At 51.3% G+C, this 248,927-nt stretch overlaps 8 protein-coding genes and 1 long non-coding RNA gene across 31 annotated transcripts; 5 read left to right on the top strand and 4 right to left on the bottom strand.

Moving 5' to 3' along the window:
• The first annotated feature begins 19,204 nt into the window (after positions 1–19,204).
• Positions 19,205–29,908, top strand: Asphd2 (aspartate beta-hydroxylase domain containing 2). 4 transcript variants are annotated; one of them, XM_029477022.1, is made up of 7 exons: positions 19,205–19,293; positions 20,029–20,241; positions 20,443–20,566; positions 20,844–20,947; positions 21,775–22,872; positions 27,206–27,319; positions 28,359–29,908. In XM_029477022.1, exons 5-7 carry the CDS (start codon positions 22,065–22,067, stop codon positions 28,466–28,468), a joined length of 1,032 nt encoding a protein of 343 aa, XP_029332882.1. In that variant the 5' UTR covers positions 19,205–19,293; positions 20,029–20,241; positions 20,443–20,566; positions 20,844–20,947; positions 21,775–22,064; the 3' UTR covers positions 28,469–29,908. The 4 variants fall into 4 exon arrangements, with proteins under 4 accessions (XP_029332882.1, XP_029332881.1, XP_029332883.1 ...); XM_029477021.1 differs by lacking the exon at positions 20,844–20,947; XM_029477023.1 differs by lacking the exons at positions 20,443–20,566; positions 20,844–20,947.
• A 5,871-nt stretch (positions 29,909–35,779) lies between these two features.
• Hps4 (HPS4 biogenesis of lysosomal organelles complex 3 subunit 2) lies at positions 35,780–72,686 on the bottom strand. Of its 8 annotated transcripts, XM_085837028.1 has the most exons (16): positions 72,551–72,686; positions 71,813–71,980; positions 71,543–71,677; positions 70,636–71,138; positions 68,978–69,068; positions 65,895–66,038; positions 51,332–51,439; positions 50,886–51,002; positions 49,918–50,012; positions 47,523–47,595; positions 45,539–45,575; positions 44,960–45,056; positions 43,771–44,560; positions 39,206–39,338; positions 38,758–38,866; positions 35,780–36,257 (listed from the first exon to the last, which is right to left on the bottom strand). In XM_085837028.1, exons 4-16 carry the CDS (start codon positions 70,674–70,676, stop codon positions 36,086–36,088), a joined length of 2,007 nt encoding a protein of 668 aa, XP_085693154.1. In that variant the 5' UTR covers positions 70,677–71,138; positions 71,543–71,677; positions 71,813–71,980; positions 72,551–72,686; the 3' UTR covers positions 35,780–36,085. The 8 variants fall into 8 exon arrangements, with proteins under 8 accessions (XP_085693154.1, XP_085693155.1, XP_029333068.1 ...); XM_085837029.1 differs by having other exon boundaries at positions 70,636–70,874; positions 71,543–71,980; XM_029477208.2 differs by lacking the exon at positions 71,813–71,980.
• LOC110294521 (coiled-coil domain-containing protein 121-like) lies at positions 59,355–60,764 on the top strand. The gene has a single exon (XM_021162816.2). It carries the CDS (start codon positions 59,355–59,357, stop codon positions 60,762–60,764), a length of 1,410 nt encoding a protein of 469 aa, XP_021018475.1.
• Positions 72,675–78,179, top strand: Srrd (SRR1 domain containing). Its single transcript, XM_021162817.3, has 7 exons — positions 72,675–72,846; positions 74,464–74,504; positions 75,473–75,699; positions 75,779–75,877; positions 77,083–77,237; positions 77,525–77,570; positions 77,829–78,179. The coding sequence occupies exons 1-7, from the start codon at positions 72,692–72,694 to the stop codon at positions 78,162–78,164; spliced, it is 1,059 nt and encodes a 352-aa protein (XP_021018476.1). The 5' UTR covers positions 72,675–72,691; the 3' UTR covers positions 78,165–78,179.
• Tfip11 (tuftelin interacting protein 11) lies at positions 77,488–89,487 on the bottom strand. Its single transcript, XM_021162813.2, has 14 exons — positions 89,385–89,487; positions 88,195–88,380; positions 87,683–87,903; positions 86,365–86,518; positions 85,978–86,134; positions 84,586–84,713; positions 83,783–83,935; positions 82,229–82,756; positions 82,039–82,145; positions 81,176–81,344; positions 80,445–80,688; positions 79,825–79,967; positions 79,386–79,551; positions 77,488–78,584 (listed from the first exon to the last, which is right to left on the bottom strand). The coding sequence occupies exons 3-14, from the start codon at positions 87,892–87,894 to the stop codon at positions 78,229–78,231; spliced, it is 2,517 nt and encodes an 838-aa protein (XP_021018472.1). The 5' UTR covers positions 87,895–87,903; positions 88,195–88,380; positions 89,385–89,487; the 3' UTR covers positions 77,488–78,228.
• An 11,302-nt stretch (positions 89,488–100,789) lies between these two features.
• Positions 100,790–139,127, bottom strand: Tpst2 (tyrosylprotein sulfotransferase 2). Of its 2 annotated transcripts, none has more exons than XM_021162365.2 (7): positions 139,074–139,127; positions 111,995–112,066; positions 107,605–108,516; positions 106,145–106,343; positions 104,293–104,343; positions 102,703–102,751; positions 100,790–101,240 (listed from the first exon to the last, which is right to left on the bottom strand). In XM_021162365.2, exons 3-6 carry the CDS (start codon positions 108,483–108,485, stop codon positions 102,710–102,712), a joined length of 1,173 nt encoding a protein of 390 aa, XP_021018024.1. In that variant the 5' UTR covers positions 108,486–108,516; positions 111,995–112,066; positions 139,074–139,127; the 3' UTR covers positions 100,790–101,240; positions 102,703–102,709. The 2 variants fall into 2 exon arrangements, with proteins under 2 accessions (XP_021018024.1, XP_021018025.1); XM_021162366.3 differs by lacking the exon at positions 139,074–139,127 and adding an exon at positions 127,265–127,336.
• A 7,307-nt stretch (positions 139,128–146,434) lies between these two features.
• Positions 146,435–160,463, bottom strand: Crybb1 (crystallin beta B1). Its single transcript, XM_021162786.3, has 6 exons — positions 160,341–160,463; positions 158,654–158,838; positions 156,668–156,786; positions 152,346–152,478; positions 148,513–148,655; positions 146,435–146,666 (listed from the first exon to the last, which is right to left on the bottom strand). The coding sequence occupies exons 2-6, from the start codon at positions 158,825–158,827 to the stop codon at positions 146,483–146,485; spliced, it is 753 nt and encodes a 250-aa protein (XP_021018445.1). The 5' UTR covers positions 158,828–158,838; positions 160,341–160,463; the 3' UTR covers positions 146,435–146,482.
• Positions 159,831–169,886, top strand: Cryba4 (crystallin beta A4). Its single transcript, XM_085836319.1, has 5 exons — positions 159,831–159,921; positions 165,204–165,322; positions 167,034–167,175; positions 168,182–168,324; positions 169,653–169,886. The coding sequence occupies exons 2-5, from the start codon at positions 165,204–165,206 to the stop codon at positions 169,798–169,800; spliced, it is 552 nt and encodes a 183-aa protein (XP_085692445.1). The 5' UTR covers positions 159,831–159,921; the 3' UTR covers positions 169,801–169,886.
• Positions 169,887–188,691: 18,805 nt separating this feature from the next.
• Positions 188,692–204,502, top strand: LOC110295346 (uncharacterized). Of its 12 annotated transcripts, none has more exons than XR_003836728.2 (7): positions 188,692–189,199; positions 189,452–189,499; positions 189,630–189,753; positions 193,433–193,581; positions 195,868–196,818; positions 197,057–197,154; positions 197,482–198,143. It is a non-coding gene; the product is annotated as an uncharacterized LOC110295346 (long non-coding RNA). The 12 variants fall into 12 exon arrangements; XR_003836727.2 differs by having other exon boundaries at positions 189,452–189,507; XR_015046975.1 differs by lacking the exon at positions 189,630–189,753 and adding an exon at positions 200,306–204,502 and having other exon boundaries at positions 188,699–189,199; positions 189,452–189,507; positions 197,482–197,808.
• The last annotated feature ends 44,425 nt before the right edge of the window (positions 204,503–248,927 follow it).

Below are 248,927 nucleotides of genomic sequence, written 5' to 3'. Positions count from 1 at the left end.
CACATGATAGCAGAAAGAGATAAACCACTGTTCCCTCTCACCTGTGGAATCTAGACAATAAAATATGTATCTATGCAAACAAATGCACACATAGGTACAGTATACCACAAAGACAAAAGAACAAGAAAGACTGAATTCAGCTGGACAGTGGTGGTGGCACACACCTGGGACCCCAGCACCTGGGAGGCAGAGGCAGGCAGATCTCTCAGTTTGAGGCCAGCCTGCTCAATAAGTAGGGTAGAGTGAGTTCCAGGCCAGCCAGGGCTACATGGAGAAACACTGTCTTGAAAACCCCCTCCCCCAAAAGAAAGAAAGGCTGAATATTTGGGAAGGGAGAAGGGGAGAACAGACTGAACACAGGCAATGAACAAGACTCATGAGAGGAGATGCGGAGATAATTGTTTTTCTAGTTTTATATGCATTGTGGGTTTTTCATTTTTGTGGTGACTTTTTCTATAGTTGCTCTATATTCTCATTCTATAGTGAGAGCTTAAAATCCCCAGTGTCTGCCCCAAATGCCAATTCTAACAGAATAGGGCTTTATGGAATTGCATGGTTTTTACATCTAGTTAATATCAGTGTGTGGTTGCTTTTATTTGCAACTTTTTTCCATTAATTAATTTATTTGTTCGCCTTACATTCTGGTCACTGCCTTCCCGTCCTCCTGTATTTACAACTTTTTAATAACAAAGTTTAATATGAACTTCAACTTTAACTGGCTGTGACGTTAGGGGTGGGTTTGTAATTATAGTTAAGCATTTATTTAGTCAGTGTGTGTGTGTGTGTTCATGTATGTCAAGGTGTGTGTCTGTGTGTGTGTCAGTGTGTCTATCTGTGTGTATGTCTCTGTGTGTCTGTATCTGTATGTGTGTGTCTGTAGCTGTCTGTATGTGTGTCTATGTCTGTTTGTCTGTGTGTATCTGTGTGTGTCTGTGTCTATGTGTGTGTGTCTGTGTATGTATCCATGTCTGTGTCTCTTTGTGTCTCTGTGTGTATCTATATATGTTTCTGTGTGTGTCTCTATGTGTGTGTATCTGTGTGTGTGTGTGTGTATGAGAGAGAGAGAGAGAGAGAGAGAGAGAGAGAAGGTCATAGGACAATGCAACAGTTTGTTCTTGCCTCACACTTGACAAGTTCCAGAACTGAACTCCAGTCCTAAGGCTTGGCAGCAGGCATCTTTGCTCACTGAGCCATCTGTCTCACTAGTCCTGTGCAGCAGGCCCTGTGGCCTTCTTGAGATCCACTCACTGCTCTGCAGCCTATGTACACCTGTCTGGTGCATATGAACACCTCTTAAGAGGATCAAGCCTATTGTCTCAGTTAGGGTTTTACTGCTGTGAACAGATACCATGACCAAGGCAATTCTTATAAGGATGACATTTAATTGGGGCTGGCTTACAGGTTCAGAAGTTCAGTCCATTATCATCAAGGCAGGAACATGACAGCATCCAGGCAGGCACTGTGCAGGAGGAGCTGAGAGTTCTACATCTTCATCTGAAGACTGCTAGAAGAAGACTGATTTCCAGGCAGCTAGGATGAAAGTCTTAAAGCCCACACCCACAGTGACACACCTACTCCAACAAGGCCACACCTATTCCAACAAGGCCATGCCTACTCCAAGGCCACACCTACCCCAACAAGGCCACACCTACCCCAAAAGGGCCACAACCACCCCAACAGGGTCACACCTACTTCAACAGGGCCACACATCCTCCAACAAGGCCACACCTACTCCAACAAGACCACACCTCCTAACAGTGCCACTCCCCGGGCTGGGTGTACACAAACTAGCACACCCATGCTCTTGCCACAATGAAGGTTTTTGTTTGTTTGTTTGTTTGTTTTTTTGTTTTTTCGAGACAGGGTTTCTCTGTGTAGCCCTGGCTGTCCTGGAACTCACTTTGTAGACCAGGCTGGCCTCGAACTCAGAAATCCGCCTGCCTCTGCCTCCCGAGTGCTGGGATTAAAGGCGTGCGCCACCACGCCCGGCCACAATGAAGGTTTTAATCACAAAGAAAAATAAAATTGCCGTCTGTCCTTTAGCTGAGCACAGCCCTGTGTGTGAGTCCAGGTGGTTTTTTTTTTTTTTTTTCCCTATGCTTTATTATGTGTGAAATAGATAGGCATTCTAAATGTCACATTCTGGCCAAGTTGGGTGGTACAAGCCTGCAATACCAGCTCCTGAGAAGCTGAGGCTGGGGGATCGCAAGTCTGGGCCAACCTGAACTGTGTAGTAAGTATGAAAAAAAAAAAAAAAAAAAAAAAAAAGCTGTGTGGTGACTGCAATGAGTTGTCAATGCAGGACCAGTCCGGAAGGCAGGAAGTACCCTTTCTTAGTGCCCAGATCCGACATCTTTTTCCTGCCACATCTGTGAAACACTGCCGCGTGCCCTTTGATGTCTGCCCTTCCCCCACCGTGCCTTTTGCTCACTCCCATGTAACTAGAAAGAAGTAGGAAGCGCCATGCCCTGTCTCTGTAGCTGATGTGGGTTCTTTGAGGATGATGGAGTCTTAGCTCTCTCAGTAGGTTTACCTTGGGGTCATCAACAGCCCCCAGAAACACCTCAAGCCAATGACTTAGCCTGCCCTTGTCTCTCACCCAAGAAGAATCAGGGCAAGAAGAGCAAATGTAGCTTTACTAAGGGAGGAATGCTGTGATGTGGTCTTCCCAATGGCCTCTGGGAATTAGATAGAGGCAGAGATCGGCCTGTGCGGCTGCAGCAGTATCCAGTCATGGCCCCCACATTCTTGGACATTTATAGGGAGATCACATGGCTATGGACTGACCAGGAAGTTCCCCGCAGAATTCCAGAGCTGAGAAAAGACAGACATTGTCCTCCCCCACACATGCAAATATGCGAAGCCCACAAACTCCTAGAGCAATCAGTCCTGCCTGAAATTTGCTGAGAACCAATACCTGGGGCTGCTAAGAATATGTCCCACCAGAAATAAATCTTCGGAGCCAGGAAATGCCAGCCAGTTATGAAGTCGCCCCATCTAGCCAGCTCAACAATCACGGGAACAACACAGGTGTCAGTCACCACACCTGCTTCACTGGTGGCTTCAAAGGCAAAGACATTTGCAACAGTGACTTAATGACCGGTGACGGCTCCCAGGCCCCAGAGGCTGGAGTGGGGGTGGGGCTCATCCCACTCCGCTTCTCTTCCTCGAGAAGGTCAAGCTGACAGGGTCAGAGGAAACCCCAAAGCACAGTTCTCTCACCGTCCACTTTAACCAACAGACTGACAGGCATTCCCGGGTGGCAATCCCTATGCAGCGAACCTGCCACCGCCTCTTCAAAACACTGCTGGTTTCCATGGAAACCAAAAAAAGCACTCGGGCTGGGAGAGCTACTGGGAATTGCAAATTGAGATGCCCCAAACTACCCCTGCAGCACATTTCTAAGCCCTCATTTGGAAAAAGAAACAGTAGCTCAGGTTTGCACTGGGGACAGGGGCTGAAGGGTAGGGGGGTGGGGGTAAGGGCACATTGGGAAGCCCTTAAAAAAACTGGAGAGCATTTCCAGCGCCCAACATCCTGGAAGTGTGACCCCGGCACACTTTCTAGATTCCAAAATCCTAACTGTATTGCTTCCTTTTCAAAAGAAGCTCCCTCCCGGAAGATGCAGAGAGGGTGTATCTGGGATGCACTTTTTTCTGGAGTTAGGGTCCTGTCTGCTGTTTATAAGGCTCATGTTGTGACAAAGCAGCACAGGTCACAATGTGCCTGCAGGCAGGACGCCAACACAGTCCTCTGCTGCTGATCTCCCTCCTCCCCAGGCTGAGAGAGGGCTGTCCGCACAGAGATGATTATATTTCTGTTCTCAAAATCCGCTATCTGAGACAGGAATGCAAAATGAAAGGCAAGGGTTTCTACAAACAGCTGCCAGGCTGGCGCAGCACAAGAAGGGATTTTAAAAAGACAGCTAAAGACAAGTCATCTTTAAAAAGTACTTAGAGCAAAGATACAGACCAAAGCTAGGCACAGCAGCACAGACTGTAAGGCCTTGGTTGCAGGGCAGAGGTAGGTGGATCAGGACATGAGGTTAGCTCAGACTACGTGAGACCCTGACTCAAAACAAAGTAGCTAGACAAAGTGAGTTTTTTTCATCTTTTCTTTTTCCTTTTATGAAGTCCAAGCTTGGCAGCTGGTTGCTTTTCTTGGGCTTAGATACCTTTATGGGCCACGCATGTGTACCGTGCGCATGGATGTTATGGACCGATGCATGAGGACCTGACTTCAGTCCCCAGCAAAAAGGCAGGCTTGGTGGCATCCATTTGAAATCCTAGCACTGGGGTGGAAGATAGGAGGATGGCTGAAGATCTCCACCAGTCTGCCCATAGGATACACTGTTTCGACGCCTTTTATCCCAGCGCTCAGGAGGCAGAAGTAGGTTCTGAGTTCAAGGCCAGCCTGGTCTACAAAGTGAGTTCCAGGACAGCCAGAGCTATACAGAGAAACCCTGTCTCGAGAAAAAGAAAAGAAAAGAAAGAGAGAGAGAGAGGGAAGGAGGGAGGGAGGGAGGGAGGGAGGGAGGGAGGGAGGGAGGGAGGGAGGGAGGGAGTCCGCAAGTCTGGTGCATCTGGGCCATCTGTCCTGTCAGCATGCAGAGGCAAACGTGTCACCCTCCCTGCCAAGCCCACTCCTCTGAGCCCATGGAAACACTGATTGTGAGCACACACTTCCAGACACCAGCTAAACAAGTGCCTGTAGAGACAGCTGATGTTCGTGGGGGAGAAAAAGAAAGCAAGAGACTCTAAGGAGACGATTACGAAATAATAGGAAAATTCCTCCTTCCTACACTGAGTCTTCTGGGAAGTGGAGAATGGGAGCCATGCTTCTGACCATGCTTCTCCAAGCCATTTGCTTAGGGCCCAGCTATGGCTGCTGACTGGTCACTGAGTTAAATGTGTTAATAGCGGCACAGCCAGCACGGCTGAGCAGATCCACGCATAGACACATTAGCTAATAAACGCTGGTGAGCTAAAGATGGCAGTATCTTAGCACATGAGCAAGTTGGGCATTGTGTCATGTTTTGGGAGACCTGGGCCTAGTGACAAGGGACAGCCATGGTGCAGGTAAGTCTTCTGCTCATACTTCACCCTGAGCAGCTTTGAGAAGGCTCCTCGTGTGACTATTTTGACCTCAGTGCTTCCGAGAGATTCAGAGGTGAGCTGGGAGAAGTCTACACCACAGGGAGGCACCGGAAAAACCACTATTTATGTGCAATAATCCAGGGAGTCCCCAGTGTGACCCCCAAGACCTTTGCGCTGGCCATATGAGCCACAGCTTAGGGGTCCCAGCTTTGCCTTGGAGGTTCTAGGTGCACCTATGCTGGTTGGTTTTGGTCAACTTGACACAAGCAAGAGTTGTCTGGCATGAACTTCAGTTGAGAAAATGTCTCCAGCAGACCGACCCGTGGGCAAGTTTGTGGGAAGTTTCTTGATTACTAACCCAGCCCATTGTGAGTGGGTCACCCCTGGGCGTTTAAGAAGCCAGGCTAAGCAAGCCAGTAAGCACTGTTCCTCCATGGTCTCTGCTTCCAGATTCCTGCTGGGGTTCATTTGTTGTAGACAGGGTCTCACTATGTAGCCCTGGGTGACCTCTCTGTGTAGACCAGGCTGCCCTCCAGCTCACAGAGATCTGTCTGACTCTGCCCCCCCCTCCCAAGTACAGGGATTAAAGTCAAGCCCACACCACCAACACTCTCATCCCCCCAGCCTCCTCATTGAATTCTTTCCTCTGGGAATGACAATGACCAGAGATGATGTAGAAGCCGAATCAACCCTTTCCTCTCCAAGCTGCTTTTTATCAGAGAGTTCTTCATCTCAGCCACAGAATGTAACTAGATCACGGGCAGCAAGCTTGTAGGATCAGCATGCAAGTCTGCTGATGGGCAGTGTGGGGAGCCAGGGCTCGGATGCCAAGTGTCCCTTCAAAGGCTCATGTGCTTGACCTTAGTAGGTGGATCCTGTCACTGAGACGTGATTGGATCCTGAAGACTCTGTCCTCCTCCTCCTCCTCTTCCTCCTCTTCCTCAGTAATTTGATAGCATTATTGGAAGTGATAGAAATCAGGAGGACTTTGGTGGCTGGGGATATGTGTGTCCTAGAAGGGTAACTCTTGCCCCAGTCCTTCTGCCTCTCCTCTTTCCTCCCCTTCCCCCTGTTGCTCTTCCTCATCTTGAGGTGAGCATCAGAGCCTCCCTTTGCCCTTCAGACACACTGCTCTGCTTCACTCATGGTAGAGCCAAAAACTGTGAGCCAAGCTAAGCCCCTCCTCCTTTAAGCCGGCTGCTTTGGATACCGTTGTCATGGTGACACAGGGCACAGAAGGATCCCAGAGCATCACTGGTGTGTATATCCAAGGTTGAGAAGTTCCCCTCTAACAAGTCCTCTGAGGCCACCACTCATCTGTCCATTGACTCACTCCTCCCCCAACTTTCTGAATTCACTTGCCCACTGATCCTGCCAGAGGCTGGCTCCCGTACTCCCTGTCCAGGTCCGATTGGGATGCTTGGTTTGCATTCTCAGGGCTTCTCGGTAGTTCCATGGTTTCTCACAGTCCCTTCCTGATCCCATGAGTTCTTTCTATGTGCCCCATTCCATTATCACCCTCTTCCCTTCTCAGCCCATCTCTATAACTGTATAACTGTCCAAACCAACATGTCACTCAAATGTGCAGTTGGTGTGTTTGTGTGTGTCTGTGTGTGTGTGTGTGTGTGTGTGTGTGTGTGTGCAGTATGTGTGATGTGTGTATGTATGTGCTGTGTATGTGTGTGGTATGTGTTTGTATTCATGTGTGGTGCATGTATGTATGTATGGTCTATGTGTGTATGTGCATGTGTGTGATATATGTTATGTGTGTACATGTGTATGCTGTGTGCATGTATGTATGTGTATTCATGTGTGGTGTATGCATATATGTATGTGTGGTATATGTATGTATGTGCACGTATGTGGTATGTGTGATGTGTGTATACATGTGTATGCTGTGTGTATGTATGAGTGGTATGTGTGTTTATATATGTATGCTGAGTGTATGTATATGCATGTGTGTGGCATGTGTGATGTGTATGTGCATCTGTGTGCTCTTGCATGCATGTGTGATATGTATGTATGTGTGGTATATGTGTGTATGTGCATGTGTGTGGTATGTGTGATGTATGTATACATATGTGTGCTGTGTGTGCATGTATGTGTGTTATGTGTGTTTATCCATGTGTATGTATCCTGAGTGTGTGTATATGTGGTGTGTGTATATGTGCATGTGTGTAGTATGTGTGATATGCATATGCATGTATGTGAATGTGCATTTGTGTGGTGTCTGTGCATAGCTGTGTACTATGTATGTGTATGTATGTATAGTATGTGTGTGTGTGCTGAGTGTGTGTGATGTGTAGGTTAGATCTCTTCCTCAATCACTTATCCACTGTTTTTTTACACCTTGTGTTATGTTATTATTTATACATCATATATTGTATTGCTATTGTTATAGCTGTAATTGAATGTGTGCATTAGCTTTGGCGTGTATGTGTGTGAGTGTGAACATGCTACATCCATGTAGATGTCCGAGACTTGCTCTCAAGAGTCTGTTCTCTCCTTCCACTGTGAGAACTAGGATTGAACTTAGTCATCAGGCTGGTACAGCAATCCCCTTTATCCACTGAGCCATCTTGCCAGCCCCTCCTTTTCTGACACAAGGTCTGGAGCTCAGCATTCAGCTAGACTGGCCGGCTAATGAGGAATGTGGCACTCTCTACAATGTCTGGCAGACAGCCTGGCCAGGGCTTGGTGATGACTGAACCAAGAGAGATAAGGGCAGACTGAGAGGTCTGTGAGCAACGGTGAAGTTCTTCCTGTCGTGAAGCAAGATCCTGACTGGAGGAGAATGGCTTCGGGGACATGCTAATATAAGAGTGCCCTGTGGCTAAGGAGCTGAGGCTGCAAGAACTGAATGCCTGCCCATCCTAAGTCAGAACATGTGTTAGAGATCTGCGTAGGTCATCTGATTTAAACAGGACAATGCTCTAAATGGTAATGGGCCAATTACTACAAATGGAACACTGAGGCCCATTGAGCCGTGTCTAAGGCCACATAGGCAGTGATGGGTGGACATGGGATTCCTTCACACTCAAACCTAAACAACACAGCAGCTCACGGTGACCGGAAGCATGGTCCCTTCACCCACTGCTCACTTGGTGGACAAAATCTGGACTCAACAGCCTTTCAAATTCATCAGTTAGTGAGTCTAGAACAGCCACATCCTAACTCCACCACCAAATCAGTGAGGTAGAACCTAGCAGAGATGATAAATTAATTCCCCAGGGATGCAAAAATGAAGACCAGGAGGCTGTACAAAAAGACAAGAGAGATGGCCCTAAGCCATCCAACCATCCATCCAACCATCCATCCAACCATCCATCCATCCATCCATCAATCCATCCATCCATCAATCCATCCATCCACTCTAGGCCTCTACAAACTCCCAGGTGTAGAAATCACACATACCACACATACATGCAGAGCACACACACACATGCATTTACACATCACACATACCACACACATGCACATCCATACACTCAGCATACATACACATACATAAACACACATACATACACACAGCATACAAACACATCACACATACCATATACATGCACATACACATATAATACATACATATATATATATATATATATATCACATGAATAAACACACATACCATGAATACACACATATACCACACACATACACAGCACATACATATACACACGTGCATACACACATCACACATACTATACATACACACACCAACTGCACATTAAAATGACATGTTGGTTTGGGCAGCTGTACATGTACAGCGATGTGCTGAGAAGGGAAGGGGGTGATTATGGAATGGGGCATTTGTTTACTTGTTTGTTTGTTTGTTTGTTTGTTTGTATTCATTTATTTCCAAGGTCTCAGATTAGAACATTGACCTAGGTGAGTCCTTGCTCACCTCTCTAGGAATGCAGCCGCGATCAGGGCATTTGCTATCTCTTTCCTTGGACTTCATTGTTTCCTCTCTTTGTTTCCTACTCTCTGGATCCCAGGAAACTTTGCCTGCCTGCAGTGTGCCAAGCCAGCTGGCCAGGCAAGGTATCTGTGACACCCAGGCTGCTCCCTCAGGGTAACACACACCTCTTGAACTTCAGTTCAGGAGAGAGGTGCTGCAGGCCTGGCCCTGTACTGCAGACTCCTTGGTCCGGATGTGCACTGGGGTGAGCCATGCCCGAGGCAACCTTTCACAGGAGTTGCAGGCTCCAGTAACAGCAGATCGAGGACACGTCTCCAGGGACGGCCATCCAATGGAAGATGCCTCATGTTCCATCCAGGCTGTGCTAAGTCAGCACCTGGAAAGCTTACGGTCTGAAGTAATGCTGAAGTTTGCCCCTGCTCTGGGCCCCAGGGTTCCTGAAACCTGGACATCTTGCTAGCCAGAAGTTAAAAGGGTTGAACAGTAGTTGAGTAGACCCACAAGGTGGCCTCTGGTGCTCAAAGCAGGGATCCTACATTCTTGATGTGTCCCAGATGGTGAGCTGGTACCTTCCTCTTGTGTCTCCAAAGGATGACTCTTGGTCCTCCTCACCGTCCTGATGTTCCAACAGGCTCACTGTGAGAACACACCAGTGGGTGTTCTCCTCTTCAGCATCCAGGTAGAGATGCTGGCACGCTGGAAGGATGCCACCCCTGGGCAGTTTCCTCTATGAAAGAAAACTGAGCAAGCACAGAGCAAGCACTGAGTAAGCACTGAGTAAGACAGTAAGCAGCACTCCCCCTCCCTTTCTGCTCCATGCTCTGCCCTGGAGTCCCTGCTCTGACCTCCCTGGAGGACTGACAGAACACCTGTAAACTAAAGTAAAACCTTTCTTCTTCAAGTTGTTTCTGTTTGTGATGTGTATCACAGAAACAGAAACCAAACTAGATTACATTGTAACTATTTACGTCTACAGCTCTGACCCGGGCTACGCTCATGACACAGCCACTGCGTTCAAAGCAGCTAAGGACACCTGCAAGATCAAGTTAGCCGATGTGCCAGTGTGATGTGGCTGGTGACCTCCAGGCCCCAGCCCTTCCTGAGGTATTTGGCAGTGACAGGAGGGAAGACCATTCTTTTTTGAAGCCATGGCCAGGAATGGGTTTCCCACACCCCAGTGGATGCCCTACACCCATGGGCAGCACTAACTGGACTTACTGGATTATTTTAAAATAATAATAATAATAAATAAAATAATATTAAAATTATTTTATTTAAAATGTATTATTATTTAATTTTTAAAATAAAAATTAATTATTTAATTAATTATCAAGGAAAAAAATAAAATCACCTTAGTATTATTATAAAAAAGAAAGAGAAAGGGAATTGGAAGAAGGATGTGTTGGGGGAGCTGGAAGGGGAACTGGAGGAAAAGATGGGATTAGATATCAAGTTTCATTGAGTACATGTATGAAAGTCTCAAAATTAAGGGAAATTAAAGTAGATAGAGTAGTAGAGAAAGATACCCAAAGTCAGCCTCTAGCCCCTGCCCCCAAACATACACATACACACATACACACACACACACACTGAGAGAGACTCATACACACAGACACACACACACAGACTTATATACACAGACACACAGACTCAACACACAGACACGCAAAGAGACACACACAGAGAGAGACATACAAACATATACACAGAGACTTACACAGAGATTTACACACAAACTTACACACAGATTCAAAACTCAGACACACACTGAGATACACACTCACCCAACACACACAGACTCAACACAAAGACTAAAACACCCACAGAGACAGACACGCAGACTCAACACACAGACAGACACACAGACTCAACACACAAACACATACACAGAGACACACAGATGCACACACACAGACACACACTCAGAGTAACAGACATACAGACTCAGACTCACACACAGACACACACACAAACATATGTACACACATAGACACAGGCACACACACAGATACAGACACACACACCCTTTTCCTCTCTAACTTTTTTTTTTGCCATATGGCTTTGGGAGCTTCAAATCCAAGGGTCTGTGGGACACAGACTGTGACACAACAACCTACCAACTCACCAGCCTTCTGACTTGATCTGGCTTTTGTTTCTTCACTTCCAGTGGAGACGAGGAGTCAGGGGAACAGCACCTCTGTCCCAGCACTCGCAAACATTCACAATGTAAAGACAGTGACAGCTGACAACCATCACTAGGGTCATGGCCATGGCCCAAACGTAATTCCATAAACATGTCTCACCTACAGTGGCAGAGCATTGTCTCTTTTCAAAAGAGCCTGGAAAGTGTTCTTCTTAAAAGACTTTAAAAATGTTTACTACTATTGTGGGGGTGACACATTGTGAGAGGGGTCAAAGGGCAATTTTATGGAGTCATTTCTCTCCTTCATCACGTGGGTTCAAGATATTAGACTGTCCAGATGTGTGCAGCAAGCCCCTTTTCCTCCTGAGCCATTTTGCCTGCCCTGAGTTTTGTTTTGTTTTTGGTTTTTTTGTTTGGCTTGATTTGGTTTGGTTTTGATTTTGTTGTTGTTGTTGTTGTTTTGGACTTCTTTTTAAGTTTTTTTAATGTATCTCTTTTTTTTAAAGATTCATTTATTTATTATATGTAAGTACGCTGTAGCTGTCTTCAGACACTCCAGAAGAAGGCGTCAGATCTCGTTACATGTGGTTGTGAGCCACCATGTGGTTGCTGGGATTTGAACTCAGGACCTTCGGAAGAGCAGTCAGTGCTCTTACCTGCTGAGCCATCTCACCAGCCCCCGAGGGTTTTTGGTTTTGTTTTTTTTTTTTTTAATTGATATGATTGCTAAGCTCAATTGTCAACTCAATAGGTCTATGGACCTCTGGGAAAGTCCATGGAAGATTACCCTTATTAGGCTCAGATGGGAAGACCTACCCACTGTGGGAACCACCATTCCCCCGTCTGGAAGACCCACCCACTGTGGGAACCACCATTCCTCCGTCTGGAAGACCTACCCACTATGGGAACCACCATTCCCCGTCTGGAAGACCCACCCACTGTGGGAACCACCATTCCCCCGTCTGGGACACTGGACAGAATATAAAGGAGAAAATGCACTGAGCACAGTCTTCCTTGCTCGTTTTGGGGGGGTTGGTTTGGTTTTGTTTTTGTTTTTTTGTTTTTTGGTTTTTGTTTATTTTTCTAGACAGGGTTTCTCCATGTAGCCCTGGAACTTGCTTTGTAGACCAGGCTAGTCTTGAACTCACAGAGATCTTCCTGCCACTGCCTTCCAAGTACGGGAATTAAAGGTGTGTGCCATGCTCTCTTGTTCCTTGCTTTTCCTTGTAGATGTGATCTGAGTGTCTGCTTCACAATCCTGTCATCTCGGCCCCTCCCATGATGGACTGTAGCCCGGACCTGTGAGCCAAAATAAATCATTTCTCCAGAAAATTGCTTCTGTTAGCTGTTTGATCCCAGCAATAGAAATGGAGCTAAGACAAGAGGTGTTTTTCTAAACACTGATTTCTTTGAAAATCTCTCTGAAGACTACATTACAGGCCCCCTGGTGCTGGGTTCCACGGTGCTGGCCTACATTCCATTGATGCTGTGTGTCTGGTGTGCTTAGTGAGTAGTGGAGCCCTAGAGGCTACCCCAGGGAGCTTTCCAGAGTTTAGAAGTAGAATCCTCTTCTGCAGGGGTAGGGGAAGGTGGGCTGAGGACCAGAGCGAGCCTGTCCCCTTTGGAAAGCCTGTGAGTGTGCCTGGTATGGAGCACACCTTCAATCTAAGCCCCGAGGCTGCCAAGTGAAATTCTGTAAGTTCAAAGCCATCCTGATCTATACAGCGAGCTCCAAGCCAGTCACGGTTACATAGAGAGACCCTGTCTCAAAACAATGAATAAATTAAAAAACCAGGTTCCTCTATTACTTCTTGTTACTCCGGCTGGAGCCAAATACTGGTCAGCCTATAGACATAGCTGTTCTTCATTTGTACAGCCAACATCCAGTTTGGTGCCTGGTACATCTAGTCACTGGCTATCAATAATTTACCTATGTTTGGTGCATGTTTGTATATGGGGCGGGGCATGGGATGCATGTGTATATGGAAGCCATGGGCAACCTAGGCTGCCTTTCTTCAGGAGCTGTCTGCCTTTTTTTTTTTTTTTTTTTTTTGAGAGTGTCTGGAGCTTGCTGGTTAGGCTAGACTGGCTGTCCAGGGTGTCTGTCTTCATTTCCCCACGTGATCATAGTCACATGCCTCTACCCTTGGATCTGCTTGTTTCTTTTTTAAGGGAGGTTCTGGGGTCAAACTTGGGTCTTCACACTAGCACTTCGACAACTGAGGGAAACTCCCCAGTCCAACTCCAATAATGTCAATATCATCCTAGCTGGGTGTACAAACAGAAGCCTGTATTCGGCTCCAGTCTGCTCCCATAAGACGTTCTCGTGGGGACAAAGTGTGTCATCAAGACAAGAGTGAATCCTACATCGGGTTCAGCTCCAGGCTGATTCTCATTGTTTTAGACTTGAACCCATCTTTGTTTCCCTCACGTAGGAGACGTTAGGATCGTGCACTTGTATCCTTCGTGCCTAACCTGCTAATCAATTTGACGTTGTTATAACAAAATGCCTGAAGTTGAATACTGTATAAAGAAGAAAGGATGTGGGTCTCTGTTTTGAAAGCTGAGAGTGCCTGATTGAGCAGCCCCCTTTGTGTCTGACTTCTGACAGACCCTGGACTTTCATCAAAGTGTGTGCCGTTGTGGGAATGTGAACAAGAAGGAGGTACTACATTACAGGGCAACGTAGAAAGTCAGAAAGATTTAGGGGCCAGGCTTGTTCTTTTTATAACACTCTGCTCTCACGGAAACTAACATGATTTACCCAGAGACCTACATTAATCCCTTTTGAGGCCATCAACCAACCACAGGGACCTGGTCATGTTCTGTTTCTCCCAGCAAAGCCCCACCCCCTTTTAACTCCACCACCTCAAGAACCCATACATCACCACACGCCACTTGCCCAAAGCTGGTCCAAGGCACCTTAGGGACACAGAAGGACCAGATCACACTGTTTAATTTTGTTATCAGTGTGGCAGAATGCAGACGTGGCTCATCAGGGAAGGTGTGGTGACAAACAGCTCAGGCGCCAGGGGTATGTGACTGGGGCTCCTCACCTCCTTATAACTCAGGGAGATAGAAAACAGCAGATGGGGTGGCGGGGCGGCGGGAGGGTCTGCACTGCAAACCTCAAGGCTGACTCCAACAAGGACATCCTCCTAAAGATTTCACTATCCTCTAAGCAGCTCTATCAGCTTGGAACCAAGTCTGGGCTCTCCACATTCAGACGGTAACACAGTGACCCAGTAAGAGTAACGAGGTAGCGAGGCGGGCTGGCCCAGTGACAGGCAGTGGCCAAAACAAACAGGATTTGCAGAGAGGTTCTGGATAACTCAGTTATCCCAGCATCTGGAAGCAGGTCCTGGCTGCAGCGTGTCTGGCCCCACCATTTAAGCCATAAGCAGGAAGTTCAAATGCTAAATGGATGTCAGCAGCATGTGATTGGATTAATGTGGGGTGATTTTGACAGTTCTTGGAACGTGTTCATTTTGGAACACCTGCTTGAGGCTCTGTTTTCTGGACGGAATGCCCTGGGTGTCCATGCCAACCAGATGAACGCCACCATCCAGTGCAAGACCTATTTGGAGAGTTGCAAACTCATCTCCTAGAATGCTGGGCTCTGTGGTTCCCAGCGTGGAGGTTCCCATTCATCTGGGGCAGTCTCGTGACCAGATATCTATCTCAGGGACTGCAATCTGCCATGGTGCCCCAGAACTCTTCCTTCCTCGGTTAAATATATCTGAAAACCCTCTCGGACTTGCTTGAGTATGTCTCCCAGAAGACTCCAAATCCTGTCAAGTGGATGGTAACATTAACCGTCACATAGACACACACACACACACACACACACATAAATATGCACACAAACACACAATGGAAAATAAAGCCAACTGAAAGCAGCTCCTCAGAGGAAATCCATAGAACCCCCCAAAGTCGAACCTATGACCCCAAGTTGAACTATACTAAAATGACTACTCCTGTGCTTCAGATCACTCACATCACATTAGAAAACCACAACCCAAAGTTTCAGACACTCACTCTCCCTAGTCAGGTTTAATGTTCTTCATTAATGGTGATATTTCAACCATTCAGAGAGAAAAATCAAAGAAACCACATCACGGCTCAACTTTATCAAATCTTAACATTTTGCTTCATGAATTTGGTATTTTTAAAAACTTTTAAAAGTTGTAGCTATTTATGTGTACGGATGTTTACCTCCATGTATGTATGTGCACCACATGCATGCTTGGTACCCGTGGAGGCCAAAAGAGGGTGTCAGATCCCCTGGAACTGAAGTTACAAGTGAGCTGCCATGTGGGTGTTGGGAATTGGATCCAGGTCCTCTGCAGGTACAGCCAGTACTTTTAACCATTGAGCCATTTCTCCTGCCTTGGCTTTGATACTTTTTAAGAGTGCATGTGTGAATGTGTGTGTGTGCGCGCATGTGTATATGTATCTGTACATATGTGCATATGTGAGCATGTGTACACATGCATATATGTGTGCCTGTATGTACATATGTACATGCATGTATGTGTACATGTGGGTGTGTGGGTGTGCACATATGTGAATACATGTGTGTGCACTATCATGAAGGGCAGAGGAGTCTCTCTACCTTGAGGCAGGGTCTCCCTCTGAAGCTGCATTTAGGCTGATTGCCAGAGAGCCCCAGTGATACTCTTGTCTCTGTCCCTGCAACACTGAGTTCACAGGCTCACACACAGCCATGCCTAGGCTCCCATGTGACCTCTGGGGATCTGAACTCAGATCATGCTTGTATAGTAGGCAGACATTTGGTGAGCTGCCTCCTCAGCCCTTGCACCCCAAATATGCTACCTCTGCCTCTCTTATTGCTTAGCAATAACTAACAGTCTGAATTTGTATTGATCAGTCTCACACAATATTCTTGTTATTAATATTACTACATATTTTATTCTTTACACTGCAGTACACACCAATACAAAATTTGTTCTAACTCAGCTATATATTATAGGCTAACCTTAAACCTGTGGCAATCCTCCTGTCTCAGTCTCATGCAATTACAGACATGACACTTTGAAGATCTTTCTAGACTGATGCATTTTGTCTCTGACTTGTGCTGCCATTTTTTCTCTTGGTGAATTTTGTTTTTCTCTCTTTGAAAGCTCACTGCCTTGATTTTTTTTTCTATGTAAAAAATGCAAGAAAAGTTCATGAACATATACCCTACTTTGAAAAGGCATCCAGATCAAGGGATGTTAAACTTTCCTAACTTCCAGCCACTATCAGAAAAATACGTTATGCTGGGACCCGGGTCTCTCTCTTCACGCACGCAGGCACACACACATGCATGCACACATGCACACACACACACATGCACTCATGTACTCTCAGGCATGCACTCACACACATACATGCACACTCAGGCATGCACTTACCCACACACATGTGCACACATGAACACACATGCACACATGCATGCTCAGGCATGCACACACACACATGCTCACCGTCATTTTTTTTCACTTCTACTTTGCTCTGAGGTTTTAGGTGTTGAATTTTGCCAAAATTGTTTTCTGTCTATGTATGGCCACATTTTAAACCGTCAGTAGGACAGGTGAGATGGCTTAGGGCATAAGAGCTTGTGCCACCATCCATGCCTGACAGCCTGAGCTGTAGCCTGGGCTACAGAGCAAAACTCTATCTAAAAGCAAGTTTACTTAGACACTGTGGGAAATGCAGTGCTCTCCATTCCAAGTCCTTTACACACACATGCACATGCACACCCCATACACATACATACTACACACACATTTAAACACACCACACATACATACACTACACACATACATGCACACATATTCATATACACATCACACATACACACACCACACATACACACATACATGTACGCATATACACATACATGCACACATATATACACATACACACATACATGCACACATATACACATACACACATACATGCACACAGATACAATACACAAATGCATATACACATACATACACACACATACATAAACACATATACAATACACAAATGCACACACGCACACACATACACACCACACACACAGCATCTGAAGAAAGAAGAAGTTGGGTGGCCTGCAAGCTCATACGGTGGTGTAATGATGGGGTGTGCAGCCTGCAGTGGGCTGCAATGGCCGCCCTCAACAAGACAAGAGGGAGGAGAGTACCATGGCAGCTGGGCTAAAGGCAGGCAATTTAGACTCACCGAGTCCTAGTCTCTGCCCTTCTGGTAGCATAGTGGCAGTGTGTGCTCTCACCCAGAGTCCCCTCTGCAAGTCCTGGACACTCTTTTCTGGCAGAACTCACCTACTAAGGCCGACAGAGATTGGAGTGATTATCATCTTCTGAGACTCTCAGCAATTTAAAAAAACTGAAATGGCCAGAGAGGTTAGCAGAGCCGTGTCTGTAATCTGGCCACCGAACAAATAAACACGCTTAACAAACACTGAACCCTGTAATCACAGTGGTCACAGATAATTACAAGGCTCGTCGACAGGATTAATTCATAATGCACTGCAGATGGTGTAGTCCGGGAATGGAACGCATACGGAAGACCGTGTGAAAGACGGTGTTCTTTATGCATAAGGGCCGTGGATGAGGCTAAATTTGGGCAACTTGCTAAATGTGAAGCAGGACACGAGCTCCATGCTTTCTCTAGCCACTCAGAGCAGTTACTCAGAAGGAGCAGGGGTGCCTTCAGCCCTCCGTCGTCAGCCCGGGATCGGCACCCGTCCTTAGTGCATTTTACAGGCTTTCAATCTATGTAAGACATACTCATGGTCTGATCATTTGTTCTCGGCCTATGGCACCGATTGTGGAGGCCCTGGAGTTTACAACGGGAGGTGGGTCTGGTTGCAGGAAGTAGGCGGGAGAGGTGGGTTTTGAAGGACAGACTGACCCTGGTTTTGCCCCAATTTCTCGAGCCTAGATCACACACTTACAAGTGTAGCATCCCTCCATGCGTTTTCTGCCATAACGGACTGAAAACTTTTGACCTGTGAGCCCAGATGAGCTTTTCCACCTCCATTGGTTTCTGTCAGGTGTCTTGGTGGCGTCCCCGCAAAAGAACCTGTTGAACCAATGACGCGTTTTGAGTCACTGTATTAAAATAAAAAGTGTGGGGGGGGGGGAGGATGCTATTCTACTCCTGGAATTGTAACAAGATGGGGACTCCAGGGCATGGAGTGGGTTCTGAGTCAGGAAACAGGGGTCCTGGGTGAGGCAGGTGGGTTCTCTATCACCAACTGTAGAAGTGCGAGCTTGGGTGAAGGGCAGGGGGCTTCTGGGATAGACCCGAGGTGAATCCTGGACAAAAATGAGGATTCTAGGCCAGGACAGAGATGCATGCTGGGATTGGAAGCAGTAGGTTCGAGGACAGACACAGATGGGCTGTGGGCTGGCATCCCACCCCACGCTCCCAGAACGCCCATGCACTGTTCCAAGGAGCCCACGCTTCCCTGGGCGCTCGCAGCGCGGTGTCCCTAGGCCAGGCTGAACAGCCCCTTTCCCTCCAGTGAACTAGGCAGAACTGGCCGTGGCTAGCTAGACTGGGCCTCCCTGTGGGCAGGCGCCAGGTCTGCAACAGCTCCAGTCAGCAGCGCCCAGGCGGGGCCCGGAGCCGCGGATCTTCCAGGCTGTTCCATTTGCAATTTCATCCCACGTGTCCGCGGGGCCTCAGAAGTGTGTGTGGGATTCATCACAGGCAAGAGGGGCGAGGGGAAGGACACCAAGGGGAGGAGATGCCGGAGGGAGGACCGAGCGCAGGGGATGCAGGAGGGAGGGAGGAACAAAGGCGACTGATAGGCGAAGCCCCCGGACCTGATGCGCGCACCCGATGCGCGGTGGGGCGGGACGCGCGGAGCCCCCCGCGGGTACGCGCGGCAGATGCACGCGCCGGGGGTCCCGCCCCGCCGCCCCCTCCCCGCCGCCAGGCGCGCGCGGCATTGTGGGAGTTGTGGTCCTCGGGGTGGCGGAGCGCAGCGCGGGCGGCACCGGCTCGGCGGGGCTCGCGGCTCCGGCCGGGCGGCGGCTGCGGGCGCGGCAGGGGGCGGCCGCGTCCCTGGGGCAGTGGCGTCGCCCGGTTCCCCGCAGCCGCCCGCGCAGGTAAGCGGGGTCTCCAGGGCTGCGGGGCAGAGGAGGACGATGCTAAGGGCGCCCGCGCCTGCATCCCGGGCCGGCCCAGGGCCCGCGGTCGCCTAGCACCGGCTGCGTGCTGAGTGCCTCTCGGGCTGGACCGCGCAGCGCAGCATCACCCCCACCTTTTCTCCTCCCCCTCTTTCTCTCTTTCCAGCTTTCTCCTTTGCCTTTTCCCCTGATCCCCCATCCTCCTCAGCATCACCCACTTTGACCCACCTCCCTGTCCCGAGAATTGTCACGCGCCCTAAACCTCCTTCCCACTTTTCCAGATAACCCTCACCTCACCATCTCTTCCCCTGACTACCTGCGTTAACGCATCTTTCTGACCTCTCTCCTGTCGTACTCTCTTCGGGGCCTGTGACACTGGCGGGAGACCGTGAGGAGGAAGGTCCCTAGAGGGGAGGGCTTGTCTCCGGACAGTTCTCTGCGCCCCCTGGTAGAGAGGATAGCAAGCAACACAGCCACCCCCTATCCTCTCCTGTGGTGTGCTGCACCTTGCGCGCCCGGTGTGTGTGTGTGGGGGGGGGGGTTCGGGGTCGCCTGGCTTCACCTCAGGGTGACCCGGTCTCTTTGTCATCAGAAAGCCTCCTGAGCTGGTCATCTGATCCGGGTTAACTGGGTCAAGTGGAGACTGTCTCCCCAGGCATTCCTCACATCAGAAGTTATCTTTGATCGGACTTGAATTTGTCCTTTATTCCCCAGAGCCAGCTGATCTTTGAGATCTGAGGTGCGGGGCTGCATGATGCCCGTTCCTGGTGGGAACCGATCTGTGAAGAGAGCCAGAAGTGTGTGTGTCTACCTATTGTCCTGATGCCATACACTACCAAAACCAGAGTTTGTTCTCTTGTCACAAATCAGCTCTGGACTTGTGTGTCCCTCCCTGGGCGAAGGGGCCGCCAGCCTCCTGGAACTCAAGTGAGTGGCAGGTCCCAGCTCCTTCTCTTAGGTCTGGATTTGGTCATGTGGAGAGGTTAGATTCTCTCCTTGCTGAATGTTTACTGCTCTGTCTAAGGGAGGGCTCTTGTTTGCTTTGTCCTGAGCAAGCAAGGCTGTTCTGAGGAGGGGAAGGGCTGGCATTGGAAAGGTCTCCTATCCATCTGCTTTTGACATGAGCAGGTTGGTGAGAACTCGGTTTCTTGAGTCAGTTATTACCACCGACTGGGGCTCAGGACATCCGAGGAAACCTGGCTGATGAAAGCAGTTTTGGAGTTACAGTTTCCTCAGAGTCTATGACCACCAGGTGAGAGTCTCACATAGAATCTTGGGAACCCTGGGCTTTCTCAAAGAGCAGGTGCCAAAAAAGGCACCTTTCTGGGGCTTTTCCCCTTTTTCCTAAAGAGGAAACAGTCTGGGCTGATGGTATCACCCATGGAGGAGGGTGGGTGTTAAGCTTAACACCGGCTCAGCATCTCGAGAAGAAGCTGACTTCTCCTCTCCCTGTTCCTGTACTTTTCCTAGAAGCCTAAGAGTTCCATGAATATTCAGTGTGTGTGTTTTTGACTTCCTAAACATTATAGTCAAGTGATGCTTTATTCAGCCGACACCGGGATGGTGCCAGTAGGTGAGGCGTGAGCACCAGCAGTTTTCCTTGACTCCAGGAGTGGACATCATTCTGAGTCAGGTTGTTTCAGTTTTGCCTTCTGCTTGGGGTGGGAGCCTTGGGACGCCCTCCACCTTTGATTTGCCTGTTGATCACACATTGTGGATTTATTGTGACATTATCCCCAGCCAGCTGATAGATGAAAACACTGGACCTTTGAGAGTGGAAGTGCCCTGCAGAGGCAGGTGTGCACATCTATCTGGTCTAGCCTGTGTCTAGTTAGGGTGTGTAACTTCTCTGCTATGCTGCTGACTTCCAAGACCTGGCTGGTCCAGGCGATGGGGGACATGTCTTGTTCTTGTCTCCTTTCTCTCCAAGGAGAGGAGGGAGGAGCACTGAAGTGCTCCCAGTGGTGCTCCCCCAGGTGATGGAGTACTTTCAGGAGAACATAGACCTGACTGTTTGCACCACTTTGGGAAATGGAGCATTGTAGAGAAACTGGGGGACGCTCTTAGAGGGCACAATCAGGCTTGCATCGTGTTTACAGTAATTTGGGATCCACGTCCCAAAGCAGGATGGCTGGCAAAGCAACGCCAACTGCTCTCAGAGGTGAGAAACTGAATCAGGGGCTTGGAAGGCTTTCCCTTCCATAACCCTGTGGGCCAAGGCCACTAGGTCACCTCGCAGCTGAGTGGCAGAAAGAGCCCTGCCCCTGCCACAGAGGTCACTTCAGGGCACTCGCTTGCTTTTCTGACAATGATATTAGCCCAACTTACAGATTGCTTGGGAAGAGGAGGGGGAATGTGATAGCCCTCTGCTGTTTGAGGCTGGATCTCCATCTTCCTGGAACTCTTAGGCCTTTTCTAGTCCATAACATTCACGTTGCTGCTCTCTGGTCTCCATCCCAGGTTTGGACGTCATGAAAACCCTTTCACGGTGACTGATTGCATTTGCTAATGGGACATAAGGCAGCGCCCTCCACCCCACTGCGGTGACTTTTCCTAGTGGGCCCAGTTGGCAGGCCTCACTGTTCATCAATGGAGCCCTTGGCAGGAACCGAGGGACAGTGGCAGCCATGCCTCCCCCTGCTGCCGCCGCTCCTTCTGCCTCCTGCTAACCTGCATGCCGTGGGTGCCCTGGAGATGCCCAGAGGACTGACCATCTGAGCCAGCTTGCCTCAAGCACTAAGTCCCTCAAAATGTGGCTGGAGTGGTTGGTGGCCTGGAGCTGGTCTCTGGATGGCCTGAGGGACTGCATTGCCACCGGTATCCAGTCCGTGCGGGACTGCGACGGCACAGCCGTCATCACCGTGGCCTGCCTGCTCGTCCTGTTTGTGTGGTACTGTTACCACGTGGGCCGCGAGCAGCCCCGCCCCCACGTGTCCGTCAACTCCCTCCTGCAGGGCGTGGATGCCAACGGGCTGCAGAATGGGTCCATGTACTGCCAGTCACCGGAGTGTGCGCGCTGCACACACCACGAAGGCCTCAACCAGAAGCTCTACCACAACCTGCAGGAATACGCCAAGCGGTACTCGTGGTCCGGCATGGGCCGCATCCACAAGGGCATCCGGGAGCAGGGCCGCTACCTCAGCAGCCAGCCCTCCATCCAGAAGCCCGAGGTCTTCTTCCTGCCTGACCTCCCCACGACGCCCTACTTCTCCCGGGACGCCCAGAAGCACGACGTGGAGCTATTGGAGCGGAACTTCCAGGCCATCCTCTGCGAGTTCGAGACTCTCTACAAAGCCTTCTCTAACTGCAGCCTCCCTCAAGGGTGGAAAGTGAACAGCACCCCCAGTGGGGAATGGTTCACCTTTGACTTTGTCAGCCAGGGCGTTTGTGTCCCCAGGAACTGCAGGAAGTGCCCGCGGACTTACCGCTTGCTCGGCAGCCTCCGGACCTGTATTGGGAACAATGTTTTCGGGAACGCCTGCATCTCAGTGCTGAGTCCTGGGACTGTGATCACGGAGCACTATGGACCCACAAACATCCGCATCCGATGCCACCTAGGTATGTGGAGGGGCGGAGTCCCAGCATGCACAGTCACAGAAGCCTTGAGTTAAAAGGTGTCTTTGCCTCTTGGGTGCTTTGATCAAATACCGAAGGCATTCAGCTGGGTGCGGTGGCTGCTCACGCCTGCAGTCCAGACACTTAAGAGGCTGAGGCAGAAGGGTCAAGGCTTGAAGGGCTAGCCTGCACTATTTGTGTGTACTTGTGTGCATGCATGTGCTGAGGCCAGAGGTCAGCCTTGAGTACTGTTCCTCGGGAGCTGGCTACTGTGTTTTGATAGACTTTCAGTGGGACCTGGCGCTCACTGGTTAGGTTTAACTAGCTGATCTCAAGCCCAGTGGGCCTCTATCTCTCTGTCACTGACTCCCTAGCCCTGTGACCACAGTGTGTGCTGCAGTGGCTAGCCGGTTCACATGCCAGATCTTCAAGTCAGGTTCTCGTGGTTGTATGAAAAGCACTTTACAACACTGAGCCATATCCCCAACCCTAGGAAATTTTTTTTTTTTTTTTGGCCAGGCAGTGGTGGCCCACGCCGTTAATCCCAGCACTTGGGAGGCAGAGGCAGGCGGATTTCTGAGTTTGAGGCCAGCCTGGTCTACAGAGTGAGTTCCAGGACAGTCAGGGCTACACAGAGAAACCCTGTCTCGAAAAAAACAAAAAAAACAAAAAACAAAAGAACGTTTTCTTGGGGGTGGTCTGTAAGTAAGGGTTAGAGCAGAATGTGAACCTTGTTTTTCTTTGTATCCTCTCAAACTTTGGTTCATTCTCCTATGGTTTTGGAGATGGAGCCTGGACATCATGCATACTCTCTGCCATAGGACCTCACACCAACCTAACCCTAGCCTCTGGCAGGAGGAGGGGGAAGTGATAACAGTGTTCTTAGTCTTTCCTGTCCATTAACACGAGCTGCTGGCCATGTGTGGCTGCCTAGGGCTTGAGCTGTGGTCAGTACAACAGCTGACCTAAAGCACTTGACTTAAGTTTGTATATCCAGGTATGTCTGGTGGTTGCTGTACTCTGTGGTGGCTGACACAGACCCCACGGGGCTTCTGGTAATGACCGAGGTCCCTGATGCTAACCAGGAAGCTGAGAGATATTTAAACTTTCTGAGTCACATGGATAAATGGTGCCCAGGATTCTGGTCCCTCTATTCAAACCTCAGGAGTCTTGCGCACTGTGTGCGTGGTATGGAGATTGAGTCTCAAGTTGAGCTGCCTCGATACCTAGCCTAGCTGTGAGCCAGCTGTGCTACACTGAGCAGGCTGCCCCCTGACCACCTCCTACCGCCTGGCCCCTCTCTGAGCTTCCATTTCCCCAATAGAAAGTGAGGCCAGAGATCCGGTGGCAGAAGCTCTCCCTTGGGTGTGTCTCAGAGTGGTCACCAGAGCTATGAGCAAGGAAGCAGACTTTCACAAGTGCATGGCACCTTCTTCCTGGTGAAGAAAGCTAGCGACAGGGGCCATGCACGGCCTCACTGGAGAATGCGCCGGAGCACAGCATGCTGAGCTAGGCGGCAGCTGTAAGAGGCGGCGCTGGATGGCTTCAGAAGGTGGGGGAAGCAGAGGATGAGTGTCCTGTGCAGGCTGTGGTGGGGTTCCCTAGTGTGTTTTGCAGGGAGCCTGTGCCAGTTGCTAAGCCCCCCACCCCCTCTCTGCCCAGCAGTTCTGCTCCCTCTGCTTTCTGGGTGAGGAGACGTGGGTGCTGAGAAGCAACCATGTCAGAGGGTGGTGGCTGCTGCAGAGGGGTTATGACAGGCAGGCAGGACAGGGTGGAAGCTCAGAGCTGGAGTCTATATCCGTGGGTAGCTGGGGGCCCTGGGCAGGGTCTGAGTTTCCATTGCCTCTCTGCAAAATGGACTCCCAGCACCGGTGCTGTGGAGAAGTTTGGGGACATGACTCACTAAGTGGACATCTGGCATAGTGCCTGACAGTCTCGCCCTGAGTGTGTCAGTGACTCTCACGACTACACGATGCTGTGTAAGGCACAAGCTCTGCCCCAGGAAACAGTGGAACCGAGGATCTAGAGGCTAGCAGGTCTGGAATCAGTCCCTCACCCATCCTCCAGGGTCAGGCCTTGGAGCCTAAGTAAGTGTGCATGCGGAGTTCTTGGCAGGTGGAGGCCATCACTACTACCAGGGAGACTCTGATCCACATGATGGCTTTGGTTAATAAAACTCTGGTTGTAAACAGAGCTGGAGGGATCAGGTAGGACAGACCAGGCGGGAGCCAACGCCGACTCAGGCCAGGCTGCAGCTCTGGGGCTGGCTGTTGGCAATGGGAGTAAAGATGTTCTTTTGAAAGGTGTTGCTTTGTGGGAGCTTTTGATTTACACGGCACTGGGATGAACCCGAGTCTCCCGCATGCTGGGCGAGCACCGAAGCACTGAACTGCAGCCTCAGCTACCGTGCTGTTCAAAGGCTTTGGGATGCGGAGGAGGGGAAGGCCTTGGAGTTGATGTGGTAGTGATCCAGGTTGTTGAGTAGGCAGGCTCTGGGAGCAGGACGTCTGGGCTTGGACTACAGTGTTCATATTGGATGTGCACATGCCATATATGACGCCTGTTCGTGCTTGTACACACCCTGTACACACCCTGTAGTCTTGATCATGCCCTCAGGCCATCTAGTAACTTGAAGGAACCAGCCACCTCTAGAAGGTAATTTGATGATGCCATTCCACAATGGAGGGGAAGGAAAACACCCAGAACATTTCTCTGCTCAGAGTTGGGGAGGGAAGCATCAGGCTTTGGAGCCTTTGCACTTGGGGTCTCAGCAGAGCCCTTCAATGGGTCTCTGATGCCCCTTGGATGCAGCAGAAAATTGTCCTTTAAAAAACAAACAAACAAACAAACAAACAAAAGCCGGGCGTGGTAGACCATGCCTTTAATCCCAGCACTTGGGAGGCAGAGGCAGGCAGATTTCTGAGTTCGAGGCCAGCCTGGTCTACAGAGTGAGTTCCAGGACAGTCAGGGCTACACAGAGAAACCCTGTCTCAAAAAACAAACACAAACAAACAAACAAACAAAACCCTGCAAAAACCTTTCCATGGATGAAGCCGGTTTTGAACTCAGCATCCCTGGATTTCCATGGGTCCCAGGTATCAAGAGTTTTTGACATCATGAGAACCTCCAGCTATTAACGTAAGCAAATGGGTCTAGGACACAAACCAGATGGAACCAGCAAAGGAATTTTGTTAAGGACCTTGGTGGCAGCCAACCCAGCCTTACCAGTCCCCTGTCCCTAAAAAGACTGACCTGTCTGTTGGGCTGTGGGGACAGTCCCATGTGGTGGTGGCTCTCGTTGAACAGAAAGGGGCTGGGGAGATGGCTCAGTGGGTGAGGTACTTGCCCTACAAGCCCTGGAGCCCACAGAGGAAGGACAGAATCACCTCGTGTTAAGTAGTCCTTAAGTGCTTGCTCACATGTGGCATCTGCACACCCCACACACTACTGACACAGAGTTTTAAGTTCAGAAAGAACAGAAACAGCTGCGTGGTGGTGCCTGTACTCAGGACACTCAGTTAGGAGAATTTGAGAGTTCAAGGCTAGCCTGGGCAACACAGTGAGACTCCCCCCACCCCACCCCATCCAGCCCCGCTGCACAAACAAAATAACGCCCAGAGATGTACTTCTCATGGCTCTGAGGCTGGAGATCCAAGGTGGAGAGCCCTGTGAGGCTGAGGCTGTGGCGGTTGCTAGGTGGGTGTCTTAGTCAGGGTTACTATTCCTGTGATGAGCAAAAAAGCAACTCTGGGAGGAAAGGGTTTATTTGGCTTACACTTCTACATTGCTATTCATCACTGAAAGAAGTCAGGACAGGAACTCAAGCAGGGCAGGAACCTGGAGGCAGGAGCTGATGCAGAGGCCATGGAGGTGTGCTGCTTACAGGCTTGCTCCTCATGGCTTGCTCAGCCTGCTTTCTTATAGAACCCAGGACCATCTGCCCAGGGATGGCCCCACCCTCAGTGTGCTGGCCCCATCCACAATGGTGCTACCACGTCAAGCCTTAATTAAGGGAATGTTCTACGCATGGATCTTAAGGAGGCATTTTCTCAAATGAGGCTCCCTCCCTTCAGATGACTCTAGCTAGTGTGTCAGGTTGACAGAAGTTGCCCAGCACAGTGGGAGTGGCACCCTCTATTTCCCAAGGATCCCTAGCACCATCACCTCAGGCTAATCTTAGTCTCAGGGTGGTCCCAGATGATGCACAGTGTGGACTCCAGGGGAGTGTGTGGAAGACTGAAGCTTGTGTGTGCTCCCCAGAGCAGCCCAGCTCCATCGTCTAGCAACCTTGAAACCTGGCCATCTTCACCCTCAATCTTGTGGTTTTTTTCCCAAGGTTTGAAGACTCCCAATGGCTGCGAGCTGGTGGTGGGGGGCGAGCCCCAGTGCTGGGCAGAAGGCCGATGCTTACTCTTTGATGACTCGTTCCTGCACACTGCGTTCCATGAAGGTAGGCGTGGCCTCCCCCGGAGCTTGCTCACCTGCTTGCCTTGTAGTTATTAGACATTTTAAAAAGAAAGTTTAGAGTACCAGACAAAATTTACCAGGAAGTCCCAAGGCTCCCGTGTCACCTTCCCATGTACAGTAGTGTCTCCACGTGGGTATTAAGGTGACAGTCAACGTCAGCCATCATGACCTAACGGCCATCATCACCAGGCTCACTCTCAGTGTCAGATGCTCTGTGGATTGGGAGAACAGCATCCAGATTGTGTCTACTCTGACAGTCTCACTAGCCTTCGTCCAGGTGGGCATGGTACAGGAGGAGCTGAGAGTTCTACATCTTCACCTGAATGACACTAGAAGAAGACTGGCTTCCAGGCAGCTAGGAGTAGGGTCTTAGAGCCCACTCTCACAGTGACACACCTACTCCAACAAGGCCACACCCACTCCCACAAGGCCACACCCACTCCAACAGGGCCACAGCTACTCCAACAAGGCCACACCTACTCCAATAAGGCCACATCTACTTCAACAAGGCCACACCTACTCCAACAGGGCCACATCTACTCCAACAAAGCCACACCTACTCCAACAGGGCCACACCTACTCCAACAGGGTCATATCTCCTCCAACAAGGCCACACCTACTCCAACAGGGCCACGCCTCCCCTAACAGCCACTCCCACTCCAACAAGGCCACACCCACTCCAGAAGGGCCACACCCACTCCAACAAGGCCACACCTACTCCAACAGGGCCACGCCTCCCCTAACAGCCACTCCCACTCCAACAAGGCCACACCCACTCCAGAAGGGCCACACCCACTCCAACAAGGCCACACCTTTAAATAGTGCCACTCCCTGGGCCAAGCATTTTCAAACCACCACAGTTTCCTTCACTTACCTTGCTCCAAGGCATGGGAGGCCTCATGAACATATGAACATTCACCCTATGGGAAGGGGTGGTCTTCCCATGCTCGCTGGCCCTACAGCTTAGGCCACATTGAGTTGTGCCAGGGTTAACCTGACCCCCTGACGCTCCTCCTCCCCAGGTTCCGCTGAGGATGGCCCACGGGTGGTCTTCATGGTAGACCTCTGGCACCCCAACGTGGCAGCTGCTGAACGTCAGGCCCTGGATTTCATCTTTGCTCCGGGACGATGAGGACATTGCCTAGGCTGGAGCCAGGCTGAGTGGATGGGTGGACTGTGGGATTGCCCACCCTGACTGTGCCCTGATCCATGCTGGAGGCATGAATGGCTTCCTGCCACTGTGGGGCGTCTTTCCTTTGGTGACTGGGAACTTCCTAGGTTTCTTTCCCCTTCCAGCTAATTGCTGGGACTTCTGGCCTACTAGTGTGTCCCTTTGGCTGTGACCAGAGGCTCTGTGCCTCTCCTGTCCGTGTCACTTTGCTACCTGGTGTCCTCTCCGTGTTCTGGAATAGAGTAACCAAATGGCTGTTTTGTCTAAATGTAATCATCCTAAATTTCTGTAGCTGTCTCAAGAGAGAGCAAAAACAAACAAACAAAAACAAAACAAACTCCCCAGACCAGAAGCCATTGAGCCAGACAGCTTGGCCTCTGATGCTGGGGTTCCAAGGACCCTTCACTGTCCCAGAGCAGGAAACAGCCTGCAGCCTGCCCTGCCTGTACATCTGGTTGGTTTCATTATGGGCTTACCAGACACCCTCGGGGTGGTGTGTAAGTCAGGGCCCAGGGCATCCGTCATTATTGCTGATAGACCCCAAAATCTATCAGAGCCCAGCTGGTGGCGACCTGGGCCTTTTCTTTAACCACAGCTTCCTCCAGAGCCGAAGGCTAGTGAGGGCTCTCAGGTCAGCCACAGAACAGGGATCCACTTAGCTCACTGCCTACTGCCGAGCCCGGCCTGACAGACGCTGCCGCTGTGGTTTCGAGTCCACAAGATTGGCAGGAAGCATGCTGGGCTGAATCTCTGCCACCGACCATGTGACCGTAGTGCCTGTCCATCATGCTTTGCAGTCTGTTACCTAAGGGTTGACATTGATTATATCTGTGTGCAAACCTTCACATGCTAGACTCAGAGACAGCCAAGGGTTATCGCCATGTCTTTCAACCCGATGACCGGAGCCCATGGGTGTGGTGTCACCAGAGACAGCTCCAGATTCCAGATCCACAGACATGGCACTGACTCTTCAGTCACCAGAGAAGACACACACACAGTTCTTTTCCCAAAGTGAAGGCCAGCCAGAGGCCCTGGGTCCAGCTGATGGGAAAGTGCAGTCAGCCAGGCACTCTCAGGGATATGCTGGGAGTGGTGGCCCTGTGGGCATGGTCCAGAGCAGGACAGAGTGGACAGCTTTTGGTATAAGTTTGATGTTAGGTCCAAATGCAAAACCAGTCACCTCTAGAAGGTAATTTGATGATGTCAGTCCACAATGGGGGTGGGGTGGGGGGAAGCACCCAGAACATTTCTCTGCTCAGAGTTGAGGATGGAAGCATCAGGCTTCGGAGTTTTTGCACTCAGGGTCTCAGCAGAGTCCCCTGAAGTGCATGATCCACACCTATCCTGACTGTCCCCACCACACACCAAGGACAGGGAGTAAATAAAGAGCTTTGCTGACAAGTGATGTGGTCAAGTAGCTTGTGAGAGAAGGCAGCGAGAACTGATGGGCTGGTGTGGGACTGTGGCTTTTGGTTCCTGAGTGGCATCCCAGAGATGGTTGAGGCCATGGTCAACAGTGGGTGAGGACAAATGGCTATCCTAACAGAGAGGAGCAGGATGTAGCTCAGAGTGGAGCACTGGCCTAGCGGGCCTGAGGTCCTGGGTTCCATGCCCACCAGGTACGGTATGGAAACATGGGTAGGATCAGGAAGCAGGTCTCTGTGATTTTAAGTCAGCTCAAATGTTAAAATGGACAATATTTGTATTGTAAGAAGAACAGCCTGGTAGTGGTGGCGCATGCCTTTAATCCCAGCAGAGGGAGGCAGAGGCAGGTGGATTTCTGAGTTCAAGGCCAGCCTGATCTACAGAGTGAGTTCCAGGACAGCCAGGGCTACACAGAGAAACCTTGTCTCAAAAAACAAACAAAAAAAGAATTACAAATTCTTACATTTTCCTGAAGAAAAAAATGTCTTCAGGAAAGGCGGACACAGGCTCAGCTCCTTGGAGTTCACTCCCCTGCCACTCACTACTGGAAAGCCATGTCCCCTCTCCTGGTCTCAGTTGGTTCCCTGCAGATAGGACCTGTCACAGAACAAACAAGTACTGGGCAGGTGTGGGTTCCCTCTGCATAGCAAAGCCACAGATCACCAAGAAGGGACGGAGGGACAGACTCCAGGGCCCCAGGCTGCTTGTGTTTGTTTGCAGTGCTGGGGATGAAACTTGGGGTCTTGCACATGCTAGCAATGAGCCAGCCTCACATAGAACCCTATCAGCTCACTGTAAGCCCATGGGTTTCAGGTCTGGCAAATCTCAACTTGAGGGCTGGACTCCTGACCCTGTCCATCCAACCAGTCTCCTGAATTTCCATCCTGTTAAGTCAGGGTTGGGTGCAGCACCCAAGTCCTTATGCTGGGACCACTGAGCAAGAGACAGCTAAGAAGCCCATTCTGGAACCACAGGAGGCTGGCCGGCCCCACTTGTGGAGTCTATCCACATCCTGATGCAGCCCTGCAGCCCTGCTTGAAGCCAGACCTGCCTGTTGATCGTTAGGCTCCATGGGCACTCCAGTCTGCACTGATTCCGGAGCCAAGTTTTAGTGGTGCTTTCTGTCCTGAGCCACCAGGGAGTCCCAACCCACTCAGTCTTGTCCTTGGCATGGGTCTCCTGCTTGCTTCATAAGCTTAGCCTGGCTTTTCCATCAGGCGGTATGATGTCAGCATTCCGAGGACGAGAGGGCCTGTGCGGGTACACACACACACACAAGCCCGTTAATGCGAGTAGGCTAGGGGCTGAGGCTTTCCTAAGGCTCCCCCACTCTGCTGCAGGCACCACTGCCTGCCGGCTTCCCCGACATTTACTCCTCAGCCGACTGCTGCTCACCAGATGTAAACACAGCAAACAGGGACAGAAATGAGGCCACGTAGAGCTGCTGACAGATGGCCGTGGACACACTCAAGCTGACTGCGGTGCTAGGTGGCAGGAGGTGTACATATGGGACCGGTCACTTCCCTACACATTCCCAGGTGACTTCTGGTCACCTCTCTCCTACCTCTCTCCCTAAACCCACTTTCCACATGGGAGCTGACCCCCAAGTTCATGGTGGGGGTTTTTCTTTGGTTTGCTGCATGGCTGGGGATGGAAGCCAGCGCTGCATGCATGCTGGGCAAACATTACTGTTGAGTTACACCCACTGATAGGAATCTGGGCAGCCAGTTTTTCATTCAGCTACCTCCTAGTCCCTTGCTAGCACATCCTAGGCCAGTGCTCTTCCACTGATCCTACCCCCCTTACAGCCCTCCAGCTTCTAGGGAGGGGCTCTACCACTGAGCCACACCATCAGAGTGAAAACACAGAGCGAGCAAGAGAGCAAGAGAGAGAGAGAGAGAGAGAGAACACTCCATAATGCAGCTATGCTGGGGTGCCTGCCCTTTGTTTTTCTCCTCAGCAAAGACTTGCATAGCTTCCTGTGATGTGATACAATGTAGCCATCCAGAGGCAGCCTAAGTCACAAGGAGAGCTACACCACAGGGACTCTCCGGTTCAGATTTGGATGTCATGCTGGAGCCTGTGCTCTGCCGATCTCCTAAGGTGTAGACACGGACCCTTGGTACTGAGGGCCCCAAACAGCTGATGCCCTAGACACTTCCAGAATGCCCTTTTCTGGGGTGCCGGGAGGGTCAGCATCTTCTAGGTTTTAGCAAGAGGACAAAGACACTGAGCAAGCTGAACGGGAGTGGTGATGGGGGGATGGAGAGACACAAGATGCGATAACATCTTCTAGCTGTCCCTGGTGATAAGTGCTGTAACGGGAGCCCAGGCTGATGCTGGCACCAGCTTGGCAGCTGGGGAGCGGGGTGGATGCAGTGCCTCCATGGGTCTCTGGCCAGAGCTCTGAGCCATTACCTTGGCATGTTGGGCCTGGCTGTGGGGAGGTGGGACAGAGAGGGACAGCCACTCAGCAGTTCTCAAGCCACCTCCTGCCAGAATTCAAAGACACACAGGAGGAACACAGGGCAGTTCTCTCCTCACAGAGGATGGGGGGTGGGGGTGGGGGTGGGGTGCTACTCTCCTCACGGGAGCCAGCCGTTGAGGACTGGGAGAAGGTGTGTGTACTGGGCAGAAGGCAGATGTGGACTGTGAGTGTCCCAGGGTATGACTCCCCTGAGCTGCACCTCAAGATGGGGTGGGGGGGGGGACCTGTCATCTATCTAGACTGGTTCCTTTGTCTACTACCAGGTCCATCCACTTACGGTGCATCCTCTCTGAGCTGTGGGCCACAGGTCCTCCCCCAGCGACAGCCAGCCACAGCCTTTGAGAAGCCCAACACCGTTGCTCTCCCTGCATCCCACCCACCCAGAAGTGGTGACCTTCCAGCCAAGGACAGGCAGAGCCTCTCATGCTGAGGCTCCCTTAATAGACTGGCACCTCAGCATCCTCACCAGGCCTGCCTCTCCCACGAGCTACCTAGCCCCTCTTCACACTCAGCATCCCGACTGCAGATGCGTAGGTGTAGCAGAAACCTGCATCACCTGTGACATGACTGCACGTTGGCTTGGATGTCCACAGTTCCCCTTTACAGCTCTGGAGGGCAGGAGTCCATCTAGGCCCCTTCACCGCTTCCTGGAACCCAGTGACGACTGGCTTCCCCCTTGTCTCAGAAGCACCAAGGACAGCACTCAGGGCCTGCCTGGACAACACAGGCACTACAGGACTGTTTGCACACATGCCACTTGGAAGTGATGTGACTGGATTGTTTCCCAGGCAGCCCAGGTCGTTTCCCCAGTGGGAATGACGGACAGATGAATCTCTCCTGGGAATGTGGGTCTCACAGTTCAGAGTGGGGCAAGGAATGGCCCCAGAAAGGCTTGGTAACCTCTATCTATCCTCCTGTTGTTCCTGCTGTGGATGGTGTGTGGATTATGAAGCTGAGGATAGAGCTCTCCTGAAGACACTGCCTCCAGCACTGCCTTGGAGGGCCTGGTGCTCACCCAGTACAGTGAGAGTCTGCCACAGGCTGGTCTGTGGGAACATCCCACTTTTAGAGGGTAATTTTGAAGATGTGGGCTTGGGGCTATGCAACCATCCCATAAGGCCAGGCACCTAGGACGCTGGAGCAGGAAGCAGGGGGTGGATGCTCTTTCCCAGAGCCTCTAGGTCAGTCACTGCTTGCAGAGACTGCAGGAGCAGTATCTGTCATGCTCCCACGACAGAGCATGACGAACATCTGCCTGCCTCAGTTCAGGACCTCAATTCCTGTGTTAGCCCTGGGGTCAGATGTGAGGGGCTCTACAGACCTGAGGGGAGTAACTCCCGAGGTTCTTTTTGGTGTAAGTGGCAAACAGCTTACACATAAAGCCATAAAATCATCATCATCACTGTCAATGGCAAGCAGTTCTCTGCTTCAGCTAACAGGAAATCTGTCCATCTGGCTGTGATCAGGAATGGGGAGGGAGGAGTCTTTACATGAATAACCTCCCAACATTACCCATGCACACCCCAGAGAGGCATCCTAGGACCAAGGAATTCCTCCTACCTGAGATCCTGACCCACCATTGAAGGCAAAGAACAGAGCCATGGCCTTCTGTGACAACCTCTTAAAGAGGCTGCACAAGCAGGGGGCACTGAGGCGGGGCAGGAGGCAGTTGGATCTCTGGGGCACTGTGGGTAGAAGCCACTGTGGGAGAGGGGACTTCTAGTGGAGTCCAGGGAAGAACCCTTGAGTGTATCCTTCACCTCAACACACCAGCTTCACCTGCAGCGGCTGGCAGAGCTATCTGGAGCCTGACAGGGACAGGCAGATCCACTCCCAGCAAGGTTCACAGGCTGCTGGCTGAGGCTACAGTTCCTCAGGGGGCCTTCCTATCGGGCTGTGTGTCCACTCTCCCCAAATAACAGGCCAAGGGAGGTCTGTTACTGGTAGCTGAGGCCAGAGCCTGACCTCAGAGCTAAACCTTCAGTCCTTTCCTATTCTGAGGTATGGCCTCAGTAAAAAACCATGGCTGGCAGTGAGCTCACACAGTAGTGCCAGCATCTCTGAACATGTGTCTTCCTGCCTCGCCTCAGAGCTGGGATTACAGTTGTGGAACACCTGGATGGCTAAGCAGATGAGAGCAAGCGCATGACGCAAGCGTGAGGACCCAGGTTCTGATCCCAGCACCACATAAAGAGCTCACCAACCCACATGCACACGCCTGCGACTCTGGCACTCAGCAGCCAGGTTGGTAAGACTGTCTCAAAGGAAAAAGGTGGGGAGTGACAGAACATATATGTCCTCCACAAAAATGTCACACACACACACACACACACACTGGAAATGTCCATGCTACAGAGGGACTGTGTTCCTGATTTACAGAAAAGCTCCTGGGTCTTCTCACCCAATGGTGCTCAGGCCACACCCCATATCGTTACAACTGGCAAAGAACCAGCTAATGGGAGGCACTCAGCTGCCCACAGCGCTAGTTCTTAGAATGCGCTGTTTTGAGTGGAAAACATGGCTGGGTTCAAAGTAGCCCTGCCAAGGTAGATGGGAGAGGGTATAGTCTACAGGCATCTCTGTGTCACACAGGGGCAGGGGGACGCCCGGCCTGGTGGCATTCCTTGAAATAGCTTTTTGGAAGGATCCTCAAACACAGGTAGTTAGTACCACCACGGAACAGGAAAATTCCGTGCCTCTGCTCTCATGAGTCCCAAGTTGCAACATACCCAAGTTGCAACATACCATAAGCTGTCTGCTCACCAAGGTAAGCACCAGGACTTAGCGCCAGTTAGCAGATGGGAGAGTGTGCTGTGCAGAGCAGCCCTTGTCAGAACAAGCTGGAAATTCATCATGAGGTTTCTTGAGAGCTGGCAACAAACTTGGAGTGAGTTTCTTTCCAGAAGAACTGATCAGGGGCGGAGATCAATATGCCCGTGCCTGGCTGGAAGCAGGATCCTCCTGGCAGGGAGATCAACCTCTGACCAACCTCTGGAGGTGGGGAGCGGGGGGAGGGGTCCTTAGGGAGAGGAAGAGACTGGAGGTCACTGTGGCTTATGTCTCTGCAGACAGACACACTGGTGTGTACAGTCAGTCCATGGGGAAAACATACAGCCAGCCCTACAGATCCATGAGTTCTGTACCAATGAGGCCAGGGAATATGGAAAAAGAAATCACATCTTGTCATCATGCACAGCCTCAACAACATATTACAGACACTCCCTGCACAGCAGGCTGGTGGGATTGGTGCTGAGGTGAGTTCAGGGTATAGGTCTGTGTGCACGGGCACACTCCATGTCAAGTGTCCACAGTGACCTTCACTCTGTCGCAGAAATAAATGCTAGCTGATCACTCAGAACTCACTTTGGTCATTTTATTTTTGAGCCTTTGGGAATCTGCTTCATAAACCTGGAACTCGGCACCATAAGGTTACAAAGCACCATGGGTATCTCAAGTAAACGGTCAGCAGAGATTCCTGCCGCTGCATTCCTGAGTCTGCAGCCTGCTCTGCACCGCCCTCAAGGCACTTCCACAGGACAGAACCTGAGCCCACTCAGTTCATGCAGCTGCTACTGAGGAGCAAGGGCCCGCTCAACTGTTAGCATTGGGGACACGGTCCAGAGGGGCCGCTCCACAGCCCCCGTGACACACAGGCTGCACCCAGCTCACAGCAGGTTTACCCCGTGCTTCAGCAGCTTCTGCTTGGCTTTGCCCGCGAGGCTGAAGGCGCAATCCTGAGGGTTCGGGAAGCCAGAGCTGCGGGCAGTGGGTGCCAACTGCTGGAAGTAGGTCTCCTGGGCTGGGCTGCTGCAGGCGTACACAGCTGTGGAGGCGTTCCTGTTGGGGAGGAAACAGGACAACAGTTCAGGGGGCCTGTGGGCCCTGGCTGGCCACCCCAACACCCCTAATGCCTGCCGTGGCTCTGACTATCGATTTGACCTTCAGGCCCAGGGAACAGCTGTCCTGTCTTTTCATCTCTGGGTCTGAGGTGGCTGCAGCCAGGTTCTGAAGACACAGTTACTGAGCAAATGAACCCTGAGGCTCTGTCAACACAACCACTGCAGCAGAGCCAGAGCCCTGCTCCTGCCCTTCACTCCTCTCAGCAGGAGGGACTGTCCCACCCACCAGCCAAGGAGCCTGGGGCTTGTCAGAGAGCAGGAAGCCTGGGCCCACAGGCTGACAGAGGGATGGTGTGCTGCACAGAGGAGGACCTGTGATGGGGATTCAAGAAGGTAGGTGTTGGGTAACCAAGGAAACCCCAGCTGCATCTTGGTAGCAGAGCTCCTGACAGGATGCTGCTCATCTGTACCGTGTCTTTGAAGCCACACTGCTCAGACACTGGGACAGAGGGCACTCACTGTCCCATGCCACACACGCATACACTACCTAAGGGTCTGCATCCCCCATACCAGTATCATTTGCACTGCAGATTAGATCCCCCCACACCCCTGTGCTCTTTCCCTAAAACTTGCAGAATACCCTAAAGGGGAGATTTGGGGAGAAAAGGGGTTATCTTACCCCATGAATATGCCACCAATCCCGTAAAGTTTATAAGAATGCCTTTAAAAATCCACAACATGGGGCCAGAGGGATGCTTGACAACCTCAGCCCCACCCCTGAAGCCCTCATGATAGTAGAAGGGCCCCGACTCCCGCAAGTTGTCCTATGACCTTCATACTGTGGTGCACATGCTAACATATGTACACATACATGTGCACACATCACACACAGACACGTGCACACACATGCAAACATGCACACACAGACATGTATGCACACTCACACACACACACATGCACATCTCACACACGTGCACACATATCACACATACACTTAAAACCCCACAATCAGCATCCACCATGGTGCTCCCCCACTTTCAGGAGAGTCCGCCCCAACTTCTCTTTTCCATGTAAACTTCATCTTAAACTGTGTCTCAGCTGCAGAGACCCAGGAGAGGTCCTCACCTGCTAACATCCACCTGGTCACCTCTGGCCTCTACACTCTTCCTGCCTCAAGCCCACCAAGACTCAATATCCCTAATTCTATTTAATAAGGCTCCTTCCCTCAGCTGTCTCCTCCTGGATGAGGAGGAAAACCCTCCAGGCCTTGGGCTCCAGCAGGACCTGGCTGGCATAGGGGATCTTAGTTCCTGTGAGACATCTGGAAGGTTACTCTCGAAGCTCAAAGGGAAACCGGCCAGTCACACCTGTGTGGCAATGCCAGCCCTCCTGCTGGCAAGCAGGGGGCTCCTGGTTTTATTAGAGTCCACAGGGGTCTGTGTGCTAAGAAGCTATGCCCCCATCACTGTGTTAAGAAGCCACCCAGCACATGCCCTGGGCTCTAACCCACACTGAACCCTCTTGGCTCTAGGAAGCTAGTGAGGGCAGATGTCAACACACAGTTGCTGCCGCCTCCCACACCACAGCCACACCCCCAGCACACCAGATCTCAGAGCAGTGGCTGCAGGTGCAAGTCACGCTTGGGCTGCCAGCTAGAGGGGACAGGCTGTGCTATCAGCAGCAGATGACACCAGGGCAGACAGTTGGTATCAGTGTGGTGGGCGGGCTCTGTGTGCTCCCACCGACTCCAGACCCACAGTTCTCACCCAGCTACTGAGGCCTGTGGGGGAAGGGAGCGTACCACAGAACCATGGAGTCCTGGGGTCAGACCCTGGCCTTCTGCTCTGTGAGACAGTGACCTGGGATGTCACTGTCCCCACGTGTGCTCACATTCCTCACTTCGAAAGGAGTGAAGAGTCCTTTCATGGCCAGTTCCGAGAGCCACAGGCCAACAGAGGGGCAGAGGAAATTCTCCTTCCAGCTGTCTCATGTGCCTGACTTTCTACCAGCTCCAGAAAGCACAGAGAGAAAGAAAAAACACAGCTTGTCTAACCATCCAGTTTCAGAGATAGTCCCCGGACAGTGCCAAACACCTGAAGATGAGGTAGCATAACAACAGGGTAGGAAATGGGACCTGTGTCGTTTGCGTCAGCCACAGGTAATGGAAACCGAGACCCTGGGATGCCGCCACAAAAAAGACGCAGGTGGGCTCTGGGGGTGATGGGCAGTGGAGAAATGTCTGATTCTCAAGTTTCTGCACAGTGAGCTTTGCTTTTGATTAGAACCCTGTAGTGCTGTCTGGCCCACCCTCAGGAAAGGTGTGGCCCTGTGCTCTGTGATGGCAGGACTTAGGGAACTGCTGTTGTCGTAATCTGAGACCCAGGCAGGCACGGAAGGCAGGCCTCCAAAGGGACCAACCACATTTGCCACCAGGCCCAGGAAGCACCCCAGTGAGTGGAATGGTGTGGGGCTGTTGGAAGTGGGGCTCAGAGGCTCACCTGATGGTCATCTCATACAGCATAGGCAGCAGGGCAAAGTCGGAGTGCATGAGGTTGACGGCCTGCAGAAACCGGCGGTCCTGGGGAGCAGCCACTAGGGGCAGGTTGCCTTCAGAGGGAGACAGAGGTGGTGAGTGGAGCCCTGCCTGACTCCTTGTGCTCAGACCTGAGTCTGGGGTCAGTGAGGCTGAAGCTTGAGTGTGGGCCCTAAGTCCAGATGCCTGCCCTTCTGCTGCCTCTGGGAGAAAGCAAGCGCTGCCGGCCCCACTGCAAGCCACACCAGCCCCTCCCTGGGGCCTGCCTTACCAAAGGTTCCCACTCGGGAAACAGCAACAGGAGTGTTTGTCAGGGTGCTCAGGGGCCACTGCCTAGCGGAGCCCAGAGGGCCGTGTGCTGCAGTATTGCCGTGACTGGGGCCAGGTTCTCCCTCCACCCACATGTCCCTTACCTGAGAGCACGCTCTGGATGCGGTCATAATGCAGGAAGTTGTATGTGCTGCTGGTGAGGCTAGCCTCGTCTCTGGGCAGTGTCTCCTTCAGGTGGACTTCTAGCCCGTTCAGCGACGCCAGGCTGCTGTGGTACTGCAGAGGGGCCAGGAGTGGGTCACAGGCCGGCACACTTAGTTGAAAGGTAAGTACCCAGACAAAGCCTGAAAGGCCACCAGACCTAGCAAACACAGCCAGGCGGTGTCTCCTAAAGCACCAAGGTGCACTCATCTGCTGCTTCTCTTTGTTTGAGATGGGACTTCCCTAGGTGGAACTGACTGGCTTGGAACTCACTACGAAGACCAGGCTGGTCTAACTGTGCAAAACCTTCTGCCTCTGCCTCCTGACTGCTTGGATTATAGGTGTGCACCACCCCGCCCCAGCCCCCTCTCTTCATGTGTTATGTGGTGTACATGCAGCTCAGAGGACATCAGACCCCTTGACAGACCCCCTGCTGTTACAGGCAGCTGTGAGCTGTGAGCTGTCCACTGCACTCAGGGCCTGGGAACATCAGCAAGCGCTCTGAACCCCTGAGCCATCTCTCCAACTCCAGGACTGTCTGCTTTAGCAATAATGGTGGCCTGGTGTTCCAGTGTTTCCCAACACCAGCAGTGCCTGGGCGACGTGCACTGTGAGTTGATCTTGGAGACCGAGGAATGCTGGTCCTGTGGCCTGTGCTCAGGACTCTGGGAGGGACATGCACCGCCGAGAAAGGCTGTAGGAATGGGCCCACACACTCTCGGGGCTCTAGCAGTGAAGTAGTGTGTGAACAGAATTCAAAGAGTGAGCCAATGGGTGAACGCAGCCAGTGCCAGGCACTTGAGCCACTGGCTTCCCCCGAGAGTGCACAGCTGAGAAAGCAGGTGCGGGCAGAGCCACCTCTGCTGCTGACGGTCAAGAACTCAGCAATACTGGGTTAGCAGACACAAACAAGACTAGGTTTGAAAGTTGTATAAGTCTGAGGGTAGGGGAGACACTGAGGGTAGGAGGATCCCACCAGGGGCATAGCATCTCTGGGCCTGGCTTTCAGCTCTGCACCCGAGATAGTTCCATGGACCTTCAGTTGCAGGGAACCTGTGGATTTCTGCCGCATTTTTGCCGCATTTGGGACACCCAGGGGAGCTCACCATGCAGCCACACAGCACCTTCTGGACCTCAGGGACCTGATTAACAGCCACCCTTCCTCAAGGTGCTGACAAGGGAGAGAATGCTGGACAGAGAGTAAGCCAACTGCATCCTGTTCTCTCTAACATTCTACCTAGCTTGTAGTCAAGGTAGAGTTGCTTAACCACAGACCAGCACAAGGCCTGACATGTGGAGGAGGCTTCTCGCTGATGACCAGGTGCTGCTGCCATAGGTACGACAGGTGACCTGTGTGTATACAGCTTAGCAACTGCTACGGTCTTTACTGTGACACGTGACTTGTCTACGGGGTGGTCGTGGAAGGCCACAACCTCTCTCACCACTCACACACTGCCTAGTTTTGTCCACACAAGGCTGCAGAGTTTGCAAAGCTGAGAATGTCTGCCTTTGGAGCTGGATGTGCAGCGTGATCTCAGAATGGCCTGAGGATGTAGGCATCTGACTTAAGTCCACACTGCATCTGGGGGGCAGGGGAGCGCTGTTGGCATGTGTGCATGTGTGCATGCAGCCCACATGGTTGAGATAGGAAGCTTTTCCACTGAGTATCTCACCAGGAGCTCCTACCTTGACTTCAAGTGGGCACTGCCTCCAACCCAACCCTGATGCCCCCATGCTTGGCCAAATGCGGCAGAAATCCACAGGTTCCCTGCAACTGAAGGTCCATGGAACTATCTCGGGTGCAGAGCTGAAAGCCAGGCCCAGAGATGCTATGCCCCTGGTGGGATCCTCCTGCACTTCCCCGAGCTTGACAGCACAGCTCCAAGGCTCAATTCTTTTCCCGATCACCCCCTGGGCTGCCTCCTGCAGACCCTGAGAGATCCAAGGGGACTCGGCCTCTTCAAAGGGCTGTGCCACCATCTGCCATCCTGTGGGGCCACTCTGCAGAGACTGTTTGCCTTTCAGAAAGCAGCAGGAAAGCTGCAGAGAGGCCAGGTGAAGTTCTTTACTTAAGACAGGGGCGATAACAAAAGTTCTCCTATAGAGCTGACTTGGGGTCTGTGGTTCAAATCCATCCTCTCAGATAAGCTCACTGCTCAGCTCTTAGCTCCCTACTCTGGAAAGCACTGCTAACTCTTGTCTTCCCTGCATCCCATTTCCTGGCCCTGACCAGCAACAAGCCTCCTGCACAGGCAAGCTAGAGGCTGTGGTCAGAACCACAGACACCTCCTACAGGGGAGGCTGCAGAGGGCTGGACACACTACTCTCCCCTTTCAACCTCTCAGCAAGGACAGATTAGCCTGGGGACAGAGGTGAGGGCTGGGTGGTGAGGGGCAGCGGGAACTCTGGACTTGAGGTCTCCATTTCATAAGGCTGTCTTACTCCTATCACTGGACAGGAATTGTAGGGCCTGCCTCCCAGGACACATCAACCACAGCAAGCCAGCTTAGCAAATGACTATGCAGACTGCCCCTCTCCAAAGCAGCCTGGGCTGGGGCTCTTCGGTGGGGGCAGAGGCAAAGAGAGGGGTATTCTGTCTGTTTTGCTGCATCCAACACTAGGCCTTCAAAGCACCACTCCTGGGGTCCAGTGTGGTGAGATCTGAGGGGAAGGCAAGGCCTGGGGCTGCCCTGTGAGAATCGGCAGCCAGGACCCTCTGCTATGCTAAAGCAGAGGTGGACACAGCCTCGCTATCACAGACACAGGAAATGGGGACACACAGAGAAAGCCTCCGCTCTGGGCTGCGGGCAGGGTCTGAGGAGGAGAAGATGCCAGACGGGTGGGTGGCCTGTCCTGGCTCCAAGGTGACTGGCTCCTCAGTGAAGGGCCACACGGCCTGCATGCTGATGAGACCGCCTCAGAATGATGTGGGTTTAAGAAGAAAAACAAGCCGAGCCCCACAATGCCACTTGCCCTGCAGCAACTGTTCTCCCTGCCAACCGTGGTGAGGCAGTTACCATGGCAACTCTATCGCCAGCTTGGGCCCAGACCCTAGAGCTCAGCTTACTGCTCAGGAAGATGGCTATTCAAAAGGAGCCCTGTAGAGATGTTTTTTGAGAACTCTGGAATTTTGGGTTAAAAACCAAAACAAAACCAAAACACAGAAATATTATAAGAATGTGCCCAGGTGCAGGGTGTGGGTGTGGGGCTGCTTCGGAGGGTCCACAGCAACTGACGGTGACTTGCTTCATGTTGTAGCAGAAGCATACTTTTGTCAGCTGCAGATAGTTTCCGTGACTGTGTGACTTTTGGAATTCTGGCACTTTTCAGGGAGTAGAGAAATGTGAAGGCCCTGAGAGGCAGGGTGGGTGGTGGTTGTTGGTTATTTAGTTAGGAAGATGGGTTGTAGTTTGCTAGTAGCTGTGGTCAAAGAAAGAAATTAGATTCAGGAATCAATATCTCTCTCTTTCTCTCTCTCTCTCCACCCCCCCTCCTTGTTTCTCTCCTATCCAGTGTGAGGCAGTGAAACCAGGGGTAGGGTTGGGGTGGAGGGAAAGGGTGGGAAAAAAAGAACCCACAAAGTAGCAAAGATCAGCTACAGAGCCCTCCAGGGCCAGTTTGGATTTCAAACGTACTCTGGGAAGGAACACCAAGTCGCCATGTGAGGCTGGGTCTGAGGAAGCTCAGCGTTCCTGGGGACCCCGACACCAGGCTGCCATGTGCCTCAGAAGACAAATGCCTGGCTATAGTGCCCATGCTGCCTCAGCAGGAGCAGGGCAGCTTGGCCTTGCCTGCATGGCCTCGCTACCTCAGAATGGGAAGCTGACTGCTGCCTCAGGCCACTGAAAAGGAAACACGGCACCAAGGGAGAGCTGTGTGCAGGTCACTCACACCAGCTCTACCTTCTCCAATGGCTGTGCTCAATCAGAAGATAGGAAGCAGGAAAGGAAAAGCCCAGAGCCTGTCAGCCTCTGCTACAGCAATGTGATGCACATGTGCTACAGTGATGTCATGCATGTGTGGCTACTGCAATGTGACACATGTGTGCTACAGTGATGTCATGCACGTGTGGCTACTGCAATGTGACACATGTGTGCTATAGTGATGTCATGCATGTGTGCTACAGTGATGTCATGCATGTGTGATACAGTGATGTCATGCACGTGCGGCTACTGCAATGTGACATATGTGTGCTACAGTGATGTCATACACGTGTGGCTACTGCAATGTGACACATGTGTGCTACAGTGATGTCATGCATGTGTGCTACAGCGATGTCATGCATGTGTGCTATAGTGATGTCATGCACGTGTGGCTACTGAAATGTGACACATGTGTCCTACTATGATGTGGTACACATGTGCTACAGTGACGACACTCATGTGTGCTACAGTGATGTGACACACGTGCAGCTTACACACCCTACAACACCTCACGGAAGTGGGCACTAGCTGGTCCACGTTCCTAGGGGGAAAGTGAGGGTACAGAGGAGCCAGGGGACACTCACCACCTCCTCGATGGCTGCAGTGTCGCTGAAAAGAGTCTCTTCGGCCAGGAGGGACAGCACCAGTCCGTTCACACTGTGGGTGTAGAGGTTCATGGGCACGAGCCCTGCGTGGTGCCCAGATCGGGATGGCTTGAAGCCAGTTCTGTCTGCAGAGGGGCTGGGGCCCTGAGAGTCAGGTGAGCGGGAACTGCGTGGCAGGGCTGAGTGGCTCTCCTGGGCTCCATTCCCGTAGGGCTCCACAGTGGGCTCTACACCCACAGGATGCTGGGGAGGAAATGCCACAGGCATGCTGCTGGGGAGAGGGTCTGTGCCAGGAACCTGGGTTTGGCCATTGGTGAGGGGCAGGTCTGCTAGCTGTCCTAGCCTTCCACTCTCAGGGAGCCTCTCAAGAGGGGAAGGGTTCAGGCAGCCGCAAATGGCTGTGTCTTCAGGCAGAGTGGGGGCACTGTGGCTGGTGTGGAGAGTCTCCAGGGCAGGCACAGGTGGGAAGGCTTCCTGAGCCTCAGAAACGTGCATTTCAGACAAGTCCAGTTCCTCCCGGGAGAGACACAGCTCCTTCTGCAGCCTGCTGCTGAGGCCGGAGCCCTGGCCACAGGCAGTGGTGCACAGTCCCGTGGGCCCAGCACACTCCTGCTCAAGCCTAGGCAAGCGTTCATCTGCCCCACTGCCACTTGGCCATGCTCCATCATGTGATGTGGGCTCTGGGATGGCGGCTGATGCCCAGGCATCTTCTGCCTGGGTGGGGCTGCTTTGATCCCAGGGAGGGTATGGAACTGAACTTCCCTGGAGTCTGGAAAACAAAAGAGATGTCATGTCAGCAGCATCCTGACATGTGGGACAAAGGCCTCTATGGGGGCTCTGACGCTCTGAAAGGCACAGGCATCGATGACAAGTAAACGTCTGTGCCCAGACAGCTCAAGATGCTGTAAGGTTAGATAGGGAAAGTAAAGAGACAACGGATGGTCCTAGGGCTGGTCACAGTGAGGCCAGGATCGCCGACCAGAGGTGGCCAAGGCCACACAGTAAGTCACCCACACCTCAAGGGTCTCCTGAGAGTCTGGCTCTACACTGGGTCTCACACTACGCTTGCTGTATGCCCTGATGCCAGGACACTGCTGATCAACAAGACAGCGGAGGAGACAAGGGAGGGTGGCACGCTGTGAGAAGTCCCTGGGAACAGCAAACCTACCGAGCTTCATGCTCTACTGGGAACTCGTGGAGGCTGGCAACTTCCTCCTCACTCAGAAAAACAGAGGTGATCTGCACATCCGGGGGCAACGCTGCTCCTGCAGAGAGAAGCAGCATGGGCAACCGGGGGATGAGGCTGGCCCTGGCGTGCACGCCACACCCGAGGCAGGCAGTAGCCCCCAGCCCAGAGCTGCGGTGCAGATGCAGTCCAGTGAGGGGGAGGGAGACATCAGACAATGAATCACAAGAAAAGGTTTCCAGCTTGCTAAGGACTCGGCCAAATGGGGCTTCAGAATGAGGCCAGAGCCCCTTGGGATGCCACTTTATCCTGAAGAGATGGTGGACACCAGCTTTCTTCCTCTCTCTCCATCACTACAGGCCAGACACGGACTAAGCAATGTCACAGGATGGAGTCACAGTGGGACATGCCCAAAGCATGTCCTTAAAACTCAGGGTACTCCAGGGTAGCTGCCCTAGACCCTGCTGTCTGATGTGGAGGAAACCCACACAGGAGCTGGCTGAGTCCTCTCTGGCCCACCCAGCATGAAGGCAGCACACCCCTGCCCACCACAGCACGCACCTGTTTCCTGTGGGGCAGCTCCTGCTCCAGGCAGCCTCTGAAACAAGCAAATACACAGGTTGGCACCAGACGCCATGCTCGCTCTCTTGACAACCATCAAGAATTCATGGTGCCATCTGCTCTCAGGACTCAGCCAAGCGCAGGGAGCTGGAATGACCCTGGCCCGAGAGCCCAGCAGATGGAGCAGGGCCACTTTCTCCTGAGAGGCCAGGAGGAAGCACGGACTGGGTCTGCTCAGACTTCTCAGCAGCAGCTCAGAACTAATAAGTGTCTCCCACAAGAGACCAACGCGAGGATTAGCACTCCAGTCCACCATGGGGGAACCCACTCTAGAGCACAGTCATAGAGTCTGGGAACACAGCCCAGTGGCAAAGCTCAAGTGGCCCTGGGCTCCAGTCCCCGCAACAGCGAATAAACAAACAAACTTATGTTATCTCTCATTCTACAGCTAACAGTCCAGTAATACTTGGGAACTTCCCCTTTAAGTAACTTTGAGAAAATTAGTGAAATTTAATTTCAATTTAAAACAGTATAAGCAACTGCACTCATTGTAAAATCTCTGGCTAAGACTAAAATTCTCTGAGGAAGTCTGCAGCAGCTCATGCAAACCAACCACCCTCAGGCACAGACTAGAAACCAGTAGTTCCCCTGCACAGGTGAAAAAGCGTTCCCACTCCAGGGGCCACGAACCTCTGTCCCAACCACAGATCGGTACGTTGCACTGGACAGCAGCAGCCCACGGCAGCATTAGCACCCAGAGTCCGTAGCATCCTCAGGCAGCCACATCCCACATGTTTTCCCCTTTACCAGTAGGATGGGAGCCCTGTCCTCCCTCAGTGTGGATTCCCAGAGGCTGAGTCACGAGAGACAGACAAGAGTGTCCTTAAAGTTCCAAACTGCCAACCACAACCACGGAGGCAGCCCTGCAGACCCACACCACTCACAGGGAGCCCTTCCGAGCTCTACATGGCGGCTCACTCTCTGGGCAGGAGAGAGGTCAGTGGACCATTTGAAACACAAACCCACAAGCAACACAAGTCTGAGGCTCAGCCTAGGATCCCAGCATCAGGGAGATGATGCAGAGGGATCAGCAATTCAACCCTCTGTGTAGACCAGGCTACCTAGTGGAACCCCCGTCTCCAAAATCCAACAAACAAAATAATGAAGAGTGAAAAAGAGAGAGGGAGGGAGGGAGGGAAAGAGAGACAGGCAGGCAGGCAGGCAAGATGGCAACTGTGGTGAGAACTGTGGCGTCTATGCTGTTGTTATCTGGGGTTTTTCCTCCCTTCCCAAAACAGGGTCTCACTGTCTAGCCCTGGCTGTCCTGGAACTTGCTTTGTAGACCAAACTCACAAAGATCCACCTGCCTCTGCCTTTGGAGTCCTGCTGGGATTGAAGACCTGCTCCACTATGCCACCTGGCTGTGGGCAATTTCATTCTCAACGGTTGTGTGTGCTCTTCATACAAACACACTGACTACACATGAACTCAATGTTTCCCTGGGCCCACCTGCTCTTCCTTCCTCCCTCCCTCCCTCCCTCTCTCTTCCTTTCTCCTTTTTCCAGTTTTTGAAACAGAGTCATGGCAGGAAGCCCGGGGTAGCTGTCTCAGCTTCCCAGGCTGGCATGGGAAGCTACAGTGCCATGGCCAGCAGTCTCCCTGCCTACAGTGCCATGGCCAGCAGTCTCCCTGCCTACAGTGCCATGGCCAGCAGTCTTCCTGCCTGCTTAAGGATATATTCTTTATATGTGCTTACTGCCGTCAAGGCTATGCTGATTGGAGCCGAGTGCACACAGCTCCGCTTGGCTAGAAAGAGCCAGTGCCCAAGCCCACCATAGTGGGCAAGTGCCATACCAACAGATGAAGAGTTGTGACAGAAGCTGTGAACACATGCCCTAGGCCTGTCCGCCACGTGGAGCCTGCCCTGCACGGTAGATGGCAGGTGTCTGCTCAGCCTCCCACCAGGCTGCAGGCCATACTGTACCTGGTCTGCAGGTACAGTCTGATGAAGCAGGACCTTAGCAGTGAGGGAAGGCAGGAGCTGGGAATTCACAATCCTGGGGGTAAGACACAGAGGAGACAAGAAGGCCATAAGAAGACATGTTGGGACCTCTCCGCTCCAGAGATGCCAGTGTCCCTGGATGTGGAGGGCCTTGGGGTGTGGTTGGCAAGGATTTCGTGTGGTGGACTCTCGGTGAGTCTACTGTTCTGCAGACCCCAGTGAGAGTCAAACATTAGCACTCTAACCAGGCGGGGATGAGCTGCCATGTGGCTGCTCTTCACAGAGATGGGAAGCATGTTAAAAAAGCACAACCACACCACCTGTGTGCACTCAGAGCACAGAGACGAGCACCTACCATGTCTGTCAGAGGGAGGGGCTCCTCTGAGCTCTGGGCCAGCCCAGGCTGTGTGGATGGACAGTGAGACTGTCAGAACCGGACAGGAGCAAAGCACCTGCACTGCACGTGAGTCCTGAGGGCTTTGCCCCACAGACAGCAGAGGGAGTCAGCATGGGGATCTGTATAGAAGTGCAGTGTGGAACATCTTGCCAGGGGGTGGCCATGGCAGATGAAAGCCAGGTAGAGGAGCCTCTACTTTCAGCAGTTGATACACAAAGGGGTTTGGACATGCTTTTAATCTCAGCACTCGGGAGGCAGTCTATCTCCCTGACTTCTAAGCCACCTTGGACTAAATAATTTCAAGGCAGATGTACTGGCTGGTTTCGTGTGTCAACCTGACACTAGCTGGAGTTATCACAGAGAAAAGAGCTTCAGGTGAGGAAATGCCTCCATGATAGTGGATATTTTAAAAGGACTGAACTTTTAATATGTAAAGACTGTGGGACTTCTAAATGTTATTTAGATCTTGGGAATGAATAAGAAAGTAAGGGTTGAGGCTTACTAGTGATGTGTTTGTGTGCCAAGTTAACAAGTAGTCAATTGTACTGTCCGGTTTTGTGTGTCAAACTTGACACAAGCTGGAGTTATAACAGAGAAGCTGGAGTTATCACAGAGAAAGGAGCTTCAGGTGAGGAAATGCCTCCATGAAATCCAGTTGTAAGGCATTTTCTCAATTAGTGATCAAGGGGTGGGGGGGCATTGTGTGTGATGCCATCTCTGGGCTGGTAGTCTTGGGTTCTATAAGAGAGCAAGCTGAGTAAGCCAGGGGAAGCAAGCCAGTAAAGAACATCCCTCTGTGGTCTCTGCATCAGCTCCTGCTTCCTGACCTGATTGAGTTCCAGTCCTGACTTCCTTTGGTGATGAACAGCAATGTGGAAGTGTAAGCTGAATAAACCCTTTCCTCCCCAACTTGCTTCTTGGTCGTGATGTTTGTGCAGGAATAGAAACCCAGAATAAGACAGGGAGCAAGCATGGAGTTCTGTCTACATGCCCGTTTTCCTTCTATAAGACAGCCACCTCCAGGAAGCAACTGCTAAAGTAGAGTTGTAAATAGACCCAAGTCCTCAACTTAGCTGCTGAGCAGGGATTGGAAAAATACTCATGTGATTCCAAAGAAAACTCAGCTGGTCCTGGTGTGTGTGTGTGTGTAGCAGCCATGGCTATATGGTGAGAAACTGTCTCAAAATAGTGTAAGTGTGTATATGTGTGTGTGTGTGTGTACAAGCATGCACGCACAGGCAAGTGCTATGGCATGTGTGGAGGTCAGAGGACGACTTGGGGGAATCAGTTTTCTCCTTCTGCCATGTGGGTCTCAGAATGGAACTTAGGTCACCCACCAGTCTTGGTAGCAAGCACCTTTACTCACTGAGCCACCTTGTCTGCCCACAAAGTCTCTTTGATGCCATGCCATGTCGAAGTGACATACAAATTCATACCAAGGATAATGGGGGGAGAGGAAATGGATGATGCTTATGGGGGTCTGTGCTCGGCTCTCCACACCCGCCCACGCCTTTCATTCTCCAACGAGGGTCTCCACGTCCTAGGAGGGACTAGGCCCAAGATACTTGTCCAGGATGGCAGAGCAGAAAGGAAGCGAACCCAGGGCTTGACCAGTTCTAGCCCCACCTCTGGAGAGCACTGGCCGAGGTCCGACCTGCCTTGGCAGTGAGTACGGATGCTCCATGAGGAGAGGCTGTCAGGACCTGGGGCTGTGTGGAAGGAGGGCTGGAAGGGGAGCTCACGCAGCACTTAGCACAGCCTCTACTGGCTGTGGCTCCCAACAGGCTCTGCACTGCAGTCTACCCACTGACACTCTACCATGACACCCAGACTGAACAGCCCTCAAGTGCATCCAGTTGATGCACACCCTGGGACAGCCTACATGACCTGGTCTTTGAACTGCAGACACTGACATGGAACTAGAAGGAGGAGGGAGGAGGGAGCTCAGCAGGCATGGGGGGGAGGGGGAGCACTACTCACAGTCCTTTATAGAGGATGCAGCCAGCTAACACATGAGGTGAGCGTTGGCAGGTCTGTAAGATGAGAGCCGCCTTCAGCAGCAGCAGGGGCTCCACCTGGGGAAGACAAGACACGTGAGCATGTTTACAAGTGCTTGGGGCAGCTGTGAAGCAGGCTTCAGAGCCACGGAGGGGATTACAGCCGAAGGCAGCCCGTGGTTCTTGTAAGGAATTAACTGCTCAGCCAGGAAGATCACGTGAGCCTGTCCAGGACTGCCCAGACACAGCAGCTTCCCACCTGGCCGCTAGCACCAATGAGAACCAGGTGGCCAGGAAAATGTAAGAGAGGCAGACATACTCAGAGTGATGTCACTCCCACCGTTGTCCCCACCCCATGCCCAGCACCCTGAGCTCTGGGGATGTTGAGTCCCAGCCACTTTCTTCAGCGTCGAGAGAAAAGGTCAGAGTTGAGACACAGGCCAGCCACACAGCAGACAGCGCTCACTGGGTCAGTGCGAGTGGGAGATGGATTGGTTCAGAAACAGAGCTTCCCGCCTCTCTCAGATGCAAAGGAGTTCAAAAGGGAGCCAGGCACATTGCTGGAGTCACTAAAGCTCATGCAGTTTGTGTGGAGAGAGCAGGAGCCCTCAGGCTTTTGGAGCCAACCCTTCAGAGGTAATGATGACACCTTACACTCTGAGAGTTTGCTTGGTCCCTGTCAGTGCAGCCTCACTGGCCTTCAGTGGTCCAGGAGGGCCCTGACTCATCAGGAGACAGCAAGGCTCTGGGAGGCAGCCCGCCTCACCCACAGCAGCATGGAGACTGCTTAGCTGCTGGAAAGCATACACCCTCTCACTCCCCTAGCTGACACAGGTGACACAGGTGTTCTGAAGCTCCCCACACCCATGTCGCCCACACCCACACCCACAGCCCACAGCCCACAGCCCACAGCCCCAGGCTGGCAGTGAGCAGGAGCGCCTGCAGCCTTACTTTGGTGCGGTCCAGGTTCCACAGGGCATTGAAGATCCTGTGCGATTCGCTGGTGCTCCTGAGGACTTGTGTGATGGAGGTATCCCACTGCAAGCTCAGCTCCTCCTGAGGATGGCTCTGAGAGAAAGACAGAGGAAGTTGGCGCCTGAGATCAGGACACAGGCTCTAGATTATGGTGGCATTTCTGCAGGGGGCTTCCTGGGTCTGTCTCATCCCGTCCCTGTCTGACCAGCCCTGTTACAGAAGCACAGAATATACTGCTGAAAGGTGAACCAACCCAGGGAGGAGGGGAGAGCAGACAAACGGGCACACATGTATCCCTAAGGGGCTCTAGGTGTGTCAGGTGACATGGAACCATGGAACACACAGAGACAGGCCCAAGGAAGGCCCGGTCTAGCAGTGCTGATCTTGAAGGGCCCAATGCCCCTGGCCCTCTGCACTCTTACCTTGTAGGCCAGGGAGACAGGGCCCATGTAGAAATGAAAAAATCCAATGAGCTGATCCAGAAACTGCCTGCAGCTGGCATCAGAGATCTCCATACCACACCCCAGAGCCTGCAGAGGGAGACCAGACAGTTCTTGTGGCTTTTCTCTGAGGCCAGAATCAGCATCCAGGTTCTCTTTGGCACCTGCCACAGACCCATGAGGTCACTTCCTAGCTGGGCATGATAGCCTAAGCTCACAGTCCTAGCAGCTGGGAGACTGAGATATGATGATCAGCCTGAGCTACAGAGTGAATTCTAGGTCAGTCTAAGCTACAGTGAGATCTTCTAGAGAGTTCCTCAGTAGGGGACTGAAGCATGGCTTCTCGGTGGAGTGTTTACCTAATGTGTGAGGTCTTTGTTGGCAAACAAAAAGCAATCACATTGTGTGAACCAGAGAGGACGAGTCCCTAGGTCAGTGGACTTGGTCTCAAGGTAGAAATAGGGAAAGACCTTCAGAAATCTACAATGAAAGGGAACTGAACAGGAACCCAGAGAGGTAGCAAACACACTGAGCTGCATAGGTCACGGGTGAGGATCAGGGTAAGAGAAGCCACTTCCAACAGGTGAGCAGACAAAATCCAGCAAGTCCTGCCTCCAAAACAAAGCCCACAGCCCTCACAAGGGAGAGAGGGATTCCTTAGGACAAGTCAGTGGCAGAGGGAAATCCTACCTTCTACAGCAATTAGAACCCTGCATCTCAGAGGGCAGCTCCTTAAGAGCCAGGGCGTTTACAGGGGGATGAAGCAGCAGACAAGCTAAGGGGGTGAAAAACTCCATCCTTCAGAGAAGATACTTAGGCTCAGGAAGGAATCAATACAGTTTCAGGAAGTCCCTGAAGCTGAACAGATTCACTGGCCCTTCTCTCCCCAAGAGAATATAAGTGGTAAGGACTGCTAAGAATCACTCTTGAGCAGCCCAGCTGCCTGGAAGAGGCTTGTATCAACTGAGGCACCAGGAAAGGACTCTCTTCAATCTGCTGAGCTGCCTGCAGGCTGTGCAGTGTGCCAGGTTCCTGACTTTGTGAGCTACTACCCATGCTGGCTGGGATTTAGTAAGGTAGCCATCTTTGAGTTATTCTGCTTCTGTTAGAACACCATCCTGTCAAGAGCCATCAAGGAGAAGCTAAAAACTAACAGGTGATCATCCTAAGATGGTTCCACCATGGACTATAAAGTTAATGACGAAATTGCTTCTCTAGGCAAAGCTGAGATTACATTTTAGGAAAGATTCCTGCTATTAATATGCTTTTCCAGGGGCTGGAGAGATGGCTCAGGGGTTAAGAGCACTGACTGATCTTCCAGAGGTCCTGAGTTCAAATCCCAGCCAACCACATGATGCCACACAACCATCTTTAATGAGATCTGATGCCCTCTTCTGGTGTGTCTGAAGACAGCTATAGTGTACTTATAATAATATTTTAAGCTGGGTGGTGGTGGCACATGCCTTTAATCCCAGCACTTGGGAGGCAGAGGCAGGCGGATTTCTGAGTTTGAGGCCAGCCTGGTCTACAAAGTGAGTTCCAGGACAGGAACTACACAGGGCTACACAGAGAAACCCTGTCTCTAAAAACAAAACAAAACAAAACACCCACCAAAACTAAATATGCTTTTCCTGTTATTATTAAATATATATTACAATCACTAGGCATTAGCCTACCCTTTTGAGCAGATCTCTGCAGAACAATGAAGATGTACTGTCTTGTTGTGATGCTATGTAGACAAATGATGCTTTCTTAATTATGAATCCCTAAAATTATATTAATCATTAAATTCTTTTATAATAGGATGACTATTAAGTCCTTTCTGGTGTCAAAACTGCAATGAGAACTCTGCCAGTTTTTAGTGTCATGAATTACTTCTGAGAAAGCAAGCAGGTATCTACAACTTAGAGCACATTCCAAGAGGTTGTAAAACCATTACCCAAAGGTCATAAAAAGAGAACTAAGGATTTACTATAGGTGCTCAGGACAGAAGATAAAGTATTGACTTAGTTTATCTATACAAAACTTCAATGACAACTTAGTTAGGTTGTTAACTCTCTATGATTCTTAGAGCTAGTGACAGATGACAGATGTTTAGCCAGATAACTATCTTTTTTTTTTTTTTTTTTTTTTTTTTTTTTGAGACAGGGTTTCTCTGTATAGCCTTGGCTGTCCTGGAACTCACTCTGTAGACCAGGCTGGCCTTGAACTCAGAAATCCGCCTGCCTCTGCCTCCCAAGCACTGGGATTAAAGGTATGTGCCACCACTGCCTGGCCAGATAATTACTCTTTAATGGATATGGATGTAATGTAAACATTATCTGTTGTAAACTTCTTATTCAACTTATGATTTGAATTTATATGTAAACGTATGAACTTTTAACCATGTGATCAGGTATTCTGAAAGAACTTTTTAAGCAGAACTGAAGAATTTTTTAGAGAGAACCTTTTAGAAGAACTTTCTTAGAAAACTTTTTAGAGAGAACTTAGGATAAAAATTGAAAAACATTTTCAAAGCATCCCTCTTTTCTCCCCAAGACTTGAACAAGTAGGCTGGGTTGGAAGTTGGAGCCAAGCAGCTCCTGAACAAAGGCGACTTTACTTAATCCCCTGCTGTTTTATGATGAGGTGCTGAACACCCTGCTTGAGTTCCTGCCCTAACTTCCTTCAGTGATGAACTGTGGTGTGGAAGTGTAACCCGAATTAACCCTTCCCTCCCCAAGCTGCTTCTGGTCATAGTGTTCATCACAGCAATAGAAACCCTGGCTAGTATAACAACTATTCCCACCTCCCCAGGAATACAGCATCGACTATCTGACACGGAGACAACATCAACTATCTGACATGGAGACAACATTGACTATCTGACATGGAGACAACATCGACTATCTGACATGGAGACAATTGACTATCTGACATGGAGACAGCATCGACTATCTGACATGGAGACAATTGACTATCTGACATGGAGACAACATCGACTATCTGACATGGAGACAACATTGACTATCTGACATGGAGACAGCATCGACTATCTGACATGGAGACAATTGACTATCTGACATGGAGACAATTGACTATCTGACATGGAGACAATTGACTATCTGACATGGAGACAATTGACTATCTGACACGGAGACAACATCGACTATCTGACATGGAGACAACATTGACTATCTGACATGGAGACAGCATCGACTATCTGACATGGAGACAATTGACTATCTGACATAGAGACAACATTGACTACCTGACATGGAGACAACATCGACTATCTGACATGGAGACAATTGACTATCTGACATGGAGACAGCATCGACTATCTGACATGGAGACAGCATCGACTATCTGACATGGAGACAATTGACTATCTGACATGGAGACAACATCGACTATCTGACATGGAGACAACATTGACTATCTGACATGGAGACAGCATCGACTATCTGACATGGAGACAATTGACTATCTGACATGGAGACAATTGACTATCTGACATGGAGACAATTGACTATCTGACACGGAGACAACATCGACTATCTGACATGGAGACCACATTGACTATCTGACATGGAGACAACATTGACTATCTGACATGGAGACAATTGACTATCTGACATGGAGACAACATTGACTATCTGACATGGAGACAACATTGACTATCTGAAGTGGAGACAATTGACTATCTGACATGGAGACAACATTGACTATCTGACATGGAGACAACATTGACTATCTGACATGGAGACAACATTGACAATCTGACATGGAGACAGCATCGACTATCTGACATGGAGACATTAACTATCTGACATGGAGACAACATCGACTATCTGACATGGAGACAACATTGACTATCTGACATGGAGACAACATTGACTATCTGACATGGAGACAATTGACTATCTGACATGGAGACAATTGACTATCTGACATGGAAACAATTGACTATCTGACATGGAGACAATTGACTATCTGACATGGAGACAATTGACTATCTGACATGGAGACAACATCGACTATCTGACATGGAGACAATTGACTATCTGACATGGAGACAACATTGACTATCTGACATGGAGACAACATTGACTATCTGACATGGAGGGCTGTGGCTGTGGGAAGACTAGGAAAGAAAGCCACAGAGCCTTATCTTAAGTTGCAGCTGCTTGTACCAGAGCTACCAGCCTGGTCTCCTTCTTGCTCCTGTGAGCACTTGCGGACAGAAACCCTCTTATGGTCCTTGTCAGTAGTCCCTTATGGAGCTCAGTCACATAGCCCGAAACTGAAACCCACCAATGAAGAGAAAGACGAAGAATGATGCCATGCCACTTACAGACACCCCGAGTGACTGCAGCTGGGCACTCAGGCACTTCAAGGCTACCCGAGGAACTGGTGTGAATGACCACATTCTCACGCAAGTCTCAGAAGGCTTGTTCTGGGAGCCGGGTTTCCCACAACAGCTGAGAGCTACCTTGTTGGAAAGTGAGCTAACTTGGGCCTGAGGTCATGGAACACTCTTAGGTTGGGAGCATTGGTGTGGCTCCTATGGCCCACAGGGCACTGAGAAGCTAAAGGTGGAGGCGGCGGTGGGCAAGGCTAGAAAGTGCATTAAAGACAGAGCCCTGTCCTTGACCAGGAATAGCCCTCACTGACTGGGGTGAAGTTGAGGAGAGCTCGGAGCCCAAGCGGAATGTGTCGGTTACATCTGTCTGTGGAAGCTGCTCAGCCCTAAAACTATGAAGTTGGGAGGGAGTGCATCCTTCCAGCGGGTAATTAACACTCAGCAGGTCTTCAGAGTAGGAGACTGTACACCTAATCAGTTAGTGCTCCCTCAGTAGGTGCTCCCTAAGTGAGTGCTCCCACAGTGAGTGCTCCCACACCCCCGCGGCATGTGTGTGATACCCTACACTAGAACATAAGCCACCTCAGGGTGAGCAGGACCCAGGGAGGGTGAAAGAACATAAAGCTGCATGTGGCCAGCACACTGATGAGGCAGTATACTTGTCTACTAACCCAGACTGGGCAGCAGCATGAGCCACAGGAAGGCTTTGCCTGCCCCTTTCTCTCAGCTCATGGAGACTAGAAAGGGAGGAGGCTGCGGTGCCATGTGGGACTTCTTCTGGGGGTTGTTTTTGGCTTTTTGAGCACAGAGCATCATTCAGTCTTCCCTATGACACCACCACCACAGTTTCCATATTGGATTCCCGCCAGGACTCTTACTGAGTTGAAGCTTGTGGATTTGTGCTTTCATCTGCGGTCTCCATATTCCTCCAGCCTTCCTCATCTGTGTTCCCACGATTGGTTAAGGTTTGTGATTACCGTTGTGATTTCTTTCTCTCTGAAGCCCCTTTGCTTTCTCTGCTGTTCCTCTGCATTCCGAGGCGACAGGAGAGACAACAGAGCCTTACTGCCTTCTTGGTAAGATCACCATGTTTAAGGCAGGTTGTGCAAGCAGGACCTGAGCTTAATACCCCTCTCTCAAGGACAAGGCAGCCATGGCAGTGTGCACCAGTCATCCTAGCACTGGGGAGGTGGAGGCAGGAGGATGGATCCCTGGCCAGTTACCCAGCCTACCTAAATCAGGAGGTTTCAGATCAGTGAAAGACCATCTCAAAACAATTGGTGGAGACAACAGAGGAAGACTGACTTCCAGCCTCTGCAAGCCCACAGCCACCCACAGGAACATGTGTGTGCGGTCTTTAGCTCTTCCTCCTTCCATGATTCCAATGCTGTGAGCATTTTCTTTATAACTGTGCACTGTTCCCACAGATGCTTGCACAGGTCAGGCTCAGCACAGCCCAGAGCATTACCTCTGCTGGCTTTGTGCTCCTGCCGGAGGCTGTGCTTCCCTCTAAGTGTATTTATGTACTGCGCACAAGGCTGCTGTCTGTCTCTCCTCCCTATAGCTTCAGAAAGACCTCTCAGGGTCAAACACCCCCTAAAATTCTTAAGTGTTCTACTGACCAACAGACGCAGGAAGCACAGTGACAGAGCCTGGCAGTGCGACAGAGCCAGGCAGTATGACAGTGACACAGCCAGCCTCAACTACTGGGCGCAGACACTCAACCAGGAACATTCCCTTGTGCAGACTAAACAGTTTCTACTAAAGAAAATAAAAACAACCGAGGACGCTGAGCGCGGACGCTGAGGAGCAGGCTAGTCCAGTCCACTCCAGAGCGGAAGTCAGTCAACAATACACACGAGAGTCAGGAGCATGGAGAAAGCGCAAAGGTGAAACTAAGGCTCTGAAAGAAACCAATGGAAACTCTGAAGCAAGGCCCGGGGACAGACGAAAATGGGAGGCGTCAGGAGGGGCTTGTGCAGAGTCAGAGAGAGAATATCCCCATCTGTCAGTGTCTACTCCTGCCGTGTGGAGAGGATTCTCCCTGGCAGCAGGAGAGGGACCTCCAGATGCTGCCATCTTCCTATCCCAACCAAGCCACAATGTCCCACAGAAGAGAAAGGCACACAGGCCAAGTACGAGAGACTTTAGTCAGTTTTTTTCAGGGACACACAATTCCTTCAGCCATGCACTGTGTCAGGCTGCAGGCTAGGAAGCAGGGCTGGAAAGGCCCAGACAGCAAACAGGAACAGGACACACTGCTCCCTCCCATAAACACGACAGGCAGGTCTGTAGACATTGGGATGGGTTCTAGAAGAGACCTTTCTAAAGTGGCTCTCCCTAGCGGGGTCTGTGAAGCCAAACCCTGCACAGTAAAGGGCCGGCTTTACCATCCCATTAACAGCACTGTTTGATGGTGCAGTGGAGTTCTGGGCAGGGGCAATGTGCTGGGGATGTGCCATGGTCTTTCTTCTTTGACACAGAAGATGCTGAGCAAAGGTGGTGAGGTCCCTGACGTGCCTGTGGTTCTCCGGGCCCTGCTGACCACAGCCTGCCTCTTCACAGGAGAAAGGTGAACTTCTTCTCATTCCTCAGAATCAACAAACTTCTCCCTTGTGTGAGGGACAGTGAGGTGACTGCATCTGCAGGACAAGGCCTGTAGGGTCCTAGTATCTGCCAGCCTATGCTAGCACCTCCCAGTCGAGTCCTTCCCTTTCCTGCGGCTTCTCCTCTGTGTCTTTCCTCTTTCTTCACCTCCTTTTCACATTTCCCGGGCACCGAGTTGCTGTCTGCACCCACAGCAGACCCACAGCTGGGCTGAACTGATACCCAAGCTCCGGAGCAGGGCGAGAGATGAGGTCATTGGTGGCACACAGGACATCAACTATGCATGGCCCATCTATCCCAGAAGCCTCCTGGCGCGTCTCCAGACTGACGGACACCTCTCCCTGCTTCCTGTTGCTCCCATGGATCTCCTGGCCAGGAAGCATTGAAACTTCCTGTGCCACAAGTCAAGAACCCTCTCCCCGGGGAGGGGCTTCCTCAACTGCCCTTCCTGGCAGGGAGAGCCAGCCAGTGTGAGGGCCATGCTTTGGGGGAGGGGTCCTCCGCTCTGTGCAGCTGCTGTGTGTGGGAGGTTTTTCCTTGCCTAGGCCATTCGCTCAGCTCTCAGGGCATACTTCTCAACACTGTAACTGCTGCTGAGAACAAAGCCGAGAGCCTGGAGCCTCCAGGCCCTCGGTACCTTTCCTCCCTTTCTCCATCCCTCCCAGCCGACACAGTGTAGGTCACGGGCGCAAAGGGTCTTCAAGGCAGGACTGAGGAAGCCCAGATGCTGTCGGCCACAGGCTCTACAGACTCCACAGGCTCCAAGCCTAGCATCTATCCAGGCTCCGCCCCCTTTGCACAAGCCCCGCCCCTCACCAGCCCCGCCCACCAGAGTTAGTGACTAGGCTAACAGTCCACATTCTGCTCTGCCTGGGCCAAAGAGGCCTGTACCTCCAACACTGGAAAGACGTGCGGGAGGTGGTTACCTGTGACTGTAGAGCCCTGAGGACAAACAGAAGAGACTGCTGTAGCCAGGAGAAAGTGCCGAGCTTCTGAGCCCCTGGTAGCAGGATCTGGGAGGGGCAAAGCCCTGTATCCAGAAGGGGAGGAACTATGGAGTCCCAAGGAAGTAGGCGAGGTACCCTTTACCCTCAGAGACAGGGAAGTGGAGCTACCCTTTTGCCCAACAGACAAAAAGGTGGGGCTGATGGACCACCATTACTTCCTGCAAAGGATGAGACAGTTCGGATACGTGAAGACTTCTCTTACAGAGCTACCCTGGCCAGGAAAAAGGCCATACATGACTTCCGGGTGAGGTGGCCAGAACTAATTCTCCTGGAACGGAAGAAAAAGGAGGAACTCCCCCTACTTGGCCAAAGCTCATCTGACTTCCTCCCTGTTGCCAGCAGCTGCTCTTCAGTGGTCAGCTTCACCAACACAGACATGGACAGCACTCCCAGTGAGCTCCTGGATTCCAAAGTATTGGCTGCTGACTCCCAAGCCCCTCCTTTACAGACTCCACATATGACCATTCTCAACAGCTATCTGAAGCCAGAGTCCCTGACACGGCTGGAGAAGAGGGTGAGGAGGAGAACCCTGGCAGCCATGACTGAGCTGGAGCAGGACATGGAAGCGGTTAAGAGACGGCAGTCAGTGCTCATAAGGGACATTAAGGACATGCAGAAGGACATTTTATGTGAGAAAGCAGACAGCAAGCCATTCCTTGAGTACCTGCAGCAGAAGAAGGAGGAGAAACAGAGGAAATATGACTCCCTGTGGAAAGACTACATCCAGCAGTGTGAGGAGATCGAGGACAGGAGGCGAGAGCTGGTCTCTACCTTCACCTCCCGCACTGCAGACCTCCAGAAGCAGCTGGAGCAGGGCAGGAAGCTTGAGGCCAGCTTGAGGAAGAAGATGAAGGCCCTGGAGCCCATGGCACAGGTGAAGGAGCACCAGGAACAAACGATCCAGGCCTTAGAGCTGGAGAAAGCCAGCATAGGAAGTGACCTCTCCTTATTGGACCGTGAGGCACACCTTCAGTTCCTGAAGGAAAGGGCCGCCTTGGAGAAGCAATTGGAGGATCTGAACCTGCTGGAGTCTGGAGAGGACATCACCAGAAAGCTGAAGAAGAAGGCCAAGGCCTTGGATGCCATGGCCAAACAGGCTCACAAGGGCTTCTGGGAGGGTATTAAAACTCAGAACAGGGAGCTGCAAACACAGCTCTGGCAGCTGGATCAGGAGTTCTGCAAGCTGGAGGCAGGAAAGGAGAAACTGGAACGGAGAAAGCAGCGGTGGAAAGAGCAGCAGTGGTACCTGGAGGCTCTGGCCCGGGGGAGGGAGCGCCTGCAGCAGCGGGAGCACTGCCGGCAGCAGCAGGAACACCGCCACCCCAGACCACAGACAGCTCCTCCACCAGCACTGAGCCGTCTATTAAGTGCCAGGCCGAAAGCAAATCCTAAGAAATGGCTGCCACATCCCAGAAAGCAGACTGGAGCTGAAGCTGGGGCACTACACAAAGAATGAGGATGCTATCTGATAATGCAGAGGACAGAGGCACCAGGGGGACAGAGGGCTGAGCTTCTCAGAGGGGCAGAGGGGTCCTGGGCTGTCTCTCAGGCTCAGCTCCCACACAGTAGACCGAAGGGCTATCCTAACTGAAAGCTTCCCTGCATTGGGAAGCTTTGTTATTCAGAAGCTATAGCTCCCGTGCTCCCAGTACCTCCCGTGCTCCCTGTTGCAGACTTTGGTGCTCAGTTCCTGCTCTAGTGTGGCCCTCATGATAATAGGGTGCATTTGTAACGGGCACCTTGCACACAGTCAGCCCATCTCACAGTAGGAGCATCGGTGTCTTAGGTGGGCGCAGGGTGGCATTTGGGGAACTGGGTTCTTTACAATTGTGTCTGGCTGAGGCCGGATTCTTTACAGAGCTGTGGGGCGTGGTGTAGAGTGTGGCCCTGTGTTTGGGCCTTGTGCTCCTGTGTGACAAATTACAGTCAGCTTTTTGAGTCCTGAGCGTTGCTCCAGGCAAAAAGTCTCAGCCTTACATTGTAGAATTTTAGCTTTTACTTAGCTGTAATAACATAAACTCATTTAAAACTGTGCCAAAAAATGAATTGCTGAACATACCTTTGGTTTACAGAGTTAACTTACACATGAAATGTTATTTAAAAACAAAAGCTTACCTGTGATTATTCATAAGAGAAGTACTCTGTTTATCATTACACAAAACAAAAGCCTATTTGTGATTTTTCAAAATAAAACGTGACAGTAAGTCTCAGAGGGTACAGACAAGAGCCAGAGGTCACAGACAAGGGCCAGAGGGCACAGACAAGGGGTCAGAGGGCACAGATAGCAGGAAGGAAGGTGGAAGGTAGGGGTGTGACAGGGAAGGACTTTAGATCAATTTCAGTATTGGCTGTCCATCTCACTGGGCACAGGGCACCTGGAGGGTCTAAGAGGGAGTGGCACATTGGCTTCCCCAGCCAGAGGCCACGAGGCCCGGCAGGTAGACAAGTGATGTGTTTGAAGCTGATGGACAATTGTCCCCCACCCCCACCCCCCGCCATCTCCTTCCAACTCCCTGTGTATTGTTTACTGCTATGTGTGCCTGGTCTAGTGGTCAGAGCTGGGCAGCAAAGAACCAAAAGGTTGTTGGCAGGTCACGTGATACCGAGCAGTGCCTCGCCCTGCGCTTGTCTCAGCATTTCATGAAGACTTAGTCCAGTGTGGCGGCTTTGGGGAGATTCTGGAAGGTCAGTCCTCCTCAAGCCCACCAGTTTCCTCCACGCCACCCCAAGGCAGCCTCTCCTGGTAGCAGCTCTCTGTCTTGCATGTGAGGTAATGTGTGCTGCTCAAGAGTTTCACAAGGTAGAGAGAGGCAGACACCACCCTTCACAACACCAAGTTGGGATTTCCCTGACCCAAAGCAAACAAGGACATAGCAAAGGAAGAAATCACAGTCCAAGCCGGGCGGTGGTGGCGCACACCTTTAATCCCAGCACTTGGGAGGCAGAGGCAGGCAGATTTCTGAGTTTGAGGTCAGCCTGGTCTACAGAGTGAGTTTCAGGACAGCCAGGGCTACACAGAGAAACCCTGTCTCAGAAAACCAAAAAATAAAAATAAAAGAAATCACAGTCCAGTGTCTCATCAGCACAGACACAAACATTTCCAAGTCTGGTAAACTGTAGTCAAGAACACAGTGAAAGCTGCTCACAGTGATGCAGGCAGGCCTTTGGTGCCAGCACTCGAGAGGCAGGGGCAGACGGGTTTCTGTGAGGTAGAGGCCAGCCTGGTCTACATAGGGACTTCCAGAATAGCCAGGGCTATTGAGAACACAGTGAGAAGATCATATGCCGGGGTCAGGTGGGTGTCATTCCTGGGCTACGAGCTTGGTTCACCAGGCAGAAACAAGTCCCAGTTGTAAGTGTAGGTGTAACTCAGCACTCAGAAAGACCCAAGATAGAAACTCATCTCAACTGGCATAAAGAAGGCCATCAACAAAGTTCAGGAACACACACACACATGCTGAAAAGGAGCATAGCTCTGGTCAGACAGGCTGTGGGTCAGGCAGCGTTCCCTGACAGATGCAGGAGTCAGAGGGAACTCCTCCACATTCCCTCAGTCTGGTGCTCAGAGTCTTAGCTAGAGCAATAAGAGAAAGAAAGAAAAGGGACAGCGACAGAAAATAAAGACTAAAGACGCCAAGTCATCCGTGCTTGCAGATGGCATGGTTCTCTGTTTCAGCCTCCCTGCAGACTCCAGCAGACTCCATTAGACTTGATAAATACCCCACTGAGGGAGCACGACACAAAACCAACCTACGAAAGAATTGTTTTCTCTGTGTATCAATAACAAATTTGCTAGGAAAGGAAAAAAATTGGGGAGGAAAAATCCCATTCCTCATAGCTTGAAAAACAAACAAACAAACAAACAAACAAACAGCACAACAACAAAACTCCCAAGTGGAGGAGAGCAAGTAAGGAGGAGGAGGAGCCTAGCTACGGAGGAGGAGGAGGAGACGACTAGCTAAGGAGAAGGAAGACTGCCATTCTGAAAACTCTAAAACACAAGAGGAGCCAACGGTAAGGAGCACAGGGAGACAGGATGGCTGTAGAGCTCAGGGTACCTCACTTGCAGTGTAGAAGTAACAACCAGCATGAATCAGTCCACAGCCAACAGAACCCCCATTAAAATTCAAACACTGTTCCTCACAGAAAAATAATCTTATCACAGGAAGACTTGATGTCAAATCACAGCGCAGAGCCCTGGTCAGAAAACCAGCGTGGCTCTGCTGCAAAAGCACACCAAGGGATCAGTCAGAGAAGAGAGAGGCCAACGATGACCAACCACCCACAGCCACCTGAGCTTCCTCGAAGCTCTCAAGGAAGGCGGCTTCCTTAACCAAAGAACACATCTGGGCCAGCAAGATGGCTTAGTGGGCGAAGGCTCTGGGTGCCAAGCCTGAGGATGAGAGTTCAATCCTAGAGATCTCCATGGTGGACAGAGAACCAACACCAGCTAATTGTCCTCTTACCTATACACACCAACCATAGCACTCGCGCGTGCGCATGCACACATACACAAACACACACCTGCTCTCTCTCTCTCTCTCTCTCTCTCTCTCTCTCTCTCTCTCTCTCTCTCCTCTCTCGTAAATGAATGAACAGCAATAGGAGTTGATAGAATGTGATACCAGGTGTGGTGGTACAGCCTATCATCCAAGCACTTGGGAGGCAGAAGCAGAAGATCAGGGGTGTACACAATACACAACGCACTCATAAATCGTAACGAAACCATGGCATCTGCAGAATGGATGGAAATCAGGAGAGCAAGCAAAATAAGGTTTGGAAAGATAAACACTACATGTTTTCTGTAGAGGACTTAGATTTACTTCTTTACGTTTTGAGAAGGTGGGGGTCACAGCACACATGTGGAGGCCAGAGGAGAATTTCCAAGAGCAGGTTCTCCACTGTATGGATCTTAGGGGTCAAACTCGGGTCATGAGGCTTAGTGGCAAGCACCCTTTCCCATTTAGTCATTGCCAGCTCAGGGTCTTAAACTTAAATTTATATTGTGCATGTGTGCATGCGTGTGTATGTGTGTGTGTGCATGTGTGCAAGTCATGTATTTTTTTTTAATGAATGGGTGTTTTGCATGCATGTCTGTATACCATGTATGTGCCTAGTACTTGATGAAGCCAGAAGAGGGTGTCAGATCCCTTGGAACTGAAGTCAGAGATGGTTGTGAGGCACCATGTGGGTGCTGGGAATTGAACTATGTAGCTCTGGCTGTCCTGTGAAACTCAGAGACATCCACCTGTCTCTGCCTTCTAAGTACGGGGATTAAAGGTATGGCCACCACACTGGGCCAAGAAAAGTCCTTAAGGGATGTTGGAAATAGCAGGTGATGGAACATGGATATTAACAGCGGAGCAGAAAACAGGTCATCACACCTGTGCCTGAAGACGCCATGACAGAACCTGCTGCTGCCTGTGCTGACATGAGACATTAGCTTACAACTCCTCTTCTTCACCTGAGCCCAGCCCACTGCAGCCCGGCTGACCTCCACAGATCCCAAGCACTTTCTGTCCCCCCAGGTCTGGGCTGACCTGAAGTGTTCCTTCCTGCTCCCCCCAAGGCCTCACTCAGCTCACATGTGTACTGCAGATCCTGGGGACAGCCTAGGCCTGCTGTGAGCTGCACCTGCCCTGTGGGCTGCACCTGTGCTGAGGCCATGCTGTGACATTGCTTAGTTAACTGGGCTGCCATTACAGGCATCACAGAGATGGAGGGCAATAGGTGACAGAGTCATGACAGCTCTAAGTGAGCGATGCTGCCCCCACCCCAGGATTGCTCTTCAAACGCAGGACTCCCAGTCACACTCACAAACTAGCCAGAGCCATTGGGCATGGGACTGAATTCAGGAGAGACACTGTCTACCCCAAGAGTCACATGAAACTATAGATATCACGGTATGCAGGGTTTCCTGGACCACTCGTGCTCATGGTCAACTAACTTGGGACCTAAGCAGGTGCTTAGGGAACTCAGCAACAGTGCAGGGATGCTGGGTAACCAAATGGGGGAAAAACCACCCTTGATCTCCAGCTACACCACCCACGCACAGAAGCCCAGGTAGGGTTACAGACACAAATTTAAAAGCAAAACCAAGCAGCTTCTTTTTAAATTGAAGACCAAAGTAGTAGGCAATAGTTTCTGGGGCTACAGAAGGCACCACCCACAGAAGATAACCCTGAACAGACACCATCAAAACAGAACACAGGTGCTCATCAAGGAAAATAGGCATGCAACAAACAGAGCCTCCATATGTACATGTACATGCATATGTAAACACATACACGTGCACAGACATGAACATATACGTGCACGTATCCACCTGACACACACAAACGTAAGTAAAAACAATACAAAGAATTCTACCATGTCCAGAGCAGGGCATCCGTGAGGTGTCCTGGAGACAGGCTGAGTGTGGCTCAGGGACAGAGCACATGTGTGATATCATGAGGCCCTGGTAGAGGTCTCCCTTGCACCACAGATGTGTTCAGAGGACACTGAGGTCTGAAGAGCAGCTGCGGCCCGGGGAGGAACACATCTTATCATCGCAACGCTCCAATACCAGCTCTGCCTTCAGACTTACCCACAGGTAGTCCCCATCTGCCCTGATGGCAAACTTGAGGTTCCGCATACGGATGAGCATGGGCGGGGTGCCAGAAAGGTCCCACAGGCAGCGCACGACTCCAGCAAGCTGGCCACAGAGCAGTTCCTGCTGGTCTAACAGGGTCTGTGGGAGAAGCAGACAATGTTTTACCAGACTGTTCTACATCTGCACTCGTGTGTGTGTGTGTACATGCATGTGTGTCTGTGTGTGTACATGCATGTGTGTGTGTGCGCGCGCATGTGCGTGCACATGTTATAAGATATTTGAACCTGTTTCTGGTTAGGGTGTAGCTCAGGTCCTTAGCTCACATCTCTAATCCCTGTGGCTGGAATACAGACACACTCAGTACTCACCTTTAATCCCAAACAATGAAGGTAAAGTTATTTTGTGGAAGGAAGCATTCATGTTTGAAGTGATGTCTAATTGAGTGGCAGGAAAAGGGATGAATCAGAAAGAGATTTGACAGAATAGGCTATGTCCAACCCTCACGAGAACAGAAAAGAAAGAGAGGCTACTTAAGGGAGAGACGGCACAGGAGGAGGAGAGTGCAGCACAGGAATACAGGAGAGTCTGTGGAGAGCAGTGGAGAAAGAGCAGTGCAGTGGAGTTGAGAGGGAGAGTGGAGCAGCCCAGAAGGAGAAGGAGGCAGTGTTACCTGGAGAGTTTTACAGAGGCAGATTGAAGAGAGAACAAGCTAGACACAGGTGAAGACAGAACAAGCAAGAGAATGAGAAGGAGCCAGAAGATTAGAACAGAATGCTAGAGTTAGTTTCAGGCCAAGCAGAGCAATTCAGAGGCTGAGAGTAAAGCCAGATTGAATAAGCCAGTTGGGAGAGGAGTTTGAGCCAGTTGAACCAGCCAGTTAGAGTTCAGAAAGAACTAGGAAGGGGTGAGTTTATTCAGAAGCAAGTCTCAGAGGCTGAAAACATTCTAGGTCTAGATAAGATTGTACAGAGGCTAGAAGCTTCGAAGACTAGGTTAGCAGGTGGAGACAGTAAGTAAGCCTCCAAGATGACAATTACTTCAGGAAAATAAAAGTTACTTTTAGGGCTGGTGAGATGGCTCAGTGGGTAAGAGCACCCGACTGCTCTTCCGAAGGTCCAGAGTTCAAATCCCAGCAACCACATGGTGGCTCACAACCATCCGTAATGAGATCTGACGCCCTCTTCTGGTGTGTCTGAAGACAGCTACAGTGTACTTACATATAATAAATAAAAAAAAAAAAAAAAAAAAAAAAGTTACTTTTACATTCGTGTGTGTGTGTGTGTGTGTGTGTGTGTGTGTGTGTGTGTGTTGGTGCTGTTATAAAGACAGTGCCATATTGTATAATCCTGGTTGTCCTGGAGCTTAGATTGTGTAGATCAGGGATCCATTTGCCTTTGCCTCCCAAGTGCTGGGACTAAAGGTGCTGGTGATCACACTCAGCCATTTGGTATGTATTTAAGGATCATAACAAACAGTGACGCCTTGGCTTGGTGATCTATGCCTGTAATCCTGCTGCCATGAGAAAACCTAACATTCGAGGTCAGGGACAAGAGAGGCGCCTCATCAGTTCGGAACACTTGCTGCCCTTGCAGAGAACATAACACTGGCGTTTGCTTCCCAGTACCAATATAATGGCTCACAGGCATCTGTAAGCACTCAATCCCAGGAGATGACGTCCTTTCCTGCCCTCCAGGGGCTCTAGGCACACACATTCGTGCAGACAAAACACTCATACGCATAAAATAAAAGTGAAAACCTAAGTCAAGAGCAACCTAGGTCATAGGGCCAAATACTGTTCCCAACTCTCTCACAGCCATGCAGAGTGTGTGGCGGAGCCCTATTGACTGCAGAGGCAAGCTTTCATAGTGGCTACTGGGTGAGGGGCTGCTCGAGACTCACACACTGAACACAGATGGCAAATCGGGGCTTCACCACATGGGCAACCGCACACATGCCCTGGACCACAGCACAACCACACAGGACAGGATGTCACGGGAAGTGCAGCTACCACCCTTGATGGCACCCTGCCTCACAGGATGGACCACCAGCCTCATCCGAGATCTAGTACCCACTACGAATGGAAAGTAAAAGGACATCTGTGAGCAGATGTCACCACGGGGAGGTGACCGTCCCAATCCAGTGATCTGGAGACAAGGAGAAGACAGGGTGGCTGGTGTGTGGGGAATGTTAGTAAAAGGGGGACTTGGACTAACAAGCAGGCTATGGGTATGGTCAAGGTCCCGGCTAGGGGTATGGGGGAGGAGATGAGTGGGAGAGGGAGGGAGGTATGGTGATGTCTAAAAATCAGCACTAGTGCCAGTCCTGCTGCGGCACCTGCCTGCACTAAGGAGGGCTGTGAATCGGAGTCATTCCCACCAGGTGTGACCTTGACAGGATAAACACTGGTAGGTGAAATGGCACAATGTCTTGAACTTGCTTTAAACTTCTCTAGGAAAAAAATAAGAGGGATCTTAGGGCTCACAGGATTTGTAGCATTCATAGCATGTAAGAGTTTGTAATAGTCCCTACTTCTCTGTTTGAATAAAAGCTTGTTTGTTTGTTTTTTAAAGAGACTTTTTTTCTTAACATATATTTATCTATTGAATGTATGTATATGGAATGCATTGTAGCTGTCCTCAGGCACACTCCAGAGGAGGGCATCAGATCCCACTACAGATGGCTGTGAGCCACCATGTGGTTGCTGGGAATTGAACTCGGGACGTCTGTTAGGGCAGTCAGTGCTCTTACCCGCTGAGTTGTCTGAATAATCACCCAGCCCCATGAATAAAAGCTTCTTAAAATTAGCTGATTGGGAGCAGGACACAGAAAAAAAATAAAATAAAAAAAATAAAAACTCCTATGGCTAAGAGAGCCAACAGGAGGACAGCCTGGAGCCACTGGCCTATCAGCCCAGCTGCCACAGAGGCTGAGAACTCTGAGAACCTGTCTCAAAACTTCAAAGATAAGTAAGTCAAAAGGTGGCTGGGGAGAGAGCAGAGCAGGCATGTGGTCCCGGTCTCATCCACAACACGTCTTCAAAGAGGCCATGTGCACAAGAGCCCCCCCCCCCGGCTTACCTGGGGTGGATAAAAGTAGCAGATGCCAGCTCTGGTTGGGTCTCCTTCTCCCTTTACCTTGGAACTGTCATACAGGAAGAAGTAGTTCCACCTGGCAAGGGAACAGAATGAAGCCATGGGTCTCCCCAGCTAGTGACAATGACAAGCTCGGGACACTATTCTCTCTAGTTCCTGGCTCTGGGAGGGTTTGGTGGTCAGCTGCCAGGAAGAGTCCAGCAGCCACAAGCAGCAGATAAAGCCACGACCAGTGCAGCACAGGCAGACTGTGCACAGCTGTCAGCCCATCTGCCGGAGGAGGCAGCCACTCCTGCAGGAACCAGATCACCCACCCAGGGCTGCTGTTTGAAATCCTCACCCCTAGCGGCCCAAGCACATGGCCTGCGCTTTCCTGCCATGTCTCTAGGTCGTGGTAACAAAGTCATCCCCTGAGCTTCTCCAGAACATGCTGGTGGGAAGCGGCCCTTCGGAGGACTCGTGGACTCACTTAACAGATGTGTATGGAGGGCCTGCAACAGATGTGCTCATGCATAACAGGAAGACAGCAGCCCTTGAAAGATGACAGAAAAACACCAAACTCCTCTAGGACTCTCAAACCTTACCAGTGGCTTAACCTGGCTTCCTCCCACCTTTCCAGGTTCCTCAGTGTAAAGGAATCTTTCTTCTGAGTTCCCAGCACCTTCTGCACTGTGCTAAAGACCCAGACAGGTCTCGCTCTGCATCCCAGGCTGACCTTAAACTGCACAGCCTCCTGCTTTTGCCTCCCTCCCAAGTTCTGGGGCTACCACTCAGCCAGGACTGGTTTGGGGAGGCTCTAGCTCTGAGGTAGTCATCACCTGTCTGCACAAGGCAAACTACGCAAAGCCTGGGCTTCAGTTGTACCTTCAGACTCTGAGAGGACACAGACCAGACCAGAGTAGCCCACTTCACTCTCCTCCTGACAGACACCCGTCTCAACATCATCCGCTAAAGCCCCAAGGCTCAGTGTACAACTGGCCGCACATTACATGGTGATCAAAAACATTTGTGAATTTTCAAAGCCCTCAGTGGACCACCAGCCACCCTAGTCCCCTCCCATACTCTGAAATCATACACTATACCTCAGGCATCTTTTAGAATGGCTCACGTCATCAATTGCTAGGTCTGCTGAGTCTAGTCAAGCCACCCCTATCACTGTCACCTCTCAGGAGCATTTGTTGAGCCAGGTTATGAAAAAGGATGAAGCTACAGAGGGTGAATGAGGGAACCCAAGTTTGAGACACACATTGCACAACAGCCTAAGAGCCAGACTGGCCAAACCTCAACTTCAGCCCTCCTGCCTCTCCACAGACACAGATGACACACCTAGGCGATCAAGACTGGTGGCATCCTCCCAGTCATCTGCCTGCAGTGCATGAAGTGGAGTTGGCAAGGTGTTCTGGGTTTTGCTTATTTTTTGCTGTGCCAGGGATTGAACCCAGGGCCTCTTGAGTGATAGGTGAACACTCTACCACTGGGCTATATCCAGTCCCAAACTTGCAAGGTTCAAACACATACGCTCTGGAGAAAAATGGCTTCCACATTTAATGAGGTTGCTCTAAGAACAGTAAGACTAGCCAGCTGAGGCTTCCGGTTCACTCAAATGGTCCTGGAAGCAGCTCCAGGCAGGCCTGGACACTCACCACGCTGCTGACTTTGTCTCTGGGGGAGTGGTGGTGGCCATTTACTCTCCAGATGGCTTCATCCTCTTCATCTGGTGTTCTTCCTAGAAGCAGTTCTCTGTCCCCAACTGGTGTCCTCAGCCCAGTGATGCCAGGTGTGGACCATCCAGGTGGTTTCTGCCTCTTGTTCACTCTTGAGTCAATATGAAAAGGCAACTTCCCTTCCCGGCAGGTTCCTTTCCAGAAGTATCTCTGCACAGCTGACAAGTCCAGGAGGAAACGGATTGGAGGTGGACTAGATTAACTGTGGGCTGCTTTCAGGAGCATCTGTATGGCTGTCTACACTGGAATCCGTTCCAACTCCCCACCCCCAGGGAGCGCCACAGCAAGGAGAAGCATGCTGGATGGGCAGGGCAGCTTCTGATAGGATCTCTGACTTTGTGTACAGTCCAAAGCCATCCAGTGAGTTTCTTCAAAAGGTCCAAAGTTCCCAGTTCACACACACACACACCAGTATCTCAGCTCTGAGGAAAAACAAAGAATCAATTCTTTCAGAAACCCGTGACCACGCATGTGACCCACAGGGTTCAATAAACACTTGATTTCAAAACAGCCTTCAGAGCTTGTGTTTTAGAATAAAAAGAGTTTGGGTAGCAGATACTTCAAAGACCCTTTTTTTTTTTTTTTTTTTTTTTTTTTTTCCAGCAGAAAATAGCTTTGCAGAAGGGAAACCAGACAACGAGTGTAGAAGGTGCTGGGTGTAAGGGACCACACAAGTCAAATGGTCCCAAAATTAAGGAACTGGCACTCGGGAGCCTACTCAGAATGTGCACAGCCCTTCAGAGTGCAAGAGAGAACTTTGACAGAGGGGAAGACAACTCACTGTATCATGGAATACTCTGCCAGAAAGAGTCTTGGCCTCACTTACTCTGATTCTTCACTCCTCCAAGGGAACTGTCCAGAAACAGGTGGTACAGGCACCTGTTTTTAGGCACCTGGCATTAAAATTATTATCCATGAGGCTGAAATTTTCTGACAGTCATATTTCACTGTGTGGATAACACTGGGAGGAAACACAAAAATAATTTAATCCTTTTCCTTAACAAGTCTTCGGGTTTTTTTTTTTTTTTTTGGTTTGTTTGTTTGTTTGTTTTGAGAAAGGGTTTCTCTGTATAGCCCTGGCTGTCCTGGAACTCACTCTGTAGACCAGGCTGGCCTCGAACTCAGGCTATCTCTGCCTCCCAAGTGCTGGGATTAAAGGTGTACGCCACCACCGCCTGGCTTCATTAAGACTATAGTCTTAATCCCACTTTTCTGGTTAATTCCTTCAAGGACAGGATCTCTGAAGCTGGCCACAATCTGCCACCTGTGGAGATAGTACGTTGATGTCTCTTAGGGAAGGAGCCAGGCATGGTAGTTCAGGACTTTTATCCCAGCGCACTGGAAATGGTCAGATTGCTGAGTTCCAGGCAAGCTATGGCTACAAAGCAGGACCCTCTCTTAAAAGCGAGTAAACTCTCTTAGGAAGAAGGAAGTGCCCGAGGGTCATCCCCCACGAACCTGAAAAGGCCTCTTAAATATTAGTCACCTCAACTACACACACCTCATTCTGCAGCAAGCACAGGGCGAGCACACTGTGCAGGGCATCTCTGTTCTGGAACCCACCCTTCCCATTCCCTGAGGCCTGCTCAGGGACCTAACAGCGAGTTCTCAAAGGTCCCGAAGAGGTCAGTGATTGTGTAAGGGACCTAAAGAGGCCATGACACCCTAAGGAGAGAGCAGGGGGACGGTGCGGGTGCGCGCGGGGACGGAGGGAAGTCCCTCGCTGATCAGGAGCCCCGAACCCTGCGGCCCGATCGCGTGGATCTCAGGCTCGCCCGCCCGCCCACCGGGAGCCCGAGCTCCGTCTGGCCGCCCGCGGGACAGCCCCTGATACCTGCGCCCGCCCGGCGGCCCCGCGATCACGCGCGGACCCACCTCCCGCCGGTGGGGGCTTGGCGATGACGTGCGGTGTGACGCGAGCCTGTGACGTCTGCGGCACGGCGGCCGCTCTGGCGCGCTCTGCTGACGTCAGAGCATGGCGGCGGCGGCAGCGGCTCCCGGCCCCTGGAGCGCGGTAGCTCCGCGGAGGAGGAAGCGCGCGGCGGGAAGGCGGCCGCGGCCGGGCGAGGGGCCCCGGGCCGAGCCGGAGGCGGACGGCGAGGCGGTGCTACGCCGCCTGCGGGAGGCCGAGTGAGTGCAGCGCCGAGAGGCGACTCCAGCCTCAGTGTCCCTAACCTGGAAATGGGTGTGCCAACCCGCTGGGGAAGGCTGAGTTCCCCATCGGGTGTCACTGTAGCAAGCTCTCAGTAAAGCTGCCATTCCCATCGCTGCGGCTGCGGCAGTTTGCCATCCTGTGTCCCCGTCTGCCACCTTTGAGATGGGGGTTTAAGCATAGGGATGCTCAGAGGATTGTGTGATGTGACTGTAAAGCACTACCTGGCACCCAAGCTCAAGGTGGGGGAGGAGGGTGTCAGAAGGTGCTCAGAAGACCTCTCCTTTCACTGCATAGGTTAGGACAATCAAACTCAAATGTGAGGCTTGGTGGCAAGAACCTTTACCTTATAAATCATCAGGTCTGGATTTGGAGGCGGGATCTCGTACTATAGCTTAGGCTAGCCCAGCAGCCCTGGAACTGGAGATATCCCGTCTTTGCTGTGGGCCACACACCACATTGGTTATTATCCGTATTGTAAATCGAGGTTGCAGCAAACACAGATGTCAGCATTTGCATCAATGGTTTACTGAGCAGCAGCTGTGTGCGAACCCCATGCTTCCACCTAATCAATGTACTCCTACGTTACATCCATCTCCCCAGCGCTTGGTCTGTACCTTCTTACAGGGCACATAGACGGTGCCCACCATACACAGGCTACACCGTGTTCTTGCCTTTTCTAGTTTTGGTCTTGCAGGGCTAAGTTACAAGTGTTGGTAGCATTTTGGATGGGTCAGAAGGGCTGTGATGAGGGGAACAAGTTACACTTAAAAAGCATCGGTGACCCAGAAGTTACCTCTGAACATAAATTACTGGAGGTGCAGCTGAGAGGACAGATAGAAGCAAGCAGAGCCTTAAAGTCTCGAGATTAGCGAGACATAGGTGTCTGGGACCTGAAGTCTCAAGGCACACACCAGATAGTCATAGTTTCCTCTGTTGCTTCAGAATCTCCCAGAATGCCCTGCTTCTCCCAGCATCCTTCCAGGGGTGTGGTTATCACTCCTGAGCATAGAGAATCTGATTCAGGGCTACTTAGAATATTACAAAGTACTTTGATTTATCGGGCACTTCTTTCCTTAGAAGAATGTAGGTCGCCTGGGAGCAGTTTGTTGTCTCCTCTGTGTCCCTAAACATTGCCTCTGGCATACTTAAATTCTCTGTTGATCTGCCTTAGACTGTGGAAACCAGCAACCAGACCCTAGGACTTTCTCTTTGACCTTCTTTTTACAGTTATTTATAGTGGGGAAGCTATTGAGTTCCTGCTGAGTAGCTCATTCATTCCTCCTGCTACTCTCCTGTCTTGAGAGGACACTCCCATCATAAAGGCAAAGTCTGAGGACTTTATTTATTGAACTGCATCTCTGCCAGGCCAAAGAAGTAGAACACACCCAGACCATCCCTTGGCAAACCAGGGCCTCTTGATGGAGGTCCTTTTTATAAAAGGACCCAGCAATCTACATCCAGGCCATGGGAATGTCTTTCAGTAAGGGCTGACTCTGTATCAGAGGGTCCTCCATTCCCCCCATCTGGCTCATGGTCAGGGCTAAGATGACCCAAAAGAGAAGGGAGATGAGCAGGCCATGTCTTCTTAACAGGGAGGACCTGCGGATCTCTGATTTCTGCAGTTCGGCACTGGGTGAGTAGGGGTTAGTAGGGGAGGCATGGGAGTGGAAGGGGGGCTACCTGAAAGTGGACAAAGGACACTCTCCATCCAAGGACATTTTTCTTCACAGTCTTGCTTGTGGTGGGTTCTGGTGCTGACTTCCTCAGAGCTGTGTCTTTGGCACTGAACACTGCAGTGGAGGTGGTGGTGTATATATCCTGCAGTATAGTTGTGAGCATTAAGGTGGGAAGTGCATGGCTCTCCTAAGTGCTATTAGTCATCAAGATGGCTAGATTGTATACAGATCCCACTTTTTCCTTTACAGTGTAGACCTTCCCCCCTTGCAGGTGTGCTCTCAACTCAGTTTCTTCAGCATGGTCCTTAGGGATGAACAGGCCCCGGTTTACACTGTTTCCAGGGATGGACAGGCAGTGTTTACACTGTATCACAGGCTCCTGTTTCAATAACTCAGTTAAGCCTCACCTGTAGGCTGCAGCCACCCCCCACCCCCACCCCACTCCCAGAGTTGAGGTTGTTAAATGAAAAGCAGCATCTACCATCAAAAAGGTTTTAAGGGTTCTCTTCCCGACAAGGACTTTAAAGTTTCTGGAACAGCCTTTCCTCACCTGGGGCACCTGTACAAAGGTGGCTTTGCCACATCCGTGAACAAAACCAGCTTGCTTAGTGTTCTTTTGTTTAGGATGGTAACCTAAAAGGAAGGCCAGGAGGTGATCTGGGCAGTGGTTTTTAACCTAGCCATTCAGTTGCCTTTATAGAGGTCTTCAGAATTCAAGAGCACAAACACCTCAGACACATGGCTTTAGATGAAAACCTTTTAACACAGTCTTGGGTTCTTAGATGTAGAGTTCAGGATCCAGCTTCTAGTGGCCTGGACACAGGTCTTTGGCAGCTTCACTCCAGTCGTGGAGGCTTCTTTCACAGTCCTGGCTCTAGGGAGCAGAGTATGGGATGTGACTAAAATTGGGGGAATGATCTTTCAGAAACCATCACTGAGTGTCTTAGGAAACAGTTGGAGCAACTGCAGCCCCTAACAGAAGCCCTTGGAAGGCTGCACCTTGGCTCATCGTCACCTAGTGGGTCACAGGAGCCCTTGGCTTCAAGCGCCTCCCATGTGAAGTGTGTGTGCTACGGTCTTGGGACCTTTGCCTCCTGCCCCACTGCTCGGATCCAGCTTGCTTTTATGCTTCTCTTTCTAGAGAAGTGCCAGGTGAGCTTTGTCTTCCTCTCCCACCCCTGGCAGATGGTGCATGTGCGCCCGGAACTTAAGTGCCCCTCTTCCCTTCCAGGTCCCCAGAAGTCACTGCTGGGTCTATGACCCTCTGTTCAGTCAGACTGAGGTTTCCGTTCTCACCTCCCTCGGTGTGACTGTCCTCAGTGAGAATGAGGTAGGTGCTTTCATCTCTTCCAGACCACTCACCTCTGCTAGCAGACAGGCTTTCTGTGACTCGGTGCCCCACTGGCCCTGGCATGCTGGCCTTCTTAGAGCCCAGTTAGTCACTCCCATTTTGGACTGTTATATACTGTGGAAACTTGAATCAGCAGCATGAATTAATGTGTTAGGCTTACAAAACTCTCGAGAGCCTGGAGAGATGGCTCAGCTGTTAAAAGCGCGGACTACTCTTTCAGTGGAAGGTTCCCATGTGGAGGCTCACAGTCTGCTCTAACTCTAGGTCCAGAAGACCTGATGCCCTCTTCTGGCCCCTGCAGGCATCAGGCATGCATATGGAAAACTCATAAAAAACTAAAAACAGAAACACACCGGGCGTGGTGGTACACGCCTTTAATCCCAGCACTTGGGAGGCAGAGGCAGGCGAATTTCTGAGTTCAAGGCCAGCCTGGTCTACAAAGTGAGTTCCAGGGCAGCCAGGGCTGCAGAGAAACCCTGTCTCGAAAAACTAAAAAAACAAAACAAAACAAAACAAAACAAAAAAACCAGAAACACACACATGGGTAGAACCTTGTGTGTCCTTTCTGGGTTTTGTCTGAGTTCTGGGAATCACTGAGGTTGGACTGCCCTGGTTAGGTGGCAAGTACATTCACCCCTCCCCCCCTTTTTAGGGTCTCTGTAGCCCAGGATGGTCGATCCTGCTGCTTTGAGCAATAGTGAGACCCTATAACACTCGCTTCTGAGTGCTGGCTCTATGCAGAGAAGAGCAGATAGGTGAGGCCTGAGGGCACCTTTAACTTATAGAGACCAAGTACAGCAGCAGGGTTGGCCTATGCACTGAGAGCCATCAGAAGGCAGGGTCCAGTACCACAGGCAGATCCTGTGGAGGCAGCCATAGGACACCAACATGGGCTTGTGCCTGACAGAAGCTGCAGGGAGAGGCACACACAATGGGGGTGTGGCCAGACAGCCATTAGGTGTCTATGTCCCCGCTGTGGTAAGGATCTGCAGTGAGGCAGGGTACCTGGAAGACCCAAAATGTAGGACATGGGGACAGTCATCACATGGAATACCTTTGGTCAGCATGGGTTCCTTGTGTCCCCTACAGACATCCAGCGTACTTACACTTACTAATATAGCTGTGCCACAGAAGAGCTGGGCTTTGCACTCCGCTCCTTAGCACCCATTCTTCTGGTTCCACAGGAAGGCAAGCGCAGTGTCCAGGGCCAGCCCACTGTCTTCTACATGCCACACTGTGGGACAGCTCTATACAACAATCTGCTGTGGAGCAACTGGTCTGCAGACGCCCTGTCCAGGGTGGTCATCATCGGGAACAGTTTCCGAGGCCTCGAGGAAAGGTGAGCCATCAGGAATGCCAGGCCTAGCTTCCCTGTGAGGACCTGCGTAAATGGTTTAGGGGTCTAGCTTAAATCACCTAAGGAGTCTGCAAATGGCCCTCTTCTGAGGGCAGAGGTGTTTGGGCAGCCATGCTTTAAGTGCAGACACTCCTGATCTGCTTCACAGTGCATGCCTGTGCTGCCCTCTTGCATATCCCTCAGCCTTTCTGAACTAGTTTTTACCTGTTGAAAAAGAAAGCAAACACCGATATACTTCCGAATTGTGTATGTTATGTTTTTATTTGCAGGTTGTTGGCGAGGATTCTGCAGGAAAATTACCCCTACATTGCAAAGGTGTCTGACAGAATAGCTGGGCCGGGTGGGGGTGCAAAGCCACACTGTCCATGTTTCTAAGCACAACCAGCTGGTGCCTCTCCTACTGTGTGCCAGTGGCCTTCATCCTTGGGGTGAGCCCAGCAGTCTCACTGCCATGGGACTGAAAAGTGCTGAAATACAACCCCCCATCTCTTATTTCTCAGAAGGATGGTGGGATGGCCAGGTGAAGATAGAGTGGAGTGTACCTAATGCCCGTGTCTGGTCCTCTCTGCTCAGATTCTGAAAGGCCTGGAGGAGGTCCCACTGCCACAGACTCCCCAGTACACCGACACCTTTAATGACACATCTGTCCACTGGTTCCCGATATTGAAGCTGGAGGGACTGCCTGGGGACCTGTGGGCGTCCCAGGAAGAGCCTGACTACCAGGACTGTGAGGACCTGGAGATCATCAGGAAAGCCACAGATCACTCAGCTGGAGTAACAGGACAGTTCTCTCCACCTGGGCCAGGGGCCACGGTGCACACCACACCAGATCCTTTGCCCGGCCAGGAATACAGGCCGACTGGGGACACTGAGTCACATCCTGCCCTGGTGGCCTGGTCTCCCAAATAGAGACATTATTCATCAGCTTGGTTTACAGTGCTGTTTATTCACACCAGTCTGGTGTGGCCGATGTCTACTTGGCCATGTCGATGAGGCTCTGCAGGGAGGTGGGCACCCAAGTCTTCTCACCCTGCACAAACACCACACCCCGGTCAATGTAGATGACGATGCGGCCAAAGGTGTAGAGCTGCTTGCCCTCATGCCGCTTGCCGATGACAGGCATGAACACAATGTTGTGCTCCTCTGCCTTGGTCTCGATAAGGTCCTTAAAGTTCATGGGCACAGAGCTGGCGGCCACACCGATGCCTCTCTGTGCCATGTTCTCAGCCTCCCGGCGCTCCTGCATGGCCTCGTACTGGAAATCCTTCCTGCGCTCCGTGTGGGTGAGGTAGGCAATGTTCTCTCTCGCACCCGGCTGCATGTAGGCACCTGAGAGAAGGGAGGACAGACGAGAGATGACTCCGGGTATGCAGAACCCTAGGATGACATGCTGTGTGTGACCTGCTGCTGAACGGCCCAGGCACCACTAACATGATCAGTGCATGCTTGGGAAGAGTCAATACCACAAAACTGGTTTGGGAGCTAAGTAGCTAATATCAGGTATCAGAAGTGATTCAGTACTGAGAGATGTGGATAAGGGCTGAGCCCACACATGTGGCCCCCTAAAGTCACCATTTATGAGGTCACCTTGTAGTCTAGCATGGCCTACATTCATTCTACTATCCCTTGCTACAGAGGTCCCTCTGTAGAACAGAAGATGGGGCTCATTGGTTAGGAATATGTATGTTTTCAGAGAATCCAGTTTGATTCCCAGCTCCCCCTTCACATGGCCCATAACTCTCTAACTCCAAGTCCATGATACCCTCTTATGGCTGTCCACCAGGCACATACATAAACATATTAAACTTTACATGGAAAATGCATTTGGGGAGCTAGAGTATGGTGACCGGAGGATCACAGCGTGACCCAAATGCAATCTACTGTGGTGGTTTGAATATGCTTGGCCCAGAAGTGTGTCACTGTGGGCGTGGGCTGCCTGAGAGTCAGTCTTCTGTTTGCCTTCAGAACAAGACGCAGAACTCTCAGCTCCTCCCTTGCCATGCCTGCCTGGATGCTGCCATGCTCCCACCTTGATAAAGGACTGAACCTGCGAACCTTGTTCTTTACAAGAGTTGCCTTGGTCCTGGTGTCAGTCACAGCAATGACACCCTAACTTAGACAAATACTCACCAACATTGGAGGACACAGCCCTGTTCATGATGTCGAGTGCTTCGTTGAACTTGTCCTTGACAGAAGGGTGGGCCAGCACCTGGTCTGAGAACATGGACTTCCAGCCCAGGTACCACTTGGTGATCTCCTCGTAATTGGGACTGTTACTGAGCCAGGAGCACAGCACCTGCCAAAGGACACAGGACACTGAGCTGATGTACACACTGGACCATGGCAGGGAGAGCAGAGTCCCCGGGGCTACTGCTGTGTTCAGTGTTGCTCCTCCCAGCAGCCCACACTACAAGCAGTTACCAGGAGAATCTGGAGCCAGCCTGTGGCCTAAATGTGCTAAAGCCTTGATCTCCACATCCCTGACAGGTTCTCTGAGGAGCTGAGCTGAGGTGATTCTGTGCCTGGACAGCAGAGGGCACTGGGGACCCTTCTGGACCGTACTGCTCACCTGGAGCCACTTGGGGAAGAAATGCTTCTCCAGCAGCCCCACCAGGCTGGAGACGGAGATCATCCCCTCCCAGTCCATCACCCAGTAGAAGGCGTCCATGTGCTGCTGGTGGGGGTTGATGACAAGCTCCCCCAGGCACATGCCTGCAAGAGAGACAGCAAGGCACACTCTTCAGTCTCCACCCACAGTGAATCCCATGAGTCACAAGCACTTAAGAGGCCAGGGCTGGAGAGATGGCTCGGTGGTTAGCAGCACTGACTGTTCTTCCAGAGGTCCTGAGTTCAATTCCCAGCAACCACACGGTGGCTCACAACCATCTGCAGTGGGATCTGATGCCCTCTTCTGGTGTCTGAAGACAGCAACAGTGTTCTCATATACATTAAATAATTCCTTAAAAAATAGGGGGCCAGAGGCTTTCTGGTTCTGACATTCAAACCAGCCCTGTCAGGAAAACCACAAGGCACAGAGAGTCCAGAGTCATGACTGCAGACCCTGGTCAAGCTATGAAGGAACAGCAGGAAGGGCCTGCTTCCAGTCCCGTCCACCTCTGCCCTAAGGAGTATACCTCATAGTGGACACTGAGCAGGCTACACTCGGCTCACAAGTCCCCATGTCCTTACCCAGCTTGGGCACGATGTTCCTGAGCATGAAGGCCTCCCAGGACCCAGGGGTGAGGACCTCTTTCCAGGGCTGCAGGATGAGCTTGGCTGAGGCATCGCTGGGGTGCCATTTCTGCAGTGCGCTGGACAGCTTGCTGCGCACAGGGGAGTAGAGTGGCTCCAGGCGGGCCTGCATGAGCGGCAGCCACGGATGGATCCACGAGTGGATAGGGACGGTGTCTGTCAGGGGGTTCCAGTTGTCCACCTGCAGGATGAGTGGGATGACAGTTCATGATACAGCAGTGCTGTCCTTAGGAAGAGGCCTTTGGTCCTGACTAAGGGTCACAGTCCTCAGTGTGTATGTGTGGACGGGGAACCCCACTGAGGAGGTAAATAGGTATTCTGTACTCTAGGTCCCTTTGTGTCCTGACCACGGGTCACAGTCCCCAGTGTGCGTGTGTGTGCACATGTGTGTGTAGGGGTGGGGAACCCCACTGTGGAGGTAAATAGGTATTCTGTACTCCAGGTCCTTCCACAGAAGGAAATTAAACACTCATGCCACCAATTCAAGCCTCAGCACAGCTCAAGGTTCAATAAAAAGCCCTGAGAAAGGCCATGCCCACCCGAGAGAGGTAGGAAGGGGGTACTATGGAGAAGGCTAGAACACTGCAGGCCACCCAGCCATGCTGGTAGTCCTTCAACCTCTGGGCTCTTGTACACAGATAAGAGACACTGTCAAAGCAATGCCATACCTCCTTCTGCAGCTTAGGGAAGATGAGCTGGTCCAGGATATTGTCCAGGATCCACACGGGGATGATGTGTGCCCAGCTGTCCAGGAAGTCCACCATCGGCTCACAGTTCCGTGGCTGCCACTGGGCGACGACATTCCGAACGAAAGGCATCCAGACCTCCCACATGAGCCTGTGAGAGGCATGGCAGCCTCTGGTCAGCCACACTGCTTCCTTCACGGTGCTCAAAGTGTGCCAGCCCACACACCCCCACAGGAAACCTCAGGCCAGTGCCCACAGGGGCCCCTATGAGGTCTTGGCTCTCGTCCTTGGGCACCTCGGTGGAGCCAGCACTGGCAGGACTGCTACAGGCCCAGGTGGCTGACAGTGACAGCACAGGGTTAGCGGCTGCTTTCCCACCAGGAGCCTCAGTTCACAACTTCTCACACTCGGGGTCACAGCTTGAATGTCCCCTCCTGAGACACCTCTGTCCTCTCCACATCTGGCTCATTCTTGGTTCTCACTAGTTCTTGGCACTGCCTTTTCCAGACTGGGTGAAAGCTGCTCATGGTCAGGGTCAGCCCAGTTCCTGGATGCTCAGGACACTCACGCACACACGGGTGAGCCCAGTTCCTGGATGCTCAGGACACTCACGCACACACAGGTGAGCCCAGTTCCTGGATGCTCAGGACACTCACGCACACACGGGTGAGCCCAGTTCCTGGACGCTCAGGACACTCACGCACACACGGGTGAGCCCATCTCCACACCCAGAGCAAATCTGAGGTGGAGCAGAGTCAACGGGGCCAGAATGGCTGCCCCCCAGCCTTTAGCACAATTCCTGCTCCTTGGGGGCTGAGGGAATACAGTGGGGTAGGGCCTGGCACCTGTGGAAGGCGTCGGAGGACAGGTCCTGGCTGCTGTGAGACAGCAGCTGGTCGTTCTCCAGGAGGCTCTTCCACTTGGAGATGATCTGGGTGCCATAGCTACCGTCCTGCAGAACACCAGCATCATCAATTAGCCTTCCCACCTCAGTAGCCATGCCCCAGCCCAAAAGCAGGCTGCACCCTAGCTCACCTCGAGGGGGTGCCAATCCTTGAAGTAGTCCTTCACGAGCGGGTAGACGATGGCCACAGCAAGGTCTGCGCGGTCTGCTAGGCGGTACTCCTCATAGTACTTGTCCTGTAGTGTCTCAAAGATGCGGGCACACTCATCCAGAGTGAGGGGGTCGGCGCCATGGGGCTGCATGCGGCGCTCACATTCCTCCACCAGGGCCAGCACCTTGCTGAGGTTAGAGATGACACGCTCCTCATGTGCAAGAACCTCGGCTGTCTTCTCCAGCTCGTGCGACAGGCTAACCACCATGTCCCGCTCATACTGGAGCTGCCGGTCGCTCTGGATGATCTCCTGCTCCGTGCGCTCAATGAGCAGCTGCAGGTTGTGCTCCAGCTCAGGCAGTGCAAAGCCCGGCATCCTGGCTTCCTTGCCAGCTGTGGGGGGCAGCTGCGCCAGCAATGGCACCCCTTCATCGGGCATGCTGTGCTTGTGGCTGATTTGGCTGTAGCTGTAGTACACCTTCTGCTCCCGGCCTGTCATGTCGATCACCTTGGAGAGTCAGGTTACCACCTGTTAGCACCACTGAGCAGGGGAGATGTGACAGAGCTCTGTGGATGGACAGAGCTGCCTACCACAGGCTTGAGCTGTCAGACCCACACCATCTTACACTAACTGGTGACAGGCAGCTGCCACCATTGCTGTCTAGCTACTTGGAAAGTGATAACAACACCATGTGTCCATCACAGAGAGGGTGGCCTTCCCCAAGATCCCAGCTACCCCACTTCATGCCCAGCTATGACAGGCCTTACACCAATGGGCCAGTCAGAACTGTACATCAGAAGTCCTTAAAGGAGAGAGAGGTCTTGCTCCTGACCCATCGGCAGGCCTTCCCTTCCTGCTTACGGCACTCCCAGAAATCTTCTCCTTGGTCTCAAACAGAGAAAAATTTACCTACAAATGAATCTATGCCAAACTCACCGCAAAGCAAAGGAAGCTTCAGGCTGCGCAGAGGCTCGGGGCTGGGAGCTATACTTACCACAATCAGCACAGGGAGGTGTCAGGTGTCAAAACCAGGGCCTGGCATGTGTCGTGCTCAGCACTCACTCACAGAGTACTTACCTTAGAAGTGTTACTGAGTTCACTGGACATAAAGCACACCCACACCCGGTCACACAGACATACAGACACACACCCACATACACTCACATAGACACATACAGACACACACCCACACATGCTCACACAGACACATACACACACAGAAACACACCCACACATGCTCACACATACACACCCCCACACACAGACATAGACACACACCCACACACGCTCACACATACAGACATACACCCACACACGCTCACACAGACATACAGACACACATCCACACACGCTCACAGGCTCATACAGACACAGACATACATGCTCATACAGACACACATAGAAACACACCCACACCTGCTCGCATACACAGACACACACACAGTCACCCCCGCATACACACACCCCAATAACCTACTTATCAGACAAAGCCTTCAGAGGATGGACAGGGGGACAGATGTGAGGCTCTCATACCTTGACCTGAGACAGTTCCTTCTGAGGCGCTGTGAGCTTCTTGCTGACCCTGCCCTTGGCCTTCAGCTCCTCCACAGTCTTGTAAGAGTACTTTGGCTTCTTCTTGCTTCCGCTGGGGTCTTTCCTCCATTGGCTCAGCTCCTTCTGAAACTCCTTAGGCAGAGGGATGCAGTCAATGACAACAGGAGGGGCCTGATGCATAGCAGCCAGGGCCAAGGCCTTTAGCATGCCTGCAGCCACCAAATACCACTCGCCTACATCCGTGTCTAATAGCTGGAAGTCAAAGGCGGGCCCAAGAGAAGGGAGAGGCTCTCACAGAACTTAGATATAGCATAGAAGATTAGAAAACACTGGCCCCACTCAGCAGAGCTCCACAAGAATGGTGAGCAGAGGGTAGCATGTGAGGATATACTCGTCCGCCCTACAGGTCAAGTCTGACCTGGCTGCCATTTTATTCTCACACTGACTTAACCTGTCATTTCTTTTTTTTTCAAGTATCTGGAGTTGCAGCTGTTCAGGAATCATGGCGCGTGCTCTCCCGGGCCATCTCTGAGCTGAGAGAGCCTACCCTGCAGTCAGAGCACATGCACCTGAGTGTCTCAGTCCCCACCCTGTCTTACTGTCTCACAGCTGCCCACCTCACAGTCCTAGGTCCAAGACACCGTGAAGGCATCAGGTGAGAGATGAGTTCCAGCAGGGCCTGCCACATAAGTGGGTGTGGAGACACACAGAGGCCACACAGCACATAGCAGCTATATGAAATGGCCCAGGCCCTGTGCTGCCCACACAGAGGCCATCTTTACCTCTTCTGCCTCCTCTTCCGAGTCTGCCACGGGGAAGTCCTGTAGAGACTGAGTGGTCCTCTCCGAGCCGTAGGCCCCCACAGCTCCCTTGCCTTTTCTCTGTTTGGCTTCAATGGGGTTGATGATCCCTGAGTGAGGGCAGGAGAAAGACAAGAGACTTTTCAGATCCTGGCCACCAGTGTGAGGACACCAGGAAGAGTGCACTTCCTGCTCCATACCAACAGGAGTGCCTTCCCTGTGCTCAGGACACAGCCACATTCCCCGGGACTCAACAACTGAGACCACCTCTGAGGATTCTGCCCTCCTGTGCTGACCAACACAGGCATCAGAAGCCTATGTGGCAAGCACAGTAACTCAGGAGGCTGAGCGGCTGAAGGACAGCTATGGGCTGGGAAGGGGCTCACACTGCTCACAGCTAACTTGTATAATATGGCTAAGCCCTGGCAATCAACAGGAACAGCATTTTCATGAGGATTACTCCCCTGTCCAGGATTTCCTTCCACCTCCTCACTCAGCACTGTTGAAACCCTAGTGTCCTCAGCCTCCTGGACCTGCCACCTGCCCTGCTGCAGTCAGTGTGTGAGCCTGCCTGGGCTCTGCCATGCTCTGCCCAGCATCTCAGGGATGCTCTGCCACACTCTTCACAGAGAAATCCTCAGCACTACCTGAGCCGCATGTGGGTGGCCTGGGATGTGAATTACAGAGGACACTTCTGATTGGACCCATCAGGCTCAAAGAGGCTAAGTGCTTGCTCCTTGTGGCTCTGAGCCAAGGTGGTGAGCTGTGTGTGCAAGGGCTGTTTCTCAGTGGGGCTGGTTGGGGGAGCAACGTGGGTTTGGGTCAGCCAGCAGCACAGGCATGTCTTCAGTCGGTGAAGGCCGCTGTGCACTGGCCTGCCTGATGCTGAGTGCAGACTAATAAGAAAACCTGCAGAAGCAGGAACTACGCAGCTGGCCTAACAGCCCAGGCAGGCTCACACACTGACCGCAGCAGGGCAAGTGGCAGGTCCAGGAGGCTGAGGACACCGTGTTTAGAAGAACATACTCTGCCACAAAGGCATCTGTGAAGCAGCCAGGCAAAATCTAGAGTTCTGGGTGAGACTGTCTGATTTAAAAATATTAGCAGTTACTTCTCTAGAGCACTGGCCAGGTTAAAGCAGCTCTGCGTCCGCAGCCACTTTAGACCCTAGCAGTTTCCGTCCCATTTAACCAAGTAGTTACTGAATCTGGGTTCTGAGAAAGCCAAGCAGCCGGGAAGCACAAGTGGCCCATGCTGCCAAACCCAGCTGCAGAGTAACAGCTGCTTTGGCTGGGTTTTGAGCTTATGAATCCTTCCCAGGACCTGTCACCATACTTGCTGAGCTTCCTCCCAGAGCCTCCCCTCCACACTCACCCTGTGCGTTCTTCCCCAGGCCACGCCCAGGGACGTAGCCCATCTTCTGCAGCAGCTTCTGCCCGATCCCTTTCGTGTGTCTCTCCCAGCTGCCAAAGTCCATGAAGGACTTGGTTCCTCCTGAAAAGCCTTTTTGGCTGGGCTTAAAATTGCCACCCTGCAAAGAAGGCGGGATGAGTTTGGGTGAGAGAGAAAAACAGAACAACCCAGGGAGCTCAAGCCTACAGCTACACTGTATTATGAAAAGCAGCATCTGGACCACAGCCACATCAGTGACTCGGAGGAGGAAAGGAACTGCAGGCGCTCACCAGGCTTCTCCCTGTGGAGGAAGCCATTGCACTGTGACCTCCATGGGGTACCACCAGGAGACTGTCCTGCCAGGCCTACCGTCTTTAACTTCTTTGGTCCTAAATCCTTCGGGAAGTCCTCCTGCTTAACAGGCTTCTCGTCAGCATCAGAGTCCTCGGAGTCCGCTTCCTCGGCCGCCCCTTTCTTGAGCCCCGCACTGATGAAGTTGACCGGTGCAGAATAGTCTCGGGCCCTACAGACAGACACAGAGCCTCCAAGTCCGTAAAGAACACTTTTGCAACACCCTGTCCTGGAAGCCTCTCAAGAGAATTACTTAGAGAGAGAGGCCCTTAATAATCTTACATTTAACATTTAAAAAAATATTATATATATGGGGGGGGGGTGACCACATGACACTATGGGTGCCCGATGAGCCAAAGGCTCAATTCCGTGAAGATGGAATTAGAGGCACTTGTGAGCTGCCTGAGGTGGGCACTGGCTGGGAGCCACACTCAGGTCTGCAACAGCAATTGAGTTCAATCTCAATTGCTCCTGAGTCCACTTCCAGCCCACATTTAACACTCGTGGGGTCTGCTCGATTCAAACTATAACTGAAGATTTGCCACTGTCAGTAGGGTTGAGTATAAATTCAGACTAGGATGTAATAATCTCACTTCCCTTGGACGCTTTCAAAAATGCCATTATTGCTCTGTGCAGACAATTTGTAGAGCATCTCGTCCCTTTCACCTTCCCTGTAGGAATCTGGTGATTGAACTCAGCTAGCCAGGCGTGCATGGCAACAACCTCTGAGCCTTCAAACTGGGCCCCTTTTACAACTGAAAAGACTGTGTTAGCTTAGTGTCTGCTTTGCTTTAGAGTGGTACAGCACTTATCTAGCATGCCTGTAAACACACACACACATACACATAGTGTTTGTTTTAGATACTATTTCAAGGATAAAAGTCAGAAAACTCAAATAGATAAAAACCCTAAGTAAAATTAATCAAAAAATTCTGAGTGTAGTTAGGTGCGGGAGACATGAGACAGCATCTTAATATGGAACCCAGGCTGTACTACCACTCTCCCCTGTGAACCTACTCACTTTTCTACCTCCGTTTGGGCCAACAGCGTTTTCTCCAGAGCACCCTTCTCTAAACTCCCTGTTCTCTAGTGCCCTGTGAGTGTTCCCTGACACAGCATGGTCCCACAGCTGCAATGCCTGTGGTGGGTCAGCACTTCCCGATCCATAAGTAGCCCTGATCCTATCACACAGTAACTGCTGAGGGAGAGCTCGCCACCCCAGCTCAACAACACATAGCAAGATGCTGTAGCACCCGGACTCCACAAGCGCAGAAAACTCTTCTGGGGTGCCTTCCCGATCCTCCAGACCCAGGGTATGCAGCCCAGCACACAGTACCTTTTGCCTCCAAAGCTGGGCCTCTCCTCGTCCGAGTCGCGCTCCGCCCACACCCCATAGGTGGCCTCCTCCTTGGTCTGCCAATGGCGCTGCCGGTTGGGATTGAACTCATTCTGGAGATCCCAGTCGGTGATCTCAAAGTTCTCACGCTCGTCGTCATCGTCATCATCAAGGTGGCCTTCGCCATCCCGGTACAAGTGGGACAGAGACATGGCCAGTCACTAGAGGATGGGGACAAGAACAGCACTGTGAGAACCCGGGGCTAGCAGAAGATCCCCCAGTGTCAAAAAGCTATTAATGAGCCTCATGATCCAACTCAGTAAAGCAGCCATTAAACACAGGGCAAGATGACCAGCTCCGTGACAAGTGAGACAAGGCAGATCCAGCCATCCGAAGGGGGCCTAATGCACAATGCCTTGTCAGAGTCAATCACCGTGCACGCGTGGGGCGGGGCCACAGAACGGCAGGCACATATGCCACAGAAAGGAAGCAACAGCTCTAAATGTTATTACCTCAGAAACCAGGTGGGTCTTTTTACTTCTCCAGGAGAAGTTGTATCTAGCCAATTTGCAGTTCCAGGGAAACTTCAAAGCATTTTCTGAAATACTATTTCCATGGGGCTGAAGGTTTCCTTCCCTGAACGGCTTCTAAGGTACTGGAGGGTTGCACTCTTTCTGAATGCCACTTTGCAGCCACACCTGGAGGGTAGGGAATAAACAAAGTATTCTACCCAGGTAGCTATTCATCTCTTTCTCTCTCAGAATTGCATTCATTCCGTTCCAGAAGAAGCTTGGAAGGATTGATTAAGATGATACTTTAGAAAAACAAAAGCCTCCAACACTTTGGAGGCAGAGAGGCAGATCCATTTCTCTAAGTTCAAAGCCAGCCTGGTCTCAAAACCGACAAAACAACAACGAAACCTGCGCTCCCAGGAGGTGCTCAAGAAACAGCACCCTTACATCTTTGACTCTAGCAGTAGGGAGGCAGAGACCAGGGGGATATGAGTTCAAAGCCAGCCTGGTCTACAAAGCAAATTCCAGGGCAGCCAGGGCTGGCTGTTAAAGAGAAATTCTGTCTCGAAAACAAAAACAAAAAACAAAAGCAAACAAACAAACAAACAAAAACAGAAAACGGGGGGAAAGGGATGAGAAAGAAAAAAAAAAAAAAAAAAAAACAACTTCTTCCACTCCATGATCGGGTTTCAAGTTCACAGTCATTACCAGTCAGGACTGCGAAGTGAATGATTGTGAAAATCAGCAACGCTTAACACCCCAGCCTGAGTCTAAATCGCGCCTCTATGAACACCTCTGAGTGTGGTTATCACATTCAAAGGTCCCGACCCGACACTGTGCATTGCACAGTTAACATCCTCACTATGTGACACCAGTGACTGACAGCGGGAAAACGGCTCCGCGGTGACCAACATCTCCCCCCGCCCTTCCTCCTCACTATGCACTGGCTAAACTCAACAGGATCCGACCGCAGCAACTAGCGCACGTTGAGTGCACAGTCCCTCAAAGGAGCAGGAATCCCTGGGCCCACGCGATTACAACACTGCCACCTCCCCAGCACACAGGGGGCAGGAGACGCTCAGCTCAATGTCAGCAGCGGGCCCGGAGCTCAGGGAAACCGTAAAGCCGTCGTCGCGGAGCCTCGGAGCCTCCGCCCGCACTCCCGGGACGTCACCCCGCCGCCTGCTCACCTCGCTCAGCATCCGCGAGAGCCACACAGCCTTCGCCCAGCGTCCCCGAACCTGCGAGGGTTCCGCCAGCCAAACCCGGATGTGGCCTTTACCGGCGCATCGGAAATACGTCATCGCTCAGAGGCGGAAGTGGCGCGCTGTTGCCCGGGCTGCGACTTCACGCCGGAGGGGGCGTGTCTGCATTCCCGGAAGGGCCTGTGATCCCGCCTCGCGCTGTTTCCGGTTCCCATCGAAACTGAGGTTGTGTTGCCGTCTGGTTCCAGGGCGAGCGGTCGCCGGGCTTTGGAGTCTTACTTAGCGTTACCAGCCTCACGGGGACACTGAGAGATTAAAATGTCCTCGCGACCCCATGTCGAGTTCTCTCCAGGAAGCAGTTTTATTGTTCTCCTCTCTCCTCTAGTTATTTCTCTGCCGCTGGGAAAGAACGGAATTGGGGGTTCTTGTTGGTTTGCTTTGGTTTTGGTTTTGTGAATTTTCAAGACAGGGTTTCTCAGCCGGCCGTGGTGTCGCACGCCTTTAATCCCAGCACTTGGGAGGCAGAGACAGGAGGATTTCTTAGTTCGAGGCCAGCCTGGTCTACATACAAAGTGAGTTCCAGGACAACCAGGGCGACACAGAGAAACCCTGTCTCGAAAAACAAACAAAACAAAACAAAAAAAAAAAAAAAAAAAGACAGGGTTTCTCTGTGTAGCCCTGACTGTCCTGGGACTCATTGTATAGACCAGGCTAGCCTCGAACTCGGGAGATCTGCCTGCCTCTGCCTCCCGAGTGCTGGCCTTAAAGGTGTGTGCCAACGCGACCCACGAAGGGCATATTTCATCTTTTTACACATCTTACAAATCTATACATAGTCTGGTGCCATCTCTGGTTGTGAAACTAATTCGTTTTCTCTAATACCCTAAAAGGCTGGGTCCTGGTGGGTTTTGTTGTTGGCTGGACTTATTTTTGTTTTTCCCTATCAGCTTGATACACTGTCAGCTTGATACACACTAGAGATATCTAGGAAAAGGACTCAGTGCTTCCATCGGATGGCCGGTAGGCAAGACTGGGGTCGTTTGCTTGATTCATGATTGATGTGGGACGGCCCAGCCCATTGTGGGTGGGGCCTCCCCTGTAGTCCTGGGCGCTGTAAGCACAGGGGGCAAGTCAATAAGCAGCGTTCCCTCCGTGGCTTCTACTTAAGTTCTTTTTAAAAGTGTCTGCTTTGGACTGTAATCTGTAAAGCAAATAAATCAATTTCCTTCCCAAATTGCTCTTGGGTATGGTCTTTACAATACAGCAATAAAAACCAAAAAACATGCAGGAGGATTTGTTAGTCAGGTTCATGGGGAGTCCGTCAGAGCCAATGTGATTCTGTGGGATCAGGGTACCTTCTTGGGTTTATGGTCACGTGAATGAAAGCATCTAAGAACTGATACAGAGAAAGCTGAGGGCGGGCAGTGGGGCCAGGGTTGGGGGTGGGGGGCGGGAGCTCCAGGCAAATTGTAACTCATAGCTGCCCCGAAGAGAACGGAGAAGGGAAGAGGCATGGTGGTGTGGGAGAGCCAGTGTGGAGGTCGGCCACGAGCAGGGAGGGGGCCTTCAGAGCATGAGCAAGGGATCCCAGTACAGGGAAGTTGAAAGCATACTTGTGTTGGAAAAGAATATCCCTGCGTGTGAACTAAGTGAAAGTAAACCAGGAAGGCAGTGACCCCAAGTTGGCAGACAAGCACAGGCAAGCTGCAAGGGTACTTCCGTTCCATTCCATTCTGACGCAAGTGCTATCGGGTGACTCATCCCGTTGGTAGGAGCTCAGCGTCATTTTGATGGGATTGGCACAGCATAAACCTCACCAAGAGGAAGCTTATGACCAGCAAGTATCAAAAAATGCCTGGTATTTGGGGCTTGACATAAACTACAGGAATGTCACAAGATGGGGCCAGGGGCACAGACTATGGAATACTGGACCTTAGGCAAGCTAGCCATCTTTGATAAAAACAAAACAAACAAACAAACAAAAAAACTTCTCACACTTAGGCTGTGACCAGAATCCAAGTGGAAAAGACTAGAAAGGAAAAGAAACCTGGCGACACACACCTTTAATCCCAGCACTGGGGGAGGCAGAGGTGATTGGATCTCAGTGAAACCTGGCCTAGATTTCCAGGACATCTAGGGGTAAATAATGAGACCTTGTTGAGAGAGAGGGAGAAGAAAGAGGAGAGGAGGAGGAGGAGGAGAACGACGACAACAAGAACAAAAAGGAATAGTTATACCCTTCTGCATCAGAACTCTGGATGTTCTGGGAATGTACATTAGTTTAAGGTGAGCACCTTTAAGCAGTTCCTTGATTTGCCCCCACTAGGCTAACCCTTAAGGAAGGAGACAAAAGCATGGGCCCCACTTAGAGAAGTGGTTCTCAGCTCATGTCATGATCCCTTTGGCAAGCCTCTTATCTCCAAAAATGTTTACATTATGAATTGTAGCAGTAGCAAAATTACAGTGAGGAGTAGCAATAAAAACAATTTTATGGTTGGGTGTCACCACAACATGAGGAACTGTATTAAAGGGTTGCAGCCTTAGGAAGGTCAAGAACCACTGCCCTAGAGGCATCTCTAATGAGTCTGTGGTTGAGAGAAATCTGGACAGGAACTCCAGGCAGGAACCGTGGAGGAACGCTGCTTGTTGAATGCTCTGGCTCATTCAAAGGCTTGTGTTTATACAGCCCAGAACCATCTGCCATGGTGCGGGGTCCTCCTGCATTCAGTAATGCTACGGTCAAACAAATGAGGCTTATCCTAAGTACCGCCATTTTGTTTTCAGACTCCATTTTGGTCACAAGGTGAAATGAAGTTCAGATTCCCAGACTCTAAGGGGAACTCTCCCTTTGGCTAGCCAATTTCCTCATTCTTTTTCCATACCACTAAGCACAATGATTTGTTCCTAACCATGAACAAATGGTTCTGACTGTCACTTGGCACAGATGTTTGTGGACCTTGGGCTTTAAAACTCCATAACATTCTGGCGTGAGGACTCAGTTCAGCTCCTGAGTCTGTTCTGAGTCTGTTCTGTGGCCCTGACTGACCAGTAGCAGCCGGAGTACAATATTTATTAAGACGAATGTTTGAAGATGCAGCCAGCTCCTGAGTCTGTGCTGTTGTCCCTGATGGGTCAGTTTTTGCTCCATAAGTAAAATAAAGATCTTGCTTTGCTGGAGTCTTGTGATGTCTTGGATTTCTTTTGGATTTTCAGATGCCAACAGTAACAATCAAGACCTTTCAGAATAGGTATGCTCACAGGCCAGTCTGATCTGGATAATTCATCAAAACTTTCCTTTCACATGACTGTGTCAACTTAGCAACTAAAGCCAACTAGGATATTTTGAACTGGCTGGTAGATTCATTCATTCATTCATTCATTCACTAATCCTTTTAAAATGTACTGAGTTCCTAGAAGCTGGACACAAACAGTGTACTAAGCAACATGGTTGAAGGATTTGCAGGGAACATTAAGAGGAACACCAAAACAGATCGCTTGTTAGTAACGAGTTCGTTAGAACAGCTATCAACACAATGGACAGACAGACAGTAGCATGGTAGAGGCTCTGAGGAGAGTTCAGGGTTCCAGTACCAGAGGCAGACAGTAAGGCAAGGGCTTCCTGTAGAGGACTCAGAACCCACAAGGGAGAAATAGGGGTCTTTATACTTTTTTGAGGATGCAGAGATTTCAGAGACATGAGCCTGGCTGTCCCCAAATCCCAAGGCTAGTGTATTAGGGTATTATATATATATATATATATATATATATATATATATATATATATATATATAATAGATATGGAATTAATTGGGATGACTTACAGGCTGCAGTCCAACTAACCTAGCATCGTTGGGCAGCTGTGAATGGAACGAGTCTAGTAGCTGCTCAGTACCACAAGGCTGAGTGTCTCAGCTGGTCTGCTCTATAAGCTGGAATCCTGAAGAAGTAGGGAGTCCAATGGATGTGTGGGCAAAGGGAGTGCAAGCAGACAAAGATGAACAAATCCTCCTTCCTCCATTATCCTTTTATAGGCCTCCAGCAGAAGGTGTGGCCCAGACTGAAGGTGTGTGCTGATCCCGAATAAGAGCGTGTGTCATCCCACCTCAAGATCTGCATCAAAAGCAGCAAGGTCTTCCAGTCTCAAGATCCAGATGGAAGGCATGTTGTCTTCCTCCCTCAAGATGGGGATCACAGGTGCCCCCCCCCCCAATTTCTGGAGTGTAGTTCATTCTAGACACAATCAAGTTGACAACTGAGAAAAGCCATAGCCATCACAGCTAGTTTATTCCTTCCTTCCTTCCTTCCTTCCTTCCTTCCTTCCTTCCTTCCTTCCTTCCTCCCTCCCTCCCTCCCTCCCTTCTTTCTCTTTCTTTCTTTCTTTCTTTCTTTCTTTCTTTCTTTCTTTCTTTCTTTCTTTCTTTCTTTCTTTCTTTCTTTCTTTCTTTCTTTCTTTCTTAGAAGTGACAGGAGACCCTGGAACTTAAGCCAGCGACTTCACTCTACATGGAAAGCCCCCAACCTCAAAGGTTGTTGCTATGCCCTTTTCTCATCAAGATTTCTCAGTTCAAGGCCGGATGGAAGCATCACACGCCTTTAATCCCAGCACTTGGCAGGTAAAGGCAAGAGGACCTCTGAGCTTGAGACCAGCCTGGTGTACAGAGTGAGTTCCAGGACAGCTAGGGTTACACAGCCTGTTGCCTAAAACGCTGTATGGAACCCACCCCCGCCCAAAGATGTCTCAATTCGAATACTAGCCTTGGGACTTAGGGACATCCAGGCCTGTGTCTAGATTCCCAGGGAGGTACTCACACTTGTAGCTGTCTCAGATGGGGATTATAAACAACAAGGCTCATCAGGAGTATGACAGGGCCCTCAGACACCCACGGTTCATCCCTCCCGCCCCCATCCATGGAAGAGGGCAAATGTTTGCATCGTGCAGCAAGTTGAAGAACAGAACCAGGCCTGAACCCAGCAATGCAGGAGATCAGCTTCAAGATATCCACTTTCTTCTCTAAGATAACACAGAGTGCCTCCATTGCCATCCCACTACCCATGCTCCTGACCACTCCCCGTGCAGTTTCTTCATCCACTCAAAAGATGGTGTCGGGTGTGGGGAGCCTGGCTCAGTTACAACTTTAAATAGGCTGGTACCATAGAAACAATCCTTAGGTGGCAATTTTAAGGCTGATATATTTAAAGTCTAGCACATGTACTTTTTCTTAGGACGGTGGTGACATTATGCCGTGGCACAGGTCCCGTTCCTATTCTGAAGTCTGTTACAAAAATAGACACGATGTACTGAACTTGGCAGGATTGGAAACCCAGATGGGCTGAGATCAGCAAACCTGGTTTCCCTTAAAATGCTCTGCGCACGGTTTGTCTCTCAGGAGGCCCTGCGCTACAGAGAGCTGGCTTGCCTGATGAGATCTGCAAAGCCAGGACTCTTGGAGGCACCCATGGTGTGGCGGAGGGGTTGGAGACACAGCTCAGCACTTAGAGCAGCACTTCTTTCTCTTGCCCAGGACCTGGGTTCAGTTACCAGCACCCACACAGTGGCTTACAACTGTCTGGAAGTCCAGTTCCAGAGGCAGCTCCAGTGCCCTCTTCTGCCTCCCTGAGCACCAGGCACGCATGCAGGTCCGCAGACATGCACATGGACAAAACAGCCATGCATATAAAAATAAAAATATTTAGAAAAAGTCTTAAAGCACACAGGTGTGCTGGGGAAGTAGCTTGATGGGTAAAAGCTTGCCTTCAAAGCCTGAGGACCTAAGCTAGGTGTGGTGGCGCACACCTTAAGTCCCAGCGATTGGGAGACAGGCAGGCAGATCTCTGAGTTGGAAGCCAACCTGGTCTACAGAGTGGGCTGAAGGCAGGCACATTTAATCTCAGCCCTGGGTAGGCAGAGATAGTGGAATCTTTCAGGCTTGCTTATCAGCCGATCTAGCCTCCTGGGCCAGTTCCAGGCCAGCTAGAGAACCTAGCTCAACAACTAGTGGGCAGTACCAAAGGAACGACCTCTGCCTACTCAGTGTGTTTCTTACAATGAGCGTGTCTGAGGGGATGCCCTGTGTCTGTCTGCCTTCCCCTCTATAAGTGACTCTCCCCTCCCCCCTCTGTGTATTCTTCTATCTCTTCACGGAGGGAGGACTCCAGGTAAACTGAAGCAGAAGACTGCAGGCTCATTTTGAGAAATTGCCAGGGCTGGAGAGATGGCTCAGTGGTTAAGAGCACTGACTGCTCTTCCAGAGGTCCTCAGTTCGATTCCCAGCGACCACATGATGGCTCACAATCATCTTGTAATGGGATCTAATGCCTTCTTCTGGTGTGTCTAAAGACAGCTACAGTATACTCATATACATCAAATAAATATATTTTTTTTTTTTTTGGTTTTTCGAGACAGGGTTTCTCTGTGTAGCCCTGGCTGTCCTGGCACTCACTTTGTAGACCAGGCTGGCCTCGAACTCAGAAATCCGCCTGCCTCTGCCTCCCAAGTGCTGGGATTAAAGGCATGCGTCAAATAAATAAATTAAAAAAAAAAAGAAAAAAAAATTTAAAAAAAGAAAAAGAAAAATTACCAGTCACTGCTGAAACATCTGTTCAGGGAAGCCTGGACACTATGGGAAGCCTGATTATCTTAGGCCGCCATGTGGTAAGGAAGCTCTGCTATGAGTGTAGAGACCACCTACTAGGTATTCAGGAAGCCTCCGGGCACTCTGGCTAAGAATGAGGAAACTTCTGGAAGGCAAGACTGTCAGTGTCTGCCATTGGAGCTTTACTCAAAACCAAAGGTGCCACAAAGATAGCTCTCTGCACACAGCCCAGCGGGAGGCACGGGGAAGATCTGAATGTTTTCTGCTGCCCAGCCATGAGCCTCCTGTGCCCCTAGGAGTGTTCATCCTTGGAGACAGGGGCTCCTTTTTGGATACATATAGGAAGGGGTTTTTGATGTTGTCTCCTGGCTGGCTTAGAGCTTGCTAAGGTTTGGCATCAATTCACAGAGATCCCCTGCCTCTGCCTCCTGAGTGCTGGGATCAAATATGTGAGCCAAAGATGTGGTGGTTTGTACGCGCTCAGCCCAGGGAGTGGCACTATTAGAAGGTGTGGCCCTGTTGGAATAGGTGTGGCCCTGTTGGAGGAGGTGTAGCCTTGTTGGAGTGGGTATGGCCCTGTTGGAGTAAATGTGGCCTTGTTGGAGGAGTGGTCCTGATGGAGTAGGTATGGCCCTGTTGGAGGAGGTGTGGCTCTGTTGGAGTAGGTGTGGCCTTTCTGGAGTAGGTGTGTCACACTGTGGACACACTGTGGTTGTTTTTTTGGTTTTTTTGTTGGTTTTTTTTTTTTTTTTTTTCGAGACAGGGTTTCTCTGTATAGCCCTGGCTGTCCTGGAACTCACTTTGTAGACCAGGCTGGCCTCGAACTCAGAAATCCGCCTGCCTCTGCCTCCCGAGTGCTGGGATTAAAGGCGTGCGCCACCACGCCCCGGCTGGACATGGGTTTTAAGATCCTCACCCTGGTTGCCTGGAAGCCAGTCTTCTGCTAGCAGCCTTCAGATGAAGATGTAGAACTCTCAGCTCCTCCTGCACCATGCCTGCATGGATGCTGCCATGTTCCTGCCTTGATGATAATGGACTGAACCTCTGAACCTGTAAACCAGCCCCAATTAAATGTTCTTTATAAGACTTGCCATGGTCATGGTCTCTGTTCACAGCAGTAAAACCCTAACCAAGACAGACAGGTTAGTATTGTGTGTTATATGGTGTGTGTGTGTGTGTGTGTGTGTGTGTGTGTGTGTGTGTGATGCATGCACAGATGTGTGGGTGCAAATGACCATGTGCATGCGTACTCTCCATATTATTGCCTTGAGGTAAGTTCTCATTGAACCTGAAGTTCACTCTGTCAGTGGGACTGGCTAGCCACCAAGTTCTCAAGATCCATGTGTCACTGCCACCACCTCAGGGTTGGGACTACAGGCACATACATACACGCCCAGATTTGTGAGGGCCAGGGATTCAAACTCAGGTCCTGGAGATTACAGAGCAGGCCTCTTACTCATCGTACTAGTCAGGGTTCTCTAGAGGAGTGGAGTCAACAGGATGAATAGATACAGCAAACGAACTGATTAAGTCAGCTTATGTTACAATAATATCAACCACTGTCTCACATCTGAGACCGGACAACCCAGCAGTTGCCCATTCCCTGGGCTGGTACCTACCTCCACCATCTCATCTGCTTCCAATACTCTGGAAGGCTCCTGGAAAGCTGCTGGTCAGTGCACAATGGAAGCCCAGGCTCCAGTTCTGATGTCAGTCAACCCGGCAGTGTCAGGGAGGCCATAAGAGCAGAAGGCAGATGATTTTCATTTCCTTATCTCTCTTCATTGAGATGGCTGCCAGAGGTACCATCCACAATTAAGGTTGGTCTTCCCATGTCAATCAAGGCAACCAGGACAGTTCTGCAGGGGAGGGTCGATACTCTAGTTTGTGGCAAGTTAAAATTAACCATTGGATCTCCCTAGTCATCTGTGCAGTAGCCCAGGAAGGGTTGGTGTGTATGCTGGGGGCAGGACCTGATGCATGCTAGGTAAGTACTCTATCACTGAGCCCCAAGAATCAAAAATATCAGCTCAAGAATGAATATATATAAATACACACACACACACACATTAAACTTGAGATTGGAGCTCCACTATGTAGTCCAGGCTGGTCTCAAATTCAGAGATCCATCTGTCTCTGCCCACCTGCATGCTAGGATTAAAGTCATGAATCAACAGTCCAGGTTTGTCTTGCCTTTTGAGATAGAACTCACCATGTAGCCAAGGCTGGCCTTGAACTTTCGATCTTCCTGCCTGTATTAGGACTGCAGATGTGTGTCATACCCAGCTTTGAGAGTTTTGTTTAATTTTTAAATTTATTTTTTCTCTCCCTCCCTCCTCTCCCTCCACCCTCTGTGCTGTATTCGTTCATGTGTGTGCATGCACTAGTGTATGTGTGTGTGTGTGTGTGTGTGAGAGAGAGAGAGAGAGAGAGAGAGAGAGAGAGAGAGAGAGAATGGAGATGTCAGAAGTCAACTTGAAGGAGTTAGTTATTGGTTCTCTTCCACCAAGTGGGTTCCTGGGATGAACATCACCCTGCTTTGTGGCAAGTGTCTCTTGTGAGGTGCTTGTCTCCAAGCCAAAGTGCAGCCATCTGCAAGAGAGCAGCTGTGTCTGCTCACACGATCACCATACTCAGGCTTGTTGACCGTGGACTTTCCCTCAGAGTGGGAAGTTACTGGGCCCTCCCAAGCATTGTCTGAGATCTTGTCCTAACTGTACTTGGCCCAGAGCCCCAAGGAGGGGCTGGATAAAGGCAGGAAAGACTAAGGGAAGTTTACTATCCATACGTGTGTGAGGACTTCCCACTGTCTGCTCCGAGGCACTCACACGGCTGCCAGCAGTCCCTCCCCCATGCTTCTTATGTTTTGGTTCCCAGGGTGAACTGTGGTGGGATCCTGGTTTGTCAGGATTGGGGGGGGGGACACTGTTCACACCTCCCCCAGGAAGGAATCTTACCCACAGACCCCCTCTCACCAGCTTTCAAAAACGGAAATTACTAAGTTCTCCAGAGGAGCTGACGGGCACAGGCTGTCAACAATAACAGAAGCAGTTGATTAAAAACTCTGTAACCATGGGCAGGTACACAGCCACTGCTGTGACCCCTCCTGCAACTGGATGTCAGGCGCACGGGTGTGAACCTTGAGGAGGATGCACGGAAGCTCTATTACTTCTAACGTATTCCAGCTTTCCATGGATCCCAGGGATCGAACCCTCCCTGGCCTTTGTACTTTGAATCTCCTCTCCATGACTTAACAATGCCTCATACAGTAGAACACTGTGGAAAACATACTCTCGTGTATGAAGGATGAGTTTGGAACCTCTGCACCCATGTAAAGCCATGTGTGGCTGTGTGTATCCCACACATGCCCGAGCCCACAAACACATACACAGAATTAAACATTAAAAAGATTGAAAAAAATTCAAGACAGGGTTTCAAATTGTCTAGCCTGGCTTTCACTAGGGTACACCGTGCTTGGCTCACCTGACCAGAAGCAGGCCAAGCAGTCAACAGTTTTCTCAGGTATTAGTCACACTTGGCTGATCCTGTAAATGCCCAGCAGAGGCTGCAGGGGCAGGCTCCATGGATGTGTGTGCCAGGAGTGCCTGGTATCAGCAGGGCAGGGGTCGTGTGGAAGGAGGCACACCAGGCAAACTGAGGATGTCACAGAATGAACAGAAAACTCTCAGAAGCCACAGGTAAAGGTGCTTGTTGCTGAGTCTGACTACCTCAATTCAGTCCCTGGCCCTACACGTGGTGAAGACTCCCACAAGCTGTCTTCTGACCTCTACACGTAGTATGTAGTACATGTGTGCCAACACACCTCAGAGGCCTGGCTACCTCTCACTAGTTGGAAGAAGAGTCAGACGCTGCGGCACAGGAACATCGGCCCTGTCACCCTTGATCGTTGTTAGTAATCGCCTGAGGCTGAGTGTAGAGGCACCTGGGAGATCGCCTGACCAGAGCTCTGGATGTCTGCAGGGACTTTTTCAGACACACTCAGGCGAGCTAAAAGAAAGAGACTAGCCCTGCATGTGGGCAGCAGCATCCCACAGCTGGGGGTCAGACTCAAGAGGAAGGGCAACCAATTGAGTCCTGGGACTCCCTTTCTAGCTTCACTGCCAACTGTGACTTGAAGTCTGTTGCATGCGTCCTGCCATGATGGGAACTATGGGCCAACATAAATCTGCTGTTGCTTACGTCAGGTATGGGAGCAACACAAAATCAGCCTGCCTCTAAAATCTATACCCCCAGGACTCTGCAAGCCATGGCCTCCCTAAGCCTCATGGCTGCTCCCAGGAAGCCAGGCAAAGCTTCTGAGCTCTTATGAAGTTGTTCTTGGTCCAGCTGGTTACAGAGCATCTAGGGACCACCCAGCAGGCCCGGGGCTAAAAGAAAATGGGTCTTTGGTGTTTCCAGAGAGATCGCCTGGTACATTTTCCCTCAGAGAAGTGTCTATAAGGTCTGCAAGAAAAACCATGTAAGAAGGGAGCCCCAGCCCACACCCTCCAGAGGGCAGAGCCAGCCTCAGGCCACATGCTTCAGAGGGGCTGGTGGATATGATCTGTCAAGTCGGCTTGCTTCATCTCCAAAGAAACCTGGCTGTCTGACCCGCTAGTCCTTGTTGTCATTCATCCTCATGGAGAGAATTACCCATGTGCACACAAACTTTACCCCCCAGTGATCCTTCTGGACTCTGCCTGTGAGCCCAGCGGTGGCTGCAGCAGCAGTGTCGCCATGTTCTACAGCATCACCAGTTCCCACTTGTGAGGAAGAGAAGAAACCTACTCACTCGTGTGAAGTAAGGCACAGACAGCAGCCTGTCTACTTTATTCAAATAATTAATTTCTTTTCTCTGTGAAACTGAGTAGGACTAGAGCAAGGAGAGCCCATATATTAAACTCTTAAATAGATCCTTTGAGTTCAACGTTCAGTCAAGGAGAGGCACGGGTCTCGGGTCTTGTCCCAGGAGATGAGGTCACCAAGGGGTCTGTCCATTAGGGAAGATAGCAAATTCAATTCTTTAAAAAAAAAGTTCCCAAGGAGAGAAAAATTAGAAAATCTCCAAGTTTCTGAAGCGGAAGTAGTCTCTCCCTCCTCAGTGCTGTCCTGGAGCGGAGGTTCCAAGCCCGCCTCGGCCGAGATATACGAATGCTCCAACCCGGCAGGCCCCGCCCGGCGTGACTGAGAGCAAGCCATGTGCTTGGGTTAGTCCAGCTTCCGTGTGCAGGTCTGAGCCCTGCGGGGACTGAGAAGGGGGAGGTGGTGTCAGCGCCGCAACGCTGGAATAGAGTTTCTGCTTGTTTATTTTATTTGTTTTTTTGAGTCAAGGTCTTGCTGAATAACACTGGCTGTACTAGAACTCCATATGTAGACCAGGCTGGCCTAGAATTCACAGAGATCTGGCCCACTCTGCCTCCTAAGTGATAAGATTAAAGGTATACATGGTCACATGGGACCTAGTTTATTTTTAGTGTGTCTGTGCACATGTGGGTGCAGGTGTGCAGTACACACATGTACGTACACACACACACACACACACACACACACACACACACACACACACCAGATGGCCAGGGAGAATCTATATTTAAAACTGGCTCTTGGGTTCTCATCTACATTTTAACCTGGCCTCAAAGATCCTCTTCTCTGAGGGCTGTTGAGGCTACAGAGTGAGTTCAAGGCCACAGTGGGCAGGCTCTGTGAGGTCCCATCTTCCCATCTCAATGTAAAAGAGGGCAGAATACAGCTCCTCGGTAGATCTCCTGCCTGCATGAACCAGGCCTGAGCATTGCTGCATGAAGTCTTGGCTTCAACAGCCCCAACCCTTCAGAAAGTGATGTGTTTGATACAGTGAGTTTCAGAGAAAAGAGGTATTGATACACCCATTCCGGGCCAATCCACACAGGGCTGGCTGGTGAACCCTGTATGTGGCATCTCATCTAAAGGCCAATCAGGTTAGCACTGGCTGTAGGCTGGTCTGGGATCCGAACAGAATGGCAGGAGGTGAGGGAAGCAGTCAGGGGGTGGGGTTCTCTTCCGTACTCTTTTCTCTGGAGTGAAGCCATCAGCACAGCCACCAAGGGAGTCCTGACAGTCACAGAGTCTGGACATCCCAGATCAAAATCCCTTTCCCGACCTCTCAGTGAAATAGGCACCTAAAGTCACTCTGACAGTGCCGAGGCCGCACAAAGGACTGAAGGAAGCCAGCCTCCCGCTGTGTGACACAGAAGGCTATGGAGCTCTCTGCAGGGATGGAGCTGTGGGCCTCTTGTCTCTTTCGTGCAGAGCAGCATTTGGCCTGACACCTCCCTCATACACTCTTAGAGGAGCCCAACAATGACTACGGAGAACACTGGCTGCCCTGAGCTAAGGCTGAGGCTGTTTATCTGGGTGGATACAACAGGCTGTACCATGTATCTGTGAGGCTTAGGATCGCTATCTCCATGGTCCTCCAGCTCCTTCCCAGCAGGAGAAAACCTCCTTTTGCTTTGGTCTAGCATTGATTCCCTATTAACCCCCTCCCCCACCAATCCAGAGCCCAGAGTAAGCCTCCATTCTATAAATAGCTTCCTAGCCTGTCACCATGGAAACGAGATGGGGCTGGGTCTGTCCACCTTAGTGGACATATCCGAGAGAGAGAGAGGGTTTAAAGGACGGGTACCTCAGCCAGGGCTGGCAGGCTCTGTGGCGAGGCGGGGAAAGCTCACCTGGAAATCACGAACTTCCTAGGTGTGGGGAGGTGCTGTTCTGGTTCACCTGCAGGGAGACGGGAAGACCAAGTGGTGGGTGACTGGGTTCACTTTTCCCTTCTAAGGAGGCACTGTGCTCAAGACAGGCGACAGTAGCTGTGTCCCTAGGAGCTCCTAGGTGACAGGGGCCATATTTTGTTTGTACCCATCTGTTCCACACTCCCAGGCCCCACCCTCAGTGCCAGCCCGGTCCTTAAAAGCTGTGATCTAAGAGAACACGTTTGGTGTTTTTGTTTTTGTTTTGGTCCCCACATAGGACATCCAGAACTCATGGGAAGGAAGCATCTGAGCTGGGTAGCTCGGCACATCAGTAAATACAATGTGCTCGTCCAACAGGGTCAGCGCCTCATCCAGCAGACAGGGGACTCCCAGGACAGCAGGGCATGCCACAGAAGCACAATCAGCACAAACATGTACACAGTGAGCCAAAAGCCGCTGTCCCTGAACTGCGACACTGATAACCTGACCATTAAAATGCCGACTTCCATAGGCTGGTCCCATGCTTTGTTTTTCTAAAATGAATGCTCAGCTGAAGTGCTTGGCATGCAAGCCTGAGGATCTGAGTTCAGACCCCAGCACCAACCACCTAGACAAGGGGCACACAGCTGGGAAGGTGGAGGCAGGAGGATGCCTGGGGCTTGCTGGCCTGCTGGTGCAGCCCAATCGGTGAACCCCAGATTCACTGTGAGACTCTGCCTCACAATAGAAGGTAGAGATCAAGAAAGATGCCTGATGTTTGCACCTCGCACGTGAACATGTAATCACATGTACACACATGCACTACCATACATGCTAAAACAAACAGGCACGCGAGGTGACTCGTCTCAGGACCATCCCACCATTTGAAGGGCAGCCTCTCAGCCCCCAGAGGAGCATCATGTTAGCAGAGTAAAGCCCATGCTGTCAGATGGTGAAGCTCTGCTAATCCTGACATTGCACTGATGGACCCTCAGGGGTACCTCAGGATGGTGGGCCCAGCTGTGGGGAACTGAGGGAAACCTGGCTCTGGCTTGTGGCCACTTGGCCACACGCCCTGTGATCCTGCGGCTCTAGAAAAGTGTGTCTGGGGATTGTGCTTGGTAACTGTCCCCTTAAGTGGATGGGGTTCAAGTTAGAAACATCAAGTCCTCACAGACTCCAGGCACCTTCCAGCCAGAGGACAGGGGGCTCAAGAAAAAGACTGCTGAGATTGACTGTGGCTGGATGAGTCACTTACGGACACTCCTGACCCAGTACTACCTAGGCTTATGACAGGGAAGTGTCATCCGCTGCCCTGCCCATCCATCCATCCACCCACCCATCCATCCATCCATCCATCCACCCACCCATCCATCATCCATCCATCCATCCATCCATCCATCCATCCATCCATCCATGCATCCATCCATGCATCCACCTATCTATCCATCTACCCATCCATCCATCCATCCACCCACCCACCCATTCATTATCCATCCATCCAGGGCAACGTGGTGTAGCTATGGACCAATTCTGAGCTGGGGCCCAGCCAGGGAAACAAAAAGCAGAACCCCACTTTGACTTTCTAACCTGAAAATATCCTTTCAGATTGGCTGGCGTTTTATAGTCTCCTTTCAAGACCTAGGAAAGAATATAAGTGTCACTGTGGGGGAAGTGGCAGGGAGTAAAATCCAGGTCATCACTGACACATCTATCCAACCACCCATACATATGTCCCTCCACCCATACATCTGTCCCTCCACCATCCGTCTGTCTCTCCATCCACCTGTCAGGTACACATTTCTTGTCCCCACCCCTCCCCTCCATTCATCTATGTATCCTATCAACCCACCCATCTACCCATCATTCCATATAGTCATCACAAATCCATCAGTCTGTCCATCTATCTATCACCCATCTGTCCACCCATCCACCCATCCATCTATCTGTCCATCTTCCTTCAGCAACATTTACTGAGTGCCTCCTATTTTCTACATACACGGGACAGTGTTAATCAGGGGACTGGAGTTCTTGTTCCCTTGTAGCCTCTATTCCCAACAGGGGCGCAGATGATTTGCAGGTAACAGTGCTCATGAACCACACCACAGGCTTGTGAAGCCATGGGATGTGGCAGGAAGGCAGTGAGGCAGAGGGGTGTAGTTGGGAGTGACCCTGGGTTTCTGCAACCACATAAGGGATGAGACCCGAAGTACGAGTAAAACCAGCCAGCTTAGTCAGAGAAGAGAAAGTACTCAGGCAGAGGGTAAGACTGAAGCCTTGAGGGTGTGGACGGTGCCCTGACTGTGGCCTAGCTCCTGTGACACAGCCACCTGCGGCTTGCAGCCACAGTAACCAACCACACTGGAACAATCTCATGAGTGCAACTCTTATCACAGAGCTACCGAGGCCCAGGGCTCACGACGGTGAGACAGACGGCCTGCAGCACTCAAGCACCCATGCCTAACCACTGGCTCCCACATGGCATTTTCTTGGAGGTGTCCCTTTGCCATGGGGACTGAACACCGTGGAGATCAAGACAGGGGGCCCTTGCCAAGGCCAGAAACTCACAATTGATCTGATTGATCCAACAGCAGCATCCACTAGGATTCCTATTCTGTATAAAAGAAACTGACTTTTCTTGGGAGCTTTAGACCCGACCCCATGGCACACACACACAACTGCATTCACACACATGGAAAAAAAGGGCTGTGGATGCTTCTGGATGCCCAGGGCTGGCTTTCTGTTACTGTGAGGGCTCTAGACTATTGTTACTTGGGATGGAACCCAGAGCCTCGGGCATGCTGGGTAAGGACTCCACCAGCAGACCGCACCTAGACTCTTATTTTTAATTGACATAAGTCAGCTGCTCAAACCACTCAAGGGGCTGGGTGACTCCAAGCAGACTTGACTGTGACCTAGTGACCTGTTCTTGCAACATGCCTGTGCTAGAGCCACCTACTTCCCCTGAACCATCTCCACCATAGAGAACAGGGAATTCAACAGCTCCCAGTCTGAGAAATCAACATGACAACTGAGGGAACAATAGTGTGTCCACTCTTTCTTTACGTGCGTTTGCTTGCAAGACTCGAAGGGACACACACATCCACACACACACCCAGAGCCAGGGAGACAGCAGAAAGGAAAGGGTAAACAGGACTACACGTGAACACGAGTAGCCAGGGAAACAGGAAATGCAGTGAAGTAAGACTGGAGGCAAAAACAGATCTGCTCTGAGAGGAACAGGGCGAGGGGACACCTGTGGGCCTTGAGCTTCCTTTTGGCCAAGCCAAAGGGGAAACCCTGCATCTGTGCATTATTTCCATCAGGCAGAACACACGATGGTCAGGAGCCTGAGGCTGGAGTCCCCCTCCTGCCGGAGCCTTTGCTCACTCTCCTGTGTGCGCACACAACTGCTCACACTCTCCAATGTGTGCACACTCACCCGGTGTGTGTTGTTGATAACAATGGGGTCGGGGTTCCCGTAGTTGGGCGGATTCGCATATGGGTCATAGCCAAGCCGGGCCAGCATGGGGGCAATCTGAGCCATATCCCTCACCACATCTCTAGGGATGTGGCCAGTCCACTTGGAGAGAGCTTCCAAGTTCACCGGTTTGATGACCTGGTCCGTGGACCGCTCAATCCTGCGGAGAGAGGACAAGTCTTGTCAGGTTGGGGGACACTCCCTGCTCAGAGGCTATGGGGCAGCAGGATGGGTGGGCACCCCTGTGCCCTTCCCCATCAGCTATGAGGGCACTGTCAGGGAGCTGTGACTCATGGAAGCTGCATGTATGAAGAAGCGGAGCTGTGGTCAGGAGCCATGTGCTCTAGTGATGCAGTTCACATGTATGTGTATGCATGTGTGTTCGCATGATGTATACGTGTGTACATGCCCGTGTACATGTGTGCACACATGTATTGCATGTGTGCACATGCCTGTGTGTGCACCTGCCTGTGTGAACATGTATGAGTGCATGTGTATACACGTGTACATATGCCCCTGTGTGCATACGTGCACATGTCTTTCACGAGTATTCACAAAGCCTCCAGGTGTGGATGTCCTCCATCACTTCTCCACTTTGCTTTTTGGCCGTCTCACTAACTTCATTGTGCCCGGTTAGGCTGGCCAGGGACCCTCCAGGATCTGCCTTCTGCCCCTTTGGACTCACGAGACAAGCCCTGGCAACCACGTGTGGGTGACTTTTATGTGGGTGCTGGATCTGCTGAACTCAGCCGCCACATTTGCACGGTGAGCGGCAAGCATGTTACAGCCACTAAGCCATCCCCTAGCTCCTCTTTTATTTGTGGTTTTTTAATTTGTTTATTTATTTTTAGTGTGTGTGTGTGTATGTGTGTGTGTGTGTGTGTGTGCGTCTGATGTACAAGGTCTGGGTAGGTCCATGGTGCATGTGTGGAGGTCAGAGGTCAACCTGGTGGAGTCGCTTCTCTCGTTCTGCTTTTATGTAGGTTCTGGGTATTAAACTCAGTTTCTAGGCTTGTACTACAAGCCCCTTTACTTACTGAGCCATACTGCTAGCCCTGCCTGTGCTTCCTTAAAAATAACTTGTCCTATCTACAATTAACATGGGCAGCTTGGCCTTGGAAAAAAAAAAAAAAACATCAAATCCTACTGTGGAGGCTGAAGGTCCAGGGGATGCCAGCTTCCCGTAGGTGCCTGGCCTTCTGTCTGCAACACGCGATTCCTGAGTATTATCTGTGCTCTTCAACAGCACAAGACGGACAGCTACAGGGGAGGAGAGACCCGATTCCCAACTCTTTCCCAATCAAACAGAAGGATGCTGAAGCTCAGAGAGGCACAGACACTTGCCTAAGGTAGCACAGCTCAGGAAGGGCAGACTTGACCTGCCGCCTGGGGCCTGGGAGGAGCTGTGGGGCCCCACTCACTTGGACAAGGAGACGCCCCCAGGCTTGCCAATGAGGTCCTCGTGGTGCAGGACTGTGTCACTCCAGGCGATGCCCAAGAAGTCCAGGATGCGTTTGAGTGAGCGCCGGGGGTGCAGCACCAACTGCTCGTAGTACACGGGCAGGCACTTGTCCCTGCCCACCTCCATGCACTGTGCGTACATCACCTCGATGGCCTTGTTCCACTTGGTGAGGCAGTCTCGGTAGCTGCTGAGGTCAAAGCCGGCGATGGTGACCTTGCGCGTGATCATGGAGTGCACGGACGCCCGGCCGTCACGCACCATTAGCAGGAATTTGGAGTTGGGGAACAGGCGTGCCAGGTAGACGGATGACTTCAGTGTGAAGGGGTCCTTGTTACACAGCACGCGGGCTGGCTCTCCGTGCTTGGCGATCACCTCCAGAATGAAGGCCTGCATGGCCGCATCCAGCACCTCATCTGTCACACCTGCCTCATCCAGCCGCAGCTTCTCACGGCCAGACTTGGTCCAGGCCTGCCGCATGGCCAGCACACGAGGGATGATGCGCGTCTCCTCCCCACAGCGCACCTCCGGGTGTGCGTCCAACATGGCGCGCATGAGCGTGGTGCCGCTGCGTGGCACGCCGCCCACGAAGATGAGTGGCATGGCCTTGCCGTAGCGGTATTCCACGTGGTCGGCGCCGAGCATCACCAGTTCCTCCTGCTCCGGCCGCATCCTCCGTGGGTTCCGTGTGCCCCCGAGCACCGCCCGGCACTCCAGTACTTGCTGCCCAAGCTGCACAGCGAGCACCAGGGCCAGAGCACAGCCGGCGGCCAGCAGCACCTTACGCACCGACAGGCGCATGCCCAGCCAGGGTCGCAGGCCCAGCCAGGGGGCCCGCCTCATGGACGGGTCAGCAGGCCCACCTGGTATGCATCTGTGGAGAGAGGGGCGGTGTCAGCAGGCCCATAGGGACACAAACAGGATGCTGGGTTGGTGCTTCTCCCCTCCCCCCAGGGGACCACGGTGGCCTCAGAGCCTCAGGTGGACAGCAAGATTCAACCCTCTCACCACTATGGCTGTGTGGGATCTTGGTGAGCTGGAGTTCTGTATCAGTGATTGAGTTGGCTATCTGATGACAGAGGGCAGTGACGGTGGTTATTATTAAAATGTTAGAAACACCAGCACAGGCCTGTAAGCAAGCTACTTGGGAAGCCGAGGCAGGAAGATTTCAAGTTTAAGCCTGTGTGTATTTAAACAAACAAACAAATCGGGGTGGGTGCAGGGAACCATGGAGTGAGCCTGGCTTTGCTGCCTTGAGAGGCGTGTGTCATATTCAGGCCACTCTGATTTCCTCTGACAGGAGTATTGGTCTCAGACATTAATCTTATGTGCCCTGTACAGCTTACATCATTGTATCCCGGCAACTACAACTGTATTGATCCTGGCAATTTCCACTATATTCTGCTTCTGATAGGGGTATACAAAGTCTGATAGCACTTGATAAAAAAATCGTCACAGCCTGAGTCTGGCTGTGTCTCCTCCAACCCAAGCTGGGCTTAATTTCTCACTAGCCATATCAGGCAACCATGGTCTGGTCTGGAAGTGCAGGTGCTTCCAGCTGGGGATGTAGCTCAGTGGGTGGAGTGCCTGCCCAGCATGTGCAAAGCCCTGGGTTTGACCCCCAGGTCCATATAAAACAGGCATGGTGCCTAATGGTTATAACATCTGGCATGTGGGAGGTGAAGGCAAAAAGATCAAGAGTTTGAGACCAGCCTGAAATACAGGAGGTCCTGTCTTGGAAAAAGCAAGCAAGCACATGGGAATAGCCCACAGGCCTGCCTGTTCCCTGCAGCACGGACAGGGGACTGTGTTCTCAGCTCCTTGCCCGAACTCGCTCATTACTGCTCAGTTAATAATGATGGGATGAGTGTCTGAATGACCAGGACCTGGCACAGAGGAGGGAATGAGGCTAGGAGAGATGCCCACAGTTACCCAACAAGAAAGCAGCCAAGCCAGGATCCAGACTGGGCTGCCTCTGTGCCCCACATCAGGGGTGGTCTCCTTTAGTACTAGCCCCAATCCCCCCATCATAGCAGGGCATGTCTGTCCTCCCCTCCACCTGCACTTGGGACTTGTTGGCACTCAAGTCCATGCACCAAGCCCAGGTGAGAGAGGAGACAAGCAGCCAAGACAGTGGCCTCCACAGTCCAGGTCCTCGTGAACAAGTGGGGAACTCACAGGGGACATGCTTAGTGTTATAATGAGCTGGCTGCTGCTGGAAGGACCCAGAGGGGAGGAAATGTTGTCCCAGCTGGGAGCTAGCGCAGCAGGATCCGATCACAGCAGGGTGCTGGGGAGGAGTGGAGAGAGGGCTACTGGGCTGCAGGGAAGGGAAGAAGGGAATAAGGATGGAGCAAAGGCCCAGGCCAGGCCCATAGCCATTCCAGGGCACCTGCTCGGCTCCAGGACCAGGCGGCTGGGGACTGCTTGGATCAGGAAAGGTAACAACCCCCCCCCCTCCCAAGGCCTTGCTGACTAGAGATTAGAAACCCAGCAGTACTTCTTCAGACAGGGGTTTCCTATGAAAAGTAGAGCCAGCTACTCTCAGCCTCTGCCTGGATTTCTGGAGGGCAGTACAGACCATGGGGGGATGCTGTGTGTTCTCTGCCTTGCCCCCAGGGTCTCTGAGCCTGAATCTTCTGCTTTATTCCTCTTGGCCTCTTGCTGGAATCAGCTGGGTGGTTCCAGATTTACCCTGGGCTATCACTTCTAACTCTGCCAGCATTGTGGGCTCACACCGGGAGGTGACAGGTCCTCTGAGAAGGGCAGCAAAGGCTTGCTGCAACTGAGCCCCTCGCTGAGATCTAAATGGCAGACAGCACTCACAGGCAGCAGGTGGGAAAGGGTGTTCCTGGTAGACAGAGCTGTCACCGGGAAAACCCCAGGAGATAGAACCCTGTGTGATCAAGGGATCTTAGCACCACATGAAGGTCTGGCAAGCTGAGAAGAGACAGGACATCAGATTTTACCCATGAGGCTTGACAGAAATCATCAAGAGAGCAGGTTTAGAGCTTGCCACCAAAGGGGCATGGCAAGTGAGAAATGGATAGACCCCTTGAGAAAGCAGTCTCGAGCCTGGAGGCCAACGTGTCAAGACCAGGAGGGCTACGGCCAGGGCTCCTGGTGGATGCTATCTCTGGGTGGTTTCCATCTCTGCCACAGATCATCTGGGGCAGTCCATTGGGCTTAACGGGCTACATGGTTGAGAAGTACCTGCCAGGCAGATAACTCTTGCCCAAGGCCAGCAAGCTAGCTGAGCATCAGACCATAGTGGGGCCTCTTCCAGGAGAGAAACTGCTTGCCTCTTTCTGCTAATGCTGGGGCTGCTCTCTGCTTCAATTTTGGGGCTGTGATGGGCAAAACCAATTCCAAGACATGTTTAGGGGACAGAGCAGGCTGCCGAGGTCACAGTCACTTGGATATGGAAGGATGCCTTCTTGCGCTTCATAAAGCTCGCCCCGTGGACCTGAGATGCAGACTCTGCCACTTGCAGCGACTGCTGTGCCAAGACACAAATCTGGAAACCGCCAAGCACACTCTAGCTAGAATGAGACCCACTGCCCTTTGGGGTGAAAAGGGGCTGTGGTGGGGAGGGGGGATGCTTTAACCATAGGCTGCTTTCAGAATGGCGGTGTACAGTGCACATGTGTATGCACGTGAGTGTGCACTCAAGTGTGAGCGCACATGCATGTGTGCACCTATGGCTGGTGACTGACACAGTGACCCTAGAAGGAAAAGGAAACACAGGACAGGAAAAGGTTATAGAATGGCCAGTTTGTCCCCCCCCCCCCCATTATGTCCTTCATGTGTTTCAGAATCTAAAGTCTGGCAAGCATCCTGCCTGCGTGTCATGCTTTTATAATTCTAGAATGCTCAGAGCTGCACAGCCAGGGTCAAAGCCACGCTTTTCCAGAAGAAAATGGCTCCTCTTAGGCAGGTGGGACGAGCCAGGGGGGCAGCCTGAGGAGTCACTGCTGTCCTAGCAGTGAAGGCAGCAGGCACACGTTCTGTAGAACTGGGTTCAAATCCCACCTCTGCAGCTTGCTGGCTCTCAGTGTAGAGAAGGGCTTTTTTCCTCCAGCCAAGGGGAGCAGGAATAATGGCAATCACTTCCAACGACGACCATGTGAAGATTAGACAGTGCCTGCAGGAGGCACTCAGCAGGCCCTGCCCAGGCTGCACTAGAACCCACAGTCCACCTGCAGTGTCCTGTGTGTTCGTATTTCTGGTGTGTACCAGCCTCTGTGCAGAAAGTTCACCCGCTCGCCCACCCGCCCACCCAATGCTGGAGACGGGGAACATGAAGCATGAAGGGGCTGTGACAGAGCAGCAGGGTCTCTGCATAGACTCACCTCCCCTGGGCGCCCTCATTTCCAAGCACCAGTCCTCGAGCCTGGTCACCACGGCTTCCTGCCCTGACAGTCCTGTGGAGCAATGGAGATGCTGTGTCAGAGGCAGAGGGGCTTCTCGGCTCCTCAAGGCACCAGAAAATGGCCTTTAGGGGAGACTTTTGCTACTATGGGGAGTCTCTGCCAGCCTCTGCCCTCTTCTCGGTTCTGGGCATCAGGAAAAGAAAACGATACAACAGCATGTCTGTCACTACCCAGGGAATGCCAGACATGGCTACCCAGGCTGGGCACTGTGAGCTCCAAAAGGGTACCATGTACCTAGGTGTGGCATTCCCTGTAGTCAGATAACGCCTGGCTTCCAACACACAACCAGTGCCTATGTCTTGAAGCTTCACTGAGAAGAGAGGACCTTTCTAACCAGCTAACACAAGAACTAACTTAATCTGTTTCCCATCTCAGTCTGTGAGCATTCACAACTCAGCTCCAAACACCATGCTTCAGGTTCAGGCTGTATCCCCACAGACCTAACATGCCAAGAGGACACTCACAGCCTGGGAGGGGCCCAGGGAAGGCAGGCTTCACAGACACACATGCACCATCTCACAGTCTATGTCCCTCCTTGGTCCTGTTTCCGGTCCTGGGGTACGGATGGCACAGGGCGTGGCTCTAGGGATGGGAGAGTCCTTGACCTTTGAGACCAGAGTCTCAGTTGCCCTGGTCTGTACACAGGGGCTGCTGGGAGGCTTCAGTCTAGAAAGAAGGACCTGGAACACCAGCAGTGACTGCCATTTGTGTCACAGCAGGAAGGGGCAAGGAGTGACCACCTGCATCTCAGTCTTCCATCTCCAGAGAATTCTCTCACACCTCGCCTTTATCATTTCGTTTGTTTGTTTGTTGGAAGGTTTTCTTTTTCTTTCTGTTTCCTGGAAACGCAGCCCTGCTAACACGGTAAGGCTCAGCTGGAGAAGCGATCTCACCTTGCTTCCACCCCACCAGGCGCTCAGGCCCAGGCCTCCTATGCATGGTGGCTGACCTCCCCAGGAAGAAACCAAGCAATCCAGACAGGGCATTGGAAGCTTCCAGAGAACCTGGAGGCAGCCTGGACGCCCCCAGGGGCCTTGAAATGCTAAGTGTTCCCAGGTCTGCCAACCCCATGGCTGGCACCAATCACTCTCCAAAGAACACAGGCTCACTGAGACCCACAGACCCATTGATGGGCCTTCCACCTCAGAGCAGGCATCCGATGTACCACCACAGGGGTCGAGGAGAGGTTTAAATTCAGCCAAACTGAGTAAAGTGAAAAGTTCACTTTGCTTTGTTTTGGTCATATGCCAGAGGTTCAGAAACCACTGGAGTCAGTGGGGAGTACCATACTGGATAGCCCTGACCTAGACAGTACCCTGTGGCCTCTGGAATGTGGTGTGCTGTGTGCACACCCTGACCTAGATAGCGGCCTCTGTGGCTCCTGGACCGCGGGTGCTGTGTGTACTCAGCTCCTGCAGGTTCTATGTACACAGGCTCACCTGAGCTTGGAGGGAAAACTGCCTGGGTGTTGACTTGTGTGGACTTCATGTTTGTTTTATCTGGACAGTAGCATGGGACAACTAACTGTTCCCACTGCATTTACTGAGGTACAAATCAATTAGAGGTGGTTTACAGCACACAGAGGTGGGCCAGCAAGAAGGCTCAGCGGGTAAATGCTCTTGCCGCACAAGCCCGACTCGAGTTCAAATCCCGGGACCCGCAGAGACGTGGGGAGAACTGACCCCACAGAGTGGTTTTCTGATCTCCATACTCAGACCACGGTGGAAGCTGAACACTAAGACCTTTCCTGTCAGCGGAGGAGGAGGTGGAGGAGATGGAGGAGAAGCATGTGTGGTTTTTGTGCTTCCCTCCAAAGAAGGGAGAGAACTCTGCAGGCGTAGCAGCCTCAGAAACTGTCAGTACACCACAAACCCCAAAGCAGCAGCCACAAGAGCAGTCATAGACTGTCAGCCTCTATTCTGGAACCTTCTGCTCAGAGCTCGAGCAGCACAGGACAGTGAGAGGCAGGGGTGTGGTCCACAGCTCTCCTTTCTTACAGGAGGATCACAAGTCAGCACATCCTCCCATCAGCCCTGTGCTTGCACAGGGGGCTCCGCCCTCTAGGGGCCAGCTAGGTTCATGAGGATGCAGAACAAGTATAACTGTGCCTAGGGGCAGAATCACTAATAAGGTGGGCCAACTGGCGCCCATTCGGCTGCTCCCTGCAGAGTCCTGGTGGTCTGGGACATTTTCTAAAGCAGCTTAGGACCCTATAGCTCACACTATTTCCCTGTAATGAGGCATTGACTGATTATCAGGCTTTCCACATGTGGGCCAGGCACAGAAAGGGTGTAGACCGCCTGCATCCAGACCCAGCTGTGTGGCTTTGGCCTGCCACTGCCTAATCTCCCTGAGATCCTCTGAGAAATGGGGCTGCCTGCACCTCTGGGCTTCATCACACTCAACTTCAAAAGGCCATGGGGACTCCTGGAGCCTGAGGAGGGACTGTCAGTGAATCTGTGCAGGGATATCTGCCCGGAGCAAGTGTTGCCCAGCAGGTACCATGAAGTGGGTTTGTCCCATTTAGAGGAAGAGGTTGTGTCTCTGCAAGTGACGTAATGAGCCGAGACCACACAGCTAAGGAAACAGAAAAGTCAGCTTTGTCCTTCAGTGCTGCTGTCCCCGCGCCCCACCCTGGTGTCATACAGCTCTCAAAATGAACCATTAGGGGCTGGGGGCCTCATGCCAGCTCTCAGCTCAATCCCTGGCTGCTCAGGAGCCGTGGGAAGGGAAGAGGGCAGCAAAGGCAGAGGGATCTGACAGAACCACTTATTGAGCACCTACTGTGCGCCTGCATCACTCACACTAGTAGGCTTCGGTGAGAGCAGAAGACAAAGGAGGAGCACCAGGTTATCCTCAGCTACACAGTGAGCTCAAGGCCAGCCTGGGCTACATAAGAGACACAGTGCTGGAGCCAAGGACAGAGAGAAACAGCCAGTTTGAGGAGGAACAGACACCCACGGTGAACAGAAGCAAGTGACATTTTGGCTCAAATCCATCGCTCTGTACTTTCTAAGCTGGTGTTTCCCTACGCTCAAGAGATCAAGAGGCTCCCAAGAAAACGAGGAGCTGTGAGCATAGGGAGGCGGCAGTAGCTGAGGCTACACCTGTAAAGTGGTCCTGGATGGGGGCCCAGGGGCCCTGTGCACAAACCCAGACCTTTGTGTGATCCTGCACCCAGGGAAGCAGCTCCCAACTGCCCTCTGCCAGGCAGCAACGCCATTGCACCCTGCACAACCCTACTCTCCCATGAATGGCTGGGGAAGGCGACTCTAGGTATCAGAGACCACCGACTCACTGCACTAGGGAGCTGACGAGAAGTGACAGGATGGAAAACAGTTTAGGTCTTGGCTGCTGCTAAACTTGGGGAACATGCAGGGAGACATGGACGGGGGGGAGGGGGGGCAGGCAGGGCAGTATGGGGGAGGTGCAGGCAGGAAGGCATGGGGGAAGACATGCAGGGAGGCATAGGGGAGGACATGCAGGGAGGCATGGGAGAGGACATGCAGGGAGGCATAGAGGAGGACATGCAGGGTGGCATGGGAGAGAACATGCAGGGAAGCATGGGGGAGGACATGCAGGAAGGCATGGGGAGGACATGTGGGGTGGCATGGGAGAAGACAGACAGGGAAGCATGGGGGAGGACATGCAGGAAGGCATGGGGAGGACATGTGGGGTGGCATGGGAGAAGACAGACAGGGAGGCATGGGAGAGGACAGACAGGGAGGCATGGGGGAGGACATGCAGGGGGCATGGGGGAGGATATTCAGGGAGGCATGGGAAAGGACATGCAGGGAGGCATGGGGAAGGACATGCAGGGAGGCATGGGGAAGGACATGCAGGGAAGCATAAGGGAGGACAGCATAGGGGAGGGCAGGTGGCACTAAGGGCTTCAGAGTCATTGTCCCCCTCTACTGTCATTTTTTGTCTCTGTTTGACTCTCCTTTATGAGTCAATGACCTACAGAGGTGAAGCATACAATGTCACACAACTGGAGACCAGGAGGAAACCCCCTAGCCCTCTCTTCAGAGCCCAGAGTCTTGCCCCGACTTCATCTGGAATTTTTACCTAGAGTGAAGAAGGCAGGACCCCAATGGCATCTCTTCCTGCCCTTCAGAGGCCCAGGCCCTCTGAGGTCCACACTGGGAGTGGGGAACAGCAAGCCTTATTCCCTCAGGGTCTCCCCACTCCAAGGCTAGGTGTCCTGGGTTGGTCTGGGCCAGCTATGTAATGAACACAGGTGTGTGGGATGAAGCAGGTCCCACTGACAAGGCTGGCATGCAGTCTTCACTCAATACATGTCAACATTTAAATTAGGACCACAGCCACCCACGGCACCCTGTGCATCAAGACCTCAGGGACTTGGGAATCACAATGGCTTCCTGACCTTCACACCCCACCCCCAGCTTCTGGGTGTAGCCTCGAGACTTTACAAGTTGCTTCACTGAAGGCCTCTAAAGGTCAGGAGTGCTCTGAGAAACCAACATCTCTGCCTTAACATAGGTACCACATGTGGCCAAAGGTACTGTGTTTCCCTTGGATACTTCACAGCACCATGTGGCAAGCTGGCCAGGGCTTATGGCTTGTTGTGCGGGCAGGCACTCATGACTAAATACCAACAGGACAATGCAATATGGGGCAAATCCACAGGGCAAGACCAAAGTGTGTCTGGTTCTCAGAAAGCCCAATAGGAGGACTTGGGTGGCCTGCTTTGGCCAGAAAGAGAAAACATGCAGAATTCCAGGACCTGATGTTTGATCCTTCATAAAACTCACAGACACACATGGAGCACTGCTTCCTGTTGATAACCCAGCAAGGTCTAAGCGACCCACGCACACCTGGAGGTTGGTTGGCTGGGTTTACTCTGTTGTCTTTGAGATGGGGACTTGTGGTGGCCTTGTGCTCCAGATTCCTCCTCACAGGGATCTTGGGTGTGTACTGCTTTGTCTGATGGTATATAACTTGTACATACATTTTGAATCTAACTTGGGCCTTGCAGACAGAACCAGTACCACTTTTTACTAAGGCACTGACAGGTCCCAGGTAGGTCTGAAGCTAGTGGCTCTTAAATTCTTTGCACTGTTCAATGCAGACTGCCAGGGACAGTCTGCCCAGTGCCCAGCTTAGCTCCTATTAGCTCAGCCTGGGCCTGTGGCAATGTTTCACTCTGGGCCTCTGGGCTGAGAGGCCCCAAGGCCTCTGTCCAGGGCAGCACAAACAGGAAAGGGCCAGGATGACCTTGCAGGAGCCCAGCTTCCTGCAACCACATAGCCTCCTACACAGGATCCTGTCCCCACTCAGCAGGAAGCTGGGGGTGGAGGCAGAGCACTGGTGTGGAGTCTGTACACCTGGCCGTGACCCATCTTTGCTGACTGCAAGCAATGTGGGACACACATACACACACGTGTTCAAGAATATACTCTCGCATGTCATGTGTGCACACACACTCACCTGCATGTGTGTATGACACACACTCAGCACACTCTGGCACACACACACACTCTGTCTCTGTCTCTCTGTCTCTCTCTCTGTCTCACACACACACACACACACACACACACACACACACACACACACACACACACTTCCTCTCTGGAACACACCACTCAGAACAGCTTCCTTGAACTCACCCTTGTGCTAACTTCCATCCAGCTTTAGAACGTGCTGACAGAGCAAGCACTCACAAGATTTCTCTCTGCAACCTAGCCCGGCCTCTAATTGCAGCAATCCTCCTGCCTCAGCTTCCCAAGCGCTGACATTACGATGTGTGATTATGTGTGACTCCTGACATATCCTGTTTCATCTCTGGAAAGTGAACTCAAACATCAATGAGCATCCCTGGGGCCTGCCCTCAAACAGCGGCACAAATGCAGTGGTGGTCACAGGGGTCAGCCTGCCCACCAGTAGCCATGGTGACAGCTCCTCACATCCCTCCTGTGCCTGTGGTGGTAAGGGTGTACAAGCTGACCACAGCCACGTATACAAACGTGTGCACACACACTGTGCAGGAAACTGCACTAAAATCACCGTCACCATCGCTATGAAACATTCACTGTCTTCAGGTAGAGGGAGCTGGGATGGGAGTCTCACTCAGTAACCCAGACTGGCCTAGAACCTAAAACTGCCTGTTTCCAAGTATGGGATGACTGGTATGTGCCACAGTACCTGGGTCATTTAGCCGTGGCTTACTAAAGTCGACAGTAAAGTGTGCGGAATCATGACAGGCAGCCTCTGCCTGAGTCCATCCAGAGGGGTCAAGTATGAGGTATGGTGGTACAAGCCTGAGATGCCAGCACTCCCAGGGTTGAGAATCAAAAATTAGAGGTCAGCCTGTACTGCACAGTAATTTTAACTCCAGCCTGGATGTCATAAAACCCTGCCTAAAAAAGAAAGAAAAAATTTTACATTTCTGCCATATACCACGTGGTCAGCATGAGGCTCTTCTGTGCTTGTCACAACACATCCTGTGTGAACCCGAGCACATATGGCTGACTCAGAAGACACAGCGCGACCCAGGGTTTGACTTTCAGCAAGGGCTGCCTCCCAGCCCACTCTTTTTGAAATGCCACTTAGGTCACACACCCTGCATTCAAGTGTGTGCTTCCTGTGGGCTGGCCATGGGGGACGTGACATCAGGTCTTACAATTGTGGTGCTTTGTGTCCCAAGTCAGGCAGACAGTTTTCTGTGACTGGCTCGTACTAGTGGTGGGACTCTGAGCCAGCAGGTCACATTTGGGGAGTGCATCTGAAGATGGCAGCTGCTCTGAAGGCGGTGCAGAGGTCAGGCTGTGGCAATGACGGCCACTGTGAGTATTATACTGGAGCACAGACAGGAGCCTGCCCACAGGTGATATCCAGACAGCAGAGCAGCAGCCCAGGCAGACAGGGGCCAAGATGGGTATATGGGTCGCCCAGGAGAGGATACTACACACAGAGCAGCCTAGAAGCAACAACTGATATAAGGACAGGCGAGCCCCACAGCAAAGCAGCAGCCAGCAGTACACGGGCCTCCTGGATGGCACACAGGCAGCCTCTGTAAGGAGACGAGATCAGAAGCTGGCCCCCAGGCAGGGGTGGAGCAGCCTGGCACTAAAACTGTCCAATCCATAGGACACCAACCCACACCCCCTCTGCAAACTGCAGACACCTGTTACAGAGTGGTATAAATGTAACAGTAATGTAACAGAAGCTTTAAGGAGGTGCAGGGAGCAACAGTGTATCCAACTTATAAGGACCAAGTGGGACAAGGATGCACCAGCCAGGTGAGCAGGTCTAAAGTCATGGCAATGTGCCAGGAAGACACACAGAGGGGGCAGGGGTGGCAATGTGCCAGGAAGACACACACAGCTCCTGTCAAACACGTGCCACCAACTCTAACACGTGGAGCAGTTAGATAAGATGGAGTTCTTTTCTGTCTAACTGAATGCACTTGGGGCTCCTAGCTGAGAAGTCCTTGCTAGTGCTGGGTATAGGTTCGCACCCTTGATCCCAGCATGCTGGAGGTTGAGGCTGGAGGATTCAGCATTGGAAGATAACCCTCTGCGTCTCCTCTATTCACTGGCACGCTGGCTGGCGCCTCTAAGAATGAAACAACCTCAGGTTCTACATGAGCAGACTGGTGTGTGTATGTGTGTGGGGGGCGGGGGGGCGGGGCAGAGAGCCATATGTTAGCCTACCATCAACAAAGAAGGGAGACAGAGGCAGAACACAGAATGACAGTCCCAGGCAGGGATGGGGATGAGTCGCAATGGAAGGGCTGCTCTGTTGCAAATCCTGGGGGCATCACTTGGCCTCTCTAGGCCTCAGTTTCTACCCCATGTGAAATGGGTGCAACGGCTCTCACACATAGGGCTGAGTGGAGGATACTGGGGCAAGAGATCTGAGTCACCACCACTGGTGATCACCATACACAGGGCACATTTGTGGGACACACATGTGCAAGATGGTTTCACTGGCACAGCATCAGTTTTGGTACAACCAAGTTTAAGATACTCATGAGCTGCTACTGAAGGTTCAAGCGCTTTAACTCCAGCATTCGGGAGACAGAGACAGATCTGAGCTCCAGGCAGCCTGATTCACTCAAGCTCTGTGAGGATGGTGTTTGATACCCAATCGCAGATGAGGGCCAGGAGGCTCGGAGAGGTTGAATACGTCCACTAGAGTCAGGACTAAACCATGGCCCGACCTGGGTCAGGCTCAGAGACTGCCGCCTCCAACCTCACCCCAGGGTATCTGGGGGCACAGGGGAGAACACCACACTGGGCACACACAGGTTTGCTCTGAGGTGTCCCGAGGACAGTGGTCTCAGTCCAGCCACTGGTGAAAGTTCTGAGTCTGTGGCCTTCAGTCAGAAAAACATCCTGCAGGCCCCTCTCTGCTCTGGAACTCAGTTTCCCCATGAGACTTCCAAAGGGAGGCTGAGTTCCATCCCAAGCTCCACAGCCCACACGTCCTGTAACCTGGTGCCTGAACTGGTACCTCATCTAACATTTGCCTGTTTCTCCAGAGGAGGGGCTGAACCAGCCCATGCCTGCTGAGAAGATTGTCATCCCTGAGCCCACCCCAGTCTATGATCTGCATTTGAAAAGTGCAGAGGGCCCGGGCCCCACTGTCAGTCCAGAGTCCTCCGGCCAAAAGCTGGGCAGTGAAGGAAGATAGCACACCTCTCACTTGCTGGAGCCTGAGTCACTCGGTACCCCAGGGAGGGTCAGACAGGTCCCTGTCTCCTTCCTTTCTGTGACTCAGAGCTGAGTGGGTGAGATTGCATGAGACTTATTGTCCCCTCCAGATAACAGAACCACTTCATTGGAGGCGGGGGTGCTGTGGCTGTAGGCTTGTACCCTGAACACCCCGAGGGACAGTGCTCTTAACCCTACGAGCGACCCCCAGCATACCAGGAGCAGATTCAGGTCACCCTCTGACTTGGGAGCACCTAGGTCAGGGTGCCTGCGTCTGCCAGGAAACTGGGCTGGACTTCTCCCTGAGGTGGTCACTTCTCTCGGGAGGGGCTGCGCCCATCAGCATGCCCACCCTTGATTGCCCATAGGGCTTGTCTGTCTGTGTTAGCCAGCATTCTCAGCTTGCTCCTTTCCCACAAGGCCACATGGTAATTACAGGAGTGGGGGGGGGGGAGCAGGGATGTTCGGCCTGGGGGTTCAGGGTACAGGGAAAGCCTCTGGACAGGCTGAGATCACATGTAGCTCTGCTAAGGTCCAGCTGGGGAAGGGAAGGGCAGTTAGTAGAAGCAGCCTCAGTCCCCCCATCTGCACTCTAAGGCTAGTCGGTCTTGGAGGCTTGATCTGATGACTAACACGCGGCAGGACCATCAACCTGCCATCACATTCAACTAGGGATGAGTTAAATATACATGGACGGTGCGTGGGATGGGAGCCCTTATCATCCAAGACCTCAGGACCTGCTGCTGCTGCTACTGCTGCTGCTGAAGAGCATGGAGTTCTCTGCAGGAAGCTTGCTCTACACAAGGCCTGTGTCTGCTTTCCTAACCCTCCCACTCTCCTAAAGGACACCGGGGCTGGGGATGTGCTGCAGATGGTAGAGTGTTCGCCGAGCAGGCACCAGAACACTGCACACGTATGAACTGTGGCTCGTCTCAGGAGATGGAAGCAGGAGGTCCCTTAGTCCGGCATTACCCTCAGCTACACAGTGAACTGGGGTCCAGTCTGTGTCACCTGAGAATCCGTATCATTTACATAAACAGATGAATGGGTGGGAAAGTCAAACCCGTCACTTCTAGATTTGCTTCCTGGCTTTATGACCCTTGGATCCTGAAATACACAAGGAGTGGCTGGAGGGGATGCTCAGGGCGTGCTCAGAAGAGCAGCAGGGTCATGGTGTCAGCAAAGTGCAGCCCCACTATCCATGCTGGGCACACAGTAGGTACTCTGGATGCTATTGCTGTCCTCCTACCATCCACGCCAGGCACATAGTAGATAGTCTGGATGTTATCACTACCCTCCTCACTATGTTATCACTACTATTATTCATGTGGGTCAAACATTCCTAATGTCAAAGTCCAGAACTTTGAAACCTTCTGATTGTTTATTTTGAGACAAGATCGTCTAAGTAACCCAAGCTGGCCTTGTTAGAGACTCAGCCCCAGCCTTCTGAGTGCTAGGGTTGGCAGGTGTATGTTATCACACTCCACAAAATCTAGAAGCTATCGAGAACCAACAAAACTCTGTAACAAAGTTACCAATTTTGGAGCAGCTGAAACTTCAGAGTTAAGGCTGTTCAGTGAGTGGAATTGAAAATAACTAATGGTCAAACCCTACAACACTTCAGGGAATACTCTCAGGATACACAATGCCAACCCAGCAGACACAAGGAGGCAAATTTAGACTTGAGTACTAGGGAGTGAAGGAACTCAGGGCACCTGTCTGCCAAGGTCCTTCTCAGGCCCTCCATCCCTTGGGCCCTCCAGGACCGTTGAGTAAAAAGGACAGCCTATCTCCCACAGGCAACACCTTGGCACATACAGCTTGCCCTGTTCCTGGGTGCCAGTCGGGCTGGAGAACACCAAACAGTAAAACAGAGGAGGCTGGAGACAGTCCATGGGGCCTCAAGGGCAGGCCCAGGAGGCCCAGGAGCCTGCAGGCTGAACACCCTTGGGGGGAATTGTTCTCCCTCTCTGAGCTCTAGTCTACACAAATGGATCTTCAATGCTTCAACCCATGGAGGCTGGTGGACCGCTCTCCTGTCCAGCCACCATACACCTGTGCCTCTGGACACTCACTGTCGTCACACCCTAAGAGGTGTGATTTTGCCTCTTGGGACAGGTGACAGTGTCTGAGCACAGCTCTGGCTGTCACAACAAGGGGTAAGGATTTGAGGAGGTCAAAGACCTCTCAAACATCCTCTACCAATGAGCCCCAATCCCGAAAAATCACTTAGAGCCGCACCATGTCTAAAGAGTTCTGGGCTTCAAGTTGTTTAATAGGCAATAGAAAAAGCAAGGTTGGCTACGCTGCTTGTCAACCCCACAATCGGATACACACCACTGGGATGCCTGTTGCATGCCAGGCCCCACTCCAGCCCAGAGCCACGCTGGTAAACTGCCTGTGAGAAGTGCTACACTTGGAGGGGACAGGACACACAGAGCCACGGTGCTTCCATGTGTTCCCGTACCCTTGTAGGGAGGGACACACCACTTACTCGGCCAAGGCCATCCTGGAGGACATTTAGGCTCCTTCTGTCTTTGATGTACAACCCACCCATTTAAAGGACTTTGTTCTTGTGCCCCGTGTGGCAAGTGCCCCAGGGAGTTGCTAGACGAAAGAAGCAAAGGCTGGGAGTCTCATGTGATTCCCATTGCGAGGATTTGGATCTGTGCCTCACCAGCCCCACACATCTGCACACCAGAAGCCCTGATGAGAGGGACCCAGAGGGACCTAGAGGGACCCAGAAGGACATGAGGCCGCAGCTGGCTCACCCCCTACTTCACAGATGATGAAGGCACCCGGCCCTCCCACCACAGCCCTGCTCTGTCAGCACCAACCTTGGACTGCCTGGCTCTGACATCTTCACCAAACTGGCGAGTCCCCCCATTTGCCAGATATGGCGATTTAGGCTGAAGGAGGTGTCTGGATGAGCAGCCGACGGGAGCCAGTTACCTCCAAGTCCCCTGCTAACTATGGCCTCTGGGTCTAGCCCCTGAAGGTTCCCTAGACGGCCTACAGGCCCGTGGTCACTCAAGCTTTCAGAGTTTCTAAGAACATGAAATCACGGAAACTCAGCAAATGATAGAGCATTTCTGAGGGAGGAGACGGTCTCTGGGCTGGGCATCTGGGTGCCAGCAGCCAGGCTGCCCAGTGTCTGTTCATGCCCAGTCATGCGGGACTGAGAACCGGCTGGGCACAGAGCAAGTCTGCCCACCGTGCTTCACAATTGACACAGGATGATGTGTGGGTGACACAGGATGGGGAGGGGAAGAAACAGGTGGCACCCCTGGGACCCTGGCATGGTACAGCCTCAGTTTCCTTTTGTGGAGGATGAACACTCAGAGTCAGTCAATAAACGTGAGGTCCTTTGGGCCAGTATGGCAACACCTACTTAAAACAGCTATACAACATCAAGTGAGCACTGCTGTACCCCAAATCAACAGATGGAGAAACTGAGGCTCTCAGCGGTACACTGCCTGATGAATACAGAGAAATTTCAGGGATGGGGCGGGGCTTCAACCCATAAAGCCAGCATCCAACTCAGAGTTCTGCCCATGAAGCTGTGTGGTCCTGGGCAAGTAGCTGCACCTCTCTGTTCCCAGAGGTCAGAGGGGAGGACAGACAATACTCCACACACACATTCCATGGGGCTCCATGAGGCTGCCCCAGAACACCCTGCACCATGGAGGATCTGAACACTCCTGAAGAGTACATACGTTGGGGTGAAGGCATGCCAAGCTTTCTACCCAGGGGGGGAAAGCCACCTGGAAGGTCACACAACAGATGAATCTTGGAAAGCACTGCTAGGCCATGGAGTAGAGGGGAGAGGATAGGGGGAGGGGTGTGAGGGGACGTAGGGGTGTCCAACACAACCCAGCCATGCTGCCTGCATCTTTCCAGAGCACTCCACCATCTCTCTGTAACTCCCAATAGAACCTTGCAGAAACACGTAAGCCACACACTAAACTCATAGTTCTCTGGGACATTAAAGACATAAATTTAACCCAAGGTGCACAAAACACAGTCACTGCCAACCAACTGTCACTACTGAGCTGGTTCTCAGTTTCTTTCTACCTTTCGCTAAGATGAGGTGACTGTAGCCCTGGCGGCTGGCCTGCAATTCCGCCTCCTCCGTGGCCTCCTGAGTGCTGCACCCCTCAGGCCTTGTGATCCTCCTGCCTCAGTCTCTGGAGCATCCGGAATTACTGCCTTGCCCCTCTAGGACGCTTTTAATGACTCAAAAGCTCAAAATTAAGACCTCTTACTGATCAGAGGATGCCCGGTAGGAGACTGAGATCCGTGACACATCACACAAGCGATGTGTGTCCAGGATATACAGAGAGCTCAGAGAAACCGGCCGGGCAGAGGTAACATGGCAGACAAACGGGTTAAAGAGACAAAGGTTGTCGAAACTGGCACCTGAGCAAGAGACCCTGGACTCAGTATTTCCCATCAGGGAAATGGGCTAAGGGTACCATGGGATCTCTGTGCCTGAAGACAATAATAATGCCAACAGCAAGTGTGGATAGACACAAACAGAGCTCTCCGGCTTCACGCACATGCTGGTGAATGACGCCTGCCCATCTGGTCATGCCACCCATGGGCCTGGCACCGACCCTAAAGTCACACCCCATAAACCAGCTGTAGGCCAGTGGCCACCCACATACTGATGTGACCATCTCTGCCACCCAGAGTTGTCCCTGGGAAAATGTGCATCCGTCAGAACTGTATCAAGCCAGTCCCCGTAAGGTGCACGCACTGAGTGTCCCCCAAGATGCACACCCTGAGTGTCCCCCAACGTGCACGTATTGAGTGTCCCCCAAGGTGCATGTACTGAGTGCCCCCCAAGGTGCACGCACTGAGTGCTCCCAGCAGGCTCTGCCAGGAACAACCTGGGTGCCTGTTGCCAACATGAGTAACAAACACAGATCAATAAACATGGTCCAATCGGCCAAGAGGAAGAAACCAGACAGTCACATGATTAGACCAGACCACGACAGTGGGCTTTACAGAACAGAAAACCAACCCAAGAAAATCAGAAATGCAAGGTACCCTCAGTGCCCGGGGGTCACAGGGGCTGAGGCTCTGTACCTCTGGGCTCACTGGCACTGGCAGACATTTCCTGGCTGTCATGGAGGGACACACAGGCTCTTGTTCTCTCTCACCTGCACTCTGTGCCAGGGACAGAGGCTACACACGCCAAGGCTTCCAATCATGTCACCCAAACCAAAGCCTGGCACTGACTCCAGACTCACACTCCATAAAACTGCTGAGGGCCAACAGCTTGTGGGCAAGCTGCCTGCCTGTCCTTGCAGCTACCCCAGGATGAAGGGACATGCTCACAGGTCTTCCCTAGTGACCCGAACCTCCAATGCCTGGGACATGAGTGTCCTCTGATGAGCTGCCCCCTCTCCGCAGGCTCTGTTAGGATATGGAACCTGTCCATACCTAGGGTTCTACCTATGTCTGACAGGAGTCACCAAGCCACCCACTTCAGGATCCCTTGCTGGCCTCCAACTCTGCCCTGTCTGCTCAGCTGGTTTCCCAGGAGTAGCCAGGGTTACCATATGAGAAGCAGTCAGCCCCCCCCCAAAAAAAAAAAACCCGTGAGAGACAATGAGAAGGGCACTCGGCAGGACTGTTCAGCACCCAAGCTTGAGGACCTGAGTTCAGATCCCAGCACCCATGTAAAAAGCTGGGCATGGTGGTTTGCCTCTGTCACCCTGGGGCTGAGAGAGAATACAGAAGGGTCCCCGAGCTCTCTGGCTACCACTCCTGGCTCACTGCAGCAAATAAGGTAGAGAGGGTGGCTCAGGAAGACACCTGGGATCAACATTTGGCCTCCTCCACCATAACTCCTGTCTCTACTCACTTGGCTCAGTCCCCTCCCGTTGCTTGGCCCCTTGCCATACCCAAGAGAGCATGTGGAGTGTGTGTGTGTGTGTGTGTGTGTGTGTGCACAAACATGCCGACGACCCCCCTCAGGGCCTGAGTCCACTGCCTACATGTCTTGAAGCTGTCACCTGGTCGATCCAGTGATCTGTTCTGTGCCTTCTCCCCTCTCCCCTTCTCTTAGGCGCTCTCTCTCTCTCTCTCTCTCTCTCTCTCTCTCTCTCTCTCTCTCCACACACACACACATACACACACACACACACACACACACACACACACACACATATTGAAGGACAACTTGCAGAAGCTTTTTTTCTTCTCCCTTTTACCATGTGGGTCCTAGGGATCAAACTTGGCTCGTCAGGGTTAGCAGCAAGCCCCTTTACGGATCTCACCAACCCCCACTGCAGATCCCTCCCCCCAACACACACACACCCACCAGCCTCCTTCCCTCACAGAGCTGGCTTAAGGAACTCCATGTTCCCTGTCTGAACCTCTGAGCCTTCCTAGATGATACCAAGCACAGGTCTCACCCCACACCCTGTCAGATAGCCCCTCAATCTTCCAAACCCAGAAAAAGCCAAAATCCCTCCATTAGGGCCAATCCACAGCCCCTTACCCCACTCAAGGACCTGGGCTCCAATCTCCATTCCTGTCCCAGCTGCCCATGTGGGAGCAAACTAGAATCTAGGCACACCACCGCTCTGTGCGCCCCACCCAAGTTCCTCCTTCCTGTGTTCCCACCCTGTTCCTTTGATCCCACCCACTTCCCTTCACCCCCTCCACGGTCTTCTGAGAGGCCATCCCTACCTTCATTGATTGGTATATCACTGACTCGGAAGGGCCTGCCTCAGATCCAAGTATCACCAAGGGCCAGACCTCCAGCCAGAACAAGGGTCCCTCTGCCAGCCTGAGGGCGCCATGCACTCTCTCCTGACTTGCTCCCAGGGTAGGAAAAAACTAAGGCCCTGTTCAATCACAGTTCTCTATCTCCAGTCCACAGAGGTGGCTTAGGCTAGACACAGGACCTGCCCAGGTCAAGGGGATCTTCCAGAGGATAAATCCAAGTAAGGTAAGGGCCTCCTAGAGGGAGGCAGCAGCCACAGAGGCTGGGGGAAGCCAACCCAGAAGACAGGCTACCAAGGTAACAACACGGAGCCTGGAGTTATGTAAGGCTCCTGGATCCAGCAGTGTCTGAAGCCATGCACGGTGGCACTTCTGTTGGAGGCGCCATAACCTACTGCTGTTTCCTGGGTTGTCTCTGCTGAGACCTAGCTGTCCACATCCATCCCAGTTATCTCCCCTGAAGCTTCACCTTCTTCAAGGAGCCCAGACACTCAGCGCAGGTTAAGCTGACCCCCAACACTGCCCTGGCCCTGCTGTTCCTCAGTCATGTGGGCTGAGGGCTGGGCAAGGTGCCCCTCCCTCTCTCTTTCTACACTTGATACCCTCAGAGACTCATCCATGTGTTTGAGGCCACTCACTGACTGTCCTTACACACCAGGGAGTCAGGGAGAGAGGCCTCGGTCTTCTTATCTGTGAAACAGGAGAGCCTCCTCTCACCACAGGGCAAAGGCCTTGCACACAGCAGCTGTCCCAGCTCGTCCTCAGTATGGACATCTGCTGAGCCCAAGCCCAGGGAGGCAGACAAGGCCTGGCCAGTGATACAACCTAGTGGTTTCACTGTGGATGGATACAACTCCTTGGGGGCTTTCAGGAACTTCTGGGGATGTGGCTGTGTTCTGGCTGAGACAGGTAAGCTGGCAGCAGAGCTACAGGGAGCTGTGACTGGGGAGAGCACTGCCCATGGCGGGAACTCCATGAAGATATCTGAGAGAGAGAGAGAGAGAGAGAGAGAGAGAGACCAGAGCGCCCAGATACAGCTGTGCCTGAAAGCTGTGGGTTGTACTCCCCTTTTCCCACAGCGAATACATTGCTTTTCTTTTTCTTTTAACCTCATTAGCGTGCATTAGGATGCCTCTAATCACAGCCTGACTCAGGTGACAGACACACAACAGACCTTCCCGTCCTCAGCATCCACAGCACGTACCTACCTAAAACCCCACGTGATCTTTAGACTTTAGGCTTTCACGTGACTAAGTCAACTCTATTTCCTATCTTCCCTGGGGGCTCTAGGTAAGGGCTGGGGTCAGCTCATCTCACTCTCTTTTTCCTTGAGAGGTGCACCTGTGCCCTACACAGGGCGCTCACTCTAGAGTACATTTACAGGAAGCTCCGGTGTTACTTGGCACATTTTACCTAGAATGTCTCAAGCTAACTTCCCCTTCCTCGAGCCCCAGGGGGTGTGGCTTCAAGTCCCGCACTTCACTGTTGTAAGGAAGGCTTTGCAGTGGCTTGTATGGGCTCCATCTCACTGGGTTTTAATCTTGTGGGGATCTCGGGCTTGTTATTACAGAGTAGGGAATGGGGCTGGTGGGTAGGGGTGTCACAACTATCAGATAGACTGGGCGTGGTGATGTATACCTAAAATCCCAGTATGAGGCAAGACGTTCAGGAGTTCAAGACCAGCCTGGGCTACATAGCAAATATGAGGCTAATCTGAGCCACAACACACACACACACACACACACACACACACACACACACACACACAGACTCAGTTCTGAGACAGCATCTACCGGGGCTATTTCCTCCCCTTTAGCTCTCTCTCAGACAGACTGTTGGCCCCTCCTCCTCCCCTGTTCCTAGACAACAAAACAGAGGCAAGTTAGAGGGCCTCTTACGTTCCCAAACTGTTCAGAGCAAGAACACTTAACTAAGTCCCAGGAGGCACAGGGTAGATCTGGAGTGAGTAAGGGGTCTAATGGGAAAGCTCTGGCCATTTCCAGACAGTCAAATGGCACCCAGAAAAGGCAAGGGTGCCATTGGTCAGAGCCTGGCAGGCCAGAGGACTCAAGAATTGGCTAAAGGGGCTGGCGTGATGGCTCAGCGGTTAAAAGCACTGACTGCTCTTCCAGAGGTCCTGAGTTTAATTCCCAGCAACCACATGGTGGCTCACAACCATCTGTAATGGGATCTGAAGCCCTCTTCTGGGTGTGTCTGAAGCAGCAACAGTGTATTCCAATATAATAAATAAATAAATCTTAAAAAAAAAAAAAAAAAGTTAGCTAGAGACAGGCCCAGCAATTGAGCCCTCCACAGCCTTTCTCTTGGATACTTCTTGTCCTCACAGAGAGGTGGAGACTCAGGTCCCAGAGAAAACAAGAAGACAGTGGATAAGAACGGGGTGTCCCATGCTCGGGAATGTGCGGTATCACTACACCCACCCTGTAGCATGTGGGACAGTGACTACCCGCCGCAGCCTCCCTCAGGCAAGCAGCTGTGCCTCCAGTGAGTCCTGCACAGGAGGGCAGGGCGGCAGCCTGAGCCCACACCCAGGCAGAGTGAGAATCCAGGTTTGAATCCTGTGTCTTCTTCCTTCCCAGACATGTGGCTTAATGCCAGGCACCCATCTGCCACCTGCAGCTGGGCATCCTTCTGCCACCTGTAGCTGGGACAGTCAAAGCACCACCTGGAGGCAGTGGGGCACGGGCTTCCAGAGTCCTCAACAGAGGAGACAAGGTCCCCTTGCTTGCTACTGGGTGTCTGATGCCCCAGGTGGGGTCAGCTGCATTATGGGTTATCTGAGGTGGGGTCAGCTGCATCATGGGGTTCCGCTGCATTACAAGATCCCTTACAAAGCCCAGAGGGGCCAGGAGTAGCATTATTTTTTTCTGAGGGCTGATGCATCAACTTGCCAGGATTGAGAACACCCCCAGGGAGACAGGCCGATGGGCACATCTGTGATGGGAGTTTCTGGACTGGGTTAACTGAGCAGTTAAGACCTGAGTGTGGGTGGCACCATCCCACAGGCTAGAGTCCTGGAGTGAGTGAAACGGAGAAAGCGGTAGCGGTGTGAGCCCTGTCCTTCATACCTCACGGGATGCGACCAGCCACTTGACACTGCTCCACTAGGACATCTCCACACCACAGGCAGGACCCTCAAACTGTGGCAAAAACAAATGTCAGGTGTCCTCTCACAGCAACGAGAGGGACTAAGACGCCTTTCACAACCAAAGGCCACACCACACCAAACTGCAAAACCTGAATTTAGAGACAGGCCTGGACCTGGCCTAAGAGCTCCAGTGCAGGGGCCCATCCAACACGAATGGGGAGGAGGGGTTCCTTCTCTGACATCACACCAAGGAACGAGCCAGGAACTCATGGGTCAGATAAGGAGGCAGCAGGCAGAATGCAGAGCAAGAACGGGAACCACGTGGGAAGTCAAAGCAGGTGCCAAGACAGGAGAGACAGCAGAAACCAGGGAGTCAGGGACAAGGCAGCCTGAGATGTCCTGCAGAGGAAGCAGGGGTGGCATCAAGGCACAGTTGGGCCCCATGGGAGCCTCCTAGAGCCTTCAGGACCAGTGTGTATCTCAGAGAGGAATAATCGTGAAAAAAGGTTTAGCAGGAAGAGGTTGAGGGGCTGGGGTCTTCCATGGGCGCTCTGGTGCCCGCAGCAGCCCCAGCCCCTGGTCTCCAGCAGTACCAGTGCTGGGAGTGAAGACTGGGAGCTGACTTCCTGCTGAACCGCATGGTTCTAGCCGCAGAGAGCAAGCTCTATCATAGGAAGCATGGCTCACCCCAGCATCCTTACTAAGACCCAGCGTTCCAGCAGGGAGCATGTGGCCCGGATCCCTGGGGTGGGGTGGGGTAGTGGGTCTCCCCTGCCAGGAGGGCTTTCCCCTGGACAGCCTGGCAGGCCTCTCTCCCACCCATGGGACAAATGTTCTTGATGCTCTGCTTTCCATCCCCCTACCCCACTCTTCACTCCAACAGTAGGCATGTTGTTTATAGTCTCAGGCCTCAGTTTCCCCCAGCAGGAAAAAAGGGCTTGGCCCCAGCTTTTAACACCATTTTTTCCCCTTCCCCAGACTCCAAACTCTTTATCCAGATATGTGCTGGGTGTGGCGGCACACGCTTTCTTTCGGAGAAAAAAGCAGGTGGATCTCTGTGAGTTAAGACCAGTCAGATCAACGCAGGAGTTACAGGACAGTCAGGGCTAAACTGAGGAAACCCTGCCCCCACCAAAAAGGAGGAGGAGGAGCCTCTGCTGCCACCACAGCTGCCACCACCGTGGGCCTACTATGTGCTTGAGCAGAGAGGTAAAGGCAACACTGTGGCATCGTAAAATGGGGTGTAAAAAAAAGCACCTACCGCGTGTGAGTGTCAGGGAGTCCCGAGGATTAGTAATCCACGCACTGAGTATTGGAGTCTTGGCCTTTCTCTCCCTCACCATCCCTATCGGGGGCATCTGGGGTTTCCTCTTCCTCCCACAGCCCTGGGGCAGGAAGGAGGGGACCTGGAGAACAGCCACATCAACATCCCCCATAACCAAGAGAAGGGTCTGAACGGAACTGATAGCAGACGTCACCCGGGGTCGAGGGAAATGGGAGAGGAAGTGGGAGAGAGACAGGGATGAGAGCTGGGGAGACAGATGAAGAAGACAACAAGCAAGAGCAATGGGGGGCAGACACTAAGGTGAGGGAGTAGAGACAAATGGCCAAGACAGAGACCAGGAGAGACTGATGGGCAGCAGGCACAGGTAGAGACGGGGAGGGCAGGGGAGATGGCTCAGTAGATGAGGTGCTTATTGTGCAAGCAAGAGGACCTGGGTTTAAATCCCCAAGTCCCACATAAAAGCCAAGGTAGGAGCATGACATCTACAATGTAGCATTGCGGTGGTGAGTTAAGAGAAATGTCCCCTGGGGGTTGCTGCCTTTCCAGTCTGCTGGGAGTGGTAGTGAGAGACTTTCTCATAAACTAAGATGCAGAACACAGGAAGACACCCAGCGTTCCTCTGAGGCCTCCTCATGCATGTGCACACACAATCATACACATGCACACACACGGGGGTGGGGGGAGGAGCATAGATACACATAGATACACATGGGTAAAGAGATAGCAAGAGGTCAATTTCTGATGTCAGAGAGACACATGTGGAGGAAACAGGACGGGATGAAGACACTCATCCTGAGAAGGCTCTGGGTAGGCAGCCTGTGGGCTTCCCAGTCGGGTGCCCAGAGTTATCTAAGGGAGCAGAGGGGACTGGAGAAAAGGAGCTGTCGCAGACACAACTTTCCAGGCACAGAGCCCCCAGCGCCTGTGGTTTTCCATGCTAAGGAGGGTTATCTCAACACTGGCTGCATCCAGAAACTTCTAGTCTTGGTTCTTTACTTATGAAGTAATTCAAGTCTTTTAAAAACGATTTCCTTCCTCCCGAGCTCAGTTCCTGATACTCTGAGACCCGGCACAACCCAGCCTGGTGCTTGCGGCTCGCCTGTGACTTAACTCAAATTGCCTCCAATTTTAAAGCACATGTCCCGACCCCTGACCCCACCCCACCCCACCCCCACCCGATGCTCCCACAACCACAGTGGGTTCTGCACCGAGCTCCAGCAAACCCACCAGGCCACAGGCCTCACCTGTCAGCTCTCACAGGTGTGGCTCTCTCCCCCTGGAAAACCTGCCCTTCTACCCAGCCAACTCCTCCTCCAGCATGCCTCCTTGACTACCCCATCTGTTCCACACCCCCCAAAGAGCCTGGCTTCCTGGGGGCTTTGGGGTAGCCTTGCCGCTCCCCACTGCACCCCCACTTCAACCCCACATCCCTTCATCACAGCCCCCCAACTCCACTGCCTGCACATATTTGTGAACTGTTAAGGAGAAGGGATAAAGGCCCCCTACCTGCCTCAGGCGGACAGAAAGCAACTGGAAGCAGCTCTGGGCTCTGCGACAGCCTGCCAGGCTGACCACCCAAGCCATACAACCTGCTTCCACCTGGCTCCTTTCCCGGGACTCCGGCCAGCACCCACTATAAAGAAGGATCCCACAGCGCTACCCATGACAGAGCTGACCCAAGGGAATCAACATTAAGAGCTAAGTGCAGAAGGTGCACAGACTAGATCACCACCACTAGTATTTAGAGAACTTTTTATTTGGCCAACTTTCCAATGACCTCTGCAGGAGTGTTGAGGTCCCACGCCAATCTCCTGACTACTCCAGACCCCCTGACATTCCAAGAGACCAGCAGAAGCCTGACCAGACACAGTTCCCTCATACATACCACGCTTTCCCTATACACACATCGGTGATAGGAGCCAATTAATAAAATAGGGCCATCAGGAGAGTAACACGTTTGGGGAAGTGACTTAGTAATGTTAGGTTACAAAAGCCTTCTGAAATACTGACCACGTCCTCCATCACAGCAGACAGAGAGTAACAGGGCAGGCAGCATATACACTGTGGATACAGGAGACCAGCCAAGTCCCGGCCCGCAGGGTAAGTTTTCATCACACCTCTTAGAATGGCCTGTTTCTAGAAATTTCCACTTAATACTTCCAGCTCGTCGAGTAATTGAAAACCGGAGAAGAAAAGATAGGGGAACATTTGTACTCAGTTGTGATGCAGCAGCCAGAGACAAGAGGTGGTCAGCGAGCACAGTGTGTCCCTGGCCCTGTATGACTCTGCTCCCAGGACAAGGTGTGGGGCAGGACCTGACTCTTAAGTCTAGGCCATAATTGTTTCAAATGCACTCTTTAGAAAGCAGCATGGGGGCAGGGCACAGTGATGTCAAGCATCTAGCTTCCCAGGTCCCCAGAACAAGAGGCTCTTGCTGCTTTTGGATCTGGTAGCAGTCTCTTCCTAGGGAGCTGCAATGTGCCCTCAGGGCAGACACAGCTACCGAGTGTTCAGTGTCTTCTGGCCCGTCAAGGAGGCAACTGTGCACAAATGTACTGGAGAGCTGCCTCTCTCCAGGCCCCACGTATTCCAGCTGCCTCTACCAACAGCCTACATCAAGCTCGAGTGGCTTCTGGTGGCTGACACGCTGCCAGCCTCAGAGTTTGGGAAATATGAGGTTATGTCACTATTGAGGGCAGAGCAGGGGGAGAGGATGCTGTCTCTGCAGCCGATGGTTCAGACTCACGCATCCCAGAACCTGCGGTTCACCTGCTGAGACATAGCCGGGCTGCGGTGGGCCTCTGCTGTTTCATACCGGCTTAGGCCAGACCTGAACCTGTTGAGAAGGTTCTCTGTGACTTGGGGATTGTGAGATGTTCCACAGACATCCGAGGAATGTGTGAGGGCAGCAGAGCCACGATGCATGTGAAGAACGTTAAGGAAGAGAAAGTAGATTTAAAAGGTGCTAAGCAATAGGGATGGTTTTGAAATACAAGGAAGGCCCACGGCTGCCCTCAAAACCCTGAAGCTTTTTCTACACCAAGTCAGACTCCTGGGGCCAGTCCTGAATGTAACACTGGGGTCAGTTTGGGGACGATAGGGATCAGGACAGCCCAAGACACCTGACCGGAGCCTCAGGAATTCAGTTTGGAACTGTAAGTTTCCTCTACAAATGTCTGAATGCCAGTTCAATTAAAACCAGAATAGCAGCCAGGCTCAGTGACACAGGCCTGTTGTCCTAATTCCTAGGAGGCTGACGCAGGAAGACTGAAAGTTCAAAGCCAGCCTGGACTACAGAGAGAGTTCTAGGCCAGTTTAGGCAGCTTAGTAAGACCTCATCTCAAAATGAACCAGGAGTAGACCTCCGTTGTAGTTCAATGGGAGAGAGCCTGTCCAGCACGCATAGAAATCCTAGGTTCAAAGCCAGCTGGCCAACCTAGAACAGCCACATCACCAGGGAGCTAAACAAAACCCACAGGCAGTGAATCCCTCCTCTAGCAGGAAGAACAGGCCCAGAAGGGGAAGCGCCTTGCCCAATACCACAGCCATCTGGAGGGAACTGGGGCTTGCAAGCCTCCAGGACTTCACAAGGCGAGAACCCTGTGTCTGTCCACCCTGCCATTCAGGAGGAAGTGAGACAGGCAGATACAAATGTGCACACGAGTGGCTAATACTTGTAACCGCTGAGCCCAGGGGCTCATGTGCCGGGCCTTACCAAAGGAAATGAGAGAGGAAGGTCCGTAACCGATGAGGATAGCCTTGGCCTCAAATCTGTCTCCAACCTGGCAGCTGCATGACCCTATAGTCCCAACAGCAGCAACCACTGGGGCCTCTGTGCTCTGTGCCTCCTCTGCCGTCAGGAGAACCGAGTTAAGGGCTGTAAGCATCTAGGCCAATGGCTGGCACTCAGTGGGCCTTGCACGGTTCAGCCAGGTTTGTAATCACTGAGGTTCGCAAAGGGCAGACTGGACTGCTGATGACATCATGCCCCCTCCTATCCCCAGGAGGTAGCAGCTACTTGTACTCTGCTCTGCAAACTCAGCCCAGGGGTAGCAAGAAGCAGCAACAGCTCCAGGCCTGGCTTCCAAGCAGAGCCGGTGATACTAAGAGAGGCGGTGCCAGCTCTCTGACCTTGCCATCTTTCTGCCACAAGCCAGCCTAGGTCAAGAGTCTGGCAAATGAGAGCATCCACTTGGCAGCCGGGCCACCAGCTGCCATCTCTCCAGCAATAATGTCTGTTCCCCCTTGTCCTCCACTGCAATTTCTCCAGCTTGGCCCAGCCCTTCAGCTATTTCAAATGACTCATGTGCCCATAATTCCTCCTCAGCCCGCGGCTTGGGATGGGGGAGAGAGGGGCATCCCAGACCTCTGTGGTATGTCTGACACTGGGCAGGCAGCAAGACATGGACGGTATGGGGCAAGTACAGACTTCTGCTCAGGGGAACTTCTGCGAGGTCGCTTGGCACGGCAAAGCCACCCACCACCGTACCTGAGCTCTCGAAAGATACACTCATGAAGCCACACGACTCATAGTCTAGCTACAAATACACCCACAATGCCCTGGAGGCTTTCTGGAGCTGAAGATGCCTCCATACTGAGCTCTGAGGATGTACGTCCATTCCCCAGCAGGGACTCAAGGCCCAGGGAGCTCCCTTGATTCCTAGACTGCTTTCTTCACCAAGGAACTTGTGGAGAACGGTGGAGCTACACTCAGTGCCTGGGGCTCTGTCTCCCTGGTTCTGTCATCAGCCACAGCCAGATGACACTATGCAGGACCTGTAGGACAATGCTGTTTTAAACCCTGCAACAGGTAACTACCAGAAGCCTGGACTGACCTTCAGAAATCGGACTCCCTTCAAGAATGTAGCTCAAGGCTATGGAAATAGTTCACTGGGTAAGAGATCATGCTAGGCTAGCCTGCAGAACAGGGACTGGGTCGCTAGCCTACCTGGAAAAGGCTGGGTGTGGTGGTACACAGCTTTGATTCCAGCAGTTAGGAGGCACGTGGATATCTGTCAGATGCAGGTCAACCAAAGGCTACACAGTATGGTCTTGTTTCAAAAAGAAAAAAAAAAAAAATCTGAGCTCAGCAGCGTGTGCCTGCAATCCCCGAGATGGAGTTATAAATTAGTCCCAAAGGCTCCCTGGCTGGTCACTCTAGGCAAAATGGCAAGTTCTGGGTTAAGCAAGAGACTGTGCCTCAAAAAAACAAGATGAGGCTCGACAGAGAAAGGCATCCTACATCAACTGCCAGCCTCCCCAGACCTTACACGTGCACAGACACACACACTACCCACAATAATTATAAAAGGAGTTCAGTTCTACTGGAAGCTCCATCTCCTAGCTTGCCAGAGGCCCTGGGTTCCACCCCAGCACTGAATGCAGAAGGTGTCACGATGCACACCTATATAGCACTCAGGAAGTGGATGCAGGAGGATTAGAGGCTAAAGGTCATCTTCAGTTCCATAGTGACATGAAGGCCAGCCCGAGTCACAGGAGACCCTGTCTCAATACACACATGCTCGACTGAGCTCGCATACACACATGCACACATGAACGTGTACCCCACACACACACCTCCCTCACTGTGGGAAGCACAGTGACTATCTCTTTTGTAACCTTACCTCCCCCAGCACAGGAAGAGGGTAGGCAGGTCCAGGCCCTAACCCCAACAGGTACTGAAGCTGTCAACCACAAATCTGCTCACCACTGATGCTTACCAGCAGGTCCCAGGAACCGCCCGGATGACATGCAGCGTACCCCTCAGAGCACTAATGAACTAGGAAATCATTTATAACAAATGCATTGAAGCCAGAAGGACGCTGATGTTTCAGAAGAAACGAAACATATTCAGAATTTATGGGAAACCTCAAGCCAGGCAAGTGACACAAGCCTCTAATTCCAGCACTCCGGGGCTGAAACCGGAGAGTCTGGGGTTCAAGGTCAGCTTGGGGTAGATGAGACTTGGTCACAAACATCATCATAACCATCACATTCTAGAGGCAGTAAAGTGGTAAGGCACTTTGGGAGTTTGGCAGCTCCTCAATAGGTTAAACTTTAAAGGAATCCTGAAATTTAGGCAAAACTGAAAAGAGAAATACAGGTGTGTGTATTCCCAGCAACAGTACTAATACACAGCCATAAAGGAACATCAACCCACTGTCCATCTACAAGCCAATGAACTACATACACACGCACACAAAGTATATCCACACTAGCAAATACTATGGGCATGAGCAGCCACACACAGAACCATCCAGAGCAGAGAAATCCATAGACAGACAGTAAGTGTAGATGAAGGTGAGCCGGGGCCTGGGGAAAGGGGTTTGGGAGTTGAGGGTTAGGGACTGCTGCTTTGGGGGATGTACAAATGTTCTAAAAGTAGCCAACGAGGATCAGTGAGTAATGTGAGCATCCTAAAACCCACCAACCACCTAAAGTTTACTTCCAAAAGGAGATTTATGTGGTTAGTGGATCAGACCTTCAGAAAAACTTACAAAAAAAAAAAAAAATCCTTAGATACGGTTTTTAAAACAAGATATGGTAAATGGATGAGCCTAAGGCGAGGCAAGGCGGGTACAGCGGTTCACAAATAACTTAACAGCTTCTTCAGGGTAAGGAAACAAACCCAGTTCTGTATGTCCGGAAACAGAGGCTGGAGAAAGGGCATGTCCCCAATACTAAGCCGGAGCCTCCCAGCCCGATCTGCCCCAATGCAGAAGCTGGGCCTAACTAACCATCGGGCATCCCTGCTAGGATGAAAGAAACAAGGGGTTGGGGAGGGCAAGAAACAGTATGGACACCGAGAGCAGTGGGTACAGGGACAGCCACCTCTGGGGGTGGTGAGGGTCACACGCTCGCGCGCGCGCGCACGGAACCCCGCGGGAGAGTTTCTGCCCCGTCCTGGCTGCGAGTCCCAGCAGCCGGGCACGTGACCCCAGGCCTCAGTTTCCCCACGTGTGAAGCAGGAAGCAAGCAAAACGGGGCAGAGCAAGAGAGAGGTCTACGCGTTCCCAAGAACCACCGTGGGCCGCGACCTCCGCAAGTTAACTTCCCCGCGGCGCCGCGCGGGTGGGGCTCCAGGCCACGCGCGTCCTCCCGCGGCGACCAGGCCTGTCCGCGCCGCCCACCGTCCCGACCGCGCCAAGCAGCCCTGACCTAGTACTGGCCGAGGCCGCTGCCACCTACCGTGCCCAAATCGGCGCCCGCGCAGACTCCGGCTCCCTGCCGGCCGCCAGGGAGGCGCCGCGAGGGGCGGGGCCGCGTGTCGTGACGCAAGGGGCGGAGCCACTAGTGATCACGCCCCTGTCGCCTAGTGCTTGACCACGCCCCTAACGTCTATCGCTAGAGCTGGGACACTCCAGGCTTGCCCAGAGGGTTGGGGGCGGGACCCAGATAGGCCCTGCCCACACGCACGGCCTCCACCACGCCCCCTCCCCTAGCTTCCCCTCTAGCGCCGTGACGCAAGGGGTGTGGCCGAGAGAGCCCGCCCCTTCCAGCGTTGTCCCGCCCTCATCTCCTCCCCGGGGGCGGAGCTCCTGCCGTTAGAGCTTGCTGCTCTGGCTCCTTTAACAACGCAGAGCGTTCCTCTGCACGGCATCCATGAGGGCGCAGCCATAAGGCTGGCGTTCAGACGCTGAGCGGGATGGCTGTCCCTCAGCGCAGGGGTGTACACTATAGGTACTGGACTGGGTCCCAGAAAGGAGCCAGCCCAAGGTGTACAGAGCAAAGGAGAAGGTGTAGGCTAGCCTCTCGCTGCGTCCTCTATAGCTTCTGTTTACAGCGCGCGCACGAGTTGTGGTGTGTTTTACCAGTTTAAAATACATTAGATGGCTCGTTTGGTAAAGACGCTTGCAATCCCCGAAACCCGTGCAGAGATGGAAGAGTAGAACCGGCTCCACAAAGTTGTCTCCGACCTCCACACGTGTGCCTTGACACACAGTAATAAAAATAAATATTGAAAATAAAATCCGGGGCTGGCGAGATGGCTCAGTGGGTAAGAGCACCCGACTGCTCTTCCGAAGGTCCAGAGTTCAAATCCCAGCAACCACATGGTGGCTCACAACCACCCGAAATGAGGTCTGATGCTCTCTTCTGGTGTGTCTGAAGACAGCTACAGTGTACTTACATATAATAAATAAATAAATCTTAATTAAAAAAAAAAAAGAAAGAAAATAAAATCCTGGTGTTTGCAAGATGGCTTAGTGGGTAAGAGCGCCTGCCTTTAAGTCTGACGACCTGAGTTCCATGAAGGACCCACATCATACAAGGACGTACCCCTCCCCCTAAACAAATCCTTTGACCTCCCAGGGTGTTGTGAAACCGTATCCCCCAAACCTGTACAAAACTAAATGAACTTCATTTTTATACTAGTTAAACTAACACAAATGTCTCTACAGGCCAGACAAAGCAAGGCACACAGATATGTATTTGTCTGTCATTCATTCATTCATTCATGTAGTCTATAAAATAGTGCCTGCCCTGTGGGAGATGCTGGGCTGACAAAGTCCCCGCCTTGGTGAAGCCAGTTACCAAAAATGAAACCACGCAGCATAGCATTTACTGAGTGCATATTTGAGATTTTTTTTGTGACTAACGACACAGCTCTGGGAGTTTTATACTATTTATGGGTGAAGAAAGATCAAAGAGAAAGGTCTGCCTGAAGGGGACTTCTGCTCCACTGAGGGCTTTCTCTGAGCTTTATGATTCCACAAGTAAGCTGGATTTCCCCCCCAACAAGCCTTCCCAGCAGGGTCTGGAACTGGCCAGGCAAGAGTAGGTTCCAAAACTGGTCCAGGGAGGAAAAAATGAGGTGCTTACCTCATGACCCAAAGCACAGGCAGAATGGCCTGTGCAACTAGTCATAAAAAGTACATTAGTCACAGCAGGGATGGGGGGTGGGAGGGAGCAGGATCCAGTAAGGAGGAGGTCAGCCTGAGGCCTTGCTTGAAGACAGGTAGGAAGGATGTGGTGGAAGGGGAGGATGCAGCCCAGCTCCTGTGCACTGTGGAAAGGCATCTATCTCCACAGGATCCTGCTGAAATGGAGACAGGGTCCATGTTCATCAGGGAAGAGTGTGGCTAGATGAGATTTCTGTAGAGACCCCCTTGGGGTGCTCTTAGGGAGGAACAAGCAGGTAAGGACTTTGGCTCATCCCAGGGGTGGTTAAGCATCCCAGGGTAGGCAAAGGATGCAGAGGAACGATTCTACTTTCACAGATGCTAGGAAGGCAGGAGAGGCAGATCTGACCAGACAGCTGGAACGAGCATGCTCTCAGTCACCCACCCGGATTAAAAAACATGTGCAGTCTTAATCTGTCACCTCCTGGATCGATAGGACACCCCCTGCCCCCTTGTGGATCAGCCTGGGAATCTAATGTGACTTTGAAGGCAGGTGGGTGAACCAGCCATCGCTGTCCCTGGGCTGGGACCTTCTGGGATGGGCATCTCCTTCATCAGCCTTCTGGCCTGCTTCCTTAAGCAGGTTCACAAGGCATGGCCGCTTAGGGGGTCTCCAGAGCATGTTTGTCAGAAGCATGGGATAGCGATGTAGCACCAAGCACGAAATTCTAAATTCTTCCTAGCACCAACCCTCCCCTGCTCCATCCCATCCCCCAACCCCCTGCCCCAGGTTTTAGTGATGCTATAAATCAATGGCTATGCCTTCTTCAGATTCTTGCTGTACCTGAAGCTATCCAGAAGAGCATTCGGGGGCTGGGGATGTGGCTGAGAGGTAGAACCAGATGGACTCAGGACCCTAGAGTCCATCCCCAGAAGCACTGAGTTTGCTCTATCTGTTTGTTTGGGTTTTTTTGTTTTTGTTTTTAAAAATAATTTCCATTGCTTGCTCACTCTTTCCAATAGCCTTCCGAAGTTTCTTATTATCACACCCATTCTACAGATGAGGAAAACAGAGGCTCAGTCAGGAAATGTGGTTTGAGGTCTACAGCTAGCTAATGCAAATTCAGGTCTCTCTCACCCTGCCAGTGTTCTGGCAGCAGCAGGCAGCAGGTTCCTTCTCTGTCAAGAAGTTTGTGGGGTTACCATTTCTTTTTGGATGGTTAGGCTTCAGGAAACACCCTTTGATCTCTGGCTCAAATGACTGGCTGCCATGGTAACATGGCTCCAAACAAAGTGGTCATATCTGTTTTTGTCCTGTGTGTGTGTGTGTGTCCCAGATCAACCTGAAATGCTATGTTCTAGAATCCTAGTGGCCTCCTTTGAGACAAGGTGTCTCATTGGCCAGAAGCTACCAGCACAGCCTACAACACCCACATTTTCACATGAGTTCTAGGCACTGAACTTAAGTCTGCATGCTTCATGCAAGTGCTTTGGTGACTGGTCTGCCTCTCCAATACTTTCATTATTATTATTTTTTAAACAGTCTCACTATGTAGCACAGGTTGGTCTTGAACTCATGGCCATTCTGCCTCTGCTTCCCAAGGATTAGACACACACCACCATCACCAGCCTCAGATGCTTACCTCTTCAGAGCCTCCCTGGACACCACGGGACCATGTCTTCTCTCTTGAACTCAGTTGCTCCATGCCCTTCGGTGCCTGATGCTGTCTGGGTTGTGGTCAATGACCTGAACACTTCTGGGTCTAGTCCTTTCTCCTGGGCAAGCAACCCAGGTACTCAAGCCGGAAAGATGTGGGTTACCCCTGTCACCATGGAAAGAGTGCTCCAGCAGAGAGACACTTTGTCTTCCCGAACACTTGGATCAAAGATTCAAGCTCTTGGATCTAGTCGTGGGTAGGGGCTCAGCTGACTGGCAGTTGTGAGGCCAGTGTGAGGTGCAGGACTCCAGGGCTTCTGGAGAAGCTTCTAGAAAGGTAGGCCTTGTAGTCACAAGCCTCTGCTTTCCTTCAGAGTCACCCCCAAGTCATGTTTTGAGTTGTGGTTGAAACTGGGTTTCGGTTTCAAAACACGCGGTGGTTTCTCATGCATCAGCTCTGAAGTTCTTCCCCAGGTGGTCAGCGCCTCACATTTCCAGGACAGGGCAGAGTCAGGACCCAGGCAGCGCAGGGCTGACAAGGTCAGCCTGTAGGCTTACTCTGCTCACCCTGGCCAAGTGAGTTTTCTTTCCCTCTGTAGTGTTTACTTTGCTTAGAGTCTTTTGTACGCTTTGTTTTTCTTAGAGATTGTCTTATATGCTTGTAAATTTGCTAGCCAAACAATAATAATAATAATAAAAAAAATACTGACTGTTAATCCCTCCTGGGTTTTTGTGTTTGTTTGGGCAAGTATATGCATCTAATCTCAAGGATGCTAATTTGCCCAATTTTTTTCACCTGTCAGTACCCTGGAGAAAATCCGGATATCACTGAGCTGAGAGCAACTAGGAAGGAATTTGAAAATGAATCAAGCTGCTGAATTCTAATTTTCTATCCTTCTCTCCCTCTCTTCCCCTTCTCTCTCCCTCCCTCGCTTCCCCCTCTTTCTCTCTCCCGGGTCTCACGAGGCCCAGGCTGACTCCAACTCCTTATGTAGCAGAAGATAACTTTGAATATACGATCCTCCTGCCTCTACTTCCCAATTGTGATTATAGGCATGTGGTACCACACCCAGTATTTTCTGTGAGGGAATCAAGCCCAGGGATCCAAGCAGGCCAGGCAAGCATCGACCAACTGAGATGTGCCTCTAGCATCTGTTTGTCTTTTTCTAGGACTCATGAGTAATAACAACCATCGCGTAAATAAGATCAAACCCATCCTTTTAACAACTGCGGAGACAACTCCGAGCGACCAACCAACCGGCAAGCCATTGAGTCAATTCCATGGGAATCTCCTTTCTCTTTTGGGTAGTATGTGCTATCCTGCTATCAGCAGGACCTTGGAGCTAAGAGAGTGTACCAGTTAAGTCCTTAAGACTCATGACTGTAGGGCTCTGCTTCGAGACAGCACGTCTTCAATCCCTCCACTCAGGAGGTGGAGGCAGGAGGATCAAAAGTTAAAAATGATCCTTGGCTACCCAATAAATGCAAAGCCAGCCTGGACTATAATATCAAAAGGGAAACAGATGAAAAGATCTGCACTTGTACATTATAGGAGGTCAGGTGTGGAGAAATAAGGAGGAAGACAGAAATGACGGTAGGAATTCACCAGCTCAGGGTGAGGATCTCCCAGAAACTTGCCCTTAGAATCAGATCTGGGAGATTAGTGATGAGTTGCCAAGAACCATAGCTTTAGAATCTTGGGTTTGGAGGGACAGTCATGTTACTCCGAGGGGGGGAAGTAAGACCCGGAAGGAAGCCATTTACAGGACATCTCCCAGGGTCCAACAGAAGCGCAGGCCAGACCCGCAATCCTGATTCACAAACAAGCCTGTCTTCTTGCCCATCAGCCACTTTGTCAGGTAGAAGGAGAGAATCACAGTAAAGGAAGAGGCAGGATGCAGGTACCATAGCGCTAGACTGGAGTAAGGCTAGCAACATGGCAGCTCTGCTTTGGAGCCCCAGAAAGCCCAGACGAGGTGTTAGGAGACCCCACCTTCCTTATCACTCTCATCTCCTGCCGGCTCAGCCTCTAACCTGTCCCCACTTCTGCCCACACAACCGCCAAGCCACTGCCCCCATCCCAGAATGCTTTGCTGCATTTACCACGATCTCCAGGCACCCACGCCCGTACTCGTGGCACAGCAAAGCTGCCCTGCACCCCCACCCTACCCCCCGCTGCCAGGCACAGCTGTGTGAGCTGGCCACTGCACAGGGTGTCGCTTCCACATGCAGACACCACAGCCCTCCACCAGCGGTTTCAAGCAGGCGACCGGAAGGTACACCTGTTTTCTTTTAATCATCGATATCTTGGTGCCATCTGGGCCGGCAGGGCTCTGCTGTTTGCTCTGCCTAGAATATAGCTTCCCCGCGCTTCACGCTTCACGAAGCAGGCTCGGGCTCCATCACTCGAGTCTCCTGGAAGATATCCATAGCAACACCCTTCTCACCACAAGCGTCCGGCTAACGTCAGTCAATGCTAACTACAGATAAATGAGTCAATAATGCCTGGTAGAGATTTCCGGAACACAGGGTTCTTTGGGTGGACTTATGGGCTGAATCGATTGCTCAAAAGTAACACACTTTTCGATCTTCATTGTTTAAAACAGAAACGCAGAAGAAAAAAAAAATCTCAGCTGGTTTGTGCTTTTCCCCAACACTGAGTCATGTCAGGAGCAAGCAGGCTGGTGTCAGGGGAGCTGACCTGCTGCTGAGGCTTAACACTCAGTATTTGATCTCTTCATGGGACTACTTTCTGTCTTCAGTGCACCAGACTGAATTTCTTCTTTGCCAGAATACTATAATAAAGGTTTATTTACAAATCAATGAGCCTCTTTAAGGTGCCGAGTGCAAAAGCACACCCAGACTGCATGCAAGCCGAGCAGAGCAGAAAGTCATCTGGGCGCAGCAGCAGAGAGGATGTGAATCTGATGTGCAATGCCAACTCTGAAGCCAGAATGCCTGGATTTGGGTATGGGTGCTTGCTGTGTGACGTTAGACAAGCCTGTTCCGGTCTCTGGGCCTGCTGGTATTCTTTACCTGTTCAAATGGAAGGCTTGTAATGGTGAAATGTGTGTGAGGATTCCTGCAGCTGGGCATAGAGGCACACACCTATAATCTCAGCACTCAACAGGCTGAGGTGGAAGGATCTCAGTTCAAGGCCAGCCTGGGCTACATAGCAAGGCTTTGTGTGTGTGTGTGTGTGTGTGTGTGTGTGTTTGTCTATATAATGGTCTTGAGTGTTCTATTTGCATGAAGGCATAAATGAACTCATCTCTGGAAGCCTGAAGAGGGTGTCAGATCCCTTAGGAATGAAGCAAGCTGTTTTTGTGAGCTGCCACGTGGGAGCTGGGCATTGAACCCAGGTCCTCTGGCAGGGCTACTCTTTACTGCCAAGCCATCTCCGACAGCCTGCAGATCATATCTTAATAGATAAAGCAAGCCGGGCAGTGGTAGCACACACCTTTAATCCCAGCACTTGGGAGGCAGAGGCAGGCGGATTTCGGAGTTCGAGGCCAGCCTGGTCTACAGAGTGAGTTCCAGGACAGCCAGGGATACACAGAGAAACCCTGTCTCGAAAAAAACCAAAAAAAAAAAAAAAAAAAAAAAAAAAAAAAAAAAAAGATAAAGCAGTCAAACAAACAAATGGGCTGGGGGTGGGGGTGGGGGTGTGAAGCTTAGTTGGTGGAACTCTTACCTAGCTTGCTCAAAGCCCTGGTTTCAATCCCTAGCACCAAATGAACTCAGTGGGTTCATACCTCTAAGATGAATTTGGCTCAGAAATTTAAGGTCATCTTCTGCTACACAGGGAATGCGGAGCTCCAACTTGACTATACACCAAAGCTCGAGGCCAGCTTGGGATATGTGACCCCCATCTCCCACCCTCCTCCCGCACCCCCCGGAAGAAACCGATCTTTGTAGTAATTGCGGAGTTTACGGTTGGTTGGTTGGTTGGTTGTTCCGGTTGTGACTACGACCAGGAGTCGCAGGTGGGCGCATACGGTTCATGGACCCAAGCTAGTATCGGCTATAAGAACTTTATTAGCAGGGGAAGATGGGACGTGAGGCAGGGCGGGCTGTAGAAGGGAGGCCGGGAGCTTGGCTCACTTGGGGGGCTCTGCTGTCAGCACTGGGAAGCAGCCCTCTTGGTGCCACTGGCGGTCCCGCAGGCGCCGCACAGCCTGCATCTGCGGCTGGAAGGCGCCCCACTCGTTCCAGTGTCGGAAGTCGCCAGGCTCCAGCAAATACTGGTAGCCACGGTAACCTGGGTACTGGTAGCCGACCCATCTGGAAAGGGAGCAAGAAAGGTGTTAAGGTGGCCGGCCAGCGTTCCCTCTCGGACCTTTATCAACACCCATCCTACAGCGAGTGTCCCAGTAGGGGGCACACACCTGCCCCAGCTTGGCCCTTCCGGACCTGGTTAATGTAGCATGGCCTTCCTCTTTCTGATAGGCCTCAGTATTCTCTTCTGTGAAGTGGGCAGTCATGGGGCTGCTGTTTTGAGCATGCTTGGGGGATCAGATGGAGTGAATGCCCCCACTGTAGGCAGTCAGTCCACACCCACGGGAGATGGTGAGGCTGCACTCTCCCCTCCCCCCCCCCCCCCGCCCTCTGGTGACATTCTCTTCCCCCTCATACTCCCAAGAACAGAATCCAATACATGAGACTCGAGCTCCTGGATGTCCCTTCTATTACAGTGAGTCTCTGTGGCTCCTGTAAGCACTATCCAGTGTCAGGTAACCTAAAAGCTGAGCCATGTGGACCTCAGTTTCCCTTTGTGCTGTTCTCATCAGAAGTGGAAGGAGTAGGATCAACACCGTCTACATCCTCTGCAAGGAGAGGCACAGTGGGTGATTCACCAAGTCCCGCCCTTGCCTGAACACAAGTCCTTCTCTGACCCCCTGTCTGTCACTAGCTGGTTTCTCAACAGGAATAGCAGGATCCCACCCAATTCTGTCCACCCTGATAGAGGAGGGGAGCCCAGGCTGGACCATGCCCATGCTGTACAGGGCACACTGATATCTCTAGTACTGGGTAGAAGAAACCCTTCTAAGTAGAGAGTGGCCTCAATCCAAGCCTCCCCTCTGTGCCCAGCATGGGCCAGGCTCTCAGAGAAGACTCAGAAGGACACAGGTTCTGAGGGGGATGGGGGGAAGGCTACCACCCAGAAGCACCACAGGAAGGCAGAAAGTGACACTCATCTTATCTACAGGGGACAATACTTGGAGGTAAGGCACTTGACCCTCCCTAGGTTCTCATGGAGGTAGAATAGAGGGCTTTGCTTGGGAACCTCAGATCTCAGGAATCAAAGTGGATAAGGGTGCCTCACCCACTTATTGTTCAGCCAGCAACACTGAGGTATAGACAGGGTGCCATCTCACCCAGGAACCTCTGCTACCTACCCTCTGTCCATATCAGTTCTGGCCAGGGCCTCATTAATCCTGAGCAGTGAGATTCTCTCCATCTGTGGGCTAGTATTTAGACTGAGGTCTAGTCCCGGAAGACTGTGTGTATATGTGTGAGAGATCTCTGTGTGGTGTGTGTGTGTGTATGTGATCTCTCTGCTTGTCTGTCTGTGTGTGTAAGATCTTTGTGTTTGTTTGTGTATATATCTGTGTGAGATCTGTGTGTGTGTGTGTGTGTATGTGTGTGTGTGTGTGTGTGAGAGAGAGAGAGAGAAATACCTGTGTGTCTGAGAAAACAAGATCTGTCTCTGTGTGTATGTCTCTCTCTGCGTGAGATCTCTGTGTGTGTCTGTGTGTGTGAGAGAGATCTGTCTGTGTATCTGAGAGAGATCGAGAGAGATCCGTGTGTGTGTGAAATCTGTGTGTGTATATCTGTGTGTGAGATTTGTGTATCTCTCTGTGTGTGAAAGAGAGAACAAGAGAAATCTGTGTGTGGTGTGTCTGTATGTGAGATCTATGTATTTATGTGTGTGTCTGTCTATCTTTGTGTGAGATCTGTGTGTGTGTGAGAGAGATCTCTGTGTAGTGTCTTTGTATGCGATCTCTGTATGGGGGGAGGGGTTTATAAGGTCGTTCCCTTTCCCAGGAGCCTGATGTGACCGTCCATCTCTGATATCCTCAGCTTCTGACTCTGCACTTGCTGCCTGTCCCAGAACCCGGATGCTTACGTGCCACCAGAGACGGTTATGCTGCCCACGCGGTCACAGAAGCCATAAACCCAGAGGCTGGGCACATCATCCTCTTGGATCTCCATGGTGTTGCCCTTGAAGTTGGCTCCTTCAAACAGGCAGATCTTATGTTCCTGGGAATCCTGGGGAGGTGGAGAGAGTCAAAAATCGAAGCAGAAGCTGGGAGAATAGAAAGAGGTGGAGAGAGATCCCTGGGGCTTGTCCCAAGGACCCTCCTCATCTGGGAGGAGGAGATAATGGTCAAAACATCTCAGATGCCCAAAGATAAAATGAACACATCCACACAGGCCCAAGTCTGTACAAGGAGATGCATGTGGTATCACCCTGCAGTAACACAGAGGCTCAGAGAGGGTAAGCATATTGATTTACACCATACAGCCAGCCGGAGACAGTGCCTTTCAGATAAGTGACATTGCAATTTCCAACAGTTTCTCTGTGCCAACGGGGAGTCCCACCAATGTCTTTCCATACAAACTTCTAATCAGAGGGAGTTATGATGGACCACAGGTTGTGGAAAAGCTTGTGGAGCATAGATCTGGGTTTGAGTCTTGACTGTGGCCCAATACTTTGGGCATTTCACACATTTCAAGCCTTAATGTGTCTATCCATAAAATGGGTCTGTGGCCTCTTTGCCCATGGGACCATGACTAAGACACTTTGTAGCTGAACAATAGATCTGGAAGATGCTGTGATACACCCCTGAGTGCCAGCAATAGAAGGAACTCTGGGACCCCAGCCCACACTAGTTTTAATAGCTGAAGTGCCATAAAGATGAACAACCAACAGTACAGGGTGAGGCCCAGTCCATGGCTGACAAGTTGGGCAACATTGAAGCCCTTCATTTTCTATGTTTGGACCTCAGTTTCACAATCGCTACAATAAGTGTTGTAATGGCTTCTGCCTACCTTTGCAGAAGGAAGAGAAAACACTGAGCATATAGCAGGTGCTCAATGAAGGGGTTCTTCACCCACCATTGTTAACTAGCAAACAAGGGGAGGGCAGGCCACAAGTGTGTCCTTCTGTGGGCACACACGGTGGATACTGTGGAAGACGACATGAACTAACTCTTCCAGGAGGCAGGGACCAAGGGAGCTGCCATAGGAGAATGGAGTTTAAGAGGGGTTTTGTAGGTCAAGTACGAGTTGTGAGCCAGAAAAGGGAAGTAGGGTACAGATCATACTGAGCAGAAGAGAAGGCATAGGCAAAGAAAGGCTGGTGTGCTGGACAGCAAATGTCCCTGAAACGGGGTGTGGTCTGAGGTAGGCATGGGGTCACAGGAGATGATTAGCAAGCACTTAGAGGTGACTTAATCAATGCCGGTAACTGTTAGCCTATAGCTGTTGCCATCTGGAAGCTCTTGGTAGGGGCGGGGGGAGTTAGCAAGTCTGTGGCTCCCCACTGCAATAGAGGTGAGACCTCACCATACTCTTTAAGGCCCTGTGGGACCCCACCTCACGTACACTCCCTCCTTTCCCGTGTTTCCCCACCCACTCCTGCTGCCACAGCAGCGGCTGTCCTGGGACTAGTGTTTAAATGCTGTTGCAGGACTCTGCCCTCGTTGGACCCTGTATAGCTTTTCCTCACGCTCTCCTTGGGCTGACTCTGCTCCCACCACTCAAGGGCTAGATGCTCCACCCACTAACAACTGCCAACCAATCCCAGCTCTCCTCTCCTATCCGAAGCCTCATGGGCCAAGACTTGTGGTTACAGAGGGCTTCCAGGGCCTGGGTGCTGAGCCCGCAGAATCAGGCTAGAAGCAATCACTCTGGTGATCAGTTTCTGTTCTGTTTTTCACTTTTCCCTTTTCTAGACAGAGTCTCAATTGTGTAGCCCCGACTGGCCTGGAATTCACTACTTAGACCTGGTATGTAAACTCTCAGCCATCTGCCTGCATCTGATTCCTTGAGTGCTGGGCTAAAGATGTGTGCCACCATGCCAGGGTTCCTGTGATCAGGTTTGATTTTGGAAATAACTCTCTAATTTTCACGAAAGCAGGGACAAAGAAGAGACAGGTACCCAGGAGTGAGGTGTGTGGGGTGGGGTGGAGGTGGGGTGCTCAGGAGAAGGACAATGGTGACCCAGAATCAGAACAGTCACAGAAGACACAGGACGAGTCAGACCACTGGAGCATGGTCCCAGGTGTAAGAGATGACCTAGGGAGGAAGGTAGTGAAGGAAAGAGGCTCCCCTAGAATCAGCTGCTACCCCAGAACCAGAACAAATTGATCTGGGTGAGGTGGAGGTGTGTAGTCTTTAACTTTTCCTAATATATTTTACTTAAACAACTACGTGTGAAAGAATAACCATAATTTTAATCTGGCCAGCGTAATCACATGAAAACGACTTTACACTTGCGAGAAACGCGTGTGTTGGTGTGCTTAAAGCCAGGACCGTGTTTCATGCTTTTTGGGATATCTCCACCTAGACCTGCCAAATTTCCCATGTTCAGTAACAACTTAGGATCTGATTGCATGGTGCACACCTGCAACTCTGGGGAAAACATGAAGCTAGGGCTTCAGTGTGGTACACTGTCTCAAAACACGAAGCAACATACATACCACCACCACCAAGTACAAATGGATAGCTCTTACTGTATTGGATAGCAGCTTCTAGACTAGGTACTTCATTGGCAGTGCCTGCTTGAGCAAGGTTCCCAGCTGCACCCAGTATGTAGATTATCCGTTCTCAACCTGTGGGTTATGACCCTTTTGGGGAGGGGGTTAAAAGACCCTTTTACGGGGATCGCATATCAGATATCCTGTATGATCAGACATTCTTAACAGTAACACAATTATAGTTATGAAGTAGCAATGAAATAACTTTGTGGTTGGGGGTCACCACAACATGAAGAACTGTTGACGGACATACGGACATACGACAGACAGATGGACATCCGAGGCCACTCAAGGGTTTGCAGCTAATCTCTGAGTTCTTAAGTGTCCCCAGTGTGAAGGCTGAAATCCAGCCTGGTATTCTCAATGTGCCTCGAGCACCCTGGCTGCCTGACCCACAGTGGTACATTAGTAACGCCGCACGGTCCCCAGGGAGCCTTCATTAATGAACTTTCTTCACGGGTGTTGCCACCTCAGGAGGCGAGCGTCGCTGCCATCTGAGCCAGACATGCGTGACTAAGAAGAGTAGTTGGCTCGTGATTCATAAACAATTCATAATTCTGGAAACACCACACACACTTTGCAGGGCTGTCTCCACCATCTAGATTCATCTCCTTTATACCGATCTAGTTAAACACCACAGAGCTAACTCAGCACATGTTGTCACATGGCTAGGACGTCACATCTTCCCCCAAAGTCCATTTGTTAGCCACTTCACAACTAACTTACCTTTTTTCCTTTCTTCCTTCCTTGTCTTTTTTCAACATAGTCTCACTTGTAGCCAAAGGCTAGGTTTGAACGTATGATCCTTATGCCTCCACCTCCCCTGTGCTCGGATCATGGGCCTGTGTCACCCACCATGCCCAACCATAGTACAAACTTGGCTCTGCATGTTGCATGCCCTGAGTGGACACTGGGTTTTGAAAGGCTCCCCAGGGGGTGTATGCTGTGCAATCAGGAACCTGATCTTCTACAGGGGGATCAAGGAGCACACTAAAATGTCTTGTTCACTCTCCGGATGCTTAACTCCAAACTCACAGGGCAGAAAACCGTCTGTATCACCCGCAACCCTGGGTGGGGCACAGATGGGGTGTTGGCAGAATTGCAGAGAGCAAAGGAACCTGTCTCTGAACAACTGGAGGTCACTAAGCTTCTGTGCTCATTGTAGACCTCTGCCCCAGCCCCAGCCCCAGCCACTCACCATCCTGATGGGCCGGAAGGACATGAGCCGGTCACTGCGGTAACTGCTGGTCCAGGTGTCCCAGCGTGGGTACTCGCCCTTCTCCAGGACAAACATCTCCCCACGGAAGGCAGATTGCTCAAAGGCCACCCACCTGGACACAAGAAGGACCGAGAGGGATGGAGACAGAAGAGAAAACATCAGCAGGTACCTTCTTTCCCTGCTTGTCTTCCTGCTTCTTTTCATACAGCAGCCCAAGTACCAAAATAAAAACCCAGATTGGGCCCAATGGGCCTGGGTGTCCGCTCTGTGCTCTCCCCCTTTGTAACCACTGATAACCGGTTTCCCCTCTCCCAGGTCTCACAATTTATCTACACTAACAGTTTTTGGAGTTGACAAAGGATTAAGTGAGATACTGTGTGTAATTATCTGAGCAAATTATTTTAGCACATATGGGATCCACAAGGCTTTAAATACTATAAAGACCTGGGGCCAACTAACTTATCAAGAAGGATTTTCTTTTAAGCTCACTAACAGCTGGCACAACATCTCTGCTTGCTGCTAATGTGATTCTAATACCTACTGGTCGCTTCTTTCCAACCATAGGAGGACCAGGCACTGGCCTCAGCCCTGGAGGCCGGGGTATGAAGTGCTGCGTTGCATTCAAAGCATGGCTTCTCATAGGTACCCGTGACTTACAACAAGAGTAGGTTTTCAACTGTCAGTGTGGTACAAGCTTGGGTTCAAAGGATCATTTAGAATAAAACATAGAAGCCAAGAATGATCATGCACCCTGAAATCCCAGCACAGGGGAAAGTAGCAAGATCATGATATCTGTGGCCAGCCTGGGCTACACAGGGAGAGCCTGTCTCTAAGCAAGGAGACAAAATCAAAGGAAGCAACTGTGGGTGGTCCCAGAGGTTCAGATAGGAGAGAATGAATTCTTGTTTGCTGAGAACTAGCCTGGCAGCCAGGAGCCCCACAGCTGGGGTTCGTGGTGCAGAGACTGAGCATGGTCAGGCACCCGCTGAATTCTCATGCTGTGACGGCATGCGTGAAGGGATCCATCTTTCACAAAGAGTAAGTAAATTGGAAGTTTCAAATCTAGTGGGGGCTTTTTTTTTCAGTGTGGTCTGACTATGAGATTAAAGCAGGAATTCTGGGGGTGGTGATTCTTGCTCTTGGAATGTTTGGAATTCTGAAGAGCCAAGAAACTCAACGGAACATCTCCATGAACATTATCTCCCTGAGGGATGCTGGACTTCCTCACCAGAAAGATGATAATGAGGAGACACTGTCATGGGCTGAGAATCACAAGAGCCTCAGAACCTTGTCTGAGGGATGAGTCAGCGACACTGAAGTGACATAATGAAGACAAGACATGTCCTCAAGGAAGACAACTGAGGTTCTTAGCAGACTGGAGAAGGAGATCAAAGAATGGATGGATGGATGGATGGATGGATGGATGGGTGGATGGATGGATGGATGGATGGATGGTGAATGGGTGGGTGGGTGGGTGGATGGATGGGTGAATGGATGGATGGATGGTGGATGAGTGGGTGGGAGAGTGGATAGGTGGGTGGGTAGGTGGATGGATGGGTGAGTGGATAGATGAATGGATGGATGGGTGGATGAATGGATGGGTGGATGGGTGGGTGGATGGATGGATGGATTAATGGATGAATGAATGGCTGGATAGTGGATGGATGGATGGATGGGTAGATGGATGGTGTATGGATGGGTAGATGGATGTATGGGTGTTTAAGTGGAGGGAGGGAGGGAGGGAGGGAAATGGATTATGGATATGAGGTTGTAGGCTAAATAATAGATGGATGGATGTGTCAGTGAACAGGTGAACAAGTAAGGAATGGATGAATAAGTAAATGTATAAGTGGATACATGGTAGAATGGATGGCTACATGGGTAGACAGTTAATGGATGGATAGGTGGTAACAAAAGAATGGATGTGCAGATGGCTGACGAGCTGGAAGAGTGAACAAATAAATGGGTATAGGGATGGAAAGATAGATAAAAGAGAGTGATGGATACCAGACAGATGACTGGATGGGTTGGCCTATAGACGAACGCACATGTGGATAGGTGATATATGTGATGGGCAGAATGGCTACATGGGAAGAGAATCTCAGAAGGTAGTGCCACACAAGTATGAAGTCCAGAGATCCTGGGAAATGGCAGACCTGAGTTCTAATCCCAGCTCATCATTGACTCTCTGCCACATGATTGGGAGCAGTCACTGAAGTTAGTTAAACTTCAGTGAAGAAGGAGGAGGAGAAGGAGAAGAAGAAGGAGAAGAAGAAAGAGGAAAAGGAGGAGAAGGAGGAGGAGGAGAAGAAGGAGGAAGAGAAGGAGGAGGAAGAGGAGGAGAAAGAGAAGGAGGAGGAGGAAGAGGAAGAAGAAAAGACAAAAAGGGGCTGGAGAGATGGCTTGGCAGTTAAGAGCACTGACAGCTCTTCCAGAGGTTCTGAGTTCAAATCCCAGCAACCACATGGTGGCTCACAACCATCTGTAATGGGATCCGATGTCTTCTTTTGGTGTGTCTGAAGACAGCTCCAGTGTACTTATATGTAATAATAAATAAATAAATATTTAAAGGAAAGAAAAGAAGAGGAGGAGGAGGAGGAAGTGGCTGCACCTGCATGACTGAAAATGATGAGGATCTGAAACCAAAGAGCTCATCGAGCAGACTCAACAGGAGGTTCACATGGTAATCGCATCAGGGACTTGAGAGGGGAAGCCATTGCTTACAGAAAGACAAGACAGAGGTGGTCTTGTCACCTGCTGCTCTCCCTCCACACACCTCTGTCCTCTTTCAGTGGCTCACGAGGACCCAAGTCAGCCATGAGAAATGTTTGGTATGTGGTTTGCTGTCTGTCCTCATTGCCTGTGGCTCATTGAAGCCACAATCGAGAAGAGGAGGACAGGGGTCAAATGAGGACATGGAGCCTTAGTCCTGAAAGGTGGTACCCAACCCAAGTTATACATGGTGTCTGGTTTCAGGCTGAGGTTTCTGAGCTCTCATGGTACATGTCTTATGGTACAGGAGACCTCCTAGGTACATGTCTCTCCCCTCCTTCCTCTGCTCACCTCCCCTTCATCCTTTCTTCCAGCACGCCTGCTAATTCTGACTCAGCCCTTGCCGCCACATCTCAGGCCAATGGCTGTTCCTTTTGGGCACAACCCAGAACACCAAAAAAGGGACATGGGCACAGCTGCCTCTCTTTTTGTAGGGAAATGCTCCAGCTTTGAGTCAGCGGCATCCCAAACACTCTGAAACCTCAAGATGGCCACAACCAGCAGTTCCTGTCCCAGATGGGCTTGGGGGAATGGGCGGGGCTGAGCTGGGGTTGACCGCATTGGGGACGGAGTGGGAGTGAGAGTCATAAGTGGCCCCTAAATCAGAACATGGACTGTGGTATGCTCTGAGATTCACAGAATGGATGGCCATCGCTGTTACACGACATGCTTGGATGTCTACGCTGCCAAACCCACTCCAGAATCAGTCTGACTCTCCTTGTGTCAGAGTCCAGGAAACAGGCTTGGAGACTGAACCAGACACAGGGTGAGCATTTGAACCCACGTAGGTCTGATCTAAATCTGACCTTGAGACAGCCTGGCGCTTTGCCTTCTACTGTAGACGGTCTGGGATGTCTGAAAGGCTAGCTGGCCACACCCCTTGGTGGGCTTTATAGTTGGGAAACAATAGAGGGTAGCATAGCCTCAGATCATGAAGATAGCCCTGGAGAGCTAGCCTACTGCTTCCGTGAAGTGGGGGTAAAATCCAATGCCTGCAACATAGCTCCGTCACTCAGCAACAATGACCTCACTTATTACCTGAGTACTTCAGAGCCTCCCTATCTGCTGACTGGGGAGGAAGATAGCATTCTCTGTCTCTGTCTCTCTCTGTCTGTCTTTTTGTCTCTCTCTCTGTGTCTGTCTCTCTGTCTCTGTCTCTCTGTCTTTCTCTGTCTCTGTCTCTTTGTCTCTCTCTCTCTGTCTCTTTGTCTCTCTCTCTCTCCCTCTCTCTCTCTGATAAATTGGTGCTGTCTTAGGTGCATGCTATGCACCTACTTTGTGCACTACAGGTATTTGGGAGAGGGGATGGTCAGGGATACGAGGCTTCTCCAAAAATGGCAACAGTACGGTGGCCTTACACCATTCAGGTCTTTCAGACTCCCGGTTGCCTCATCTGTCAACAAGGGAGCACTGTGCCCCTCCCCCTGGGGTTTGCAGACAGAATAAGGAATGACCAAGGTGTGACTAGCAGGTGCCAGGCAAATGTAGCAGTTCTGTGGAGGAGTGTCCCCTCCTGGTCTAGCACTCACGGTCCTGAGACGACGATCAGGCTGCGCACTCTGTCGAAGCCACGGTCCCCCAGATTCAGGCACTCCCCCGAGAATTCCACCCGGCGGCCCTGAAAGTTTTCCTGCTCGAAGATGATCAGCTGTAGAAAGAAGCCCATCATTGCTTGGGAGACAGAGTAAGGGGTGACCTTGCTCTGTGACACTGACTCCAAAATGAAGCAAGCCAGACAGATGAAGGACTCAAGTCCAACAAGCTCTGAAGGGCATGTGTCAGGGCCTGTCTCATCATGGTACCGTGCCTGAGCCTCAGTTTGTGAGTGTACCTTTCCTCTGGTCTCCCCATTATTGAACTCAAGATCAGTCCCATCATCCAGAGCAGAAATGGGGGCTGCGTCTCCCATCCAAGGTCTCTCTGTGTAGCCTAGACTGACCTGGGATTTATTCTGTAACCTGGCTACCCTTCATCTTGTGATCTTCTGGCCTCAGCCACCAAGGGCTGGGGCTAAGCGTGCACTGTGACAGACCCATCCCTTTCAGATTACCCTCAGTGTTATTTCTCAGCCTGGCATGACCTCTTCACCAGGAATCTTCAACTTGGGCCTTCCACTTCTTAACTCATATTCCAGGCTACCTGTGCAGTCCTGACCCTGTTCTGGGTGCAGAGGGCACTTTCACCAGGAAGCTCTCCGAGATTGCTCCTCCTCTACCCTGGGTAGAGGCTGAGTGCCTCCCACTGTGATAGCCCTTATGGCCAGGTACAACCCTAGAAAGTCACCACTGCTTCTGAGCCTCCCTCCTCCACCACCACCTCCTCCTCCTCTTCTTCTTCCCTCTCTTACTCCTCTGCCTCCTCCTCCTCTTCCTCTTCTTCCTATTTCCCTCCTCTTCCTCCCTCTCTTTTGCTTTTTCCACCCTACCCCTAAAGGGCTCCTTCAGTGTAGGGCTTGAGACATTTACTTGTTCCCAATACAGGAAAGACTCACCAGCCCGTCATAGCCCACCAACCCCTCCTTTACCTCTGTCCTCCTATTTAGATTTTTAGCCATTTCCTGTCCCACACAGTAACGCCACCATTCAGTGCTGTCAGGGCACTATCCAGCCAGCACCAGGTGTGTATGACCGATGCTTGAAATTGGGGAGATCACAGAGCCTAGAGTCCTGAGGGACCCTTAGTGCTAGGCAGGATTTTCATCAAATCTTAGCTTATATATGGGCTGTGGGTTTGCTCAAAACCTTGTTAAATGATTAAACGTAATGATGCAAATCAAAAACAGCCACGTCCAGACCAGGTGTGAGCCATAAACCAAGCGTGGTCGGGTCTCTGCCTGAGGGTGAAGACAGCAAGTCAAACTCCAAGAGCAGGAAGTCTGACTCTCCAGGAGTCCTGCAATCTGGAGCCTGGGGGAGAACTTCCAGGAAGGTCAGAGGTCAGCCTGGTGGCCTGGTGGCACTCCTGGGATGAGTGGTCATGGCCAACAAACATACTCCTCTCAGGTTACTGGCTTTGCCACCCTCTAAGCTCACACACACAGGGTGGGCCAGGGAGGATGGAGAGCAGGCCAGGGAGGATGGAGAGCAGGCCAGGGAGGATGGGAGCATGCCAGGGAGGATGGAAACCAGGCCAGGGAGGATGGAGAGCAGGCCAGGGAGGATAAAGGACAGGCTAGGGAGGATGGAGAACAGGCCAGGGAGTATGGGGAGCAGGCCAGGGAGTATGGGGAGCAGGCCAGGGAGTATGGGGAGCAGGCCAGGGAGGATGGAGAGCAGGCTAGGGAGGATGGAGAGCAGGCTAGGGAGGATGGAGAGCAGGCCAGGGAGGATGGACAGTAGAAAGTATTAGATGGGAAGCAGAGATTAGAAAGATAGGAAGGAGAGAAAAGCAGCAAAGGGGAGAGGATGAGGAGGGAGGGAAGTAAGAGGGGGTAGGAAAGAGGAGCAGAGTGAGGAGAAGTGGGATCAGTACAGCCCAACCCCCCCACCTCCACCCCCCCCCCCCCGCATCCTTACCCTGTAGCTCCCAGGAGGCAGGTCCCCTACTTTGGCAGCGGGCCTGGGCACAGAAGCTGGGACAGGAGTGGGGCCAGGGGCAGGGGCTGGCCCTGTGGATGGGGCCCCTTTCCCCTTGCCATCAGGCCCTGGGTTCACCGCTGTGGTGGCCGCAGCCTTGGCAGCCTGGGACATGGTTCCTGGTACTGCAAAAATAAAGAAGTCCAGCCAAGCAGTTGGTGGCGCATGCCTTTAATCCCAGCACTTGGGAGGCAGAGGCAGGCGGATTTCTGAGTTCGAGGCCAGCCTGGTCTACAGAGTAAGTTCCAGGACAGCCAGGACTACACAGAGAAACCCTGTCTTGAACCCTTGACTCCCCCCCCCCGAAAAAAAAAGAAAAATAGTCCTTGGGGTGGGTGATTTTGGGGTGTCCCCAGTTTCAAGCTGCCCCCTACCCGTGTGCTTCTCAGCCATGTCTATGGACTCCCCCACAGCCATCAGCTCTTCCTGGGAGACAGGGCTGAAGCTCTGGATTCCACCCTGCTCTAGGACAGCCAGTCTCTTCCTGGATGCTGTCCCTTCCCTGCACTGCCTCCTGCCCTCTAGCCTCACACTCTGTTCCTCCCTTCCTGTGCTCTCGTGCTTGGTTAGTTCACCACCACATGTGTGTATAGCATGGCTTTGCTCACCAGTGATGGTTCCCCCTCAGCACAGTACTGAACACCTCACATCTTGACCTTAACGGTGGGACTAGCTGGGATCGTGATATCCCTCTAGAGTCTAGCTGGAGGGAAGGTGCCCTGCAGCCCCACACGGCAGTCAGCTCCCATCTGAGGCAGCAGATGGACAGGCACCTGGGTTACTAGATGTAGCCTTGTAAGCTTGCCTGTCTGCCTCCTTAGCACTTGTCTCCATGCCAGGTGCATGGGAGCTTTTCCAGCAACATCTGTTCACAGAGCGAATGCCAGTGTGTGCGTGTCCTGAACCTCTCCCAGCCCTCCGCCCCTGGCGTCCTCCGAGGGCAGATGTGGGTGTGCAAAATAGCAGCCTGGCACTCAGAGTTGGGAGGCACAAGGAGAGGGAGTGGGGTGTTTCCATTGCTCCACGCCAGAGCTGTGCCTGTGGGCGTTGGGTGGAGAGGACTCTGGTCAGCTCCAGTGCTACCTCAAGGAGCTGAGACTTCTGGGTATGGGTCATGCCTGACTGCACTGTCCCCTGGAGGAAATCCACCAAGACTGTGCTGACAATTTACAAGCTACTGGAGCTCTTGGGGCTCAGAGCAAGTTCAGGTGGGTTTCCAACATCCTCCCTCTAGCTGGGGTGAGCACACTCCTCCCAGGCTTCCTCAGAAAGACTGGATGCTCAGCAACCCACACATCTGGACCACATCTGGGGTTTCAGCCACCCTCAACCTGTCTCCATTCTGGGAAACTCTCCCCAGAGGCTGGGCTCCTTTCCTGGCCATGTGTCCATCTCCCTCCCTCTCTTGGTGAGGACCATTGCTTTCCTCTCTACTTCCCTGTAGCCCAGGCTAGCCTCCAACTCTCAGCAATCTTCCTGCCCCAGTCTCCAGAGTGCTAGCTAGACAAGAATGCACCAGCAACCTTTCTGGGTTTGGCTTTCAGCCCAGCTCTGTCTTCGTCAGCTGCCCCACCTCTGTTTCTTATCCTCCTCTCAGTTCTCTGGTGGTGTGGCAGTCCCCTCTTACCTGTATTGGTGGACAGGCGGGTGCTGTGAGTGCCTCAGGGCCAACCCCCCATTTTATAGCCTGGCAGACACCAGGGTCTATAGTGTAGCACAAAGAGGCAGCTGGGTCAGCAAACCTGGACGGGGCCCGTGGCCGGCTCTGCCCCATTACTGCCCAGGCTAGCATTTTCTATTGTTGGCCTGGAACACAGAGAAACCCTGGCCCTAACCCTGCTCTGACTGCTCTCTCTATTTCCCTGGCTGGAGACAGGCCCAGGGCCTTGCTGGCTGCCAGCCTAGGCTAGGAAAGGGGGATGGGGGAGGAGGTGACCTGGGATAGAAACCGGCCTCAGTCAGGCTGCTTCACCATATGGCTTCACATGTCTCTACCTCTAGGGGGGTCTCAGTTTACAGGTACAGTTGACAATTCTCCCTGTGGATGCTGCCCAGAACTGAAGACAACATTGAACATATTTTATTAGGGCAAGAAACGGGTTTTCAGTCCACAGGCCCAGTCCTGAGTGCTTCTGTGTGTTTGCAGCCTCTGGTGCTTTGCAGCACACCTGCCCTATCCAGGTCCTTGCTGCACCCATTTCTTGGATGAGGAAGGCTGTATGCAGAGGCCAGTACTGACCACGGCAAGCAGGAAGGCTCTGGCTATCCAGCCCTGTCCCTGACTGAGGCTTGCCTGAATTCCCTGTTCTAGGGTGGTGGGGTAGGGCTGGGTCTCAGGCTCAAGGGCTTAGCATTCAAGGCCTGGGTCCTTCTTAACTGCCCATCAGCTCCCACTGTCTGACACCAGGGGATGCTGCCCAGGGTCAGGAACACAGAGACTCTGGGCAGCCTCACATCCCACTATAACTGACCCGGCCAAGGGCCAGCATTTCACCCAGGACCTGGGCCCTGGCAGGTCCCTGTGAGTCTACTGGAGAGGGTAAGGATATCTGAGATGCAAAGGGAGGGGCTGATAGAGAGAAAGGTTTTTCAGAAGATGAAGGAAGGAGTCAATAAACAGACAGGGGGGAGAGAGCCCAGGGCAAAGGAGAAAACAGAAGAGCCAGGACAGCCAAGCATCTTAGTAGACAAGTGAACGCCAGATGACCCACCATTTCCCCAGAGAAACTGAAACCCACACAGAACAGGAAGCTTCAACCTTGTTCCACAGTGTGAACCCCAAGTGGATTGGGGCTGGAATCTGGCCAGGCCAGGCCACCTGCATTCTGTGTCGCCAACCCCAGTAGGAGTGCAGCCATCTTCTGAGAAACCCTTCTCTGGGGAATCCAGCCCCCCCCCCCCTGTGGGGCCTATCACTATCTTGTGGTCACCCTGGTCTAGGACCAGTGCTGGCCCTGTCCCTCTGCCCATGAGCCCCTCTCCCTGCTGGCCTCCTCTGTGCCTTTCATCCTGGGCCAAGGCCTTGAAGGGCGAGCTGGGAACTACAGGATAGGCCAGCCACTGGGACTCAAGCCAAGGTGCCTGCGGTGGGGGCCACCCACAGATCTTGCCTCAAGGGCAGGCATCTGGGGCAGTTTTGTCCCCCGCCATACCCCGACCCTCCTAGCAATGGGCAGCTCGCCAAAGGTTTGGGGAGATGGGAACAGCTTCCCTTTCTGGGCAGCTCTTCAGATCAGCTATTTATAGATGAGAAAGTGGGGTGGCTCCTTTGTCCCCTTCTGGCCCTGTTACCCATCTGTCACGTGGAACTGGTTCTCATATTTTATTTCTTTTTAATATATTGAGACAGGGTCTCATGTAGCTCAGGCTGGCCTCAAGCTCTCTATGTAGCTGAGGCTAGACTCCCTGCTTCCACATGCCAGGTGCTGGGATTACAAGTGTACACCACCACATTGGTCTGTGGACTCTGTTGCTTCCCACATCGCTCATTCCAAACTCTGTGAGCTCCTGCTTTTGGGGAACTGCCATTCATAATAATATTATATTTTATGGCCATCCAGGATGGCAAACATGGCCAAGACCCAGATAATTCCCTTTGTTCTTAGAACAGGTACAGGCACTCTTCATCAGGAACATATTTATCATATTTATGTTCATAGCATCCTGTGCTTTCAGGCTAACCATTAATGATGTGTGTGTGTGTGTGTGTGTGTGAGAGAGAGAGAGAGAGAGAGAGAGAGAGAGAGAGAGAGAGAGTATGTGTGTGAGTGTGTGAGAGTGTGTGTGTGTGCGAGAGAGAGTGTGTGAGAGAGTGTGTGTGAGTGTGTGTGAGAGAGGGTGTGTGTGTGAGTGTGTGTGTGTGAGAGTGTGTGTGAGAGAGAGAGTGTGTGAGAGAGCGTGTGTGTGTGTGTGTGTGTGTGTGAGTGTATGAGAGAGTGTGTGTGTGAGAGTGTGTGTGTGTGTGTGTGTGTGTGTGTGTGCACTCACATGGAGGTCAGAGGGTAACTTGCAGGAGTCAGTTCTCCCTACTACCCTGTGGTCCTGAGGATTAAAGTCAGGCTTGGAGGTACCCCACTGAGCCCCAGCTTTGTCTTTTTTATTTCACAGCACAACTGAGACTTAGAGGCATTCCCTGGGAATCTGCTCAAAAGTACTTAGCCCCCCATGCTAAGATGCAGACCCAGGCTGCTGGCTGTGGAGACCTTCCGGTCCACCCTTCGCCACGCCCTGCACGTGAGACAACTGTTCTGACATCCCAGGAAGGAAGAGATGTTGCTATTTTCCTGGCCATCAAAGGACTCGCTCTTTATCTGGGTCACCCAGTAGCAAGGCTGAGTTTTAGCACAAGCCGCTCCTGCCATGCTACCCTCTCCTGCAACAGGGCCCTCTCAGAGGCAGGGATCAGGGGATTCCATATGCTTTGGGTGCTTATCTGGCATGCTCTGCTTTGGGAAGCATGCTAGCAAGCTGCAGCGCCCCCCCCCCCCTTTGCTTCTGCATGCACAGCCCTGGATGCTTCTGCTGGCCTTGTGGAGTGCACGGGTTCTAGCCCTGACCACCACTCTCACCTCCTGAGAAGAGTTGTACTCCTGGGTATTTGTTATTCAAAGCCCTTTCTCCAGGCCCCCAGGGTTTTGCTTAGAACCGGTTACTTCCAAGCTACTGTATACATTGTTTCCACTCTTTCAAGTGGAGTATCCTCAAGTGAAAGTGTGACAGGGGCAGGTGAGGTGGAGGAGGAGGGCAGGCACAGAACTCTATGATCTGGCTTCTGTCTGTCCTATCATGCAGACAGACAGAAGGACACCCACCATCAAGATGATGTTGGGTCCCTAGTCCTGGACAGGAGTCCTGTGGAACCAATGGAAATGAGCTATCTACCCCTCATATTCCCTAGTGCTGACCCTGGACAAGCCACCAATCCTTCCCCACTAAAGGCAGAGCTGCTGACATGTCCACTCTGGGCATTGGCCAGGATTGGCTTTTGTTTCTATCTCTGGCTTGCTGAGTCTGTGTTTGTCCCTTGGGGCCCCTGTTCCTTTCCTGCCTATAAGAGCCCTGACCTTGTCTGGTTCTGGTTCTGACGTGTGCTCTGGGCCCTTCTTGGTAAGTATGAGAGGGAGACAGGAGTGGAGCTGAGCTCTCTGGTGGCATCATCCTATGATGTCAATCTTGGGGATGTCACTGGCTAACCCTGAATGCCATCATATCCCAGGAAGTCTACAAGTGTTCAGACTTCTGCCTGTGACTCTTAGTTAAATGCCAAGACCCCCCTCACCCCCCATCATTTTGTGACCTGTGTGTCCGCTATGAGAGCCACGCACTAGGCTAGCACTGCACTTTGTTTTGGTGTGTGTGTGCACTCACTTGTGTGTGTGTGTGTGTGTGCATGCATGCATGTATGTATGTGTGTGTGCTTGTATGTATGTGTGCATGTGTGTATGTGTGTGTGAGTGTGCATGTGTGAACTTGTGTATGTGTGTGATTGTGCACATGTGCATGTGTGTGTGTGTGTGTGTGTCTGTATGTGTGTGATTGTGTACATGTGCATGTGTGTGTGTGTCTGTGTGTGCATGTGTGTGATTCATCCACCTCTCTCCACTCACCTGGCACTGCAGTCCACTGTGAGCTGGGCTGGAGACAATGGCACCCAGATGTGGCTGAGATGATGCTGGGTGGGATGGGAGAAGGGTCGCCCCCGTCCTGGAATACCCAGACCCATCTCGATTCTGACACTGTCCAAGTCAGCCTTCAGTCAGAGATGCTGCTGGGAACCAGATGGAAGGTGACTGTGTTCTTCTCTCTGTAGGACCGTGCCAACATGACCCTGCAGTGCACCAAGTCAGCTGGACACTGGAGGGTATGGAGTACCCTGGGAGGGGAGGGAAGGAAGACGACATCCAAGAACCTCCTACAACAACTTCATTGAACCCCATCATCCTGCAGGAGGGCTACTGACTGCCTTGAGCCCAAGGCTCAGACTAGGGGATAACCTGCCTGAGGCACGCAACCCGAGTTGGTCCCCACCCTTGAGTCCTGGCACACAATCATTCTACTGAGCTTCTCTGGCCATGCTTGGCTTTGCAAAGAGAAACTAAAATCTGGGTGTGATAGCTTATGCCTGCCCTAGCATTGGGGAAGTAAAGGCAGAAGGAAACTCGTAGGCTCGAGGCCAGCCTAGGTCTTTCGAGATCTTGTCTCACAAAAAGTAATATGGTGGAGCCACGTAAAAGCCTTTGATGAAGGCTTTGGGAAATGGAAGCTCTGCTTGTTTTCTTACCTAATGACAGTCAAGGGTGGAGACGACAAAATTGTCCACACTCTCCAGCTGTGCTGTCCAGGATCCCACGGTCCACCTTGCTCACCCACCTGGCCCTGGAGGCATGTGACCTCTGCTTTACCTGTTTGGCTCCACTCTGAGTCCAGGGTAAGATCCTCTCTGCTCGCCAAACCTTGACGTCCACAGATTCCCCCCTTCTTTCCTGCACAGATGGTGGTATGGGATGAAGAAGGCTTCCAGGGCCGACGGCATGAATTCACAACCGAGTGTCCCAGTGTCCTGGAACTTGGCTTTGAGACCGTGCGATCTCTCAAAGTCCTGAGCGGAGCGTGAGTCTGGAGGGCATCGCGTCAGGGTGGTGGCGGGGAGGGTAAGAGGGACTCTAAGGAGGCATGCTAGAGCCTATGTATGATGCCAGGTACATCTCTCCAGGCTTGCACTGTACCTATGTGCCCCTCCCAAGTGCTGAAGAGCGTGCATGGCTGTTGATACAGGTAACTCAGGTTGTAAGGGACACCATCGCACAGTCCTATTGGGTCTGAAAATATCCCTCTTAGACATGAACTGAAAAGCTAGCATCACTCACACACTAACCCTGAGACTAGCATCCTGCAACTGCCCTTCCTACAAGGATAAGAAGCTTTGTAAAGCTACTTAAATTGAGAGTCACTGGCCACACGTGACCGTTGGGAAAGGATTTCAAAGGCGTATTCTGTGACGTACGAGCTGCATTTTTATTGTTAATCTTTTTTTTTGAAAAAAGATTTATTTATGTATATGCATACACTGTAGCTATATAGATAGTTGTGAGCCTTCATGTGGTTGCTGGAAATCGAACTCAGGACCTCTGCTTGCTCTGGCCCCACAATTTATTTATTATTATATGTAAGTACACTGTAGCTGTCTTCAGACGCACCAGAAGAGGGAGTCAGATCTCATTATGGATGGCTGTGAGCCACGATGTGGTTGCTGGATTTGAACTCAGGACCTTCAGAGGAGAAGTCAGTGCTCTTAACTGCTGAGCCATCTTTCCAGCCTATTTCTACTTAAGTCATGGGCAGTTGATACTTCTCTCCTTGGGTAGAAGATCCCAGAAAGTTAGAAAGAAGACCACAGGGTGACTAGTACCCTTTCTACGTAACTCAGAGCCAAGGCTTTGTCTGTGGGTGCCTCCCGAGGAGGTCACCTTGGTGGTCTGTGTGCATCTCACAACAAGGTGATTGTTCTTTGAACTTCTGATCTATTCAGATTGGGAGACAGGGCTAGGAAGGACAGCTGCTGGTCTAGGGACAGTGTCTTGCAGGCTGCCATACAAGACAGCACAGGAGGAGAAGAGCCTGCATGCATGGGTTCAGAGTGCTTGTTTCTTACACAGATAGAAACACACAACTTTCCTGAGTCCTTTGTCCCTGAGGGCGACAGAATGCTGAGGAGGGTTGAGCTCCATGCTTCTGCTTAGGGTGGGAATGCGGAAGGCCTTTCCTCCACGGGAAGTGAGGAGGGCAGGAGAAGCTGTCCCAGAGGCTTCCCTGGGGAGGGAGAATGAGAAATGGCTTAAGTCAGACAGCATCTCACATCTCAGACTGCCAGCCCCTGGGTCTGACAGGATCACGAGGAGGTAACGAAACCAAGGTCAGCCTGTGGCTGAGCCCTGTTGACGTGTACGACTTGACTTGGTGGCAGTGCCTGTGTGAAGATCTCAGAGCACCTGCCTAGGGCAGTCCCTTCTCTGTGGGAGCCAGAGTGATGCTGGCCCTAGGCAGAATGTCCTATGTTGCGTTTAGGCTGGGTTCCCCTTGATTGGCATTATTGAGGTCTAGGCATGGTTGCTCTTGGGTGGGGTGACCAACCTAAGTGCTGTACCAGTTGGTCCCCAATAACCAAATGATCACTGTCCTGCCGCCCTTCTCTAGTCGTAAAAGTCATAACCACCCAGGTACTGTGATGTGGCCTTAAAGTGAGTCACCCCACGGGAGCCCTGACCTGGTTTTCACATTGGCAATTCTACTCTCTTGACATTTCTGCCCTGTCTGCCTGCAGGTGGGTAGGCTTTGAGCACGCCGGCTTCCAAGGGCAGCAATATGTGCTGGAGAGGGGCGATTACCCGGGCTGGGATGCCTGGGGTGGCAACACAGCCTACCCTGCAGAGAGGCTCACCTCCTTCCGGCCTGTGGCCTGCGCTGTGAGTCCTACTGCCTGCACCCCTGGGTGACTGTTAATGGACACTTGGGAATCAGATCTCTAAACCCGGGTTCTTGTCCATCAAGGGAGTGATGTGGGCTCTCTCTCTCTCTCTCTCTCTCTCTCTCTCTCTCTCTCTCTCTGTCTCTCCCTCTCTCCTGTAATTTAAAATGAGGTGACAGCAGCAGCCATGTTGTAGCTTCACCCTGACATGAAATCTCAGCCTGTAGCAATTTTGCTTACAGTGGGAGCCTTTTGGGGTGGTACTTCCCTCTTTTTTTTTTTTGTTTTTTGTTTTTTGGTTTTTCGAGACAGGGTTTCTCTGTGTAGCCCTGGCTGTCCTGGAACTCACTTTGTAGACCAGGCTGGCCTCGAACTCAGAAATCCACCTGCCTCTGCCTCCCGAGTGCTGGGATTAAAGGCGTGCACCACCACGCCCGGCGGTACTTCCCTCTTTTAATGGTTCAAGAACCCTGTGGAAGCTGGAAAGCCCAAGGCAGGGCTCGCCGAGAAGACAGGCCCCTAGCTCATCATGGTTTCTCTGTTGTGTGTTACTGCCGTTGATGATGCATGGGTGGAGATAGGCTTTATTCTCCCACTGCAGGGAGATATGGTCAGCTCTATGTTACGGCTCTGGGAAAACTGAGCTGCAAAACTGTGTGGCAAACCTGAGCTCAGCCACCTGGCAAAGCGCAGAACTGGGAGTTTAACCCATATGGTCACAACATTTTCTTATAGCATGCCACTCTACCTTCCTGCCTGGTTTCCGTTACTGGACATTTAGATCAGTTCCTTTATGGTTTACGGTTATGGTGGACATCTTTATAGTTATTGTCCTGCCCTTGTTCCTTGGAAGGGCCGATGCTGAAGGGTTTTGTTGCCCATTGCCTTTCTCAGAGCTCTGGACAGAAGGCCGACTTGTGAGGCAAAGGCTGAGTGTGGGAGAATGGCTTCTGTGTGTCCAGTCTGGCACCTGGCAGTCTGACCCAGGTCTCTGTTGTCTGTAGAACCACCGCGACTCAAGGCTGACCATCTTCGAGCAGGAGAACTTCCTGGGCAGGAAAGGCGAGCTGAACGATGACTATCCCTCTCTGCAGGCCATGGGCTGGGACGGCACAGAAGTGGGCTCCTTCCATGTTCAATCTGGGGCGTAAGTGGTCCCTGGCAAGACACAGAGATGTGGGAGGGGCTGGGACACATTCTGTAGAGAGACTTGTGCCCATCATGCTGGAGAATGGAGACTCGGGGGGCACCAGACAGAATTTAGGGGATTGCACGTGATGGGGGAACACCTGTGGTAAGCTGGCTTAAGGACGACAGACATATGTGGGTCCCGTGATCAGCTTCACGGGCACAGCGGGATCTGCCTTTCTCTCCTTTTTACCCCATCTGGCAGTATTCCTTCTCTCTTTGGTTGGTTTTTGTTAGTTTTTGTTTATTTCAAGACAGGTTTCTCTGTGTAGCCCTGGCTATCCCAGAACTCGCTCTGTAGACCAGGCTGGCCTCAAATTCGGAGATCAGCCTGCCTCTGCCTCTCGAGTGTTGGGCTAAAGGTGTTCGCCACCACTATCAGGCTGTGACTCTATTACATCATTGAACTATTAAGTTCTCCCCCAATGCAAATATGGAGACTTTCCCTTTACATTCTGTCTCCAGGGAGGGAGAGGAACCCGACTCCATCTAGGTTTCCAGGAAAAGAGCTTGGGTCATGTGCTCCTCTCTGAACCAATCACTAGGTCCAAAGGAAATGGGATGCTATGATTGGTTGGATCTTGGATTTTGAGATATCTCCCCCGCACCCCGTACCCCGCCTTGACTGGAACTGGGAGGGAGATCTGGTCTGTGAGCCTGGTCTGCAGGGCGTTAGGCTCCTGCAGGCAAGGATAAAGGTGGAGCTTTTGCTTAGAGCAGGAGTAACCAAGTTCAGGATCTGTCTCAGTATGTCTGACACTGTTCTTTAATCGCTACCCTGTTCCAGAGAGGTCGAGGTGGAGAGCACTGGTCAGGAATGCCTGTCATAGTGAATAGAGCTGGGGTCTGTGTCTTGGAACAACTGTGAGGGAGAGCGGGAGCTGGACAAAGAAGACTTCCTGTCTATCCCCTCATTCTGTCTTGATGCTGGAACAGTGTCAGCTAGGTGCCTGGGAGACTGAGGGACTAGCTTCAGGCATCCTAGACCAGAACTTACTTTAGGGAAGGCAGACAGCTGATAAAGTAATCTTAAAATTATCCAATTTTGTCAGTGTTACAAAGGGACAACCTGGGCCTGATGGAGACAGGTAGATAGTCTTGAGACTGTACACTGTGGCTCCAAAGAACAGCCTTGCGGGTGGGGGTGGGGGTGGGGACGGAGAGCTTCCATACATGCATGTGGAGTACCAGGGCCACGAAGCTTGCGAGCACTGGTTGGGCTTTTTTGCTGCATCTCTACCTGTCTTAGTTCTGGGTCCTGGAGCCTCTGTCTCTTCTATTTTCCAGGTGGGTTTGTTCCCAGTTTCCTGGCTACCGAGGTTTTCAGTACATACTGGAGAGCGATCACCACTCGGGTGACTACAAGCACTTCAGAGAGTGGGGTTCCCATGCTCACACCTTCCAGGTGCAGAGTGTGCGCAGAATCCAGCAGTGAGCACGCACTGGCCACCTGGGGTGCCTACGAAACGACTGGGTGACTGGCCGGAGGATGTGGCTGCTCTTGGTTCTGGCTACCCTTGTGTCCTCTGGGAACCCCACACCCCTGTCAGCCAGCCCATGCCCCGCCAGCTCATGGAGCTCAAAGAAATAAAATGAAAAACTAAAGACTCAGTATCGACTGTGTCCCCTCAATTTTGCCTGCTTTCCTGACTAACTAATTTGTAGCTCTGTAAAATTTCTCCATTATTTGTCTGCTTTTTAAGTTTTTATTTATTTTTTTTTATTTATTTTTTTTTATTTTTAATATTTTTATTACATATTTTCCTCAATTACATTTCCAATGCTATCCCAAAAGTCCCCCATAGCGCCCCCCACTTCCCTACCCACCCATTCCCATTCTTTTGGCCCTGGCATTCCCCTATATTGGGGCATATAAAGTTTGCAAGTCCAATGGGCCTCTCTTTCCATTGATGGCCGACTAGGCCATCTTTCGATACATATGCAGCTAGAGACAAGAGCTCCGGGGTTCTGGTTAGTACATCATGTTGTTCCAACAATAGGGTTGCAGATCCCTTTAGCTCCTTGGGTACTTTCTCTAGCTTCTCCATTGGGAGCCCTGTGATACATCCAATAGCTGACTGTGAACATCCACTCCTGTGTTTGCTAGGCCCCGGCATCGTCTCACAAGAGACAGCTATATTTGGGTCCTTTCAGCAAAATCTTGCTAGTGTATGCAATGGTGTCAGCGTTTAGAAGCTGATTATGGGATGGATCCCTGGATACGGCAGTCTCTAAATGGTCCATCCTTTCATCACAGCTACGAACTTTGTCTCTGTAACTCCTTCCCTGGGTGTTTTGTTCCCAATTCTAAGAAGGTGCACAGTGTCCACACTTTGGTCTTCATTCTTCTTGAGTTTCATGCGTTTATCAAATTGTATCTTATATCTTGGGTATCCTAAGTTTTGGGCTAATATCCACTTATCAGTGAATACATATTGTGTGAGTTCTTTTGTGATTGTGTTACTTCACTCAAGATGATGCCCTCGAGGTCCATCCATTTGGCTAGGAATTTCATAAATTCATTCTTTTTAATAGCTGAGTAGTACTCCATTGTGTAAATGTACCATAATTTCTGTATCCATTCCTCTGTTGAGGGACATCTGGGTTCTTTCCAGCTTCTGGCTATTATAAATAGGGCTGCTATGAACATAGTGGAGCATGTGTCCTTTTTACCAGTTGGGACATCTTCTGGATATATGCCCAGGATTAAGTTTTTATTTTTAAATTAATTTATTTTATGCATATGAGTGCACTGTAGCTGTCTTCGGACACACCAGAAGAAGGCACCGGATCCCATTACAGATGGTTGTGAGCCACCGTATGGTTGCTGGTATTTGAACTCAGGACCTCTGGAAGAGCAGTCCGTGCTCTTAATTGCTGAGCCATCTCTCCAGCCTGGGTTGTTTTGTTTTGTTTTGTTTTGTTTTTTTAAACCATGTCTCTGCTCCGTGTGTGTGTGTGTGTGTGGTGTGCATGTGCACACCTGTGTTTGTGAATTCCGTAGGTGCAGAAAAGAGCTTGCAATCCTTTGGAGCTGGGTTACATGACATTATGAGCAGGGCTAGGTGTGAGAAATCTAAAACATGCTAAAACAGCAAGCCCTCTTCTAGCTGTCGATCCCTCATTGTCTAGTTCACTGATCTATGCTTTCAAGATTTTTCTTTTTTGTGTATGGGTGATTTGCCTGCAGGTAGGTCTGTGACCACCTGTGTGCAGTGCCCACAGAGGGACAGAAGAGGCCGCCCTATCCCCAGGACTGGAGTTACAGACCTTTCTTTGTGAGCCACTAAAGGACTAGAACCTGGGTCCTCTGGAGAAGCCTAGTCATGGTCATTCGCACACACTGTCAGCATCTCACTCAGATCAGATACCTCTGTGCCACTGCTCCGAGCCTGAGTGTTCATGGGTCTGTAGCATTTGTTCCTCTCAGTCCTCTGTGGGGCAAGTGGAACTGTGTCTCCAGACAAAATCTAGAAGGTTGAGTGGATTCTGAAATCCCGGTAATTCTCATATCTGAGAACAGTAGGCGTTTCGGACTCCCAACCCAGTTCCTGTCCTGGAGCACGTGACCACCGACACCCCATTTGTGAGGATCGCGACCCCCTAGTCAGGGAGCACAGGAGTTCTCCATGCTAATGAGGTATCTAGGTGGGCTGGCCCTAAGGGTTTAGCCAATAAGCTTCCCTTTCCAGACATTCCTTCCTGCAAAAGGTATTTAAACTCTGGTTCACCCTGAGTGAGTGGTATGCATCCATTTTCCACTATGAATAGACAGTTTGGACAAACAAGGAATGTCTCTCTCAAAAGAACTGCTGTGGGGGGAAGCCATTGTCATACACAGCCGTGCTGCCTCAGTCTCCTGCAGAAGGCTCCTCTGTGCTCTGGACACTCACCCCTGAGCTAAGTCAGATTCTACCACCACCCCCTCAGCGCTTGTCAGCAGCCCACAAGCCTCCATTCAGATTCTTCGAGGTTCCCAGTGGCCTCTGGGTGTCTGGAAGTATGGGAACCACAGCTTTCTCACCTGAGCTGGAGCTGTGTGTTCTGCCACCCCTGAGCAGGTGTCTGTCCCAAAAGCCTAACACCACCACAGCAGAGAGGATGAAATATAACCTAGCGCCTGTCTCCCCTTTCTGTCTGCCTGAGCAGCGTTCACACACACCAGCAGTGAGGTGGGAAGCAGAAGGCGGACCCACAGCCCTCAAGCTTGTGTTACAAGCTCGTTGCCACTGAGTGATTTTTGAGATTGTCATTACATAGCCCTGGCTGGCCAGGAGCAGTGGTTCTCAACCTTACTAATGCTGTGACATCTTCATACAGTTCCTCATGTTGTGGTGACCTCCAACCATAAAATTATTTCTGTTGCTACTTCATAACTGTAATTTTGCTACAGTTATACATCTCAGTGTAAATATCTGTGTTTTCTGACCCTTGTGAAATGGTAACTCAAATTCCCAAAGGGCCCATGATCCACAGGTTGAAAGCCACTTGGCTTAGCACCACCATCCTCTTGGAGTTTGCTGGAATTTAGTTATAAAGCATCCTGCTTGGCGTGTGTGTGTGTGTGTGTGTGTGTGTGTGTGTGTGTGTGTGAGAGAGAGAGAGAGAGAGAGAGAGAGAGAGAGAGAGAGACAGAGACAGAGACAGAGACAGAGACAGAGACAGACAGACAGACAGACAGACAGACAGAGAGACACAGAGAGAGACTTATAGGGATTGTCCCCGTGCATGCCAGGCAAATAGCTTACCACTGAGCTAGAAACCAGCCCTGCCTCTGCCCTGTTTTGTCTATTTATGCTACATCCCCTCCTCCCTGAGTATTTTGATAAACCAATCATGGTGGTGCATGCCTGTCATCCCAGCACTCACGAGACCGAGGCAAAAGGATTGCTTAAGTTTGAGGCTAGCCTGGACTATACAGCATGTGAGGCTTAGAGAAATCAAGGAATTTGCCGGAGGCTACCCAGCCCATGGCTATGGGTGATGCACGATTTCAGGTATAATGCAGAGGTAATCAAGGGGGTCAACTGAGGGTTATAAACGGCAAGTCTGATGGGATCGCGTTGAGAAAGTGAAATGAGGAACTGGGTAGCCTCATCTATTACTGGAAAGCTTAGGTTCCTGGGAGCAAGCCAGGGAAGATTGGCGGACAGAACGAAGGGAGGGTGGGGGGTTGGTCACTAGAGCCTCCATTAAGAGCCAGCTCAAGCCAAAGCCAGGAGATAAGCTGACCACTGAAAAGAAAAAGGTGGGGGGGGGGAGGGAGAGGGTGGTGGTGGTGTCCCAGATGTGAGGCTGTGCTGTCGTGATAAAGAAGAAAAACGTTGACCCAGCAGGGCAATTTTGGGAGGGAAGCAGAGAGCATAAAATTATTTTTCAAAATTTCTCAGGAGGTCAATCTCCCAAGGTTATAAAAGAAAGACAATTCAAGTGTTGTCGCTATTTGGGCCAAAGCAACTGGAAGGCAGGAAACGCCTGTCACAGTGAACACAGCTTAGCAAACAGGGCTGACCACAGGGTTAAGGATGGAGGACACCCTCAAACCAGGGGCTTCTGGGCCAGGGAGGGCCAATGACTGGCCCAAGGCCACACAGCAAAAAACACATCTGTGTCTCTGCTCTTCGAAGCCTCCTAATGGTTACTCAGGAAGGGAGTCACACCTGGGTCTCGATCCTATGGTGATACTCATTAGATGGGGTGACCTCCAGCAGCCATTCTACCCCTCCAACCCTTGGGTTCTTCTGCCTAAAGGCACAGTGTTGAGGTCCAAGAATACGTGGGAAAGGAAATACAAGACAAACAACTGTGCCTTTGTGCTCGCCTCCCCTACCGGCCTTCTCCGTGTGGCTCCTCCCACTGCTGCTGTGAGCCAATGTCCACTGGTCTCCTCCGTGTGGCTCCTCCCACAGCTGATGTGAGCCAATGTCCAGGAGTAGAGAATACAGACTAGGCTTCAATGGCACCTGAGGGCAGGGAAGGAACCACCACAGCTTGGATGTGAGAGAGAAGATGTTTGATGCTGTTCCCAGGAACAGTGAACAAAGCCCACACACCCCAGATAGGGAATCAGTGACAGGTCTAAATTCAGTTACCATTAAAGTCAAACTTGGTGAGCCGTGAGGTAGTTTTACTGGGGTTACTTACAGGAGCTTAAGTGACTCTTAAGACAGCTGTGCCATCAAAGCCCACCCTAACATGGGTGACAGCTCACAAAGCTAGGAGCCTGGAGCATGCTGCCCAGCCTGCAGACAGCTCAACAGGTTGGAGAGTGACCTTTCCTGGAGTATGAGCCTCTTCCAGGCAGCTGGGCTCCTCTGAGAGTGATTCGCTTTACCACTAGTGAATCTGTTCAGTTTCAGGGACTTCCTGAAGCTGTTTTGAGTTGACGTCTTCCTGAGCCTAAGGAGCTCCTCTGAAGGATGTAGTCTCATCCCCTTAGCTCATCTGCTACTTTAATCTCCTGTAAACACCCTGAGTCTTAGAGAGCTGCCATCAGAGATAGAAAGTTCTAACCTTAGAGGAAACTGCTTCACAGTAGAAACAGGAGGGGGAGGAGGGGAAGGCTGCCTTCCTTTCCACCCCCTGCACTGTTGTTGCCTCTCTTCCTCAAGAAGGAGTCATGCATTGCTGCTTCTTGCCCTGTGGGTGGGGAATCTGCCCACCCTCCTTCCGGGGCTGTAATTACTAGATTAATGGACGGGAAACCACAGGTGGGAGGTGCCTCCCTTTCCTGCCCACCCTTGGCTCTGCTCCAAGTCTTCCTTGCGATTGCCAACAAAAAGGCTGCATCAGGCAAGGGCATCAGGCGGGGAAGAACAGCAGGAGAGTTCTGTGCCCCTTGAGGTTGCACAGTGTGTTAGTCAGGGTTCTCTGGGGTAACAAAATTTACTGAACCCCTCTCTGTCTGTCTGTCTGTCTGTCTGTCTAACAATAGCTGCCTATGTATGGAAGGTCCCAGGATTCAGCAGTTGTTCAGTTTGTGAGGCTGCATGTTTTAGCTGGTCTTCAGTATACGAGAGAGAGAGAGAGAGAGAGAGAGAGAGAGAGAGAGAGAGAGAGAGAGAGAGAGAGAGAGAAAGAGAGAGAGAGAGAGTGCTTCCTTCTTCCAAACCCTTTGTACAGACTGCTAACAGAAGTGTGGCCCAGATTAGAAGATGAGCCTTCCTACCCCAGAGATCTCGATTAGAAGTGGATCTTCCTAGTTCAAATAATCCAGTGAATCAACAAGTTCCTCACTGGTGTGCCCAGAGAGACAGTTTGGGGCTTTAGTTAATTCTAGATATAGTCAAGTTGACAACCAAAAACAGCTGTCATCATATACACCGCCCCCCAATTGCTAGACTTGGATTTCCTGTGACATTTAAAGAGGAAATTTCTGTTGACATTTTCCAACCCTGACTTTACTTCCCCAGCACCTACCCCAAACATAGGCCCTGCAGCTTACACTGTTTGGTGGCAGATGTTCCTACTTCTGCCCTAGAGCTGCGAAGCTCTGATCCTTCATTTTTGACTCTCTCTGTCACAGTGACCATGATCCTTCATTACTATGCCTTCTTGTTCCTAGTTCCTATGGGAACACTGAGGCCAACTGTGCAATCCCATACAGAAGACAGGGCCAAGATGCTGCACAGATTCTGGGCTCCTGGCTCTCTCCAAAGACCTTTCCCCCATCTAGAGTATGCCAGGCACCTTGAGTCAGCTAGATAAGGACTATTAAAAAGTTATCACTACACTGAAAAGTACATTGTTATTGGTTTTTTAAAATATTTTTATTACGTATTTTCCTCAATTACATTTCCAATGCTATCCCAAAAGTCCCCCATACCCTCCCCCCACACATTGTTATTGTTATTGTTATTATTATTACACGTATGTGCGAATATGTGCCTCATCTGTCAAATGGAGGTCAAAGGTCAACATTGGGCATTGTTTTTCTCATTCCACCATGTAGGCTGTAGGGTTCAAACTCAAGCCCTCAGGCTTGTCAGCAAGTGCCTTTACCTGCAAGCCTACAGGGGAGTTGGAGAAGAAGTGGGAGGACGTGAGAGGTCAGGGGTGGGGGGGCGGGAGAAGGAAGGGAGAGAAGAGGGACTGAGTTTAGCCTAGGCTGGCCCTGAGCTCAAGTGATTCTCTAAATGACAGGCTGAGGCTCATTCCACCCCACCCTCACTTACTGTCCCCCATCCCACCCTCACCTCACCCTCCAGCTTCTCTATGGAGAAGCCTTAGCAACTTCCAAGCTCCCCAGCATCCTGGTCCTCTCTTGTGCGGTCTGTGGATCAGGACCTGCGCGGCACTGCCCTCTCGTGGTGAACTGTGGAAACACATCCATTTAGTCGCTGTTGAAGATTGCAGCTCTGGGGTGCGGGGTGGATGCTGGAGCAGAGTGGGGTGGGCCAATCGGCAGGGAAGAGTTACTGCCAAGGAGAGGGGGCTTCCTGGTGAGGTCGGGGCCTGAGCTCCTTCCTGCTCTCAAAGCAGCCATAGCAGTTTCCATATCTGCGTGTTTTCTGACCCACTGTGGGCCTGTGCGAAACTGTGTTCTGAACTGTGTTCCATTTTCTCATTGGCTTTCAGGATGCTTAGAAACATGGATCAGCCCGCTCCCAGGAACTGTTCAGAGCAGAGTGACTGCGTCTAGAGCAATTAAATCTATGATTATGTGTCCTTTTCCAAGTCTTACTCTTCTTGTTTTATTTTGTCTGTGCAGCCTAGGCTGGACTTGAGCTGATTTCTCTGACTCAGCCAGCAAAGTGCTGGGATTACAGACATGTGCCACTGACCCTGGGGTTCCTACCTTATCTTGTGTAATATATGTAATATTTTATTACATTCATGTATAATATTGGTGTGGGCGTTGGGTGCATGTGGGTGCCTGTGCCTAGGAAGTCTGGGGAGGTGGGGCACACTATAGTGGCATCCTCAGGGAAACCTCCTTTGTGACAGGATCTCTCCCGGACTCCATGGTTAGATGAGGCTGCTGGCTGCTGGGCCCCAGGGATCAGTTAGCCAGTCTCTGTTTCCTGAGGGCTGGGATTACGGGCCAGTGTCAAGCTGTGGATGCTGCAAGATCAAACATAGCCCTTGTGATTGTGCAGCAAACACTTTGCCAACTGAGCCGTCTCCCCAGTTCTTCCACCGCACCATGTGTGTGTGTGTGTGTGTGTGTGTATACGCTGTGCTGGAGGTCAAATCCAGAGATCAGTGTCTGTTAGCCTAGAATTCTCCTACTGCTCCATGCCCAGGTCCGACAATGTATTTCTAAACTCTCCTCTTTGGGCAAGAAGTGGGACAGTGCCCAACACTGGTTCAGAAGGGGCACACCCACGCCATGCACATCCTCACCTTGCACACCCCCTGCACACCCACATCCTGTACACCCATGCTGTGCATACTCATACCCTGCACACCCACATCCTGCACACCCACACCCTGCCCACCCATGCCCTACACACTCACACCCTGCACACCTACACCCTGTTCACCCAGGCTCTGCACACCCATGCTGTGCACACATGTTGTACACACCCACACCTTATACACCAACATTCTGCACACCTATACCCTCCCACCCACACCCTGTATACCCACACCCTGTAAGACTGGCTGGCCTCCCCTGTGCCTGGACCACTGAGCATTTCAAACATTCTTCTGCCCACCCAGCCCCCTCCTGGGCTCTCTGCAAGTGCTTTGGGTACTTGGGTAAGCCAGAGAACAAAGGTCTCCAGACTCACCCATATGTTTCCAGCCCCACTTGTCCTCACAGGCTCAGCAGATGCCAGATGAGAGCCTGAACCCAGCCCAGCCCCCTCCTGCTGGGTCACTCTGACTGCAGAGGTCTGCTTCCCTCTTCCAAGCACACAGACAGAGCTCAGCTGCTCCACAGAAAGATGAGGGCATCTCATAAATACTGAATGCCCTGCTGTGCAGAACAACCACAGTGAGATAACAAGAGAGTGGGTACGGCTGGCTGAGAGGATTTCTCTGGGATTTCTGGGCATCCTGGGTGGGACTAGGATGGTGGTGGTCTTGGATGAAGAATGTTGGGGCTGCATCTTGGCTCAGACCTGTTTGTTCAGCCTCAATATCCTTGTCTGTAAAGTGGGTCTACTGCCAATCTCTGGTACCATACCAGTTGACGGTGTCTATAACAACTGCAGTGCCAATCCAGAAATGGAACTCAGCAGGCCCTGAGTGTGCAGGTCCCTTCTATGCAGTCTGCCCTAGTGCCTCCTGAGGCCTCTGCATTGTGAACACAGTGGCCCTGCCTCTGTGCAAGCAGAGGTCAGGTACCCACAACCCACATGTGGAGGAAGACACTATTACCAATCCAGACAAGTTGGATGTGCCCCAGAGAGGGTCTGCATTTCTCATCCTTGAAGGGGTACTTGAGGGCTGAGCTGCCTTCTACAGGAGACCTTTGGGAGACAGATGGAGACCTGAACTACCCTATCGTAGGTCACATGGGAGCGGACCAGAGCCCTCACTCTCCTGCAGATTGGCTTGGGCATCTGTACAATGTGTCCAAAAAGGCTTCCTGTTCAGCTGTTTGTCCACATGCAGATATGGAAGGTATCCTCCCTTGCAGACCCTTTGCCAGGCTGAGAGAGGGGCAAATGTCTTCCCTGAGGAGTCTCACAGGCTAGCATGTATATGGCAATGTGTGTAGACATGTGTTTTGCAGATGTACGTGTGCATGTGTGTGCAACTTCATCGTGTGTGAGAATGTGTGTAGACATATGTGTATGTATATGTGAATGTGTGCAGGCATGTGCATGCATGGAATTAAAATACCATGTTAAAGCCAGTCCCAAATGAGGGTCTATCTTCCAGGGGTCATAAACCTATGAAGGCTTGACTTTATCTGGAAATGAGCAGATCCCCTGAGAACAAGAGGTTGGGCCAGGCATGTCCAGCTGGCAATTCTGGAGCTAGATCGGAGACCACTGAGCCAGCAGGCAGCCAAGGCTAGGGGAGGACTTTGAAGGCCAGCGTAAAGCTTGCTGCTAGTCCTGAGGCCCGAGCCAGCAGCAGGGGAGCGATGGATGAGGTCAGCCTGCATCTTCAGAGTCTTCTGGACCTGGCAGAGGGGATGGGCTGAAGCACCTGGCAGAGGCAGCAGGAGCAGATATGTTTGGCGATTCAGTGTAGGGTGGGGGTGGGGTGGGGATGACCCAGTGAAATGCCGGAGATCCAGTGATGGGTCTGGGTAGGAGGTGGGGGTGGGTGAGAAGGTGTACCCTGTGGTGTCTGTGGGGTCTCCCGCAGGGCTCTCCTCCCCCAACTGCAGTTCCTTCTGCCCTGACTCTGGCCCCTTAGCATCTGCTGCATGCACCGCCTCGTCCGGAAGCTGAAAGACTTTGTCCCTGCTTCGGGGGTGGGGGGGTTGGGGGGCGGAGGGAGCAGCTGGAGGTCTGGCCTCTGCCTTTCTCGCCGCAGTAGCTTTGCGATTGGCTGGGCGGCACCTGCTGGGCGGCTGGGAGCCCAGGAGCAGGTGCAGGGCATCTGCAGGACTGTTTGCAGACGATGATGAGGCCCGCTGGAGGCGGCAAGCATGCCCTGCCCTTCTCTGTGGTCCAGACACAAAGGGACAAAGAGGCTGAGTGAGCCAGCGGGGAGACGAGGACAGGGCAGGGTCAGAGGGACAGAGGCCTGCATGCAGCTCCAGGCGCACAAAAGCAGGAGGGCAGAGAGACTCAACAAGGAGCGTGGGGGTGGGGGTGGGGGGACGGGAGGCTCTGTGGCTGTTCTTGAGAGCAGCATCCCAGCTTCCGAGAGCCTTGCTGTGGGGCTTACTAAATGAAGTGGGTGAGTCCTGGGTGCCCTAGGCTTTCCTCCACGGAGCAGGTGTGGCTCAAATCCTGCTGATAGGGGTAAAAAAAAAAAAGGCTTGATGAGTGACCATGAGCACTGTGCATGGAAGACACGGGCATACACACGTGGGCAAGGCTCAGCGCTTAGTACTCTGCAGCACAGGGGCCTATTTGTGTCTAAGGTCCTTTATGATACTTCCTGAGAATGGGCGAGTACGGTCTTCCTGTGCAAGGGAGGGAGAGATTTAAACCATGGGACAATAGTGGGGAAGAAATTCAGAGTTATACTTCACAGTGAGAGAGAGAGAGAGAAAGACAGACAGACAGACAGAGACAGAGAGACAGAGAGAGAGAGAGACAGAGAGAGAGAGACAGAGAGAGAGAGACAGACAGACAGAGACAGAGAGACAGAGAGAGAGAGAGACAGAGAGAGAGAGACAGACAGAGAGAGACAGACAGAGAGAGAGAGACAGACAGAGAGAGAGAGACAGACACAGAGAGAGAGAGAGACAGACAGAGAGAGAGACAGACAGACAGAGAGAGAGAGAGAGAGACAGAGAGAGAGAGAGTTTGATGATGAGCAGAGGCAGAGCCAGGAACAAGCTTGGCCTGACTTGGCTCTAGCTGGCTGAAAGGCAGAGGAAGGGAACAAGACAGACCTGAGGCAGAGTGTCTGCAGCCCCAGCAGCATCTGTACACAGAAGGAGATGGGTTCCAGGCACTTCACTTGGCCCTTCTGGGTCTTGCTCACATGCCAAAGGCTGTGATGCCCAACTAAAGGGGCTGCTGTGTAACTGGACTGGGGATTGCTAGGGGTTGTGAGAGCTGCCTGTGTTATGGGCTGGTCCACTGGGCTGTCCTGGAATATTTAGCCTGGTGCAGTCTGGGTAAATGTGGAACCTGGCACAGACTGGCACAAGGAGGGGCAAGGTGGAGGCTCCCCAAGGTGTCTGAGAAGCCATGGGTATCAGGCTACACAGCAAGCAGGGGTGGAAGTTGATCAGCCAATGCTGTGCAGGCAGAAAGGCAATCTGGGGCTCTCACAGGGTCCATGGGAGCCAGAAGGATACTTTGAGTGGACAGAGTGAGGGGCTGTGGCAATGGCTCAGTGGGTAAAGAGTGCCAGCAGGGTGACCCGAGTTCCATCCCCGGCTCCCACTTAAAGAACTCTGGAAGTGCTTGTCAACATTTGTATTCCAAGCTCTGAGGAAGGAGAGCTGAGCAGACCCCTGGAGCCCGCTGGCCAGCCAGCCTGGCCTAATTAAAAAGTCCATGAGCAGTGGAAAACTGTGGACAGGGAGAGACACTGCCTTAATTCAACAAGGACGTTTTCTGAGGCTGACTTCTGAACTGACTAGTTTTGTGTCAACTTGACACAGGCTTGAAAGTTATCACAGGGAAAGGAGCCTCCCTTGAGGAAATGCCTCCTTGAGACCCAGCTGTGAGGCATTTTCTCAATTAGTGATTGATGGGGAGGGTCACGCCCATTGTGGGTGGGGCCATGTCTGGGCTGGTGGTCCTGGGTTCTATAAGAAAGCAGGCTGAGCAAGCTATGGGGAGCAAGTCAGTAAGCAGCACCCCTCCATGGCCTCTGCATCAGCTCCTGCCTCCAGGTTCCTGCCCTGCTTGAGTTCCTGCCTTGACTTCTTTTGGTGATGAACATTGATGTGGAAGTGTAAGCTGAATTAACCCTTTCCTTCCCAACTTGCTTCTTGGTCATGATGTTTTGTGCAGGAATAGAAACCCTGACTAAGACAACTTCTGTCTTTCCTTCAAACATAAACACAGGTTTGTATCCACCCCGAGCACACAAAAATCCATGTAAAGCCTTATGTATGTGTGTGGCGGGGGACATCGCTAGGAATGTGAAGGCAAACAGACACGTCCATCGACATCATAATTCCTGCCTAGAAAGGGGACAATGGGACCACGAGTCAAGGCACGTGAGCAGCTCTGAAGATCATGAGAAACCAAAGAAATCTCTGATTTGTACTCACTGTGCCCAGAGAGGCCCATGGCAACACCCAACATTTGATTGTGTTCCTGTGTATGTGAGGCCTCCATCACCCCTTCCAAACATTGGTACTATGGTGGCCACAGAAAAGCCATGTACCCTATTACTGTCTCCTAGCTAAGCAGAGCACACAGAACCTTTCATGGCACCTGCCTCTGCAGCTTAGCCCATGCGTCCAGGCCAGGGAACCAAGAACTGGTCTCAGATCTGAACTGGAATGAGGTTGCTGAGTCAGGGGCTGTAGGTCACAACTTGGGCAGGTCCTCACAGTGTACAGAGTGGCAGAGTACTGGCAGGTAGGGAAGCCAGAGTCCTAGAGCTCTTCTTTGACATCTGGTGGGGTTTGGTTCACGAGGTGGTGTTGGGAGGAGGTGGGTTGTCCTTTAAGGCGTGGTGCCTGGTGACGAGGGGTGGTTGGGTTATTGGGATCTGCATCCTTAGAATGAATTAATGCAGCTAACTTGGGGAGACCCTGGTTAGTTCCAGAGAGAGAGAGAGACAGAGACAGAGAAACAGAGACAAAGAGACAGACATATAGAGAGGCACAGAGACACTGAGACACACAGAGACAAAGATGGAGGTGAGCTTCCGATGCCTCCTGCTTCGCTGTGTGACAGCCACCCACCACGATGGTACACACGTGATGTATGGAGCTACACATGATGTATGGAGCAGGTCACCAAGGCACAGCCAATGTAGGCAGCTCAGATCCAGATGCACCACCTGCAGACCTGTGGTCCACATCAGGGTATCTCAAACTTCCCCCTCCTTGCGACCCTTTTATCTGAGATGTGCACATGATCCTGGATATAAAGATATATAAAAGAGACATACAAAGGAAGCATTCATCAACGAGACATCACCAGTGCACAGCAAGCTCTGTAACCACCAGGTTTTCTCCCTGGCCTCGATATGCACTGGTGAGGACTGAAGTTTGGATTCCCAGAACCCAGGAGATGCTGGGCGGTGGACACTGCACTTGGTCTGTAATTCCAGCCTCACAAGGGATGCCCTGAGCAAGCAGTGAACTCTGAGTTTGATTGAGAGCCCCTGCCTTAATGAGTCAGTAGGAAAGGCCATTGAGGATGATTCTTGACCTTAGGGCTTAGAAACCTTAGGGCTTCTACATACATGTGAACATGTTTATGCACATGTATGACCCCGAACATGTGAACATGCACATACACAGAGAGCTCACACACATGCAATATCATCATTACCCTGAAAATGGAAAAATATTTTTAAAAGATTTTTATTTACTTTTAATTGGTGTCTCTATGTGTGTGCCTGTGTGTGAATATGTATATGTGCGTGTGTTTGTGTGCATGTGAGTGTGCATGTGTGTGACTGTGTGTATGTGCGTATACATGCATGCATGTGTGTGAGTGTGCATGTACGCGCGCTCGTGTGTGTGTGTGTGTGTGTGTGTGTGTGTGTGTTGTGTTGGGGGTTATGCCCACATGAGTGCAGGTGTTAGAGGAGGCCAGAAGGAGGCGCTGGATCTTCTGGAGCTGTAATTAGAAGGGATTGTGAGCCAGGTGGCATCAGTGCTGGGATCAGAACTCAGATCTTCTGCAAGATCTCAACTACTGAGCCATCCCTCAGGCCCCCAGTTGTTTTAACTTAAAACATTTCTTCTTTGAAAGTTCACTTTTTGTTGGAGGCAGAAGCGAACGCACTTTAGAGGAGCATGTTTTCAAGACGTCTGATCCTGCAGGACCCAGGGCATCTTCAGCTTTTCAGAGTTGATTAATAGTTTGATTTTCTAAGTGTCAAACCTGAGAATGCCGGTTCACCTAGAGTACAAATGATAGAAACCTTTGGACAGTTTCAGAAGCTTCTGAGAATGCTGTCCAAGCCTAAATTATTATTATTTTAAATGAAACCCAGGTCAGTGACTCAAACAGCAATTTTAAAAAATCAAATGCAGGCTGGTGAGATGGCTCAGTGGGTAAGAGCACCCGACTGCTCTTCCGAAGGTCCGAAGTTCAAATCCCAGCAACCACATGGTGGCTCATAACCACCCATAATGAGATCTGATGCCCTCTTCTGGTGCGTCGGAAGGCAGCTACAGTGTACTTACATATAAAAAAAATAAATAAATAAAATCAAATGCTCTGACATAATCCAATGGGAAGATGCACTGATCTGATTCATGCTGAGGACCAGGGCAGGAAAGTGATACTTGTTTTCCACAGTTCAGTCACTGTGTTGGAAAGAGAGCACACAACCGTGTGTGCAGAGGTTGGTAGGCTACAGGTCCTAACAGGGAGTGGCCGCAGGCCTCAGCCAGGCCCTTCAAGTGCTGAGTAGCATGTGTGTGGTGTATGTTCAGGGCTAAGGCTACAGGGAAGCCAGGATATGTAACCGAGTGAGTGTTGTCAGAAACACACACACTGTCCCACATTTGAACACATACACACATTAAAAATAGCTACACACACACATACACACACACACACACACATACACAGGAGAAGAAGCTGTGATCTACACAAACCACACACACAGTCACCACTCAAACACACGCAATGAACATTTGCATACATACACACAAAGAAGAAGCTTGAATCTACAGATCTACATTCACACACAGAGAGACAAACACACACACAAACACGCAATGTACCACATTTGAACACAATGAACATTAAAAACAGCTTCTACCCATACACACACAGAAGTAGCTGTGATCTACACAAACCACACACACTCTCACACACCACAGTGAACACTTGCATACATACTACAGATCTACATACACACACACACACACCACACTCAATACATATACACACATACAGGAGAAGAATCTGGGATCTACACAAACCACACACACATACACACACACACACACACACGCGCACGCACGCAGACGCACATGCACACACACATGCACACGCACACACACCACATTCACACATACACATGAGAAGTCAGGATCTACACAAACTGCATGAGCCCCGCCCCCCACCCCCAGTCTCAGGCATTTTGCTATGGCAATAGAAAATGGATCACTACAAAGCACCTGGAGTTGTCTGCTTCTGTAATGACCTAACTTTGGACTTGTTTTTGCTTTTTGAGGCTAAAAGTCCTGAAAGTAGTTACTGCAGTTATCTGTGAGATTTTGAAGTCTTGGTGTGAGGTGTTGTGTCTGGAGCTTTGTAAGCACTTTAGGATCTAGTGGCTGCACCATGCTTCCTCCCCCTCCCCCCCCCCCCGCCACCCCCCCGCATTGCCTTCATGGTAGCAGTGATCACGGTGACTTCCATTTGTGACTCAATTCATGTCTCTCCTGGTATGTGGGTCCCAGTAGGAGGAGGTTTGTCTGCTGCGGCCCTCATGTGCCAGGGGGGCAAGTGCTAAGTAGAGCCACCATCACTAAGCAGTAGCTCCTGGTCTTCTTGGCTCAGGATGGACACATAGTGGGGGAACTGGGCAGTGCTGGGGACAATCCACTGTCCCTGTGGGGGATGTTTTCTGTCACGTTTCTCTACAGAACCCTGTGACTCCCTGCTCCTGGCTTTCTCTTGGACTGTGCCTGGGGCCAGTAAGGAGTCTAGGCATATGGACGCTTCCTTCAGCTTATCCAAAGGGCAGTGTGTAGATACCTGGCTCCCTGGACCTCACTGGCCAAGTTAGGGGTGCCCTACAGTGCCTCTTATGAAGAGGTGGGGATAGAAGACACAGGGCAGGGGAAGAGTACAGGTCTAGATTAGTGTGCCCACTTTATTCTCAAGTGCATCTTGTGGAAGCCTGATGGTGCCTCTTCCTGTTGCCCTGACAACCAGCACTCAACAGGAGTTGGCTGGGGTCACTTTCAAGAAAGGCAGACAGGGGACATGGCTTAGTACCTTGGGCAGGGAAGGGGGGAGGTCTACTCATGGACCCTTGGGGCTCAAGGTAGCTGTGTCTATTAACATCTCCCAGGAGACGGGATCCGTGGGCAGCCATGGTGATGCTGCCGGTCATGTCCACTTATCTCTTCTCAGGTGATGAGCTGGGGGGTGAGAGTTACAGGAATGGGGAGGTGGGAGGGATTCCTACCCTCACTGCCAGGCTGTGTGCAATCCCACAGAAGCTGCGAGAATGTGCCATGTAGAGGGGTGGACAGGGCAGGATGCTACACTCCGTTTTGTTTTCAGCAAATAAACAAAAGGTGGTAAAAGATCTGCAGAAGAATGAACTCATGACGGAGAATCAGGGACAGAGGACATCCAAGCAACCCTAGGCTGGTTTGGGAGTCTGCTGGACACTGGGGTCACTCTCTTCTTAATCAGCTGGACTTTGGGTCCCCCCTTCTTACATTAGCTTGATGTTGTGTCTGCCCCCTTACATCAGCAACGTTGTGTCTGCCCTCTTCTTTCCATCATCTGGTCATTGGGCCTGCTCCCTTCTTCTGGACATTGGATCCGCCCCTTTCTTACATCATTTGAACATTGGGTCCACCCCTTCTTATGTCATCTGGACACTGGGCCTGCCTCTTCTTACATCATCTGGACATTGGATCCACCCCTTTCTTACATCATCTGGACATTCGACCCGCCCCCTTCTTACATCATTCTTACATCATTCCGTTTCCATCTCACTTAGAGTCTATCAGTGCTGAGCAATCTACGCCACATGGAGCCCACAGCCTCCCGAAATGGTGTGCACTGTTGTTTTCCACCATACTCACGTCTCCAGACACTACGATATTTGAAAGAACTAAGATGGGTGCAGAAGTAAGGCACCTGCCTTCAGTCTTTTCCCGAGAGAGATTTTGAAAACTGTACTGGTAGAGGATTCAAGAACATGGTAGGAGAAAGATGGCTGATAGCTCATCTTCATGGTCAGGGTCAGCTTGTTTGGATTTGGAGTCACCTGGGAGACACACCTCTGGATGTGCCTGTGATGGTGTTTCCAGAGAGGTTAGACTGAGGAGGGAAGACCCGCCCTGTATGTGGGCAGCTCCATCCTGTGGGCTGGGTTCTGGGACTGACTAAAAAGAGGAAAGTGAGTTGAGCCCCGAGTGCCTGACTGCAGATGCAGGGTGACGAACCACCCCACACTCCTGTAGCCATACCTTCTCTACCATGCTGGACTGCACTCTCAGACCACCCAAATAAACCCTTACTTCCTTAAGTTGGTCTGGTCCAGTCTTCCATTATAGCAAGGAGATGAGTAGCTGATATGAATGGTTTGGAATTCTCAGAGAAGAACGAGGCCACCAGTGTGCTCCGTCCCAGTTCACTGCTGAGCTCTGTGACCTTTTGGCTTGTATCTTGGGCAGGTCAGGAGGGGAAGCCAAGGTCAGCTGCTCTGTTCTAGGAATCGGGACCAAGCGCTTGGCTTTCTAACCAGCCTGTGTGAGAGGAGCATCCCTGACAGGGAAGTGTCCGAGGCAGTGTTGGTTCTCCCAGTTATCCTGTGTTGTTGGCCTCCAGCTGGCACATTGGACACTGTGAACCATCGAGAGAAGGGTGTGAAGACGACAGAACCTGGAAGCATGAGTTTAAATCTTACATGGGTCCCTCACGGAGGCTGTGTGTAGCCCTCACCCGCCCCCCCCCCCCCCGTATGTGAGCAGTAAGGGCGTGCCAGGGAGATCTCATGCTGGCAAGCTTGACCTCAACTGAGTTCCACCCCCTGGATTTACATGGTGGGAGGTGAGAGAGACCATTCTGTTGTCCTCTGAGGCCCACTGTGGACGGTGTGCCCACCCAATCATACTAAATGTTTTAATTAAAAAAAAAAAAAGAAATGAAAGGTGGGTTGGTGAGATGACTCAGTGGTTAAGAGCACTGACTGCTCTTCCAGAGGTCATGAGTTCAAATCCCGGCAACCACATGGTGGCTCACAACCATCTGTAATGAGAAACAAATAAAAACCTATGGGCTGGAAAGAGCAGGGGCTGGAGCGAGCCGAGCCAGAGCAAGAGGGAGAAAGGGAAGGGGGAAAAACGGAAAAAAAAAAAGTTTAACAAACAAAACAAACAAAATCCCAAAAGGTGAGCTAGCTTATTGAAGAGAACAGCTTGGGGCCCAAGGGCCATCTTATGCTGGGTGCCTCTCCTCTACTTAACCCCCTGACTGGAAGAGGATAGAGAATCAGTTTGGGGAAACACCCATGCCCATACGGCCACATCTGGTCAAGGGCATGATCAGAGCTGACATTTAAGCTGAGGACCAGTAGGTGGAATGTTCTAGCACAGGGGTTCCTCAACTGGAAGAGGCACTGGTGGTCCCATTTCACAGGTTTTGATCCAGCGGCACTATATTGGGGCTTAGGAGGTGACAATTACATCATGGTCTCAAAGGTGTGGATGGCGCTGGCCTGGAGCATTACAGAACCAAGGCTTTTAGCGACTCTTTAGCATCCCTGTAAAGCTCGTGATGGTGCCAAGGAGTGCAGGCAGAGCAGATGCCAAAATTAGAGACCTCTGCCACAGACTTGGGTTCGAATTTTGCCGCCGCCCTGACCAGGACTCTTCCTAACAGGGCAACCACGCCCTGGCCCTGAGAGCCAAGCACGGATACCGGGTCCTCTTCTGGGATTCTAGGCAGTGCCTCTCTCTTAGGCGCCAGGTCCGCGATCGCGCCTCCGACCGTCGCAGCGCCTCTCCACTGGCCAGCGTTGCTATGGCAGCGCCGCAGGGGGGGATGCTGAGGCTGAGGCTCGCAGTAGCCCCTTTGTGATGCGCCGGGGAGATGTGCACCCCACATCTCTTTGCTCCATTCCCGGTCCGCAAGATGGGTGCTTGTCCGTGCGCCCCACCCCACCCCCACGCCCGAGGCCGGGTGCGGCACCTCCGCCCGCCAGCCGCTCCTGCATTAAAATTTCATGGGCGCTGCAGTAAACGCGAAGACGACGCCGGCTGCGCTGGGGGGCCGTAGGGAGGGAGGCTGCGGACCAGAGCGGGGAGGAGTTTGCGAGGGGAGGCGCTTGGGAGGACTCCCCCAGTTCTGTTAAGAGCTGGGCACAAAGAGCCCTTTGCACTCCAGCCGCAGGAGCGAGGAGGAGCCGAGGTAAGCCGGGGTCGCCATTCTCACTCCCCGCCGTGCGCACCTGATCCTAGGGAGGGCAATGGGGTGGGGGTGGGGTGTCCCACAGTCCCAGGGCAATGGTGGCCCGCGCAGAGTGTGTGACGGGGCTCCCAACCCGCAATGACCAGATGTGAGGGTCCAGTGGATGGACCATGGGGATGGAAACACAGAGGATGCTCAGGGTCTGGTAGTTATGGTCTGAGGGGGAACAAAGACCCTTCCCTTCCCCCACAGCTAGATGCACATGGGCGTGGGGACTCCGGTACCACACCAACCCACAAGGTTAGCAGGTAACTCTCTGGGATGGGGACTGCGCCCAGGCATGGAGGGTGGGGTAGCGGGTGGTTTCTCTGACTCCCTTCCTCCCCACGCCCAGCCCTTACCCTTCCTCCACTTATGGGCCTTATCCCAGACCTGGGGCGTCCAGCGCAGCCTCAAACCCAGGGGATCGCTGCACTCTCATTGCGACGTTGCTCTGGATGCTGTTTGCATATCCTTGGGGAGTCACTGCTTTGGCACAACAGTCCCGCGAGGTGGTAAGAACCCATTTTAAAGACAAGAAAAAGGAGGTCCAGAGAGGTTTAGCGGCCTGTCCAAGGTCACTCAGCCAAAGATTTTTGAGTTTGACACGACGGACTCTGAAGTCCACAAGGCATCTCTAAAACGGTGTGGGGGTGACCCTAGAACTCATTAGCTCGGTTTCTCAACCCTCCTGGGCTCTGAGACACTACTCTCTGCAGAAGCTGGGGGTTTGAGAGGGAAAGGTCTAGACCTCTTTCATCTAGGACGCGAACGAGATTATTTCTTGGACAGAGGGATTCCGGGGACCCCTGCCTCCCCACTCTCGTCCCAGTCTCCCGAGCACAGGCCTCCAGGCGTCGGGGATCGCTGGCGCGCACACCCCACTGCGGAGAGGAGTCGCGCCAGGAAAACGCCCCCACCTGCTGCAGGGAGGGGCTAAGGGATCGAGGGCAGAGAGAGAGAGAACTTGCTGGAAGCTGGAAGCCTGTTTGTTTTTCTCCGCGCCAGCGTCGCGCTGAGCTGGGAGCAGCCTTGGTGCCTCCCCAGAGCGCTGTTCCCAGGAGGCGTCTCCGGGTGTGGAGAGCGACGGGCAAGGATGAGTAACCCCACACTCCCGGGGCTCCCCTCAAGTGAGCCAATGTCCCGCCACGTGGCCCCGCGCTGCATCAGCACATCTAGGGCGGGGCTGCACATCTGGAGGTGCTCAGAATCGCTCCTGATCCTGGAGCGAGGGTTGGGGGTGGGGGGGAAGGGTGTCCCCTGGGCCAGAGAACTGCCCCCCACCCCAGCTTCAGAAGCGGGGCAAATGGGTTCCTGGGGCTAACCCATCTGCTCCATGCTGTGAGAAAACACTGAACTCACCCTAACCCTATTGAAAGAATTCTGGGTTAACAACTTTAACCTCTGCACACCCTAAATCTGTCTTTTTATATCCTTTGCGGTTGAGAATGGGTCTGAAGTCTGCCCTACGCGCTGACCTTGCAGAAAATTTAGCCTACCCTCTCCCCATCCCATAACAGTGTGTGTGTGTGTTGGTGTACATTTGACATTTTCAGCGTCCCAAAGAGCTTTTCCAGTCGGTTGAAGACAACCTCTTATAACAACCATAGAAAAATGAGTGTTGGTCAGGAATGGTCCTTGCAGTCTCAGGGTTTGGTGGTGTGAGGCAGGAGGATGGCAAGATTGAGAATAGCCTAGGCTACCAAAGTGAGTTTTAAGCCAGTCAGGGCTGTATAGTGAGACCCTGTGTAAGAAACAAAAAGAGAGAGGGAGAAAGAGGGACAGGAGGGATGAATAGAGGGAAGGAGGGAGATCATGCAAAAGCTAGGCCGCTCACGCCTGTCATCTTGAGATGACATCAACACTTGGGAAGCTGAGGCAGTTTTTTTGTTTTTTTTGTTTTTTGTTTTTTTTGTTTTTTGTAGGATCTTACTATGTTAGACTAGGATGGCCTGGAACTCAGAGTTCTGCATCTGCCTTCTAAGCACTGGGATTAAAAGAATGCTTATAATCACCCACTGTACCTGTACCTGGGTAAGGATTATACATTTAAGGCCAACCTGGGCTACATAATGGCACCCTACCTCAATTTTTAAAATTTATAATTTTGGTACATTTTCCCCCCTTGAAATCCACCTTCCTAAATTTAGTAAGAGCAAGAATTGCGCAGCTTTGGAAAAGACAGAAATAAGAGAAAACCCTATTTTCACAAAGTTCTAGGCTCACTGTGGTGGAGGGCTTCACCAGAGACTTCCCTCTTGCTGCCCCCCCCCCCCCGCCCGCCTCCGCCCCCGCCCCATCAACCTATTCTGTGGTAGATTGCTTTCCCCTGGCACAGCTCACACCAAAACCTCTTCAAGTTTACTCATTGGAGTTGTGATGGAGAGAGAGAGGGCTGAGAGCAGAGGTCTCTGTGTCAATCCTACCCGCCATATCAAAGTCAGGCGTTTCCCAGCCTCAGTTTCTTCAGCTGTAGAGTGGGGCCATGTTCTTGGGGGTGGAGGGCTGTTGGCTGTGAACCAGGGTCAGCCACCTTATTGAGGGCAGACCCTGTAACACACTTGCTGGGCCAGCTCACTCGTGTGGAACCTGTTTTAGTCTGGCTGTGTGCCTCTGGACAGTGCTACCCTTCTAGGTGACCTTCTGCTGTTGGGACAGTACACCTCTGGGGCACCCGGCCTTTTGTGCAGGTTCAATGGGCTGGTGAATAGCTTGCGGCTCAGTCCTCTGTTCCCAGGGGACCCTCACCCCCGCTTTTGAGGCCTGGCTCATTTGTCCTTCTGAGAAACAATAGTCAGGATTCTCAGAGGCACCAGCTGGCTGAGGGTGACATCTGTCTCTCATTCTTTTCTGCACTGATGAGGCAGGTGTCCCCTCTTCCTCTTGGTGCCAGGTGGCCCCTCTGGAGGAGCCAAGGGGAATGAGAGTTTTGACCATGTGTCCCCGAGGCATAGGAGACAATAAAAACAAACCCTAGCTTATCCTGGTGTAAGGAAGATAAATTGCGCAAAGCTGGGAGCTGGGTGGAGGACTTCACAGTCATCTTAGCAAGTTCTAGGCCAGTCTGGGCTACATGGGATCTTCTCTCTCTCTCTCTCTCTCTCTCTCTCTCTCTCTCTCTCTCTCTCACAGAGGGAAAAAAGAAAAAGAAAAAAAAAAACCCTTGCACTTAGATATCAATGGGGCGAGAAAATAGATACAAAGGTCACATCCATCAATTTAGACCATAGTCAGGTTTCAAACCTCAATCTAACCTGTTCCTCTGAGTGACACGCTGCCACCTGTCCCTTAAAGTGCCACCTGTCCCTTAAAAGGGACTTAACGAGTCGTTTGGAGGCTATGAATGTAGCTGCAGTAAGCTGACCCTGACACACATTAAATGTTCGGATGTCTGCAGCGTTTGTGGGTCTCTCTCATTCCCCTTCTGTATCCAGAGCTCCAGTCTCCTCTGTAGAATGGGGACCACAACCCAGATGGTTTTAGCTGGCTTCCCTTCTCCTGCCTTTTGCTTTTCTCTGGCCCCATGTGTCCTCTTCTGTGCTCTGTCTCCTGCCCGAGTGCCCGAGTACCCTGCAGATCTTGACACTTGCATTCCTGGGGGCCTCTGGAGCTCTGAGCACCAGAGCCTCCTGAAACAGTTTGTGCCAGTGGCTCTTATCTGCCTCCGAGATGTGAGCAGAGATTTTATCCCCAGGTCGGGCAGAAAGAGTAACTCCAGGGACCTCAAGAGCAGCCCTCGGCCATCTCCCTGGCAGCTCTTCACTGTTACAGGAATGGAATCATGTGCATTTCTTGGGCGGTGTGAGTGTGCTGTATAGTCAACCACCACACCACCTAGTCGATGGTATGAGCGTTGATGGCCCATCCTGTCACTTCACGTAACACTCATAGTGAAAACAATGCCACACTCATTCCGTGGACAGGGGACTGAGGCTCAGCTCAGCACTTGGGAGACCGAGAAAGGATCACCTCAAGTTTGAGGGGGAGTCTGAGTTCGAGGCTAGCTTGGGCTACATGGTAGGACCCTGTCTCAAAAAAGAAAGACAAATCCAAGGTGCAAAGTCATGATGGGTTTCTCTGGGCTCCGTGCCCGTGCCCTTCTCAGGGCTCTCTGAGGAGCTCTGTTGTGGTGATGCCAAGGTGTGGCTGGTCCTGGATACCCACTTTTCATTCCTGTCTTTCTCTTTGTGATAGCTGGAGTTCCGTCTGTTCTCATCACACGGACATGGCTGATCTGTCTCAGTGGTACCTGGGGGCGAAGCAGGGAGCCGGGCAGTGGAGGCCAACATTGTTACCAAGTTGGCTCTGTTTTAACACAGGGACTGAGCCTTCTGAGCCTCAAGGTAGGAGAGATCTATGTCTCATGGGTGCTAGTCTTTTGCCCAAGTTTCCAAAGGGGCTCCTGGTCTTGGCTTTTGGGGGTGAGGGGCAGAGCCACCAGCCAGGTCCACAGGCCTCACAACTTCTGATCATGAACTTCTCAGCTCTGGTCCTTTCATCATACATACATATCTTTTGTAGAAAACAACCCCCACAGATGTGTGATTAGCTTGGTTTTTAAGTTAGGGTACAAAATAATGTGCTTGGGACAGGTAGAGTGTTTACCGAACATTCAGAAAGCCCAGGGTTTGAGCCCCAGCACAACAGGAGCTGGATGTGGTACCACCAGCCTGCAATCCCAGAAGTTCAAAGTTAACCTTGGCTACGTTGTGAGCTCGAAGCCAGCCCAGGCTATTTGAGGCTCTGTCTCAAAACAAGCAAGCAATAGACAAACAGAAGTCAAAAACCAGGGGCTGGAGGGATGGCTCAGTGATTCAGAGCACCGGCTGCTTTTGCAGAGGATCCAGGTTTGATTTGTAGCACCCAGATGGTGGCTTGCAACTGTCTCTAACTTCATTTTCAGGAGATCTGACCCTCCCTCCCTCTTCTGACCTTCTTAGACACTGCACACACAGGGTACACAGACATACATGCAGGCAAAACACGCATACTCATAAACATGTTTAAAAGTTTAAAAACAACCCCAAAGCAAAAGAAATGCCTGAGTGTCTCTTGCCTACGTGTCCCCTCCTAGGCTCAGCCTTCAGATGGCCAGTGGCTGTGACCCCACTGTAGATCAGGAGTGTGTCCCTTGGTCCTGCCCTTTCTCAGTAACCCAGCCCTTTCTTGTACAGCTTAAACACAGTGCCACACTCCTGTTTCAAGGGTACAGCCCAGAGATTTTGATTACAGTCACCAGGCCCTGCGGTTCTGTTTAATGACATTGTTGCATGTCAATTGCTCCCATGAGATTGCCCAAGCCTGGGAATCCATTCCTATTCCACACCAAGCCAAGGAGACCCATAAGATACTTTGTATTACTCCTTATTGTCCTTTTCTGGACATTTTGTATAAACTTGGCCACACCCACTACTCATCTTCTTAGTGAGATGAGAGAGAGAGAATAGCCATCTCACTATTCAATCCAGGCTGGCCTTGAACTCATGACCCTCCTGTCTCAACCTCCCTAAAGCTGGGATTCCAGAAGGGCACCACCACACCCAGCTCTGGGTCTGGCTTTTCTTAGCATGGCCTGTGTGGTTTGTCCAGGGTCTGTCAATCACCAGATCCTTTTTACAGCCCAGTTGATGCCACTGTGTGGTGGTACATCTCATCTGTTCCTTAGGGATTTTAATTTGACCCATATTTCCTACCTGGGGTGTGTCCCCACCAGGGTTGTATGATGGCTGAGTATAAATGCAGTCTGTGTTTCTGCTGAGGGGCTGCACTGGCTGGTTTTGTGTGTTACCTTGACACAAGCTGGAGTTGTCACAGAGAAAGGAGCCTCTGTTGAGGAAATGCCTCCATGAGATCCAGCTGTAAGGCATTTTCTCAATTAGTGATCAATGGGGGAGGTCCTAGCCTATTGTGGGTGGAGCCATCCCTGGGTTGGTGGTACTGAGTTCTATAAGAAAGCAAACTGAGCTGAGCCTGGCAGTGGTGGCGCATGCTTTTAATCCCAGCACTTGGGAGGCAGAGGTAGGCGGATTTCTGAATTCGGCCAGCCTGGTCTACAGAGTGAGTTCCAGGACAGCCAGGCAGGGCTAAACAGAGAAATTCTGTCTTGAAAAACCAAACCAAACCAAAAAACAAACAAACAAAAAAAGCAGGCTGAGCAAGCTAGGGGAAGCAAGCCAGTAAGCAGCACCCCTCCATGGCCTCTGCATCAGCTCCTGCTTCCTGCCCTGTGTGAGTTCCAGTCCTGACTTCCTTTGGTGATGAACAGCAGTGTGGAAGTATAAGCTGAATAAACCCTTTCCTCCCCAACTTGCTTCTTGGTCATGATGTTTTATTTAGGAATAGAAACCCTAAGGCACAGGCCTGTGTTCTGAATTCAAGTCACCGATTAATTGGCTAAGTTTCCCGAATAACGGCTCAGAGTCACAGGTGATGCGCCTGTGGGGTTGGAGAGCCACAGCCTCACCCTGGTTTTCATCGCTCCCAACAAAGCCACAGCTTTCTCTCTACACTATGAGACTGAATCAGCCTGACCCTGGAACTAGGGTTCCCTGGAAACCTCCACTGTCCTCACAATGACCAGGATTCAGGGTCTGCACCCTGTGACGGGGTCACTGTGGGTTTGTTCACAGAGTTCCTGCTGCTTCCCAGGTGACGGAAGAGTGGAGAGATTTGGGAAAGGTCACGACTAGCCTGCAAAGTAGCCTTGCAGATAAGTATCATTTCACCAGCCCGCCTGCTCTCTGCTGGTACGCTGAGAAAGGGGCAGCTCTGGAATCCCCAATGGGAGGGAGGATGGGTGTCCTGTGACTCTGGCTCTTGAAGATGTCGTTTGTAAGCTTGAACAGGCTCCTTGGGCTTGCAGACACAGGGGAACCTCCTCAGGGTTCCTCCACTCAGGATCCTCCAGGATCCTGGGACAGGAGGCTCTAAGAGCAGGTATGAGATGTCTCACCTTCCTTGGCTCGGGGTTTGGAGGACAGATGTAGCATGACTGTCAGGAAAGAGCAAACCTGAGTCCTGGTGTGGAATGCAGGCACTCCTTTCTCTCTTCCACCACCCTGGTGACTTGCAGTGGTCCACACAAGCCCTGCACCCTTTGGCCACCTGTTTCTTTGTTGTGGGAGTCACAGGAAGGAGGGGACTGAGGTAGGCAGAGGGCTGCTTTCATTTCTCAACCATGCCTTGAATGGCCACTATAGTTCCCTTGTGGGACAGGGCAGGGATCAGAGGGAGGCACAGGCTTCCAGTAGCCGGGACAGTTCTAGGCTTAGAGTTCCAGATCCCCCTCTATCCAGCACCGCCCCCCCCTCTGTTGTCCCCTATCTGCCCAGTTTACTTTGAGTTTTCCTGGGTCACACAAGAACCCACAATGCTCTAGGTGACAGAGGAGGAGGAGGAGGAGGCAGATGGCTCCTGAGCCAAGGCAGGGCTTGTGCATGGTCATCTCCTGGGGTGCATCTTGTGTGTGTGGGGGGGTGGGGGGCTGGCTCTTCTGTCTTCCAGAGTCATCCACTGATGTCTGTGTGGGGGAGGAGCTAGGATCTAGGCCTTCCATGAGGTCGATGATGTAATGATGTCAGGTAAGGGTGAGAAGTATGCTTCCTTTTAGGAGGGTGGTTGGTACTCTGTCTCATATTCCCTCCCATGACCAGAGCTCTTCTGTCTCTGAGGGGGCCTGGGGGGCGGGGGGACCTGAAGCAGAAGGTTTGCTGTGCATGGCGTCAGTAGGGGAGTATGAGAACAATCTGAACCCCCTCTAGTGGAGGCTCTCAGGGGGAGGGGTCGTCATCTCACACAGATATGAACCTGATCTTTAAGGTGGTGCTGCTGGGTGTCCAGAGGTGAACGCCAGAGAGATGGCCCCACCCTTTGTGATCTTCAAGTATGACAATGCATCACTACAGCTCAGCAAGCGGGTGAGCTCTCGGTCCTGTGGGGTGTTGCGTCCGTGTGTGGGGTGGGGGTGTAGGTGTACACAGGGTCTCAGCTGAGTCCACTCCACCCCTTCTCAGACTCTGGCCTCTTGCGGTCACTCTGGGCCACCTGACATTGGCTTTGTGCTGATCTTTTGAGTGAACCCCACCTCTTGGTTCCTTTACCACTTCCTGTCTAAATTTAATCTGACAGATTTGTGTCCCAAGCTGTGCTTCCTGCCCCGTGTGTATGTTTGTATGTTGGAAGCCCAGGACATAGACTAAGGGCATCTGGGGCGCCCTCACCTTCTTTCCTTGTGCCTCTCCCAGACAGCTCTGCGCATCTCCAGACCCTGATCTGTCTTGGAGCCCTGGAGATCCCTTGGATTCTGACCTCCTGGAACTGGGGAGCAACCTGTCTCCCTGAAGACCCTATCCTTCCCAGTACCTGAGACGGAACCCCCCTGAAGAAGAGCCATTCCTGGAAGATGTACTACTTAGGAGTCACCCTGTCTTTCATGGACAGCTCCAGAGGGTTGGGGGGAGGAGGCTGCAGCTTAGAAGGGGGGGGCACTGGAGGCCTCTCCTCATCCCATATGGACTGGAATCCTCCAGTCTCTGGAGATGGGGTGGAGCTAGGCCCCCTCCTGGCCACAGGTTGGTGTCTCAAAGGACCTGTGGGTAGGGCAGGGACTCCATGGGCTTGGAGGAGGAGCTGATGGGGAGGAGTCCAATGTCTGTCTTTGTCTGTTTTTCTTTCTTTCTTTTTTTCTTTTTCCTTTTCCATTCCTTTTCTTTTTTTGTCTGTTTGCTGCTTGAGTGATGAGTCTGTTTGGGTGTTTCCTGGGGTGAGGCTTACCTCCCTGCTGGTTGTAGGAAGAGGACAGCTAGCCAGTCCTGGTCTGGGAGGAGCCTGGCTAGCCCCTGTGCTTGCTGTTCAGCACAGGAAGGAACCTTGGAAAGAGAAAGGGGATGGTCTAAGATAAGGAGACCTAGTAGGGAGGTTCACAGGCAGAACCATAGCTCCAGCTTCCTCCAGTCACTGGAGAATGGGCTGCACCCAGTCAGTTACAAAGGCTTTGCCCAGGACATAGGAGTGCCCAGCCTGTACCCCAATCCATATTGCATAGCTGCGGAGGGACAGAGGCTGGCACATACTCCCTCCTCAGGGCCCAGTGCCCAGTATAACCTGTCCGTTCTTCATCTCTTGTCATAGTCCTGGAGGAGGGTCTACAACCAGCAACGGAGCACTGTATGGCCTTCCTTGGGACAGTCTAGAAACAGGAATCCCTTGACTGGGGTAGGGGTGGGGCAGTTGCTTATTCTGCGTCCTGGCCTGTGGTGCTTGGCCCCAGAGACTCACACCACAGGGTATGAGGCTGGCAAAGCAAGACCAAGGTGCCAGCGGTAGCTTATGTCTTCACGGGGCCTTTCTCTGTGTCCAGAGTGAGTGAGCGAGGCTCCAGGGATTTGTCCATGACGGCCTTGCCATTTCAGGACCCAGGCTTACGAATGACCTCATCTGAGCTTAGGCACATCCTTGGTGGTCTTGTCTCTCTGTGCCTTCACAGAGGGCCTAGAGATTCAGCCTGTGCCTCTCGGGGGAGGGGGGACTCTGACAGGGTGGTCTCACAGACATGAGCAGCTAGTCTCCCCATCAGAGTTCCTCACATAGGAAGGAACAGACAAACATAAGATGGGTACAGGGTTGCTGGCATTGTACCAGTTGTCTTAGGGACATACACGGTGGCTGCAGCCAGTACAGACCCAGCTCAGGTCTCAGGGTACCCTCTACAAGCCCCCTTGTCTCTCTACCAGCTTTGATTTCCACATGTCATGTGGGCCATTCGCTCTCTTGGTGGCCTAGGCAGCTCTCAGGCGGACCTGTTCCTGACTCAGTGCTGGGCACTCAGCAGATGCGCCATACAGTTCTGTTCAGTGGGAGTGTAGGGAGTTTAGATGAGGGTTCATCTGGGTTGGATACAGTCTGATTCAGAGGCAGTTCTGGCTGGGCCACTCAGGTCTGCCTTGCTGACCAGTCTGGGGCAGTGGCCACCTTTGGTTTCTGTGGCTTGCCACGTTTTCCAGAAGGAGATGAACCTTGTTTCCTGCTAGACTATGGGTCCCACCCTGGTTCTTTTATTTGTGTAGCCATCTTGGGAAATACAGGAGCTATGCACCTCAGACATTTGCAACTTTGTAGTCATCAGAGAGAAGCTGTGTCCAGGAAGAATTAGACAATAGGCAGTCAAGAGAGGCCAGCTCTGGCACGAGGGAGGGAGTGACTTCCTAGTCAGGCTGACCCCCACTGGGGCATTGGAGGATGAGAAAGGTATGGCTTGACTGAGTGCTTTTGGAAAGAAATTAAAGCAAAATTCAAATAGGTCAAATACAGGGTAGGACCTTTCAGAGCCTCAAAGTGCTAATGGGCACCTCAGACACTCAGGCTGGGACAGAAGAATGAGACATTATCTGTCTTTTCTGGCTACAGAATTATTTTCCTAACAAACATATAGAATGCTGGGAGACAGCATTAGGCTTTAGAAGTGCGCTCAGATGTCCTATTGTCCTCTGGGAGGAAAGAGATGCTGGAGGGTGGGGCTTGGGGGAGTCCAAGCTTTGCTTTAGGACTCAGGCTAGTTCCTTGCAGTTCCTTCTTTGTAGAGGAGGCCAGTGGTGGGAGCAGCCAGAGACCCGGGAGTTGATGATGGAAGAGATGTTCATTTTCAAGGGCAGCAGCTCTGGGTGGTGGTGGGGTTGTGGTGAGATGCTGGCGTGTATGTGTGTGTGTGTGCTGGTGCGCACGCACAAGCATATGAGGAGATCCTTCTGGGAAGAGGCTGGCCACAACCAGGCAGGGGGTTTGCACTGAGGACAAGCTGGGTACATTTTTAGCAGATCTGAAGTGTCTGTGGAGCTCCAAGACCCACAGCCTAGAAACGGAAGCTCTGGGCTTCCAGCATGGGGTCATTGAGGTCAGACCTGGTTCCTACGGTGGGTGTTGATGGGGTATAGAGGCAGACCCCCTGCCCTGGTCAGGCCCCATGCCCAGGTTGGTGGGGACAGGAGGCCTGTGGTGGGGGGCAGGGGGCTGGGGGCCGGGGGATTGAAAGGGGAAGGCTGCATGGTGTGATTAACCTACTAACCAACCCAGGGCTCGGCCAGGACGCTGTGGCACGTGACGAGATGCCTGGCCTTCTGTCAACCGACTAATCCACTAACCTGGCCCGAGCATGTCCTACTAACCCCGCAGCAGCCAAACCCTACTAACTCTGCAGGCCAGGGGCCTTCCCAGAGGCTGGGACGCGGACAAGGCTCAGGAAGGCCCTGCCTGGGGGCTGGGATCTATGTGCAGACCCATCCTGCGGGACAGGGTATGCTAAGAGACTCACCAACTCTGCCGCTCCCTGCTGGCGGAACGGGACCCTTCTACTTCCGCCCGTGGTGAGGTGACCGAGGTGTTGCCGCATGGCAGGGACTTCAAAATGGAATAAGACACGCTGAGGGCGGGCCTCGGGGGACTCGGTGGTACGTCCATTCTCTGATCTCGGGTGTTCTGCACACAGACCCTTCTACCTGGGGCAGACACGTGCTTTGAGTCCTTAACGTCTCTTATCTTTCTCCCCTGCCAGCTTTCTCTCCCATAGGCAGCTCTTTTGATTACTAATTGTCTAACCCCGGGGCACCCCACTCTGCACCCTGCCGCCCCTTAACTAACGGCCACCCCGCTGCCTTCTTCTCTCTAGTGGCTCCTGTGTGTGTCTGCTGGTGCTGTGCTACTAACCCGGCCCTACTAACTGGTTTCTCTTCTTACTAACCCAGCCCTGCCGAGCTCTGGGCTTCCTGGGGGCTGGTCCCTCCTTTTGGCAAGCAGATGTCCCCAGGCTGTCCAGGCCAGATCTGAGGCAGGGGACAGCCGTATTTAGTGACGCCCAGAGGAGGAGGAGGAGGAGGCTGTCCTGTGGACGTGGGACGCTGGGCTCCGAGCATGACCTCTCTCCTCTGTGCACAAGTCTGGTTGCCACCAGGAGTGGATGGGACCAGGGGATCTCGTGGGAACCATTGTGGTGCCCATGGCTCTAGAATTGGCAATTCTGGGCCCTACCTAGCTGGGGCCCTCTGTGATTTAGGGCAGGGAGAGAAGGGTAGGAACATCAGGGGCTGGCCATCTTGTACAGGAGCTCAAAGTGTGTGTCTGAACCCGAAGCCTTACCTGGGAGCTATAAACATGTTTCCTAAGCAGGAAGCATGTGAGGGGCCATTTCCCTGAAACACCACAGCGCAGAGAAGCCCGAGGAGAGAGGGCATCAGGAAGTTTGTGAGAGGGCCTTTCTCCTAGCCTGAGAAGAGATGGCCGATGACCAGTAAGAAGGTTCTCCACATAGGCGGTCAACTAGCCAGGCCTTTCCCACTGAGAGAGGCGGAAATCTCAAACTGGAAGTCTATTTGGGATCATTTTTCACACAGGAAGTAGGTGTGAGGATATTTTTTCCCTCAGGAAGTGTTTAGAAACACTCTCTCCACACTTAGAGAGGACAGGCTGCCAGTTGTCCTGATGCACAGTCGGGGAAGCGTCTCTACGGGCCCTTAGGGCTTATGGGAGGGGCAAATGGGTGCCAGGAAGTGAATCCTAGAAGCCCACAGGCTGATGGGAAGTCACCCCAGCTCCTTGTTCGGTTTATATCCATGCCCCTGCCCCAGCCAGCCTCCCCCAGAGCCCGCCAGCTGCTAAGCCAGGGCCACACCTGGGGGTGATTTCATGCCTCACCTCCAGTAGGCTCATGGCCTCTCTGGGCTAACCTCTGGCTCTTTTGCACTAACTCTAGCTCTCCCCCAGCTAATCCCTGCCTTTCCCTGGCTGCCCCAGGGGCTGACCACTAGCAGCCAGCCCCGCCCACCCGCGGGGCTCCAGGCTCCTTTGAACCAACCACCCTTTCCTCTGGACTAATGTATGCCTTTCTGGTCTGTTCCTTCCGGCAGAAATGAATGGCTGTGGATTTCTCTCTGACTAACAGGTCTCATACTCCTCTCCCTGTTACCACTAACGGCTTGGTTGATGGCGGCGTGGCTGGCGAGGGATGGGCGGAGGTTCTGAGCTTGGTTGCTATGGGGAGGATGTAGCTAGTGAGAGTAGACACGTGACCGGTCTGGGTCAGAACTTCCAAATGTCAATCAAAGTGTTAACCGGACTAGGGTGTGGCTCAGCCCAGAAGAAAGGATACTGTCAACTGAGCATTTTGGTGGGACCAGACTTACAGCCAACCTTCCATGGGTGTGGCCACTGGCTTCATCCAATATAGCCTTACAATCTGCATTGGCCGTTAGCTCCTGTAAAATACAGCGTCAGTTCTTGCAAGCAGTTCTTAGCTCATATAGGAGCCTAAGACACCTGTCTGATGGGCCCAATTTGTTACTTATGGACTCATTGAGCACAAGGTCATGGCCTCCCTGGAGTCCTTGTTTAGGAGACTTACGGAGTTTTGGCCCTATGACAACGTCAAACTCCAGATAGAAATACATTCTCCATCGTTTACACCCTAGAGTAAAATAGTTCGACCTTTACCTCCAAGTCTTCTAAGGTAGATCTTTTACACAGGGTAGGTGTGCAGAGGGCAGGGAGTGTGGCTGGCAGGGAGTTAGGAACCCTTAAGGCAAGGGGAAGTCCTCTGGAAGCAGGGGCAGAAAGCCATGAGGCCATAGGACCCTTGTGGAGCTGAGGGTGACACCAGGTTGAAGTGGGCAAGAGAAGAGAGCATGTTTCACTGAGTGGTTTGGAAGCCAGAGCCTAGAAGGCTGGAGGTTCAAGGACAGGCTGCCTGATCTGTTGTTGTTGTGAGAACTGCTTACCCACGGGCTTAGGACTGACTGGAGAGATGCCAGAGAGTCTACGGAGGGACCTGAGCCACAGAGGAAATGGAGAGACCCCGTAGGAACGTGGGTTTACCCTCCAGGTACGGCTTGTACGTACTCGCTGCTGCCCTCTCATGGCCAATCTTCCACATTTCACCAACAATGCCCTGAGAGAGGCTGCACAGGGGACTCTGCTCCGGAAACTGAGCAGAAGCCTGATCACAGAAGGCCTGACAGCGTCCTAGTTTGGGACAGTAACTGGTCCCTGGTGGCTGTAATTATGTGTGGTGGGCCCGGGATACTGAAGGGGGCAGGGATCAGGAGAGCTAAGACGAGGTAGGCAGAGAGGGCTCGCTGAAGGGGGATCATGCCAGCTAAACCTTGACAGGCAGGGAGGGCATGGCTGGAACAAGCCACACTCGATTTAGGGTTAGAGAGCAACCAAACAAGAGTCTGGAAGATTCATGGGGAGGTGTATAAAGTGAGACGCTCAGGATGTGACAAGCCCCAGGCCTCGTTGGCTGTAAAAGACAGACTTCATTCCTTGGGATGCCAGACATAGTCTGTAATTGTAATCCCAGCACTTGCACAATAGAGACAGATCTCTGGGGTCTGCCTGCCTGCTAGCCAGCCAGTCTAGCTAGCATCATATGGCCTGAGAGAGAAGGGGGCAGGGCCAGAGTTCTCAGGCTGCCTTGGTCGAGTCAGCCCAGGTGGGGCAGGGAGGAGCTTGCCCTGTGCGCTGGCCACGTTATAGAAACCACCAGAACTTCTGGTAGCTGGGAAGACACTTCGGTCCATCTGGAGAGGAGCGGGGTTCATAGTGCTCCACCCTTCACTGGGGATCGTGAGAGATCCCCGGAAAGCAAGGGACTGAGGGGACAACGAGGAACTTGAAACTTAACACAGGCCCCGGTAGTGTGCATCTCCTCCAGAAGATGTGGAGATAGGTGGTGTTGGCAGTGATGGTGGTGGTGGTGTGTGTGCATGAGAGTGAGAGAGACGGTAGAGAAAAGAGAGGCTATAACTCGAGAAAACGGAGTCCCTGAGGCTCGCTCTAATCGCCTGCATCTGGGCTGCCCCTGCCCCTTAATTCCACTCAACTTTAGGCTTGTTTTGAGCAGGACCCTGTGCGTGCGGGACTGGCCTCTTGTCTGAAGAGCTCAGAGCCTGCTTGGAGGGAGGAGCCTCGGTGGCTCCTCCCCGAGGGTGGGGCTGGAGACAGCGAGGAAAGCCTGGTCCTGTCGTCAAGTTGGGAGCTCTAGTGCAGCCACTCTGGAATCTGTCTAGGGAACCCATTGTTTTATAACCATCTCAGCAAAGATGTCTGTTCCATGTTGTTCCTGCTGGGGGAGACTGAGCGTGGGGCCCTAGAAACCTGATGCAGATTAAAAGATGTAGATCTTCCATGGGTCCAGCCACAGTTACGGGCTCTTGGTTTTCATGCTTGTAGCTGCCTCTGTGTAAGATGCCATTTTGATATTAAAACCGACACACACTGGAGAGTGACTGGTTTATGAGGGAGAGGGTTGTCATGGGGGAGGATCAATCAGTGGGACTTCTGGGCGAGCCGAGTTGCTGGTGAGCCAAGATTGGGGCAAGATGGCTCAGCTGGCAAAAAGGCTCACTGTGCAAGTCCGATGGCATGTTCGATCCCTAAAACCCACAGAAGGGAGAATAGCTCATGAAAGACTGACCTCTCCACGTGTGCATCTTGGGGTGTAGCCCCCTTCTCCAGTGCAGAAAATAGAGCTTCTAAAAGTTATGGTGGCGTGGGATCATCTCATTGAGTAAAGTGCTTGCCATCCAAGCACTAGGACCTGAGCTCAGATCTCAGCAGTCACGTAAAAAGTTGGATATGGTATGTGTTTGCTATCCCAGCACATGGGAGGTAGAGGTAGGCAGACTGCTGGAGGGCACTAACCAGCCAGCCTGGCCCAGCTGAGCTTCAGCTGTCAAGAGTCCCTGTCTCGAGCCAGGCATGGTGGCGCATGCCTTTAATCCCAGCACTCGGGAGGTAGAGGCAGGCAGATTTCTGAGTTCGAGGCCAGCCTGGTCTACAGAGTGAGTTCCAGGACAGCCAGGGCTACACAGAGAAACCATGTCTCATTAAAAAAAAAAAAAAAAAAAAAAAGAGTCCCTGTCTCAAAACACCTGAGGTTGACCTCTGGCGTCCACACACTGGCGACAGACATTACTAGTGGATTGCCCATCTCTCTTTGGGAACTTAGGCGTGTCTTTGAGATCTTTTTTTCAGTACAACGTTCTAGGCAACCAGAGTGAATTGTCTGCTTGGGTGTTTTGAGAAGTTTGGAATCAGGGTTTGGGTAGAGTCAACCCAGGAACCAGTTCGAATCTGGGCATGGCCAGTTCCGTGCCGCGTCTGAAGGAGAGCTGGCTCTCTTTGAGCTGCCATCTGCTCTGAATAATGGGGACCACGGTGTAAGTGAGTGTGGGAGATGTGAAGGTCTGCTAGGGTTCTCACTGAGGTGAGCTGAGCTCTTACCGTGCCCCACCAGACGGTGGAGCGGAGGCTCAGGCACTGTGGGGCAGGATGGACCATGAAGCAGGGCTTCCTGGAAGAGGCCAAGAGGAAACAGCTGCCACAGGAATTTAGGGTGGTTCCTTCGAGATCCGTCATGCAGTCCAGTGGAGATGGGCAACAACAGGAGACCAGGCAAGGGGGCAACAGCAGAGGTCCAACTGGGCCCTCTTCCCCCTGGTGTACGAGACCCTCAGCTCAACACTGAAGACAATCTGCTTGGCTAATCCACCTGTAGTCATGACTTGTTTCTCACCGTGACAAATTGCCCGTCAGAGAGCACAGAAACAGAAACTTGTCTGACTAAGATGGTTCAGGCTGTCACTAGTTGGCTACTTGGGCAGAATATCATGGCGGCTGGCGTGTGTGTTCACCTCAGAGTAGACGGGAAACAGAGCAGGATGATAACAGAAAGGGGCAAGGTTGGGCACAGTCCTGGGTCATCCACCTCCCCACCAGGCAGGGAAGTTTCAGGCCTCTAGTTGGGTGTTCACACCACGAGCTCAGTTTACACCACAAGTCTAGCTCATGCCATGAGTCCGTTTTACACTGTGAGTCCAGTTCATACCGCGAGTTCACACAAGTAGTCCAGTTTCATACCATGAGTCCAATCCACACCACAAGTCCTGTTTCATGCCACGAGTCCAGTTTCACACCACGAGTCCAGTTCATTGCACAAGTCCAGTTCACATGATGAGTCCCGTTCATGCTTCGAGCCCAGTTCATGCAGCAGGTCTGGTTCACACCATGAATTCACACCACGAGTCCAGTTTCACACCACGAACCCAGTTCACACCATGAGCCCAGTTCACAACACGAGTCTGGTTCACACTGTGAGTTCAGTCCACGCTATGAGTTCACACCATGATTTCACACCACGAGTCCAGTTCACACTGCAAGTTTGGTTCACACTGCAAGACCAGTTCACACCAGAAGTCTGGTTCACACCATGATTTCACACCACAAGTCCATTTTCACACCGTGAGCCCAGTTTTAAACCATGAGTTCACACCCCGAGTCCAGTGAATCATGGGTCTCTCAGGTGAGAGCCCTCACAGACACACCCAGTGCTGCAGCAGCTCTCAAATCTAGTCAGGTGGGATCCCTTACTCTGGGTCTCTGATTAAAGGTTTGTCAAGGAGATACAGTGTAGTCACCTGGGAAGGGATTGTCTAGATCAGGCTGGCTTGTGGGCAAGTGAGTCTGGGAGATCTGTCAGACTCCATTAACTAATGTGGCAAGGCCCAGCCTCAAGGCGGCTGTGCTGCTCCTTGTGTTTGGAGCCTGAACTGAGAGAGCAGAGACAGGATAGAGCATGCATTGGCTCCTCCTCTCCTTTCCAGCAATAATGAGGGGCTTTATTTAACCTTAGGAGGAACAATGCATGCGTGTGCATGTGCCTGTGCGTGTGTGTGTTACTGTTGTTTTCAAGTTTTTTTTCCCCCGTCTGGAGATCAACAGAATAAAGCTAAGAAAGATATTCGGGTCCCCTTCCTACCCGCTACTTCCACCTGCCCGGGACTCAATGGACCACTCATAGATCCCACACCATGTGGCTGACGCTGTCCTTATGTTAACCAGGGTGCTGGGCTCACACTACAGAGGCGACACCTGTGTGGGGCTCACAGTCCGGTGCCGGGTGCTTTAAATGAGATAGAGATGAGAAACTGACTTGGGACATGGGTAATAAAAGGGTCCCACAGAGAGATATAAGGCCACGCTCTTGAAAGTCACTATTTTCCGTAGTGGAGCGGGAAATCTGAACGTCTCTTACTTGGGTGGCCTGTTGGGGAGTCGCTACGCGCTGGCTGTAGTTCACAAGAGTAGCCAGCAGATGGCAGCATCACACAAATCCTCTGCCCCCCTCTCTACTGGGCTGGGACTGGACCCTCTGCCTACCTCTGGGGCTGCTCTCACGGGGGCAGCGGTGGGTTCCAGGGTTTCAGGAATTTGAGTGGGATCTGGCATGGGTGGGTGGGGGCAAGGAGCTGTAGCAAGTGCATCTGAGGACGGAAACTCTGGAAGCTTTTGAGAGACGCAGAGCCGGCAACTGCCCTCCCCTCAACCCCCAGCCTCAGGTTTTCCCTCTGCAAAACACACACGCAGCGTTTCTAGGTTCCATGCTACCACGCTGCTCTTGGCAAGGGTCATTTTATTTTAATAACATTGTCCCCCCCCCAACCTCTTCTGCTGATGGTCAAAGTCTCCCCCAAGACCCCACTGATGCTGGGACCGTGCCTACAGCCAAGACTCTCTCTCCCCAGTTCACCTCCAGGCTGATGGCCGTCCCCCGCTGAGTAGACAAGTGGTTACTGCTACGCTATTCTTGGCTAGCGCTTGCTGGATGCCAGGCTCGGGTTCAGTGGCGGGAGCATCCTGACTGAAGAGCATACTGTTATGGGATCTTCCCTGGCCCCATTGCCTATGGTGTGTGTAGGGGTGGGGTGGGGAGAGGAGTAGCGCTGCTGATATACAGAGAAGGCAAGATACTTACACAGAGAGACATGGCAGGAGAATTGAGAAGCTGCTTCAAGATGGCTTCCATACACTTGGGGGTGAATGCACGCCAAGTGCAGAGTCTGTCTTCTCATTGACTCTGAGGCTGCATTAGAATGTTATGCATACCACCATCACCACCATCACCACTATCACCACCATCACCATCACCATCACCATCACCAAACCAGACCCATGGCCACAGACGGTGATTCTGGCTGCCCTGCTGCTCCTCTCTCCTGAATTCCTTCTTTGGGGAAGGTGCTTTGCCCTGGGACTCATCAAAGTTGGTTATTTGGGTCTTTGATTTCAGTCTCTCGCCCTGTGCCCCGTGCTGTCACCCCATAGTCATAGGCCAGGTCCCCACAGCATAGCAAAAAAGTATACAGGGCCCTACTCGAGATCACCAGAGACCTGCAGGATGCTTGCCCTGGGTTTAGGTTCTGGGTCAGCCTGGGACAAGCCATTTCACCTGCCTGAGCCTCTGTGCCCAGGTAAAAGCGGCATGACCGTAGTGTCTTCCCCTGGTGTGAGCAACTGGAGAGTCCTGCACACAGGAGAAGCCCAGGCATGGGGCAGGAGGTGGGACTGAGTCTCTCATTTATGAAAACAAAGCCTTGCCTCTCTCAGGGGGCGAGGGTCATAGGGTGTCTGTAGCTCACCAGACAGCTAATGGCCAGGCCTACTTCATCCCCACTGTGGTTTCTTTTGGACCTGGGCAGATTTTTCTTGGCAGCAGAACCAAGCAGGGTGGTGTGAGGGCCAGAGGGTCAGATAGGCACACTGGCAAGCCATCCCAGGTTGTCTGTCTCTGAGCCTGTCTGTCTGTTATCTGTGAAGCCACAGTTACTTGGCCTGTGGGTGGCCTAGTCCCTACTGGTTCTTGTCAGCAGATGGACAGACCCTCCTGTGTAAAGGACACAACCTAGGCACAAACTCACCTGCCTGGGGTTGTGGCGGGGGGTGGGAAGAACAGATGCACTCGTGAGGACCAGAAAACAGACCCAGCTTCCTTGTCTTTGGTCTTTGTGTAAGAGGCCTCATCTCGGGAAGGTTCTTCCCCACTGAGACCTTGGAATCCAAGGAATGTACTGGCAGCAGCAGGCCCAAGACATCCAGCCTTGGACATGCAGGATGGCTGGGCTTTTTCCCAGCATCATGGGCTGCTTGACTCGTTCCAGAGTCACCTTCTAGCTCAGCGATCAAGTCTCAAGCACTTCAAAACTTTCCCAGGTTCTCGGGCCTTTGTGGTCTCTCACTCACACTCCAGTCTCTGATTTCATTCTCCAACCCCCAGCCCCACACCAGCTTTCTGGGGAGGGTGGCTGGGGTCAGTTCTGTGTTAGGTGAGCCATCCCACCTAGCCACCCATCAACCAAGGTGTTGAGAAAACTGCCGGAGACTCTTAGTAGGATGGAGGGTCTAGCCTGGGCTCAGGTGCTGTGCCACCTGCACAAGCCACTTCATTTGGCTGAGACTCTGAGTCCCATGCGTAAAACAGTGTGACAGAGACGTCTGCCCAAAACTTACATAAAATGTGAGATAGTCTTAGGATATTCTGGTCACTCATTTGTATGCTTCTCAGGTGTGAATTTTGTGAAGGACAATGTTGACATCACCGAGTTGGACCCGCCTGCCTCTCCCTCATCTCCCTTTCCCCCCATGTCTTTTTATTTTTTTTTTTAATTTCATTTTTTTATGTGCTGCACTGGCTGGTTTTGTGTGTCAACTTGACTCAGGCTGGAGTTATCACGGAGAAAGGAGCTTCGGTTGAGGGAATGCCTCCATGAGATCCAGCTGTAAGGCATTTTTCTCAATTAGTGATCAAGGGGGGAGGGCCCCTTGTGGGTGGGACCATCTCTGGGTTGGTAGTCTTGGCTCTATAAGAGAGCAAGCTGAGCAAGCCAGGGGAAGCAAGCCAGTAAGAAACATCCCTCTATGGCCTCTGCATCAGCTCCTGATTCCTGACCCAATTGAGTTCCAGTCCTGACTTCCTTTGGTGATGAACAGCAATGTGGAAATGTAAGCTGAATAAACCCTTTCCTCCCCTTGGTCATGATATTGGTGCAGGAATAGAAACCCCGACTAAGACATGTGCATTAGTGTTTTGCGTGCATATATGTCTGTGTGAGGGTGTCAGTTCTTGGAGTTATAGACAGTTATGAACTACCATGTGGGTGCTTGGAATCAAACCTGGGTCCTCAGAAAGAGCAGTCAGTGCCCTTAACGGCTGAGCCATCTCTCCATCTCTTCATTTCTTTGCAGACAGGGTTTTGCTATACAGTTCAGGCTGACCTTGACCTAATGATGTTCTCCGTCAGTCTCTTGAGTGCCTGACTTTTTACATGGAGCTGTGAACAAAGATCTACTCACCCCAGGTAGGGCATCAATGACAGGCCAAAGAGCCTACTGCGTGCAAGTCCAGCTTAGGGGACCAGTGAGTATATCGGGGTCACTTATAGGTGTGTAGACGACTCGAAGGAATTGTATCGCTGAAAACCCAGTGTAGTATCAGGTAGCTCATGAAAGCAACCTTCCAGAGTCCCACAGGCTGCAGCAGGGTGTAGCAGAACCTCCCCTGCTTCCCAAGCAATTGTTTCTGTTTCTCTAACCCAGGGGAGGGGCCTTGGGAAGCTGGTAGACCCAGAGCTTCCTGGGACTTGTGGGTTTCTTTACCTTTAGAGTCCCAAGGAGTTTCATTCTGAGCCTCTCTCAGGTAGGGAACTTCTGTGCAAGCCAAGAGTCGGAAGAAATGCCCCTGCCCCCGAGTTCATCCCTGTGAGGTATTCGGTTACAGCAATGAAAAAAAGTCACTACTAGTCCCCTCCAGAAACTTGTCCCTGGGACTCACACAGTGTGGGGAGTGGGCAAGGCTCCGCCTCCTTAGAGAAAGAACACTTGGGGCTTAGGTGTTCTGTGCCACTGTGATGGGGGGGCGGGGGGCAGGCCGCTCTGTGTCCCTGGCTGCCGTGCTGGAAGCCCATGCCCAGCAGAGGTACATTGCAGGAATAAATATGGTTTTAGGCAGGGATATGGGACATGGGATTTATCCCTTATAGCTTATGGGACTCGGGATTTATCCCTTAGCTCCAGGTCCTCGTGGAGAGGCCCCACACGGGACATCAGATCTCACCGCACTTCCGTGTTCCCAAGAAACATCTCCCCCCCACCCCACCCCCAGGCATTAGCTGCTCATTAATACACAGTGCTGCAAGAGTCATCTGTAATCAGATGCTAACGGAGTTTGCCGTGGGAGTGGGCGGGCCAGGTCACGGACGAAAGCCTAGCCAGCTGATGGTTATGATCGATCGATAACCTATTTATTTCCCAGAGTTTCTATTAACCTCTGCGAGCCGATCGTGGTTTCAATTTGGAAGGCTGGGGCCCCGCTTTGCTGACTGGACGAGTCTGATTGAAAGCCGGCCCCTGACGTGACCCCAAGGGCGAAATCCAATTAAAATGATTTTCACTTGTAGATTAATATTTTTAGCATGTTCTACATCTTGGGATTTATCATCCCTGGCAGTAAGTAATGTCTTGTGACAGGAGCAGGTGGATTGGCACTGACATCAATAGAGGTACTGATTTGTACACTCGCCAGGACCTGGGACAGTTTTGGGGTGATGGCGGCCATGGTGGTTTCTAGAGAGGGCACCTCTCTAGTCTGCCTCTCTGCCCATCCTTTTCTAGGAGGTGGCTGGGTTTGGCTGTTGCCTGAGTAAGCCATTCTTGGGACTCTGAGCTCCTGAAGGGTCGGTGTGATGTCATGTGTACTCTGTAATCTGCTTATGTTTTGTGGTGTCCTTCCCTGGAGATGCACCCACTGTGAGGGCAGGGGCTGACATATTGTTGGAGTATGGGCTGTTGATCGGAACAGCAGCAGAGGGCTGTTGATCACTCCAAGCTGGGCCAATGAAAACTTCGTGGGTCTGCTGGTTGGGTGGGTGAAGAAAGATCTACTCAAGCTAGGCCAATCAGTGACTTCACGGGGAAGTTGTAACTCGAAGCCAAAGCAGGAAGGGGTGGATCCAACTGGGCCAGTTCAGAGGACTAGATGAGCTCCTCTCTGTTCTTTTTTAAGAATTAATTAATTTATTATATATAATTTATATAATATAATATATAATATACTATAATATATGAGATAATAGATGATATGTGGTTTGTGGTATATAACATAATATAATATATATGATACAATATACAATATGTAATATACTATAAATGTAATATGTAATACAATAGTACACTGTAGCTGTCTTCAGAAGAGGGCATCAGATCCCATTACAGTTGGTTGTGAGCCACTATGTGGTTGCTGGGATTTGAACTCAGGATCTTTGAAAAGCAGTCAGTGCTCTTAACCGCTGAGCCATCTCTCCAGCCCCCTGCTTCCACCCACTCTTAACCATCCCATGTTCGTGATCCTGGGAGGGGATGAGGAGGCCATGGAGGAGGAACATGGGTTTTCTGATATTTTCCACTCTCTGGTTCAGGTTCTTCCTCGAGAGTTTGGTGGATCCAGGCTCCCTTGGAGCTTTGCCCCCTTCTCCCTGTTTTATGACAGGTACCTTCCCTGTGTCAGTGAACCCTACTGAGCCCATTCCTTTCACACCAAAGTAGCCCAAGGGGTGCCCAGATCAGGCTGGGTGCTGGAGACTTGGGTTAAATTCAGCATCCATGAGCTATTCAAAATGGCACCTACCCATAAGAACAATGCTGACAGAGCCCCAGCAGCCCCAACTTCTCTTCCTCCAGAGGTCTTGGGACCACCCTCAGATCCTCAAACTTTCACAGTGAGCACGGCCACCACCTCAGCCTTCTCCCAGTTTCCGTTTTAACCACTTTAAAGTGCTTAAAGGTCAGGTGCACGCCTTTAATCCCAGCCCTCTGGAAGAAGAGGCAGGGGGATCTCTGTGAGTTTGGGGCCAGCCTGGTCTATGTAGTTCTAGGACAGCCAGCAAGAACCTGTCTACAAAAGGAACAGGGGGTGTAGAGGGTGGAGAGTGGGGGTGGGTTGGTGAATAGTGTCTGCTACAGCTTTGAGTCCCATGGAGATCAAAAGTCAAACTAACATAGGAGACTCACCCCTGTCTGCACAGGAGTACCTTGGTTTTGCTGCCTGTCCCCTTCATTGGAAGTGTTTGATGGACAGTCCTGCTGAGCTGATTTTCCTGAGTGAGTAGGGTGAATGTCTGCAAATCTGAACGCACAGGTGTAATTCTTGCCTCCCAGAACTTGTGCCTCCCAGGCTAAGGAAAGTAGACAGATTTAGCTGTGGGCTGTGTGTCTGCCCTGTCTCCCTGTTTTATAGGTGTGTGATCCAAGGCCAGCCAGAGCGGATCCCCAAAGCCCCCCCCCCCCATTGTGTAGTGTCTACCCACGGAAACAAATGTATCTTTCTCTCTTTGTCTCTTCTCTCTTAATTATAAAAGAACTGGTGCCTGTTGTAGAAGAGGGGACATTTATTTGAAGCGTGAGGAGCAGAAAGTGATGGTTTTTCTCGCTGGGCTCAAACCCAACAGCCCAGGGCACCATGTAGACTGTGACCAGAGGACCGTGGGATGTTTCTGTGACCCATAAATGTCACTACGATGTGATGAACAATAGCAACAGCGCTAACAGTCACGTCGCGTGTGCTGGGGACAGGCTTTGTGCTTGAGGCTACTAGTAGAATTTGGTGGGTCATTCTCAGCTGGTGGGATGGCTGTGAGGCCTGGCGTGTTTCCCGTAGCATGTCCCATGTCAGCTGATAAGCTAATAAGCTATGAGTCTGAACCCTTATCCAGTCAGGGACCCAGCTTGCACACACAAGACCCAAGGCTCCATCCCCAGTACCATGCTCTTAGTTTTTTATCTTCTTCTTCATGGATTCCATAAAATACCCCAACAAAAGCAACTTAACGGATAACAGACTTATTTTGGGGGTGTCATAATGGCAGGTCAAGGCACTTGGGGGCAGTGGGTCACATGACATCCACTAGCAGGAAGCAGAGGCTGCTCAGCTCCCTTCCCTCATCCAGGTCAGGACCCCAGGAAGGGAAGGGCACCACCCACGAGGCCTCAATTGACACAATCAAGTAAACCTCCCACAGGTGTATCCAGAGGCCCACCATCTCCATTAATCCCGGTCTTGTCAAGTTGAAACACTAACACTTCCCATGAAACAAAAGCACAGAATCCCCAAACCCCAAAGGCACAGAGCAGACCACACACCAGCATGGTGTTTTGGGTTCTGGAACTTTCTTTGGGCTGGTAGTGTCCTGAGGGTGTGTGTTGGGAAAGTGCTATGAAATGCATTTTACTCTTTCAGTATGTTAATACTTGGAGCGTGTGCCAGAGTGTTGGTGACTGAAATCCATGCAGACATGCATGCCCCAGGGAAAACACTTCAGCTCTTCATATATATATATATTTTTCTTTGCTTTGAAAATTTTGCTACAGTGACCCTTGATCTTAGACACATTTCACATGTTAAAGAATTGCAATATGCACACAGTGTCCATTTGAGTGGACAGTCCCTTATGTCTGTCTCCTGGTCTCCTGGACAAGAAAAGCTGCCAACAGCAGCAGACTTGGGAACTTTCCAGGGTAGATGCTTTCAGGGATGTGTGTGCATAGAGGTGTTCAAGTGTGTGTGTGTGTGATGTACACACACATTACTGAAAAGTATCTGACAAAATCTGATTAAGGGAAAAAGGGTTTGTTCTGACTCACAGATGAAGGACGCTGTCTGTCACTGTGGGGACACTGTGGCAGCAGGAGCCTGAGGAAGCTGTTACACGGTGCCCACAATCAGGAAGCAGAGAGATGACTTCTGGAGCTCAGCTTTCTCCCTTTTATGCAATCAGAGACCCCAACTATGGAATGTTGCTCCCCAACTCCAGGTATGGAATGTTGCTCCCCAACTCCAGGTATGGAATGTTGCTCCCCAACCCCAGGTGTGGAATGGTGCTCCCCAACCCCAGGTATGGAATGGTGCTCCCCAACCTCAGGTAAGGAATGATGCTCCCTAACCCCAGGTTTGGAATGGTGCTCCCCAACCCTAGGTAAGGAATGGTGCTCCCCAACCTCAGGTATGGAATGGTGCTCCCCAACCTCAGGTAAGGAATGGTGCTCCCCAACCTCAGGTAAGGAATGGTGCTCCCCAACCCTAGGTAAGGAATGGTGCTCTCCAACCCCAGGTATGGTCTGTTTTTCCACTTCAGTCCTTCAAGCTGAAAAATTTAACCATTACACATTATAGATATTAAAAAAAAATCTGGGATAAAATCCAGTATCTCACACATGCCTGGTGAGTGTTGCATGGCTGAGATGTATCCAATCACCAACACTTTTTAGAAAGATTTATTTATTTTATGTATATGAGTACACCGTAGCTGTCTTCGGACACACCAGAAGAGGGCATCTGATCCTATTACAGATGGCTGTGAGCCACCATGTGGTTGGAATTGAACTCAGGACCTCTGGAAGAGCAGTCAATGCTCTTAACCACTGAGCCATCTCTCCAGCCCTCACTAACACTTTCTAAAACTACATATCCAAAAGCTGGGCAGGGTCACCACTCTGATCCCAGCACTGAGGAAACCCAGGGCAGTAGACCTTGGTAGTTCAGGCCAGCCAGAGCTACACAGTGAGCTCTTGTCTCGAAAATAAAGAGACGTGTAAATGGTACCACACATACACATCATTTCTTTTTCTGTAACAGTATAACTGGGAAGTTGGAGCAAAAGAGAGGATAATGATCGCCTGAGTCGGTATTTATGTAATTCTGAGAGAGTGATTTATTCATTATTCATACACACAGTTAAATATGTTTAATATATTTGAGTGCATTTGAAGGGTTACAGAGAAAAATCTCTCGTTTCTGTGGGGACTTCGAGTAAATATGATTGTCTGTGGCTATTAGTGTTAATATATTCTGCACGTAGGAGCTACCCATAGTATATCATATTTATATCCTTGCATTATATATATTTTAAAAGACATATTTGTATTAATTTTAAGTGTATGCCTATGTGTGCATGCATGACTGTGTGCATGTGTGTGTGTGCATGTGTGTGTGTGTGCATGTGTGTATGTGTGTATGTGTATGTGTCTGTATGAGTGTGTGTGCATGTGTGTGTGTGCATGTGTGTGTGTGTATGAGTGTGTGTGTGTATGTGTCTGTATGAGTGTGTGTGCATGTGTGTGTGTGTGTGTGTGCATGTGTGTGTGTGTATGAGGGCAGATGGATTGGAGTTACAGGTGCTTTTGAGGTTGCCTGACTGGGTGTTGGGAACTGAATTTGGGTCCTCTACAAGAGCAATACATGCTCTAAACCCCTAACAGTCTCCCCAGCCACAAAGGGAGGTTTCTTTAATTTCTGCACCCAAATTTTTCTGTTTTATCCCTGCATGCCACTCCTGGTGTTTCTCTGTAGCCTCCCCCAGAGCTGCACACAATCAATCAATCAATCAATCAATCTGTCTCTGTCTCTGTCTCTGTCTCTCTGTCTCTCTGTCTCTGTCTCTTTCTTCCTACTCCCTGCTCTGGTGATATCCATGTTAGATTCCACTTCTGGGCAGATGTGGCCCTGTCTGGGTGCTCTGTTGGGGTCGGTGCATCCCAAGCAAAGAGGCAGTGCTTAGCTTGTGCAAACCAAAACCAAAACCCACAGTGGTGCCGGACTCTTGTCTGTGAGGTCAAGGTCACAACTGTTTGACAGACACGGTTGGGTTGGCTCCTCGTCACTGGATGGTAAGTTGGATTCGGGTTTCTGAGCATCATTCCTTCCCGGAGCTCCTGACCAGCTTTCTCTGAAGATCCATCAATCTGGGGCCCCACAGAAATGCAATCCTGCAGGTAACCAAATGGAGGGGTAACAGGCTACCAGCATGTTGGAGACCTGTGTGCACAGCCTCACTGTTGGGGTGACATCAGTAAAACTCACCCCACTTCCTTATTTCAGGTTTTCTCCCAGGAAGAGCTGGTAAGGGATTCCCAGTGTTGTGGGAAATATTAAAAGAGAAACAGCTTGTTCCTGTGCTTGTGCCGGCAACTCTTTGCCCTGGCAGTCTGGCCAGACACATACTGGTGGGCAATGACTGACCTGTTTTTATCTCATGGAGACTCTGACTCAGAACTCCACAGTCTCTCCATCCAGCTCACTAAGTCCCCACTGGCGTGTTGTTACCACGCCAGCCCCATTCTTCAAAACCCCCACAACCTTTGTGATGCACCTCAGGCAAACCCATGCTTTGCCATTGTACCTTTCTCTCTTGAACTTGGATGAGCTGCTGCATAAAGGAAAATGCAACACAAACTTAGTTCAGAAACAATGGTAACTCAATCACTGGACGCAACAACTAAAATCCTAACTTGTAAGCCTTAGTAAGTCTAAATCCTCTGACGGCAAATCCTGATGGATCCACCATTGAAACCGTAAGACACTCATAGCTACATCTCGTCCTCATGCTATTCCTGTCAAAAAAAAAAAAAAAAAAAAAAAAAAAAAAAAAAAAAAAAAAAAAAAAAAGAAAAGGCCTAACTCTCTCCTGCTTTCTCTCTTCCTCTGTCCAACATGGAAGTCCCCGCCTACTCACCCAGTGTGATTGACTCCTTTATTCATTAGGGGATGGTTCACAAGAAGCCACCTGAGTAGGTAACTCATTCCTCATTCCAGACAACCCCTCCCAGGACAGTGGAATCAGCACCAAACTAGAAACAGCACCAGGCCCATCCACAGCAACCCAGGATCTGTTAAATTAAACCTAACTGCACAGGGTTAGACTCTTCAAAGGACCAGGAGCACAGAACCTAGGAAGGTGCCAAGAAGGGGACAGAAGGTGAGGAAGGAAATTGATGAATGAAAAGAAAGACTCCTGTCAGCAAAAGCTTTTCTGGCATATGCAATAGTACAGAAGTGGATGCTCACAGTCATCTATTGGATGGAATACAGGGCCCCCAGTGAAGGAGCTAGAGAAAGTACCCAAGGAGCTAAAGGGGCCGGCAAACCTATAGGAGGATCAACAGTATGAACTAACCCCCAGAGTTGAGTCTCTAGTTGCACATGTAGCAGAGGATGGCCTAGTCGGCCATCAGTGGGAGGAGAGGCCCTTGGTCTTGCAAAGATTATATGCTCCAGTACAGGGGAATGCCAGGGCCAGGAAGCAGGAGTGGGTGGGTTGGGGAGCAGGGTGGGGGGAGGGTATAGAGGGCTTTGGGGATAGCATTTGAAATGTGAATGAGGGAAATATCTAATAAAAAAAGAAAGAAAGAATCCTAGCTGCAGATTTGTCACTAACATGGGGCAGGTCCCTTCTCAGTCTCACAGAATCCAGATACTCATGATGGGGTAAAGGGTCATCAGGGACTCAGCCTGATCTGTGCAGCCTTTCTGTAACTCGAGGTTACATATAAATAAAAGATTTTTAAAAAAAAAAATCCAGCTATATGTAGTTTATGCCAAGCTAAACATCACTATGTGCCAAATCCATAAATAAATAGGAAGACTGAAATATTTCAAGCTAACATTCTGGTTAACTTTGTCAACTGGACACAATACTGTCTTGATTGTTCAGTGATGCCCACTCTGGGTGGCACCATCCCTTAGGCAGGGAGCCTTGGCGGTATAAGCTGGCTCTCTTAAGCCAGCTAAGCATGAGGGTTTGATGGACCTAGCAAGCAGTATAGGCTGTGGTTTCTGATTTGAGTCCTGCCTTGAGTAGCCCTGACTCCACTAGTGGCAAAGGCTGGGAATAGTATCTGTGCCCCAGAGATGTGTAAACACCCCAAGCCCATTCCTCTAGGTACCGGCTGTGAGATGTGTGTTCTACACCAGGAAGGTGACGACAGCAAAGCAGAGGCCATCTGTACATTCGAAGACACCAACTACAGTCAGCAGAAAGTTTGGATCGAGGTGTCCCACTGACCCAGACTGGCACAGGGAACCCATGCTCTTACTGGGGAAAAGGATAGCACCATCACCCCGGAAGCCACCCTGCCCCCTCCACAGACAAATTCTACCTTTGGAACCAGCTGGCAGACCTGGCCAGGATCTTAGTCAGGCTAAACCTGATTAGACTGTGATGGTTTGTATATGCTTGACCCATGCAGTGGCACTATTAGGAGGAGTGGCCTTGTTGGAGCAAAGGGGCACCAGGAAGTGAAATGGAGCTGAATCCTGTGTTCAAGGATATTAAATTGAATTCAGGGAGTGGTGACATTGGGGCAAGGTTCCAGCCAGCTAAGTTTAGGTGCAGGCATGGTGGTACACATCTTTAATCCCAGGAGATGAAACCAAGCAGATCTTTGAGTTCAAGGCCAGCCTGACACACAGTAAGTTCCAAGTAGAGTAAAAATTAAATCCAGGTGTGGTGGACTACACCTTTAATCCCAGCGCTTAGGAGACAGACCTGCAGATCTCTCGGTTCAAAGTCAGTCTACAGAGCAAGTTCCAAGATGATTAAGCTTAGGCACTGAATCAATTCATTTAAAACAGAAAGCTGGTGATAATGTAATAGAACAAGGGGGCCATGTTCCAGCTCCTGCAAACAGCAGAACTCAACACTTTGGCCATGTGTCTCTGGTTTTATAGTTAAGAGGAGAAGGAGACTACTGGGACAATTGATGATTCTGGTTAGCTGGAGCTAAAAAGTTAGTGGTGATTAAGAAGAAACCAGCATCATTGAGGTGAAACCTTCTGGGAAGTGTTTTCTGAAAGCTTAAAGAAGCTGTGTTCCAGAGATAGCCAAGTTTATATCTCATGCTGCAGCTGTACTTGGTAATGTGTAAGAACTACTCAGGTGGTACTGATTTTGAAGGCATGAAGGTGTCATGAAGAGCAGCTGAGGCTTGGTACTGTGAGAGGCCATGGAAGACCATTGGTGAAGGTACAGCCTCAGTTTCAGTTAATGGCCCAGGACTGAAGGGATCATGCAAAGGAGTTGAGGCTTGGCACCATGATGAGAGCCTATGAGGGACTATTGGTGGAGCCTAGTTGCAGTTGAAGACCCCAGTGTATTGGAGATGCCAGTACCATGGGATGATCACCAAGAACAGCAGTGGCAGTGGAGTGGATCAAACTGATCTACAGAGGGCAGAGCTGGAGCAGTGATACCAGACCTTTGGAAGAGCCCAGAAGATCATGTGTGGATCCCAGACATTGAAACAAGAAGCTGTGAAGTTGAAGTTGCCTTGGGTCTCCAAGATCTTTGAGATGCCAGACCCATGGGCTATCTGCCGGGGGAAGCTGGTACCAGGGGGTGGAACCAGCCCAGAAGAAAGAAGTTTGTTGCAGTCAACAAACTTTGACATCAGATGTGGAGTTGCAGAGTTTGGAGTTTGCCCATCTGGTTTTCTGTCTTGCTTTGGGGCTTATAGTTCAGTGACTGGAGGAATCTCAGAAGAGATCTTGAATTTTGGACTTTTAACATTGTTGAGACTGCTATAGACTATGGGGGCTTTGGAAGTCAGACTAAATCTAATTTGCATTATACTATGGCTAGTTATAGCCCCCATAGACTCATGTGTTTGAACAAGCTTATGGGGGCCAGGGTTTGGAATGTGATGGTTTGTATTTGCTTGGCCCAGGGAGTGGCACTATTAGGAGATATAGCCTTGTTGAGGTAGATGTGTCACTGTAAGTGTGAACATTAAGACCCTCATCCTAGCTGCCTGGAAGTCAGTCTTCTTCTAGTGGCCTTCAGATAAAGATGTAGAACTCTCAGCTCCTCCTGCACCATGCCTGCCTGGATGCTGCCATTTTCCACCTTGATGATAATGGACTGAACCTCTAAACCTGTAAGCCAGGCCTCAATTAAATGTTGTTCTTATAAGAGTCATCTTGGAGCTAGGCATGGTGGCACACGCCTTTAATCCCAGCACTTGGGAGGCAGAGGCAGGCGGATTTCTGAGTTCGAGGCCAGCCTGGTCTACAGAGTGAGTTCTAGGACAGCCAGGGCTACACAGAGAATCCCTGTCTCAAAAAACCAACCAACCAACCAACCAACCAACCAACCAACCAACCAACCAAATAAAAGAGTCACCTTGGTCAATGGTGTCTGTTTACAGCAGTAAAACCCTAACTACAACAGACTGGCTGGCCAGTGTGTTCCCAGACATCCTCCTGTCTCTGCACACCACTGTGTCTGCTGCACTCAGTTCTCATGTTTGCAGGGCAAACACTTTATCAAGTGAACCATCTCCACACAAGGCTTCTTGAGCTTACCTGTGTTCGTTTCTGTTAGTAAATTCCTTGAAACATAATAGCTAGGCCCCTTGGTAAAACATGCTTCATGTGTTAAGAAAATGCTACCTGGATGTCCAAGTGGTTACCCATTTTCTTCCCCCGTCCACCAACTGGAGCACTCCAGCTCCCTCAGTATCTGCAGAGACTGATACACTTGGCATGGCAGTCTGCCCATTTGGGTGTGTGTCTGACAGAGTTGAATCTGAAGGACAGGAGCTATAGACCCTCGGAGGAAGGCTGTTCTCAGTGCTACAGCTGCTTGTGACAGGCAGATTCTGAAGGTTCCACAGAGCCTCCATTTCAAAGAACCAGCTCTAAACACATTGCCCACCACCGATTCCCAGCCCACATGGGCAGCAGACAGCCGACCCACAGGCTCCCGCCAAGAACTCCAAATGCCATTTTGAAGTCTCTCAGGCCTAAACTGGTAACGTTTTGTTTTGCGTCAGCCTGGAAGACTCTTTTCTTTCCACTTCTGTTAGACCGTGAGAATTAGATTACTTGGGGGAGAGCTGGAGATTTCATGGAAGTTTGAAAGCAAATCCATCTGTGCTGATGGGCAAAAAGCCTTGTGCTCTCGAACGGGCAAACTGCAGAATGCAAAGCTGTCACCAGTGGACGCCAATGTGATGCTGATCTCCTAGCAAGACGGGACGTTGTTAGTTTATGTGTGGAAAGCTGATGCCCAGCTAGAAGCTTGTCTTGAGTGCCTGTCAGTGACATACATACACACACACAAATACACAAACACACACACACACAAACACATACACAAACACACACATACACATACACATACACATACATGCACACATACACACACACAAACACACATACAAACATACACACATAAACACACACATACACACAATAAACACAAACACACACATAAACACACACAAACACACACACACACCAAGGCTGTGAAGGCCTATCTGCTCCCTCCATACCTGGTCTACCTTCCTACATCCCATCAGGCTCTGGAGCACTAAGTGAGCTCACTTGTGCCTCAGGGTCATTGTGCTACTGTTCCTCCAGCTGGTACTGCTGAGCTTCTAACAACTGGTCTCATGTTTTGAGCATTTACACACTCATATGCACACACATGTGCACACAGGTGTACATATATGCACTTCACACACACTCACATGCAGAGAAACACTGTGTGAACACATACACACAAACATACACAGAAACACGTGCGTGCGCGCACACAAACACACACACACACACACCACACACACACACACACACACACACACACACACACACACACACACATCACTTCCAGCTCCCCCTTCCTTTGTCTCTGACTACCACTTGGCCAAGCTGCTGTTGTATGAGCTCAGCTCCCTCTGCATCTACGCTTCCCAGTTTTGCTTTCTCTAAGTCTCAGATACCGAAATATTTTGAAAAGGATCAGGTGACTCTCCGAGGGGAAAGGTTGGAAGGTCTGGGGTCCTAGTTGGCCCTGTTCTTGTTCAGTTTTACTGAGAGTCATGCACGTCATGAGCCTGTCCTGGGTGATCTCCTTCTGAGAGTCCACCCATAGACGAATCACTAAGGATATGACTCCCAGAGAGCAGTCAGAACAGCAAATGCTGTGACATTGGAGATGAAGCAAGCAGGGTAATCTTTTCACCTGAATGGAACAAGCCATCCAGAGCCTGCACTGGTGGTTGGAAGGTCACGTGAATCTGGGCAGCCCGCACCAGACTCCAGCTCTCACTTGGCCCTGGTGGGAGTGAGGAGGCAGGCTTTGTGGGTGGAGGTGAAGGTCACTCCCTTACCTGATTAGTCTTTTGAATTTCTCTCTTGACTTTCTGGTGGTTGATCTTGATTGTCAACTTGATAGAATTTAAGTCACCATGGAAACCGACCTCTGGGGTCTATCTGTGGGGGGTTTCAAGATGAGGCTAATTGAAGAAGGAAGACCCACTCGGATGTGGGCAGTGCGGTGGCCTGGGGTCCTTGAGTGAAAGGGAACGTGAGCTGGGCACCACCTTTATCATCCCGCTTCCTGCCTCCATTCCAGTGTGACTGCCTGCATCGTGTTTCTGCCACCACTTCACTGCTATGGTGGGCCCCACTGAGCCCAAATAAGCAGGGTGTCTATGGTGTGCCCTTTGAAACAGCCAGGGTCATTGTCAACCTGGCAGGCCACATAGGGAAACTGAGGTTCAGAGACAGCTGAGCAACCTGCCCAAGGCTGCTCTGCTGAGGTGTGGCCTGGATGGCGGCCCAGAGTGGTTTTCACTGCTTCTCTACACTGCCTCAGTTTCCCCCTGAGATGCTTGATTTTACAGCCCTCCTGTTAGGGCCACTGTTGAAGAAAAGGGAAACACAGGTGCTTTGTTACTGTTACTGTGATAAAAAGTAACAAAATGGGGAGAGAGGCTTATTTGAGATACATTAAGGTGGAAGACACACATGCTGGTAGATGGGTTTTGCTACTTTGTTGGTTCTTCTTTCTTCTGCCCTTCTCAACCTCTTTTCTTCCACGTTTTCCACTCCCTAACACTAGATATGAGAGAAACAACATAGAGAGGAAAGGGAAGAGATCCCTGTATAAAGTCAGGGGTCAGAAAGGGGGTGATGTTACTGTTAGACTACTTCCTGATGATTCGGTGAGTCAAGTTCCTTGGGGCATGTTTGATCTCTGTCAGCATATATAGACTTCTCTTCTCTTCGCTTCGCTTCGCCTCGCCTCGCCTCGCCTCGCCTCGCCTCGCCTCGCCTCACCTCTTCTTTCTTTCTTTTTTTTTTTCTCACAACTATTTAATAAACTGCAACCTACAACCTACCATACCTCTTGGGTGTTTATCTGCCCTCTAAAAAGTTCCCAGAATTCCAAACATCACACAATCACAGAAACTATCTGCAGCTGGTAAAACCACGCCTCTGAAAATCATAGCTCTGTGGAGTGCTGTGGATAGCCCTGGTGCTGTTTGTATTTTGTTGCTAATTCTGCTTCTTCAAGAGGAGCTGGTCAAATAAAGGCTAGAGACTGTGATTGGGCAGTGGAAGGGAAAGGTGGGGCTGGAGGTTTTAGAGAGGAAGGAGGAGAGAGATGAGGAGACAGAGGAAGATGGAGGAATTGGAGGGGGTCAAGGAAGATGGAGCAGAACCACGTGGCCTGGAGAAGCCACAAATAGCAAGGGATCTCATAGCTGGGGAGTAGAGTAGTGTAATGGTAGATCTGCCCAATCTAGGTGTGCAGTTTATAAATATTATAACTGAGTTATGTGTTTTTTACATGGGCTTATTGGGGTTGGAGATTTACTGCAACAAACTGTTGCCCAACCTATTGATTAGAACCCAACTAACTTGAGATAAAAGTCCACTGCCCACCACCCCAACTCCCACCCTGCCCCCAGCCCCAAATGCACAGTTGGAATCTGCCGCAGCCCCATATCCCACACCTGGGATTAAAATGAAAGATATTCCTGTAATATTTTTGTATTTTGCCATTACCCATGCCTACTGCTCAGCCCACGTTCTCAGCTCAGGGAGAAGTCTAGAGAATGCTGCTGCCCACAATGGGCAGGATTCCCCCCCCCACTTCAGTTAACGTGATCAAGAGAATGTTCCACAGGGATGCCCACAGGCCAGGCTCATCCAGACAATCTCTCATTCTGATTCTGCTTTGCGCCAAGGTGACAATTAAAACTAAGCCACACTGAGCCTCTCCAGTCAGTTACCCACTTATGGTTGCGAGGGCTGTGACTTCCGGCTTCTGGAAGCTGGTTAGAATCATAGATTACTAGCCAGTGTCTTACACTTCCAGAATCAGATGATGAGACAGACCCTCGAGGCACATGGCCACACATGGCCGCACTCCCGGTACTGACTTTGTAATTATGGGATGTTCACATACGGAGCTGTGGTGGGGATGGCCAGGCTGAAGCCTTTGCTGGGTTGGCTGGAAGCCTAAGAACATGGGGACTTGTAGCTGGGCCCAGGTGGTTGCCAGGCTGCACCAAGAACTCCTCTCCATGCCATCACCAGAGCCTGATAGGGTAAGACCCAGGTCACCCTCCTGGGCAAGGTCTGGGGGACAGAACAGGAATGAGGAAGGAAGACATGGCATCGAGAGGGAAGAAGGGTGTGGTATTCACTACCATGTAATGTGTGTGTATGTATATGTATGTGTGTGTGTGTGTGTGTATGTGTGTATGTATGTGTGTGTATATGTATGTATGTGTGTGTATGTACATATGTGTGTGTGTGTGTGTGTGTGTGTGTATGTATAGGCAGAGGCCAGCTGCATGGAGCCTAGGTGAGTGTGGCAGAGATCCAGGGGCAGCTGGTGGCTAAGAAGGGCTGTCTTACTTTGAAGTCCATTGGATACTGTGGCTCACAGAAGGCAGGATGTCACCTGCATGGTCAGCCAAGCCACCAGTGAAATCAGCACCATTTCCAGGGGATGGTCAAGTGGGGACAGGCACGGGCTGAAGCTCCCACTTCCCAGGTTGAGGGATAGGCAGGAGAAGCCCCTTCTACCAGACCCCTCTTTCTCTTTGTTTAATTGCTCCAACACTGGTGTGGCCCTGTCTTAGTTTAGGCTGCCCATGAGCAAAGCCAGAGTTGGAAAGAGTTGGGGGAGGTAGGAAGGAGGGGAGGTGGAAAGGGAGAAAGAGGGAGAGGATAGGGAGATGGGGAGAGGAGGGGAAGGATAGGTTGGGATGGCAGGTGAGGGGAGATGGATTGCTATCTTAGAGTTCTGTGGACCTGGGGGGAAACCATTTTTCTTTTCATCATTGTTGAAGCAGGGTCTCCCTGTGAAGCTCAGGCTGGGCCGGGAATCCCAAATCCTCCCGCCTCAGACTCTCAGACACATCCCATTTTCCTGAGTGGAAGCAGGTTTGAGGCTTTGCGAGGTCCTAAGAGGTTCTCGGCAGAATGAGCTTCTGCTGTGGTTTGAACGTGTCCCCAGGGCTCATGGATTAAGCATAGAGTTTCCAAGGTGATAGTACTTTGGGGGAAAGAAGGCTCTTGGGAGGTGGCTGTGTCCAAGGGCTTCAGCCCAGACAATGGACTGACGCTGTGGTCTTTCCTGCTCTTTCTGATGGGGGCTTCTGCCAAGTGTGTGTCCTCTTGATCATGGAGTTCCCAGCCTCTGGAACTGGGAGTCAAGGAAAGTCTGTTATATAGATAACCAGGTTGGTGATGTTAAAGCAACCAGGATATGTGGAGAAGTCAGCTTGCTCATCCCATGCAACTGTCCCCTGCAGAGAGGGACCCTGGTGGGCAAGGTCACCCACTTTCCCAGCTTTGAGTCAACAGCTGCGATTTGAGGATGCCAAGAACTGACTGCAGCAGGTCTTAGCTTTGTTTCAAAGGAGAAGCTACCAGTGTGTGAATCCCTGACAGAGGGGGCTCAAGAGGCTGTGCTCCAGGCATGGCCTCCTGTCAGTCATCAGAACTCAGAAGACCCGTGAGCTGATCTGAGGCCAAGGACAGTAACAGGGCGGAGCCAGGTGGATTCTATCCTTGGTCTGTGGTGTAGAGGTGACTCCTCAACCTCCCCCAGCCTCAGTTTCCCTAACTGTAGGATAGGAACACCAAGGTGCCTTTGTCCCAGAGTGAGTATGGCTGGAGTCAGTTGGGAAGCTTCAGTACTTGCCGGGTACAAAGTTCTTGGGGGAGGGGGATGTTCTCTGCTGTCCTGGTGGGCGCTTTGAGGTCTCCTGGGGAAGAGGGGTCAGGTATGGGGATTCCTTCTCTCAGTGCTGAGGGTGGCTAGAAAGACCAAGGGCCTTCAGGGATCAAAGGGGAGGGTTGGGGTGGAGGTACACCCAAATAGACCAAGAGGGCCTGGTATGTTGGGGGTACTTCCTGTTTCCTGATGCTGATCCTTGGGCCACCTCTCCTTCCTCCCCAAGTGTTTACCATTCTCTGCCTCTGCCCAGCGTCCCAGCCCATCTCTCTCACCGTAAACACAAATCCTCTTATCTACCTGAGCTCACACACTTGGTCCTTGATTTACAGGACATTCGTACCCCTCTTCCCCACCCCTGCCTCCCCCCACCCTCCTGCTGTAGATCTTCCAGGTGTCTGCCTCCTGTGCGCCTCACTTTCTAGCCAGATCGATCCCCACTGGGGAGAGATGGCAGTTCCCAGCAACTCTTCCTCCAGGGAGCCTGGCCGTATTTCTTGTTAAGCTTCTGCAGGGCCCGTTGGGTTTCTCATTAGCTTTCTGCCCTGCTGTGGTGGTATTTCTTGTGCCTCAGTCACAAGCCCGGAGCTGCCTAGTAATTCTTAACCAGCAGCCGTTCCAGGTTCCAGCCAGCCTTTCTGTTCCCTGTTCCCAGTTCGGTGGAAGATGCTGGGGGTGTAGGTGTGGGTGGGGGCTCTGGCTCCCATATGCAAGGCCTGGTGGGTCTCTTGGTCCTCTGGGACTCAGCTCGGCTCCATGTTTGGCACCATCACTGAGGCATGGGGTCTCTGCATCTGAGTGATGCCTACCTGTGCTCCCTGGGAGTCCTCCCCATTTCTGTCACTCAAGAGGTCAGGACAAGAGGTAACTCAGATGTAAGCCTGACTCAGTTTCCTCATTTCTCTCTTTCTCTCTGTCTGTCTGTCTGTCTCTGTCTGTCTTTCTATATCTCTTTGTCTGTCTCTCTGTCTCTGTCTGTCTGTCTCTCTATCTCTCTGTCTCTATATATCTCTATCTGTCTCTCTGTCTCTGTCTCTATCTCTGTCTGTCTGTCTCTCTATCTCTCTGTCTCTCTCTGTCTCTCTGTCTCTATACATCCCTGTTTCTGTCTCTCTGTCTGTCTGTCTGCCTCTCTATTTCTCTGTCTCTGTTTCTCTCTCTATATATGTCTCTGTCTCTTTGTCTGTCTGTCTCTGTCTCTCTCTCCTCTCTCTCAATCTCTCTCATTCACTTATTTATTTAACAAACAGGAAGCCTATAAACCTCCATGCACATCACACGTATTCGGAATACATTGCAAGCCCCTGGTACATTCAACTCTCCTACCTGCTGTGTGCTGAAGAAACACTGATTGTCTGTTACATAACGAGAAGCCGTGGCTCAGAGAGGGGCAACCTGCCACAGTCACACAGCTAGGAAGAAGACTTGGGCTTTGAACTCAGGGAGCTTTAGTCTAGCACATATGGTCTAAGCGATGGTTAATTGGTTCTCTGGATGGTCATGTGGTCTCCTTACAGTTCCCAAATGCAAGTGTGACCAGCTTCCCCTTGAACAATCTACAGAGTTGCAGCTGATCCTGAAGGGGTGGGAGGGAGGCTGTGTTCCCAGTGGGCTGTGGTTTAGAATTGACTGGTACATACTCTTGCTGTGTGTGTGTTTTTATTTAAGAATCCCTCCAGAGTGGGACATTTGGTTGTTGTTCCCTGTTCCACCCTGGTTCACAGTCACACTAAAACCCTTCTCTGTATAGCTTCCTCTTTTGACACCTTTGTGGTTCTTCCTAAGGCTGCTTGTGTGTGGGAATCTTCCACAAACCTGGTTTTGATGATGCCCTCTCTGAAGAGGAGACAACTGGGTGTTAGTGACCATGCTTGGATTCTGACTCTGGCAGGGTTGGGGCTCAGGCGGTTTGCGGCAAAGTGGACATGCAGAGCTAGCACTGTGTCAGCAAGTGCGACCTGGCTGAAACAGATATTGTACCTTATCTCTTTAAGGATCACGAGGTGATAAGGTAAATCTATGGAGTACTTGGGAGGCCTAGGAAGGTTGATTATTCACAGACAAGAGATGTTTCTTGAGGTCTTGGACTGTCTGGCTCCACATGGAACAAGGTCAAGGGTCTACTGGGTATGGATTGGGCAGCACGAGAGGGTCAGGACTCCCTTCTTTTTAGAGACCCAGCTTATCCCACTGACAATCACTTGGATCCAGTGAGTCAACATGGAAGCCAGCAGAAGCCAGCCACAGCCACAGTCTAGGGAGCCTGTTGGATGGCACCCACAGTCCTCTAGCAAGACAACTGTCATTGCCTAAGACCAGCTGGGCTGTTTGCAAAAGGACATCACAGATGACATAGGTGAAGTTTGACGTTGGGTGGGGGGAGATCATGGGATCCTCAACTGCGTATGCACCCCCCCCCATCCCGGCCTTTAGTGTACACTTCTGTCATAACTATATGTGGACTCCAGGTCTGGAGGGGCTGGAGTGTAAAGAGTCCACTACACAACCATGAGGGATTTATCGTCCTTGTTGGGTCCCAACCTTTCTGAGCACAGCTTTTAGGTCACCCACACTGGTTAAGTAGCCTTAACAGTTCCCTGGATGAACTGGTTTGTCACTGGGACTTTTGAAGGAGGCACTAGACATTGTCTAGTCTTCTTGGGGTGGCAGTTCTTGCAACAGATCCCCTACCCACTTGTTCTGGCCTGTTCACCTTGAGAGGAACACCTGCCCTCTGAGTGCCCTGCCCACAGTCAGGTGGGATGAGCAATGGTAGCTATTTTCTGCATCCATTCCTTCTTGACCACATACATATGTCTTGTGTTGCTAGTCCAGGTGTCTCCTCCGCCAGGTGACTTAGGCCCATCCTCTGTGCTCCTCTGAGGGGTGTGTGTCTAAGTGACACTGAGAGTGACATTTCAAGGCTTCTGCAGGACCTGGAGATGCTGATGGAGATGTCGGAGGTTGGGCTGCATGCCATTCCGCAGTCCACCACAAGGAGGAGCCTGACTCTGCCTCCAGCACCGACTTTACTCAGCTGAGACAGTTCCGAATCAGAGCCAGTATCTGGGCGCTCAGAAGGCCCAGCCAGCACCCGCACCTGTCTTTCTCCAGGAATGGCCACAAGAAGATGAGAAGCCCCACCCTAGCCTCAGTGTTAAGAGTATCAGTGTTTTCTACACGCTCATCCCCTTTGTTCCCAGCAGGTGGCACTGTTTTGAGAGCTTGGGAAACCTTTGAAAGCTGGGATCTGTTTGACACAAGTGGGTAACTAGGGACAGCCTGTGAAGGTTGCACCTGCTTCTGGTTCTTTTGTTCCCTGGTTGGCCTCTGCCATAAACATCTGCCACTATGAAGTCAGCCAGGCCCTCCCCGCCATGATGGATGGAGATACCATTGAAATGGTGAAACCATGAGCCAAAAAGCTCTCCCATCCCCGAGACAAAGCTGACCTGGTCCTTGGGCCGTTGGGACTGGTTTGTAGGAGGAATGTGAAGAGTTTGGAGCTGTGAGTTAAGAGAAGCCAATGCCATCAGGAGGGTGACAGGGCATTCTGCCAGAGCCCAGGAGCCCACAGAAATACTGGCAGAAGTGTAGGTAGTAAAGACTGCTTATGAGGCTTCAAGTGTCACAAGGATTCTGTCAGGAAGAGCCAGAGGCCACACATGCTACAGTGTGGAAAAGCCCGGCTGTATTCTGCCCATGTTCCCAACGATTTCAGTAAAGCTGAGCTAAGAAGCCAAGGACCAGAGTCTCTGGTAGATAAAAGTTCACAACAGCAGATGTTCTGGTTGTGGCGTGGTTACTACTCATTGCTTTAGAAGGTTCCAATGCAGTGGTTGCAATTGTTAAAGGGATTACAGCATTACAGAGGCACCACGTACTGGGACAGCAGGACCTCCACACTCAAATACCAAATAAATTAGAAAGACTTTCCGTTAAATGGCAACTGTAGCCATTGTAAAAGGGATCTCACTACTTCTAAAGCTGGATCTTGGTGTTGTCTAGGAAGCACATTGAGTGGAGGGGGGGTCACAGGGTCACACATGCTTGCCCTGACGTGCTATGAAAGAGCCCCAACACTGGGAAATATTCAGCAGAGTGGGGCTCCCTTCTAGGAGGCTGCAAGAGACCATCTTGTGAATCAGTCATTGTGAAGCCTCCATTTTGTGGGAAACCCCAGGGTATTGGAGATGCTGGGTGTGTGGAGTGTTTGCTGAGGGAGGCTACTGAGAACGGAGCTGGTCTAAGACCAAGCTGGTGTGGATTGCAGGCAGTGAGACCCAAAGGACAGAGCTTCCCAGGCCTGCTGGAGCTCACACCGTGCCTCATAGGTCCTGGATGCTGGATGTGGATCTGAAGGATTTCAAGCTTGTCTGCTTGTGACCTCATTCCCTCTTAGAAGTGGGGCTGTTCATTCTGGGCCAGTGTATATTGGAAACAAGCTTTTTGTGGGGGGGGGGCAGATATTGTTGTTGTTTTACAGAGACTCACAGTTTATAGACTGAAAGCCTTGGCCTTTTGAATGCTGTTGAGACTTTTAAACCTGTGGGGACTCCTGAGCTGGGACTAAGTGTAGTCTGTATTATGGCCATGCACCTGTTGGGGGCCAGGGAAGAATGAAAAACTTTGGTTCTAGACGGTTTCCCACAGGCTTGAGCTTTTGACACTCAGCCCCCAGCCTGGGGTATTATTTTTATGACCCTGCAACCTTTATGGGTGGGGCCTGGCTGACAGAAGGAGGTCACTCTAAGTTGACCTTAGAAGGTCATTCCTGCATCTGGCTCTGGACCACGCCCTTCATCTCCTGGTCCCTACTAAGAAAGATGTCATCACTGTGTGTTCCCGCCACGATGGAGAGAACTGACCCATCCCCTCTCCACCCCCCAATGAGTGGGCTGAAGTCTCTCCCTGAAGCCATGAGACAGACAGACAGACAGACATACCTTTCTTCTCTCAGGTTGCTTCTGCCAGGTGTTCTGTCACAGCACTGGTACATCCAGGAAGTTCTCTGATGGTGCATTTTTTCTCCAGACTCTCTCTAATCCACGGGAGATGGAGAGGGGGCCAGAGACTTGGCCACCAATCTCAGATCTAACCCAGCTCAGCTTCTCTATTGCTGGATCACATGCCTCTCCTGGTCTTGTGTATAACTCAGTGATGATTGTTAATCCCACCCTGCAGGGCGCTGGGACAAAATGGTGGGTTGGATGCAGCCCAAGGTCTGGCCTGATAGCACCTGCAACAGATGCTAGAAACCAGAAGAGGGCAGGGTTTCCCAAACAGGTCAGCTCTCAGTGTAGGCGATGACTGGCTGTGTCTCTTTTCTTTCCCATTGGCCTCTACTTCCCCATCTGGAAAATGGGGGTGAGGTAAGGGAAGCTGGCCACGGGCATTGGCATTCTGTACTGACAGGGGCTCACAAAGGCTGTGCTGGGAACCAAGGAGCTCAGGCTACTGGTCTCACCTTGCTCCTGGAAGGGGATTAAGTCTAATCAGCAAGGACTTTGTGGTTCCTATTTCCCCGTTATCCTCAGCCTCCAGCTCCTGGTTTCTGTGAGGCATAGGATGTACACTGACTAAACACTGGGTGGCCATGGTAACTTTCTCTGATCCATTTCACCTGCAGGGCTTTGATGGGCCGTGTCTGTCTTTTGATCAGGGTGCAGTGTGACAGCCATAGGGCATTGCCTACACAGGAATGATGGGTTTCATGGCTGCATTGAGGATCCTGTGCCTTGTACATGCAAGGCATATGTTCTCCTGAAATACACTTTAGATCCTAAAGTGGGATAGTTTGGGAATGGTTTACTAAAGGAATTATGTACTTATTAGCTTTCTGGCCACTCTGATGATGCTCTCCCCCGCCCCCATCCCCGCCCCCAGAGAAGAAATTAAAAAGAAGGGTGCATCTTGGTTTTAAAGAGTTCAGTTCACTTGGCTGTATGTACTTGACCAGGGCCTCGAGGCAGAGGCTGTGTGATCCCTGAAGACAGGGGCACATTTCATGGTCAATCAAGAAGCAGAGAGAGTGATAGGCAAGGGCCGAGGATAATATACACCAAGGATCCACCTCCAGTGAGCTACCCCCTCCACCTAGATCTCACCGCTCAGTCTCCACAGCTTCCCAAACAGCACCTGCCATCAGCGGACTAAGTGTTGAACCCAGGAGTCTATAGGGGACATTTCTTACTGAAACTGTTAAGGAAAACATTGTTACAAAGTGTCATATGAGTCCCGGAAGCCACACAGAGCATGCAGTCCCTAGGACCAAGCACCAGGGAGCGCCATCTCTATCTGGCCCTTGACAGAGGGTTATGCAGGAAGTGTGGACCTTCTGCAAGTGTGGAGAAAATACTATGGCGCATCTCATCGTCCATCCGACTTCCTTCCAGGACAGAACCGAACCGCAAGGCTGAGGGCAAGGCAGCCCGCCGCGGTTGGCAAGGGGCAGTGTGGCTGCAGGAAGCCGCTTGGCTTCAGTTTTTGCCAGCTTTCAACTTGGTACCAGTGGATTTACACTTCTGTCCAGCTTACCAGATTTGATGCGCATGGATCCCCCTCCTCCCTGTCTCCTTCTCTTTTCCCCACCTCTCTTTCTCAACCCCCTCCTCGTCCCCCCCGTCCCCTCCCCCACCCCGCCGCCCCTGTGGGATGCTGACAGCAGGAAGAGATAGACAGTATTTCTCCCATGATCTAAGGGCTGCAAGCGCGGTTGTCTCCCAAGAAGGCGCCATGGGGATGTAAGATTTCTCTCCTCACTGTCAGCGCTGGTCTTTGTGGATGTTGGCTGTGGCTTTTACAGAAATCCCCACGGAGCAATGATTTTCAAAGGAGGGCGATGTTGCCGCCTCCTCCCACAGGGCGTTTGTCATCATCTGGAGACAAGCTTGGTTGTCAGGGGTGGGGGGAAGGAAGATTCTGGCATCTGCAGATGAACAGTCCTTCCACCTCGGCATTTAGTGCGGAGTTCATAGTCTCGATGGAGTCAAGGACCAGCAGCCTCTACTGCAGAGGGAGTAGACGCTGGGTATTTGAACCGGCCTGTTCTGCCATACTGTGCACCTCAGACTCTCATATACCTCAGCAAGGGGGACCCCATCACAAGGCTCTCAAACCGAGGGCGTCTAAGGTTAATCTGAGCTCCTCTGCTCTTTCTCATGTGAGTCTGGACTCCCTAAGAGGGGATCGGCTCCACCACTCTTGATCTCCATTCTGCCATGGCCATGATTTCATACCCACCAGCTCAGGGTGCATGCTACCTGTGGTTCATACCTGCCCTGCCCCTCTCCTGTGGTGTGAGTGGGTGCTGGAATTACATGTGGGTGATCCTCCAAGATGCAGCTATAAACTGCTCTAGAAAACCTTCCCAGGTAGCCCTTGCCTCACCTTGGGTTCTGGCTTCTTCCCCAAGCCCTCGCCCATGCACGCCATCCAGGACACTTTATCCCACAGGCTTACTTATTTCCATCACATCTCTCCAAGACCGAGAGGACCTGGACAGCAATCTCGGCAGGTATATCTTTGCAGAAAGAGAGAGAGAGAGAGAGAGAGAGAGAGAGAGAGAGAGAGAGAGAGTAGAGAGAAAGAGAGACAGACACACAGAGAGATAGAAAGACAGACATAGAGACAGACATGCAGGGAGACAGAAAGAAACAGAGACAGAGAGAGAATCAGAGAGAGTCATAAAGTATGGGGATTGGGATCCAGTGATCCAGTGATTTGATGGATTTGAGGGATTTCTGATCCTGCCACATAAGAATGGTGATGTCAGGAAGACCCTCTTAAGGTCTCTGTTGGAACGCAGTCACCCCCTCTCTTTACACATGGCCTTGGTCATGTGACTTTGCAGTTGATGCCATTGAAGTGTAGTTTACATTTCTCTGAACTTTGACTTAGAGGGTTACAGGAAAAAGATTAAAAAAACAAACAAAAAACAGTGTGGCTGTTCCAAATGATATCCTACATGCTTCCACTCATTTCCCGCCCCCCATGCCCCCATCTCCAGACCCTCAGCCTGGATGCTGGGCATCTCCAGACCCTCAGCCTGGCTGCTGGGCATCTCCAGACCCTCAGCGTGGATGCTGGGCATCTCCAGACCCTCAGCCTGGCTGCTGGGCCCCGAAAGGCTGGAGGCACATGGACCTGAGTTGCTTCAGATGAACTACCCAGTTAAGAAACCAGCCCTGAGCTGGTTTAAAGTTTGGGACAGTTTGTTACTCCACAGTAGCTGAAGAATACACTGAGAGTTCCTGCTAACATTCCTGGGGCATGGGGAAGGGTGGTGTATGAGCTATAATCTTAGTGCCTGGTTCACTTTAAGTGTTAAAAACTGGCAGCTGCTGGCATTCCCCCCAAAACTCCAGTGTAGATTTACCACAATCTTCATTTCTTGTCTCATTGCTGTGATGGAATGCCTGCCAAAGGCAGCTCAAGAGAGGAAGGGTTTATTCTGGCCCACAGTTCATCATGGTGGGGATGTCTCAAAGAAGAAGCTCACAAGGTATCCATAGTTGGAAAGGAGAGAGCCATGGATGATTGTGTTCAGCCTGATTTTCCCTGTCTACACAGCCTAGGACCCAAGCCTAGGGAATGGAATGGTACCACCCAAGCCTAGGGAATGGTGCTGCCTGCTTTCAGGGCAGGTCCTCCCACCTAGTTTAACCCCACAGGTTTGCCCAGAGGCTAGGCTCCTGAGTGATCCTGTCCTGTTGGTAATTACTTGTAGTGGGTTGACCTAATGTTATTTGTATTTTAATGTTAATTTGGGGCCCCTAACACTGGTGCCTCAGAGGGAAGAGAGTCCCCATGTAGCCTCTGGAAGCCTGCCCTCAAGTTAATTTTGATTGGTAAATAAAGATACCAGCAGCCAATTGCTGAGCAGAAGAGACATAGGTCAGATTAAGGTTTGGCAAACTTGGGAGAGAGGGAGAAGCAGCCAAGGGGTAGAAGAAGAACATACAAGAGAGGAGAAAGGAGAGCTGCCATAAGTTAGCAGAGCCATACAAACGTGGCCATGTGGGCTGGCCGATTGGAGCTAAGAGCAGCCAAGATGAGACATAGTGAGTAATAACTTGGGTTATGGATAGAAAGGTAGACTCTAACAGCATGGAGGATAGGCAGCTGCCCAGCTTTGTGCTACATAAGACATAAGTGATACTTTGTATATGCTTGGCCCCGGGAGTGGCACAATTAGAAGGTGTGGCCATGTTGGAGTAGGTGTGGCCCTGTTAGAGTAGGTGTGGCCTTGTTGGAGTGGGTGTGTCACTGTGGGTGTGGTCTTTAAGACCCTCCTCCTAGCTGCCTGGAAGCCAATATTCTCTTAGCAGCCTTCAGATGAAGATGTAGAACTTTCAGCTCCTCCCACACCATGCCTGCCTGGATGCTGCCATGTTCCTGCCTTGATGATAATGGACTGAACTTCTGAACCTGTAAGCCAGCCCCAATTAAATGTCCTTATAAGAGTTGCCTTGGTCACGGTGCCTGTTCACAGCATTAAAACCCTAACTAAGACAACATATTAAAATATAAAGGCTATATGTGTCTTTTATCTGAGAACATAAGTGGTCAAAGGCAGGAAGAAACCCCATGGTGAGATTATTTAATATTAATTACTACAATTATTACTAGCCACTGTCCTGGTTGTTTTTTGCCAACTTGATATTAACCAGTTATAGCTGAAAAGAGGGACTCTTAATTGAGAAAACACCTCCTGTAAGATCGGTAGACAAATCGTGGGGCATCTTCATGGTTAATGACAGATATGGGAGGGTCCAGCACACTGGGGGTGGTGGCAGCAACTCTAGGCAGGTGGTCCTGCCTAAAACAAATAAGAAAGTAACCAGTTATCAGCCTTCTAGCACGGCTTCTGTTCCAGTCTCTGACTTGAATTCCTGCCGATGTGACCCGCCTGCACCTAGCAGTGCTGTATTGGACAATGTAAGCCCTTCCTTATGTCACAGAGCCACAGTCACACAGCTTCACGGACTGTGGTGGCTGATGTGGAGAGTGAGATGTGGGGTCCCCAGCCCATCTGGGGTCCATGGCACTTGCACAGGGTCCCTGTACATCCTTCAGTAGCAGGCTACAGGAAGTAGCTCTGCCGGAGTCTGGTGATGGTCTGTCATAGTGAAAAGGGTTGAGTGAAAAAGTGCCAAAGGATAGTGAAAGGCTTGGGTGAATATGCCAAGGGAACAGATCCTCGTGTGGAGTCCAGGAGAGAGTAGAGTGGGCTGTGGGGCGTCCTGTCCTGGGTCACCCAGTGGGTGTTCTTGATTCCCACCAGTGTGGACCAATGCATTTTCACCCCTCTAGTCCCAATATATATATTTTAGCAAAATAATACCGACATGAATGCAACAACAACAAAAAAAGACACTAGAAAAAAACTAAAACATTTAAATGAAGACACCATTGGAGCTGTGGTTTTTCTCTTTGGCCTCTGTGCCTGGTGCTGCTGGCTCCTGCTACCCATCTTAGCTTTACAGGCACATAGAACAACAGTTCTCAATCTGTCGGTCTTGACCCCTCTGGGAGGTCAGGTCAACGACCCTTTCACAGGGGTCGAATATCAGAGATGCTGCATGTCAGATATTTACATGACAATTCATAACAGCAGCAAAATTACAGTTATGAAGTAGCAAGGAAAATAATTTTATGGTTTCATGGGGAGGTCACTGCAATGCAATGTGAGGAACTGTACTAAAGGGTGACAGCATTAGGAAGGCATACAGCCATTGATGTAGAATGTTCAGGCTTAATCAGGGTCCTCTATGGTACCCCTTCCAGTTCACTCTAAGGGAGCTGCCTTGTTCACCTCCTCCTGGTCTGTACCCTGGGGCTCACTAGCAGATGCCCCTCACCCATGTTGACTGGATGGTTCTGTGGTACAAACTCTGCAGAGGACCACATGAGTCAGGAGCTGTAGCATCTAGAGACAGACACAGCAGTGAGGCTGGGGTTTTGCTCCTAGCTTTTCTCTGTGCGCAGCTTGGGCTTTCAGTAGCTCATACCATACTGGGCCCTCTGAGGGCACATCTACAGGGTGATGACCCAGGTAATGGAGGCCAGGGAGGGAGAGGAAGAAGATGCAAGGCTGGAAAGAACAGAATTAACTCCTGGGCTGGAGAGACGGAAATGCACGTTCTGGGCCAAGTAAGCTCTGGTCTTTGTCACTCACTGTAAATTGTCCTCCAATCACTGGGCTGACAGAGACGGATACCCAACCTCTCGGCACAATTAATCGGTCTCGGGCGTCTCGTGGGGGGAAAGAGGCTGCGGGTTTACTTAAAATGCTTGGGGGTAATTTTCTAATGTCCCCTCCACCCTTAGAGAGGCTCTGCTCCGGCTCCCATCATATGTAATTCCTAATGATTCTCTGTTATGTCCTGTTTTATTAAAGCGTCATTGAACTATACCCTATTGATTTAGATTTCACAGACAATTGAAATTTAAATTGACTCCAAATTGAATGTCTCCCTGTAATCTCTGTTCTGCAATAAAGATGGATAAAATGCTTCTATTTTTGATAACAAGCTATACTGGAGGCACATTTTAATTTTGGGAAGGGAAGAGAAAAAATGTGACAGCCTTAACTTCTTTGAAAAGTGGCTGACAGTTTGGGGCATGCAAGGCTGTTTTCCTGTTTCACTCTGGGGCACAATGCCCGAGCTAGGGAATTCTGGGATGTCTAGCTGTCTCAGACGGGGAAGATGGAGGTGAGGAATTTGGATCATTCATAATTTTTTCCCCCTTGTTCTGAGAGTGTGGACACACTCCCAGCCATGATGCACAAAACTCCAGACTCATGTCACCAGGGTTGTGTCCTGAGAGCCACCATGCACACAGAGAGAGGCATCACTGCAACCAGAAAAAGGAGGCAACCGAGTAAGCGACTCTTATCCTCAACAAACCACAGGCTTCCTGGTCATGGTGACTACTAGGGATGGTTGGATGTCAACTTGCCAGGACCGTGACCTGCCCAGGACATGTGAACTGTACCTCTAGGCCCATGTGTGGAGGCTGTTTTGACATGGGGGACAGTGATGGACCAGGAACGACTAACCTGGATGTGAGCTGCACCTTCTAATAGGCTATGGCCCTGATGGAATAGAAGGGGAAGCCAGCTGGTCCACTGGTTGCTCTTCCCCAGCATGTCTGTTGCCACAGATACCATCCTCCAGTTGCTCCAACCTTCCAGCTTGTAATCACACTACATCAGTCTCCAGAGGGCATCTAGGCTTCAGACTGACTTACATTCCAGGTCCTCCTTAGGCAGCCTTAGATTTCTCAGGCTGAGTAGTTATAGCCTCTCTGAATCTCCAACCTGCAGACACCTGTTGTTAGACTGCCTACCCTTCTAATGTGTAAGCCAATTGAAATAATGGTGCAACCACACATATTCTACCCCTGGAGTACCTGCCATGCACACACCAGCCCTTTCTCTTCTCTCTACTGCTGCAACTGGAGGCTGAGGGAGGAAAGGGAAGAGAAAAGCTGGTGTCTTCCATGAAGACATGATCCAAGACATGATCCAAGAGAGGTGAATCCATACAGTGTCTATCCTGAGCCAGGAGGCTGAACCTGAGCTCCTGACAGGACTGTTCTTTGTGAGCAATCTTTTGTTTCCAGAACATTCAAGGATGGTGGTTTGTAACCTTCCAAATATTGTGACTCTTTAATTCAGTTCCTCATGTGGTGACCCCCAACCATAAAATTATTTTGTTGCCCCTTCACAACTGTAATTTGGTGATGGTATGAGTCATGATGTAAATATTTGATATGCGACTCCCGAAGGGGTGGAAGCCCATAGGTTGAGAACTTGTGATTCCACCCATTGTCCAAGAGAGATAGTCAGTGCCTCGTTTCCCATCATTACCCTGATGGCTGGAGCTTGCTGCCTTGAGCAAAGTGGATTCAGTCTTGTAAGTGCTGTGACACGCCAGCAGGGCCATGTTCCTCTGGGGTTTTTGAAGCTGATGTTTTCTTTCCTTCTCCAGCCACAGAGTCTCTGGATCATGGCTTCTTCCTCTGCCTTCAAGGCTAACACAAACCATGTCTCTCTGCTCTGTGTAGTCTTCATCTCTGTACTTGACTTTGGCTTTCTCCCTTGTCCATAAATGAAAGATAATCACACCAGCCAGTCTCAGTGACTCTTCTTTTCACCATGACAAAGTACTCCAATAGTAGCGACTGAAGGAAGGTAGGATTTACTCTGGTCACAGCTGGAGGGTACGGCCTGTCATGAGGGGAAGGGAGCACAGCAGAAGTGGGAGGTGGATTCTAACATTGTATCCCCAGAAGTCAGGAAGTGGATTCTAACATTGTATCTGCAGCAGTCATGAAGCAGACAGGGACAGGTTCTGTCTGGTTCTCAGCTGATTTTGTTCTTTTCATACAGTTCAGGACCCCAGCCTATGGAATGGTGGCACCCACAGTGGGCAGGTCCTCCTACCTCAGTTAACCTAATTAAGATAATCCTCCACGGGCATGACCACAGGCCTGATTCTGGGTGACTGTAGGTTTCATCTAATTGGCAATTGAGAGCAACCATCACATAGCCCAAGGTCCCCAACTTATTCAGGCCTGGTACCTTTTTAGGTGCCTTGGTGGGGGGCGCATATTTTCATCTATTGTGTTGCTATGACATAATATCTGATAAATGACAATCAGGGAAAGGCTTGTCCTGGATTATGATGTAAGTTTAATTTTTGAGAACGTATTTTTAGTGATGGTTCTTAAATGCTTTAACCTTCCTTCTAGCCTACTACCTACCAGAGGTAATGGAAAAGAAAGGACACCGTGTGTGTGGGGTGGGGGTGGGGGTGGGGGGGTGGACCTGTTTAGAAACGTTCTGAGAAGCAAATCCCATTTGTGTTGTCAGGAAATCAGCAGTTCAGTTCACAGGTCAGCAAGGGCAGCTCGATCCACTTACAAGCACTTCACAGATATACAAGCAGCCCAGTTTAGTAGTGTCCAGATAGCAGCAGTGGTGGTACCACGCATCAGAAACAGTCAGGTCTCCTCAGTGGAATCAGCGAGTCAACAAGAGGAACCAGGACTAACAGGAACACCAGAAGTTCTCGGCTATGCCTGTCTCAGTGACAGCTGAATCCCAAAACCCAGTATGGTGTTAGCGTGAATGAATGAGGTTAGAGAGGGGTTTGCACACCATAGCCGGCTGTTTAGTCTCTGTCCAGGGCAGGTGACCTTCGACTAGGCTCTGTCTCAGGTTGTGGAGGCTAAGAGGGCTACTGGAAGAGTGCTTTCTTAAATGCCCCTTACCCTATGTTTAGACATTAAATAGCCCAGACTGGCTGACTCCTGCCTGTCTCAGTGTTTATGGGTTCTAATCCCTCCCCTCCCTGGCCAAAATGCTGGGCCCCAACTTGACCCTGAGGCTCTTTGTGCATTTGTGAGCCAGAATGGAGAGCATGTGGTCCTGTGAGTGTCATCCCGTCAGTCCCCTGGCCTGTGAGCTGAATTAACCCCTCTGAAGACATCAAGCTCAGGAGGCAGGACTGGAGGGTCTTCCCTTCCCCATCCCTTTCTGCTCAGCTGAAGTTCCTCCCTCTGTGGCCCCTCCCCCACCATCCATCTTTCCTCTGTATGTTCTCATCCACTCTGCCCTCTCCACTGCAGACTGCTCCCTTCCTTCTCCTATGCTGGTCCTGCTGTGTCTCACTGTCCTCTGGTCACATCCCATGTACCCCTCATGCCTGGCCACACTTGCCTCCGGATGCTGCCAAGTCCTGAACTTGCCATGACAAAGCAGTTCTAGGTCCTTATTTCAGAAGCAGAAAGCACACATGTTAACTGACTAGGGTCTGTTCCCTCTCCCCAGGGTCTGAAGGTCACAGGATTAGCAGTAACTGTTGTTTCCATCTGGAGAAATTCTGGTGTATACTGCAGGGACACTTGGCAGAAGATACTGCGTGACCCCTTTCAATCATCTGTCCTGCCCTGACAGTGCCTGTCACTGGAGCCATTCTGGTCCCTCCTTTCTTACGTGCACCCCAGGGCAAGCCTGGGTCTGAGGAGGGACCCTGAGAGCCACTGGACTCTGTGGTCTCCACTCTTCACCAATCCTTTCCCACTGCTGCTGAGGACCTGAGAAGAGTCCATCAGGGGGGTTCCAGTCTCAGAGAAATTGGCCAAGCTCCAGGCTACTCGGCCTGGTTAAAAATAAGATGTGTACCTCAGCAGCTGTAGAGTCCCCAGAACGGCTGGATGCTAAACCCCAAATCCATCCCTGTAACCCCCATGAGGCCCTGTCTGCTGTCCCTTGGCTAGACCTCCTCCCCAGGCTGTGTCCTGCTCAACCTTGAGTCTCCTGGGCTCCAGGAGTGGGAAGCACCTGGCATATAATTGCGGCTTAATAAACGAATCAATCCTCATTAGGGTTTGATTGGCCATTAGCCTCATTATCCTGAAAGCAGAGACCTAGGGAGTCTTCCAGAATGCCGATGCAGTCAGAGAGACCCACGGGAACAGGTTCTCCAGCCACAGCTCGTGGACAGGATGATATCCAGAGGTGTCCTGACCGAGGTGACCTTGACCAGCCATCTTCAGTGCTGGGTACACCTCAGATTCATCTGCAAGCCTGGAAAACACAGGGATCCAGGAGCCATTGAGAACAGGCACAAGACTGGTGCGGGCACAAGCTCCTGGTTTATAAGCTCCTCCGGGCTGGGGAGGGGCTCAGTGGCAGAGTGTTCATCGTGTCAATGAAGGGTATTGGGTGCCATCCAAGTGGGCTGGTCTCGACTTTTTAAACTTCTACAAAGGCAGAGCTAGGTGTTTGAGTATCAGAGCTCTGCCTAGCTTGAGAAATCCAGGAGAACTCACACTTGTTTTCGGTGCCCTTGAAGTAAGGGCTGACACTTGGGCATTGTGCATCCCAGGGCTGGCATCCAGAGCCAGCTTAATCTAGTAGATACATGGCACCCTGTGTTGTGTAGCAATTGAGACTTTCATCCCACAGGGATGATCTCTAAGTCAAAGGATAGTGGAAGGGAGGTACAACTTTCCAAAGGGCAGGAGAGTTCCTTCAGCCCAGGAAGTAAATAACAAAAGGCTTAGGAAGTCCCAGAAACTTAGCAGATTCACTATGCCCCTCCCTCCCTGAGATCACATAACCCAAGGACTGCCGAGAGACACTTGTACCAGTGAGCTGCCTGGAAAGGAAGGATGAACTGTTGAGCTGCCTGCAGGCTGTGCAATGTGTGTCAGGTTTTCAGCTTTGATGAGGTAGCAGTCTTTGAATCATTTCCTCACCCCCACTCCTGTAAGCAACCCAGCAAAACTCATCAGTTCACAAAGTCGGTCTTTAGCTGTATCCTTTATGGTTGGCTTCTTATCTGGGGTGAGTGAAGATTTCAATCTCTCCCTCTCTCTCTCTCTCTCTCTCTCTCTCTCTCTCTCTCATTTTGTTTTTCTAGACAGGGTTTCTCTGTGTAGCCCTGGATGTCCTGGAACTCACTCTGTAGTCCAGGCTGGCCTCGAACTCAGAAATCTGCCTGCCTCTGCCTCCCAAGTGCTGGGATTAAAGGAGTGCGCCACTACGCCTGGCAAGATGTTTTTCTTATCTCCTCAGTAATAGTACCCACCATGGACACATACCACCTTCCTATCCCTGTGGGTACAGGGCACTCTGTAACCTTATAACTACTCCACCACCACCCAGTCATCTTTATTGGTTATTGATTCCCTGTGTAGCATCTTTCTTTGAACTGAGTTCAGTCATCAGGACTGGTATGAAAAAGGCCAGAGGTGACAGAGTGTGCTTGTATCGCCTCACCTGCACCAGGGAGGTGATCCCTAAGGCTTACAGGGCCAGTCTACATGGCTTACTTAGGGGGCCCCAGGATCATGAGAGGTTACACCTAAAGACAGAGGAAGGGGCAGAGGAGAGGGCTCGGTGGATAAAGCCCTTGCATAACACAAGATCCTGACACCAGATCCCCAGAGCCCACATGAAGTTAGGAGCAGTAGTGCACGTCTGCAATCCAATGTCACATACTAGTTTGGGAGGGGGAGACGTAGCCTTGTGTATGCAGTGGTGAACAAAAGAGCCTGTCTCAAATGAGGTGGGAGGGAAAGACAGACATCTGAGGCTGTCCTCTGACTTCTACATGAGCACTACAGGGAATACACATCTATAAACACACCCATGAACACATACACACACATACCCATGAGCATACACACCTATACACAATCCCACGAACACACATACACACCTATACACACACCCATGAATTTACACACACACCTATACCCATACCCATGAACATACAAACCTATACACACTCCCATGAACACACATATATACCTATACACACACATACACACCTATACAAACAGCCATGAACACACACATACCCATATATACACACACCCTTAAACATACACACCTATATACACTCCCAGGAACACACACACACACCCCTATACACACACCCATTAATATACATATACACACCCATACACACAGCCATGAACACACACACACCTATACACATACCCATGAATATACACACCTATATACACCTCCATGAACACACACATACAAACCTATACACACACCCTGAACACAAACACACACACCTATATACACACCCACGAACACTCACACATACATACCTATACACATAGCCATGAACACTCACACATACACACCTATACACACACCCATACATACATACCTATACATACACCCATGAGCATACATATATATATATATATATATATACACACTCAAATCTTAAAAAAAAAAACCCAATCAAACCTTCTAACCAACCAACCAACAAAAATCTTGAATCTTTTGGACCCACACCTCACACCTGGAGGTCTCTATCAGACCTGACTCCAAACAGTGGTGAGGGCTCACACACAGAAACACCTGTGTCTACCATCATTAAGAACTGTTCATCCAGTCTCGAGGTCTGTCAGACAGGAACAGCTGGTGTGCTCAGCATGCACGCAGTTCACTAAAAGGTGTGTTTCTGCAGGGCTAGGATCCCCATTCCTCTAAGAGTTTCATCTTTGCACGTATTCTGTTTACCACAGTGCGCTCTGGGTACAGACAGCATCCTCAAAATGCCTATTTGAGGTTGAGAGCTCAGGAGGCCAGTGCCAGGCTGTGGGTCAGCTCAGTGATGGGGATCTCATACGGCAGACCCAGGACTCAGTCTCCCACATGACCCAACAGTTAGAGGGTGCTAAACAACACAGAGAGCATTTACAAAGTGGAACCCAGAGTCTGTGCCGCATCAAAACAAGGGGCTTTGTGAGACTCACAATGCACCCTGCAGCTTAGCCACCCAGATGATGCCTGCAAGCAACATCTGTGAGGCCAGAAGATGTTCACAGAGGACTTTAGCCCAAAGCCAGCAGGATCCTGGGGCCATACTCAGTGGTCTGTGCTCAACCGTGGAGACGGAGGCCCCGAGCTCCATTCTCAGCATGGAAACCAACAACAAACGTTAAGTAAGGATGTGACTGCCTCATGCCACACAATTCCCACTAGTCTATGCACACAGGGTGGGCATATATTTATTTTATAATGTTATTGAATAATTACATTTATATATTTTATTATATGCTTACTGTTAAATATGTTTATTGTGTGTACTTATTTGTATATTATTTATATGTAAATGCATGCATACACTGTGTGCCTATGAACACACACATATGGTTTTTTTTGGTTTGTTTGCTTGTTTTGTTTTTGTTTTTTGTTTTTTGTTTTTTGTTTTTTGTTTTTTGTTTTTTGTTTTTTCGAGACAGGGTTTCTCTGTGTAGCCCTGGATGTCCTGGAACTCACTCTGTAGTCCAGGCTGGCCTCGAACTCAGAAATCTGCCTGCCTCTGCCTCCCAAGTGCTGGGATTAAAGGTGTGCCCCATCACCGCCCGGCTACACACATATGTTTATCTAACAGACACATACAGCCAAGGGAAACTCTTGCAGAATACTGGCCATGTCTCGGGAGGGTCTGAGAATATCTATTTTTTCTCTTCCTTCTGAGTTTTTCCCTCTGCCACTTTACACATTTTCTCCCCCAGGGAGCATGTGTTTCTTTTGCTATCAAGACATAAGAATGACGTTTACTGAAGCGGGCATGTTCTAGACAGGGTGTGTGGAGAGCGGGAAGAGACGGCAGCCTGGAGGGAGGCTGAGGCCGAGGCCGGTCACATCACATCAGCCCATATGTGTGACGTGACCTGGGTCTGGGGCTTTCTTGGTGGGAAGCCCCCCCCACAGTGCTGGCTGCTCTTGGGTGGCTCTGGGGGTGGCAGGCAGGAGCCAGAGCAGCTGCCTGGGGCCCCACTCGGCTCCTGCAGAGCAGGGCCTTACGGCCCTCCTCTCCCTTGCAGGGTCCCTGCAGTTGCTAAGCATGATTGACAGTAATTAAAACTAAACCAGTGCCCTCCTCACTCTTGCCATTTCTATGGGGTTTTTGTTCACCATTATCTACATATAGATTAAAAATTGTAATTGGGCAGGCGATCGGGTTAGGAGAATCCACCACCTTCACACTTGTCACTGGCCGGGGACTGACACTTTGAAATTTTATTTAATCTGAGAAAATTGAGTTGAACTCTGGCACCCTGGAAGGGGGATAAAAAAAAAACAACATTTATCCTTCAGGGCTCAGGCTAGAAAATCTTTGCACTACTGGTGGGAGGTAGGAGGGGCTCCACACACGTGGGGTAGAGGGGTGGGGGGACCTGGACTCTTCAGCAGCAAGCAGGGAGAGGAGGGAAAGTGATAGATTAGGTCTTGGGAGACCAGGTCCCTCTTAAGATTTTTTTATTAATGTGTGTGTATGCATATATGTGTGTATATGTGTGCATGTAGATGTGTGTATATATGTATGTGTATGTATGTATGCATGTGTATGTATGTATGTGGGTATGTATATATGTGGGCATGTGTGGTGTGAATGTGTATATGTGTATATGTGTATGTGTGTGTGAATGTGTGTATGTGTGCATGTGTATGTATGTGTACATGTGTATGTATGTATGTGTATGTGTGTGTGAATGTGTATATGTGTGTGTATGTGTGCATGTGTATGTATGTGTACATGTGTATGTATGTGTGTATGTGCATATGTACATATGTTTATATGCACATGTATGTATGTATATGTATGTATGTGTGTACACATATATGTATGCATGTGTGTATGCATATGTGTGTATGTGTGTGTGTATGTGTGACAGGTGAGTGTCCACTTGTGTGCATGTGGTCAGAGGACAACTTCAAGTGTCATCCTTAGGGCCACTGCTCAGCTTTTGAGATGGGATTTTTCCCATGGCCTGGAGCACACCAATTTGGTTGACTGTCCAGCGAGCCCCAGGGATCCACCTGCTCAGTGATGGGCTTGCAACATGCATCACCACACCTGACACTCTTGTGTGGGGCCTGGGGACTGAACTCAGGTCTTCATTGTTTTGTGGCAAGCACTTTACTGACTGAGCCCTCTCTCCAGCTTCGCTAAGGCATTACTTTTGGTTTGTTTAATTTTGCTTTTGTTCTGAGACAGGGTCTTTCTCTTCTGGCTGTTCTGGAACTTGATATGTAGATCAGGCTGGCTTTGAACTCACTGAGATTTGCTGGGATTAAAGGAGTTAGACAACCATGCCCCGCCCAAGGCATTCTTAGACTTGCCATAGGCTAGGCTGCCCAACCCCAGGCTGCCCAACCCCAAGGTTCCCACACTGTTGCTGGGCGACAGCTCTGTGCTTGGGTCTCTGTAGTGCCACTCAGAAGGCATCCGTGTCTGCTGCTGCACCATGTGTGCTGGGCTAACTGCTCCACAGGCTTCCAGACAGTTGTCTCTACCTCCTTTCTGTCTCCCTGTAGGACTGGCTGGTCATGCCACCCCCCTCTGGCGCTGCCTGGGTTCTGGTGTTGGAACTCAGGTTGTCCTTTCCCCCACAGAGCCATCTCGCCAACCACGAAGATTTCTTATGCAGAATGTGTTGCTAGCAGGCCATGCTCCCTGGATCATGCTGGAGTCTCTTGGCCTCGTGTACACCAAGTTCGCCCAGCTATAATGGCACCAGAGCTGCACCAGGCCTTTTCAGGATGCCTTCGATGTTCCCCCAGGAATGAGCTTGCTCTGTCTCAGCTTCCTGTCAGTACAATGAATACTGGAGAGAGACAGGCTCATGAGAGGAAAAGGTTTTCCTGGCTCACAGTGTCTCAGGACCTGGTTCATAACTGATTGGTCCCATTGCTCTTCTGGCTATTATGCAGAGGTACATCATGGCTGAAGTGCCTAACAAAACAAAAAACAAAACAAAACAAAACAAAAAGGCCCACTCTCTTCACAGTCTGGAATGGAGAGAAGGCAGAAACCAGAGCCTAAAGTCCTCTTTAACTGCACACCCTTAATTTCCCTAAGTCCACCCAACTAGTACCATTGTCACCTCTCTTTCTCTCCCTCTTTTAAAGATTTATGTATTTATTTATTCTATGTATATGAGTGCACTTGTGGTTGCTCACTCCAGTCGGCCCCACTTGATTTATTTATCATTATTATCTAAGTATACTGTAGCTGTCTTCAGACACACCAGAAGAGGGCATCAGATCTCGTTACGGATGGTTGTGAGCCACCATATGGTTGCTGGGATTTGAACTAAGGACCTTCGGAAGAGCAGTCAGTGCTCTTAACCACTGAGCCATCTCTCCAGCCCCCATTGTGACCTCTTAAAAAAGTCCCACTACCTGTGTTGTGTCCAGGACCAACATAGCTGACAAAGAATTTAGGGGGAGAATGGATTTGACTCATGCTTGGGTTGGAGGTCATTCTGTCATGGTGGGTGGGGCAGCAGAGCCAGGCACTTCCTACTATGGTGAGTGAGCCAGGAAATAGCTGTGAATAAGGTCCCTTCTCCACAATCTGCTTCCTGTAGCCAGGCCTCATCTCCTGCCCCAGAATCTTTCAAATTTGTGCCACTGCTCCAGGGCCACCCTACACTCCCTAAAG

Source organism: Mus caroli, unplaced genomic scaffold (genome assembly GCF_978045245.1).
Source record: "Mus caroli unplaced genomic scaffold, Mus_caroli_1 scaffold_4, whole genome shotgun sequence".
Classification (NCBI taxonomy): Eukaryota; Metazoa; Chordata; class Mammalia; order Rodentia; family Muridae; genus Mus; species Mus caroli.
Note: the sequence above shows the minus strand (reverse complement) of the source record. Positions and strands in the feature narration are given on the sequence as shown.

Excerpts from the sequence above, each read along its gene's own strand:
- Hps4 (XM_085837029.1), bottom strand. The coding sequence starts at position 70,676 with ATGGCCACCACCACTCCCCCAGAGACAAAGTCAGCAGCGTG. Across the intron at positions 51,440-65,894 it reads CAGATGGGGACTACCTGTGG|GCTCTGGGGTGTGGTATGGA; the intron begins GTAAGTCTGAAG and ends CTCCCTCTGCAG. Across the intron at positions 38,867-39,205 it reads CATCCAGAGCGTGCTCTCAG|GCAACCTGCCCCTAGTGGCT; the intron begins GTAAGGGACATG and ends CTCCCTCTGAAG.
- Tfip11 (XM_021162813.2), bottom strand. The coding sequence starts at position 87,894 with ATGTCTCTGTCCCACTTGTACCGGGATGGCGAAGGCCACCTTGATGAT. Across the intron at positions 83,936-84,585 it reads CGGAAGAGGAGGCAGAAGAG|GAGTTTCAGAAGGAGCTGAG; the intron begins GTAAAGATGGCC and ends CCTCTGCCTAAG. Across the intron at positions 82,146-82,228 it reads AGGATTGGCACCCCCTCGAG|GACGGTAGCTATGGCACCCA; the intron begins GTGAGCTAGGGT and ends GGTGTTCTGCAG.
- Srrd (XM_021162817.3), top strand. The coding sequence starts at position 72,692 with ATGGCGGCGGCGGCAGCGGCTCCCGGCCCCTGGAGCGCGGTAGCTCCG. Across the intron at positions 72,847-74,463 it reads CGCCGCCTGCGGGAGGCCGA|GGAGGACCTGCGGATCTCTG; the intron begins GTGAGTGCAGCG and ends TCTTCTTAACAG. Across the intron at positions 74,505-75,472 it reads TTTCTGCAGTTCGGCACTGG|AAACCATCACTGAGTGTCTT; the intron begins GTGAGTAGGGGT and ends ATGATCTTTCAG.
- LOC110294521 (XM_021162816.2), top strand. The coding sequence starts at position 59,355 with ATGGAGTCCCAAGGAAGTAGGCGAGGTACCCTTTACCCTCAGAGACAG.
- Asphd2 (XM_029477023.1), top strand. The coding sequence starts at position 22,065 with ATGTGGCTGGAGTGGTTGGTGGCCTGGAGCTGGTCTCTGGATGGCCTG. Across the intron at positions 22,873-27,205 it reads CCGCATCCGATGCCACCTAG|GTTTGAAGACTCCCAATGGC; the intron begins GTATGTGGAGGG and ends TTTTTTCCCAAG. Across the intron at positions 27,320-28,358 it reads GCACACTGCGTTCCATGAAG|GTTCCGCTGAGGATGGCCCA; the intron begins GTAGGCGTGGCC and ends CCTCCTCCCCAG.
- Tpst2 (XM_021162365.2), bottom strand. The coding sequence starts at position 108,485 with ATGAGGCGGGCCCCCTGGCTGGGCCTGCGACCCTGGCTGGGCATGCGC. Across the intron at positions 104,344-106,144 it reads TTATCAACAACACACACCGG|GTCTTGAAAGGAGACTATAA; the intron begins GTGAGTGTGCAC and ends ATTCTTTCCTAG. Across the intron at positions 102,752-104,292 it reads ATCTGAAAGGATATTTTCAG|GTGAACCAGAACAGCACCTC; the intron begins GTTAGAAAGTCA and ends GTCTCCCTGCAG.
- Cryba4 (XM_085836319.1), top strand. The coding sequence starts at position 165,204 with ATGGTGGTATGGGATGAAGAAGGCTTCCAGGGCCGACGGCATGAATTC. Across the intron at positions 167,176-168,181 it reads TCCGGCCTGTGGCCTGCGCT|AACCACCGCGACTCAAGGCT; the intron begins GTGAGTCCTACT and ends TGTTGTCTGTAG. Across the intron at positions 168,325-169,652 it reads TTCCATGTTCAATCTGGGGC|GTGGGTTTGTTCCCAGTTTC; the intron begins GTAAGTGGTCCC and ends TCTATTTTCCAG.
- Crybb1 (XM_021162786.3), bottom strand. The coding sequence starts at position 158,827 with ATGTCCCAGGCTGCCAAGGCTGCGGCCACCACAGCGGTGAACCCAGGG. Across the intron at positions 156,787-158,653 it reads TGCCTCCTGGGAGCTACAGG|CTGATCATCTTCGAGCAGGA; the intron begins GTAAGGATGCGG and ends TTCTTTCTACAG. Across the intron at positions 148,656-152,345 it reads CCTTCCGGCCCATCAGGATG|GATTCCCAGGAACATAAGAT; the intron begins GTGAGTGGCTGG and ends CCACCTCCCCAG.